This window comes from Quercus robur, chromosome 3 (assembly GCF_932294415.1).
Source record: "Quercus robur chromosome 3, dhQueRobu3.1, whole genome shotgun sequence".
Taxonomy (NCBI): Eukaryota; Viridiplantae; Streptophyta; class Magnoliopsida; order Fagales; family Fagaceae; genus Quercus; species Quercus robur.
The window spans coordinates 17,804,314-18,092,671 of NC_065536.1; the positions used below are offsets into that span (position 1 = coordinate 17,804,314).

At 34.1% G+C, this 288,358-nt stretch overlaps 5 protein-coding genes, 7 long non-coding RNA genes and 2 pseudogenes across 67 annotated transcripts; 9 read left to right on the forward strand and 5 right to left on the reverse strand.

Annotated features, from left to right (window-relative positions):
- Nucleotides 1-24,462: 24,462 nt before the first annotated feature.
- Nucleotides 24,463-30,423, forward strand: LOC126719346 (probable LRR receptor-like serine/threonine-protein kinase At3g47570; annotated as a pseudogene).
- A 1,854-nt stretch (nucleotides 30,424-32,277) lies between these two features.
- LOC126717326 (uncharacterized) lies at nucleotides 32,278-33,227 on the reverse strand. Its single transcript, XR_007652523.1, has 2 exons — nucleotides 33,001-33,227; nucleotides 32,278-32,702 (listed from the first exon to the last, which is right to left on the reverse strand). It is a non-coding gene; the product is annotated as an uncharacterized LOC126717326 (long non-coding RNA).
- Nucleotides 33,228-50,638: 17,411 nt separating this feature from the next.
- LOC126717327 (uncharacterized) lies at nucleotides 50,639-53,530 on the forward strand. Its single transcript, XR_007652524.1, has 4 exons — nucleotides 50,639-50,798; nucleotides 51,486-52,356; nucleotides 52,456-52,519; nucleotides 52,948-53,530. It is a non-coding gene; the product is annotated as an uncharacterized LOC126717327 (long non-coding RNA).
- Nucleotides 53,531-53,742: 212 nt separating this feature from the next.
- On the reverse strand, nucleotides 53,743-56,196 carry LOC126717329 (uncharacterized). Its single transcript, XR_007652525.1, has 2 exons — nucleotides 55,369-56,196; nucleotides 53,743-54,251 (listed from the first exon to the last, which is right to left on the reverse strand). It is a non-coding gene; the product is annotated as an uncharacterized LOC126717329 (long non-coding RNA).
- A 6,653-nt stretch (nucleotides 56,197-62,849) lies between these two features.
- On the forward strand, nucleotides 62,850-194,833 carry LOC126717331 (disease resistance protein RML1B-like). 50 transcript variants are annotated; one of them, XM_050418956.1, is made up of 16 exons: nucleotides 62,850-63,483; nucleotides 65,204-66,305; nucleotides 66,507-66,767; nucleotides 66,842-67,444; nucleotides 67,544-68,792; nucleotides 69,070-69,366; nucleotides 69,886-70,233; nucleotides 70,441-70,801; nucleotides 71,597-72,740; nucleotides 97,008-97,108; nucleotides 97,236-97,363; nucleotides 97,717-97,921; nucleotides 190,659-191,353; nucleotides 191,849-191,988; nucleotides 192,116-192,234; nucleotides 194,063-194,833. In XM_050418956.1, the coding sequence occupies exons 1-5, from the start codon at nucleotides 62,990-62,992 to the stop codon at nucleotides 68,765-68,767; spliced, it is 3,684 nt and encodes a 1,227-aa protein (XP_050274913.1). In that variant the 5' UTR covers nucleotides 62,850-62,989; the 3' UTR covers nucleotides 68,768-68,792; nucleotides 69,070-69,366; nucleotides 69,886-70,233; nucleotides 70,441-70,801; nucleotides 71,597-72,740; nucleotides 97,008-97,108; nucleotides 97,236-97,363; nucleotides 97,717-97,921; nucleotides 190,659-191,353; nucleotides 191,849-191,988; nucleotides 192,116-192,234; nucleotides 194,063-194,833. The 50 variants fall into 50 exon arrangements, with proteins under 50 accessions (XP_050274913.1, XP_050274918.1, XP_050274920.1 ...); XM_050418961.1 differs by lacking the exon at nucleotides 97,236-97,363 and having other exon boundaries at nucleotides 71,597-71,767; nucleotides 72,192-72,740; XM_050418963.1 differs by lacking the exon at nucleotides 97,236-97,363 and having other exon boundaries at nucleotides 71,597-71,767; nucleotides 72,694-72,740.
- On the forward strand, nucleotides 104,357-115,139 carry LOC126717342 (uncharacterized). Its single transcript, XR_007652530.1, has 3 exons — nucleotides 104,357-107,063; nucleotides 113,048-113,682; nucleotides 113,877-115,139. It is a non-coding gene; the product is annotated as an uncharacterized LOC126717342 (long non-coding RNA).
- On the forward strand, nucleotides 136,948-139,692 carry LOC126717343 (uncharacterized). Its single transcript, XR_007652531.1, has 3 exons — nucleotides 136,948-137,388; nucleotides 137,518-137,569; nucleotides 139,133-139,692. It is a non-coding gene; the product is annotated as an uncharacterized LOC126717343 (long non-coding RNA).
- Nucleotides 183,919-188,213, forward strand: LOC126717338 (disease resistance protein RPV1-like). Its single transcript, XM_050418982.1, has 4 exons — nucleotides 183,919-184,628; nucleotides 185,573-186,674; nucleotides 186,876-187,136; nucleotides 187,210-188,213. Exons 1-4 carry the CDS (start codon nucleotides 184,138-184,140, stop codon nucleotides 187,906-187,908), a joined length of 2,553 nt encoding a protein of 850 aa, XP_050274939.1. The 5' UTR covers nucleotides 183,919-184,137; the 3' UTR covers nucleotides 187,909-188,213.
- Nucleotides 194,834-202,352: 7,519 nt separating the features above from the next.
- On the forward strand, nucleotides 202,353-214,312 carry LOC126717330 (disease resistance protein RML1B-like). Of its 7 annotated transcripts, XR_007652526.1 has the most exons (8): nucleotides 202,354-203,791; nucleotides 204,446-205,565; nucleotides 205,760-206,020; nucleotides 206,096-206,776; nucleotides 206,892-208,177; nucleotides 208,394-208,727; nucleotides 213,603-213,680; nucleotides 213,878-214,312. XR_007652526.1 is itself a non-coding variant. In XM_050418922.1 (7 exons), the coding sequence occupies exons 2-6, from the start codon at nucleotides 203,454-203,456 to the stop codon at nucleotides 208,143-208,145; spliced, it is 3,654 nt and encodes a 1,217-aa protein (XP_050274879.1). In that variant the 5' UTR covers nucleotides 202,354-202,908; nucleotides 203,321-203,453; the 3' UTR covers nucleotides 208,146-208,177; nucleotides 208,394-208,783. The 7 variants fall into 7 exon arrangements, 5 of the variants coding, with proteins under 5 accessions (XP_050274877.1, XP_050274876.1, XP_050274879.1 ...); XR_007652527.1 differs by lacking the exon at nucleotides 213,603-213,680; XM_050418922.1 differs by lacking the exons at nucleotides 213,603-213,680; nucleotides 213,878-214,312 and having other exon boundaries at nucleotides 202,354-202,908; nucleotides 203,321-203,791; nucleotides 208,394-208,783.
- On the reverse strand, nucleotides 212,426-214,199 carry LOC126719347 (probable LRR receptor-like serine/threonine-protein kinase At3g47570; annotated as a pseudogene).
- Nucleotides 214,313-231,036: 16,724 nt separating the features above from the next.
- LOC126717345 (uncharacterized) lies at nucleotides 231,037-232,133 on the forward strand. Its single transcript, XR_007652532.1, has 3 exons — nucleotides 231,037-231,160; nucleotides 231,277-231,551; nucleotides 231,663-232,133. It is a non-coding gene; the product is annotated as an uncharacterized LOC126717345 (long non-coding RNA).
- Nucleotides 232,134-238,741: 6,608 nt separating this feature from the next.
- LOC126717336 (probable LRR receptor-like serine/threonine-protein kinase At3g47570) lies at nucleotides 238,742-242,337 on the reverse strand. The gene is made up of 2 exons (XM_050418980.1): nucleotides 239,490-242,337; nucleotides 238,742-239,291 (listed from the first exon to the last, which is right to left on the reverse strand). The coding sequence occupies exons 1-2, from the start codon at nucleotides 242,167-242,169 to the stop codon at nucleotides 238,885-238,887; spliced, it is 3,087 nt and encodes a 1,028-aa protein (XP_050274937.1). The 5' UTR covers nucleotides 242,170-242,337; the 3' UTR covers nucleotides 238,742-238,884.
- A 4,509-nt stretch (nucleotides 242,338-246,846) lies between these two features.
- LOC126717340 (uncharacterized) lies at nucleotides 246,847-248,110 on the forward strand. Its single transcript, XR_007652528.1, has 2 exons — nucleotides 246,847-247,189; nucleotides 247,672-248,110. It is a non-coding gene; the product is annotated as an uncharacterized LOC126717340 (long non-coding RNA).
- Nucleotides 248,111-283,462: 35,352 nt separating this feature from the next.
- On the reverse strand, nucleotides 283,463-287,057 carry LOC126717335 (probable LRR receptor-like serine/threonine-protein kinase At3g47570). Its single transcript, XM_050418978.1, has 2 exons — nucleotides 284,211-287,057; nucleotides 283,463-284,012 (listed from the first exon to the last, which is right to left on the reverse strand). Exons 1-2 carry the CDS (start codon nucleotides 286,888-286,890, stop codon nucleotides 283,606-283,608), a joined length of 3,087 nt encoding a protein of 1,028 aa, XP_050274935.1. The 5' UTR covers nucleotides 286,891-287,057; the 3' UTR covers nucleotides 283,463-283,605.
- Nucleotides 287,058-288,358: the final 1,301 nt, after the last annotated feature.

Below are 288,358 nucleotides of genomic sequence, written 5' to 3' on the forward strand. Positions count from 1 at the left end.
CAAGTTGGGGCTAAAGATAGAGAAACACCCTTCTCTATACAAAATAGGTTGGATTAAGAAAGGTACGAAAACTCTTGTCACTCAACAGTGTTGTGTCACTTTTTCTATGAGTAAATGTTATGTAGATGAAGTAGTTTGTGATGTTGTTGAAATGGATGCATGTCATTTAATATTGGGTAGACCTTGGCAGTATGATGTAGATGTTACTTATCAATGTAAGGATAATGTATATGTGTTCTTTAAAAATGGTAGAAAAATTGTCCTTGGTCCTATTAATGAAAGTAGTGTACCCAAAGCTTCTAAAGTGGACGCGAAGCCATCCCTTCTCATAGTCAATAATGAGGATGAGTTTGACAAAGAGTGTAAGGAGTTGAAACAGGTTTATGCAGTAGTGGTGACGGATGGGGAGTTGGAGAAGGTTGCTGAGATACCTAATGCATTACAACCACTGATCAAGGAGTTTGAGGAGCTTTTTCTAGAGGAGCTGCTTGCAAGTTTACCACTAATGCGAGATATCTAGCATTGCATTGATATAGTTCTTGGAGCTAGTCTACTAAGATTGCTGCACTATAGGATGAATCCTTAAGAGTGTTAGATTTTACAAGGGCAGGTGGATGAGCTTTTGAGCAAGGGGTAGGTTAAGGAGAGTATGAGTCTATGTGTAGTACTGACATTATTAAAACTGAAGAAGGATGAGAGGTGGCATATGTGTGTGGATAGTTGAGCCATCAACAAGATCATAGTCAGGCATTGATTCCTTATTCCTCGACTAGATGACATGTTTGATATGCTGAATGGGTCCAAGTGTTACACCAAGTTGGATATTAGAGTGGGTATCACCAGATTCGGATATGACCTAGAGATGAGTGGAAGACATCTTTCAAGAAAGATGAGGAGTTGTATGAATAGATGGTAATGCCTTTTAGACTGTCTAATGCTCTCAGCACTTTCATAAGGCTTATGAATCAGGTATTGAAACCATTTATTTGGAAGTTTATGGTAGTTTATTTTGATGATATCCTGATTTACAGTAAGATAAAAGCAACCTATTATAATCATGTGCAAGAAGTAATGACGGTGTTGCAAGCCAATGAGTTGTTTATCAACTTGAAGAAGTGTAGCTTCTTGACTGATAAGCTGTTGTTCTTAGGATATGTGGTTAGCATGGATGGTATTCATGTTGATGAAGACAAGGTCTATGCAGTTAGAGAATGGCCGACCCTAAAGACAATAAGTGATGTGCAAAGCTTCCATGGCTATCAACCTTCTATCCAAGGTTTGTTGGAGATTTCAATAGCATAGTAGGCCCTATTACTGAGTGTCTAAAGAAGGGGAGGTACTTGTGGGGGAAAGGAGACAAAGAAAATTTTTGCATTGATCAAGGAGAAGTTGAGCACCTCTCTAGTTTTGGCACTGGCCAACTTTGAGAAGGTGCTTCAGGTTGAATGTGATGCATCTGTGGTTGGGATAGGTGTTGTTACTTCATAAGACAACAAACTAGTAGCATTCTTTGGTGAGAAAGTTTGTGAAGCTCAGAGTAAATGGTTAGCTTATGAATTGGAGTTTAGTTTTGTAGTATGAACTCTTAAGCATTGGGAGCATTACATGATTTAGAGGGAGTTTGTGTTACATACAGATCACTAACTGGATGCATGCTAGGTGGGTAGCTTATATATAGTGCTTCCATTTCACATTGAAGCACAAGTCTGGTGTCACTAATAGGTGGCAGATGCGCTCAATAGGCGAGCATCTTTGTTGATCACACTACGTATTGAAGTTGTAGGATTTGATTGCCTCAAGGAGTTGTACAAGGATGATGAGGATTTTTGAGATAATTGGGTTAAGTGTTAAGAAACTCTTACTGCTGTCAACAGTTTGTACATCCAAGATGGTTTCCTTTTTTGGGGGTAATCAACTGTGTATCCCTCAAAGTTCATTATGGGAGTAGATTATTAAGGAGTTACATGGTAGAGGTTTGGGTGGACATATGGGTAGAGATAAGAGGATAGCACTGGTGGAGGAGAGGTATTATTGGCCACAACTCAAGAGGGATGTTAGTAGTCATGTGAGGAAGTGTCCAATTTGCCAAACTACCAAGGGTCAATTTCTGAATACTGGTTTATACATGCCATTACTAGTTCCACAAGCACCATGGGAGGATCTAGCTATGAATTTTATACTGGGTCTTCCTTGAACCCAGCGAGGTATGAATTCTATTTTTGTTGTGGTTGACAGGTACTTGAAGATATCCCATTTCATAGCATGCAAGAAGACCTCAAATGCTACTCAAGTGGCCAATCTGTTCTTTAAAGAAGTTATGCATTTGCATGGAGTGCCAAAATCCACCACCTCTGACCGGGATACTAAGTTCATTAGTAACTTTTGGCGGACCTTGTGGAAGCGTTTTGACACTTTTCTGAATTACAGTAGCACTAGTCATCCTCTGACTGATGGCTAGATAGAATTAGTTAACCGCACTTAAGGGAATTTGATTTGGTGTATCTCAGGAGCGAAGCCCAAGTAGTGGGATCTTGCACTGCCCCAAGTAGAGTTTGCTTACAATAGCTCATTTAGCAGAAGTACTAGTAAGTCTTCATTTGGCATCATTTACTGTGTGCCTCCAAAACACGCTTTGAACTTGGTACCTTTACTTAAACTTCCAAGAGTGAGTCAAGCTGCAGAGAATATGGTTGACTGTATTCAGGCCATGCAAGAGGAGGTGAAGCAGAAACTTGAAGCTACAAATGCCAAGTATAAGGAAGTTGCTGATAAGAAGAGACGTGAGAAGATCTTTAGTGTTGGGGATTTAGTGCTGGTTTACCTTAGAAAGGAGAGGTTTCTCGTTGGTACCTACAACAAGTTGAAGGACAATAAATATGGGTCATTCCAAATTACAAAGAAGATCAACAACAATTCTTATGTGATTGCTCTTCTAATAGACATGAAGATTTCTTCCACCTTCAATGTTGCTGACTTGTATGACTATCATCCTCCTAATGCACCATATAGTGGGAACTCGGGGTTGAGTTCTTTTCAAGTTAGGGACACAAATTTAGAACAGACTGCCATGGACTTTCTAGGCTCTCCTATGCGACTGAAATCATTGTGCAAGGCAAAAAGACATTAGTAGAAATCATGGGCCCTGAAGTTGGAATTGCACGAAATTTGGCAGGATGAAGCAAAATGACATTTTGAGAAATAGTCGTCATCTTGCCATGAGGTACCCCTTGAAATTGGCGAATTTCTCCATTTAGGCCACGAAAACTACAATTTTGCCGTTTATAGTAATTTTTGTTCCCTTAATAACTTTTTACTTAAAAGTCAGAATAAGATCCCGCTTGTTTTAGGTAATTTTTGTTTCCTTAATAACTTTTTACTCAAAAGTCAGAATAGGATCTCGCTTGTTTTGAGATGACCCTTAAGGTCAGTAGTTTATGATTTTGCATTTAACTCAATTTTTCTATTTTTAGTAAATTTCGGTATTTTGTCACCTAATCACGTAATTAGTGCGAATTAAGGCTTCAAATGTTTTCCTAATCATCCTAGGACTTTACTTTCTCAGTATTTATATGTTTTGTAACAGTCAAAGGCAATGGTGATTATTAATAAAATACAGACTTTGTCTAATTCTTTCTCTAGTAGATTTTAGTTTATCACCTTATAAATTTAAGGAAATCTTTATAGATTCGAGGTTTAGTACCAAAAAACTAATAGTTTAGTTTCTATCTATCAAAGAGAGCATCATATATGCTTTCTTTAGGCTTCATCGACATCATGATGTGGGGTAGCCATCTTGTTAGTTCTTGTGTAAGGATTCTATGCTAACTTCATATGTAATATAGAAGAAAATCACATATTTCTCTCAGGTTCTATTTCTATGGATTCAGATATGGATGACACTCAATTTTAGAAGTGGACAAACCTTGCTCTTAATAATGCTCTCACTAAGCTCAATGGCGAGCATTTTGAATGGTCCTTTTCTTTCTCTTATCATCAAGCTTTTGCTTTTTCAGCATGTCTCCTTTCCCAATTGAATTGTTTATTTTAAACTCCATGCCACCATTGATGCTAGCTTGCACCTATAACTTGAGTTCTGGTCACTAGCACCAAGCTTTCGTTCCATTCCCCATTAATTTACTGTAAAGGATGACTTGGATCGATAGATCGATGATGTAGCTACTATAGTGGCTGCTAATGATGCTCTAGCATAAGGTGCTCAAGCTGATGTTATTCTACTTCCCTATCAAAGTTTACAGTGCATTGATCACATTAAGCAGTGGCAAGAGAGGAATACACCCTCATTTCACATAAATGTGTGTGATATGTGACCTAATGAGGGATCTACTTTTAATATTTCAAACGGGTTGGGTAGGGTAAAAAAAAGGTTGTCTTTAATGGGTTGGGAGCATGTCGGGTCAATAGGGTCACAAGTCAGGTTGATTGAGTTACGGGTCGATCCGAATTTTTTCACATGCAAAATAATAATGATAATAATATTGAAAAATATGATTATATTTTATTTCTAGAAAAAAAAATTCAAGGTAAAAAAGAAAGATGCAAATAGTATAATGTGAAGAGAGATGAAATTCTTAGAAAAGAAATTTACAAATGGAAGAAGGGATTTTGGGATTAAATATTGCCCACACTATATAAGACTCGGTAGAATTCATGAGGGGACAAAATTATTTTCTGTTATATTTTAAGAGAGGGAAGATGATAACTTTCTGTTACAGGAACCCATTAAACCTCTAATTTTGATCCCAAAAAAAAGTTAATATAATTTGTCAACTACATGCTTGATTTAACTATAATATAATATAATATTTTTTATACGTATACTTGTTTAAAAATATTTTTTTTATAAGCAGAAAATATACTTATATAAACTAGAGATTAGATTGTGAAAGTTTGTAATCACTTTCATATAATATCAGATTATCATTTGTAGTTTATTAATGATATAAACAAACTGTTTTTTGTAAGAATTCAATTTTTTGTAAATGTGTAAAATATTTTGGTTATTGTTTTATTATAACAGGAAAATAATAAATTAATTAAGTAACTCATAAACAAACTAGAGCTTATTTGGCAAGAAAGTGAATTAAGCTAGAACATGTAGTTTTGTTTGGTGATAAGCTTAAGTTAGGCTCATATTCCAAATAAAATTATATAAATATACTTGAATTTTTAATACTTGGCTTAGTTTGGATCATTAACAGTCCTACTTTTCACATTGATGAGACTGATGAGCTCTTTGTCTCAGATGAGCTAATCAAATATCTCTGTCAATGAATCCATGTCACTGATGAAGGTAAGGAAGCCATTCAATGCGGCCAATAATGCCTCGGACGGTTATAGGACCAGCTGTACAGACCGTTGAAGGCCCATCAAAGCCTATATTATTGAGCATAAAGCGTTACCAAGATAGGCATTAAAACCACAATAATTAATAGCCACAATGGCTAGGAGGAGTGAAAACATATATAAACCCCTCACAAGGTACATAGACAAATCTAATTTCACTCATAATTATTTTGATATCCTGTGTTATTCTCTAAAGGCTTCATTATATTGACTTTGGCATCGAAGACGTTGTGGCAGACACACCACCAGTGACTACCTTGAGGGAGCCATCTTTCCATAGTTGTAGGTACATAGACGAGGACTCAGCTCTATCTGGACGCCCTTACAAAGACTGACGATTTATACTTCATCACACATCATAATGAGATGATAAATTATTAATTTTCACATGTCTACACAGCTACATTAGTAACATTACTTTATTGTCTAAGAATATATATTTGTCACTTCAACATTTGTGAAATATGTGTCTAGAGCCTAGACTTAGTGATCTTATTTCCCATAAGTAATTGCCGAGCATAGGGATCTTGGCTTTCGGTTTGGCCCCACGTGGAACTACAACACTCACGGTTTAGATCATGTGTAATTCCTGCAATGATTGTTTTACCTATTTAGTGAAATTATTAAAATTATTTAGTGGTATATTACACTATCCGTTAACATAAATTTATAGATTTTACATTTGGCTCTTGTGCATGGGATCCATATTTTTATTTATTATATATAGGACACACATTTATGTAAAAGAAATCTGTAATACATTGAGTGCATCGAATAATTTATTTTATAGTAGCTATAAAGGACATATTAATATATTATCAAAAGAACCACGTACATTATTTACCCAAAAAAGAAAAAGAAAAAAAGTGTTACGTTGGGTTGCTAGCTGTTACCCCAGACTAAACAAAATTCGGATCAAGGGTACCATTATCTCCTTGAAATTTTATATTAAAGAAATTCATATATTATTATATTAACAGTTGAGATAATTAAGTAGTCATAAAATATATAATAATAAAAAATTAACGAGTACCGTAAAATTTTCCTAGAATGTATAAATATATAAATTTTGAAAAAGTTTTAATCTAAAAATTTGACTCTTAAAAATTGTAAGTGGCATGTCGATCTGTAGAAATGTTGAGTATGGTTCACCTCTAGATAACAAAGCAGCAGAAGCCGGAGTGAGAGAGCAGCCAATATAATAGATCCTTCAAGTTGCCACGGTTCACAATAATGATTCTCGCTGATCTCTACACTAGTTCCTTAATCCTTTCAGTATAATTTGTCATTCCTAATAAACATATTCCACTAATTAATTACTCTCAAAATTTATGTGTAGGATCGATGCACAAGCACGTAAAGAAGGTTTAAAGCTCAAAGAAAGAATTGATTGCATCGTCATTGGAACTCATCCAAGACGAATCCAAACAAGAAAATTTAGTGGGAAAATTTTGAAAGATGTTCTTTGAAATAATATTCAACTATATTTATTCACTTTAATATTCGAGAAATTACAGAGCCATGCACACTAATCCTCATCACATGTAATAGTTTTATTCAAACATATATATATATATATATATATATATATATTTATATATATATATATCTTATGCATACTTTGATCAGAATCTGGAGCCTCTAGGATATCTTATTTAGGCATCAAACATAGCATATATAGCATTAACGAGCATGCATATACAATATCTGATGAACTTGTCTTCATGGCTGATCAGTCTTCTATGGGTGCTTCGGGGCAACGTAGCCTCCACCTCCAGCAGGTACATGGGTAGGCATGCCATAATCAGCAAGAAGTTTTCGTCCTGCAACATGCAAACCACGCATCTATGATTTGCTCTAAGATAATCACAACATGCTTTTGACCAAGCTTAGTTCTTAATTAGTAACCACAAAAGCTTTGGAAAAATAAGATTTCAAATAAGCATCAATGAAAGAAAAGAAGAAGGAATGTTTAAAGTGATAATAGTCTTAGATAGCAAAAGAGGTAGATTTTGACACAACAGAAAATTAATTAAAACAATCCAAGTAGGGTTTCTACAAACCGAGATTGAAATTTGGTGTTGCGTCAAGAATTATGGCACCACATGCAGGACACGAGCAACACTACTGCTAAAATAATGGTCATTGCCAACACTTTGAAGGCGGTGGAGGACATGTATGAACATTCTTAATTTTAGATTCCCTTTTGATTGTAACTGTTTGATGGAGTCAAAAGGCTCGCCACCACCATGATCAAGTGGAATTAGTATATGTCAAACATATATATTCTTGTACTCCATATAGTTTCATTTTCTTTGTGCATTTTGCAAAAGGAAAAAAAGAAAGAAAGAAATCATTATGGTCATACAAATAAATACTAGTGAAAAAATTCTTCTTTTGAAATTCATTGTGGTCAAATAGCTAATGCACTGTATGGCCAACTTTTAAAATTCTTCTTTATAGTGCCCAAAAAAAAAAAAGAAAAAAAATCTTCTTTATATTGAATGATTTCATTTAAATACCTGTAGATGACTAAATTTCTGGAATATGTGAAAATATGTGCAATATACTAATAGGAGTAATATTCCCTCTCAGGAGATAATTGATGGTTTTCTAATAGATTTAATAATATGAGATTGAGACCCACAATTATTATTATTATTATTATTTAGATAAAATCGAATTTCAATACTATGATGATTACTCTTATCATCAGGCTAAGATACCAATTGATTTTTAGTATAAGTAGAATTCAAACCCTAAACTTTTAGTCGATAACAATAAACTTTATTAATTGAGCTAATTAGAACTCATTATGAGTATGAGACCCACTGTTATATAAAGAGCAATGAGGATTATACTCTTTATCTTCAAGCCAATTCATTAATCGATTTTCTCTTAGTAAATGTGAGATTCAATCATAGGCTCTTTATTTGACAACAAAATAACTCACCAACTAAACTAATTTGAATCCACTTTCTTTTTTTTTTTTTTTTTTTTGAATGAAATACACTTACACACATAAAAGGGAGGAAATAAAATTTTAACACAAAGACATACTACAAACTTTACTCGAAAGTCATGGTAAAATCCACAATTTCTTGCTAAGATTGAATTTGAAAACTTGGATTTGAATTTTAAATTAATAGATTTTAAAGGTTTACAATCCTTGGTGAATTTATCATCAAATCCAAAATTTTGACATTTTTTAAACTTCCCAAATTAGATATTTGGATTTTAATCACCAAAATTCAATTCCAAATTCCCAAATCATGTTATCCAAACATATCATAAAAGTCTTGTAACTCAGCACTTTTTAATATTTTCAAAAGAAATCCACCTCCTCCAAATATATATATTGAATTATCAAAATAATAATTAATAAGAATCCATTATTTATTGTAACATTGGATATGTGTAAAATATTTCCAAGTTGCTGCTGGACTATTATTGATTAATGATGATTAGACATGATATATGACTTCTTTCCTCAACAACTAGTGACAGCACTGATAGCTACTTTTTTTCATAAACAACAGAAGTTTCTTTCCTTTGACAAATTTTTTTGGAATATATTGACCATATTTTGAATCCAAAGACTACATGTAGAAGAAAAAATAGGAAAGCTTATTTCTCTATTTGTCGTGATTGTTATATTTGTTCATTTTCCATTCATTTTCGGACTGCCTTTTGCCCCCCCAATGTAAGACTTGTTATTCTTAGATTCTCTTAAAATTCTTCAAGGGATTTACCTTTTATTAAGTAAGGTATATAGGAATTTTGTCCAAGAGCGAGATTAAAAAGCAAGGTTAAAAGAAAATTAAATTATAATAAACAATTAAATAGAATGTACTTGTTATATAAATATATAAATGATAGAATTTGTATTTTTTACAATCAATTTTATGATGATTGCTCTTTATAATTAATGTAAAATACCATTTTAGTCCTTAAACTTTTCAAAAGTTTGTTTTTCATCTTTAAATTTTAAAAAAGCTTTTTTTTTTAAATTTTTTAGAGACAAAAATAGGGTTGAAAAAAGGAACCATTTCAATATATATATATTAGGGACGAATTTTTTTTTTTTTGATAAAATTTAAGGACAGAGAGTAAAACATTTTCAATAGTTTAGGGACGAAAAGTGAACGTTTCAATAATTTAGGGACAAAAATAAACTTTTTAAAATTGAGGGACTAAAATTTAAAATTTAGGGACTAAAATAGTATTTTACCCTTATAATTATCAAGCCAAAATTATATATGATTTTTGAGGTAGATGTGATTCGAAGGTGATGATGAGAAAACTAGTTTCACTAAAAGATGGATTGAGCTTATAATGACTTGTGTAAAAATTGTGACATACTTTGTTCTTGTAAATGGAGTACCAAATGTCATGATCATCCCTACTAGGGGTATTAGCTAAGGTGATCCTTGTCACATTTTCTTATCCTTTTATGCATTGAGGGCCTCCATGCTATGATATCTAAAGTTGATAAGGAAGTGTCCATTCAAGGTTTTTCTCTCTATATTAGAGGCTCGAGACTAACCCACCTCCTATTTCCTAATGCTAACCTCTTGTTTTGTAGGGCAACCAAGAATGAATGTTTAAAAGTTATGGATATTTTGGAATAGTATGAAAAGGTCTCAGGGCAACAAATTAACAGAGGAAAGTCAAACCTCTTTTTAGGAAATTGATTACAGTTGAAGCAAAATAGGAAATCAAAAACTTGCTGGGTGTCCAAGAAATTGAACATTTTGATATATATTTGGGGCTGCCATTTTTGCTGGGGTGACGAAAAAGGAGGGTTTTATTTATATAAAAGAGAGGATTTGGAGAAAATTACAAGGGTGAAAAGAAAAACTTTTGTCATAGCATGTAGAGTTCTTTTGAAGGCAGTGGTTCAGGTTATCCCACATACATTATGTCATGCTTTAAGCTTCCACTTGGTCTTATTCTTGAGATTAAAGGTCTTATTAGGAAGTTTTGGTGAGGTCAAAGAGGCGATCGTCGAAAGATTCATTAGGTCAACTAGGCTAATATTTGTAAACCAAAAACTATTGTTGGAATGGGTTTCAAGGATTTAGCTTTATTCAACAATGCTCTTCTTGCAAAATAGACTTGGCGGCTCTTACATAATCAAGTCTCTCTACTCTATCAAAATTTTCAAAGCAAAGTTTTCCCAAATTGCTTGATTATGGAAGCTAAAGATTCCAATTCAGGTTCATATGCTTGGAAGAGCATTTTAAAAGGAAGGGATGTGTTAAAGAAGGATACTTTTTGGAGGGTAGGAAATGGTAGATCTATTAAACTTTCGGATAATTGGTTGCCCATTCCAAATCATCCTAAGTCACTTTCTCTTGGTGCTACTCAATTTCCAAATTTTCAAGTTAGTTGCTTGATCAATCGGTCCACAAATCTTTGGAACTCAGACTTGGTAATTTTTTATTCCCACCCCAGGAACCATCAACCATGAAGGGTATTCCTCTCAGTCGCTTTCCTACAGCTGATATTTTATACTGGCCTCATGAGAATAATAGCATAGTTTTCAGAACCGGACCGGACCGGGAGGTCGGACCGTAAAAACCGGGAACCGGAATGAAAACCGGTTTTTTAAGCATAAAGAACTGGATTTTTTGTTAATTCCGTGAACCGTTAAAACCGAGGTTGGACCGTACGAACCGGTGAGAACCGTGCGGTCCAACCCCTTAGCAAATTTTTTTTTTTTTTTTACAATTTTATTCTACTTAATTAAATTATCCATCTCTTACAAGGAATTAAAAAAATTATAATTAAAATCCTTCAAAGATATTCAACTTTACTTCAAAAATTAATCATAAATTTTAATGTTTTCATGGTTATTATTTTATTTTATTAACTTTCTTATTTAATTATTAAATATATGCTTGAAAATCATTAAATTTCTCTCACATATATAGATATATTGTCAATTTTGCTAGTTTTATAAATTTAATATCTATATTTAGGCTTTAATTAATTATTTAATTAATTATGACGTTATCACGGTTCGACCCTGGTTCGACCTCAAAAACCTTGAACCTCTCCCTTTATCGGTTCAATGAACGGTCCGGGTCTGAAAATCTTGAATAATAGTACTTTCTAGGCTATATCAGCCTATCGGTTCTTGTCATTGGAAGTCACTCAACTAGATCCACCCCAAACCGTAAGTTCACCTCCCCAGAATGTATGGAAAAAAAATTTGGGGATGTTTTGTTCTAGGCAAGGTTAAGAACTTCCTTTGGAGAACCTGTAAAAATTTCATTCCTACTGGTCAATAGAATGGTCACTACCGAAGATATATGTGAGCATTTCAAACAAAATTCAGAAACACCAATTCACGCAATTTGGACATGTCCTTGTCTAGTTGAGATTTGGAGAAAAGATAATCAATAGAAATTTTGCAATTTTCAGTCATTCAATTCGACTTTAGAGTTGTTGCATTTTGTTATAGATAGAGGAAAAGCTATTGAACCTTTAGCAATACTGCTGTGGACTTCTGGCTTTGTAGAAACTCCCAAAACATTCTGAGTGACCATGTCTCTCAATTTGCCAATGACCAACTTTTGGAATTTGAGATTGTCAATTCCACCTGCCCGAGTTTTCCTCTTGATCAAAGTCCTCTTTGTAGACCACGAGTGCATTGAATTTCCCCTTCCGCGGGAACAGTTAAGATAAATTTTAATGGGGCTTCATTCAAAGATGCGGATTGTGCTGGTATAGGGGTTATTATCTGTGATGAGTGAGGTCTACGTGATTGCTTCACTTTCCCAAAATATTGCTTTGCCTAATTCAATGGCTGACATTGAGGCCATGGCTGGAGTTAGAGCTCTAGAGCTTGCCCATGAGTTAGGTATTTCGGAAGATATTGTTGAAGGAGATTCCCAGATCATCATTTCGATTCTAAATTCCAATTTTTTTCCCTGGCTTCCTATGGTCACTTAATTTCAGATGCTAAGATTTTTGTAGATTATTTTAGGTATGTTAGTTTTTCTCACCTGCTACTCATAACTTTGCTAGACATGTTATTCATGTCATAGCTAGGTTATGTTGTGTGGATAGAAAATGTTCTATCTCACCTCTCTGCTATAATTCAAGTTGATTTAAAAAAAAAAAAAAAAAAACAGAATTACCAGCATTCTTCTTAATAAAAAAAAAAAAAAAAACCCTAAATGTATAATATATTTTTTATAGCTGAATAAATTAAAGTATATGGCCTTGTTGCTATCTATATTATTTTTTACTAGCATTTGACCCAAGATCAAGGAAGTCATACCGTACCGGAGGCTGTACCGGTTTGGCCAGCGGTACGATATATTTCAGATACCGGTCAATATTAGTGTACCATTTCGGATTTACCGCTAATTTTTACTATTTTATACAATATACAAAGTTATATTTCTAATAACTCAATATATCACATTGGCAACTTTTTATATTTTTTTATGGAGTTATTAACTTTTACCACAACTCCTTATATGATAAGTTGTGAGGGGTGAAAAAAATTTAGTGTATGTGGGTTCACATTTTCATCACTCACAACTCCTCACACGACAAATTATGACAAAAATTGTTTAAAATATTGTAATATTAGCATTGTTTTAAATATAAATTTGTTGCAATACCGTGGCAATATGGCAATACACGTATATTATGTCACATCATTTGGGCTCAAAGGCCAAAGCTGAAAAGAAGTGATGAAGAGCTCATCTTTTATTCAAAAATTAAAAACTTTCAATATTTCCAATGCTTGGCAGCTAGTGTCAGTGTACTGAGTCATGTGGAGAGCTTAGGAAACTTCAAAAACAAATACAAAACAAAGAAAGAGAAAGTGAGAAACCAGACCATACATAACAAAGTTCAGCAAAAAAAAAAGAAAAAAAAAAAGAAGAGGGGGAGATAGACAGACCGACAGAGAAGAAGAAGAAAAAAAGGTTCAGCCAAAACAGAAGAGAGAGAGGGAGATGGACAGACCGACAGAGAAGAAGAAGAAAAAAAGGAAAGAAGAAGAAGAAGAAGAAGAAGAAGAAACAGAAGAAGAAGAAGAAGCAGTTGCTTCATGGCTCCACCCCTGCTTCGTCGTCGTCTTCTTCCTTTTCTCCTTCTTCTCTGTTTTCTTTCCTTACAAATGAGACTTTTCGTGTTTCGGCCTGGTATCCATTTATCGGCCGAAACATTCGGATTTCACTGGTACAGCCGGTACGCGGCTAGTACGGCCGGTATTTTTTCCGGTACGAAACAAGGGGGTTATCTGTATCGGTGCACTAACTGGTACGGTATATACCGGCCGTACCGACTGGTACTGTACAGAATTGACTTCCTTGCCTAAGATGCTTTTTGTATTAATTTTCAATAGCATATTTCTACATTATTTTTTCTTTCTTTTGTAATGCACAGAGAAGATATTTGACATATCCCCGACTATAATGTATTTGATAAATTTATGTCCACTTGAAAAAGAATCTAAAGGGTGATGATGTCAAGGATATTTTTTTTTTTTTTTTTAATTTGATAGTTATAATAAGAATGGAGGATTTGATGTTTCAAACATAGATGTCTTTTTAAAAAATATCAAGAGGTGTAAATCAGTTGAGTTATTAGGATCTTGGCCAAAGAAACATTTTTAAGTCAAGAAAAAAAAGAAAAAAAAATCTAAACAAAGACGTCTTCTTACATCAATTTTTTAAAAAATTTATTTTATGTAAGTTAAATTTTAAAAATAAATATGATAAGAATTGAATTTATGACATCTATGATGATTACTCTTCATCTTCAAGCCAATTCATTAATGGATTTTCTTTTAGTATTTGTGAGATTTAATCACAAGCTTTTTATTTGACCAAAAAAAAAAAAAAAAACCTCCAGTTAAGCTAAAAATGCGTTATGCATACTAGATTTTCAAGTATGGATGGAAGATATCCCATCACATATTGTTTCGATTTTACAATTGGATGTAGTTGAATTTCATTAATAAAATCCATCAGTTTCTTTCTCAAAAAAAAAAAAAAAAAAGAATCCACACATTTTTTGTTGTATGAGAGAAAGAAACACTTACACACATAGGGAAGACGAAATGAATTTCTTATACAAATACACACTACAAACTCTACTTCAAAGTTATGGTAAAATCCACAATTTTTTGCTAAAAGTCTTGTAACTTAATTATTCACATTTTTTAATATTTTCAAAAGAAATCCACCAAGTATTGAATCATCAAAATTATTATAAGAATCCATCATTTCTTGTAACATTGGATATGTGTAAGATATTTCCAAGTTGCTGCTGGACCGTTATTGATTAATGATAATTAGACATGATTAGTTGTGACAGCTTTTTTTTTTTCATTAACAATAGAAGTTTCATTCCGTTGACAAATTTTTATGGATTATATTGACCAGATTTTAAATGCAAGACTATATGTTGATGTAGATGACATGTAAGTTGTAACTTCTTTCCTCAACAAGGAAAGCTTTTTTCTTCTCTTTTTATTTATTTTTTATTTTTTATTTTATTTTATTTTTTTATGTGGAAAGCTTATTTCTTTATTCATCAAGGGACAGCACATGATGAAGACATGTAAGAGCCTCCCTTGACCGTCACCTTTATTTATTTATTTATTTTTAATTATTACTATTAATTATTTTTTTCAAGTATAAAAAAAGACAGAAAGAAACACATGTGACGTGAGATGTTATGCCACTTACCATAAAATAATATTTTGAATTTTTTTTTTTTTTTTTTTTGTTGAGGAATGAATATTTTTTGATAAACGAGGAACGAATATTTTGAAATGCTATTACGTTTCCCTTGACCGAAGCTAATTATTTGTTTGTATTTTACTTTAACAGCACAATACGTTTTCCCTTACTGTCTGCCTTATAATAAAAAATCTGAGGGTCAAGGAAAAATATAAAAAAAAATCGTAAAATTGTTATTTTTATTTTATTTTAATGTAACTTTCTTCATTCTTGTTATCTTTAACGAGTGTATATACTATATATATGTTTCTGTCTGTATCAAGGGTGGTGGTGATCATATAAAAAAAGGACTGTTTAAAGAAAGAATGAAAAGACTGCTAAATAATCTCAAGACAAAGTTTGACTATAGATAACTAATATTGCTATATATTTTAAAAATCTATCTGTTGAATTACATGTTTTAAACACTCTTAGTACACGTCAATTTTTGTACCGATTAGATGTTATATACAATATAATCCAGTGGCGGAGGCAGAATTTTAGTCTAGAGGGGGCAAAATTAAAAGATGATATTAAAAGTGAAATTAATCTAAAAAATATTAACCAACAATAATAACAAAATAAATAAACAGTTGTAAGCAAATATGAATATATTTCATATTATTAAAATAAATAAACAAAAATAACCAATTCATAGCTACTAAAAAAATTTATAAACTGATGGAGTAAGAATGTGATTAGTGTTACTTAAAAAATATAATGAATAAATGTTAGAAATTATTTTTTGTGATTGGTGACATGTCAATTTGTAAGATATTAGTAGTAAAATTTGTAATATCTCTAGCATCATTAAAGAATAAAATGTTGTGAAAAGTATCATAAATATTAAAAATAGTGTAAATAATGATAAAAAATAAAAAATAAAAAATAGTGAAATAGGTGCAAGTTGCAGTAGGACTAGACAAAAGCAATGGTTTGGTGACTTTCAACCAAGTAGAGTCCTTTTTTTCAATTTTTTTTTCCTCCATGTCAGAATGTAACTACTTTAGACTACTATTACTAAAAAATTTTAGGAGAAGTCAGCGGGGGCAGGTGCCCCCCTTGCCCCCCTCTTGCTCCGCCAATGATATAATCCATAAATTTATTTTTAATGCATAATTTTAGACTATAAAAACTTACAATTTAAACATTTATTAATCCATAGCTATTAATTTTTGATTTTCTAGAAATTTTGCGAGTATAGAATATATAAGAAAAAAATATAATTCAATGGCGGATTTGTCAAAATTCATATCCAATAAAAAGATATTGAGTAAAGTTATAGTCTTAGACTACAATCAAATTTGTAGCTAAACTTTATCCATAATCTCAAGTCTATTCATTAATAAGTGAGCATGTCATGTATCCCTTCCAAGAAGTTATATAACAATTTAATTGGTGAGGAGTTGTGTCCCTCGTAATAGTTTTAAACTTTGGCAAAAATTGTAACCCTTCACCAAGAGGTGCACTTGTTCATCAAGAGTCACACCATTTAATTTACCCATCTCTACTATATATCATATATAGTGATATATCATTGTCTCTGCCCTTAGAATTATTAGTTCCAACTTTTTATTAAGGAGACATTGAATTTCTTATTGCTAAACATATTGATTTGTCTGTTAGGTATATTGTTTGAGATTGATAGGGTTCTGATCAGTAGGTTCGATGGAGATATTGGGGGTGAGCTTGAAAGGTCGATCATCAGAGACAGGAGCTAGCGACATGGATGATGAGATTGCCGGTGTAGCCCAAGTGTGCGAGTAAGAGGTTGTGGATCATTGTTGGCCTTTTCTTCATGTAGAAATGGAAGCATTTATATTTATTTCCAAACTTCCTTCAGAAACTTCAACTCGTTTGGAAATTAAAATTTTGTCAACGTATACCTTGCTTCAAAATAATAGGTAAATCCCATGTAGTTTTTAAATTTTAACAGAACCTAAGTAAAAGCTCTTACACTATTCATTAAAAAAAAAGCGAGTAAAATCTCTTACAGTAGTAAAATTTTGCTTCCTCCTATATACATATGGAGTATATATCAACACTTTTGAAACACATCTCACATGTGTTTCTTTCAGTCCCTTGTTTCTGACTTGAAAATAATAATAATAATTTTTTTTTTTTTTTAAAGTGACGGTCAATGGAGGCACGTACAAGCTACATCTTACATGTCTTCCGGTGTTGTCCCTTGATGACGGTCATATGCTGGTGAATGGTGAATAAAGAAATAAGCTTTCCTATTTTTTTTTCCTTTATGTGAGGATTCTAAAAAAATAAAAATAAAAACTATAACAATAAGTGAATTACTTTATCCTAAAACAATATTTTGAAATATATTGTATAAACTTGTCTCAAAAGTGTTGGCAAACAGGCTGAAGAAAATTTTACCCCATGTTATTTCTGAATCCTAGAGTGCATTTCAATCGGATAAAGCTATTTCCGATAATATCTTAGTAGCCTTTGAGACTTTACACCATATGAAAAGAAAAAGAACGGGAAAATTGGGTCACATGACTTTAAAACTGGACATGAGTAAAGCGTACGACCGGTTGGAATGGGTTTTCCTTCAAAGGATTATGGAGAGGATGGGCTTCCATTCGAAGTGGATAGGTTGGATTATGGAATGTGTTAAATCCGTGTCATATTCGATCCTAGTCAATGATGAACCAAAAGGCCATATTATTCCCACACGTGGTATTCGCCAGGGTGATCCTCTCTCCCCTTATCTTTTTTTAATATGTTCTGAAGGTCTAAATGGATTAATTGAGCATGCAGTGGATTGTAAGAGTATTGAGGATGTCTCTCTTTGTAGAAATGGGCCAAAGATCTCTCACCTCCTTTTTGTAGATGATAGCCTATTGTTTTGTCGAGCTAGAGTGGGGGACGTGGTAAAAATTCAGGAGGTTTTGGGAATGTATGAACGGGCTTTGGGGCAAAAAATTAACTCGGAAAAGACTACTCTCTTTTTTAGCAACAACACCTCTTTTGATACAAAGCAAGAATTAAAGATCTTGCTTGGGGTGCCAGAAATTAAGGAATATGAAAGGTACTTGGGATTACCAACGGTGGTGGGGAGGAAAAAAAAGGCGAGCTTAAATTTCATAAAAGATTGAGTGTGGGGAAAACTCCAAGGGTGGAAAGAAAAATTATTGTCGCAAGCGGGAAAAGAAGTGCTTTTGAAGGCGGTGGTTCAAGCCATTCCGACGTTTGCTATGAGTTATTTCCGCTTACCTATGGGTCTTTGTCATGACATTGAGATGCTCATTCGAAAATTTTGGTGGGGACAAAGGGGTGATAGGAGAAAAATCCATTAGGCAAAATGGGAGGTTTTATGCAAACCAAAGAGTGAGGGGGGATTGGGCTTTAAAGATCTTTGCAATTTTAACAAAGCCATGTTGGCTAAGCAGGTGTGGAGATTGATTGAGGATAAGGAATCTCTATTTTATAGAGTTTTCAAAGCTAAGTATTTTCCAAATTGCTCAATCTTTGAAGCTAAATCTTCTTATGGATCTTTCGCATGGAAGAGTATTCTGTGGTCTAGAGACTTAGGGTGCGTTTGAATCGACTTCAAACCAATTTCGGAAATCAATTTCCGGAAAATTCTGCGTTTGGCTGTCACGGAAAACGTTATTTTCCGGAAATTGATTTCCTGTTGACCGAAATTTTCACCCTTGACCACGGAAATCCATTTCAGTTCCTATTTTCACTTCAAATGATTTCCGGAACTGGGGACGCGCAAGGGAGAACGAGAGAGCTCACAGACACGCCGTCAATCGTGAAGCTCCGATCGCGCCGTCGATCCGAAGCACCGGTCCGATCGACAGCGCAATCGACGGCACGCGAAGCACCGTTCGCGAGATCGCGCGATCTCGCGATCAACGGTGCGCGAATCACCCTTCGCAAGATCGCGATCGACGCGAACGGTGCTTCGCGAGATCGCGCCGTCGATCGCGATCTCGCGAAGCGTCGAGCGACGCTTCGCGATCGACGCGAGCGGTGGCGCGATCTCGTGGAGCGTCGAGCGACGCTTTGCGATGGATGCGAACGGTGCTTCGCGAAATCGCGCCGTCGATTGCGATCTCGCGGAGCGTCGAGTGACGCTTCGCGAGATCGCGAACGGTGCTTCGCTCACTGTCGATCTCGCGAACGGTGCTTCGGCGCCGTCGATCTCGCGAACGGTGCTTCGCCGCCGTCGATCGCGCCAGTTCTTTTGGGTTTTGTAAGTGTTTTTCTGAGTTTTGTCTTTTCCTTCTTCTTTTCCAAACACCAGAAAATATTTTTCGGAAAATTTTTTGAAATGCAACCAAACACACATAAATATTTTCCTTTTCCGGAAATTAGCATTTCCGGAAAATATGTATTTTCCGGAAAACGTTTTACGACAACCAAACACAGCCTTAATTGAAAAGGGTTCCTTCTGGAGAATTGGTGACGGGAAATCGGTCTAGATTTATAAAGACGCCTGGCTGCCAAGTTCTGAAGGCCGTATCAGCTCTCCAGTGTTACATCTAGCTCCAGAGTCGTCAGTAGACTCTTTGATAAATGGTGCTTCGGGCTGGTGGAATACAAATCTCATTGATTTGTGTTTTTATCCACCTGAAGCAAAGTTGATCAAATCTCTGCCTCTGAGCTCCATTCCGCAACCTGACACTTTGGTTTGGAGACTAGAAAAATCCGACTGCTACTTAGTGAAGTCAGGATATAAGTTCCTCTGCGAATTTCTTTCTCATGACCCCAATCGTTCTCAAACCTCGGATTCTATGAAGAGTTTCTGGAAAAGCATTTGGAAATTGAAAGTTCCTGGGAAGATAAAACATTTCCTCTGGAAGGCCTGTACAAACTCACTGCCATCAAAGGAAAATCTGCTGAAGCGTAAAATACTTCAAGAAGCAGGCTGTCCTCATTGTATTGGTAGTTCGGAATCTGTGGTGCATGCCTTATGGAGCTGTTCCTGCATCAAAGTAGTTTGGAATTCAGATTTTAATTGGGTGATTCGATGTCCATCAGACTCTGAATCCTTCTCGGATGTCTTGCAAAAAATCCGAGCAAGACCGGCCTTAGTTCCTTTATTTGCTACTACGGCTTGGTCAATCTGGTTCCAAAGAAACAAATCTCGCCATCAAGACCATCCCTTGCCCCTCCACAGTATTGCTGGTTTTGCAAAAAATTATCTTTGTGAATTCAGGGAGTTGGACAGTCCAAAACCTCCCGGACAACGGACTGTTTCTCGCAAATGGTGTCCTCCAGCAGCTAGCATGGTGAAGATAAACTTTGATGGTGCTTGGTACAATGAATCGGAGAAAGCGGGATTAGGAGTGGTAATTCGAAATGGCGAGGGCCACGTGCTGGCTGCCATGTCCGAGCAGATTGTAAAGCCTCCATCCGTTGAATTGCTGGAACTTCTTGCTGCCAAGCGTGCCGTCTCCTTTGCTGCAGAAACGGGTCATGTGCAGGTGGTTTGTGAAGGCGACTCTCTATCTGTAGTCAACTCTTTAAGGGGTACTGGCATGGAAAATTCATGGGGAGGGCATTTAATTAGGGACATCAAATCCCAATCAAACTCATTTCTGAGTATTTCGTTCGCTCACGTTGGTCGGCAAGGCAATGCCGTTGCACACGCTTTAGCCCAGCGAGCGAGACAATCTTTCTTACCTCAAATCTGGTTGGAGTGTGTTCCAACGGATATTATGGCTTTTGTATTGGATGACTATCCTTTTCTTGATTAATATATCAACAAGTATTTCACTTCTCAAAAAAAAAAAAAAAAATCTACCATAAAAGAATATTTTGAAATGCTACTATGTTTCACTTGACCGTAGCTTATTTATTTATTTTTATTTTATTTTAAGAGTACATTACGTTTTCCTTGACCATCAGCTTAAAAAGAAAAAAGAAAAAATCTGAGGGTCAAGGAAAAATATATTTTTTTTTAAAAATCATAATTTTCACTTTTTTTTAAAAAATTTTTTATGATTAAAAAAAAAAAATTATACTCTATCCTAATTTAAGTGTATATGTGTATGAAATTCCCTCTTGAAGACTTGAATCTCAATGCTTGCCCCTCACACTCTCACAAGCACTTATACTTGTAGAGTGACTATCGAGCCCAGGGTGAGTGATGGTATTTATTTATTTTTTAATATATGTTCTTTGTTCTTTTTATCTTTAACCAGTGTAAATATTTAATTTGTTTCTTTCAGTATCAACGACTGTTTAAAGAGAGAATGAATAGCATGTTGTAAATAATCTTAGGTCTATTCATTAATAGGTGAGCATGCTTCCCTTCCATGAAGGTATATAACAACTTAATTGGTGAGGAGTTGTGTCCCTTGTAATAGTTTTAAACTTTGACAAAAGTTGTAACCCTTCACCAATGAAGGTGACAAGGAATTTGTTGTTGCTTAGAATTATTAGTTCCAACTTTTTATTAAGGTGACAATGAATTTGTTGTAGCTAAACATATTGGTTTGTCTATTAGGACTTTGGAATATTGTTTGAGATTGAAAGGGCGGTCGTTGGAGAGAGGAGCAACATGGATGATGAGATTGCCAGTGTAGCCCAAGAGCGCAAGTAAGAGGTCATGGAGCATTGTTGGCTTTTACTTTTTGGTTGATGATTTGGAATTAGCATCATGATTTGTGTTTGATTTTTGTCGGTTCATCTTTTTCATGTTTAAGATTTATGTACCTAGATTTGAATTCATTTTTTTCCCAAATTAATAAATTAATTTTTTATTATAATACTGATGTGACATTTTTTTATGTCAATAAATAATATTTATTGTTATTTAGTAGCCATGTTAGCTTAATCGTGTGCTAATAGTGCACATCATTTGCCAAGTAAAAAAAAGGCTTCATTGCATATGTGAAGTGCGTGTGATGAAGCTAATATATAATATATCCCCTAAATATATATATATATATATATATATATATATAAATATATATATAATATACGTGTTAGACAAAAAAAAGGGACTTCACTCGCCAATAATTCATAAAAAAATCGCCGATTTTTCTACATTTCTACTAAATAAAATTGTGCAAATTGCACTTTTCACCCTAAAAAAAAGGGCCGGTACAAAGTTCTATTTTTAGTTTACGATGAAGCGCTTTCTTAACTTAACTTTTAATATTGAGCACTTTACCTCCTCCATTAGTTTAACAATGAAGTGTCCAAATTCACATTAAATTGACCTTACCCTCATCACTTTGTAATAGTTAGGGGATATCACAATTGTTGAAAATGGTACCATTTTTCTTTAAAAAAAAAATCCGTCACAATATATTTTTTTTTTTTTCATCTTTTATCCGTTACAATAAATCTTTTGTTGCTTTATTGTTATTTTTTAATTTTCTTCCCACCCTTACCATTGCCACTAAACAATTTTGAAATATTACAAACCACCATCTTTAGTTTTTAACATGAAATAGAAATGAAAATAAGCTGCCAATATTATGCCCCACTTCTTTCCCTCTCCCTTGTGTGTGTATTTGTTTCTAAAAAAAAAAAAAAAAAAAAAAATTATGCCCCACCCAAAAAAAAAAAAAAAAAGCAAGTTAATACAAAATATAATTTTTTAGAGTTTAGTGGCCTTCACAGTTACAATGGATGAGTTTGGTCTCCCGTCAATCCAAATTTTTCCTAGGCTGGCATTAAGCCAATCAAATATCCATACACACTAAGTAGTATGAAAATATGAATATAAATGATTAGTCTCACTTTTTAGATTCCACTTTATATTTTACCAATCATAACTTGTCATATATTTATTTAAGTCTTTACTCACTAATATTTCTAAAAACATGGTTGACTAGTAAATGTTTGAGGTGAAGATTGATAATTAATGCTTATAACTCCTTGAGGTGCAGTTCGAATTAATGCTTATAGCTACATCACATTCTTCAATTATTTAGGCTAGTGAAATTAACCACATCCAAATTGAGAAAGAGGCTGATCTTTTGAGAAATTCCGTTCAAATAGGAGAAATCCTAAGTCCAATTCTGTCTACATGGGTAAATGGTATCATCAGGAATTATGATTGGTCCTAATAAACAACTACAGTGTCCAATCGCTAAGCCTTACCAGTCTTGGGCTCTCTGGCAATATTCCTCCTCAGCTGTCCAACCTCACTTCCCTCAAAACTCTAGACCTTTACAACAACTCTTTTTTTGGTCAAATTCCTTCTGAATTTGCCCGTCTTACTAGCCTTCAGCGCATAGTTCTCGCATCAAACAGCATCAGTGGCACAATTCCTGTCAGTCTATCTTACTGTATTACGCTTGAACAGATGAGTTTTGAGACCAACAAACTTACTGGTCTCCTTCCTAGTGAACTAGACCAGCTTCCTAGATTGAAAATTCTGGACGTGTCCATCAACAACCTTACTGGTGCAATTCCCTCTACTTTTGGCAATCTCTCCACTCTTACAATTCTCATTATAGCAAGAAACCAGATATCTGGCGAAATTCCAAATGAGTTGGGTCGTCTCCATAATCTTGTCATGCTTCAACTCTCAGATAATCAATTAAGTGGCAAGATACGCTTTTCAATTTTCAACATTCCTCCTTGGAGTTCTTATCTCTCACACAAAACAGGCTTGTTGGAAAGCTGCCCTCAAATATAGGCTTTACCCTTACCAACATAAGGGAGCTCCACCTGGGACGCAATAGTTTGGAAGGACCAATACCAAGTTCTTTATCCAATGCTTCACATATTGAATATCTTGATCTCTCCTCAAATAATTTCACAGGGCCTATTCCTTTACTTGGTAAATTGAAAAATCTAGTCAAATTAGTTCTTGGCTCAAATAAATTATATTCTACAACAGAGCTGATTTTTCAAGTATTTGATTCCCTCACTAACTGTACCCAGCTAGAGGATATCTAACTGAATTCCAACCAATTATCCGGCGAACTTCCCAGTTCTGTTGCAAATCTATCAGTCAAACTCCAAGAATTTTGTATGGATGATAATCTGTTGACCGGTAGTTTCCCTCAAGGATTTGAGAGGTACCAAAACCTTGTAGCCTTATCAATTCAACAAAACTCTTTCAAGGGCCAAGTACCAAGGTCCATCGGAAAGCTTCAGAAACTAGAAACAAGATAACTGGCCCAATACCGAAGTCACTGGAAAATCTAGCAGCACTGGAGAGCTTGGCTCTTTCTTTCAACAATCTTTCAGGTGTAATCCCCAAAGAGTTGCAGAACCTTCAAGTTTTGCAGATGTTAAATTTGTCTTTCAACAGCTTGGAAGGAGAAGTACAGACAAATGGTGTCTTTGCAAACATCAGCTGGGATTCTCTCCAGGGAAACTCCGGGCTCTGTGCATTTGACCATGATGCTGCAGAAAAGCTAAGAGTCACTACTTGTGTCACAAATTAAAAACGAAGTCAAATTCTGATTTAGTACTCAAAGTCACTATTCCAATTTCTGCTATCATTGTGCTTGTCTGTGCATTGTGTTTAGTGTGGGCACTAGTCACCAAAAACAAGAGGAAGATAAGAAACAATGGAACTTCTTCATCGGTAGTCAAGGGTTTTCCCCCAAGGCTATCTTACTCAGAAATCCAGCATGGAACAAATGGGTTTGCCCCAGAAAATTTGTTAGGGAAGGGAGCGTTTGGGTCTGTTTACAAAGCTGTTTTCAGTACAGGTGAGAATAGCACCCTGACCACAGTTGCAGTGAAGGTTCTAGACTTGACACAAAGTAAAGCTTCCAAGAGTTTTGATGCAGAATGTGAAGCTCTAAGAAACATCTGCCATCGGAACCTTGTTAAGGTGTTCACTTCTTGCTCTAGCATTGATCAGACAGGAGCTGCATTCAAGGCTTTGGCTATGGAATTCATGTCTAACAGTAACTTGGATAAGTGGTTATATCCAGAGGAAGTTGAATGTGGATCAACTCTGACACTAATCCAGAGACTGAATATTGCCATTGATGTAGCTACTGCCTTAGATTTCCTACATCATGACTGTGATCCACCAGTAGTCCATTGTGATTTGAAACCCGGAAATGGGCTTTTGGACGAAGATATGACTGCTCATGTTGGAGATTTTGGGTTAGCAAGATTTCTCTCCCATGATACATCACAGAATGAAAGCAGCACAATTGGACTAAAAGGCTCAATTGGTTACATTACTCTAGGTATGAAAATCTTAATTGTATGAAACATGAAAGGAACTGATGGTTAAATTCACTATTTCCTAATAGATTAAATTTTTAGGACAAATGGTAAATTATCACAGTACCAGGCCAACTAGTTTCAAGTTCCGACCATGTTTCCACTCTTACTCTCTTGCTACGTTTGACCCAAAGTACATATTAGAAAGAAAGAAATAGGAATATTTAACACTATGTTTCCTGCAGTGTTAAGCTTTTATAATTTCTGGTTGGGAATTCTTGATCCTAATATCCTGAATTTTTTTCTATATTATGGCTTGGGTGGAAAGGCTTCAACCAGTGGGGATGTCTATAGCTTTGGAATACTGCTGCTTGAGATGATAATTGCCAAGAAGCCCACAGATAGCATGTTCCAGGAAGGTTTAGGCCTAAACAAGTTCATCTCTGAAGTGCACAAGAGTAAAATCTTGGATATTGCTGATCCAAGGCTTTTCAAAGATTATGAATCTGTAACACCAAGCAGAAGTAGTACTAGTTCTATTGGTGGAGAGAGCAGCAGCAGCAGCAACAACAACATTGCTTTAAGAAGTGAGGAGTGTGTGGCTGCAATGGTGGGAGTAGGATTATCTTGTGCTGCTCATTAATCAAAAGAACGTTTTACTATGAGAGAAGCCTTATCCAAGTTGCAAGAGATTAAAAGGAGTTCTATTGGATTTTGAGGCATTGCCTTAACACTTTTGTGCAGCGTTTAAGTTTATTGCTCAAGCTATTTAAGCTTATATATTTCTTATGACTAGAGCTGCCAATTGATGTGAGTCTCTTTGATGGCCAGTTAATGTGATCATATGTCAAATTGTATTGCATTTTCTTTATCGAACCCCAAATTGAGGCAGTTCAGAAATTTTCATATGTTAATATGTACTAAAATAAGATAAAAGCTTAGACCACACCTTTAATGAATGCAAAATCCCTTGGTTCATATTGAGCTATCTCGTATTCATTTTCCTTTAACCTTACTGCTTCACATGCTCTAGCAATAATTTTTAGTGGTTTTTGTAAGTAATTAATCGATGTCTTTCCTATTCTCTATTCAATCTGGTTGAACTTATCATCTGTTGTGTCAACAATAGCATAACCCAAAGTGTAAAGTTTTATGCCATAGAAGGTTCCTATTTGAATCAATCAAGAACATACTCTCGTATACATACATGCCTAAGATCCCAAGGATATATTGACCCATTCTCATTTCTCATACCTCAAAAATAAAGAAAATAATATCTTTTTATTTATTTAAAATAACTGTATTAATTACAAGAAATCCTATTAATATTTTCAAAATAGAGCAGACACTACAACAAAATTTTAACCATAGTCCATTGCCATACTATATGGTAATTTTTTTTTTTTTAAAGAAAAAAAAAGGTAATTTCCTAACTATAACTATTTGAAATATTAAAATCAAAATCAAAATATTTAGTTCCAAATATTCTTCTATTTATGCATGATTCCATCATTTCTTTTAAATAAACCAAAAAATGGTGCTTCCGTCATTCTTTTAAATAAATAAAAAACAATATTATTCTGGAAAATTTTGGCATTCTATAAAATTCCTAAACTATCAAATTTTGATATGACATGTTTTGGAAAACATTTCAAGTCATTTAGCATGAGGATAGGTTTTCCATAGAGCATGTGGAATACGCATTTATACAAGAGTTCAGTAAGTCCAATTCTCTTAGAGAGTTAGAGGGCATTCCTTGGACTTAAGAGAGTCTTAGTCATACTAGAATTTCAAGGATTTCCTGTGATTTGGGGTTGGTTGAGCCTTGTTCAGGATCTTGAGCCATCTTGTTCACTACTTGTGCAAGAATTCCATGCTAACTTCATATGTAATACGGAAGAAAAGCACATATATCTCTCAGCTTCTAGTCATTTCTATGGCTTCGGATATGGATGACACTCCATATTAGAAGTGGATAAACCCTACTCTTACTAATGCTCTCACTAAGCTCAATGGCTACCGTTGTGAATGGTCCTTTTCTTTCTCTTATCATCAAGCTTTTGCCTATTAATTTCAGCATGTCTCCTTTTCCCAATCGAGTTGTTTATTTTAAACTCCATGCTGCCATTGATGCTAGCTTGCACCTATAACTTGAGTTCTGGTCACTAGCACCAAGCTTTCGTTTCATTTAATTGCGGCTCCAGAAACTTTTTTGAGGGTGGTCATTAAGAAACTTAGGACCCGTTTGGTAATGTTGTTCTAATAACGTTGTTTATATTTTTTGAAAATACGTGTAGGTAAAAAATTGTATGGAAATACGTGTAATGTTGTTTAAACATTGAAAACTGTTGTTCAAAATACGCTATCAAACAGTCCCTTAGTGTGCATTTGACATGGCTTAAAAAACTAGTTTTTTTTACTATTTAGTTTTTTTTTTCTACTATTCATGGCTCCCACGACACCTTTTGATACTATTCGTGAGTCTCGTTGTACTATTTCAACTACCTTTTAACTTTATCTACAATAATTTTAGCAAAAAGTTTACAATTTCAGTTAAATAAGTTATTCTCAAACGGATCCTTAAATCATACAAAATCTAATAAAAAGAGAATTTCATACATTGACCAAAAAAAAAAAAAAAACACACACACACACACACAAATACATAAAATCTTACGATTTTCTTCTTCAAATTATTTTATTTTGAAATTGTTATATGATAGTCTCATTATCAATGTTGTAAGTTACATCTCTTCAAAAGTTTAGTTAAATAAAATTTTTCTTGGACTTTTTCTTTTTATTTGTAAGGATCTAATATATTGTTAAGGGAACCAAAGTTTAAGACCAAATTTGGCTACAAATTTTGTTGTAGTCACTCTTACTAAATGAATTAACATTGTTACATATTTTGAAAATCTAATCGATGAATTGCATGTTCTTTATATGTTTAAAATACGTTAAAATTTTATGTCAATCGGATGTTATTTGTCATTTAATCCATAAAATTATTTTTTATATATAATTTTAGATTACAAAAAACTCGAAATTTAAATATGTGAGAGGTACCAAAACCTTGTAGCCTTATCAATTCAACAAAATTCTTTTGGAGGCCAAATACTGAACTCCATTGGGAAACCTCTTCTCCTGAGAAATTCTGGATATCTTTAGCAATCTCAAACAATTATATCTGCTCAATATGGGAAACAACCAGTTATCTGGTAGAATTCCTATGAGTTTAGCAACATGCCAGGAATTGAAGAAACTTTATCTAGCACAGTCTGGGCTCAATGGGAGTAATACAAAGCAAAATTTTGAGCTTCCCGATTTGTACTTTTTGCAATTGGCAAATAACTCTTTGATCGGTTCTTTACCTGAAAATTTTTGGCGATTTGAGACAGCTTGAATTCATGGATGTTTATGGTAACCAGTTGTCCGGAAATATTCCAACAATAACCCAGACATACTCAAGTTTTCGCATTCTCAACATTGCTAGAAACAAGATAACTGGCTCAATACCAAAGTCACTGGAGAGCTTGGATCTTTCTTTTAACAATCTTTCAGGTGTTATCCCCAAAGAGTTACAGAACCTTCAAGTTTTGCAGATGTTAAATTTGTCTTTCAACAGCTTGGAAGGAGAAGTACCGACAAATGGTGTCTTTGCAAACATCAGCTGGGATTCTCTCCAGGGAAACTCCGGGCTCTGTGCGTTTGACCATGATGCTGCAGAAAAGCTAAGAGTCACTACTTGTGTCACAAAAAAGAAGTCAAATTCTCATTTAGTACTCAAAGTCACGTTTCCAATTTCTGCTATCATTGTGCTTGTCTGTGCATTGTGTTTAGTGTAGGCACTAGTCACCAAAAAGAAGAGCAAGATGAGAAACAATGGAACTTCATCTGTAGTCAAAGGTTTACCCCCAAGGCTATCTTACTCAGAAATCCAGCATGGTACAAATGGGTTTGCCACAGAAAATTTGTTAGGGAAGGGAGCGTTTGGGTCTGTTTATAGAGCTGTTTTAAGTACTGGTGAGAATGGAACCAGACCACAGTTGCAGTGAAGGTTCTAGACTTGGCACAAAGTAAAGCTTCCAAGAGTTTTGATGCAGAATATGAAGCTCTAAGAAACATCCGGCATCGGAACCTTGTTAAGGTGTTCACTTCTTGCTCTAGCATTGATCATACAGGAGCTGTATTCAAGGGTTTGGTTATTAATGGTAACTTGGATAAGTGGTTGTATCCAGAGGATGTTGAGGGTGGTTCAACTCTGACTTTAACCCAGAGACTGAATACTGCAATTGATGTAGCTACTGCCTTAGATTAACTACATCATGACTGTGATCCACCAGTAGTACATTGTGATTTGAAACCTGGAAATGTGCTTTTGGACGAAGATATGACTGCTCATGTTGGAGATTTTGGGTTAGCAAGGTTTTTTTTCTCATGATTCATTGCAGAATAAGAGTAGCACAATTGGACTAAAAGGCTCAATTGGTTACATTGCTCCAGGTATGTTGATCTTATTGTATGAAACTTGAAAGGAATTGATGATTAAATTCACAATTTCCTAATAGATTAAGCTTTTAGGAAAAATTATAATTTATCATAGTATCATCCCAACTGGTTTCAAGTGCCGACCATGTTTCCACTCTACCTCTCTTGCTACATATATTTGACCCCAAAGAACGTATTAGAAAGGAAGACAACAGAAAATTTTAACACTGTTTCCTACATTGTTTCTTTAGGCTTTCATAATTTCTTGATCCTAATATCCTGAATTCTTTTGTAGAGTATGGCTTGGGTGGAAAGGCTTCAACTAGTGGGGATGTCTATTGTTTTGGAATACTACTGCTTGAGATGATAATTGCGAAGAAGCCCACAGATAGGATGTTCCAGGATGGTTTAAGCCTAAACAAGTTCGTATCTGAAATGCACGAGTGTAAAATCTTGGATATTACTGATCCAAGGCTTTTCAAGGATATTGAATCTTTAACACGAAGCAGCAGTACTAGTCATTCTATTGGTGGAGAGAGCAGCAGCAGCAACAACAGTGCTTTCAGAGGTGAGGAGTGTGTGGCTGCTGGTGAGAGTTGGATTGTCTTGTGTTGCTCATTCATCAAAAGAACGTTTTAGTATGAGAGAATCCTTATCCAAGTTGCAAGAGATTAAAAGGAGTTTTATTGGATTTTGAAGCATTGCGTTAACACTTTTGTACAGAGTTTATGTTTATTGCTCAAGCTATTTAAGCTTATATATTTTTTATGGCTAGAGCTGAAAATTGATGTTAGTCTCTTTATCGGCCAATTAATGTGATCATATGTCAAACTGTATTGCATTTTCTTTGTCAAACCCCAAATTGAGGCAGTTCAGAAATTGCTTATGTGTATATTTGCTAAAATAAGATAAGATAAAAGCTTAGACCCCCATTAATGAATGCAAATTGAGCTATCCTGTTTTCATTTTCCTTTAACCTTACTGCTTCACATGCTCTAGGAAACATTTTCTGTGGTTTTCGTAGGAAATCAATCGATGTCTTTTCTATTCCCTGCTCAATCTGATTCAACTTATCCCCTGTTTTGTCAACATTAGCATAACCCAAAGTGTAGCATTTTATGCCATAGAAGTTCCCTGTTTCCCTTACTGCTCTATATTCATCCATCAAGAACATACTCTCGTATACATACTTGGCCTAAGATCCCATGGTAGGGTCAAATCCCCAAGGCAAGCCTACATATTCATAAATGGGTTTGCAAGTATTTTCAGATGATGAATTTCACTATGTTTATATATATTCCTAGTTAAAACATTCATATGAGAATCTTTAAACTAGGAAGGAAAACCAAAAGGATATGGATACAGGCAAGGGCTGCCTGGATCCAAAATAGGCTTTATATATTGTCCCATTCTCATACCTCAAAAATAAAGAAAATAATATATTTCTTTTTATTTAAAAATTACTGTATTAATTACAATAAATCCTATTAATACTTTCAATTCTATAGAATAAGGCCTTCCCTCCGCGGTCCACGCTATACGCTATTTCCGTTGTAGTAACTGATATGGCGGAAATACAAACATAAGAGTAATAAACTTTCCTTATTATTATTACTAAAAATAAAAATAAAATAAAAAACTCAAAAAAAAAAAAACAGAACTTTCCTATGATTCTTCTACAATGGTGCTTTCAAGCCTCCGGTGGCAGTTGGGTCAAATGAATGGAATCATGGATGGCCTACCATAGTCAATCCTAATACTAGACTTTTCTCCCAAAATCCTTTCTCCCAAACTCTCTCTCTCTCTCTCTCTCTCTCTCATGTTTTTCATTTCTCATAACCTTTTATTTTATGCATAATAGATTTTTTTTTTCATCTCTAGAACTAATCATTTCTTTCCTTTTTATTTTTTATTTTTTTTTAAAACCGGAACTCAATTCTATTAACTTGGTACTCTGGTTTTGATTTGTTTAACTTATTATGTTGTGTATATAATAAGGTTCTTTTTTTTTTTTTTGGCGCTGACAATACTTCAAATAATTCAGACCACATATTGGACATAAGCAATTCCTGTATATAGGAAGTCCGCAATGGAAAACACAAGGAATACCATGAATTTTAAGAAGCTTGTTTCTAAAAGAGGACGAGATGTAACGAAACTTCTAAACCGCTTCCCATATTTTGGGCGAGTCAACATACAAAACTACTCCGTACAATTCATTTTTAAGTATATATTAGCATACTAAATTGCAATTTACACACTAATATACAATATAATGTATACATATGTGTGTGTATATATATGTAAGCGCTTCAGGAGTAGGGCACCAGTGATTCTCGCTAATCTCGACTAGTTACTATCATTACTTTGCCTTCCATAATCAACCTATTTCATTAAACTCTCAACATTTATGTGTAGGATGCACAACCACAAGCACGTAAAGAAAATTTCACGCTAATTGACCAGCATCTTCTGTATTGAATCAAGATGAATCCAAAAAAGAAAATGTAAAGGGAATATTTCCTTTGAATAACCTCATTTATTCCAATAGTTAATCGTAAAATTTCACATCTTATTTAACTTTTTATTGATTCACTTTAATATTCAAGTAAATACAGTGCCACAGTCCTTACGTATGAGTACATCTTATTCAAACATATTTTTTGCACACTATGATCAGAGACCCTAATGATATCTTATTTAATTTAGGCATCAAACATAGAATAGCATTAGCATGCATATACAATATCTGATGACTTGTCTTCAAATAGTAGATAACATAGAATTATCAATTATTAAAAGAAATAGACAATAATAGTAGGTAACATAGATCTTTTGCCTCCAATTGTTTAGGAATCAGCTGATGATACTCTTCTATCCTCTCTCAGCAATTATGGGTGCGTTACGTTGGGGGCTGGTAGCCTCCACCTCCAGAAGTTGGATATCCAGGCGGATATTCATCAAAAAGTCTTCGTCCTGCAACATGGAAACTATGCATCTATGAGTTGCTCGAAGATAATTACAATGCTTTTGATCGAGCTTAATTCTTACTAACCATATATCATATATGTATATATGGCATAAGTACATGACTTAAATCATGCACTCTTATTATGAGAAGAGTAAAAGAGTTTGGGAAAGTAAGATTTCATATAAGCTTCAATGAAAGCAAAGAAGGAATATTCAAAGTGATAATAGTCTTATATAGCAAAAGATGTACAGTTCGGCGCAACATAAAATTAATTAAAACAATGCAAGTAGGGTTTCTACAAACCGAGTTTGAAAGTTGGTGTTGCATCATAAGTTATTGCACCAGTGGACACGAGCAACACCAATGCTAAAATAATAGTCATTGCCAACACTTTGAAGGCGGTTGAGGACATGTTTTCTCTACTGATATTATAAGATGAAGGGAGCAGAAGCTCAAGGTTATTAGAGGTATAGTGAGGATGAGAATGGATAGTTTTAGAAGAATAGCTAGGTAATTAAATAGAGGGATGGTTTTGGAACTTAATTTTTTTTCTTTCTTTCTTTTTTTCCCCTCTATGAATTTTGGACATGTCAAACGTAAGAAGGAAAGTTACATTAGAAAAGAAAAAGAAAATACCTAATGTATGAACTTTCTTAAGATCCGTTTGGATATTACTTATTTTGCTGAAAATTGAAAACTGAAAACTGAAAACACTATAATTTTTAAATGTGTGAATAGTTTCGTGAGACCCATTTTTAATGAAAGTTTTATTGAAAAAAGAGGTTTGTGGGTCCCGTGTACTGCTGAATAGTGCATTATCATGTGAAAACTGACTTCTTCAAAAAAAGAAATTTAAAAACGTGAAATGTAGAAACACAAGGACGTGGACGTGGACGTGCATCCAAACGGATACTTAGTTTTGAATTTCCTTTTGACTAATTAAACTGTTTGACGAAGGCAATATGCTCGCCTCCCCCTTGATCAAAGTATGATTGGAAATGGGAATATGTCAAACATGCATATATATTCGTGTACTCCATTTCTCTGTGCATATTACAAAAGAAAAAAAAAAAAAATATATATATATATATATATATATATATATATATATATAGAAATCATTGTGTGGTCATATAAATACTAGTGAACAAAACAAGTTTTCGTTAAATGAACAAAAATAGCGAATGCGCTTTATACAGCTATTAAATTTCTTCTTTATATTGCTAAAAAAAAATATTTGTATTTAATGATTGAATTTAGATACTTATGTGAGAAATTATTTAATAAATTGGAAGTAATATTTTCTCATCTCACATAAATGATGGATCTTATAATAAATTTAAAAATGTGACCCACTATCATATAAGAAGAATGATGATTAATTACTCTCAGAGTATTGATTTTTTTTTTTTTTAAGAATACTAAGTATTTTTAACATACACACACAGGAGAGAAAAAAAAATCTTAAAGAAACTGGCAGTGGTGTATATCCAAAATGGTTTCTCTTAGAGTATTGATTAATTACTCATTACTTCTAAATATTTAGTTAGTCCAAAAAAAACTCTTCATTTTAGGTGTACCAAGTGAAAAAATTGACAAGATGATAGGATAATTAAATTGCCCATATTGAAAAGCAAGACAACAAACTCATTAGTTCTAAATATTTAGTTGGTCCAAAAAAAAACTCATCATTTTAGGTGTACAAGTGAAAAATTTGACAAGACGATAGGATAATTAAATTGCCCATATTGAAAAGTAAGACAACAAATTTGACTTTAATTATGATTTAGAACCCAAATTACAATTACGACTAATTTTAATTTTAGGCTAATCTATCAATTTATGGTCCAATTGTGTACATGATTGAACAAATAACATAAAAATCAACACAAGCACAGAAAAGTAAACACTCATAACACATTGAAGTGTTTGTGAAGAGGAAATCGAAGTAACAAGTGTAAAAACCTCTTCATAGCCTCACTGCCGAAAACGATCCACTAGAATAGATAGTTGCAGTATAATTTACTTACAGAACCCTTCATGTATTGTAGTAAAGATGTACTCAAGACATTCAAGTTCTTACTCGCAACTGAATCCACAAGTCCTTTCTCTACTCTAGAATCTGAATCAGCAATTGAGCTCCAATTGCAACTTCAAGTCACCATGGCTGATTATGTGGTGCTCCAATGCTTCCCAAGACTCCACCAATACTCACAACTAAGAGGTAGTGATGGGTACTATTTCCTCTCAAAGATATGGCAATGGTAGTAAGAGGGAGAAGGTGGAGAGAATTGATACCGTTTCTTTCAATATTCGTGGGGTTTCTCTCAGCCTTTAGAAGGGAATTAGGGTTTGATTTCTGCGAAAATGAGGTACACACAGGCTAGGAAAAAGCTGAAATAGTAGAAGAGTTTGTAACAAAGTTCTCTCGTGTTCTGACCATTTTGGTCGACTAAGTGTCTTGTGAGATCATGGCCTCAAATGCTTTTCAAAATGCTGTCATGTGCCATTTTGCCATATAGGTTCTCCATTTTTCTCGATCGAAACTCCATCTTGTACAACTTCAATTTAGATACATTAAATTCTAACTTTTATTCTCCACTTTTTATCTTTTTTGCCAGGCCCCAAAAAGAAGGGGGAAAATCCGGGCCATATTTGGTAAAGAAGATCCTAAAAGAAAAAGAGGGTCGAGAATGCTTCATTGAATAAGGAAAGGGAAAACGTGTATCACTTGTGGCCACAATTACATAATAACGTATTTCTTAAACATATTTTACCAAATACGTTTTTTTTTTTTTTTTTTTTTGATACCATGGCATAAACATAAGACAAAGTTAAGTTACATTGGGAGAGAGATCCAACAGTAGTGGATTGGAGCTTGAACAGCTAAAGAGGCAACATCTAACACATTACATAGAATAAGTTTTGGAACAAAAAGAGTGCAAAAGGATAAATCCTGTTGAGTGAGGTAATGCAGGTCTGTCAATTGTCATCATATAAGTCTCCTGCCATCTTGGTTGACTAACACCATTGCAAACCTAGGTGATTCTTTTGAAATTGGTAAGGAACAAAACTTGTCTAAAACCAAGATCTCTGGCCTTTATAGCTGCTTCCATAATTGCGTCTTAAAAGTTTTTGTTTTTGTTTTTTTGTTTTTTTGTTTTTTTTTTTATCTCAATTTTTTTACAAATAAATTAACTTTTAACTTCTTAAAAAATTATGTTAGTTTTTAGCTTTTTTGTCACACATTTAGTATAAAAGTTACAAAAAATTATATATATATTTTTTATAAATACTATGCAAATAAGTTATCAAAAACTACAAAATTCTCAAACAAACATTTATTTGAAAAGTTGCATTTTAGGCCACATTTGCTAAGGAGGTTTGGAATTTTTTTTAGTTAAAGTATTGTTTTCATCCATGAACTTTACTTAAGGTTTGATTTTCGTCTCAAACTTTGATACTCTGTTTGGTTGAGAAGATTTGGAAGATGATGGAAAAAGGGAGAGAGAAAATCACTTTTTATGTTATTTTGTTGGGAGAGAAAAGGGGAGTGAAACTAATGGGGCCCAAGTATTTTATTCTAGGCCCGCCAAAATACATTCTCCCCAAATTGGGGAGAAATGTGGAGAGAAAATGAGAACACAAAATGAGTAGCATTTTGGACATAACTATCCTTGTGCAACATCATTTTTTTTTTTTCATTGTTAGTCTTTTAGACTGTATTTTTGTAACGCCCCAAAATTCATAAATAATAAATGTCTATTCAATCTAAATAATCCATAAAATATTAAATAAATGTAACCAACAACCTAAAATCTCATCACATTTTTCAGAGCTCTAATTCCACCAAAGATAAGAATCCTCAAAAATAATTCTCCAGTACAATGTTTAATACCATAAAAATAATAATAAAATCCTCAGTTCAACAAAATAATTCATAACTGTTTTCTTCCAAGAATCTATACTCCAATGATCCCTCTAATGTATCTATAAGGGGAATAAATGGGGGTGAGATAACTCAATAAGTGGAATTCATGACATTGGGGTGTGGGAACAAACCTTTCAAATAAATAATTCTTACAATAAATTTATAACTTGTAACTCATCAATATTTTATCATCAAATATTTCATATAAAAAAATATCTGTATATTGTGAGCCATCATAATACATATATCAATATCATCATATAAATAATTTTCTAGACTTTTCTCATGGTCAACTTTTACGATCTGTTAACAAGGTTGTGCTGTCCCCTTTTAGGACTAGAACCTCATTTTCATCCATTTTCTTAAAGATGGCTCCTTTGGAACCTAAAGGTACACTCCCTTGCTAAGGAGCTTCCTTTTTGGATCCTCAATAGTATACTCCCTTGCTAAGGAGCTATCAAATGTGCACCGTCTCCTTTTCTGGGATCGTCCTTTGCTAAGGACTAGCTGCAGTATGATTATCCCTTACTAAGGACTAAATACAATACTGAGCTTTTAATCACGACTTGCCATAGGTTTTCAAAACATATTCAATATGCTCACAAAAATAATCCATTCATAATTCTAAAAAATATAAAGATATATTCACACATACAAGTTTAAATAAATTCAGATTGTCCCACAAGTTTTTCATAAAACGAATAGTCAATGTGTATATCAAACATTTATAAAATATCAATTTATATATAGAACATCAACATATTTCTTTGATATAAAATAGTTTAATAATCAACACTGTTTTGGAAAAACCCCCAAAATTAGTAAACACCACTTACCTTTTAGTTGCAAAAATATGAAACCAACCTCCCTTGAATCACAACAAATCAGTATAATTAGAACCTAGCAACACCAAAAATAGGTCCATCAATACACAATTTCCCACTTAAAATAAGTTTTCACACTTAAATAGTTTAACCTATCATCATTATGGCCTACAGAGGTGTCTAGTTTCTTTGGAATACATTTCAATTTTGTCAGTGGGCTTGGCTATTGAATTCGTGGCCATCACTACTTGGAATTGCAGTTATTAAATTGATAAATGGGAGCATTGAAATGCCTCATTTAATGCCTGAACTTGTCAATCAGGTTTCCAAAATTTTCACAACTATTCTAATTATAGTGCCTGCCTATATCTGCCACCATAAATCCCTTGATGCTACAAAACATAAGATATTGCTAGTCAATTTTCTAAAAAATGGCAGTGCGTGGATGGCAAATTGGTTAACTTAAATAATATATAATTTCTTATTCCTACGTTATAGGGGCTAACAAGATATTCTAGGCTTGAAAAGCATTGCTACCTTCTACAATAATTTAGAGTTGAATACACGTCACTAGAAGGATGATAAGAAGATAAATATCAATCATAAAGCAACCTTTTCCCTTTCACATGGTGACAAACTTCAATTGATAAGGTCCAAGCCTATTACTCAATTAGGTACAATTTCAAAGCCTATGGAGTACCCTTTCCTGACATATAGCCATATTGACCATTCCTAATCAAATATAATAACAATTATAGGAGCCTTTTTTCTATTAATATAGTGATAGTTTAGGTTCATGACAATTGCTAGCTATTGAATATTCAAACTTCTTATGTATATACACGTGTAACTTAAGAGGTAAAAGGCTAGGGTTTTTTGAAAGCTTATCAAGGCACATATATTTACTTATACCACCTCACTTGGGCTTCATGTACCATAGTATTTATCTTATTTTTAATATCTTAGGCCCAAATCAATTAAATCCATTTAATTGTAGGCATCCTTTTTAATTTACGTATAATAATTAAATTGGTATCAAAATTATGGGGTGTTACAATTTTGCAACAATTCAGTCCTAAATAGGTAAACCCTCTAAAATCCTATTGGTCTGTTTGGATTGAGGAGAAGGGAGAGGAGTAGAGTAGAATTGACCTAAATTTTTTTATTTTCAGCCAATTTTATTCTACTTCCATCCACTTCCCCTCCCCTCTTCCCTTAATCCAAACAAGCCCTAAAAGACAGCAAATGCTTATTCTTAAAATAAATAAATAAATAAAAATCTCCCTAGAATCAAATTGATTTTACCAATTTTATTCCTTAGCCACCATCACTTAAAATTTCAATCACCCTTGTAATAGATTTTGAGATTATTCAGATAAAAAAAAAAAAAAAAAAAATCCCTGAGATCTTCTAATCTTTAAAGACTAGCAAGTCCAATCTGGCAAAAAAAAAAAAGTGTGTAAATACATTATAACAGCTTTGAGCAAAAAAAATCCACATTTAATTGAACTCGTGAGGCCATGGCAGCAAGTCAAGCAGTGACATTTTCAAAGGAACTGTGTGTGTAAGGGTCCATGTGGGGTAGTTTGGAAATTGAATTAAGAATATTGACAATAAGACCCAAAGTTCAAAGTCTCTCTAACCCTTTCCCTAGGTAATTGAACTAGGTGCAGTGCAGAGCTATTTTTTCTTCTTATTTCTTTAACTTTTAACTTGTCTATCATATAAGCTGTGTTATTACCGGTATTTTTCTTTTTCTTTTTCTTTTTGCTGGGTTTTTTTTTTAATTTGACTAGCCTGTAGTCCTCCCATGTGATGCAAGAGACTTTAAGTGACATTTGCAAAGGAATTGCGTGTGTAAGGGTCCATGTGGGGTAGTTTGGAAATTGGATTTAGAATATTTTATTACGACCTAAACTTCACGAGTCTCTTTAACCCTTTCCTTGGGTAATTGGATTTGGTACGGAGCTACCTTTTCCCCTTCTTCGTATTTCTTTTACTTTTAACTTGACTATCATGTAAGCCGTATTATTAACGGTATTTTTATTTTTGTTTTTGTTGGATTTCTCTTTTAATTTTGACTAGCCTGTAATCCTCCCATGTGACGCAAGAGACTTTCAACTGCCAAAGGTTTGTAAGACTAGACATGACAAAACAGGTCAGAATTTTCTAACCCAGGCCCGATTTTTTTTTATCCGAAGCAAAAACAGGTTGACCCGTGACCTGAACCATTTTTTAAAACTTTTTTTTTTTGGTAAAAAAATAATAAAATTAAGACAATATTGGTTTAATTGTTTGTTGTGACCTTTAAGGAAACAATTGAAATATTTACATAGCTCTATGCAAATTAATTGAAAGATGAATGATTGAGCATTCTATAATGAGTAAAGATTTTTAAATATCAAATAGCAAAGTATATGCCAAGATAATTTGATTACAGTACAGTTAAAAATATAGATTTAAAATTGTAGACATGTGTGAGAAACATTCACAAGTGTGAAAATAGTGAAGCCAAAGTATCAAATTAACATAAATTATGAATGCTTAGACCTATTTTTTAACAATTTATGTCCAAAATAAACGGCTTTTCAAATAAATTATTATATTTCCTAGAGTGTGTGTTACTTAACAATGATATGATATTCATAAAAGAGACCATGTATAAATAAGTAAACAATCAAACTTTAATATATATCTCAAATTGAAACAGAATGCCAACCACAATTGACAATAGATTATAAAATTAATTTTCAAGATTGTAAATTTCTTATATGTCTTTATTCTTTGTCAAATGAATTATCCAATAAGTCATTTGTAATTTTGTTTTATATTTTGGGATGTTATATTGTGTAGAAATAAAACTTGTGTATTTGTTTTACTTATCTTTGTGTTATTTTGTTTTAGATAGCAATGATAGGATTTGTATAATTTTAAAATTATTGAATAAGTTAATAAGTGTAATTCATTCTTGATATAAGTGGTGAATTTAAAGTAATACATTGTACATCAAGTAATTTATTGCATGACTTTCTAAATGGCAAATAAATGTTGTTTTCTTATTAAAAAAAAAAAAAAAAAAGTTCATGTGAAAAATGCTGGTCAACCCGACCCGACTCGCAACCCGATTGACCCGACCCGAACCTAACCCGACCCACCCGTTTTGCCATGTCTAATTAACCCTCAACCCAATTACGTACACATATACTCACAAAACACAAAATACAAGGTATTTGCATGATCGATTACTTGAACACCTTGGCATGAAATATGCCAACACACTAGGATTCTAACAAGAAGTTAAACATTTTTTAAAGTATACGAGCGTTAACCCTAAAAGGTTAGGGAGTAAAAGGATACATGAAACATTAGAAACTAAATTGACACATAGCCTAAACTTTGGGAACCAAAAACATAATTTACCTAAATATAATTGAATGAAAAGGAAAACAAAATGTCGAGGCTTGTTTGTTTCATCTTCTTGAATGAATATTGTAATTTAAAATTTTAAAGGCAAATTATACTAACGTTATTTGACATTTTGAAAATGATTAGAAACCTCCTCTAGTAATAAAATGACACTTAGACTCTTGAGTATTTATTACCTTTTTTTTTTAAATTTTTCATGATTTTTCTTATCATATAACCTAATAAAAAAAATCTGCATAATAAACACTATTTGGGGTTATTTTATAAATGAGATTTTAATTTGAAAATTTTGTATCTTGACTAATTAATAATGGCAAGTAAATGGTTATTGAAGATTTACCTAAATGATGAAATGTTGTTTACAAAAATGAAATGAGGTTTCTGACATCTCCCAAACCTTGAGGGGATTTAGTATAATTTATCCAAAATCTAATCATGAAATCTCAAAATCTTTTAGGATTGAATTATTCCATTTGTTGTGATTTTTATTTTTGTTTATTTTTCATTCTTTTTCTGATTTTTAGATTCTTTTAAAAATCTACTAGGGATTTACCTAAGTAAGACATATAGGGATTTAGTCTAAAAGGCAAAATTAAAAGGCAAGATTGAAAGAAAAATTAATTTATAAAATGCTAATCGATATAAATAGAAATTTAAATAAAAAATTGAGTAGAAAATTAAAAAATAGAAAATTAAAAAAAAAATATGCTAGGATCATATTTTTAGGTATTCGATAATCTGATTCAAAATACACTTTATGATGTATTTTGAGTCTTAGTTTTAGTGTCTAAAAGTGTTTTGGAGATTATGATTAAAGACACAAGACACTACTCAAGAATCTACTTAAGATCAGCCGAATTTGCTTCCTTGATAGAAAATTTAACTCTAGGTTGATTGACCGAACTTTATTAAATTTTGATACCAAATTGATATCACTTGACTGATCTAGATTTGTAGATTCTAAGTTTGGTTGAAGATGTTGTTGGTTTTTTTTTTTTTTTTTGGTGTGTGTGTGCGCGCGCGTGTGCTCAACCACATGTTGTCCACTAGAATGGTGACCTTGCTAGACTTGAATTTGTTTGGGGAGTCAAGTTCGGACCTCGACATTGGACCGCATAGTCCAAGGGCTTCCGTTGCAATTTTAGGCCTACAAAATGAGTAAAACCCAAAGTCTAAGAATCATGATAATGGTTGAAATAAATAAATAAAATATGCTTAATATAATAGCTTTGATTAATGGTAGCAATAACTGCTGAAATAAAGTAATATGTATTTAGTGAAATATTTTGATTGAATGATAAACTAAAGATCATAATGATGTATATCTAGCAGTGGGATGGGTCCAAAATAATGTATGTCAAATAGTTTATGTTCAACTATGGTCTATGTTCAAATAATGTATGTTCAGCAGTGACATATCAATTTATTAGTATATGTGTTTATTAGTGAAATACTAGTAAAATCGTGTTTATTAAATAGTTATGTAATATTAAAATAATTTGTATTTAAAGGTGAAGTAATCATGTACTCAATAATGTAAATTTAGAGATATGAAAACATAGTCACTTATCTTTGTATGGTTTGTAGTTTTAGCTATATAATATCAATGAATTGATATTATTCCAACAGCTTGACACCAGCAATGAAGAGGTAGTATGCCATGATAACTTCAAGATTGAAGGGGAAAAATGGGTACAATTGGAGGGGTAGAGAGTATGTCTAGCTATGTGCAGAGGCTAGTTAAGTTTGTCTCCTTTATCATGCACTTAAAATAATTTTTCCTTGATAATGCTCTTTTAGTTATTATTGAAGTTATGAATAGTATTGTCTTCCATGAGAAGGGTTTTATAGTAAGATAGGTTTGTGCCTTCCATGAGAAGAGCTTTAATATGAGGTCTTTGTGCCTTCTAGGGGAAGGGCTTTAGTATTATAAGTTTATGCCTTCTATGAGAAGGGCTTTTAGTATGAATGTCTGATATCTCTTGAGAAGTATGGAGATGGTAAAAGATATAGATGTGTTGTGGGATATAGTATTTGTAATATGCATGGATGATAAGTATGGATACTTGGTGAGAGATGGGTTTGTAATATATATGAGTAATATGTATGGATAATTTGTGAAAGGTGTAATTTATAAAATGTATGAGAAATATGTATGGGTATTTTGTGAGATATGTAATTTGTATATAGATACTTTGTGAGTTATGGAGTTTAAAGATATATGCAGTATGTATGGATATTTTGTGAAGAATGAATTTGTAAGATATATGGAATTATGAGAGATATATAGGTTAAAGATAGTAAAGATATAAATTATAGTTGCTGGAGGGGTTGTAATGGATAATATGAGGTATGGTGATGGCTTATGTTGCTTTCTAAGAGAAGAGATGCTGTAAGAGAAGTAAAGAGGCAGATGTGTTTAGGTATTTGGAGATATGGGCAGCAAGACATATGATTTTTAGAATATGGAAGATGAGAGAATGGGTATAAGATGGGTAGTGGGGGTATGGAATGGTGTCCTTAAGGCTTTAGCTTGGTCCTCTTTATATAGAGCCAAGTTTGAAACTAAATCAGATCAAGCTAGAAGAAAGACTAACAAATAAAGAAAGATTTTTAGCAAAGAAAGAGTAGTTTCTTTAGTTGGTTTTGATTTTTAGCCAAAAAGGGGAAAACTGTAATTTCAAGGCTGCTAGACCAGCTGTCACATCTATTCTGAAACAACTATCAAAGTAGTCTAAAAAAGTTGTCACAGTTGTCATAAGACAGTTGTTGCTTGGAGATTGGAATTAGTTGGGGAGAATATTCAACATTTATTTCATGGATTATGATTGAAAATGGTAAGATCTCTTTTAACGGTATCTTGCTATTTTGGGTATAGGAGATGGTTGCTGGGATTGAGCATTAAAGGGCTGGGGATGTCAATTTCAACCAGGTGTCAAGTGCTAAACACAATGCTAGTGATTTGCTTGGAATGTTTCTTAATTTGAGTATTTCCATGATTCTATTACAATTCATTTTTAGTAAGTAATCAAATGATTGATTGATATTTAATGAATATTTAGAGATCTAGTCAAGGTCTCATTTGTTGTGACTTAATCTTGGTGAGCAAGAAAATCATTTAATGCTCTGCTCAAGCAGCTGGACGGAGAATATTTGGGTTGATCTTCCATTTAATGCTCGATCAGGTTTGAGATTATGGCAGATTGAAACTGGACATCAAAGATATCATGAATATTTTATATTTGGAGATTAAAGATAGCCAATTAAATTTTAGGAATGGCAACGGGTCGGTTTCGGGCTGAGTTTCTTTATGCCCAAACCCGACCCGTGGGTCTGCCTTGGAAACCCAAACCCACCCTGTTTAATAAACGGGTTTTTTTTCCTGTGCCCCAGACCTACCCCATCAGGCCCCGCCTAGCCCATGCCACTTCAGGGCCCAATCTGTGGCCCAATCACAAAAAAAAAAAAAAAAAAAACAAAAAAAAAAAAAAAAAACACCCAAGACGCCAACATCTTGTTCATTAACCTAGATCAGAAACCCAAAAACAAAAACCCCAAGATCCTATTCTTCAATCGGACCAGAGAAGCAACTAAAAACCCAAAAACAAAGACAAAAATTTCAAATTTTTTATTTTCCCTTTCAAAATCACAAACACAAACACAAACACTAACATAAACACAAACACAGAAATCACAAACCCAAACCAGATTATAAAAAAAAAAAAAAGGGAACCCAAACCCTAACAATCCCAAAGGTCCCAAACCCTAATGAACCCAAATAGGAATGGCAAAAAAAAGATGAGAGAAGAAAATATTGTGATATTGAAGGCGCAGGGAGGAGGGAGAGAGGGAGTGATTGAGGGGGGTGACGGTGAGGCAGTAAGGCTGTGAGTGTGGCTGTGAGGGTTGGTGACAGTGACGGCTTGAGGAGTTGAGGGCGGCGGCGGTGAGGCTGTGGCCGTGTGGTTGAGGCTATGGTCGTGTGGTTGTGGCTGTGGCTGTGGCCGTGAGAGAGACTGGAGATTTGAGAGAGGGAGGGTGGCGGCTCAGAGATGAGAATGGGAGAATGAGATGAAAAATGAAATGAGTTAGGGTTGTTTATAACTATATATATATATATATAAGGGTAGTTAGATCATTTTATATGTAACCGGGTCGGGTTCGGGTTGGGTTTTGATGAAACCCAGGCCCGACCCAAACCCGCTTCGGGTTTTTTGTTTTAAATCCACACCTAACCCTATTTTTAATCGGACCGAGTAAAACCCAACCCATTAGGGTCGTGTCGGGCCGGATATCTGCGGGTCGGGCTTGGATTGCCATCCCTATTAAATTTAGACATGCGTTTGAGTTGGATTTTAGCTAAAAATAGTATTGTGGTTTATGTGAAATAATATGATTAGGTTTCTAAATTCGTCTGAAAACAACTAGAGATTAAATGAATAGTTACTTGGTCAGGATTTAGATGGCTAGAGCTTTAGAGTACTTGTTATATGATGGGTATTAAGTTTTAGGTAAAGAGCAATGGGGAGTTTTATCATTTTAAGTGTTATGTGACAAGAGATGCTTACCAAATGTTTTTCGCTATACACTAACCCGTTAGAATTCAGGGAGTTGGAGAAGACATGCCAAGCAACATGTTTCTTTTATCAACTTTAAACTGCTGGAGTTTTACTAAACATACTTCTTGGTCCTCCAAACCATGACTCCTAAAGTTTTCCCATAGAGACTAATGAGCTTGAATCATGAGCTGAAGATGAGATGACTTACCGTGGGAATTGATGAGATAACATGTCATGGGCATTGATGTCATTTTGTGTAAATATGGGCTTTCATTGGAAAAGCTGCTTTTCATGAGTATGAGAGAGATAATATTGGCCATGAACTTTGATTCATTGCTTGAGCCTGATTCATATATTGATGTTGAGGATGTCGTGGATTATGAACCCAATTGATGAAGAGGAAATGTGGACTATGAATCCGCCTCTTGAAGTAAAGATCTTATGGGCCCTGTGAGCCCAATCCTTGAAGTTGAATAAAATATGGGCATTTTTTGGGTTTTAAAGGAGATTTACCCAAAATCAATGATAATGTTGATGTGGCATGGATTGCCAATGAAATAATGTCATGTGGCGTGAAAAAAGAGCCTCAACAATTGTTGTCTTAAGCTGACTGTAATTATGAGTTTTTGAAACCTTAATAGAGAGCTTATATAAAAGCCCAGAAAATTGTATTTTAAATAAGGTTGTAGGGGCTAGAATCCTAAGGCTTTTAGAGAGAAACCCTAGCCTCCACATTGCTACGATTTTTGTTAGCCAACAGTTCTCTACCAAGCAAAGTTTCCAACACCAACCATTGAAGATCTTATTGATGTTTTTGTTATGCCAATGGTTCTCTACCAAGCAAAGTTATACTACTGCAAACAAGTTGTTGCTGTGATGAAGTTAGTCACATCGATTAGTAGATCTGCGCAACCAAGGTAGTCTACTAAGATAAAAATTCAACTAGGTTGGAGCAGAGATGGGATCAATAGGTTCTACAAAATGTAGCTATTCGGGATTGGGTAAAATTATTTATACTTGTAACCTCAACCTTATTAGTGTATTCTTCAAGAGTGGTTTTTCCAGTTGAGGTTTTCCTTATCATGACCACATCGCCATGTCAATTTATCTTTGAATATTACATGTAATTAGACTAAGTAATCCACTTGGATTATTGGTTAATTTAATTAGGGCTAATTTAAACCCAATATAAGTGGTATCAGAGCTAAGGTTATGGGTTCGAGTCGCACGAACATCAACATAAGGGGAGATTGTTAGGGGAGGGGGAGCACAATTTGGCTCCATATAACTGCTCTAAAAATAGGCCTACACGGTGTGATGTCAAATGCCATTAAAGACTTAAATGTGTCTTCCTCGTTACCTATTGGTTTTTTTTTTTGAGAGAGTTTTAACCTATGGCGTCCGCTCCTGATAATAGCTTTTTATTATCAGACCAAGACACCAATCAGTTTTTGGTGTAGGCGGGGATTGAACCCCAGATCTCTTATACAACTATCAGAGACTTTACCAGTTAAGCTAACTGGAACCCACACCTATTGGTTTTAAAGTGGGGTAATATAACTCACAATCTGACATAATTATTATACATACATATAAATATATACATGATTTGATTTGAATCTATAAAGCCCATTCTATGATGATTAATTGCTTTTTATCATGAAGTCAATATACTATTTGATTTTTGGTGTAAATGAGATTTTAATTGATTTTTATTCAATGATAGATTCATAATTGCAGAACTGGTTTACTTAGATGTGTTGATTGTTCAGTTAGATTTATATCATATAGTTGTAGAATTTCATTACGTGTTTTTTGTAATATACAATTTTTATTGTTACCGTTTCATTCCATACAATAAAAAGACAAATAGGAGAGCGTGAATTTATAATTACAGGATATTACCTACATTTTAAAAAGAGAAGTGTAATAACTATTTGGAAAAATAATAGACAAACAGGAGAGCGTGAATATATAATTACAGGATATTGCCTACGTTTAAAAAAAAAGTGTACTAACTATTTGGAAAAATAATTATAAGAATGTAGACTTTTTTTTAGAGACAGTTTCAACCTATGACATCCATTCCTAATAATAGCTATATATCATCAAACCAAGATACCAATTAATTTTTAGTGTAGGCGAGGATTGAACCCCAAATCTCTTATTCAACTATTAAAGATTTTACTAATTAAGTTAACTGAAACCCACATAAAAATGTAGACCTAATAAACAAGAAAGGGATCATGAACAATTGAAATCTTCTTTTTTATATTTCTTATTTAATTTATTTCAAACACAAAATTTCAAATGAAAAATAGTTATTAAAAAAAATGAAACATAAATATAAACTTCTATTAAGCAATAATGAATTTCATGGATGGAACATCATATGTTCTAATAATTATTATCTATGGAAAATTATAAAACTCATTATAATTTTTAGGATACTTACGCATAAAAATGTAGTAGTTATCTAAATACTAATAATTACAAACTCAAATATATATATATATATATATATATATGCACGGGTCAACCAATAGTAATAATAAGTATATTCAATAGTTGTAATATTAGAGGGAAGTTTATTCTACCTTAACTATACCAAAGTAGTGAGGGTAAATTAGAGGAGTCTTTGCAATTTCCTAAATAGTTTATTTGGATCTAATGTTTTATTGCACTGGACTCATTAAAATGATGAAACACATGTCTACTTTATCCTTAGGAGGGGGAGTACGATTCATCCTAGAATTACCGAATTACTCAAAAATTAAAGTTAACTTTTGAGAAATTCGGTTCAAGTAGGAGAAGTATTAAGTCCAATTATGTCTACATATGTTCGAGACTGATAGTGGCGGAGCCGAAAACTTTTTATAGGGGGCCAAGCTATATGTAACAAAATTCTTAAAAGTTTTTTATTTTTTTATTTAATGGAAGACCCCAAACAAGTAATTTATGTCATAAAAATTAAAAATCAGTCATTTATAAATTATAAACAAGTCATTCAAGTGTTTTTTTTTTTTTTTTGATAATTTTAATAGTTAGAATGGGAGAAAAAAGATTGGAGTTCCAGATGTCATGAACACATCAAGAGATGCCAACCAAACAAAACCAAATAATTTTTTTTTTTTTTTTTTGAGAAACAAAAACCAAATAAAATTTGAAGCAAGATAATAATACAAAATATAAATACATCACTCAATATATACAACACTATATTATTACATATATATAATTTAAGTTATAAACTCAACCGTACCATTTTTTTGTTAGGCTTTTTGTACTAGATTTATTATTTTTTTTCTTTGGTTTTTTGTTTACCAATTTAATTTGAAAAGTGTTACATCCACAATATTTTCACAATATTTTACATATATTGGACTAGTTCAAAAATTTTAGATGATAATTTTAAATTTTGAGAGAGTCAATTCTAAAATTTGGGAGGGCCAATGAATAAATTTACATGTAATTTTAGTAATTTATAATTTTTTTTTACTAGCTGGGGGTGGCCATGGCCCCCCCTAGCCCGCCTCTGGAGTCTAAGACAGGGGCTTCACCAACTAATAATGTTCATTGAAACATGGCTGCCTAGAAAGTATGATGAAGTATAACAATTCAATTTTCAGAAAAATCAATAGTTGAATGGAAAGTAATTCTGTCATTTTCTTTTCTTTTCGTTTCTTTTCTCTTCTTCCTTTTCCTTAATAGGTGTCCATTTGGAACGCATGTTTTCTGTGCGTTCTTGAGTTTAGCTGAAAAACAGTGAGTCTCATGCACTGTTCACAGGACCCGAAAGTACTTTTTTTAGCAAAAAAAACTTTAAAACTAGGTCTCACAGCACTATTCACACATTTAAAAATTATTTTGTTATAATGTTTTTAGTTTTCAGTTTTCAACAATAAGCGGTATCCAAACAAACCCAGGTGAACAAGGATTCAATTGGAAGAGGCTTATGCGTAACTTTCAAGCCCACCTAAAGAACAATATTCTTTGTTCTAACAGTAACTTTCACAAACAATATTCGAACACCCATCTTGATTCAAACGAAATGTTTACTTTTTAGTCTACTTCTGAGGTGAAATGTATGATAAAGTCTGACTATTCAATTTTTGGAAAAATTAAGTATTTCTTTTTCTTTTCTTTTCTCTAAACTAGTGGAAGACCCGCGCAATGCTTAGATAATGTTGTAAACTGTTATATGAAAAAAGTTATGTAAAATGTTGAATATATGTTAAAATAATACTCCTTCCATCCCAGTTTATTTGTCCTCTATTCCATTTTGGGATGTCCCAAAATATTGTCCTGTTTCTAAAAATAAAATTAATTAATTTACTAATGTTTCTATTATACCCCTATTTTATTTTCAAAATTATTTGAAAAGAAAACTAACAAATATTTAAAAAATCAATCTAATTGGGCCACCTTTTTAGTTGTCTTATTAAAAATAACTCTTTTAAAAAAAAGTTGCTAAATTTATTTAAGGATAGTTTTGTAAACTTATACAACCTTCATCCCACTTTGTTTGTCCTTTATTCCATTTTAGGATGTCCCAAAATATTGTCCTGTTTCTAAAAATAAAAGTCATTAATTTACTAATGTTCCTATTATACCCCTATTTTATTAATAATTCAATTTTTTGATAAATTTATTTAAGGGTAATTTTGGAAACTTATACATTTTTAAAAGGTAGACAAGACAATAAATGATGTTCCCTTAAAAAGTTTCACTTTTCAAACAGGATAAACAAAATGGGATGGAAGGAGTACATTTTTATAAGGCAGACAAGATAATAAATGATGTTCCCTTAAAAAGTTTGACTTTTCAAACAGGACAAACAAATTGGGACGGAGGGAGTAACATGAAGTAACACATTTTTATCAACTCAAACAAAAATCTGTAGTTAAATTTTCAATTAGAATTGCTTGATATAACATTTATCCTTGACTTCACAAATCGTAGATGACTTTAATAAAACAAAACTCACTTGAAGTTAAATAGGGGCAACACTAATGGATTCACATCCAGTGCAATAGCTAGGGTATTGCACGGGGTGCAATATCTCAATTCTCAGCCATAGATTTAATCTAATGGCTTAAGCCTTTGACACCTCACCAAATAACAAAATGACTATTTTGCCCTTAAAAAATTTCACCCGCCCACTGTTTCAGTTTCAGCCCTAACTTTTCACAAACTCAAATTTTCTCTCTCTCTCTCTCTCTCTCCCTTGCGCAGCTGCTTCTCCTTCAGCCCATTCTCTGCCTCTTCTTCAATCCATTGTCACAGCAGCCCGATACCAGTCCACACAAGGCCAAGCCTCTCTCTTTGCCATCACTGTTGCTTCGATGATCGAAACCCATGGTTATCATTTTGTTTTAGTTTTGATTAGTTTGATATTGGGTTTTCTTGATGCATGTAAATTCTGGTGATTTTGCTTGGGTTGGGTTTTTTGGCGGTATGGCAGAATGTACTACGATTACATGAAAAGTGACATGCTTGTAGGTTGCTGTATGTATGGGTCTCTTGGCTTTGCCATATAAACATTTTGATATTAGATTTATGAATTTTATTTTTCTTCCCTTGATTTTTTTTACCAAAGATCATCATTTTCTTTCATTTATAGGCACTAAAGATTATGACTTTCTTAGTTTCTTTCATTGAAACATTACTATGCTTCTTAGCATAATAATAATTTCTGAAATTGGAATTTGTTACCGTTGAGAAATATATTTGTTGCTGTATGTATGCTTTTTGTTTTTATTTTTTATCTATGACTGAGACTTTGAATTATTATTGAAATTCCCATGTGTAAGTTTAGAAATTCCAATTTCACATTGATACTAGAACTCCAAGCAAATCGTATTCAAAGTTGAACTTTAATCTACAACTCTATAGTCTAGGACAGAACTAGAACATGATGCAGAGATGCACAACTACTGATATTCTCATTTATTACTGTTTCAAATGTTTTCTACTGCTCCACTGGTTTGTGTTAGTAAATCTTATGGATTGAGACTTCCTCGTGAATTTGCACTTCTCATGAAGCAGCTTCTATATTTGGACCGGTCCACCTGGTTGTTGGCTCCAAACTTGAAAATGCTTCAGGACCAGAGGATCTCCATTGTTCCAAACTGAAGAAGCAAATATGGGGACAGTTTCAAATGAACCTTGTTTATATAGATATACTTTCTCCTAGGTGAAAGGCTTTATTTTCGTTTCTCTTATATATATATATATATATATATGAAAATAAACTCTCCACAGCAAGTGTCAGACTCACTTACCCGGATTCACATCCAGTGCAATTGCTAGGGTATTGCACGGGGTGCAATACCTCAATTCTCAGCCATAGGTTTAATCTAATGGCTTAAGCTTTTGACACCTCACCAATCCACTCTGGCAATCCGTGTGCTCACTTTTCTTTTCATATTAGCTTCCCAAATTTCAATTTCAGTAAAACACTCTCTCCTCTCTCTTTCTCTCCCACTTCAACCGGTGTCTCTCTCGCCTCCACCACTCTCTCAACACCTCCACGCTTCCCTCAACCTCGTCGTCACCGCTGCCAGCATACTCAACTCAGACCCATCAGCAAATTCGAAGAATGAACTCACTATTTGAAGCCAAATCCCCACGCCTTGTAGAGCGCTTTTTAGACCCAGATCAGAGAGCAAGGTTGGGGGTTGGAGAGAATCGGGTGTAGAGAAGTTGATGAAGCTCTCTCTTCACGGCACAGCCACTAGTCCGGATCTCCATTTCAGACAATACTAGCCTTTTTCTCATCGGAAATCCCTCAAATCACCGCTTCCTACATCGGAAATCCCTAAGCTTCTCTCTCTCCTCATCATCTCTCTTCTCTCTTGTTCCTTTATACTATCTCCTCACCTCTTCTTCAACTCTGTTTCCACTTTCTCTCTACTCTGTAAGCTTTTCTCTCTCATGGGTTCCCTTATTTTCCTTTGGTTTGTTCTTGTTTTCTCTGTTTTATTTGAGTCTTGACGTGTATTTGTGGCTTTTGTAGATTCATTTGGAGACCCCTTTGCTGATATGGGTGCAAATACTCCCGTGTTCTTCAGTCTTTAAGGGTTAGTACTACTATCTTTCTGGTTTTTTTTTTTTTTTTCCTTCCAATCTGGAATTAAGTTTATCCAACAGTATTGATGTACTGGAAAGGAGTTGACCATGTGATTATAAAACCCTCATAATATCTCCTTGTGGTTGGTGAGAACAATTAATTTTAATCTTAAATGGCTGTATGTTGGCTGTGTGTTTAACTGTATAAGGTTTGGTGAATTTAATTTGGGATTTGGGACCCCCCGCATACCCCACCTCTTTAGCCCTCTGCAACAGAGCAGGGGCTGATTTTTTTTTCTTTTGGATTGAGTTTGATCCAACAATATAATCATGAACTGTTATTAAAGTTTATAGAGATACTAATTTTATTGTTCCTGTTCTGAAATACATGTATGGGTTTTAATTAGTGAATTTTCTTTTTGTTATTATGTATATGCAGGAACAATATGCTGTGATAGGAGCAATATTCGTTTTGATATTTGTGTTATGAAAGGGGATGTTAGAACACACTCTGCTTCCTCTTCAATCTTCCTTTACACCTCAAGAGACGAATAATTATGGTGATGAAGGGGGAGATGAGGTAATCCAGCATGAAAAGATCAGACCATATACATGAAAATGGGAAAAGGGTACTATGGACACCATTGATGAATTAGACCTTATTGCAAAGAAAGAGCATTCTGGTGTAAATCATCGTTATGATGTTCGGCATGATGTTCCGGCTGTGTTCCTATGCATGTGATGTGTGGCTTAGTTATAAACTTATAATTATATATTGTAATGTACAGTCAAGAAGCAAGAGGCACACCAAGTAGAACTTAATGAGTAGGTCATGCTATCTGAGGTTGTCGAAGAATTTGATCTTGAAGCATACAATTTGTGGGAATTATGTATTATGAATTTATGATGATGGGAAGAGTTGTTTCTTGTTAACAAAGTGTATATTTCAACAAAACTATTGTTATATGGCCTTGTGGTCAAAGTGTACATTCTAATAAAACTATGTTCATTTTTAGATCAAATTCGTTTCGTCTACTCTCTTGAATTAAATGTTGATTGTAAAATAGGCCAAGCATCCTTTGAAGTCTCTTGATATGTATTCCTTGTTTTCAAAAGAATGAGTCATGTAAACCTTATAAAAAAAAAAAGAACAAGAGTAATGTAAACACTTCGATATAATTTGTGTTTTTGAGTCATCGTCAATATGAGTACTTGCTTCAAGCAAATTCATACATAAAAAACAATTCCATTTATTCTAGATAGAAATTCAAAATGCATTAAGAAAGCTTATAACAGAAACAAAATTGTATACATTACATATATTCATCAACACAAAATCAGCTACAACTTGAATGCAACAACTTGCTCAGCTATTCAATTTCGTAGCAACAACAGAAAGCTAAAACACAACACCATGTGTTTTGTTTCCATGGAACAAGTCCATTTCATACTTTTTTTTCCCCTCTACACAAGATTTATGGTGATAAATACAAGATGTCCTCATTATTGTTGACAAAGCCGTCAGTTGATTCTTGGATTCCCCATAGCCAAAATTGGAAATCGAATTGGCCAATTGAAATTGATAGTCTTCTTGGTGCAAGAAGTGAAAAGAATCAACCTTTTAACTCTGTTCTTCACCTTAGCTAGAGCCTAGATCCTTCTCTTGTCAGCAGGAAGTGAAAAGAATCAGCCTATTAGGGGAGCATCTCGGTGCATTTCACAATCTGATGACCTCCCTCAAGACTACACAACATGCATACAAAATAGCTTAGCTTAACTTCAAAGTTTCAAATAGATTTTTTGACAAACATTTTCCATGCATTTCCAAATCAACTTTAAAATAAAATAAACACAATAGTAACAAAACTAAGACAATGACAGAAAATGAAAGAAAATCATATTCAAAGTCCAAATTTAAATATAGCATTCTGCCAGACCATTATTCAGCTAAGAAAATCGTATGCAACGACTGTATTAACTGTATTGGTTATAGTTGGTCCAACACCAGCCCCTGCATGAGTATTTTTTGAACTCTATCGAGATGACAAATTTTGGCTCACTTACTGGACAGGGGAAACACAACAAATTTAAATAGGCAGACCATTTTAATGAAGTGGTGGCAGCATACGTATTATGTACATGACATATATATAGGCAGCCTTGGCCTTAAAAAAAATGAGAATATAGCACAAAGGGACACCTATTTAATATATATATATATATATATATATATATATATATAACACATTCCTGGAACTCTAAACGAGTTCCAAAACTTAAAAGGTCAGGCTTATTGGTCACTCATATAGAGCTACTGGCAGACCAGTATACCAACCATCATATTGAGAGAGAGTGATATACTTATCATTCTAGCAATGTAACTAAAGTAGTATGTTTCTGTTGCACATCGAGTGTTGTTATGATTGTCAAAGGGGGTCATACTAAAAGACACAATTGGTGATCTAATATAGAATGAAATTCCAAATGTTAGAGCAAGCTACAGCTATGGAGCCCCCATGGAGCACTAGCCAGAAAATTTGGAATAATGCAATAACATGAGACTAGTTGACATAACTATCAAAAAAAATGAGACTAGTTGATTTAAACTAAAGCCAAGGATACAATGAAAGTTAGTACAATCATCAGATCCAGCGTGCAACAGAGGGTAAACAAATGCTCATACAGCAGAAATATCAAAAGTTCCATTGCTACTAAATCATGTATAGCACTTTGAATAAAATGAGTACTTATCTCTCTTGCTTTGTCTATATTCCTCTTGGATGTTTAATTCTAACTGTGGAGAGTTTATTTTCATATATATATATATATATATAAGAGAAACGAAAATAAAGCCTTTCACCTAGGAGAAAGTATATCTATATAAACAAGGTTCATTTGAAACTGTCCCCATATTTGCTTCTTCAGTTTGAAACAATGGAGATCCTCTGGTCCTGAAGCATTTTCAAGTTTGGAGCCAACAACCAGGTGGACCGGTCCAAATATAGAAGCTGCTTCATGAGAAGTGCAAATTCACGAGGAAGTCTCAATCCATAAGATTTACTAACACAAACCAGTGGAGCAGTAGAAAACATTTGAAACAGTAATAAATGAGAATATCAGTAGTTGTGCATCTCTGCATCATGTTCTAGTTCTGTCCTAGACTATAGAGTTGTAGATTAAAGTTCAACTTTGAATACGATTTGCTTGGAGTTCTAGTATCAATGTGAAATTGGAATTTCTAAACTTACACATGGGAATTTCAATAATAATTCAAAGTCTCAGTCATAGATAAAAAATAAAAACAAAAAGCATACATACAGCAACAAATATATTTCTCAACGGTAACAAATTCCAATTTCAGAAATTATTATTATGCTAAGAAGCATAGTAATGTTTCAATGAAAGAAACTAAGAAAGTCATAATCTTTAGTGCCTATAAATGAAAGAAAATGATGATCTTTGGTAAAAAAAATCAAGGGAAGAAAAATAAAATTCATAAATCTAATATCAAAATGTTTATATGGCAAAGCCAAGAGACCCATACATACAGCAACCTACAAGCATGTCACTTTTCATGTAATCGTAGTACATTCTGCCATACCGCCAAAAAACCCAACCCAAGCAAAATCACCAGAATTTACATGCATCAAGAAAACCCAATATCAAACTAATCAAAACTAAAACAAAATGATAACCATGGGTTTCGATCATCGAAGCAACAGTGATGGCAAAGAGAGAGGCTTGGCCTTGTGTGGACTGGTATCGGGCTGCTGTGACAATGGATTGAAGAAGAGGCAGAGAATGGGCTGAAGGAGAAGCAGCTGCGCAAGGGAGAGAGAGAGAGAGAGAGAGAAAATTTGAGTTTGTGAAAAGTTAGGGCTGAAACTGAAACAGTGGGCGGGTGAAATTTTTTAAGGGCAAAATAGTCATTTTGTTATTTGGTGAGGTGTCAAAGGCTTAAGCCATTAGATTAAATCTATGGCTGAGAATTGAGATATTGCACCCCGTGCAATACCCTAGCTATTGCACTGGATGTGAATCCCACTTACCCATACACGTTCACTCTACTTTGCTCTTTTGTTTTTTCTTCTTTTTTTTATTCCCCTTAAATCTATAACCACACATTACCACCTACCCCTCAAATCAGATTCAAACTCCTTTTTAAATTTTACTCCTCTTCAGTTTTCTTTCCACACTTCTTCATAATGCAGTAAACTTCATTTTTGCCGCTCCCTCTCAAATCTCAAGTCTTTCTCTTTCTCAAGATAAGTTTTTGATAGTCTTTCTTTACATTTTATTCCAGTCAAAGCTCAAAGCACAGATTTCTTATACATATCATCCAATATAAGTATTTCCTTTATTTTATTTTCACCACAAATTTTCTCCAATTTTACTTTAGGGCAAATCTAAGAAGTTCGTTCTATTTTATTCTAGTTTTTCTTCTTGTTCTTCTTCATATTCCTCTTCAGATTCAAGAATCGGTTTAACCGCACCGGTTCTCGGTTTTCCGATTAAACCGGCCGATTTTTACTATTTTTTCGATTTCTAAATTATTTTTGATTTTTAATGATAACCGGACCGGATTGATGCCGGTTCCCGGTTGAACCGGCCGGTCCTGTCCGATTTTTAAAACTATGGCTACGATAGCTAGATAACTTAAATGGAGCACTCTTCTAATTATGTTTGAGGGAGACAGCTGGATAGCATTTGGTTTGCTCAACCAGCACCGTTCATAGTTTTTTATTTTTTCTTCGCCGGTTTTGTCTGTGCATGTGTCTTTCTTATTATTATTATTATTATTATTATTATTATTTGTAGGTACATATACAATTATACTGACTTAACAAATTTTTATAATTATTTGACAATTTACACAATTTATTGTTTTTTTTTTTTTACAGTACGTTGGTTGTGCTTTTTTTTGTTCAACCCACACTATTCATCAGCCTTTTTTATTTTTTATTTTGCGGGTTTTGTTTGGCTTTTTTGTCTTTTCATTTAAATATTTATTATTTAGATGCGCCTATACCATTACACCAATTTAACAAATTCTTATAATATTTTAATAATTATTTGACAATTTGTACTGTGGCTTTTTTTTTTTTTCATAATACGCCAGTTTTGGTTGTGCTCTTTTTGTCTTTTCTTTTAAATATTTATGTGTACATACACAGTTACACACACAACACATTCTTACAATATTTTCATAATTATTGAAGTGTCAATTTTTTAAAGGTCAAAATAAAATAATAATAATATAGGAAATTGAGAATTACTACTATCTAAAACTCAAAATACATGAAGAAAATTTTTGAGATATTAAAATTTAGTGGGAGTATTTTAGACATTACACAATTAATTTTTTAAGAATCATAAACTTTCGGTTTAATTAAGAGAATTACAATATGACATATTTGCTATTTTCCAAAATTTTAAGGGAAAATTATTTGATTTTAAAGTTTAAAGAGTAATACTATGTCCATAACATTTTTACAATAATTTTATAACAAATTTTATGTGACAAGGTATTTTTGATGGATAAAAAAATGATATTAGTAGTGGGCTCAATTTAAAACCAATAAAAACTTTTCATTTAGAGTTTGTTCTAAATATGTTATGGATGTAGCATTTCTCTTAAAAAAAAAAATATCTATTCGGATCCTAAAAATGAAAGTATTGTGAACATGTTGTAATATTTTGTTATATTCTTAGACTTCTTTTTTAGTATAGTCAAATTGGGTGAGTCAAAATTCATGGTTTCACACACAATTTTCTTGTAAATTTGGTAAAAACACTAAACTTGAGGAACTCAATCTAAAATTTCAATAATAAATAATTGGCAAAACTTATGAATTTTTTAATTATATTCACATATATGATAAAGAGATAGTGTTATTTTCAAAGAATAATTTAACATTGATGTAATGGATATTACAAAATTTATTACATAATTTTTACAATTTGATATGTCATCAATAAAAAAAATTGTTATATACACAATATTTTCACAATACTTTCATACAAATCACAAGTGGTCTGTGATTAGTTGTCATTGGTTCAAATTTGAATCTACCACTGAAATAACTTTTTTACCCTATCAATAACAACTCGTAACAACCTATCACTTAAGATTTGTTATAAAAGTATTGTCAAAATATTGTAGATATAGCATTTTTATTAAAAAAATTGCATATATTTGTTTATTATATTTTCGAAATTTATCATCAACCACACTCATTACTATATCAAATTAATTGATGAAAGTTTTGTAGTAAAATTTGTAGATATTTAACATTTTTCCAATTAAATTCAATATATAGTTATATCGATTAATATTTAATTACACAAATTTAATGCTTCTCTATTCTTTTTTGTCCACTTCTCGCATTTAATATGGTAGAGGTAGCTATTAAAAAAAGTTGGGAGAAAATTCAATACGGTAGATGCATAAAAACTTTATTCTTTTTTGGGATTTTCATTGAAAATTTTTTGTTCAGATTTTGCCTCCTATCACTTGGAGTCATAGCTTCCTCACAATTCAACCACTGTGAAAATTTGTCGCGCATGCACCATTTTGTGTTTGCAGCGTTTCTCATTACCTCTGAATCTTATCCAAATTCCAAACACAAATGCCACCCGAGGTGGGTCCCAGTGATACCACAACGTTTCACAATATGACAACACGTGAGAACAAGCGAAAATCTAGAAGAAACAGAGAAAGTTTGAATATGAATTTTTTTTTTTTTAAGAATAAGTTTGAATATGAATTTAGAATGCATAAACTACACTACACTCCAAAAAAAGAGCGTACCCAAGAAATTTCTCTGAATTTATTAGAATGCATAAACTACACTAGAGTCCAAAACAAGCGCGTACCCAATAAATTTCTCTCCAGTTTCGCACTGGTATTGGGTCCCAAAGTTTGAAAATGAATGGTAAGCAATTTTTCAATTAGCATTTTCACATTACTGTAACCGGATGGTAAACTTAAATTTTATTATTTTAAGTGGTACGTGGGTTTGTTGGAGAGAGGAGAAAGAGAGAGAAATTAATTTTTTTATATTATTTGTTAGTATAATTTATATTATTTTAATGAATCATGTGTAAAAAAAATTAAAATATTAAATAAGTTATAAAATAAGATGATAAAATAAATAAAATATGTTTGAAGAATGGAAAATAAGCACTTTTTTACGTCTTACTAGTGCTCTAAGGATTCGACTCTACCTGCCGTATTCACAATTCCATGTTTTGCACTTGGATTTATGCATATAGCTCGAGTTTCAAGGCTGTATATAGTTAAAAATCCTATATATAAAAAAAAAATTAAGTAGTACATACAAATGTATAAAATTCTAAGGTTTGGCCCAGCAAAATTATTCCTAGCCCCCTTGACCCAAAATCCTTTTTTCTTTCCCTCAACATAGTTCATGGCCTTGTAATGAAATAAAATTTCGTCCAAATAACACAATAAAATTTTAAAATTTAACCGAAATAGTCCAACAAAAATTAACCACCAAGCCCATCCTTAGGCCTTTCAAAAATTTACTAGCAAAAAAAAAAACATTTTATCAAACCAGATTACAGATGAATTTATTCTCCAAAAAAAAAAAAAAATTACAGATGTATTAATTTCAAAAAAAAAAAAAAAACTGGACTCTAGTACCACTGCTGCAAAAACATTCTTCTAGGAGTGTACCACCGCTGCACTGCATCACCTAGCCCACTTCACGGAGGTGACGAGTCAATGTTCACGCAGTTTTCTTTCTCTAACTCTGTTTAATACTATTTATCTTTACTGAAGAACTATTCTATATATGTTTGAGTGGGACAGCTGGATATCTTGTGATTCTGAAATTTGAAAAAAATAATTAATAAAGAAAAAGCATAACCACAAATATAGTCAAGAGTCAAAAAGCTTGTTGTTGCTGTGACTTCTGCTACAGCTACCAATTTATTGTGTATTGTAACTCTAACAACTTGGCGGAAAAAAAAAAGTAAATAAATGAGGATGAGATAATGTATGGGAGTAGTTGGCACCAGCGTGTTGATTGTTTTTTTAGTACATTGAAATTTCAATAATAAATAATCAGTAAAACTTACCTTTTTTTTAATTATATTCACATATATGATAAAACACAGATAGTGTTATTTTCAAAATAGAATTAAACGAAAGATATTACAAAATTTATTTTACAGTTTTTCTAATTTGATATGTCACCAAAAATAATTCATATATATTTGTTTATTATGTTCTTGAAATTTAGTAAGCACACTCATTAGCTTCAATTTATGAAAGTTATGTAATAAAATTTGTAATATTTTTTCAATTAAATTCAATATACTTATATTGATTAATTTAAATACACAAATTTAATGCTTCTTTATTCTTTTTTGTCTAATTCTCGCGTTTAATATAGTAGAGATAAATATTAAACGCGTGAGAATGAGGGAGATCCTAGAAGAAACAGAGAAAGAGAGAAAATATTAAAACACATATATAGATAAAAGAAGAGATCAAAAAAGAAAAATGAAAAAGAAAAAGGGGATAGAGAGATGATGGTGATGGAGGGAGAGAAAAGAAGTAAAAGGAAATTTCGAAGAAAAGGGAGAGAGAGAAAAGAGAGAAAGAAAGAAATTGTGTCTCACTTTCTTTAAACTTTGAATACGAATTCAGAATGTATGAATGGTAACACACTACACTCCAAAAATAAGCGCATACCTAAGAAATTTCTCTCCACTTTCCTACTGGTACTGGGTCCCAAGTTTGAAAATGAATGGTAAGCAATTTTCCTACAAATCTTCTCCACGTCTGGGCCACCAACTCTCACCGCTAGTATTTCATAATAGACCAACATAGTCTTGTGACCTCACAGTCACAGGAACTCAACTAACATTCAATTCCTTTAGAGCATCCACAGCCGGAAATGCCATCCTATCCTATTTTACCATCCCAAAAAGCTACTTTATCAATTATACCATACCATTTTTCAATACACCCAACATCCCAAAACTCTATTTCTTTTCTCAGTTTATTTAAATATTCTTTTTTATTATTTTTTTACTATTTCTCTCTCTCTCTCTCTCTTTTCCTTTTCGTCTCTGTCCCTCAACCTCTGGCACAAGAACGGATAAGAAAAAAAAAAAAAACAACCGGCAAGGTCTCTCATGGGCTTAACACCACCACCGTTCAACCACCGTCAAACCAAAACCAAATTAAACCACCATCAAACAGCGCCACCACCCCAAAGCAGCGCCACCACCATCAAACCAAAACCAAAACTACATTAAAAAAAAAAACCATCAAGCCCAACGATCAACCCATTAAAAAAAAAAAAAATCAATATCGGAGCCATTAGAGCTCCGATTCAAACCCATCGGAGCCACCACTAGCAAACCCATTCAAAACAAATCACCAGCAAACCCAGCCCTCACGCCGATCCAAACCCAGCCCTCACACCGATCCAAACCAAACAGCGCCACCACCCCAAAGCAGCGCCACCACCATCAAACCAAAACCAAAACTACATTAAAAAAAAAAACCATCAAGCCCAACGATCAACCCATTAAAAAAAAAAAAATCAATATCGGAGCCATTAGAGCTCCGATTCAAACCCATCGGAGCCACCACTAGCAAACCCATTCAAAACAAATCGCTAGCACCATCAAACCAAAACCAAAACTACATTAAAAAAAAAAACCATCAAGCCCAACGATCAACCCATTAAAAAAAAAAAAAATCAATATCGGAGCCATTAGAGCTCCGATTCAAACCCATCGGAGCCACCACTAGCAAACCCATTCAAAACAAATCACCAGCAAACCCAGCCCTCACGCCGATCCAAACCCAGCCCTCACGCCGATCCAAACCCAGCCCTCACACCGATCCAAACCCACGCCACCACCTGACCCATGCATGATTCACCGATACACCGATCCAAACCCACGCCACCACCTGACCCATGATTCACCGATACACCGATACACCGATCCAAACTGATCTGAGATTTTTTTTTTTTTTATATGGAAACAAACTAATCTGAGATAGAGTAGAGAGCAGAATGAGAGGAGGAAGAGAGAGAAAAGAAAGAGAAATAACGGAAGAGGAGAGAGAAATTCCCGGGTTAAATGAGAGAGGAGAGAGAAATGAGAGTATTAAAAAATTGTTTTTTTTTATAACATTCAGCTACAGTACCATCTTACATTTGAGATGGTACTGTAGCTAAATCCCAAATTTAGAATTGGCATATGGCATATGGCCTTTCCATTGTTGAGTAGTTTTGGGGCTTAAATGCCAAATGTTCCTAACATTTGGCATTTAGAAGCCCCACTGCTGATGCTCTTACTCTGCCATTCTCATATATTCTCTCTCTCTTAAAAATTCATTTAGAAAATTCTCACTTAAACTCTTACCATTCCAATTTCATCACTTAAACTCTCCTCTTCCTGTTAAATTTGTTCTACTGTCTATCCAAATCACCATGGCTTTTCCAATCAACCAAGGAGACTCTTCTTCCTCTTTCACCCACCAGTGTAGATATGATGTATTCGTGAGTTTTAGAGGTGAGGATACCCGCAATAATTTTACGAGTATTTTGATCGGCATTTTATATCATCATGGTATCAACATCTTCCTTGATAACGAGCACTTAAGGGGTGAAGAAATTTCAGACAAACTTTTCGAAGCCATTGAAAGTTCAAGAATTTCAATCATTGTATTCTCTAAAAACTACGCATTTTCCACTTGGTGTTTGAAAGAACTTGTCAAAATTCTTGAGTGTAAAAAGAAAGGCCAAATTGTGCTACCAATTTTTTATAAGGTGGATCCATCAGAAGTACGTAACCACCAAAAGGGGAAATTTGGAGAAGCTTTGACAAAACATGAAACAAAGTTCAAGGATAAAATGGAAGTGCAAAAATGGAGGATAGCTCTACATGAAGCCGGTAATATAGGTGGATGGCATTGCACAAAAGAGTATGCATTTTATCACTATATTTGTTATCACCAAAAACTTTTAACGTTAAACAACTCTCTAGTGAAGTCTTATTTTTTGCCTTATTTTTTGAAAATTTGAAAGTTCATATCTTTTAATAATGTGCTAGTTAGGCTAGATAGAAAGGTAAGCACATATAACTGATTATCTTGTCAATCCCACATCAGGCAACTTTATATAATTTGAGGTTTTTAGGGTTTTTTTTTAATATTTTAATATCAATTAAATATTATTTATTCATCTTTCTATATATATATTGTAAGGATTCAATTTGTAGTGACCCCAAAACTTGTATTGAGTTCGAACGCTAAAGGCCCAAACAATAAATTTGTAGAGCGTGGATATAAAAGAACTAGATTAACTTTAAAAGAAAAACGATTAAATTTAACGTTTCTAGATGGATTACGCCAAATATTACGATCAGTTTCCCCTTTAGTCAAGTTAAGTTCTTATTTCATCAGGTTTTCTTTTAAGTGTCACTTATTCAAAAGTTCCGATCCCCTTTTCTCAATGCATTCTTCTACGTTATATACTATCATGTTGGTGTCATCTTTACCACACACGTGTAGGTTGGATTCGGGGAATCATCTCTTGTCCCATCCAACACTTCCTAGATCCTTTAACCAGTAGCTGTAAGGCTGCTTCATCACTGTTCAGGCATCACCTCCACATTAATGCGGCCAGAGAGTTGGTTGAGAGGCAATTAATGCGAAGGTAGTAGTTGTTCTAGATATTTGTTCATCTTTTCTTTCTTACCCTTGGTCCCATGTCTCACCTTTAGTGGTGATGTAGCTCTGAAGTGTGTTTGTAACAATATGGAGTTCAGGTCATCCTCGGACTCATACTGCCGAGGAGGATTTTGTCCTCGGACTAATACTAAACTCACCTCACGTGATATCTACTCTTCTTTTCGTTTGATTACCCTTATGACCTTATATGGCTTCCTCGGACAGTTTTACAGCCTTGGATAGGCCACAGGCCCATTTAGCTTGATTTTAATAATTGTTAAATAATCGGCCCCCCCCCCACACACACACACACACACACATATATATATATATATATATATATATTGTTTTAAATTGTTTTTTTAAGATGCAAAATTGCTTATTAAGTTTTTGTATTTAAGTTTTGTTAACTTATCAATAATTATTCAGTACTCATAACATTTTTTTGGTCAAACAAATTTACTATTTCAATTGAGTTAGATTTCTATGGTTTAATATTTTGTGGCCCTCTTGGAATTGGTGAAAGAATGCAAAACTTTTTTTTTTCCCCTTTAAAAATGAAAATCAGTTGTAATTCTACAATTTTAGAATTTTTTTTTTCTTTAATGTACTGGAGAGTCTTGGGACCCATTGTAAATTCACTGCACACCCATGTAATGTTTACCAAACTTTGATCCCTAAAATATCTTAACGAATGCATTCAAGCTAGTGCTTGTCAATTAGAAGTGGATATTCAAGAAGCTTGTTTCCTTACCTAACTAGTTTTTCACGAGTCTTCGTGCTAAAAGCCAAAATTTGATTTTCTAGCTGAGGAAAAAATGGTTCATACTAATAGTTCTTAGATCTATGAGTTACTCGCCATTAACTTGTATTAACAATATTTCAATTATAGTATACATGCTAAACATTTTGAATTTTAGTTCATCTTTATATTTTATTTTCTAACAAGTTTTTAATTCTTTGCAATTGGCAGCCACCCTCAATTTACTCTTATCAAAGAAGTTTTTGAAGTGATCTCAAGAGTTAAATTAAATTATACGAAAATATCTGATGTTAAATACCCTGTTGGAATAGATTCCCGTGTGGAGGATATAAATTGTCTTTTAGATATTGATTCAAATGATGTGCGTATGGTAGTGATTCATGGCCTTCCTGGAATAGGTAAGACAACAATTGCCAAAGCTATTTATGATTTAATTGCATATCGTTTTGAAGGAAGCAGCTTTCTAGAGAATGTTAAAGAAAACTCAAGTACAAATGATGGCAAATGCCAGTTAAGAGAGGCACTTTATTTTGAGATCTTAGGAGGTGGAACTTTGAAGGAGCTTGGTGCAAATAAAAGAATCAATATGAGAATGGAAATGCCTCAGCACAAAAGAATTCTTATAATTCTTGATGATGTGGACAAATTAATCCAAGTAACAGATTTGCTTGGCGAATGCAATTGTTTTGCTTCTGGAAGTAGAATTATTATCACAACAAGGGAAGAAAAAGTACTATATACTCTTCAAGAAGATTATCATTTAACCTACTGTAACTACCGGCTCAAGGAATTAGATAAACATGAATCTCGTGAGCTCTTTTGTCAACATGCATTCAAAGAAAACAAGCCTAAGAAAGGTTATTTAGAAGCCGTAGACCTATTTTTAAGCTACGCCAAAGGTCTTCCATTAGTTTTGAAAATAATAGGCTCTGATTTGTATCCAAGAGATGATATACGCTTTTGGAAAAGTGCATTAGATAAGTACAAAAGAATTCTTAATCCAAATATTCTAAAAGTACTCAAAATAAGCTACGATGGATTGAACCAAACTCAGCAGCATATTTTCCTTGACATTGCATGTTTTCTCAAGGGATTACACAAGGATGTTGTCGAGCATATACTAGAAAGTCGCTATTCTTATGGCTCATATTGTGATATTGAAATACTTAAAGATAAGTCTCTCATATTTGTTGATAAAGGTGGCAAATTATCGATGCATGACTTGATACAGCAAATGAGTTTGGAAATTATCAAACAAGACAAACTTAAAAGGTTGTTGTGCTATGAAGATGCTTACGAACTACCATATAAGGTATAAATTATTTTGATTTATCTTTTCCTTTTTCTCACCAAGCATATGTACTTTTTTAGTGAATATTTTTCTCATTTCTTTGTTTTTTATTTCGTTTAATGCTGAAAAAAATATAGGTTTATCCACATTTATTTTGTTTACAACTTAATAATTGTAAATTTTGTTGTATAATGTAATTATTGTAATTCTTTGTCCATTTAGGGATTAGAAGAAGTTGAAGGCATAACATTGTGCTTCCCACAACCAAGAAAGATGCAAATAGATTTTGGAAGGATGAAAAATCTCAAATACTTGACTGTTCGTAATTTAGTTTGTGAAGATGTTAAATATCTTCCAAATGAGTTGAGGTTAATTGATTGGAATGAGTTTCCTTTACCTTCCTTGCCAGCCGCCGTTAATCTTCAAAATCTTGTTGCACTTAAAGTGCCAGGAAGCCACATTAAACTGGATGAGCATTTTGAGGTACGACCATTACTATTTATAAATTATTATATTTTTAAGCTATATTTATTGATTTTTTTTTCCATCCTCTACAGAGATGCCGTCTCCCAACTTTGAAATATATGGATTTCGCTAACTGTAAAAACATTACCAAATTACCTGACTTATCGGTGATTGCCCCAAACATAAAGAGGCTAGACCTTAAAGGATGTGAAAATTTAGTTGAAATTCATCAGTCTGTTGGACTTCTTGAAGCGCTTGAATATTGGAGTCTCTATAGATGTAGAAGTCTTAAAATTATTCCGAGGAATCTCAAGTTGAAATCTCTTGAAAGGTTATATCTCCAAGGCTGTGAAGGTCTTTGGAAGTTCCCCGATATTGGGAAAAATACGGAAAGATTAGCTCTATCTTCGTCATTACCAAATCTTAACTTCCTCTGTATCTGTTATTTTGAAAATTTTCTAAAGAACCTGGATATTTCTGATTGCTTCCCCAAATTGAAAACGTTGTATGTTATGCACTGCAACATTACTACCCTCCCGGACATCTCTAGTAGATTTCCTCAATTAAAGAGTCTTTATATTTACAACTGCTGTAATCTTCAGGAAATTCCAAAACTTCCATCATGTACGGGTAAAGTAGAAGTAACAGGATGCAAATCTTTGGATTCACAATCAAGCAGAAGATTATTAAGTCAGGTTCATCTCTCTCAAAGATTCAATTTTGGTTAACTTTCCCAAATATATATTACTAGATTTGCTAATCTGTGGTTTCTTTAATTTGCTAAATGCATGCAGTTCGCAAAAAAGGTAGGGCTTCCACAGAATATTGTATGTCCAAGGGGATCATCGCACCGGGAGTATGCATCTGAAACTGACTTTCCTCATAAAAAGGGGTTTACATTTGAATGTGATGGAGAAGTGTTAATTCAAGGAAGTAAGATTCCAAAATGGTTCAATCATCAAATTGGTGGAAGTTCCATATCATTCTCAGTCAGTCGGAAACTGCTTCCATCATTTGCTTTCTGTGTTGTTATACAAGTGCAATCGAAGAATAGGAATATACGTTATATATCAGGTTACTGTGCTATCAACATTTTCGTTGATGGTTATAAAGGATTGTACTCATGTACTAATGCATATGTTCCATCATCATCATCTAATTCTTATCTATGGGTATTCTATATAAGGGATAGTTCATTGAAAGGCATAATTCTAAATGAGCGGACTGACGTTAAGCTTCAATTTGAATTTTCAAATTATAATCCAGAAATAGCTGAAATTACCATAAAAAAGTGTGGGGTCCACGTAGCATGCACGTGTTCTCCGCAGAATTCCACTGCAGATAAGGTGGCCAGCATAAGAGTTCATGAAAGATTAAAAGTGAGTTTTGATGAAAGATTAAATATGTTTTTAGCGAGAGTGGCTGCAGATGTCCTCCCCTTTAAGCAAAAGCTGGACCGATTGTCCAATGCTCAAGATGGCTATTATTGCCCTCTTTGTGAAATAGCAGAAGATTCAGTTTTACATCTATTTCAATGTTGTCCCTTTGCCAAAGGATTGTGGTATGGTGGTAGATGGGGTTTTCGAGTAGAAATGATCCAATCTCAATCTATAGGGGAATTCATTGAACATATAATTGATCCCCCAATGGAATTACTGGCAGAAGGAGTGAACAAAGATGAATTCACACTGTATGCAGCAGTGGCAATGAAAATTCTTTGGGATGCAAGGGAGGATGCTCTGCTTTCAAACACTAAAGCCAGCATAGACCAACTAGCCCATCGTCTTAACAAACAGTATGACTCATACGTGAGATCACTTGAGATTACACAGGTAACTGAAGACCAAAATAATGAGAGTGTTTGGATAGATATGCCTATTGGTGTACCGGAAATACAACACCAATGTCACCCGACCAACACCATCCCAACACCGATATCTTCAATGCCCCAGCCCTTTCTAAATGAGGACGCTGACTTCAACCCAAGTCCACCATTGAAGAAAATGAGAACTTCTTGATTGAACTTCAAAGATATATGCCAAGGTACTATAATAACATTGAAACTGTTTGTTTTTTTTTTTTTTTTAAATGTTTATAATCCCAAGTATGAACACTCCAAGTATTTGATAAAATGTTACTATGGGCTGAGTTAATGAATGAACTCTCTTACATTTCGGGAGAGGAGGTTCAGTAAATACAATAAAGATTACACAATTGGATTGCTATTTCTCTTCCTTTTTTTGCAGTCAGATTGAATCTGTTGTAGAGATAATATTGATCTTGTTAGCTTGTTGTTGAGGATTCATCTCATGGATTGCAGAAAATATCATCAACTTCATTGTAAATCCAGCTTGCAAGCCCGGCTGGGAATGGAAGAACACAATGAAGGATATTTCGGCTTTGGCTTCTTCCTCATTTATGGATGGGGTTTGATAATAACGTAGCCCACAGCCTCATAAGATGGGTCAAATCACTCATCTTCTTTTGCCTGTAAACTTTCTGACAATAGCAATGATGGCCTTGCCCTCCAATGCTGCATGTAGGATGCTGACTTCAATCCTTATCTACTTTCAAAGAAATGAGAACCTCTTGATTGAACTTCTAAGAATATGCCAAGGTACATTGAAACATTCTCTATTTTGTTTTTAAATGTCAGGTATGTCTCCTTCATTAGTTTTGTTCTTTCATTTGCATCTGTTAGTTCTTTTATCACTTCTCTCTCTCAAATTAACCGGCTCATTCACATCATGGGTATCGATCCAATTTGAAAGGACATTATTTAAAAGAAAAACCAGAATTAATGAAAGAAATAGTCATTTGATAAACACTTTGAAGTTGTTTTAGAAAAAAAACAAAAAAATGTTAAAGTTATAACGTGAATGTACAGTACAAGTAATATATTGGCATCTAATAAACTATAAAAAGAAATTATTCATTTAATATGCAGCTAAATTTAGTTTCTTTTAATTGTTAAAATTTTCTAAATTTTTTTTAGAAAAAAAATTTTAAATGTCAATGGACAAGTATGTGCTGCTAATAATCTAAAAAAATATTTTTGGCTTTCTTAGCTCACTGATTTTGTTCAAGGAATTACTGGCAGAAAGAGTGAACAAAGATGAATTCATTCTGTATGCAGTATTGGCTATGAATATTCTTTTGGATGCACGGGGGGATGCTATGTTTTCAAACACTAAAGACAGTATAAACCAGCTAGCACATCGTCTTAACAATCAGTATGACTCTTACATGAGATCATTTGAAGAGCAAAACAGGGGAATTGCTTGGATCAAGCCACCTGACCAATGGGTAAAGCTTAATTCTGATGGGTCATATGATCAAAAGAATTTAGGCTTGGCTGCGATTCTCAAAGGTGAACATGGGAATGGCAGAGCAATCAGACGAGGCATAAACATCAACGGCAAGATGGGCAATGCCATTGGCCAAACAGGACAGACTTGAGCAAGTTGTAATAGAGAGTATAAAGGTACGCACTCCAATATTTGACAAAATGTTACTATGTTCTGAATGAATGACCTCACGCTCTTGCTTTTCGAGAGACAGTTTCAGTATTTACTTGTATATATATAATGGTAAAATTCAATAAACATTTACATCGCATAATTGGATTGCTATCTCTCTTCCTTAGTGTAGTTGGATGAATCTGATCTAGTGATAATTTTTATCTTGTTAGCTTGTTGTCGAGGATTTCTCTTTGGGTTGCTTTGTTTGAATTTTTTCATCATTTTATGAGCCAATAGAAGGAGATGTAGCAAGCACCATCAACTTCATTGCAAGCCTGGCTGGTAATGGAAGAGCGTAATGAAGGAAATTTCAGCTTTGGCTTCTTCCTCATTTATGGATGGGGTTCAATAATTATGTAGCCCACATCCTCATAAGATGAGCGCCTGGGGTCGAATCACTCTAGTTTGATTTTGCCTGTAAACTTTCCGACAACGACAAAGATGGCCTTGATCTCGGATGCTGACTTCAATCCATATCTACTTTTTAAGAAATGAGAATCTCTTGATTGAACTTCTAAGAAATATGCCAAGGTACCATTTTTTTTTTTTTTTTTTGGTTAGAAGGCAAATATATTAATAACAAAGCAACTTACAGACTGGCCACAGAGGCCAAAGTAGTGGCAACCTGCCTATAATAGTACAACCCATTTACCTCAGATATAAGGTACCATTATTATATTGAAACTTTTTATATATATATATATATATATATATATATATATTTTTTTTTTTTTTTTTAATTTCAAGGTATGTCTCCTTCCTTAGTTTTAGTTTTGTTACTTCTCTCTCTCAAATGTTTTTTTTAGATGTTTTTAAGAAATAGTCATTCAATCCAATAGGTGAATGTATAAAGAAATTATTCATTTGATGTGCAGCTAAAATTCGGTTTATTTAATTGTAAAATTCGGTTCACATGATAGCATACTAGTTACTTTGTTGTTGACAATATAATTTGATTTTGATATGGGAGTAGTCATGAGGTTACTCTAGGCCAAGCTTGACTGCATCTGCTTCATTGTAATTTTAGCTAGTATGATTTAAGGCCTTCTGTATTGCTGTTTTGTTAAATGACAATATAAATAAGATCAAATATGGATTGATATTCTAGTAAGGCAAGTTTGGAATAAGTTGTCTTTTCCACTGAAATATGAATTTTATGTTATTCTTGTCATAGCAGTTATTATTCCTTGTGTACTTTGAACATATCTCACATTAGAGACTAATAGGAAGCTTTCTCTTGAATTGATATCCCTTAGCACTACATTTCATATTCACTTCACCCATAATAAAAGGTCATTGCTTATTAGTTAGTCTTTCTGGAAGCAGAGCATCTATGCTTAGCCAACTGCTCTCCAAAAAATGGAATTTACTTGAAAAGCCAACCAATCAGTCAATAGGAAGGTGCAAATCCAAATGCAAGCACCCCATCGCTCCTAATCCAGCCTCTCAATATTGGAAAACCACTTCAGAAACTCCATCACTAGTTGACAGACTATGGTAAACCTTAAAATTACTAAAAATAGCTTGTTCTTGATTAACCCCTTCAATATGTTCTTCTCCAGTTGCCTAGCATTAAATTCATTGAAGACTTGACAAATGAAAAGTTTAAAAATGAGTTTTTTCTTCACTTTCTCATCCACACCAAAGGCAGATCTTGCCCTAGATTGTATCATAAGTAAGACTGCTATGACTCTGATTAGAAATGGCTTTGATTGACCCACAGATGGCTTTACCAAGTTGTCATTATTGGGCAGCTTAGTGACCAAGGATAAAGCTCCCATTTTATCCATTACTAGGTTCACCCATAATGGCTGCAGTTAGTGGGACTTTACTTAAAAAAAAAAAAAAAAAAGTTCATGCAAGGGCAACAACATTCGTAGTTAGCTGAATCTGAATGAAGTTTTTAATGATGTTAATACAGACCTTCTCCACCTTAGAACCATCAGCACAGAAGTGAAATCACCATCTAGGATGACAATATTTTATAAATGTAGTTGTAAGTAAATTTTTTGTCATAAACTCTCTGTTCAGCAGTTCAGTTGTGTTTTCCATTTACAATGTTCTTGCCCTATATGGTGACTGTGTTATCACCTTTATGAGTTACAATGAGTACAAGGGATGCACATATTTTTAAATGCTTTGATTCTTGTAATGAAATCCATCAATGTATAACGTATTTAATTTTAGGATATTTCTATTGCAATCATAGAAACTGACCCTTTCTACATGTGCCAAAAGGCTGTTGGTGGGTGCTTGTACATTTGGAAGAATAACTATGGTGCTATCAAAACCACATTATCTAATAAACATGGTCACATAGAAAATGCTTACGTAATTTGAAATACATTGACCAAACAGAAGAACTATATTTCAAGAAGCTAAGATGTGGCTTTTGATTTGATTCTGTGCTTTGAATAACCCAGAAGGAGAACTTAAAAGAAAAATATTAACAAGGGCAATGGCTGATAAGGTAAACTATTAATGTTATATTCTAAGTTTTTATTTGTATGAAGGAGCTTTATGCTTTAACAAAATTCAAATTTGTTTGCAGAAAAGATGAAAGCTCTTAACAAGTGAGTGAAAAGGCAAAGACAAGCTTCATTTTCAATACAAGTACCTGATTGCCTCACAATATTGACCTAGGCCATTGGGGTATGTTCATAAGTATTACTTTTTATGTTATTCTGCTTGGGATATTCTTGAATTAAAATAAAGAAAACTCTAACAAAGTATGACTAACCTTCTTGCAAATTGAACTAAAACTTACTTTGAGTTGTAGGATGATAATTTGATAAAACTGTCTCCTTAAACAAGCCTTGTCAAAGGTGATTGTCCACAAGTTAGCTTTGAAGTGGCCTGGTCTAAGGATTCTTACTGCTTGGCCAAGGCATGTATAGCTTAGTGGGGGTATAGGCACCCAAAATTAAAAGCATTAACTTATAAATTAGTACGCTTGGAATATGTTATTTTCATAATTACCTTGTCACCAAATTAATTAATTTATTTATCTGTACATCAGAATATGTTATAAAAATTTTTGATGATACATTCTTAAATTACTCTCTTTTTGCTTAGCCGCCGTATCTAGGCCAATTTTATGTATATCGCCTCTCTAAATTAACACACTTTTTTTCAGTAATATAACCTAGAGTTTATTTAGGGGGACAGTAACTTATTCATAGGAAAATATATGTGTATTTCGAATAAGGTATTTACACTATGACTCTTACATGAGATCACTTGGGATTACAAGGCGAACTGAAGGGCAAAACAGGGGAAGTGCTTGGATCAAGCCCCCTGAATCTCAGGGACGGACCCAGGTAGAGTGCTAAGGGGGCCCGAGCCCCCCCTGGGCCCATTTTCAAAAAAAAGGGCTTGGGCCCCTGAGTTTTTAGCTCGGCCCCCCCTGAGTTTTTAGCTCGGGCCCCCCTCCCAAAAATCATGAACTCTAGCCCATCATCCGACCAGCCAAGAGACCATGACCCATGTAAAAAAAAAAACTCAGCTCTCACTCTCAGCAGTCCAAAACCCCCAGGAGCCCATGACCCATGTAAATCTTAAAAAAAAAAAAAAAAAAAAAAAAAAAAAAAACCTCAGTTCTCACTCTCAGCAGTCCAAAACCAAACGGAGAAAGCAAAGAACGAAGGAAACAAAAGAAAAAAAAGAGAGGGAAGTGAGAGGCAAGACAGAGAGATAGAGAGGTGAGACAGAGTAGAGATAGAGAGTACTCAGAGAGATGGAGACCCATTCACTCATGCCGCAACGCCGCCGCCCACGCCCACATCGTGACGCCGTGACGCTTGCGAGTTGCGAGACCCATCTCGTACTTCAACGGCTTTCCGTTCTTGTACTTCAACGGCTCCAGTGCTCCACCAAATTACATCTCTAAAATTGAAATTTTTTCAAAGAGGAACTGAGTGTGTAATTTATAAATAAATAAAATATATAAAAAGGTTAGAGGAGGGAAGAGAGCTGCTTTGCTTATGACGGCATTTTGGGAGGCAAGGATTTGAGAGCTTGGGAAGAAATTCAGTTTCAAAGAGGAACAAGAAGTGAGAGGTGAATAGGTGATGATGAGCAATAAGAGTGATGAAGCGGAGATGACATTTTTCTTTCTTTCTCTTCTTTCAGTTAAAGAAGGAATGGATTTTTTTTTTTGGTTTGGTAGCTGAGTTGGGTTTTGTGGGAGGAAAGTGGGGTTTGTGAAATTGTGAGCTTAAAAAGTAGTATTTTTTATTGGAGAAAATATGGAGTTTGACGGTAGAGAGTACAGGGCTTAATAAGTAGTATCTTTCAGTATTTTTTTTTTTTCTCTATTTATACTTTTTTTTCTATTTTGGTTTAATGGTTATACTGTTATATAGTTATTAATAGATTTTTTTTTTTTTTTTTTTTTTTTTTTATAAGTAGTTAGTATAAATGTGGATGTTCCAATTCTAGAAAATATGTATTTCCCAAATCCGGAAAATGTTGATGTTCCAATCTCTCAAACACAATTTCAAATAGTTGATCATGATTTTTTGGATTATGATATCGGAACACGCAAACAAATATGGGAATATCATGTTAATCAATATGATGAAATTCGACGGGCTTACATTTAAAAAGGTCCACACCAACCTCCCGAAATTTTTTTTTTCGCTTATTTCCGGCCCCCCAGCTTGAAATCCTGTGTCCGTCCCTGCCCCTGATCAATAGGTAAGCGTAATTTTGATGGGAGTAATTTGGTTTCAATATGGGAGTAATCATGAGGTTGCTGTGCTTCAGGTTTGGTTTGCTTATGCTTCATTGTAATTTTAGTTAGTATGATTTTAGGCCTTTTAAATTAATGATTTGTTAAACATGAGAACATATAAATAAGATCAATCGTGGACTGATATTACGGTTAGGCAGGTTGGACCAAGTTGTTTGATTCACTAAAGTATAAGTTCTTTATTGCGCTTCTCAATCTAATAACGTTTATAACTTCTTGTCTTCTTGAATGAATGAATTTCACCCACAATCTTGTATGTCTTCTCCAACCGTATTCCTAAGAAAATTCAACAAAGAATGACTTTTCCTTTGAACTTCCATAGGAATTTTTGATACTTAGTAAAACTAATAATTACTTTGAAGTAGCTTCTTAACTTTTAATTGGGTTGGTCTTATTTTACGAGTTGGCCACCTGGGGGCCAGGGGTGGGGGAGTGGAGGCAGGGAGGCACTCTTCTTTTTACCCTCATGTCATGTTAATGGCTAGCTAGAAGAAGTCCCCTAAATTTGTATCCCTTAGTTTGACAACCCTTCTTCTGGGTGTGAACAGCCTTCTTACTCTTCCTCTTTGCCAAGACTCCACTTCCCTTTTTCTCTGACTTGAAGGATTCAACATGGATTATAGATTTCATTCATATTCATATCCAAATCAAAGACATCCCAAGAAAGTATTGCTTTGCTGGTAGGGCTCCCAGAAATCTTCATAAGTGATTCAAAATTAATGTTATAAATGGTACTCGTTGTGTTTAAACCAAGAGCTTCTTGCATTATATCATGAACATTGGATACCATTATGTGGAAGTTTCTTCTCTCATTGCTTCTTTAAGGAAAAAATTGTGTTACCTTGATCTTGTTTAATGTAAGGGTGCCTGTTTTGTCAGTGCAGATTGTTATGATTTGAGGCTTCTACATTTGTAATTTCTTAAATAAGAGAACATATAAATAAGATCAATCATTGACTGATATTATGGTTAGTCAAGTTGGACTAAGTTGTTTGATCTACTAAATATGAGTTCTTTACTGTGCTTCTCAAACTAATGATGTTTCTAACCTTTTGTCCACTTGAATGTATGAATTTTACCCTTGATCTTGTTTGTCTTTTACTCCTCCAATTGTATTCCTAAGAAATTTCAATGAAAGTATGACTTTCCGTTTAACTTCAGTTGGAATAAAACTAATAATTACTTTGTAGTTGCTTCTTAATTTTTCATTGGGATGGTTTACCAGCTAGAAGCAGTCCCTGAATTTATATCCTTAGCCTCACAACCCTTCTTCTTCTTGTGAGTGTGAACGGCCTTCTCACTCTTCCTCTTCACCAAAACTCCATTTCTCTGAATTAAAGGCTTCAAGATGGATTATAGATTTCATTGATATTCATATTCAAATAAAAAACAGCCCAAGAAAGTATTCCTTTCTTGGTAGGGCTTCCATAAATCTTTACAGGCAATTCAGAATCAATGCTGTAAATAGTAGGTTTAAAATATAGTACTGGTTGTGTTTAAACCAACTGCTTTTTGCATTATATCAAGAACATTTGATATTATAATGTGGAAGGATGTTGTCTCATTGCTTCTTTAAGGAAAAAATTATGTTACCTTCATCTCATTTATGTAAGGGTGCCTGCTTTGACAGTGCAGATTGTTATGTTTGACCCAGTGTCTCACAAGCAAAGAGGTCCTGAGGCAAGGCATGATCATCCATCTTGCATTTCATGGAATAAGCGAAGTAAAGTAACAGCCTGAGACAGACCTAAAAATGCCACACCACCATGATTGTGACTACTGCTGCGACAATACCTACAGCTGCATTGAAATATGTTTGTGTCGAAAATCCCTGACTATATGTCCACCATGATGTCTACTCTTTGAGGAGGGCTTTTCAAATTGCTTGGATTTCTTGAAGTTAAAGACAGCAGAAACTGCAACAACCAGAATGGCAGCAACAATAATACTCTCACCGTTATATTACCCATCTTTCCAGCCATGCTGTTTGATACAAAAGGCCTAAAGAATATAGCACCAGCCAAAAGTAAAATTACTGTGAAAGCCTTTTGCGGGTGCCTGTTGTACTTATTGGCACCAAAATAATTATATGGCAATGGATTATGGTTGAAATTTTGTTGAAGTGTTTACTCTATTTTCTTTATTTGTGAGGTGTGAGAATAGGTGAATATTTAACCGCTTTTTCAGATACAGTATTATATGTTGTTAACATTAAAGCTAGTTGTGCATGTGCTGCAACATATTAGAGTTCCTCTTCTTGGGCATAAATGGCATAGATGTATAAATATCTCTATGAACGTCATTCATTCAAATAATGCAAATTACTCCAATTTCCTCTTATCTCTTTTTTCTCTTTTTAACTTCTTTATCCTTGTTCTAAAACACTGAGTTGAGCCAAAAGGTCTCATGTAGGCAGCCTTTGTCTATATACAGATAGTTTTTTGGTTTTCCTTCTTAGTTTTTTTGTCTCATATAAGCCAATTGAATCACCTGCTTTTCTTTTTCAGCCAAAATTCAAAATTTAATCCTTCCTGCAAGCATACATCAACAAAGAAAATCGCCCATTACTCCCACATGACCTAGTGGATGAAGAACAAGAACTTCTCCCTCCATCACTACTCTCCTCCGCCCATTGCAACACACTTGAACATGACGGCGACGGTGACAACCATGTAGCCGACGGTGTTGAACCAGACCCCGACGAAACCAATAAGCTCTTCCTCATTAATCTCTTCTCTGGACCTACCATTTCTGGCCACACCCCACCATCACCAACTTGAAACACAAACACACCATGCCCAATTCCACTAGTACCACTATTGTTATTACTATTACTAGTACTAATATTATTGACCCAATTAAACACGTCCCAAAAAAATTCCACTTCACTGCCACCCACGTAAATTTTCTCATTCCCTCTAAATTTCCATGCCAACCTTTTTACAACAAGCCTAATTTCACGGTCTACTTTTACTTTGAGCACTCCCCCACTGCACTCAATTCCAATCTCATGTTTGGTTCCCAAGAATTGAGTCCAAACACGTGCTCCCGCCTAGACAACAGAGTTGGCTCACTGAGTTGGCGAGTCATCGCCTACCCGGATCGCCGAGTCAACTCGTCATGAAGATCACCCCAAAAAAACTCAAGCTTGGCATTGCAAGAGATGGCAACGTAGAATCCGGAGTCGGGCTCGGCCGAGTTGCGAGTGAAATCAGCCCGAGTGAAGTCCCAATAAAGCTTGATTCTTTGGTAGTGGTGGTGGGTTAAGTAGATGGACTTGGAGCCTGGGCGAGATTTGAAGAATGAGAAAGTTGATGGGTTGAGAGAGATGGAGAAAGAGTCCGTGGCGTAAATGGTGAGAGATTGAGAGAAGGGGGTCTTGGACCAAGTGAGTGTGAGATAAGTTGGTGAGTTGCAGAGATGAGTTTGGTATATGCAAGTTATGAGGTTTTGAGGGACTTGATGATTAGAGGTGCTGTTGTTGTTGTTGGCTGAAACATGCTGGAATCATGGTGTCTAATTAGTCTTGTGTTTGTTTCTCAAAACATTCAGCCAGACTTTAGAGAGAGAGAGAGAGAGAGGTGGTTCTTCGCTATAAGTGACTTGTGTTTGAGGAGATCGTTTGGGTTTTGGAGTAGTTTAAAAGAGAGATCTTGGAGGGTTTGCTTTGCTTGGTATTAATGTTGGTGGGTACATGACCTCCCGGGATATTGTTTTTGAGGGCAGAGTCTGTAACAAATTTTTTTCTTTTTTATTTTTTTTTTAAAAAAAGGCTTATTTAAATAAAATCTATTTATTAATTTTGAGTATTCTAATTTATTTTCAAATTAATCATAAATTGTCACATTTTTTTCCTTCTAAAAAAACCTAAGCTTAGAAAGGAATATAATCAAATATGTGCCATACTCCAATGGTTAAAACATGAAATAGAATACTAAAAATGGACAAAAAATTTATATTTGAAAAAAATTACAATTACAAGATAAATAAGCTATAAAGCAAAAAACCCCTAAACCAAAAGTACATTAGTTTTATTTTGTAGGTTTTTTGGCTTCAATAATTGTTTCCACTTCTCACATTTATTGATGTATAATCCATAAAAATGATGTTCATATTGTTATATGGGATGTCTATATTTCTTTTTATTGATATCTACATTTAATCTTGAAATTGATGACATGTACATACAATAATATACAATAGGGAGGTGAGTTCCAATTAGTTGAATGGTAAGATATTTTATCAATCGATTAAAAGATCTAAAACATTTTTTATGTCAAAAACTAATTGATATCTTAAACTGAAAATAAAGAACTATCATAATAAAGCAAAAATCATAACTTGAAATTCCATCTGTGTGTATTTATATATCTATATTTTTTGAATGATGTGAACATATTAGGCTTCCATTATGACAATCATCAGCATTAGTTGCTGAGCCTTACACACAGTTTCTTTCTTGTTGGCTATCCATAATTTGCGCCTCTGATGGGGCTTCAGTCTTCAAAGTTCAAACCATCTCTTTCTCTCTCTCTATCTCTTACATATGGGCATGGGAATGAGCTGGGTTGCACTTGGGGTTTCCCTGTCACAATTAAGTACATATGACTTTTTGTGATTTTCTTTTCTACTTTGAAAGGGCTTCATGCCCTTTTTTAATGTTTCCTTCTTTTTATTTGCCATCGCAAAAGGGCAGGGAATAGATGATGGGTCATTGGGAAAAGGAAATGGCCCCCCACAACTACTTTTGTACTGTTGCTAGCTTCACTTCACTCATTGAGTGGGTTTCAAAAACTTCAGGGGAGATAATAATAAGTTTCAGTGTTGTTGGATGTAGTTTTTGGATAATACATACATGACAAAGCATACCATATTTAAACAATTCTCACAGCCAGACTTAATCAATCAGGCAACAAAACTCGTTAGTTAGAAGACAACTATTTTCTATTTATTTATGTTTGCTAGGCCAAGTTCTTTATAGACTTTATACTAAAGGTACTTTCTTTTGGTTTCCTTAACTTACTTTTTTGCATATATAGTATTCAGGTTGAATTTCAACAACTAATCACCTTCAAATTTTTATTTTTTATTGTTTGGTCCTATTCAATAGTATACTTTGCCTGAATGACTTTATTTATTTCTAGTCTTTCTTTACAACTTGGACCCTAAATGTAAAATTCTCTCTCTTAACAAAAATGAATATTTTAGTTCTAATCTTTATCTGAATGAACTTTCAGGTTATTTGATTTTTTTTTTTCTAACATGTGCCAACCATAATTCTAAGGCCAGGTTCGATTTCTTCTACGTCAACCCAAAAACTATTGCGTTGGGTGTTAAAAATTGCCTCAAGTATTTGGTGAACTCTGAATATCAGGTGTTGGACCCAGAAAAGGGTTTGTTGTATTAGAAAACCGATATTATTCAGAATATTTTTTTATTTTTTAAAAAGCCTATTGAAACATTGCAGATATACACCACACGAATAATTATCATCATTTGTGTTTTTATTTTTAATTAAATATTAGAAGAAGCGTTATCCAATGTCCAAACCAACACATATAACAAGTTAGATCTAACATTCCCGAGTTCCTCCTTTTAAATAATTGAAAAGGAAAAAAAAAAAAAAAGAGGCGTCCATGGCAAACAAGCGTAATGGTTTTTTTTTTTTTTTTTTTTTAATATACTTTGTTAAGATGTGTGTGTATATAAATATTTTTATGTAAAAAATTTAACTGCCGCATGCAGTTTTGGTGTTGGCGTGTGAGTGCATTCCCTTATCTCATCCTCTTCCCTTATATATATATATATATATATATGTGTGTGTGTGTGTGTGTGTGTGTGTGCGCGCGCGCGCGCGCATGCGTGTGTGTTTCTCAAATTTAAAAAAAAAAAAAAAAAAAAAAAAAAAAAAAAAAAAAAACCTTCCCCCAAAAATGAAATATAATTAAGATATATTTATTTATCAAAATTTGAATTGATCATCAAAAGAAAAGTTAGGAATTTAAAATACCCTTTCTCAGCGGGTCTGGTATAAGTAAAATTAACCACACAACCACTCAGAGAAACAAGAGTAAGGATGACAATCGAGTAGAATGGATATATTTATCCATCCCTCTCAATATTCCGTGACTTAAAACCTCCCTCCATTCTCATAAAATATTTATCACCATGCCCAACTTCGCATGAAAATTTTGATACTCACGTAATCACATCTAACTCGTCTTTTTTATAATAATAAAAAAAATAGTTCAAAATGTGTAAATTTAATTAATAGGATAAATAAAGTCAAATTAACCCTTAAAATTATTAGTTTGAAATTAGAAATTAACCTTAACTTTGAGAAATACCAAATTTGATCATTCTATCCAAATTTTCATTTCTTTGTGATTAATTTTTTAATATTAAAATGTAAAATTAAATTTTAATTAAAGATTTTTTTTCCTCATGCATTCACAATGGAAGGAGACGAAAATTTAGGCAGATAAAATTAATTTGGATATTTCTCAAAATTTAGGAGATTCTAATTTCAAATTAGAAGATCAAACAGTAAGTTTGATTTTGACCCAAATTAAAATCAAGATATGTATTTACATTTTACCCAATTTAAAAAGAAAGATTAAAAAGGCAAAAGAATTAATCATGGCTACTGCTGTGCAATAAGAGGGGAACGATGAGGGTCGAGGGCTATGATTCATTCTCTGACAAGTATAATAATGTAACCTCATAATTTATCTTCCATTTTGCAAACTTTTTACAACTGCCCATTAGGGGTGGGGTATATAGGACAGGTCCTTTTTAATAATCCAATTGCCATCGATGCACACAGACCCAAAATATTAAAAAATACAACCCTCAAAGATTATAAACGAAATTGAAATCCCACATAATTGCATTCGTCAATGAATGTACTAACCCTAGCCAAATAGTCAAAACTTGGTTACCTTCCCCATAAATATATTTGAAAAATCTGACTATACATATCAGCCTGAACTATAGGATTTCTACTATATATATCATCAATTAGATAGTACAAAGTTATTTATTATTTAAAAAAAAAAAAAAAAAAAAAAAAAAAAAAAAAAAAAAAACTAGTATGAACTTTTGGTAACTATGTTCCTGTCAACTTCTATTTGTAGTTCTACTTCACTGTCTCTTATAGGCTGGAATCCACCCCTGTGAGAGTTGAAAATTGACATAGGGCTCTCCATTTCCCTTTGGCCTGTTCCATCTCAAGGAATAAGATTCAGGACCCTCCAAACCATTAAAACTTTAGTTTAATCCAATTGCCAATAGGAGTCCATTTAGTGACTTTGCTAACCCTTGTTTCTAACTCTACATTAGGAATCCAAAGAAAGATTAATTAGCAGATTTGATTAATTTATTGCATGACTTTCCTAGTTTCTTTCAATGATACTATAGACATTGGACAACAGTTGGGAATGCTTTCTTTGATATGATAATCATTTCAATCACTCCATAACAGCCATCAGATTTAATAATCCTTTCACTTTTTTTTTTTCTTTTTTGATGAAACGGTCTTTTCACTAAACAACCAATTTCTATTCTTATTATTCCCGATTCTTTCTTGCCAAATAATAATTATTTTTTCTTTTGAAATAGAATTTTATGCATGAACATGAACATTACAAAGCATAATGATGTCATATGATCTTCCTTACTACCACATATGGAACAATCCACAATCAAACGCAAGGTCCTATATGAATCATGTTATTATTATTTGTTAACCAACAAATACATACATACATACATACATACATATATATATATATATATATATATATGATGGACGACATTACATTTTAGTTTCATTTAATTAGACCTACTATGGTTATGTAATTTTTTTTGGGGGTTCGGGGTGTTGAGAGATTATGAACCAAATGGAAGACAATGCTTCTTATGCGACTCAAATTCAAGACTTTGTAAAATTGTGATATAACTGTTAGGTTCTAAATATTTAGTCATAAATATTTAGGTTCTAAAAATGTTATATATTGGCAAACCAAGAACAAAAACTTGTCTAGGATTAGATCTTAGGGTCTTTAAAGTGTTGTAGACATTGTTCAAGTTGATACAAGTCAAGATTAAAAAATGTACAAGCTGCAGAATGAAGAATTCAAAATCTGTCAAGCTCAACCAATCGAGAAAAGCCTTCGATTGATTGAATTGCGATTCTGCAGAATTTTAAATAAGGCCTAACAGCCCATGAAACATTTAGAGTTTGAGTCCAACACTACTAAGTATAAAAGGAAAACCTTAATATTTGTTTTTTAAGTCTTGAGAGTTACTCTTGTGAGATTTGTGAGGTTTTAGACCTTCTAACTCTATCAAGCACCTACCAGAGATCAAATCTATATTGCTAGTACCAGTGGAGTAAAGTTGCAGGCAAGCCTTCGACTATCAAGTGTACAGAAGATCAAGACATGAACTGGAGGTTCATGTGAGAGCAAATCCAAATCAAAGAAGTCTAAGGAGTTCAATGCCCAATTTGGTAATTGTGTTAGATTTACTACATATTGGTATTGTTGACTATAGATCTCAATTTGATATAGTGGATTATTCTCTTGGGATAATTCTCTTGAGGTTTTTTGTCTTGAAACGAGTTGTTTCATTGATTTTCCTAGGTCATTACATCTTGTGTTATTTACTTTTCCATTGTGTATGTTAAATGTGATGAATGTTTAACCTAGATTTGAATAATTATCCTAAGTAACAACTTGGCTAATAAATTCGATTAAACATATTGTGTTTTATAGGGGTCTAAAACTTAACAATAACCGTTTTCCATAATTATATTTGAGAGGATTAGTTTTGTGTTGTATAGTATTGTGCCAAAAAAGTGTGATAATCATTACAAATTACTTAGGTAAACTTTGGAATAAATCTGGGGCATACCTAATTTCACAACTTATTAATTTTTGCAATTGTTAGTGTTGGAAATTTTTTCTCTCTAATTATAGTAGTTTTTTTATGATTGCAACATTTTTCACAACAACTAAGGTGTCAACCCATCATATGTTAAAATAAAATAATAAAATATTACACTCGAACCTACCTCAACTAAAAACAAAGGGGTTGTGAATAATGGCCACTTCAGGATTTTTTTTTTTTTTAAGAGATTTAATAAGAAACATAAAGTATACAAAAGCTGAAACAAAAAGAACTTGAATATATTGACATCACAAAAAAAGAGTTACCCAAATACATGAAGTCCTACAATTATTTTCTACAAGGTTTCAAATTTTGAAATCGTTGCATGATATATAGCTTCATTATTAATCCTATGAGTTATATCTCATTGTTAAGATTTAAATGGGTTTTTCCTGAGGTTTAAGATCAAAAAATTCTACTTTTGTTGTTGGACTTACTTTTTTTTTCCCCTAGATTTTAGATCAAACTGATTTGTTGTTGGGGTTTTTTTTTTTTTTTTTTTAAAGGCCAAGACATTTTTAAGATAATCATTTTCAAACTTATTTCAACTAGACTTAAAAAACATTTAGGGTCAAGGTGTTCAAACTTTTATTTTAACAGGGTCAAAAAAAAAATTATAAAAAATTAATTATAAATTTTTTTTTCCAGCTCAAGGGATTTAAATGAAGCCCCTGTAATTAATGTGGCGCCACCTCTAGTTGTGAAAATGTTGTGATATTTTATTGTATCCTTAGACATTCTCTCATTCATTATATGGACCCACCACTTTTTGTTGACCACTTACATTCGTACAAGTTAGTTAGTTGTGAAATTGTATGTGAAAATGGGTATGTTCGTAATATTATTGAAAGTTTTGAGTCATAAGGATATGTTTGGTAGACTGTAATAGGTACTATAATGTTATAATTATGAGAACAGATATGTCCATAATATTTTTACAACAAATTATAAGTGGCAAGTTGTTACTGGTTGTTATTGTTGGGGTAAAAAAGTAATCTTAGTGTTAGGTTTAAATTTAAACCTATAACAACTAACCACTTATGATTTGTTGTAAAAATATTGTGGATATAGCATCTCTCGTTAGTTATTCCTATGATTTAGTTATTCATTAGTTTGGTTATATTTTTATTACAGAGAATAACCATTTTGTATGAATAGTCATTCTTTAAAATGAGGAATAGTTATTACATCCCTTTAGATGGTAATAACTATTCATCTCTAAAGGGATGTAATAACTATTCCTTAGTAAGTGTATTAATTTCTACAATTAAAATATTTCTAAATAAACAAACTTTCTATATGCACATAACAATTATGAAAATAAAAAATCATAAAAATAACTAATCTCTCTTTCAAATTTAAAAAATATTATTTTTTATAAAATATAATTATATGAATAAGATATTTCCTAAAATATATCTTAAATTTGATTTAAAATGCTTTCATTCCATTGTTTTCAGGATTCTATTATTGTGTTGTCACCAAACAAATTAAATGAATGTAATAAGCATTACATTACAACATTTTGTATTCCTTATCATATTTATTACAGTCTACCATACGTGTCCTAAGTTACTTGAAGATCCCAAGTTTCAAAAGTTTAACTTGTGGGAATTAAGGACTTGCTCAAGTGATCATATAAGTCAAACAGAATGTTTGCTCAACGCTTGCTCAAGTGACATTGTTAGAAATAGTAAAGGTTTTGAGTCCTGATTATTTGTAATTGTTCCTTCGTAGTAGATTTTCTATTGGACTATTTGTGTCGTTGGAGTTGTTTAAATGTTTGAAGAGATTTTTCATCAGTTTTTTACTGCGTTACCAAATTTTCCTATGTTATAGTTTTTATATTTCTTGTTTGATGATTTGCCATACACTAAATTGTAGTAAATAATAATTATTTGTGTGGATCACTTAATTGAGATAAATCAATAATTTTTTTAAAATATAATTCTATAGCTGTGGATGAGAGATTTAAACCTCTAAACATCTCTATTGGAACATCAGAAATCCAAATTGGTGACAAGGCTCTTGGCTAGATAAATCATTACTTAATTAAAAATTTGGTTGCATAATAAACATTGGCGGTGTAAACTATAAATTTTTACATTGCTAATCTTATGCTATAATTTAGTATCAGATATGTCACAGATCATATACTCCCTTGAGAGTTGAGACGGAGAACGTCATGGACTGTGTGATGCCTTGCTTATAATTCATGAGCCTTAACTCATAATTTGGTTATGGACAAATATAACCTTCTTCATTATTATTTTGTTGATCACTAGTGAGGGCATGGGATTAATCAAAGTAGGGTTTTAAAATAATAATAATAATAAACTAGGGAGTAAATTCACGAAACTAGAGATATGTGTAAATACAATAATTCTAGAGATGTTGATGCATTAAGTTGTGTAGTGTATCGACTTAGCACATAAATTTCCCCTAAAAAAAAAAATTATCACATAAATATTTAAAACTTACAAAACTAATTGCTATGACGTTTCTATTAGGAGCAAAATAAAAAATAAAAATAAAAAACCCAAAATTGCTATTACGTTTTTTTGTTACTAGCTAGTTTCCAATTTATGACAACAAAGGCATATATCACGAAGCACATTCTTTTCTCTATTTCTTTTATTCTTTCGACTACCTTCCTTCAAGCTAGCCACTTCATGTTGAACAGCCATCATAAGCAGACTGTGTTCCTCAAGAGCTACTAGAACTGGCAAATCACCAATTCCACGAGCCATGGCTAGAATGAGCTCCCTAATAAGAGACTCAAATTCCATTCGATCAATGAAACCTTTTTCATCCTTATCAAACCTCTTGAAAATTACTTCATAGAGATTATTGATCTCTTCCTCTTGGTTGGTATTGTTTTCCAATGACAAAAGCTTATGAAGACCCCCATAAAGCAATTCTCTTGAAAGCTTACCATTACCATCAATATCTAGCATCTCAAAACATTCATTGATGCAATTGTTGAACTTCTTTGTGTCTTGGATGAATCCCATTACCGTGGAGCTATTAACCATGGCTACACTCATTTTGAAAGAAGAAAATTGGACTCAATGGTTGTAACTTGTAACCTGTTTTTTGTTTTGTTTTTTTTGGTCAATTTTAACTTTGTTGGACTTCACATATATAGATGCAGACTTTGTGATTCCTATATTTAAGGGTTACCAATGGTTAATTGGCCTTTAATTTAGAGGTTTTGGGCATTAAGTAAAGTTAGGAATACAACGTTTTTACTACAAATCATACATTGCAAACTGTTATTGAAGAATAAGAAAGCGATGTTGGTGATGTCATAGGTGTATTGTCCTTTGAACATCAATGTGTCATGAGGATGAGGCATTCTCTTGCCCAAAATGTCTAGTTCCCTAATATTAGGAAGGTACTATTTGTTCTAAATTTTTTCCCCCTTCAGACGTAACTAACCAAGTTTGGACATGACCAAATTTGTCTTGTGACTATAAACTAGCGGACCTAATTTGGGCTGGTTGGAGGTTGGCTTCTTGTTGAAATAGTTAGTCAATACCTCAAGCATTTGCAGGCTCTTATCTGGCCCAACGAAATTTTTGCAAGATCCAATTTAGTGACCACACTGAATTTGATACTTGGAAATTTAAATTTAAAATTAATTAATTAATTTTAATCTGATTATTTTTTTTTTTTTTTTTTTGCACATAATCAGCTTAATTCATACACAACATTATAAATTATGGATTAGGAAAACAAAACATAACCCAAAATATTTCTATTAGAAATATCCGGAGATATCGGTTGAGCTAAGGCTCTCTTGAATCTCCTAAACCCCAAACTATTGAAAACATAAAATAAAATAAAATATCAATATACCATTACCATATATCCACAGAGGAGATTGAAAATCTTTGGACTTAGTGGTAGTTTTGTTTCGTTAAAAAGTGAAGGCTTAGGATTCAATTAATTATGGGTGCAAGGTTTGTAGGATAAGGTTGCCTTAAGAATGAAGAAACATTATAGAAGAGATCGTCTTAGAAGCTTGTTTTAAGCCCAAATTGACTAGAAAGGCCCGGCAGAATTACATTCTGCTAGGCAATGGCCCATGAAATGCACAGCCTTGCTATAGTTTTTCGCTCCAAAATAATTTATAGGATGCTCTTGATGCAGAGCCATGTAATTTTAACTTTTTCAAGTGGGTCCACTACTTATCTCACTTGTTTGAAAGTCTAGCACACACAATTTTTGTTGCAATTCGTTTGTTTAGATACCGTTTATTTTATTGAAATTAAAAATTTATTACTAAAAGTACTATAGATAAAGGTAAAAATTAATTGAAATAGTATAATGGAGCTCATGAATAGTATTAAAAAGTACAATAAAATTTATAAATAATAACAAAAATAAACTGACTAGTAAAATAATTTTCATTTTTAAGGGGTATCCAGCTTTGCTTGTGAGCGGAGAAAAAAAGAGTTTAGTAATAGCTTTTATCCTAAAGAAAAAATGACAGAGAGATGATGTAGGGAGAGAAAAAGAAAGAAACTATATTTTATTAATAAAAAAATTTCATGCTTTTTAAAACTCTCAAAAAGCAACTATATTTTATTAATAAAAAATTCAATCTTAACGGGTGCTGTTCACAAAAGCCATAATTAATAAAAAAAAAAAAGCATAACCACAAATATAGTCAAGAGTCAAAAAGCTTGTTGTTGCTGTGACTTCTGCTACAGCTACCAATTTATTGTGTATTGTAACTCTAACAATTTGGCCGGAAAAAAAAAAAAAAAAAGTAAATAAATGAGGATGAGATAATGTATGGGAGTAATTGGCAGTGTTTTGATTGTTTTTTAGTGCATTGAAATTTCAATAAAAAATAATTGGCAAACTGCTACCAGTTTATTGTGCATTGTAAAGGAAGTAACTCTTTTTGTATATCCTGTACTCTGCATATATGCCGGGAATCTCATAGATTGGTGGGTCCCACAGTGTGTGGGTCCCGCCTCCCATTGTGGGACCCGCCTCCTTATGATGTACCCGGCATATACCGCCTCAATTGGCGGATAAAAAAAAAGTAAATAAATGTGGATGAGATAATGTATGGGAATAGTTGGCAGTGTTTTGATTGTTTTTTAGTGCATTGAAATTTCAATAAAAAATAATTGGCAAACTGAAAACGAGCGGTAAGCAATTTCCCAATAAGCATTTTCACATTAGATAACAAGTCTTCTCCGCGTTTGGCCACCAACTCTCACCAATAGTATTTTCACAATAGATTAAAGGTTTGTTTTGATACTACTTATTGCTGAAAATTAAAATCACTGTAGTAAAATAATTTTTAAATGTGTGAATAGTACTGTGAGACATACAAAAAACGCAGACGCGTCTGCTTTCCTTTTCAGTGCAATCTAAACGTGCACTAATATAGTCTTATGACCTCACAGTCACATCATGGGAACTCAACTAACATCCAATTTCTTTACTCTGCCATTCCCATATATTCTCTCTCTCTCTCTCTCTCTCTCTCTCAAAAACCCATTCAGAAAATTCTCACTTAAATTCTTACAATTCCAATTTCATCACTTAAACTCTCCTCTTCCTTTTAAATCTATTCTACTGTCTATCCAAATCACCATGGCTTTTCCAGTCAACAAAGGAGATTCTTCTTCCTCTTTCACCCACCAATGCAAATATGATGTATTTGTGAGTTTTAGAGGTGACGATACCCGCAATAATTTTACGAGTATTTTGATCGGCGTTTTGTATCATCATGGTATTAACATCTTCCTGGATAATGAGCACTTAAGGGGTGAAGAAATTTCATACAAACTTTTTGAAGCCATTGAAAGTTCAAGAATTTCAATCATTGTATTCTCTAAAAACTATGCATTTTCTACTTGGTGTTTGAAAGAACTTGTCAAAATTCTTGAGTGTAAAGAGAAAGGCCAAATTGTGCTACCAATTTTTTACAAGGTGGATCCATCAGAAGTACGTAACCAAGAAGGAAAGTTTGGAGAAGCTTTGACAAAACATGAAACAAAGTTCAAGAATAAAATGGAAGTGCAAAAATGGAGGATTGCTCTACTTAAAGCCAGCAATATAGGTGGATGGCATTGCAAAAAAGAGTATGCATTCTATCATTATTTTTGTTATCACCAAAAAATTTTAACGTTAAACAACAACTCTCAAGCGAAGTCTTATTTTTTGAAAATTTGAAAGTTCATATCTTTTAATAATGTGCTAATTAGGCTAGATAGAAAGGTAAGCATATATAATTGATTATCTTATCAATTCATTATAAGATTTTCCCAATTTAGGCAGGTCTATATATTTTGTGGTTTTTAGGGTTTTTTTATTTTAAATATTTCAATATCAATTAAATATTATTTATTCATCTTTCTATATATATATATATATATATATATATATATTGTTTTTTTTTAGATGCAAAATTGATTATTAAGTTTTTGTATTTAGGTTTTATTAACTTATCAATAATTATTCAGCACGCTCATAACAATTTTTTTTTTTTTTTTGTCAAACAATTTAAGGTTTCAATTGAGTTAGAGTTCTATAGTTTAATATTTTGTGGCCTTCTTGGAATTGGTGAAAGAATGCAAAACTAATATTTTTATTTCTTCAAAAAAGAAAAATCAATTATTATTCTACAATTTTAGGTTTTTTTTTTTTCTTTAATGTAATGGAGAGTCTTGGGATCCTTTATAAATTCACTGCACACCCATATAATGTTTACCAAACTTCGATCCTTAAAATATCTTAATGAATGCATTGCATTCAAGCTAGTGTTTGTCAATTAGAAGTGGATATTCAAGAAGCTTGTTTCCTTACCTAACTAGTTTTTGCATGAGTCTTCGTGCTAAAAGCCAAAATTTGATTTCCTAGCTGAGGAAAAAAAAGTTTCATACTGATAGTTCTTAGATCTATGAATTACTTGCCATTTACTTGTATTAGCAATATTTCAATCATAGTACACACAAGCTAAACATTTTGAATTTTAGTTCATCTTCATATTCTATTTTCTAACAAGTTTTTAATGCTTTGCAATTGGCAGCCACCCTCAATATACACTTATCAAAGAAGTTTTTGAAGTGATCTCAAGAGTTAAATTAAATTATACGAAAATATTTGATGTTAAATACCCTGTTGGAATAGATTCTCGTGTGGAGGATATAAATTTGCGTTTAGATATTGATTCAAATGATGTGCGTATGGTAGTGATCCACGGCCTTCCTGGAATAGGTAAGACAACAATTGCAAAAGCTATTTATGACTTAATTGCATATCGTTTTGAAGGAAGCAGCTTTCTAGAGAATGTTAAAGAAAACTCAAGAACAAATGATGGCAAACGCCAATTAAGAGAGACACTTTGTTCTGAGATCTTAGGAGGTAGAGCTTTGAAGGAGCTTGGTGCAATTAAAAGAATCAATGTGAGAATGGAAATGCCTCAACACAAAAGAATTCTTTTAATTCTTGATGATGTGGACAAATTAATCCAAGTAACAGATTTGCTTGGTGAATGCAATTGTTTTGCTTATGGAAGTAGAATTATTATCACAACAAGAGATGAAAAATTACTATCTACTTTTCGAGAAGATTGTCATTTGACCTACTATGACTATATGGTTAAGGAATTAGATGAACATGAATCTCGTATACTTTTTTGTCAACATGCATTCAAAAGAAGCAAGCCTAAGGAAGATTATTTGGAACTCGTAGACTCATTTATACATTATGCCAAAGGCCTTCCATTAGCTTTAAAAATAATAGGTTCTGATTTGTATCCAAGAGGTGATATATGCTGTTGGAAAAGTGCATTAGCTAAGTACAAAAGAATTCTTAATCCAAATATTCTAGAAGTACTCAAAATAAGCTATGATGGATTGGACCAAAATCAACAAGATATTTTCCTTGATATTGCATGTTTTCTCAAGGGATTAGGCAAGGATGTTGTCGAACATATACTACAAAGTTGCAATTCTTATGACCCATATTATGATATTGAAATACTTAAAGATAAGTCTCTCATATTTGTTGATGAATATGGCGAATTATCAATGCATGACTTGATACAACAAATGGGTTTGGAAATTATCAAACAAGAATCAACAGTATCAAAGATACATAAAAGGTTATTGTGTTATGATGATGCTTCCGAACTACCAGATACGGTATAAATTATTTTAATTTATCTTTTCCCTTTTCTCACCAAGCATATATGTAGTGAATATTTTTCTCATTTCTTTGTTTTTTTCGTTTAATGCTGAAGATATATAGGTTTATCCACATTTATTTTGTTTACATTAATAATTGTAAATTTTGTTGTATAATGTAATTATTGTAATTCTTTGTCCATTTAGGGATTAGAAGAAGTTGAAGGCATAACATTGTACTTACCACAACCAAGAAACATGCAATTGGATTTTGAAAAGATGAAAAATTTCAAATACTTGACCGCTCGTAACTTAATTTGTGATGATATTAAATATCTTCCAAATGAGTTAAGGTTAATTGATTGGAATGGTTTTCCTTTACCTTCCTTGCCAGCCACCGTTAATCTTCAAAAACTTGTTGCACTTAAAGTGCCAGGAAGCCACATTAAATTGGACGAGCATTTTGAGGTATGACCATACCATTTATAAATTATTTTATTTCTAAGCTATATTTATTGATTTTTTTTCTATCCTCCACAGAGATGCCAGTTCACAGCTTTGAAATATATGGATTTCACTGACTGTAAAAATATTACCAAATTACCTGACTTATCGGTGATTGCCCCAAACGTAAAGAGGTTGATACTCGATAGATGTGAAAATTTAGTTGAGATTCATCAGTCTGTTGGACTTCTTGAAGCGCTTGAACATTGGAGTCTCTATGGATGTGAAAATCTTAAAATTATTCCAAGAATTCTCAAGTTGAAATCTCTTCAATGGTTTTGTCTTTGGAAGTTCTCTGATATTTGGCAAAGTACGGAAAGATTAGCTCTGCCTTTGTCAATTGGAAATCTCACTAGCCTTCATACGTTATACATCTGTTCTAAAAACCTTAATAATCTTCCAAGCTGCTTCTGTACAATACCAAATCTTAAGTTCCTCTGTATGTATGGTTTTCAAAATTTTTCAAAGAACCTGGATATTGCTGATTGCTTCGCCAAATTGGAAACGTTATTGGTTATGTACAGCGATATTACTACTCTCCCCGACATCTCCAGCAGATTTCCTCAATTAAAGAAACTTTATATTGCCGGCTACTGCAATTTTCATAAAATTCCAAGACTTCCATTATGTATAAGTAATGTATTTGTATCAGGACGCAAATCGTTAGATTCACAATCAAGCAGAAGATTATTGAGACAGGTTCATCTCTCTCAAAGATTCAATTTTGGTTAACTTTCTCAAATATATTACTAGATTTGCCAAACTGTAGTTTCTTTAATTTGCTAATTGCATGCAGTTCGCCGAAAAGGTAGGGCTTCCACAGAATATTGTATGTCCAAGGGGATCATCGCACCGGGGCTATGCATCTGAAACAGACTTTGCTCATAAAAAGGGGTTTTCATTTCAATTTGATGGAAACTTGTTAATTCCCGGAAGTAAGATTCCAAAATGGTTCAATCATCAAATTGCTGGAAGTTCCATATCATTCTCGGTCGGTCGAAAACTACCATCATTTGCTTTCTGTGTTGCTATACAAGTGCAACTGAAAGATAAGGTTACTAAAATGCGGGATTTTATACCAGGTTCATATGTTATCAACATTTTCGTTAATGGTTATAAAATATTCCACTCAGATTCTCTACATTTGTCAACTGCACCATCTTATTCTTATCTATGGGTAGTCTATATAAGGGATAGTTCATTGGAAGGCATAATTCTAAATGAAGGGACTGAAGTTAAGCTTCAATTTGAATTTTCAAATTATGATCCAGAAATAGCCGTAATTACTGTAGAAAAGTGTGGGGTCCATGTAGCATGCATGTGTTCTCCTCAGAACTCTGCCGCAGATGAGGAGGCCTGCGTAAGAATTCATGAAAGATTGAAAGTGAGTTTTGATGAAAGATTAAAGCTGTTTTTATCAAGAGTGGCTGCAGATGTCCTCCCCTTTAAGCAGAAGCTGGGCGGATGCTCCAAAGCTCAAGATGCCTATTACTGCCCTCTTTGTGAAATAGCAGAAGATTCAGTTTTACATCTATTTCAATGTTGTCCCTATGCCAAAGGATTGTGGTATGCCGGTAGATGGGGTTTTCGAGTAGAAACGATCAAAGCTCAATCTATAAAGGAATTTGTTGAACATATAATTGATCCCCCAAAGGAATTACTGTCAGAAAGAGTGAACAAAGATGAATTCACACTGTATGCAGTATTGGCTATGAATATTCTTTTGGATGCACAGGAGGATGCTCTGTTTTCAAACACTAAAGACAGCATAAACCAGCTAGCACATTGTCTTAACAATCAGTATGACTCTTACGTGAGATCATTTGAAGAGCAAAACAGGGGAAGTGCTTGGATCAAGCCACCTGACCAATGGGTAAAGCTTAATTCTAATGGGTTATATGATCAAAAGAATGTAGGCTTGGCTGCGATTCTCAAAGAGGAACATGGGAATGGCAGAGCGATTAGACGAGGCATAAACATCAACGGCAAGATGGGCAATGCCATTGGCCAAACAGGAAAGACTTGAGCAAGTTGTGATAGAGAGTGTAAAGGTACGCACTCCAAGTATTTGACAAAATGTTACTGTGTTCTGAATGAATGACCTCATGCTCTTGCTTTTCGTTAATAAACTTCATTGATAGAGGAAAACTAATACAAAAATCCAAAGCACACAGGATGTGTACTAAGGTAAGAGAACAGACAGAATATAAAAAACTGAATTTTTAAAACAAAAGTAATTAAAACAAACAGGTAGAAGTTCATTGTATCATGATTTTATTATCTCTCTTTCTTTTTTGCATAAGTGACTAATACATCCTTCTTTTATAGGTAAAAATAATATTATTGAAAAAAGACTACATCATGAAAATAAACACAAAGTAGCCTAAAGAATTACAAAAGACCACTCATAAAGAGAACTAATAAAGGATGCTTGTATTTGAGAAGACGTGCAGTCCACATTTTCAAAAACGATTTCCTAGTGGACATTGTCAAAACCATGGTTATGATTAAATGATTAAATTCACCATTTCTTAACAGCTTAATCTTTTGGGACAATTGGTAATTTAATAGACAGGATCACATTTCCTTGCCTATTACCCCATTTTGTCTGAGGTTTGATTTACTTATGGAAAAGTATTTTTATTTAGACTTTGGTCCAGCCTTTCTTGGCATTGCTCCTTTTGCAGGTTCTCATGTGATATACAGTTTGTTGCCCCCCCAAAGTTCACATGATAGTATACTAGTTGCTCTGTTGTTGACAATATAATTTGATTTCAATATGGGAGTAGTCATGAGGTTACTCTAGGCCAAGTTTTGACTGCGTCTGCTTCATTGTAATTTTAGCTAGTATGATTTAAGGCCTTCTGTATTGCTGTTTTGTTAAATGACAATATAAATAAGATCAAATATAGATTGATATTCCAGTAAGGTAAGTTTGGAATAAGTTGTCTTTTCCACTGAAATATGAGTTTTATGTTATTCTTGTCATAGCAGTTATTATTCCTTGTGTACTTTGAACATATCTCACATTAGAGACTAATTGGAAGCTTTCTCTCGAATTGATATCCCTTAGCACTACATTTCATCTTCACTTCACGCATAATAAAAGGTCATTACTTATTAATTAGTCTTTCTGGAAGCAGAGAATCTATGCTTAGCCAACTGCTCTCCAGAAAATGGATTTTACTTGAAGAACCAACCAATCGATCAACAAGAAGGTGCAAATCCAAATGCAAGCACCCCATTGCTCCTAATCCAGCCTCTCAATACTGGAAAACTGCTTCAAAAACTCTGTCACTAGTTGACAGACTATGGTAAACCTTAAAATTACTAAAAACAGCTTGTTCTTGATTAACCCCTTCAATATGTTCTTCTCCAGTTGCCTAGCATTAAATTCATTGAAGACTTGACAAATGAAAGGTTTAAAAATGAGTTTTTTCTTCACTTTCTCATCCACACCAAAGGTAGATCTTGCCCTAAATTGTATCATAAGTAAGACTGCTATGACTCTGGTTAGAAATGGCTTTGATTGACCCACAGATGGCTTTACCAAGCTGTCATTATTGGGTAGCTCAGTGACCAAGGATAAAGCTCCCATTTTATCCATTACTAGGTTCACCCATAATGGCTGCAGTTAGTGGGACTTTACTAGGAAAAAAAACAGCTGCAAGAAAGTTCATGCAAGGGCAGCAACATTCATAGTTAGCTGAATCTGAATGAAGTTTTTAATGACGTTATACACAGACCTTCTCCACCTTAGAACCATCAGCACAGAAGTGAAATCACCATCCAGGATGACAATATTTTATAAATGTAGTTGTAAGTAAATTTTTTGTCATTTTCTGTTCAGCAGTTCAGCTGTGTTTTCCATTTACAATGTTCTTGCCCTATATGGTGACTGTGTTATCATCTTTATGAGTTACAATGAGTACAAGGGATGCACATTTTTAAATGCTTTGATTCTTGTAATGAAATCCATCAATGTATAACGTATTTAATTTTAGGATATTTCTATTGCAATCATAGAAACTGACCCTTTCTACATGTGCCAAAAGGCTGTTGGTGGGTGCTTGTACATTTGGAAGAATAACTATGGTGCTATCAAAACCACATTATCATAAACATGGTCACATAGAAAATGCTTACGTAATTTGAAATACCTTGACCTAACAGAGAACTATATTTCAAGAAGCTAAGATATGGGTTTCGATTTGATTCTGTGCTTTGAATAACCCAAAAGGAGAACTTAAAAGAAAAATGTTAACAAGGGGAATGGCTGATAAGGTAAACTATTAATGTTATATTCTAAGTTTTTATATGTATGAAGGAGCTTTATGCTTTAACCTTTAACAAAATGCAAATTTGTTTCCAGAAAAGATGAAAGCTCTTAACAAGTGAGTGAAAAGGCAAGGACAAGCTTCATCTTCAATACAAGTACCTGATTGCCTCACAGTATTGGCTTAGGCCATTGGGGTATGTTCATAAGTATTACTTTTTATGTTATTCTGCTTGGGATATTCTTGAATTAAAATAAAGAAAACTTTGTCAAAGTATGACTAACCTTCTTGCAAATTGAACTAAAACTTACTTTGAGCTGTAGGATGATAATTTGATAAAGCAGTCTCCTTAAACAAGCCCTGTCAAAGGTGATCGTCCACAAGTTAGCTTTGAAGTGGCCTGGTCTCAGGATTCTTACTGCCTGGCCAAGGCATGTATAGCTTAGTGGGGGTTAAGGGTAAAGGCACCCAAAATTAAAAGCATTAACTTATAAATTAGTATGCTTGGAATATGTTGATTTTATAATCACCTTGTCACCAAATTAATTAATTTCTTTATCTCTATTTCGGAATATGTTATAAAATTTTTTGATGATAAATTCTTAAATTACTTTGTTCTTGCTTAGCGGTTGTATCTAGGCCAAATTTATGTATATTGCCTCTCCAAAATGAACACACTTTTTTTCAATAATATAACCAAGGATTTTTTTTAGGGGAACTATAACTTCTTCATAGGAAAATATGTGTATTTTGAATAAGGAATGTACGCTATGACTCTTACGTGAGATCACTTGGGATTACAAGGGAAATTGAAGAGCAAAACAGGGGAAGTGCTTGGATCAAGCCACCTAATCAATGGGTAAAGCTTAATTTTGATGCGTCATGTGATCAAAAGATGAAGAGGGGAATGGGAGAAAAATTAGACGTGGCATAAAAATCAACGGCAAGATGGGCAATGCCAATGACCAAACAGGACAGACTTGAGCAAGTTGTGATAGAGAGTATAAAGGTACGCACTCCAAGTATTTCACAAAATGTTACTATGTTTTGAATGAATAACCTCATGCTCTTGCTTTTCGAGAGATGAGTTTCAGTATTTACTTGTATATATATAATGGTAAAATTCAATAAACATCACACAACTGGATTGCTATCTCTCTTCCTTAGTGTAGTTGGATGAATCTAATCTAGAGATAATCTTTATCTTGTTAGCTTGTTGTCGGGGATTTCTCTTTGGGTTGCTTTGTTTGAATTTTGTCATTGTATTCTGAGCCAATAGAAGGAGACACAGCAAGCATCATCAACTTCATTGCAATCCTGGCTGAGGTGTGATTTACTTTTGGAAAAATATGTCGATTTGGACTTTGGTCTATCAATTTATAGCTGTTAAGACCAGTTTGGAAAATTCATCACATGCTAAGGCCCAGAATATGGTTTCATGTGTCCAACCTCTCTTGGTGTTGCTCCTTTTGAAGGAACTCATGTTCAAATACAGTTTGTTGCCCCTAAGTTCACATGATAGCATACTAGTTACTCTGTTATTGGAAATATAATTTAATTTTGATATGGGAGTAGTCATGAGGTTCCTCTAGGCCTAGCTTGACTGCATATGCTTCATTGTAATTTGAGCTGGTATGATTTAAGGCCTACTGTATTGCTGTTTTGTTAAAATTTTATGTTATTCTTGTCAAACAAATAAAATTTATTACTCCTTGTGCACTTGAACATATCTTACACTCGAGACTTAACGAAAGCTTTCACCTTCAATTCACCTAATACAAAAAGTCATGCATTACAAATGAGTGGACTTATTGGTTAGTCTTCTAGGAAGCAGAGAATCTTTGCTTTGCCAACTGCTCTCTAGAAGTTGGAATACACTTGAAGAGCCTTCAATTGGTCAACAAAAAGATGCAAGCCCAAATGCAGGCACCCCATTGCCCCCAATTTAGCCTCTCAACGCTGGCAAACTACTTCAGAAACTTCACCATCACCAGTTGACGGACTATGGTAAACGTTAGAATTATTAAAATAGCTTGTTGTTGAATAAACCCTTCAATATGTTCTTCTCCAGTTGCCTAGCTTTAAATTCATTGAAGACTTGTCAAATGAAAGTTTTAAAAATGAGTGTTTTCTTCACTTTCTCATCCGCACCAAAGATAGATCTTGCCCTAAATTGTGTCATAAGTTAGACTGCTATTACCCTGGTTAGAAATGGCTTTGATCGACCACAGATGACTTTACCATGCTGTCATTGTTGGGTAGCTCAGTGGCCAAGACTACAACTCTCATTGTATCCATTATTAGTTTCACACATAATGGCTGGACTGCAGTTAGTGGGACCTTACCAGAAAAATAAATAAATAAACAAATGCAAGAAAGTCAATGCAAGGGCAGTAACATTCATAGTTAGTTGAAACTGAATGAACTTTTTAATGTTGTTATACGCATACCTTCTCCATCTTAGAACCATCAGCATGGAAATGAAGTTACCATACGGGATGACAATGTTTTGAAGTTATAGTTGTGAGTCAATTCTTTGTCATATACTTTCCGTTTAGCTGTGTTTGTTATTTACAATGTTCTTTCCCTATATGGCGAATATATTATCATCTTTATAAGTCACGATGAAAATACACATAATTTTAAATGCTTTGATTTTCTTGTAATGAAATTCATCAAAGTAGAATTTTTTTTAAAAAAATTTTAGGACATTTTTATATTGCAATCGTAGAAATGGACCCTTTCTACATGTGCCAAAAGGGTGTTTGTGCTTGCTTGTGCATTTTGGAAGAATAACTATGGTACTATTTTATCCACATTATCTAATAAACATGGTCACAAAGAAAATGCAAACGTAATTTGAAATGCATTAAATGACCAAACAAAAAAACTATATTTCAAGAAGCTAAGATGCAGGTTTCAATAATTTGATTATTTGCTTTGAATAACCCAAAATTAGAGAGCATAAAAAAAATATTAACAAGGACAATGGCTGATAAGGTAAGCTGTTAACATTAGATCCAGATGTTTTTATCTTTATGAAGGAGCTTTATGCTTTAAAAACATGCAAACTTATTTGTAGAACAGATGAATGCTCTTAGCAAGTGAGTGAAAAGACAAAGACAGCTTCAATTTCAATACAAGTACCTGATTGCCCTCACAGTTTGGCATAGACAATTGAGGTATGTTCCTAAGTAATACTTTGTATGTTACTCTGCTTGGGATATTCTTGAATTAAACAAAAGTAAACTCTATCAAAGTATGACTGACCTTCTTCCATATCAAACTAAAACCTACTTTGAGCTATTGGTTGATAAAATAGTCACCTGAAACAAGCCCTGTCAAAGGTAATTGTCCACAAGTTAGCTTGTAAGTGGCCCAGTCACAAGACTCTTACTGCCTGGTCAGGGCATGTAAGGGCACCCAAAATTAAAAGCAACAACTTATAAATTAGTACGCTTGGTTTGCAACTTATCATAATCACATTGTCACCAAATTAATTAACTTCTTTATCTCAACATTGGAATCTCTTTAAAAAAAATTGATGATAAATATAAATTTCTCTCTCCTTGCTTAGCCGTCCTATCTAGGCCAATTTTATGTATTTTCCTCTCTATAATGAACACATTTGTTTTTCAATAATATAACCTAGGGTCTTTTTTAAGGAGACAATAACTTTTTTGAAGGAAAATATGTGTATTTAGGATAAAGTACGTCTAGAAATAAAATTATAGGGCAAGCAAAATTTCATAATAAAGATCAATAATTAAAGTGGTGTACCATTAATGTTACCTTAACCCCATGAAAACCTCTGGCTTTTGAATGAAATTAAGTGGGTGTAATATCTACAAAAACTCAAGGGAACCATTGTATTATATTAGAAGAATTGAGTGTACAATACAAAGGATTACCTATGTACATATAAGATATATAAGAAATTTCAATCCCATGGGGTGTAACAGCCACCCTGGCGTCCTTTTGCTTTGTCTTTCATCATGGTCTGTTTACCTTGTACAGCTGCTGCAACATTAGTTGAGGTGTTCAGGAGGGCACATTAGAAATTGCATTTTTTTTTTTTAAAATCTTACTTAGGAGAAATATATCTTCATCTTTCTTTTATGGTATTGTTGTTCTCTTGCCAGAGTTACTATTCTACCCAAGATGTAATAGAACTTGAACATTGTTGCAATACCTTGGGAACTGAGCATTCTAAAAATTTCTTCTTATTGAAACAACTTAAATTTAAAGTCAATTTTGTTGACAATCAATCATCATTCTATATCTATTAATTAACTGATGAAAAGATGGCAAACAAATTCGTACGCAGTAAAAAAAATTGTATTTCTTGTAAATTGTGCTTTTGTAAATATCTGTGTGTGTTTCTTTTTCCTAACTTTGGTAATTGTTGGCCTTATAATTTGGTTTCAATATGGGAGTAATCAACAAGGTCACTTTGCTTTCAGTTTGGTTTGCTTGTGCTTCATTGTAATTTTAGTTAGTATGATTTTAGGCCTTCTACATTAGTAATTTGTTAAACATGAGAACATATAAATAATATCAGTTGTGGAGTGATATTATGGTTAGTCAGGTTAGACCAAGTTGTTTGATCCACTAAAGTATGAGTTCTTTACTGCGCTTCTCAAACTAATAACGTTTATAACTTCTTGTCTTCTTGAATGAATGAATTTCACCCACAATCTTGTATGTCTTTTACTCCTCCAACTGTATTCCTAAGAAAATTCAACAAAGAATGACTTTTCCTTTGAACTTCCATAGGAATTTTTGATACTTAGTAAAACTAATAATTACTTTGAAGTAGCTTCTTAACTTTTAATTGGGTTGGTCTTATTTTATGAGTTGGCCACCCGGGGGCCAGGGGTGGGGGAGGGGGGGCAAGGAGGCGCTATTCCTTTTACCCTCATGTCATGTTAATGGCTAGCTAGAAGCAGTCCCCTAAATTTGTATCCCTTAGTCTCACAACCCTTCTTCTGGGTGTGAACAGCCTTCCTACTCTTCCTCTTCGCCAAGACTCCACTTCTCTTTTTCTCTGAATTGATGGGTTCAACATGGATTATAGATTTCATTCATATTCATATTCAAGTCAAAGACATCCCAAGAAAGTATTGCTTTGCTGGTAGGGCTCCCAGAAATCTTCAAAACGATTCAAAATTAATGTTGTAAATGGTACTGGTTGTGTTTAAACCAACTGCTTCTTGCATTATATCATGAACATTTGATACTATTATGTTGAAGTATCTTCTCTCATTGCTTCTTTAAGGAAAAAAAATGTTACCTTGCTCTTGTTAAATGCCTGTTTTGTTAGTGCAGATTGTTATGTCTGACACAATGTTTCACAAGCAAGGAGATCCTGAGGCAACACATGATCATCCATCATGCATTTCAGAGAATAAGCCAAAGTAGAGTAAAAGCCCGCAGCATACCTAAAATTGCCACTGCCACAATTGTGATTAATGGAGAGACAATACCAACAGGTGCATTAAAATATGTTAGTGCTGAAAATCCCTAATTATGTCCACCATGATGTCTCTACTTTTCAAATTTCATGGATTGCTTGAAGTTATGGACAGCAAAAACAGCAGCAACCAGATTGTCAGCAACAATAATACTCCCACCATGGTACTACCCATCTTTCCAGCCATGCTGTTTGAATACCAAAGGCCAAGAGAGAATAGCACAGCCCAAAAGTACAATAGCAAGAGTGCCCTAATCTGCTTCAAAGACATAACTGTTAAAGCCTTTTGCAGGTGCCTTTTGGTACTTACTGGCACCGACATACTATTATGGCAACAGATTATGATTGAAATTTTGCTGTAGTGTTTGCTCTATTTTCAAAAAATCTAGTACTTACTTTATTTGTGAGGTCTGAGAATGGGTCAATATTTAACACCTGTTTTGGAGGCAGTGTTTGCAATCCAGCCACTTGCTCAGCAAAACCAACCTAAGCTCACCAATAGAATAGTTATATTTCTGTTAATGAATTTCACAGTTGAAAGAGTTATATGTTCTCATCAATAGAATAGTTATATTTCTGTTAATGAAGTTCACAGTTGAAAGAGTTATATGTTGTTAAAGTTGAAGATAGTTGTGCAGTTGCAATCCTGCCTCTTCTTGTGCATAATTGAATTGGCAAAGATGTAAAAATATCTGTATGTAATTCATTCATTCAAATAATGCTAATTATTCCAATTTCCTCATATCTCTTTTTCCTCTTTTAACTTCTTTCTTTTTCTACATTACTGACTTGAGTTGAACCAAAAAGTTCTCATGCAGGAAGCCTTTGCCTGTGTTGACAGTTTTTTTGGTTTTCCTTCCTAGTTTTGAGATACTCATGAATATTTTCATTGGAAAAAGAAAAAGAAAATTACTATTGTGAAATTCAACATCTGAAAAATACTTGTACACTGATTTACGAAATTGTATGATTGCCTTTGGTATTTGACACTACCTTGGAGTCTTGATGCATGAAAATGTAGCAGTAAGATATTCACAGTTCCATGTGGTTTACTTGGATCCATGCTTTATGCTTTGAGTTTCAAGGCTGTTTAGACAAGAGCCAAATTAGCATTTAGGGAAGCATAAATCTTGTGATAGAGATAGAGATAAACGATAGTCAACTTAAACAGCACAAACATCATTGCATTCCTACTAAAGCTGAGAGCCATGCGACACCGTTTCATTTGATGAAAGAATGACTTAAGAGAACAATGCCATTTCAGTCTTGGATATCAATTAACTTACAACATGTGAGATCCACATGTACTAACTAACTCTAAGATTACTGTTTCAGTCTCTAATAGTTTGTTAGATCTATAATTGACTCTAATCCTGTAAATGACTATATAAAAATGAATCTAACACAGTTTCTGAGCTAATACAATCATTTAGATATTTTCTTCTATATTTCTCTATTCCTTTGTTGAATCTCACATGGTAGCAGAGCCTTCCAAATTCTCTTTGGTGGTTGGAATCAACAATGCTAGTGAAGTTTGGGATACTTTGGAGTAACAATTTGCTTCAACTTTGAGGGCTAACATCTTGAATTTGAAGATTGATCTACAAGGTATAAAGAAAGGCACTGACACTATCAATGGATTCTTACATAGAATCAAAGCTGCAAGAGATCGATTACTAGCAGTTGGTGTTACAGTGGATAAAGAAGAGTTAACCTGCATAGTCCTTAGAGGCTTGCCTAAGGAGTATGCTCACTTTTTTTCTGCAATCAAGACTCGAAGTTAATCATTCATACGGAAAAACTCTGATTGAAAATGCCGAAGGAAGTTTGCATTCTATGGCAATGTATGCCTCATCAAACCAGAATGTGAATCATTCACAAGCACAAATGTGTCTGAATTCAGGAGGAAATTGAGGCTGAGCAAGAAATTCACATAACCGTGGTAGAGGAGGAAGGTTCATATAGGTAATTCCTCTCTTAGCACTAAATACCATAATTTCCAACTTAGAAATGAGTTACATGTGCCTAGTATTGCTGCTAATCTACTCTCAATTCACAAATTATGCTTGTGTAACAATTGTCATTTGGATGCTATAATTTCTAGTGTCAGGATATTCTGTCTGGAAAATATCCTACGAGGGTTTGAGTGAAAATGGACTCTATCCAATCTACTCAAAACCCTAAGCATCAACTGCATCTTCATCACCTTCACCTCTCAATACATGTCCTGGTTCATCTACCCAATCAAAGAATCAAAATCTGCAACTTTGTGTAAATTATGTAAATAGGTTTCTTTCCAAAAAGTGGATGCCATGGCATCACAGACTAAAACACCCTAGTGATTAATTTCTTGCTCTAGCAGTTCCTTTTCTTTAAAATCATGTACTGCAAACAACTCTGATGTGCATTGTATGCACTACCTTTGCTAAATCTGTTTTTTCAGTCTTCTAAACCTTTAGAATTAATCCACACTGATGTACGTGGTCCAGCTCCAATACATTTATCAATAGTTTTAAATACTATCTTGTACTTGTTGATAATTTCACCAAGTTTACTTGAATTTTCTTGTTGAAATTGAAATCTGATTTCCTATTTACTTTCAAACATTTTACAGGCACCATTGAAAATCTTCTTGATTATATAATCAAAATTCTTAGATCTGAATTGTGGGGGTGAATTCACTTCTAATGCCTTTAATGATTTTTTCTCTAATCATTGTATTACTCACCAATTATCTTGCCCTCACAAACCCCAACGAAATGGAGTGGCTGAAAGGAAACATAGGCATCTTGTTGTGTGTGCTTTGACCATGCTTTCTCACTCAAAATTACCTACCACTTATTGTTCATATGCTATTTCTACTGTTGTGCATCTCATAAACAGACTACCCACTCCTTTACTCCATAATCTTTTACCTTGGGAGCTCCTCTTTAAGGCCAAACCAGATTTATTACACTTGAGAGTTTTTAGGTGTACTTGTTTTCCTCTTCTTAAGCCTTATAATACCCACAAATTTCAACCTCACACTTCTCCTTGTGTATTTTTAGGTTACCCTCCCTAATCAAAAGGTTACAGATGTCTTGAACCTCACTCTCACAGAATTTATGTTACCAGGCATGTTTTGTTTAATCAGCATGATTTTTCTGCATTAACACAAGTTTCAACCTCACAATCTAGTGCTCCTCCCTCAAATTCTCCCTCACCTACTCTTTGGCTTACCTTTTTATTGCACTCTTGTTCTCAATCAATTCTTCAGCCCTTTACTCATTCTAATTCCACTGCACAATCCTCTTCTACTCTACCTGTACTGAAACCTTCACCTTTACCTTCAGTTCCACTAGTTTCTGCAGAAACTAGTTCCCAGCATGCCTATCCTTCTCCACCAGCCACTTCTACACCAGATATTTCCCAACCAGAACCTTCTCATACTACATCCTTATCTGGCACAAACAAACGTCCTACGGTAACTTGATTACTATACCACATAACCTCCCTCATATAAAATTGCAGCCCAATTCCCACACTGTTTTTATGCACCTATGAATGAGGAATATGATGCCCTTATGACATGGCCTAAGCAATTATCTTCTTGCATTCACGCGTTTCAGCATATATTCGCATAAAATTTTTTCAAACTTTCTTAATATGGGGGATTGATAAAAAAAATAGAATTGATAAAATTTGACATATGATCAAATTAACTGGCCATTAGAGAGATCCTCATATCAATTTGCAGTTCTAATCATAAGAACTTATAGCTTCAAATAGCTTGGGAAACAAACATAAATACACAAAATAGATTTAGTGCAATGCTTCATCCTCTAGAACATCTTTTAATCTCTTGCAACTTCGATAAGGCTTCTCCATAGTAAAACGTTCTTTTGATGAATCAGCAGCAAAGACAGTCCAACTCTCACCATAGAAGCCACACACTCTTCACCTATGAAAGCAATGTTGTTTTTGTTCTTGCTGCTTCTATCTTCTCCAGAAGAATAATTAGTACTGCTGCTTTGTGAAAAAGATTCATTTTCCTTGAAAAGCCTTGGATCAACAATATCCAAGATTTTACTCACATGCACTTCGGAGATGAACCTGTTTATGCTTAAACCTTCCTGGAAAATTCCATCTGTGGGCTTCTTGGCAATGATTATCTCAAGCAGCAGTATCCCAAAACTATAGACATCCCCACAGGCTGAAGCCTTTCCACCCAAGCCATACTTGATAACAGTATTTCAGGATAATAGGATCAAGTATTTCCAACCAGAAATGATAAAATCTTGAGGAAATAATGTAGAAACATAGGGTGTTAATTTTTAAATTTTTTTTACTAATTTGTTCTTTGGTGTCGAATTTAGCAAGTGAGGTAGAGTAGAACATTGTTTGAACTGTGAATGTAATCACTAAATCTTTTTAAGTTTCATAAAGTAAGATCCACAACATACCTGGAGCAATATAACCAATTGAGCCTTTTAGTCCAATTGTGCCACTCCCATTCTGTGATGAATCATGGGAGAGAAACCTTGCTAACCCAAAATCTCCTACTTGAGCAGTCATATCTTCATCTAAAAGCACATTTCCAGGTTTCAAGTCGCAATGGACTACAGGTGGGTCAAAATCATGATGTAGTTGATCTAATGCAGAAGCTACATCAATGGCAATATTTAGTCTCTGGGTCAAGGTCAGTGTTGATCCACACTCAACGTCCTCTGGGTACAACCACTTATCCAGGTTACCGATAGACATGAATTCCATAGCTAAAGCCTTGAATTCAGCTCCTGTGTGATCAATGCTGGAGCAAGAAGTGAAGACCTTAACAAGGTTCTGATGCTGGATGTTTCTGAGAGCTTCACATTCTGCATCAAAACTCTTGGAAGCTTTGCTTTGTGTCAAGTCAAGAACCTTCACTGCAACTGTGGTGTGGATTCCACTTTCACCAGTACTGAAAATAGCTCAATAAACAGACCCAAAAGCTCCCCTCTTTATCAAATTTTTTGTGACGAACCCATTTGTTGCAAGCTGGATTTCAGAGTAAGATAGCCTTGGCGGTAAACCCTTCAGTTCAGATGATGAACTTTCATTGTTTATTGTCTTTCTCTTCTTTTTGGTGATCACTGCACATACTAAAACAATGCACACACAAGCACAATGAAAGAAGAGGTTTGAATAATGACTTTGAGCACTAAATCTGAATTCGTTTTTGTTTTTGTCACTCAAGTAGTGACTCTAAACTTTTCTGCAGTCTCATGGTCAAATACGCAGAGATGATTGTTTCCCTGGAGAGAATCCCAGCTGATGTTGGCAAAGACACCATTTTTCGGTACTTCCTACCAAGCTATTGAAAAACAAATTTAACATCTGCAAAGCATTAAGGTTCTCCAATTCTGTCGGGATTAGGCCAGAGAGATTGTTGGAAGAAAGTTTCAAGCTCTCCAGTGCTGCTAGATTTTCCAGTGACTTTGGTATCGAGCCAGTTATCCTGTTTCTTGCAATGTTAAGATGTTGCAAAATTGAGTATCTCTTGGTTATTACAGGAATATTTCCAGATAGCTGGTTTCCAGAAATGTCCATGATTTCAAGCTGTCTCAAATGGCCAAATTCGTTGGGCAGAAAACCACTTAAAACTGTCATTTGCCAACAGCAAAAATTTTAGCTGGGGAAGCTCAAAAATTTGCTTTGGAATGCTGCCATTGAGGGCTGTCCTTGCTAGAACAAGCATCTCTAATCGCTGGCATGTTGCTTTACTCATGGGAATTCTACCAGATAACCGGTTGTTTGCCATGTCTAGCTCATGTAGCCACGTAAGATTGCTAAAGATATCCGGAATTTCTCCAGAGAACAAGTTGTCAATAACCATAAATCTTTCTAGTTTCTGAAGTTTTCCAATGGAGTTTGGTATTTTGCCTTTAAAAAAAAAAAAAAAAAAAAAAAATTCTCAATTGATAAGGACACAAGGTTTTGGTACATTTCCAATCTTTGAGGGAAGCTACCGGTCAAGAAATTATCATGAACACAAAAATGTTGGAGACCGAGAGATTTGCGACAGAAAGGGGAAGTTCACCAGCTAATTGGTTAGAATTCAGAAGGATTTTCATTAGCAGGGTACAGTTTGTAAGGGGGTTCAAATACTTGGAAATTCAGTTTTGTTGTAGAAGATAAACTGTTCGCACCAAGGAGTAACTGGACAAGATGTTTGAAGTAACCAAGTAAAGGAATATGCCCAGTGAAATTTTTTGAAGAGAGATCAAGGTGTTCAATATATGAAGCATTGGATAAAGAACTTGGTATTGGTCCTTCCAGATGATTGCTTGCCAAGCAGAGTTCCCTTATTTTGGGAAGGGTAAGGCCTATGTTGGAGGGAAACTTTCCAACTAGCCTTTTTAGAGTGAAAGATAAGAACTTCAGGGAGGAAATTTTGAAAATTGAAAAGGGAATCTCATTTGGAATTTCGCCATATATTTGAGTTCTTGCTATGTTGAGAATGGTAAGAGTGGAGAGATTGCCAAAAGTAGAGGGAATTACACCAGTAAGATTGTTCATGGACACGTCAAGAAATTCCAGTCCATGAAGTCGGCCTAGTTCACGAGGAAGATGACCAGTAAGTTTGTTGTTCTGAAACATTATACTTTCAAGCCTACGACAATGAGATAGACTGTTAGGAATTGTGCCATTAATTTTGTTCCCCACGAGAATTATATGCTGAAGGCTAGTAAGATGGCCAAGCTCAGAAGGAATTTGACCAAAAAAGGAGTTGTTTGAAAGGTCTAGAGTTTTGAGGGAAGTGAGATTGGAGAGCTGAGGAGGAATAATACCAAAGAGTCCCAGACTGCTAAGGTGCAGTGATTGAACTTTTGTTGTATTGCTGGTGCAGTTGACCCCAAACCAAGTACAGTGAGACTAACTTATATTCCACCCAGACAGAGCATTTTGCGGATCAGATACAAAGGATTTGAAAGATAAGAGTACTTCTGTTTCAGTGCCAGATTCGGTACCCACTACCTTTCTCACTCTATAGCAAGCGGAAATTTGAAAAAAGAGGATGAGAAGCATTAAGGAGAAATGAAAATGCCTCATTTTTTTTCGATGTATATGTTAATTGCAGAATGCAGCAAATGAAGTATGCTGCAACCCCCAGTTCTAATGGTTTGAGAGATTATCATTGGTGATTGGACTGTGGCTTTTTCCTTCTAATTGTACTGAACTTGAATTTGAAAAGATCAACCTACGTGCATTTCACTGCAGAAAGTTGACAGGATAATTCTTGACAGAGGTTTTATAGAAACAACCAAGTCATCATAAGTTTCCTTGACACTGCATATCAAATTGATATTATCAATGAAGATATAGACAGATATAGCTTCTTTAGAATGGCACCAGGAAGACCATTTTTTATTAACGTGCATATAAAATTCGAATATGGATGCGATAGATATGAATCTATCACAGCACCATGATAAAATCTAAGAAACTTAAAGCGTCAATTTTGCATTTTAGTCATTTTCTTTTAATTGAAATGGTGACACTTGACTTTCAAGTCACTATTTCACTTCAACAAGTCACAATTTCAGTTGGGAAAAAAAAATCTGTGTGCATGTTGACTGTAATAGGGCGGTGCAAAGTAATAAACACTGCCCATTCTTTTTTGTCGAAGAATAAAGTACGACTTTAACGTGAAGCCTAAAAGCTTTGGAGCGTGTGGAGTGGGGATTGTGATGAGTGAAAGGTTTGATGAGGTCGTGACAAAAAATTGACACTAAAAGGCACGGCTTAAAGTAAGAGGAATTTAGTAAAGCTCTAAAACCAGTTATATAATATCAAAATAAAAACAACGGCTAAAATTGAAAATATATTAACATTAAAGGTATTTATTAAAAAAAAAATTATTCACTGTATATTCAAAGATACTTGACCGTGCAATTTAACAATTTCTCACGTGGAATGTGAGATAAGTGATCAGTACTCTTTATGCAAAAAATAGCTTTTAATTTTTTCCATATCTAAAAATTATCTCCCACGTACTCAATTTCAGAGCCTAAAGCAGACTTATTATTTCAATGTTGGTTTACTTCTATAGGAGTACATAATTTGTTAAATCTCACGTAAGATTTAGATATTGCCTCTACTCACATCTAGCTTCGGCTCAATGGCGGAGCCAGGTTGGGGCCAAGGCCCCCCTAGCTTTTCAAATTTTTCATCAAAAGTGGTAACAAAATCCTAATTAATCTTTGAAATTATTTGTTCCCCCCTCCTAAAATTTTGACAAAATTTTCAATACTGAATAATCCTATCCAAGTTCAATTTGATCACTCTAAAGATGTGAACCCAAGTAAAAAAACATCGTTTTCTTAGAATGAGATTTTGAAATTTTACTATTTAGCTTGGGCCCTTAGATAAAATTATTGGCTCCGTCACTGAAGCTTGATTACATTATGACCAAGTCCACAAGAAACGGTAGCATAGTTAACAGAATTCTTATCAAAGCCATGTAACCAAAAATGCCCACGAGGTTTGATAAATTTTAGAATATACAGCCAAGTCATCATAAGTTTTCAACACGCTGCTAGATTATGCAGCTTGATCAATGAAGACAAAACAGCTAGCTGTAGCTTCTTTCTGATTTAGCATGAAGACTTCTCTGTACTATAGGCCCGGCCCGTTTAGATTGAGGAGGAAGGGAAGGACAATGGAAATGAGTAGATTAAAGTTGGTTGGAAACATAATGAAACTCTACAAATGGATTAATTCATATGGCAATAAAATTTTGAAATGGCATGACACCTTAAGATTTTAAATCACAAGATACATATCCAAGCAGATTAATTCATACTGGGTTGATGTATGATTCTATATAAATAAATATATATATATATATATATATATATATAGTCTCACACAAACAAAATACACTCACAATCAAGGTTTAAAGATTCCCTATTGTCAATGGATCGAAAATTATTTTACAATTTGGAAAGAAATAATGATAAATAATTAAAAAAAAAATAATACCTTGCTTCAGATATAATACCTTTTGAAGTGGAAAAAAAAAAAACTAATACGAAATATATTGATTAAAAAAAAAAAGAAAAAAGAAAAAGAAAAAGGAAGTGTGCGCACCCTCTCAATGTTGGTGGCCAAATTGGCAGGAGGATCTCTCTCTCTGTGAACAATATCTTCACTCTTCACTATTTAAACTTAGATGACTCAATTAAACTTAGAGATCTGGAACAGACCAATTAAATCTTTTGCAATAACAAATCATTTGTTGACATCTGCATTGACATTGTCACTTTTTTTCATTGTGGTACCACTAAACTTCTCAATCAAAAGTTGATTGTAGGTTTTAGATGATCCTGCTGATATGTTTAAGTTAACCATTATCCTATCAAACAGTGTTTTAACATGTCTTCAAATATATTTTTAATGTCAAGTTTATTTATCTCTATAAGCAAAATATCTCCCCTATCATCTTCATAATATTTTTCATACTTTCCTTTTTCTGCAACATTAACTTTTTAAGTGGTGGAGTTGGAAGGGAAATTATTGTGTACTCCAGGAGTACCATAAATACGTACTACATTTTCTCACATTAATGGTGGGTCCCACTAATTAAATTTATGGTGGGGTTTAAAAATAATTAAAAAAAACTGAGTAAATTCAAGAAACTAGAGATATGTGTAAATACAATAATTGTAGAGATGTTGATGCATTAAGTTGTGTAGTGTATCATGTTGATGCATTAAATTGTGTAGTGTATCAACTTAGCACATAAATTTCCCCTCAAAAATAAATTTAGCACGTAAATATTCAAAACTTACAAAACTAATTGCTATTAAGTTTCTATTAGGAACAAAAAAATAATATAAAAAACCCAAAATTGCTATTACGTTTTTTTGTTGCTAGCTAGTTTCCAATTTGTGACAACAAAGGCATATATCATGAAGCACATTATGAATCAGCTGCACAAGACAGTCCAACTCTCATCATAGAAGCCACACACTAGTCACCTCTGAAAGCAATGTTGTTTTTGTTCTTGCTGCTGCTATCTTCACTTAGTACTGCTGCTTTGCGAAAAAGATTCATTATCCTTGAAAAGCCTTGGGTCAGCAATATCCAATATTTTACTCTTATGCACTTTGGAGATGAACTTGTTTATGCTTAAACCTTCCTGGAAAATCCCATCTGTGGGCTTCTTGGCAATGATCATCTCAAGCAGCAGTATCCCAAAACTATAGACATCCCCACTGGTTGAAGCCTTTCCGCCCAAGCCATACTCTACAACAGAATTTCAGGATATTAGAATCAAGTATTTCCAACCAGAAATGATAAAAGCTTTAGGAAAGCATGTAGAAACATAGGGTGTTACCTTCCCCTTCAATCCAAACGGGCCCTAAATCCTTTTAAGTTTCATAAAGTAAGATCCACAACATACTTGGAGCAATATAACCAATTGAGCCTTTTAGTCCAATTGTGCTACTCCCATTATGTGATGAATCATGGGAGAGAAACCTTGCTAACCCAAAATCTCCTACATGAACAATCATATCTTCATCTAAAAGCACATTTCCAGGTTTCAAGTCGCAATGGACTACAGGTGGGTCACAATCATGATGTAGGTAATCTAACGCAGAAGCTACATCAATGGCAATATTCAGTCTCTGGGTCAAGGTCAGAGTTGATCCACACTCAACATCCTCTGGGTACAACCACTTATCCAAGTTACCATTAGACATGAATTCCATAGCTAAAGCCTTGAATTCAGCTCCTGTGTGATCAATGCTGGAGCAAGAAGTGAAGTCCTTAACAAGGTTCCAATGCCGGATGTTTTTTAGAGCTTCACATTCTGCATCAAAACTCTTGGAATCTTTGCTTTGTGTCAAGTCAAGAACCTTCACTGCAACTGTAGTGTGGATTCCATTTTCACCAGTACTGAAAACAGCTCTATAAACAGACCCAAAAGCACCCCTCCTTATCAAAATTTTTGTGTCAAACTTTGTTGCAATCTGGGTTTCAGAGTAAGAAAGCCTTGGTGGTAAACCCTTCAGTTCAGATGATGAACTTCAATTTTTTATTGACTCTCTTCTTTTGGGTGATCACTGCACATACTAAACACAATGCACATACAAGCACAATGAAAGAAGAGGTTGGAATAATGACTTTGAGCACTAAATCTGAATTTGACTTTGTTTTTGTGACACAAGTAGTGACTCTTAGCTTTTCTGCAGTCTCATGGTCAAATGCACCGAGCTGATTGTTTCCCTGGAGAGAATCCCAACTGATGTTGGCAAAGACACCATTTTTTGGTACTTCCTTTCAAGCTATTGAAGATAAATTTAACATCTGCAAAGCAATAAGGTTCTCCAATTCCGTAGGGATTAGGCCAAAGAGATGGTTGGAAAAAAGATCCAAGCTCTCCAGTTCTGTATGATTTTCCAGTGACTTTGGTATTGAGTTAGTTATCTTGTTTCTTGCAATGTTGTGATGTTGGTTATTGCAGGAATATTTCCGGATAGCTGGTTTCCAGAAATGTCCATGATGTCAAACTGTCTCAAATGGCCAAATTCGTTGGGCAGAGAACTGCTTAAAGAGTTATTTGCCAACAGCAAAAATTTTAGTTGGGAAGCTAAAAAAATTTGCTTTGGAATGCTTCCATTGAGTGCTGTCCTTGCTAGAACAAGCATCTCTGATCGCTGGCATGTTGCTATACTCATAGGAATTCTACCAGATAACCGATTGTTTGTCATGTCGAGCTCATATAACCGCGTAAAATTGCTAAAGATATCCTGAATTTCTCCAGAGAACAAGTTGTCAGTAACCGTAAGTCTTTCTAGTTTCTGAAGTTTTCCAATGGAGTTTGGTATTTTGCCTTTGAAAAAAAACTTTTCTCAGTTGATAAGTACACAAGGTTTTGATACTTTTCCAATCTTTGAATAAATGTTGGAGATTGACAGACAGATTTGCAACAGAAGGGGGAAGTTCATCAGCTAATTGGTTAGAATTCAGATGGATTTCACGTAGCAGGGTACAGTTTGTATGGGAATCAAATACTTGGTAATTGAGCTTTGTTGTAGAAGATAAACTGTTCCCACCAACGAGTAACTGGACAAGGTGTTTCAAGTCACCAAGTAAAGGAATATGCCCAGTAAAATTATTTGAAGAGTTCAATATTTGAAGCATTGGATAAAGAACTTGGTATTGGTCCTTCCAGAAGATTGCATTAGTTTAAAAGAATTAAGTCATATTAAAAATACAAAGTTATTGGGTCTTCTCTTATTTACTAAAAATAAAAGTTAGCCCATGTTTGGATTTGATCCAAATGACGAAAGGTGGTCATTTTTTCTTCGCAAAGAACATGAAGTTTGGTATCACTATTCAACTTAGTCTTACTTGGGTTTATTCAACTTAGTCTTACTTGGGCTGGTTCAGGTTGGGACTCATTTTGAACTTCAAAATTAGAAGCCCAACTATATTAAAGTCAATTAACCAACACTTGATTTAAGTTAAAAAGCCGAAGCCCATCTTAGTTTTCTTTTTGCGTTAAAAATCTAAATCCTGTGTTTATTGAACTTTTTTTTTTTAAAGAAAAAAATATTGAACCATAATTAAGAGCAAGCTAAATTTAATAAAGCTAAAAATTTGGTGAAATTATTTGATACTTTTTGGAATATTACACATTTCTCTCATTTCAAAGTGAACATTACATTTAAGTCTCGTTTATATATAAGACTTACATTTATGTAAGAGTAGAGTGTTGTCTATTAAAGATACTGAACAAAAAAACATGTCCACAAGTTTTTTTTTTTCCCTCTCTTCTCTCTTTCTTCTACAAAATTTGGACTACACATTTGACGCTTTCCTATCATATTTACAAATTTGTTTTCTATACTATAATTAAGGTATTAAATGACAATGTAACTATTTTTGTTGCTATTGTTATAAGTCTAAGAAGTTAGTAGAATACCAAGAAGAAATATAAAGAAAAATGATTAAAATAAAAGAACATTAAGACATAGTAAATGTTGTTGATGATGATGATGATGAAAAAAAGTCCATGAATAAATAATTTCAGAAGATGATGAATATAATGATAACATTAACTTAGAAGGTGTTTTTTTTTTTTTTTTTTTTTAAATAAAATTTTACTTTAGATACAAACTAACTGCTTCAAACACACACACTTAATTACACTCTCACCAAGTTCAGACTCATTACTTAACCCAATGTACAACTACAAAATGGCTTGACTTAGAAGGAATTGAATGGCAAGATGGTGTTATTATTTTGGCTCACAAGGCATGTATTATCACATTTAAATTTAATCAATTTGAATGTGTATGTTCTAAACATATATTAATGGGATTGGTGAATACACTTGAAAAAAAGTGCATGACTGTGTGGTGGGGGGGGGGGGGGGGTTCCAAATTTTGAAATTTAATGGGAATTGTGGTAGTTGGTGAATACATATCCTTGGTCTCATGTTTTATATTCCATTTTATGTTTCACCAATTATGATAAGCCATTTCTAAAAGAAAAAAAATTATGGTAAGCCATGTGTTTGATATTTTTCTATTTTAAACTTTGGTTATTTTATATAAAAAAGTTTAATAAATGCATGTCAAATTGTGATTGGTGAAAAATAAAGTAAAATATAAAAAGTGGGGCAGAATATTTGTATTCGGAAGTGATTGTCCACATAGTTCAAAGAGCTATTTTTATTTTTTTCAAAAAAAAAAAAAAAAGAGAGAGATCTGAGTTAGGGACTGGGCTACAAGTCACCAACTATGAAATTTGTATGATAACAGTTTTTTTTTTTTTTTTTTTAAGGATAAATGGCAGATTCGTATGATCATAGTTAATACCTTTATTACGCCATTCCCATTCTTATTTCTCTCTCTCAAAAATCCATTTAGAAAAATCTCACTTTAACGCTTACAATTCCTAGTTCATCATATATTTCTTTCTCTTGTTCCTTTTTAAATCTTTTCAACTGTCTATCCAAATCACCATGCCTTTTCCTGTATCCTTTTTTTTTTTTTTTTTCCTAAGTAGTCTTGAGATACTCATGAATATTTTGATTGAAAAAAGAAAAAGAATCACTATTGTGAATTCAACATCTGAAACTACTTATACTGTTTTATACACCCATTTACGAAATTGTAGGACTTCCTTAGGGATTTGACTCTACCTTGGGGTCTTGATGCATGGAAATGCAGCAGTAAAATTATTCACAATTCTATGTGTTGTACTTGGATCTATGCATATGCTACGAGTTTCAAGGCTGTTTAGTCAAGAATCAAATTAGCATTTAGGCCTGCTAAGCTGAATAAGAACTTGACTATCAACGGTAATGAAGATTACTACCATTAATAAAAACTTGACTATAAACGGTAATGAAGATTTGTTGTGGACTGTGTTTTTGTATTGTTTTAGAATATGACAACACTTTTGAACAGAGCAAGAATCTAGAAGGAATAGAGAAAGAAAGAAAATATTGGTGACCAGTGACCACAGCATTTTATTGGTATTTTAATGTATAAAGACACGTGCAGATAAAAAAGAATATTAGAAAAAAGAAAAAGAAAAGAAGAAAGATATTACATCATTTAAGATTTGATTTTCAATAATGGGTTGGGTATCCTCAACCCAGAATTGCAACTCTGACTATGATTTTCATTGATCGTGATGATGCCAAAAAATCAACATTAAATCACACGACGTTACGTGCTCGAAACAATACCTGCAAAAAAAAAAAAAAAAAAGACCTAACAGAGAGCATCGGTGTGATGCTGGTCAAATACCCTTCGAAGGTCAAGTTAGAACTTCTCACAACTTTAGAGTGTCAGAACTGGGGTGAATTATGCGTACCTTGGTTAGTGAGGGTATTTTTACTTTTATAATAGTAGAGGGTTGACATCTTTTCCTTGATTTAGAAGTCTTTTCCTTATAAGAGTCCTTACGAGCGTATTTTACGGACCCCTTTCCTTGTAGGAGTATTTCTAAGCGTGGGGCACAAGAAATTTTCTTACATACGCATGAGTGGAGGCCAAGTTTAGGTTACGTCAGGACCGTCAATCTCATGCATACCCTTCAGCTTAATGTCATTAGCTTTCCATCTTCAACCCAGGTTGACCCCGTCAGTATGAAGTCATAGACTCCATACTATTGCCATGTGTCAGTGGATACAAGGCCAACGGGTTTGTTTGGAACGTCACTTTATGCCTTTATATCAGTGAGTATATTTACAATATTACCCTTATTAGATCGGGACTAAGATTTGATTCTCAATAATGTGTTTGGGTATCCTCAACCCAGAATGGCAACTCTGACTATGACTTTCCAATTAGTATTTCTCAACCTCCACGTTTGGGCCACCCAGTCGCCAACTATGAAATTGCAATCTCTAAAATGTGAATCGGACTACCAACAATATTGGCACAATAACAGACTATCATATTCTTATGGCCTCACAAGAACAAAAATTCAATTCCTTTACTCTACCATTTACATTCTCTCTCTCTCTCTCTCTCTCTCTCTCTCAAAAATCCATTCAGAAATATCTCACTTCTACTCTTACCATTCCAATTTCATCACATCTTTCTTTCTCCTCTTCCTTTAAAAACTTTTCAACTGTTTATCCTAATCACTATGGATTTTCTGACTAACAAAGGAGACTCCTCTTCCACTTTCTTTCATCGATGCAGGTATGATATGTTTTTGAGTTTTAGAGGTGAAGATACCCGCAATGGTTTTACGAGTTATTTGAATGACACTTTACGTGATAGAGGTATTAACACCTTCATGGATGATGAGCTCCTAAGGGGAGAAGAAATTTCTACAGAACTTCTCAAAGCCATTGAAAGTTCAAGGATTTCGATAATTGTATTCTCTAAAAATTATGTATTTTCTACTTGGTGTTTGGATGAACTTGTCAAAATTATTGAGTGTAAGAAAAAAAGGCCAAATTGTGCAACCAATCTTTTTCAAGGTGGATCTATTAGAAGTACATAACCAAAATGGAAACTTTGGAGAAGTTTTGACAAAACACAAAGAAAGATTCAAGAATAACATGAAGAAGGTGTAGGAATGAAGGATAGCGCTACATGAAGCAGGCAATATATCTAGTTGGCATTACAAAAATGAGTATGTATTTAATGGCAACTTTTTATTTTTATTTTTTATATCACCAATAAATTTTTCCGTTAAAAAAAAAAAAAAAAAAAAAAAAAAAAAATCCCAAGCTTTATTGTTTGTGTTCTTAGACAGTTTTTTTTTTTGGTTGTTGGAAGTATAAAAGTATTATATTTTGTTCATATTTTTGAAAAGTGAGCCTCTCTTTATTTTATTTTATTTTTATTTTAGAATACTAAGTATTTTAATACACACATACGGGGAGAGGAGAGAATGTCTTCAAGAAAGTGACAGTGGTGTATATCCAAAAAAGCCTAGTTAGGAAATGGAAGAGTATATGATCAATAATCTTTGTCATCAAGTAATTAGAAAGTGCAGTATGAAATTTGGTTTTTTAAAAAAGCAAAGCATTTTGTAAAAAATGTCAAAAATTGTTTTTTAAAAAAGTTTAGTATTTGGCTAGTACTTATAAAAGTGGCAGTTTGAGTTGTAAATTACCAAAAATGACAGTATATATATAAAGAGAATTTGTTATGTTAATTACCTCCTTAATAATAATAATAATAATAATAATAATAATAATAATAATAATAATAATAATAATTATTATTATTATTATTATTATTATTATTATTATTAATGACTTCTCAATAGTAGACCCTTTTAATTTTTCTTAGAATGGAATACACCATCATTATCTTAAAATTTAATAATTTTAGTTGTATAAATCTTTGCAATAAGTTTTTATTGAGACTTATATTTTTCTTTTTGTAATTATTATACTCATTATTATTAATAACAACAACTCTTTTCAAATTATTTTTTTCCTGAAAGCAAATTGTTAATGGTAGATAAAATAATAATAATAATGTTAGTAGTAGGTCTAGATGAGAACCAATAACAACTTGTTATGAAAATATTGTGTAAATAACACTATTTTTTTTTCTAAAGAAAAATAGCACAAATTCAAAAATTTTAGGGACACAATAAAATATCACAATATTTTCATAGTATTCTTTGTTTTTAGTTCTGATCAATCTTAGTCTAATATTTTGTTAATTTATTTAAGGATAAATTATAAATTACACCCCTAAAGTTTGGGGGTGTTTGAATTATATACCCTGAAGTTTCAGAATTTGGATTTTATCCTCTGAAGTTTTAAAATTTGGATTTTACCCCCTAAAGTTTGAGAGTATTTGGATTTTACACGCTAACATTTCAGAATTTGAATTTTACCTGCTAAATTTTAGAGGTGTTTAGATTTTACTCCCTAAATTTTGGGGGTGTTTGAATTTTACACCCTAAAATCCAAATTCTGAAATGTCAAGATGTAAAATTCAAACACCTCCAAACTTTGGGAGAAGAGAGTAATTCCAAATTCTGAAACTTTATGGTGTAAAATGCAAACACTCCCATCCAAATTTTAGGGGTGTTTAAATTTTACTCCCTAAAGTTTGGAGGTGTTTGGATTTTATACCTTAAAATCCAAATTCTAAAATGTCAAGATGTAAAATTCAAACACTCCCAAACTTTGGGAGGGGGTAATTCTAAATTCTGAAACTTCAGGTATAAAATGCAAACACTCCCACCAAAACTTTATATATTTGTAATTTGTAAAATCCAAACACTCCCACCCAAATTTTAGGGATGTAATTTGTAATTTATTCTATATTTAATTTTCTTTTGACATATGAAATATTTGACACCTCAACGGTTGTGAAATATGTTGTGATAATTTGTTGTGTTTTAATACAATTTTTATTTTTATTTTTATAAATCTACTTACATGATGAGACGCTTGTCCCACTCAACCCACATTTTTTTTATTTTTTTTATCCACCCGTTTCTTCCCAGTTCTCCATCAATTATCTTTTTTTTTTTTTTTTTCCTCCTCCCAACATATCTCTTCCTCAGCTCTTCTTTTTCACCCAAATGAGAAGAAGAAGAAGAAAAGAGATACATAAGACATAAAATATATAAATAAAAATGAGAGAAGCCCGAAGAAGAAGAAGAAGCACAGAGGAGAGGAAACTTAGTGGCAGCAAAGGAGCCCCGTAGATTTGCTCTAGTTTTGGGACTACACCATGGATTTGTGAAATTGGATTTTAAGGAAAAATAGTGGGTAATTTGGGAAATTGGCTGAACCTTCCAATGGTAATATTGCAAACACGCTTGTGGCCTTTTGCAATTGCATCTCCCTTGCTGCCACACGATCTTGCGCGTCTCCTCTGTGTTTGGAAAAAAAGACTTTCATACAAAGCGTGTTTGCAATACGTTACCAAACACGTAGTTTGGAATTTTCAGTAGGAAAAAGTGGAACCGAAAGCACACATACATTTTGAAACCTAGGTGATAAATTTTAGGGCTTTTTAATATTTAAATATCATTTATTCAAATTTTGATATTATATAATTTTTTTTTTTTTTTTTTTTTTTTTGTTTCAGAAACCATTCTTGTTTTTTGAAATGCAAATGTCAATTAAATTTTTGTGTTAAAAGTATTATAAACATCTCTGTTATAAGTTGATAAGAAAATTGATTTTCAATTATTATTAAGTACACACGTAACAAACTTTTTTTGTCAAATTGTTTAGGGTTAGGTCTAGTACTGTCTGCCGTGCCCACCAATATAATGTTTAGAAACTTCCCAAAAAATTCTTAATAAATTCATTCAATCTAGTATAATAAGTGGATATTGAAGAAGTTTGTTTCATTAGTACATAAGCAGATCTTCCACGCGTCTTTGAGCTAAAAGCCTAAAATTGATTTCACAGCTGAAAAAGAAAAGGGTTCATAATTTCATACTTAATTTTATTCTTAGATCTATAAATTTCATGTTTCTCAAAAAAAAAAAAAAAAAAATCTATAAATTTCATGCCACTTACTTGTATTAACAATATTTCAGTCATAGTACACAATATTAAATTTTGAATTTAGTTCATGTACATATATATTCTATTTTCTAACATGTTTTTAATGCTTTGTAATTGGCAGCTATCCTCAACATAGATTTACCCAAGAAATTTCTAAAGAGATCTCACTTATTAAATTAAATTGTACACAATTATTTGTTGTTAAATACCCTATTGGAATAGATTCTCTTGTAGAGGAAATAGTAAAGTGGCATTTAGATATTGAGTCAAATGATGTTTGCATGATAGTGATCCATGGCCTTCCAGGAATATGAAAGACATCAATTGCAAAAGCTATTTTTAACTAGTTGCATATCATTTTGAAGGAAGTTGCTTTCTAGAAGATGTTAGAGAAAAGTCAAGAACAAACAATGGCGTAATTCAGTTACAAGAGATACTTTATTCTGAGATCTCAAGGGGTCGAAATTTGAAGATGCATGGCATATTTAAAAGAATCATTGTGATAATGGACATGCTTCACCACAAAAGAATTCTTTTAATTCTTGATGATGTGGACAAAGTAGTTCAAGTAAAAAATTTGCTTGGAAAATGCAATTGGTTTGCTTCTGGAATTAGAATTATTATCACAACAAGAGACAAAATGTTATTGTCTACCCTTCAAGAAGATTGTCATTTAACCTACTATAGCTACAAGGTCAAGGAATTAGATGAACATGAATCTCGTGAACTCTTTTGTCAAAATGCATTCAAAAGAAACAAGCCTAGGAAGATTATTTGGAACTCGTAAACCTATTTATAAGTTATGCCAAAGGTCTTCCATTAGCTTTAAAAATAATAGGTTCTGATTTGTATCAAAGAGATATTCGTTGTTGGAAAAGTGTACTAGATAAGTATAAAAGAATTCTTAATCCAGATATTCAAGAAGTGCTCAAAATAAGTTACGATGGATTAGACAAAGCTCAATGAGATATTTTCCTTGATATAGCATGTTTCCTTAAAGGATTACGCATGGATGTTGCCGTAAATATATTACAAAGTTGCAATTCGCATGACCCATTTAATGATATTCAAAGACTTATAGATAAGTCTCTCATAGTTGTTAATGCTAAAAATAACAAATTATCAATGCATGACTTGATACAACAGATGGGTTGGGAAATTGCTCAACACGAATCAGAAGTGTCAAAGAAGAATAGAAGGCTATTGTGTTATGGGGTTGCTCTCGAAGTATATACTGCGAATATGGTACAAATTATTTTGATTTATCTATTCCCTTGTTTCTCGAGGCATAAGTAGTGAATATTTTTCTCATTTCTTTTTTAATTTTTTAGTGGTGAAGAAAATATAAGTTTATCCACATTTATTTTCTTTACAATTTAAGAATTGTAAATTTTGTTATGTAATGTAATTAATGTAATTCTTTGTCCAAATTGGGGGTTGGATGAAATTCAAGGCATAATATTGTGCTTACCACAATCAGAAAATATGGAATTGGATCTTGGAAAAATGAAAAATCTCAATTTCTTGATAGTTCATAATATAATTTGTGAAGATCTTAAATATCTTCCAAATGAGTTAGGTTAATTGATTGAAATGGATTTCCTTTAACTTCCTTGCAAGCCGTGACTAATCTTCAGAAACTTGTTTCACTTAATATGCCAGGAAGCCACATTAAATTGGATGAGCATTTTGAGGTATGATCATTACCATTTATAAATTATTACTGTATCTTTTTTAAGTTATATTTATATTGAATTTTTTTTCATCCTCCACAGAGATGCCGCTTCACAACTTTGAAATACATGAATTTCATGAACTGTAAAAACATTACCAAATTACCTAACTTATTTGTGATTGCCCCAAACATAAAAGAGTTGGAACTTGATGGATGTAAAAATTTAGTTGAGGTTCATCAATCTATTGGGCTTCTTGAAAAGCTTGAATATTGGAGTCTCCAAGCATGCAAAAAACTTAAAATAATTCCAACGAACCTCAAGTTGAAATCTCTTAAATTGTTTTTTCTCAATGGCTGTGAAAGTCTTGGGAAATTCCCTGATATTGGGCAAAGAACGGAAAGATTAGCTCTGCCTTCATCAATTGGAAATCTCACTAGCCTTCATACGTTATGCATGGGTTCTAAAGATCTTAAACATCTTCCAAGTAACATCTCTAAGTTACAAAATCTTAGGAACCTCTATATTTATAAGCGTGAAAATTTCACGAAGGCTTTCGATACTCCTAATTGCTTTCCCAAATTAAAACTTTGATTTCTTGGTACAACAACACTCTACCCTTCCTGACATCGCTAACATATTTCCTCATTTAAAGACCTTTGATATTCACGGCTGCTGGAGTCTTCAGAAAATTCCAAAACTTCCATCATGTACACATACTGTATTTATAACAAGATGCAATTCGCTGGATTCACGATCAAGAAGAAGATTATTGAGTAAGGTTCGTCTCTCTTTCTCAATTCAAAGTTTAAAAAGGATACAATTTTGGTTAACTTTCCCAAATATATTACTAGATTTGCTAAACTGTAGTTTCCTTAATTTGCTAATTGCATGCAGTTTGAAGAATAGGTTGGGCTTCCACGGAATATTGTATGTTCAAGAAGATTATCGCTTCTAGACTACCCATCTGAAACGGACTTTGCTCATAAAATGGAGTCTTCATTTAAACTTGATGGTGGTGGATACAAACTTGTACTTCCAGGAACTAAAATTCCAATTTATTTCAACCATTGAAGTTGTAAGGTTGAATTTATTCAACCATCTAATTGGCTTTATTCCGTGCCAAATTTGCTTGTAATTCAGCATTTAGTAACCCTGTATTTAAGTGGGTTTGTTGTAAGGGTAGTGAGTGAGATAGAGTGAAGATTGCTCAAGAGTGTGCAAGAAAACAGAGACTCGCGGTCGGGACTCGCGGGTGACTCGCAGCTGCAAGCCGCCAGAAGCAGCACACGTGCCAAGCATGCTGGAAGATGAACAGTCATGCTAGCTGGAGCATTACAGGACAAAACAGGACAACTGGCCATACGGTTAACTCGCGACTGGATCTCGCAACTTAGTCAAGCCGCGAGGTTAAGCCACGAGCCACCCCTGTTTTGTAAAACCTGACATTTCACATTCCTCTCCCACTCCAGTATAAATACCCCTTTTACCCACGATTGAAAGAGGAGCTTCCAGAGAGAATTTTGAGAGAGAAACCCTAAAGAAAAACAAGATTGTTTCATCCACAATCTATACCTTAGAGTCTCTTCAAATTCCTCTACTCTCTTCCTCTCCATTATCAAATCCTTGAGAGGCATTATACCAAACCTGGTTCTCACCATCATCATCACTGTGAGACAGTTGTTTGGATTTCTGGGAAGCAGTTAGGAAGGAACCAATCTTCATTGGTTGATGCTACGGTCTAGTAGCGGAATCCGGGAAGCTAGAAAAGAAAAAGGTTCGGCGCAATCTCGTTGGAGCAAGAAGCTTGGAGGGCTTAGGTGCACTGGGTAGATTAGGCTTGGAGGGTCTATTGCTGTCCTTGTATCCCAACTGTATTTTCTAGTGGATTGTTTACCGCTTGGAGGGCGGCGGAGAGGTTTTTCGCCGAGGACTTCGGTTTCCTCTTCGATAACACATCGCGTGTTGTCTTTGTGTTTGCATCTTCCTTCCTCTCTATCTTTGCCTTTTTATTATCTGCTGTGGTTTTATTTTGTTATGGCTTAGATAGTCTTTAACCAATTTCATATTATAGCATGTGTTAAGTTTCCGCACACTAGTTGTTTGACATATTGCTTGTATTGGTTAAGTTGTAATTTGGGGGTCTAAACGTTCAAAGGTGTTTTGTACACGTTTTTGAACTTTCAATTGGTATCAGAGCAGGTACACTGCTATTGGTTTCATTACCATTGTGTGATCCTTGACTCCCTTTTGAGATGGATAGGTCTCAATCCCTAAATGCACCTCCATATTTTGATGGTAGTAATTATGCTTTTTGGAAGGTTCGCATGAGAGCTTTTCTGTGTTCTATTGATGAATCCGTTTGGGATGCTGTTGAGATTGGTTGGACCAAACCTAAGGCAGCCAAATCCACATGGGATAAGGCAGCACTTGCTGCATCTAATGCTAACAGTAAAACACTCAACGCTATTTTCTGTGGTGTGTCTCCAGATGAATTTCACAGGATTTCTCATATTACCATTGCCAAAGAAGCATGGGAGATTTTGGAAACCACCTATGAAGGCACGAAGAAAGTGAAAGACACCAAGTTGCAAATGCTGACCACTCGGTTTGAGGAGCTCAAAATGAGTGAGGATGAGTCTTTTGACTCTTTCTATGGGAAGCTAAATGAGGTGGTGGTCAGTAAGTTCAACTTGGGGGAGAAAACGGAGGACTCAAAGATTGTAAAGAAGATCCTTCGATCATTGCCGGAAAGTTTTCGTGCTAAAGTGACAGCAATTGAAGAGAGCAAGGACCTTGATGACATCAAAGTACAGGAGCTGGTTGGTTCTCTGCAGACTTATGAGATGTCGCTGCCCAATCAACGGAAGAGTAAATCTCTTGCTCTAAAGACCATTAATGAGAAGGTGGAAGATCAAGACTCATCGGGAGAAGATGTGGTTGACAAAGATGTTGCATACCTTGTCAAAAATTTCAGAAAGTTCTTGAAATTCAAAAATAATGGCAAATTTGATGATAAAAGAAAATTCCAAAGTTCTGGAAGGGAGAAGAGGGAATTTAAAAGGAAAGATGGAAAAGAATCCCAACCCACACAAGGTGTCACTTGTTTCGAATGTAACGGACATGGACACTTTAAGAAGGAATGTCCGAATTATTTGAAATCGAAAGGTAAAGTGTATGCCACGACCTTGAGTGACTCGGATTCGTCTGACTCAGAACCTGAAGAGAGTTGTGATGGAGAGGGGAACTATTCAGCTTTTATGACTATTGCTCATGTTGAGTCTTCAGATGAGTTGAATCTGCTTGTACGAGACCTTGGAGAACATAGTGATGATGAATCACTAGGAATTGTTGAAGAATTAGATGCTGAAGAAGATGAAAGCACAGCAAATCTTCAAGAGAATTATAACTCACTCTTGGAGAAGTCGGGTGAGTACACAAGGGTGGCCAAGGCTGTTGTGAGAAAAATGAAGAAGGCTGAGGAGGACTACAAAAGTCTCCTAATTCAATATAGGGAGGCCAAATGTGAGATAGAAACACTGAATGGTGAGTTGTCCGAAGCTTACACAAAAGTAAGATTTCTTGAGAATGAGGTTGTGCAAGCAAATGCTAAAGTAGAGAGGGTCACCACCAAGAAGCTAGATGATGTTATATCATCTTAAAAGAGCTTTTCAGACAAATTCGGATTGGGATATACCGGAGGAAGTAGTTCATCTGGAAATGTTACTAAAGAAGTGAAGTTTGTAAAGGCCAAAGATCCAGTTGTAGCTGACCTTACTGGTGAGAAGCTCAAGGTGGAGGAGAAGAAGAATGTGGTGAACCAACGGATGCTGAATCCCCGTAATCAGTCTGTGGGCAGGTCTGAATCTCGTGCCAAGTCACGTCCACGACCACAAAGAGGTCCTAGAGGAACTTATGTGTGCCATTATTGCGGACTTCAAGGGCATACTCGACCAAATTGCCAAAAGCTGAGAGCAAAGAACAGTGCAACTCCTCAAAGGTCAGGAGGACCCAGAAATGATAGGAGAATTTGGGCAGGTGATCAATCTAGAGATCAAAATGGAGATCCCGGAATGATGAACGTGATGAAGATGATTGGTGCATTCACCAACTGCTTGGAAAGCTTCTCACGAAGGTTTGAAAGCCCTAACTCCCGTACCCAATCCTATAAGGAAATCACCCCAAACGCAAGTGATGTGTGGGTGAAAAAGGGTACTCATGCATAAGCATTACAACATGTCCATGCATTAATACTTCCTATGCTTTGTGACAATGTTTGTTTGGTTTGCTTGCTGTTTTTGATGCTGGTTGTTTACTTGTCTACTTGTGAACATTTTTAATTTTGTTTTATCAATCTTTTTGTTTCTTGTGTCAAAAATCCAAAAATCATATAAAAAATTAGAAAATCAAAAAGCTTGATTAACTTTGTTGAGTTTTGTCTCAAAACTTGTTTTGTCTTGTACCTTTGTGCTAATGGCTTTGTGCATTTTCGAGCATTGCTTGTTTTCATGCACTTATATCATTGTGGGAAAAATCTTGAAATCTATGTGATTGTTGTAAATAGATCTTCAAACTTGTCATGAATGATTAGTGAATGGTTATGTTGATCTTGAGACATGCATAGACTTGTGTCTATATATCTTCCCACTCTTTATTTTTGTTTTGCTAAAAAGAGCTCACCAAATGTAAATCTCCAAATGAAAAGAGATATTGAGCTGCAAAAGCCTGTCACACATTCTAGTATTCGACTAGGAAAAAGGCTAAGCGACCTTATTAAAGTGAATGTTTATTCAAAAAGCCAAAGGCTTGTTCATTAAAGTGAAATGTCAAATATCACTCTCACAATGAGAGGTGATTGCCTCAAAAGATCAAAAAGATCAAATGTTATGATTAAAAGTGGAGTAAAATGTAAAGCTCCAAGTCATGTTATCAAGTTTTGTGGGAGGTCATATATACATATTTCTATAATTGAGATAGGTCACATGATCTAGTGCTAATTGTGTATGCCTTGGTTGATTCGATCATTGAAGCTTCACATTAGACGAAGGACTATCTCATTGTTGATATCCACACACAACACACAAGTTTATGCTCAATAAATGCCATATTCATTTGTGTGATTGTACTTGATGAAATGTGTTTTCACATGCTCAATCTTTGTTAATTCAAGCACAAAAATATTTTTGAGTGTTTTAGGTGTTTTTGGAAAGTATTTTGTTTGAAAAATCTGAAAATTTCAAAAATCCAGTTTTGCCCTGTTTTGGCGGCTCAGTCGCGGGTATGTCAAGTCGCGAGCCTCAGTCGCATCTTCGCTGGTCATTTTTGGCGACTTGTTCTCGAGTGGAAGGTCCAGTCGCGAGGTTCACTTAGAGATTTTCGCGGCTCAGCTCACGACTCACTCACGGGTAGACCTTCCAGTCGCGAAAAACACTTAGAAAAATTTTCAAATTTTTGTTCATGAGTGCTTTGGCGGCTTGAGTTGGCGACTGTGTGGCGACTTAATCAAGTCGCGAAATCGCGTGTTTGGCAGAAACAGGAGCAGTTTTTAAACCTCTTTTCAGTTTTCCCTCGAACTTTTGTGTACTGTCACTCTTAACCTATACTCTTGGTGTATAGCTATTTCTAACTCTTAACCTATACTCTTGGTTTAAACTTTAATATATTTTGATGATGTTATTCAGGATGTTTTTGAGTTTGTACCCATGTGTTTTTGTAAGCTTTTAGGGTTAATGTTTTATGCATAGTTTGTAGGCTTTATGGTATGTACCTTGCTTAATGCAGCCTTTATGCTATGTTGAAATCAGTACTTTAATCTAAATGTTCTGCATTTTGGTTTATGTACTGTCATTCTTGTGCCCTTGTAGGATTGTTCCTAGATGCATATGCCTTGTGTGTTATGCATTGGTTGAGTGTTGAGCATACAAGTGTCTTGCCTAGTGCTTGTTAACTTGTATGTCCTTGTGTTCATTCCAAGTGTGAATGAGCACTGTGATCACTACCTTGTGGTGTTCACTTGGTTGATCAAGCCATGGCTTGTTTCTTAACTCCATCTTTGCTTGATCACATATTGCCTGTTTCATATGCATTTATAATTTTCTGCTTACAATGATCATGGTGTATTGTTGTGTTTCAGGAGATTCATGTTCATATGATTCAAGAGCTGCACAGCTTCTAGAGTTAGGTGTGAGTGAGTTTTGTTCAACTGTTCCTAACTCACATGTTAAGTCTAGAGTCTGTTTTAGGGTTTTGTCACGGAATAGCCAAAGGGGGAGATTGTAAGGTTGAATTTATTCAACCATCTAATTGGCTTTATTCCGTGCCAAATTTGCTTGTAATTCAGCATTTCGTAACCCTGTATTTAGGTGGGTTTGTTGTAAGGGTAGTGAGTGAGATAGAGTGAAGATTGCTCAAGAGTATGCAAGAAAACAGAGACTCGCGGCTGGGACTCGCGGGTGACTCGCGGCTACAAGCCGCCAGAAGCAGCACACGTGCCAAGCATGCTGGAAGATGAACAGTCATGCTAGCTGGAGCACTACAGGACAAAACAGGACAACTGGCCATACGGTTAACTCGCGACTGGATCTCGCGACTTAGTCAAGCCGCGAGCCACCCCTGTTTTGTAAAACCTGACGTTTCACATTCCTCTCCCACTCCAGTATAAATACCCCTTTTACCCATGATTGAAAGAGGAGCTTCCAGAGAGAATTTTGAGAGAGAAACCCTAAAGAAAAACAAGATTGTTTCACCCACAATCTATACCTTAGAGTCTCTTCAAATTCCTCTACTCTCTTCCTCTCCATTGTCAAATCCTTGAGAGGCATTATACCAAACCTGGTTCTCACCATCATCATCACTGTGAGACAGTTGTTTGGATTTCTGGGAAGCAGTTAGGAAGGAACCAATCTTCATTGGTTGATGCTACGGTCTAGTAGCGGAATCCGGGAAGCTAAAAAAGAAAAAGGTTCGGCCCAACCTCGTTGGAGCAAGAAGCTTGGAGGGCTTAGGTGTACTGGGTAGATTAGGCTTGGAGGGTCTATTGCTGTCCTTGTATCCCAACTGTATTTTCTAGTGGATTGTTTACCGCTTGGAGGGCGGCGGAGAGGTTTTTCGCCGAGGACTTCGGTTTCCTCTTCGATAACACATCGCTTGTTGTCTTTGTGTTTGCATCTTCCTTCCTCTCTATCTTTGCCTTTTTATTATCTGCTGTGGTTTTATTTTGTTATGGCTTAGATAGTCTTTAACCAATTTCATATTATAGCATGTGTTAAGTTTCCGCACACTAGTTGTTTAACATATTGCTTGTATTGGTTAAGTTGTAATTTGGGGGTCTAAACGTTCAAAGGTGTTTTGTACAAGTTTTTGAACTTTCAGAAGTGTTGGAAGTTCCGTATCATTCTCGACTGATCAGAAATCTCCAACATTTGCTTGCTGTATTGCTTTAAAAGTGGAAGTGAAGGATATTGTGTTAAGAAATCAAATTGGATGGGGTACTATTTCATTGCTTCTTTAAGGAAAAAACTATGTTACCTTGATCTTGTTTAATGTAAGGGTGCCTGTTTTGTCAGTGCAGATTATTATGTTTAACCCAGTGTCTCACAGACAAGGAGGTACCAAGGCAAGCATGATCATCCATCATGCATCTCAGAGAATAAGCCAAAGCAGAGTAATAGCCAGAGGCATACCTAAAATTGCCACCACCACAATTGTGACTAATGTAGAGACAACACCAACAGGTGCGTTGAAATATGTTGGTGCTGAAAATCCCTAATTATGTCCACCACAATGTCTCCACTTTTCAAATTTCTTGGATTTGTTGGAGTTATGGACAGCAAAAACAGCAACAATCAGAATGTTAGCAACAATAATACTCCCACCATGAAACTACCCATCTTTCCAGCCATGCTGTTCGATACCAAAGGCCAAGAGAGTATGGAGACTTTCAAAGACATAACAGGGGTGTCCTAATCTGCTCTAAAGAGTTAACTGTAAAAGCCTTTTGCAAGTGCCTTTTCGTACTGATTGGCACCGACATAATATTATGGCAATAGATTATGGTTGAAATTTTGCTAAAGTGTTTGCTCTATTTTCAAAAAATCTACGACTTCCTTTGTTTGTGAGCAGTGAGAATGGGTCAATATTTAACACCTGTTTTGTATGCATTGTTTGCAATCCTGCCACTTGCTCAGCAAAACCAACCTATGCTCATTAATAGAATATTTATATTTTTGTTAATGAAGTTTACAGTTGAAAGTGTTATATGTTATTAAAGTTGAAGACGTGCAGTTGCAATCCTTCCTCTTCTTGTGCGTAATTGAATTGGCGAAGATGTAAAAATATCTGTATGTACTTCATCCATTCAAATAATGCAAATTATTCCAATTTCTTCATATCTCATTTTCCTCTTTTAACTTCTTCTTCCTTTTTCTACATTACTGAATTGAGTTGAACTAAAAAGTTCTCATGCAGGAAGCCTTTGCCTGTGACCAGATAGTTTTTTTGTTTTCCTTCCTAGTTTTGAGATACTCATTAATATTTTCATTGGAAAAAAATAATAATAATAAAATACTAAAGTAAAATTAAACATCTGAAAGTACTTGTACACCAATTTACGACATTGTATGACTGCCTTTGGGATTTGACACTACCTTGGAGTCTTGATGCATGGAAATGTAGTGGTAAAGATATTCATAGGTCCAAGTGGTTTACTTGAATCTATGCTTTATGCTTTCAGTTTCAAGGCTGTTTAGTCAAGAACCAAATTAGCATTTAAGGAAGCATGAAACTTGTGATAGAGATAGAGATAAATGACTGTCAACTTAAACAACACAAATGGCACTGCATTCCTACTAAAGCTAAGAGTCATGCAACACCGTTTCATTAAATGAAAAAATGACTTAAGAGAACAATGCCATTTCAGTCTTGGATATTAATTAACTTACAACATGCGAGATCCAAGTGTACTAATTAGTACTAATTAGTTATAACTAACTCTAAGATTACTGTTTCTATCTCGAATAGTTTGTTAGATCTGTAACTGACTCTAATCCTGTAAATGACTATAGAAGCATGAATTTAACACATAGTATCTGAGATAATACAACCATTTAGATATTTTCTTTTATATCTCTCTATTCCTTCGTTGAATCTCACATGGTAGTAGAGCCTTCAGAATTCTCTTTGGTGGTTGGAATCAACAATGCTAGTGAAGTTTGGAATACTTTGGAGCAACGATTTACTTCAACTTCAAGGGCTAATATCTTGAATCTGAAGATTGAACTACGAAGTATCAAGAAAGGCACTGACACTATCAATGGATTCTTACAAAGAATCAAAGTTGCAAGAGCTCGATTACTAGCGGTTGGCGTTATAGTATATAACGAAGAGTTACTCAGCTTAGTCCTCAGAGGCTTGCCTAAGGAGTATGCTTACTTGTTTTCTGCAATCAGGACTTGGAGTTAATCAATTTCATATGAAAAAACTCTGATTAAAAACACTGATGGAAATTTGCATTCTATGGCAATGTATGCCTCATCAAACCAGAAGCAGAATGTGAATCATTCACAGGCACAGATGTATCTGAATACAGGAGGAAATCGAGGTCAAGCAAGAAATTCACATAACTGTGGTAGAGGGGGAAGTTTCATGTAGTTAATGCCTCTCTTAGCACTAAATACCACAATTTCCAACTTAGAAATGTGTTATATGTTCCTAGTATTGCTTCAAATCTACTCTTAGTTCACAAATTATGCTTGCATAACAATTATCATTTTAATGCTTATAAATTCCAATGTTAGGATATTCTGACAGGAAAATCCTATACTACGGTTTGAGTGAAGATGGAGTCTATCAAATCTACTCCAAAACCTTAGCATCAACTGCATCTTCATCACCTTCACATCTCAATACATATCCTGCTTCATTTACCGAATCAAAGAATCGAAATATGCAGCTTTGTGTAAATTCCGTAAATAGGTTTCTTTAGAAAAAGTCTTCCAAACCTTTAGAATTAATGCAAACTGATGTATGTGGTCCAGCTCCAATACAATTATCAATAGTTTTAAATACCATCTTGTACCTGTTGATGATTTCACCAAGTTTGCTTGGATTTTCTTGTTGAAATTGAAATCTGATTTCCTATCTACTTTCAAACATTTTACAGGCACCATTGAAAATATTCTTGATCGTATAATCAAAATTCTTAGATCTGAATTGTGGGGCTGAATTCACTTTTAATGCCTTTAATGAATTTTTCTCTAATCATGGTATTACTCATCAATTATCTTACCCTCACACACCCCAACAAAATGGAGTGGCTGAAAGGAGACATAGGCATCTTGTTGTGTGTGCTTTGACTGTGCTTTCGCACTCAAAATTACCTGTCATTTATTGGGCATATGCTATTTCTACTGTTTTGCATCTCATAAACAAACTACCCACTCCTTTACTCCATAATCTTTCACCTTGGGAGCTCCTCTTTTCAGGCCAAACCAGATTTATTACACTTGAAAGTTTTTAGGTGTACTTGTTTTCCTCTTCTTAAGCCATATAATACCCAAAAATTTCAATCTCACACTTCTCCTTTTGTATTTTTAGGTTACCCTCTCTACTCAAAAGATATGTCTTGAAATTCACTCTCACAAAATTTATGTTACCAGGCATGTTTTGTTTAATCAAAATGATTTTCTGCATTAACACAACTTTCATCCTCACAATCCAGTGCTTCTCCCTCACCTATTATTTGGCTTACTTTTTTGTTGCACTCTTTTTCTCAAACAATTCTTCAGCCCTCTACTCAATCTAATTCCACTGCACAATCCTCTTCTACTCTACTTTTACTGAAACCTTTACCTTCAGTTTCCCTAGTTTCTACAGAAACTAGTTCCCAACATGCCTATCCTTCTCCACCAGCCACTTTGGCACCAGATATTTCCCCACCAGAACCTTCTTATACATACTACATCCTTATTTGTCACAAACACACATCCTATGGTAACTTGATTACTATACCACAGAACCTCCCTCATATAAAATTGCACCTATGAATGAAGAATATGATGTCCTTACAACATGGCCTAAGCAATTATCATCTTGCAATCATACATTTTAGCAAATATTCGCATAAAAAATTTCTGAACTGTCTCAAAATGGGGGATTGATAAAGAAAATGGAATTGAAAAAATTTGACATATGATCAAATTAACTGGCCATTAAAGAGACTCTCATATCAATTTTCTGTTCTAATCATAAGAATTTATAGCTTCAAACAGCTTGAGAAATAAACATAAATGCACAAAATAGTTTTAATGCGATGCTTCAGAATCCAATAGAACATCTTTTAATCTCTTGCAACTTATATAAGGCTTCTCTCATAGAAAAACGTTCTTTCAATGAATGAGCAGCACAAAACAGTCCAACTCTCACCATAGAAGCCACACGCTCATCACCTATGAAAGCAATGTTGTTTTTGTTCTTGCTGCTGCTATCTTCGCAGAAGAATAATTGGTAATACTGCTTTGCAAAAAAGGTTCATTATCCTTGAAAAGCCTTGGATCAGCAATATATATCCATGATTTTACTCTCATGCACTTTGGAGATGAGCTTGTTTATGCTTAAACCTTCCAGGAAAATCCCCTCTGTGGGCTTCTTGGCAATGATCATCCCCAGCAGCAGTATCCCAAAAGTATAGACATCCCCACTTGTTGAAGCCTTTCCACCCAAGCTATACTTTACAACAGAATTTCAGGATATTAGGATCAAGTATTTCCAACTAGGAAAGATAAAAGCTTGAGGAAAAAATGTGAAAACATAGGGTGTTAATTTTTTTACTAATATGTTCTTTCGGATCAAATGTAGCAAAAGAGGTAGAGTAGAACATTGTTTGAACTGTGAATGTAATCACTAAATCCTTTTAAGTTTCATAAAATAAGATCCACAACATACCTGGAGCAATGTAACCAACTGAGCCTTTTTGTCAAATTATGCCACTCCCATTCTGTGATGAATTATGGGGGAGAAACCTTGCTAACCCGTAATCTCCTACATGAGCAGTCATATCTTCATCTAAAAGCACATTTCCAGGTCACAATTATGATGGAGGTATCTAATTCAGAATCTACATCAATGGCAATATTTAGTCTCTGGGTCAAATGTGCCGAGCTGATTGTTTCCCTAGAGAGAATCCCAGCTGATGTTGGCAAAGACACCATTTTTTGGTACTTCTCCTTCCAAGCTATTGAAAGACAAATTTAACATCTGCAAAGCATTAAGGTTCTCCAATTCTGTAGGTGTTAGGCCAAAGAGATTGTTGGAAGAAAGATCCAATCTCCCAAGTGCTGCTAGATTTTCCAGTGACTTTGGTATTGAGCCAGTTATCTTGTTTCTTGCAATGTTGAGACGATGCAAAATTGAGTATTTCTCGGTTATTGCAGGAATATTTCCAGATAGCTGGTTTCCACAAATGTCCATGATTTGAAGCTGTCTCAAATGGCCAAATTCGTTGGGCAAAGAACCGCTTGAAGTGTTATTTGCCAATAGCAAAAATTTTATCTGGGGAAGCTTACAAATTAGCATTGGAATGCTTCCATTGAGTGCTGTCCTTACCAGAACAAGCATCTCTTATCGCTGACATGTTGCTATACTCATGGGAACTCTACCAGATAACCTGTTGTTTGCCATGTCGAGTAACTCGAGTTCATATAGCCACGTAAGATTGCTAAAGATATTTGGAATTCCTCCAGAGAACAAGTTGTCAGTAACCATAAGTCTTTCTAGTTTCTGAAGTTTTCCCATGGAATTTGGTATTTTGCCTTTGAAATTTTTTTTCTCAATTGAAAAGGACACAAGGTTTTGGTATTTTTCCAATATTTGAATAAATGTTGGAGATTGACAGAGAGATTTGCAACAGAAGGGGGAAGTTCATCAGCTAATTGGTTAGAAGTCAGAAGGATTTTCTTTAGCAGGGTACAGTTTGTAAGGGAATCAAATACTTGAAAATTCAGCTTTGTTGTAGTAGATAAATTGTTCCCACCAAGGAGTAACTGGACAAGATGTTTCAAGTTACCAAGTAAAGGAATATGCCCAGTGAAATTATTTGGAGAGAGATCAAGGTGTTCAATATATTAAGCATTGGATAAAGAACTCGGTATTCGTCCTTCCAGACTACTGCATTGGTTTAAAAGAATTAAGTCTTATTGAAAATAGAAAGTTATTGGGTCTTCTCTTATTTACTAAAAATAAAAGTTAGCCCATGTTTCGACTTGATCCAGATGACAAAAGGTGGTCATTTCTTCTTCGTAAATAACATGGACTTTGGTACTCAACTTTGTCTTACTTCGGTTTATCCAACACTTTAAAATAGGCTCAAAAGAAAGGAGTGCGTGGGCTGGTTTAGGTTGGGTCTCATTTTGAACTTGAAAATAGGAAGCCCAACTATATTATTAAAGTTAACGCAAAAAAATATTTTTGATCCCCATATTTTGGGCCGATTCTCATTTTAGTTCCTATTTTGATTTTATTATTAATGTAGTCCCTAAAAAAATAAAATCAATTTTATTTTGGTTACTGTTGTCTACCCACTAACAAAAATCTCTTACGTGGCAAACGGAGCGCTTATGTCAAACCTGCCCATCAATCAATCAATCATCAATCAATCAATATATTACTAAAAGCTGAAGCGTAGCATTTAATGTTGTTACACTCACGTTGAGCCACATCAGCAGCCACGTCATCCCCATCTTCTTTTTTGAATTTTTAATTTAATTTTAAAATAGATTTTACTAATTTTAAAATACTAACAAAACTAAATTTATTTCCAGCCTTATCTCTACTTTAAGTCCAATTTTTATACATTTAATTAATCCCACAATAGAGCCCAAGCCCACGCCCAAAACCTTTTCAACTACATCCCTTTGCCAAACCTGATGTTTTTTCACGGTTACTATTCCCTTTCCTTCTGTTACACGATTGAAATTCCTGTCCCCCACGTTTTGATTCATTGTTTCAGGCTTAGTCCCTTCCCCTTCCCCACCTTTTGATTCTCACGGTTTCAGCTTCTGTTCTACTGTTTCACTCACGGTTTCATCTTCCTGTTCCACGGTTTCAGCTTCTGTTTCGGCTTCTAACGGCAGCCCCTCTTTCTTCCTTCCTTCCTTCCTCTCCTCACATCTATATAAATACTGACGTAAGTGGGTGGTTCAGTTGAGGTATCCCTACATCCCAATTTCTTTTGTGCACTATTCTTTTGCTTGATGGTTCTTTTCCCTTTCTACGTTTGTTTCTGGCTAGGGTGTTGAATTTGTTTCCACTGGGTTATTTAATTGGAGCACTTCTTCTTTTGGGTATGTTCATTATGATTTTCTATTGAATCTATATATTAAATCTGTCACCTTTTACTATTTTGTGTTGTGCTCTATTCTTTTGCTTGATGGTTTTTTTTTTTTTCCTTTCTACGTTTGTTTCTGCCTAAGGTGTTGAATTTGTTACTGCTGAGTTATTTAATTGGAGCACTGCTTCTTTTAGGTATGTTCATTCTGATTTTCTAACTATATTGAATCTATATATTAACTCTGTCATCTTTTACTAGAATTGATCAAACAATTGGCGTGGGTTTTTTTGAAACCTCTTGAGTCACATCCAGGATTTTTAATCATGCGAGAGCATGTGCAGTTATATTATAGTACCAAGTGACTTGGAATGTCATGATTTTAGTAGCTTTCCCTTGTGTGAGTTGTGACCCCTAAAAGAATCATTCTGTATAAATCTATTTTAATATTCTTCAGTACTTGAGATACCTTTTTTGTGGATTCTTCAGTACAGATAGAGTAGAAACCTACATACGCTAATTTCAGAAATACATTTTTGTGGATTCTTCTCTGTCTCTCTCTTTTTCTTTACCACTCTCTGAATGATTCCTCCAACAAAATAAAACATGGTTCCCCCTATTATGAATGTCGATTCAACTCAACTTTCTTCTACATGGTGAGATGAACCTGGATGAGAGGATTACATTTTCTTAATTGTTGTGTTTTATTATTTTTGTTGAAACTTTTGGCATTTAGTTCAAGTATCATGTCAAAAAGTTGTTCACACTTGGTAATCAAAATTTGGAGTTTCAAATCACCATCATCTAATCATCTTTGATAGTTGTCCCATGAAAGAAAGATTGTTTCATAGCCTGACAGTACTGCAATTTCATAGCCTGACAATATTGCATCTCACATATTATACATTTCATGTCTCACTGGCTATCTTACTGCACATCAATCTTCCTTAAGAAAAAAACTGTGATGGTTCTGCTTTGGCTAAATCCTCCACAGATGCTAATAACCCTCTTGCACCTTTTCCCAGAACAAACTGATTGTAGAAAATCATCACTTCTTTCAATAATCCTCATCATAAAGACTAATCCCGCTTCCTCCACCTTTACTTTGTAGGATTTCTTTTCAATATATATTATAGAACTCCCTTGACATCTTATTTCAAGAATGGTGAATTACTTACTTTTTCTCCATTAAAAAGGTTCCAGAAAAAGTTTCTGGCTAACTAAGTGGTGGCTTAAGAAAAGAGTGAGGACTTCATTGAAAATGAATTTTGCACCAATGCACCGGATTAACTTTCAAACAATGCCTTATCTTTTGATACCCAAAATAAATAAATTGGATTAAGAAATTGATTACAAATTTAATTAGGGTCAAGGAGAAAATTTTAATTTTATAGAAATCATATTCTAGAATTCAAATGCCCCCACCACCCCAACTATTGATGTAAAAAAAGGTTTAAAATTTTATAAATCCGTTCTTTCTATCGATTCTATTGTTTAAAGAGAAAACTTACCCCAGGATTCAAATAATCCAATTTGAGGCGAAGAGTCTTTAGGATTCTAATTTGATTTTGGCCATTTGTGAATTGGACTAGACCTGTTTTTACATTTTCCTTGTGAGTTAGACCTTTTAAAAGGTTTGACATTTGCATGGATGGAGATAAAACCTTCTGGTATAACTCCATATGGTTTCTCAGTCCCCTTTTTAAATAGGCGTATTGTGTTGTGCAAGATGTTACAAGTGCCATTCAATTGTTTTTCAGGTCAGGGACTAATTATTAAGGAGGTAAATGCCACCATCTTCTCATGAATTACTAAGGTTCCCAAGCCATCTAAAATGGGTGATTGTAGACCTATCTATATTGTAACATAATATATAAATGCATTACTACAGTCTGGGCCAATAGGATTTAAGCCTTGGCTTAAGTATATTGATTGGTCAGCACCAAACCACACTTGTCATGGGAAGGAATATCGAAGAGAATGTTCTCTTAATGAAAGACATGAGGGATGCTGTGTGCTTTGTAAATTGTACAGCTCATGGCTGTATGAAATGGTGGCTATTAAATTAGTATAGAGTTTGTGTTTTCTTTTTTATGAGATCCATTGTGAATTTTTTCCACTAATTTTGATGGTTCTCCAATATTTATGTGCTGCCTTAAACAACTGACTGTTTAAGCCCTTCAAATTCGTCCTTTTGTACTCCACTATAATAATTAATTTAAAAGAAAAGAATCTGAATCCTATTTCTCTTTCCTATGAATCATAGGCTATGATGTTACTTAAGATATTTCTGAAATCCTCTTAGCTCTTCTTTTTTTTGGCCACCATCTGCTCATATATTTTTCTTTTTCTATCTATGTTGAAATTTCAATAAAGAAAAAAAATGTAAGATTCTTCACATTTACAATATGTTACAAAATATCTATGTGAGTGGGAAATATATTTTGCTATCCAGCTAAGGAACTTAATCTAATATGGATGTTATTGTTCAGCCTAATGTATAGATTATGTAATTGTAAAGCCATAGTCATATGGATCATGTTATTGTGTAGGTGTGGGAGCAAATTTCATATTTGTAATGCAAAAAATACAAAGAATTCTCATATAAGCCACTCCATAGATATTAGAGATTTGCATAATTGTTAATTGTTGGATCTTCTGAAAGGTATTCCAATGTCTTGGATTAAATCTCCTCCACCCAGTGGACAACTTTAAATCATGGACAATCAATGTGACTATAGAATCTGGTAAGTAGAAAATATGCCTCTTGATATGTAGTGATCCTACTATATGCAGAATTGATACCTTCATGACCCCATCCTAAACACTTCTACTATCTGCATATTTTTTTACTTATTCATTTTTCTTTTTCAGGCAGGTAATTCATTGAAACAAATCTAAGAAACATTAAGAACACAAAATATCCTCACAAGGCATCCCAATAAATATGGGAATCACATATTACAATTTACAACCAATACATTTCACCTGTTCCATTTTGTTTTATTGGTAAGTTACAGACGTACCTAGCAGGTTTTAAACTTTTGACCTCACCTTTCAACTAATTATTATAGGAGAAAGAAGTGCCAATTGAGCTATATTTAAGCATGTATTTTGATGAAATATGTACTGATTGCCATGTTACTCTTTGCTTGAAATGTTCAGGTTTCTTTTTTTTCTATTGGATGGTTTTTTTATTATTATCTGCATTGAACAACTTGCTAAATACAGGTTTTGTTACAAAACATGGTTTAATACATCAAGTTTTTGATCATATTTTCATTTTGGAGAACTATGTGAGTGTGGTTTCTATGATAGGTTACTTTCCTTATATCAATATATTGTCTTTGAAGGAAATCGAGTACTTACCTTAAACTTGATTTTAACTGAGTCCACTTCAGAGATGTATTCACGAAAATATACGCTTAAATGGCCATGAATATTTGGAGTCAAAACGTTTGCATCATTTTCCATATATGTGAAACTCAGCAAAACAATATCGTAGGCCATCAAATTTGAGATTGTTAGTAGATCTATAAGATTACCCCAGATTGATGTAAAGTTAAATGAAATACATAGCACGATTGCTCAAAATTTTCAAGATTGTCTGAAGAAAATTTCCCAATACTTCATTTATACCTGTAAACTTTCATTCGAACCAGTGTATCTTGCCACAAGTTGTGATGTAGGAGCAACATCAGAGTCCTTCCATAGTATCTCATATGCCTTTTGGGATGTGATTTTACAACTTCTCTTTTGTAGCTCACAATAAATAACCGAAGTGCATCAACCATTTATCATATGCCTTTTGGGAAATTCAATTGTTGCCTGAACAATTTATGTAACCAAAAGAAATAGGACATTGTTGAATGAGCTGCTTTGCTGGGAAATCCCATTGTAAATAGAGCTGGATTGTTTTTTCAAATGTGTCCAACTCTCAATTATAAATAAAATGAATAAGATTTTTTTATATTATCTTTTGGTTGTATAGGTTGTTCATATTTTCTACCAATTTAATATGGATTATCTATTAAATTGCAAGTTCAAAGGCTGGAATATATAGTCAAGTATCTCTAAATATTAGTTAGAAATTGATTTTTAGGTGGGTGTAATCAAATGACTTTCTATAATTTGACTGAAAAATGATAATTAAGCCAAAACATTCGATGAAGAGATGTTGCTACTTCTGGAATTGTTTCAAAGGCACCAATCAGAGCTTGAATTTCTATGAGGTTGAATATATGTCATTGATCAGTGAAATGGATAGGTTAGGAGAGAATAAAATTTAAGGGGAATAAGGGTTCTCCAGTTGTCTTTGTTGGGTTCATAAATTATGAACTGTTAAAAAAAAAAAAAAAAAGAAGGAAGGCATATATAGCATGTAGGTGAGAATTCAGGGTAGTGCTAAAATAGGTAGTGGAAGCTTTTAACACAAAGTGAAAGAGTAAAAATAGAGGGAGATAAAAAAATAAAAAAACAAGGTTGGTCTAAAAAACGAGGTTGGATTAAGCATTTGGGTTGGGTCTTACCCTGTGATGTTTTCGTTATTAATGGAACTGCATAAAGGCAAGAATCTCCAAATAGTTTTAGAAAAATGCTTTTCATGTTACTTGTGTGAACTTACTATAATATTTTTTATATTATCTTTTGGTTGTGTAGGTTGTTCATAATTTTTACAAATTGATTACGAACTATCTATTAAATTGCAAATTCAAAAGCTGGATTGTTTCTTCAAGTATGTCAAACTCCCAATTATAAATAAAATGAAACGGTCATGTTAAAATATTTTTATATTTTTATATTATCTTCTGGTTTCTACCAATTTATTATTCATTCAAACATAGCTTCAAGGGCTGCCTCATACCTCAGGATCCCTGTGTTCCAGAGAGGCTTTGCTTCTGGTATGTATCAGACTTTGCTATTATGGTTTTTTTTTTGTTTTTTTTTTTTTTTTTTTGCCTTTTATATGTATATATTAATCAGAAAGACTAAGGTATGGATTTGGATCTCTCATTTATATGTTAGTTAGTTGAAATGGTTGATCTATGATTCTTTGATCAGAATATTGATCATTAGTCATGTAGTAAACAAATGAGTAAAATGGCACCTTCTTTGGTTGTAAGAATAATGTGTGAGAGGATTTTACATATTCATCTATTTATTTATTTATTTTTTTTTTGGGGAAAAAGTTCATCTACTTAATTTAGATATTTATAACTAGACAATTAAATAATAATTTATGCAACAATAAAAAAAAGCGAAAATTGTCTATATATATTTATCATGGATGGTTATAGATTTATGTTTAACTTTGCATTTACGTATTCTTATGCTTTAATTTACATATTTATAACTAAACGATGAAAATTATGAATAAAATAATTAAAACAGTTCACTCATCATAAAGCTAGAAAAATACTATAAATTACAATCCTAAACAACTTCAAAAATACAAACCAAAAATATCAAAAATACTCTTTACACAATCACAAAAATGCGCATGTAACATGAATTACCTACAGAATTATTGGTCAAAATATTATCCAGTGTGGGAAGACAATAGCCAAAATTTTAAGGCAACGTCAACTTTCCACGTTTTCTCTACTAATCACAATCTACAACGTCCAAAATTGTGGTACAAAATATTGTAGTCTCATATTTTCTCTTTTTATTAAATTTATACAATGAAGTCATGCACAGTTTTAGAGTCATTGTTATATTTTTGAAAAAAAAAAAAAATTGACTTCATAGATCCAATATTGCAATTGTGATGATAACAATGTTCACATGTCATCCTTATATGATAAATGAAATGTTTTGTCACCAATTGATTTTTTTTTTTAAGCACATCAGTTTTTTAATGTGTTTATGTTTACAAAAAACAACTGCAAGCTATTCAATCGGCTAACCAAAAAAAAAAAAAAAATTCTTCATGACATCAATTTAACTGGATTGCTCCAAAATTCTCTATTCCTTCGAAAGGAGGAAGGAAAACTCATTCATCAATGCTTTAGGGCTGGAAACAAGCAAGCACTATTTTGGGTCAAAGCTCACAAATATTTTGTACAAGATCAAACTAAAGTGGGAAAAGAAATCTTTTTCAAGCTAACATAGAAGGAGACAAAAAAGCAAAATATAGATTGGCAATTGCGCTGTTATGCGAATCAAATGATGATGGAATACAATTACTGTTATCAATTCTAAACCAACCAGATGGAAAACTATTGCTGCAAAATTGTCAACAAATCCTTCGACATACAACTTTTGGTACAAACACATTTTGCATCCCAAATAACCAAGCATGCAAGAAAAATGGAGTGGGTCATTGGGATCGTGAATGCCCTTACCCTTATGGAAATGAAGAATTACATATAACATGCAAAATGTACTCAATTGACTTGGAAATGTACAAATTAGCCAATGGTAGAAATTATGTTTCAAAAATAAAATCTACAATAAAATTTCCTTATTCTATTCCGAATACTAATCTTTAATAATACAAAATTAATTCAAAGACCAAAACCTCCAATCACCATGAATCCTGCAATATATATATATCTCATTATCATAAAAAATTTATCACGCGCAACGCGCGGGTCCACAACTAGTATATTACTAAAAGTTGAAGCGTAGCATTTAATGTTGCCACGCTCCCATTAAGCCACGTCAGTAGCCATGTCATTATCAATTTTTTTCCAGTTTTTTATACAACTTTTTAACATTTAAAGTGAATTAAAAACTCTATTATATTACAATCAAAATATCATATTTAATTTATCTTATTTTTAATTATTCTTATTTATTATTAAATTTTCAATTCCATTTTAACTTTTCATATCCCCACTACTCTCTACCTTAATTTTCTTCAACCTTTCTCATTCCATTTCAACTTTTCATATCCCCACTACTCTCAATATTAATATTATTCTATCTTTTTATCTTCCTTTATTTTTTACTCTTGTTATTCTTATTCTCATGCTATAAAATTATCATTCTCCCTCTTATTCCATGCATAATTTCTATTTTTTCACACACAAAAGCCCCTCTCTCTCTCTCTCTCTCTCTCTCTCTCTCTCTCTCTCTATATATATATATATATATATTTTTTTTTTCCTTCAATTTTTGGTATATATATATTTTTTAATTTTAGTGTAACAGGTTGACCATCAAAACATATTGATGCAGTATTGAAAGTTCCACCAAATGCATCGCAGAAATCAGTTTTAGACTACTATAAGTCAGTTAGTTTGCTAAAATTGGAATTGACAGGTAATCGAGCTTGATACGATTTAGTTTTATATTTTATGTTGTTATCTTTTTTATTCTCATTGGTTGTTAAATGTTATTGTGGGGTCAGAGAATTTGTGACCCCAGCCCACTCTACATTAGGGCCCAAGGCCCGAGCCGAGGAGAGACATTGCCGAGGACATACAATGAAAGTCCAAATAGCTTAGAGATATAGCCGAGGATGATTCTGTCCTCGGCATCCCAAAGCGCCCTTGAAAGAAAGGGCAAGTACGGTATAGGAACAGTTTAGAGAAAAGCCGAACACCTCCACATTGATGGAGAAAGGACCCCTGGACAATATGGCGACAAAGGACAAAGGAAAGGCTGCCATTACTGCAATTAAATACTCTGCGTCTGACAGAGCAATGCTTTTCAGCTTTTACAATCACCCCCAACCACTTTGGGTATGGACTGATGGGACAAGTATCAGCCTTGGAACGCTTAACCTACACGTGGACGTTGGAGGAAGGGAAAAAGCTAGTATAAAAAGGAAAGAGAAGCAATTCAGGGAGGGGGGGGGGGGGACAAATCATCTCCCAGACCATAGAACCCTAAAAAAGAAGAATAATAAGAACATGAAGCTCTTCGGACGAGGTCTAAGGACCGGAGCCACGTAGGTCGTATTGGAAGAAGGTCTTGCTAGACCCGCCAGGTTCACCCTTGTGCAAATTGCTATAGAAACCATGACTAACCACTGTCCGGTGACCAAGGCCTAGCCTTTCAGCCCACGCTCTACAAATTTTATTGTTTGGGCCTTTAACGTGCGAACCCAATACCAGTTTGGGATTGTTACAAATTGAGTCCTTACAATTGGCGCCGTCTGTGGAAAAGGCTTGTGCGTTGGCACAGGCGGTTGTAGACACCCAATTTTACAACTTGCATTTAACCATTCGGTAGATCTTTAGATTTGTGATACAAAACAGATCTTGATGCTCTAACGATCATAATGGTATGTCATGGGTTTTGATTGGGCTACCTGATCAAAAGTTATCATACAAACAACTTTCAATGATCATGGCTCGCCTGTACGATGGGCCTGATCACATCCTATTCTAAACACTTAATTTTGATTGGTTCTCACAGGAATTAATTTGAAATTAATTAAGTGTGATTTTTGATTGGACTTCATTTTTTTTTAAGAAATAATAAAAAAAATGTTTTTCTTTATGGCATCTTATCTGCTCTGTTTTTTTTTTTTTTTTTTTTTTTTTTTTTTTTTTTTTTTTTTTTATAATTCTGGAGATATGACCCATGAAAAATTCAAAAATTCAAAAAAAAAAGAGAAAAATGCTCAGAAAACGTCATTATCTTTAGCTGTAACTTGAATCGCATTTTTGGTCAGAAAAAAGTTGAAATTTGGATTTCTCTATTTCTATAAAGGTTGTAGAGAATTAAATTTCCTTTCAAAAAACATCAATCCCGAATCAATTGGAATTTTGAGCAGTAAGTTATGGCCAAAATACAAAACAGGTGCAGAAGATAACACAAATTCAGCATTATCTTCAATTTTCTCTCAAAATTTCAAATGAGTTCAACATCAAATCGGTTCAAGCCTATCTAATAGACTTATCCTTTCCCTTTGCTTCAGAAGAAATATTTTTGAAAAATAAATTGGGTAAAGAAACAGATACAGCCTATAAAAAAATTCAAAAATGCTCAAAAGACGTTACTATTTTCAGCAGCAATTTGAAACACATTTTTGGCATGGATAACGTTGAAATTTGGCTTTCTCTATTTCTGAAAAAGTTGTAGATAATTGAATTTCCTTTCAAAAAACACCCATCTTGAATCAATTGGAATTTTGAGCGGAAAATTAGAGCCAAAATACGAAGCAGGTGTAGCATCATTTCAAAATTTGAATGGGGATCAACACCAAATCCGTCCCCAGCTCATTTAAACAGGTTATCTCCTCCCTTAGCTTCAGAAGAAAGCTAATAACTTAGCTTTAAAGCTAAGCCATCCCTTCCCCTATAAATAGAGAAGACCTTTTTCATTTTCTGGACCCCAAATTCCCTCTAAAGAGCTAGTGAGAAAGCAGAAAAGAAAAGCTATTGAGAAACCATTGTTCTTACTTTGGTTGTAGTTTAGTACTTCCTTGCTTTCTCCCTAGCCCTTTAAGTGATCACTTCCCCCTTTTAATTTATGCTGGTAAGTAGTTAATTGTGTTTTTTTAATTCTTTATACATGCTAGAATAAATGCTTACAAATCATTATTCACTTCTTTTATGCTATGCTTGGATGAACATGCCTATATGTCTTATTGATTTTCTCTTACATGCTTAGATGAACATTTCTAGGTGATACACAATTTTCTCTTGAATGCTTAGATGAACACTTCTAGGCTAATACACAATTTTCTTTGAATGCTTAGATGAGCACTTCTAGGCTAAAACACAACTTTCTCTTTAATACTTAGATGAACATGTCTAGGTAATTGTTTTACCTTTTTTAAATGTTTGAACAAACATGTCAAAGTATTTTGATTTTGTCTAGATAAAACATGTCTAGCGTTTTTCCTTTACTTCTCTTCATAATTGCTTGGATGATCAAATATGCTTAAAGGTTTTATTTTTATTTGTTTCTCTTTGCAATTATGTTGATGACAAATAACATGACAATTTTGTTTTTCCTTCACATGCTTAGATGAACATGTCTAGGCTAGGAATTCTTTATTTATATTGATCTCTTGGATGAACATGCCATTACCTTCATTTTTTAAAAATTGTTATCTAACAAGTTTTATTTATTTATTTTTTCTTTTTGTTTCTGTTTATGTCAAATTCCCCTAACCCATTTTTATTTACAATTCCTGCAAATCACATGTTTATATGACATATTCTTTGTATTTGTTTGACATGACATGACATTGGCCACCTTAACCTAGGAGACCGGTTTTACCAGGCGAGATGGGTGCTTAATCCCTTTCCATCTCGTAAATTAGCCTCCGAACCAAGATCAAGGGTTCTAGACAATGCTCTTTTATTTACAATTTTACTTTTTTTTTAGAATGTAACTAGGAAATAAAGCAATGTAATTTACTTTTCTTAGACTGTATTTAGGACAAAAAGCATTGTAAATTTTTGTTACAAAATTCAATGTAAATTGTCATATACATTAATACAACAGAAGTATTTTTCATCAAAAGTTTTCTTGTTTTTCCTTTTAAATTAAATAAGTGGCGACTCCATGTAAAACCCTCGATCTAGGGGGAGCACATTTTACAGCGGTGGATTGAGAAAGTCCCTCCATCACTTCCAGCAGCCCGTTGTTGTTGCCCTAATATAAAGTTCCATTAGGGGCTACGCTTCGAAGTGTCAGTAGCGCGGACAATTCTAGGGGCTTCCAACGTCAGATCAACATCCCACACCTTGGCCGAGGGGCTAATCCCCCAAACTTAAAGACAATCTAAGTTTTGGACAGAACCAAGGTATTGCATGGTCCTTGGACTCAAGCCTATGGGGAAACCAACTACTTAAAGAAAATCTAAGTTTTGGACAGAACCAAGGTATTGCATGGTCCTTGGACTCAAGCCTATGGGGAAACCAACTACTTAAAGAAAATCTAAGTTTTGAACTGAACCAAGGTATTGCATGGTCCTCAGATTCAGACCTATGGGAAGATTATCCATTAGAAAATGGATTAAGTCCTAGATAGAATGGAAGTCCCGACTTATCCTCGAATCCCCAACTCTAAGGGAACTAATGCAAATGAGTGTTTAGGTCCGGTACAGTCATACCTCGGTCCTTGTACCGGATGCCAAAAATGGTTAAGGCTATGAATGTTGTTAGGAACGTGGCAAAGCACCCTAGTACTCAGCAACCCTCTCGGATAGTTCATTTTAGGTTAATAATCCTCGGATGATCGCCTCATACGCAATACAGAGCATTCAACTGTTATCTCGGTTAGTCTTATATGTATAACTTTTTTTCAGGTCGGCATTATTGTGCCTGTTAGTCTCAATAAGTTCAAAATAATAGCTTTTTGTTAACAGGGGTTTCGGTCCTAAGTATTGTTCAGAATTAAAAAAAAAAATAGCACATCCAATCACAATATAACTATTGCAGAAAAGAAAGAATACTTAGAATAAAATAAAGTCATCTTTTATTAATACAAAGAAATAGTACAGCGTACAATGAGGGGCTTAAGCAAGCCTATACCAGAAGCTAACTACAAAGGCAAAAAGAAAAGCAAAAAGGAAAAAGATACAAGAGAACAATAAATCCTTCAAAATTCTGCTCTTATGGCGACTAAGCATGTCAGGATGGCCCCATTGATGGAAGGGGAGAAGAAGCAGAAGAAGAAGCAGAAGCATCAGGATGCCCCTAGTGATGGAAGAGAAGAAGAAGCGGAGGCAAAAGGAGGCACCAGAGAAGGAGGAGAGGAGGAAGCAGAGATGCCTAGTCCTCGTGCCAGCTCTGACTCCCATCAAGCAGGTGCCATGTTAGCAACACTCGAGAGAGAGCGGATGGTACCGACGATGAGAAACCCTAGTGCTGTCGCACCAAAAATCTGATGCGACCAACACCTGTTTCAGATTTTGGCTGAAGGACGAGAAGGCTTCTTTCCCGCCTTATCAAGGGGGAGAAATGTCTTGAGTCTCTGTCTCCCTTGCCCTAACCGGGCCATCTTGAGGCTCGGAGAGACCCAGTGTTTCCTGAGAGGGTGTGGTCCCTTCATCCCCATCTTCGCCTCAACCGTATCACTCCCTAAGGCTTAATCCCATTGGCAATGAGGACTTTGAGCATAGCTGGTGGTTTAGGAATTTGAAAAGATTGAAGGGTCTGTACGTAAAGGAAATGACCTCCTACCTTGCTTCTTTTATGGAAGGCAAGTTTGGTGGCATTTAATCTGTATAGATTTCCAAGAAAAGCTACAAACGAGATAATTCACACTCAACTCCCAACGCCGTCTACAACCATTGGATTGGCGTTGCCTCGTAAAGGGAACTTATTAAAGACGCGCCTCGTGCACTGAAACGGCAGAAGCACGACGTGAGTAAAGCTAAAGGAATGTCTCATAACTAGGAACATTTCCCAGGCAAATGAAGAGACACCGACATTAATGAAGGATAAAGCTGGGCAAGCCGTGATATAGGCCTGACCTCACCAAAACCCTCCTCCCCGACCAAGGGGTCGGACAGCAGGATTTTGAGGGGCTATTGTGGGGTCAGAGAATTTGTGACCTTGGCCCACTCTACATTAGGGCCCAAGGCCCGAGTCGGGGAGAGACATTGCCGAGGACATACAATGAAAGTCCAAATAGCCTAGAGATATAGCCGAGGATGATTTTGTCCTCAGCATCCCAAAGCACCCTGAAAGAAAGGGCAAGTATGGTATGGGAACAGTTTAGGGAAAAGCCGAACACCTCTACATTGATGGAGAAAGGACCCTTGGATAATATGGCGACAAAGGACAATGGAAAGGTTGCCATTACTGCAATTAAATACTCTGCGCCTGACAGAGCAATGCTTTTCAGCTTTTACAATCACCCCCAACCACTTTGGGTATGGGGTAATGGGACAAGTATCAGCCCTGGAATGCTTAACCTACACGTGGACATTGGAGGAAGGGAAAATGCTAGTATAAAAAGGAAAGAGAAGCAATTCAGGGAGGGGGAGGGGGACAAATCGTCTCCCAGACCATGGAACCCTAAAAAAGAAGAATAATAAGAACATGAAACTCCTCGGACGAGGTCTAAGGACCGAAGCCACTCAGGTTGTATTGGAAGAAGGTCTTGCTAGACCCGCTAGGTTCACCCTTGTGCAAATTGCTATAGAAACCATGACCAACCACTGTCCGGTGACCAAGGCCTTGCCTTTCAGCCCACGCTCTACAAATTTTATTATTTGGGCCTTTAACGTACGAACCCAATACCAGTTTGGGATCATTACAAATTGAGTTCTTACAGTTATATTATTGCATTATAAAGATAGTATATAAAAATATAATATTATTTTATTACCTAGCATGACTAAAATAATATGGTGTTTATTGCTATACATTTCATTTTTATTATTTTATTCTCATCTTATTTTATGCAACATTTAAATTTAGCAACATCCTCCATATCATAATTATTTATATTTTGTCTCATTTTTTTTTAAATTAAATGTATAATATTTTATTCAATAAATAAAAATTGTTCTTATAAAGTCTTCCCATGAAATGTTACAATGCATCAATGGAAAAATGAAATACAAAACAAATATCAATTTAGAAACACTCAATTTAAAAAAAAAAAAAAAAAAAAAAGAATAAACAATTTTCTTATAAAGTATTCCCATAAAACGTTACAATGCATTAATAGAAAAAGAGAATACAAAACACATGCTATTTTAGAAACACTAAATTTATAATAATAATAATAATAATAATAATAATAATAATAATAATAATAATAATAATATCAAACCAAAGATATCATAAAATAATAAACTAATAGTTATGGATGTACTAACTTCATGGCAGCAAAATGGAGTAAAATAAAAATAAAAATAAACATTACAATATGCATATTTAGTACATTAGAATTATCATCAAATTTGGGAAAATAATAGGATGTTAACAAAGAGGGAGAGAAAGATATTAGTAAAAGAAATCAAACGTCAATTAAATAAATTAATTAGTAACCGTTAATTGGAAAACAAAGAGACCGACGGCTAAAGGAGTAAAAAATTAATTAAAGATGACCCTACGAATGTTATTATAAACTTTACAATGCAAATAAATAAATCGTTAAATTCACTTAATTAAATCATATAATCAACAATTAAATAAAATCATACAAAATTTAAACTTGAAACTAATCAAACTTTAATTTAGAAAATCATATTTATTATCAAAACTAAAGGAAAACGTTTTTTCAGTAATAATAGAAATATATAAGAAATAAATATGAAAATTTTCAAAATCTTTTTTTTTTGACATTTCATTTAACATTATTTAAAACTAATAAAATATAAAAAAATAGTCCTTAAATGCTTATATTCTTCACACACCATGACTTTTAAAATCTAATGAAAGGTTCAAAGAATTTAACTCTCATTTAATGCCTCTATTATGAAAATCAACAGCCAGTAAAATATTATAATAGTAAGAAACGTTATAAATGAGAACATGAAAAAACTAATTAGCCATTATTATTATGGAATAGATGTCTTTTTTTTTTTTTTTATGCATCTAAGAAAATGAAATGTATAGGGTTTACTTATTAAGGTATATGTAAAGATTCACGTTAAAAAAATATGTAAAGGTTTTTTGAAAAAAAAAAGTAGATGTAAGGTTTTTATTAACTTAAAAGACAATGAAAAACCAATTTTTAATTACTACAACCATTGCTACTCTATAAATCACACACAACACTATATTCAATATCCTAAATAACATAGTTAGACCCTTTTGGATATACACCACCATATTCAACTTATAAATTACAATCCAAATCAATCATACAATTACACAATCAAAGCATGAACATGTAACATGTATTACCTTCTGAATTATTGCTTGGAATTTTCACAATTATTGAAAGAGAATCTCCAAATTTAATTTTTAGAAAACATCAAGACAAGGTGAATTTTATTCTTTTTAACTTCCATAGAAAAAAAATATTACACAAATTATTTCAACCCTTATGGAAAAGAAGGTTTACATGTAGCATGCAAACGTGTTTAATTGACTTAGAGATGTAAAAATTAGTCAACCAACTATGGTAGAATTAACGTTTCAAATTTTAAATAAAACAATTCTACAATAATAAAAAATTACTTTGTGATAAATATGATTATGAAATGCATTACTTTTCATTAAATTAGTTCAAATTACAAATAATAATAATAATAATGAGATCACCATAAAAAATAATCACGCACAACGCGCGGGTCTGTGACTAGTTTAAATAATAATTAACTAATCTTACATGTATCCTAAAGCTCACATGACAGATACATGACCCAAACCTCACCATTCCACGTTAGCTTCCCGTCACTCAACCCCACACGTGACCTCACTTATCAACTACCTCACACATTACCCAGACCTAAAACCCTCAAATTTCAAAGGAACCCTAAAATCTCCAGATCAAACCCATTGTCAATAAAAAACCTAAATGTGAACTAAGATACTGACTCACACAAAAATCACACCAAACCTCGTGATTTGAAGAGGGAACATTAATGTGATTGGACGAGGGAGAACGTCGCGAGAATTAGTGGGTGAAGTTTCAAGTGTGTAGCAGTAGGTCTAAGTTTAAAGCTCGAAAAGGTAACTTCTTTTCACTTTCTCTCTGTCTAAGTGTATGTATCTATGTCCCTCTCTCTCTCTCTCTCTCTCTCTCTCTCTCTCTCTCTAACTTTTAACACATACCATATTTGTCTCTCTCATGGGTTAGGGACCACTATTAAAATGTTTGTTTATGCTTTTATTTCGATATTGTTGTTTGTTTGGTTGGTATTTTCTGTTTGGCCTTTAAGGGATTAAGGTGGTCCATGTGTTCCCTGTTAGCATTAAGCTTTATTTTATACTGTTTTGTGTTCCATGTTGGAGGAATACTGTTTTGAATGTAATAGTGTCAGTGCATGTTTGACTGTTTGGTTGGGTTTTCTCTTTATTGGATTAAATATTGTTTACTATGTGTTTCATGCATGCAGAATGGATGAGTTCTTTACTATGTATGTGCATCATGGCGGGTCTTTCAATGAAAATCCTAAGGAGTATGTGAGGGGTGATGTGGGGGTAGTAGATGATTGTGATCCTAATAAGTGGTCTAAGGTAGAAATTGAGGCCATCTGTAAAGAGTTTGGGTATAGATCTATAAATAGGTTGTGGTACAAAATGCCTGGAGATAATGAGGGTAGGATGTTCCACCTTATTGATGATGATCTAAAGCCCATCTTAATTTTCTTTTATGCATTAAAAATCTAAAGACCGTGTTTATTGAACCATTATTTTTGTTTTTAAAAGAGAAAATATTGTGCCATTATTAAGAGCATGCTAAATTTATTAAAGCTTGAAATTAGGTAAAATTATTCAGTACTTTTGGAATATTACACATTTCTCTCCTATAAAAGTGAACATATAGGTCTCATCTAAGACTTACATTTATGTAAGAGTAAAGTGTAGTCTATTGAACATACTAAACAAAATAATATGTCCATTAGTTTTTTTGCCCTCTCTTATCTCTTTCTTTTACAAAATTTAGACTACACATTTGACACTATACTTTCATATTTACAAATTTATTTTCTATACTGTAATTAAGGTATTAAATGATAATATAATTATTTTTGTTATTATTATTATAAGTTTAAGAAGCTAGTAGAATACCAGGAAGAAAAATAATGAAAAATTATAAAAATAAAAGAACAATAAGACAGTAAATGTTGATGATGATAATGATGAAGGAGATGCCATTGAATAAATAATTTCACGATGTAATGAACTTGATGATAACATTGAATGGCAAGATGATGTTATTATTTTGGCTCATAAGGCATGTTTATCACTTTTAAATATAATCAATTTGAATGTGTATGTTTTAAACATATATCAATGGGATTGGTGAATACACTCCAAAAATAAGTGTTACTGTAGGGGAATAAAAACTAAGCATATTCCCAAGAAATTTCTCTCCACTTTCCTCCTTGTCCAAATTTTGATATTGGGTTTCATGGATGTAAGTACAAATAATATATCTAGTATCACCCACTAATATTTTCATACATTTATTTTGTGGAAATAATCGATCACTAACATACTCCATCGAGTCTTTGAACAGTGTATCAGATATAACATTCCCAAATAAAAAATTAGCTTCACTTAATTATAAAAATTTATGTACTTAACTGTTGACTTGTATCAAAATGGTCATTGTTGTAATGAATGAAAAATACTGATATAACTAACAATTATAATAAAAGAATTATTTTTGTGCCACCTAGATGCGAAATGGATTGCCAGGTGGCATAAGAAAAACCTAAATAGAAAAATGAAAAGGAAATTAAAATAACCTAAGAATTAAAAATACAAAATAGAAACAGACAAACAAAAAAAAATCAAACAAATAAGCAAGCAAATATTTACTCGAGAAAAAAGAAAAAATATAAAAAGATACACAACATTGGTGGCCTCCACATCAATATTGAATACCACTGCTACAAATTCAGTTGCAAAACCAAATCTCAGTAGCCCATAATTTATAACTCAATAAATTTGGGAGGGGGTCGAACTTGAGACATGATAAAGACAAATGGGTATTGCCCATGGGTGAGCCCATCAAAGATCCATCAAAAAAGTCCATAGGTTGCCCATTAGCCCCATAGTTGCCTAGTTGCTTAAGATAAAATGGGATTTGTCCATGAATAGGGCCATGGGCTAGGATATTCTTTTAACCCAGCTTGTTGACTAGTCAACGGTCCACTGGGTCCAACCTACTAAGCTCATGGACTAAGTAAAAATGAGCTAACCCCACATGTCCAGCCTATTGTAGATCCCCAAAACCATTATTAAGAGCACCCTAAATCAAATAAGTCATAAAACTAGATGAAATTATTTTGTACACCCAATATATTACACCCTTCTCTCATATAAATGTGAACCTCACATGTCAGTCTTGTATATGAGATTCACATTTATGTAAGAGGGGAGCATATTCCACGTGCCACGGCAAGCATGAGCTTCCTAATGAGGGGCTCAAATTGCATACAATCCATGAACCCATTCTAATTTATATCAAACATTTTGAAAATTACTTCATAGAGATAACTTATCTCTTCCTCTTGGTTCGTAGCTTATGAAGGACCCCATAAAGCACTTTTCTTGAAAGCATACCATTACCATCAATATCTAGCATCTCAAAACATTAATGGGTGCAATTGTTGAAAGTCTTTGTGACTTGGATGAATCCCGTTTCCGAGGAGCTATACTTACTTTGAAAGAAGAAAATTGGACTCAATAATTGCTGTAACCTGTTTGTTTGTTTGTTTTTTTTTTTTTTTTTTTTTTTTTTTTTTTTTTTGGACTTAACATATAGATGTGGACTTTGTAATTCCTATATTTTAGGGTTTCCAATTGTTAATTAGCCTTTAATTTAGAGGTTTTGGACAGTGCATAAAGCTAAGGACACAATTTTCAAAAAATTATAAGTGCCAAACTATTATAGGTAGGTAAAAAAATGATGTCAATGGGGGCCAAAGTTAAAATCTATAATAGATTGCCACTTAAGTTTTGTTATGAAATTTTTGTAAACATATTGTGAATTTAGCATTATCTTTTGGACATTAGAGGTGTATTGCCCTCTGAAAATCAATGTGTCATGTGGCATCCTCTAATTTTTGTAGGTGGCTTCTTGTTGAAATTGTTGGTCAATACCTCAAGCATTTGTAGGCTCTTATCTGGTCCAGTGAAATTTTTGTAATATCTAATTTATTTACCAAAATGAATCTGATATTTGGAAACATAATTAAATTAATTTTAAGTCGCTTAATTCATATACAATCCTTATAAATAAAGGATTAGGAAAACAATACATAATGTCTCTGGAAATAGTAGGAGGTGCAATTGAGCTACAAGGCTCTCCATTCTCCCAAGCTCCAACTATCAAATTATATATTAAAAAAAATGGCTTTGTGTTTTTATTTTTGTTTTTTGATTTAATCTTCACATTCCTATTGCACTCTTCATGAATCAAGATCCTGTCAATTGTCATAGCAATAGACCACATATCAACTGCGGAGATTGACAGTCTTGTGACTTAAATGGTAGTTCTGCTTAGTTCAAAAGTGCAGGTTTAGGATTCAATTAATTATGGGTAAGGGTTTGTAGGATAAGGTTATTTTAAGAGTGGGTAAATTGCACTCAGAGACGGAGCTATTCTTGGACCTGGGGGCAGTGCCACCCCCCCCCCCCCTCCCCAGATTTTCAAAAAAAAAAATTAGTATTTATATAATATATTATTTTTAGCAATTTGTTTCAATAAAATTACACCTTAACAATATTATTGATATTTTTAAATGCTATAAAAAAAAATTAGCCCAATAACAATAATTAAGCCCAAACAACACAAAAAAAAAAAAAAAAAATCAAAGCCAGTTCTAATTAAATATCTATAGCTTAGGAGTAGGAAACACCCAATTTGCCTCACACATATAATAAAAGGGAAAAAAGAAGGGGATTTCTAAGCCATTAAAAAAAAAAAAAAAAAAAAAAAAAAAAAAAAAAAAAAAACCTAACTTACGGCTGAAATAGAAGAGAGGAATTCGGCAACCACAGCCACAGCCACAGCCCACAGAGCAACTAAGCAACTAGCACAGGGAGTCAGCCATAACCAATTAGGGATGCTGTCACGCTAGGGCCTGGGAGCCTAGGGCTGGGACAGACAGACCTGAGATTTGAGAAGCTGAGACTCAGACCAGAGAAAGAGAGAAAGAGTTAAAAAAGAGGTAGATGAACCAAGACCCATCTTTATCTTTTTCTTTACCCTTTAGCCCATAATTTATATTATTTTATAATTGAAAAAGTTGCATCTGATAAAGAGTTAAAGACAAACACAAAACCACATGCAAGTTAACTTATTGCCATTGATGCTTCATGCTTTGTAATTTTCTTTTTCTTTTTTTTGTAGTTTTGTGATTTTGTCTTTAGTAATAGTGAATAGACTGTGAATCTGTGATGCTTTATGATATATATATATATATATTTTTTAGTTTTGTCTTTAGTGTTTTTGTCCATTAGTTAGTGTCTTTTAAAACATTAAAGTTGGATAAATAATTAAAGAGATTATTTGTAACTTTAAAATTTATTAGTTAGTTGTTGAATGTTTGTGTGCATAGTGTTTGTCTATTATGTGTAATGATTGTAGATTATTGACCATATAATAACATAATAGTTTTAAATTATATTTTATTTGTAGATTATGAAAAAGTCAACTACCATATTTGATTTTTTCAAAAGAAAAGTTTCAAATGATTTAGAAGCTAATACTAGTGGTGCAACATTGCCAACCACTAATGTTGAGGAAAATCCTGATGTCTCAATTGAGGAAAATCTCGACGTCCCAATTGAGTAAAATCCTGATGAACCTGTTGAGGAAAATCTTGATGTCCCTATTGAGGAAAATTCTCAAACAAAATTTCAAAAGGTTGATATGAGTTCGTTGCAATTAGAACTTGATCCTGGATTGCGTAGACAAATATATACTTATCATGTTGATCAACGAGATGAGATCCAGCGACATTACATTAAGTTGGGTCCATACCAGCCTCATTTTAAAAAATTTTTAAAATCTGAGAAAGGTTAAAGTTTTCAAGGTTCTTGGTATGAAGATGATCGTTTTAAGTCATGGCTTGAATATTCTCCTAAAAAAAGATGCCACTTTTTGTCTACCATGCTTTCTCTTTCATAAGCCAACTGGGCATGACGGACAAAATGCATTCACAGTTAACGGATTTAAGAGTTGGAAGAAAGTTAGAAATGGTGAAAGTTGTTCTTTTAGTCTTCATATGGGAAAAGATCTTAACTCCATTCATAGAATTGCCTATAAAGCGTGTCTAGATTTGATGAACCAGTCTCAACACATAGACAGGGTAGTGAGCAATTTCACTTCAGAACAAATTACAAATAATCGAGTACGATTGAAGGCTTCAATTGATGTTGTTTGACATCTTGCCTTGCAAGCTATTGCTTTTAGAGGTCGAGATGAAAGCTCTACTTCAACCAATCGGGGAAACTTTCTTACAACATTGGATTTGATGGTTGGCTATAATAATAATATTATTGAAATAATGGCAAAATCTCCAAAAAATGCCACCTACACATCACCTCAGATTCAAAAAGAAATTCTACATGTTATTTCAACCAAGGTGAAGAAGGCAATTAGGGAAGAAATTGGTGATGCAAAGTTTTGCATATTGGTTGGTGAAACTCGTGAAGAGTCCATGAAAGAGCAAATGGCTGTGGTTTTAAGATATGTTGATACAAATGGATTTGTGCGAGAACGATTTTATGGGATTGTTCATGTTGTTGACACTGCAGTAGTAACCCTTAAAAAGGAGATATATTATTTGTTCTCTAATTATTGCTTAGATATCCAAAACATTCGGGGACAAGGATATGATGGTGCAAGCAACATGCGGGGTGAGTGGAATGGATTACAAGCTTTGATTTTGAATGATTGTCCATATGCTTACTAAATTCATTGTTTTGTACATCGCTTACAATTGGCATTAGTAGGAGCATCAAAAGCAGTTGTCCCTCTTAATAGATTTTTCAATAAATTGATTTTGGTTATCAATAATATTCGTGCTTCATGCAAACGTATTGAGCAATTAAAAATTGCTAGAGCTTCTGACATTGCATATTTGATTGATATTGAAGAGCTTGAGACTGGGAAAGGACTTAATCAAATGGTCACTTTACAGCGACCTAGAGATACTCGTTGGGGTTCGCATTATAAATCAGTTTCTAACTTGATAAAGTTGTTTAGTCCAACATGTGAAGTTCTAGTGAAAATTATGGATGAAGGAAATTCTTCACAAAAAGTAGAAGCAGAGTCCGCTTATGAGGTATTAATTTCATTTGAATTTGTCTTCATCTTGCATTTTGTTAATGAAACTATGGGGATCATGGATAAATTTTGTCAAGCTTTGCAATACCAATCGCAAGACATTTTAAATGCTATGCATTTAGTTTCATCCACTAAAAAACTTATTCAACAATTTAGAGATGAGAAATGGGATGACTAACTAGCTACTGTGATATCATTTTGTAAGGAACATGGTTTAGATGTCCCTGATATGAATGCTCGTTATGCTGCAAGATTTGGTCGATCTCGTCATCAACAAGAGGACTTTAGAAATGAGCATTATTATAAAGTAGATATTTTTAATGCAAGAATAAATTCTCAATTACAGGAACTAAATCATTGGTTTAGTGAGCATGCCATGGAGTTACTTACGCTTAGCTCAGCTCTAGACCCTCGAGAGGCATATGAATCTTTTTGAGTCAGTGATATTTTTTCATTGGTAGATAATTTTTATCCAATAGACTTCACAGATGATGAAAAGAATGATTTGAAAAAGGAACTTGATCTTTTTAAGTATGATGTAATTCAGCATTCAGGGTTCAAGAATTTGAAAAATATTTCTGAATTGTGCCAATGGATGGTGAGAACTAGAAAATCATAATACTATCTGCTTATTTATAGAGTGGTCAAACTTGTGCTTACTCTTCCCATTTCTACTGCAACTACAGAGCGAGTATTTTCAGCTATGAATGTCATCAAAACTGACCTTCGCAACAAAATGGAAGATGAGTTTTTGTCAGATGTTATGATGTTATTCATTGAAAGGAACATTGCTGCGACAATTAGTATAGATTAAATCATAGATGATTTCGAAGATTTAAAAAGACGGCGAGTTCCATTTTCATAAATAACTGCATTGTAATATCTTAAAAAACAATAATTTTGTGTATTTTTCTTTGTTGATGATTTATTAAATGAATGTTTATTTGGAGTTTCAATTTTTTTTTTTGGTTTATACTTTTGCCCCCCTAACTCAAAGTCCCGACTCCATCTCTAATTGCACTGACATCTCTTGTGGAGAGGTGGGTGTAATAACCAAAGAGAGTTTAGTGTAATTTTCCGTTAAAAATGAAGAAATATTAAAGAAGAGATTGTCTTAGAAGATTGTATTAACTTTAAACCCAAATTGACTTGCAAGGCCTGCCAAATAATTTACAGGATGCTCTCCACGTAGATACATGTCATTTTTGCGACGCTGTCACTATTGAGTTTGTGTTTACAGTCCTGCTTATCCCACCTGCCCTGCCAAGTATGACCACTGCCACCACAACATATTAACAGTATGTATATTGATGTCAAGGCTGACTTAACATCATTTGGAACATTAGGCGATAAATTTAAATAAGATATTTTATATTTGAATATTAATTAATTAAATAGATTTATTTAATACAAACCAAATTATGATTGATTTGATCAATTAATTTGATGAAATAATACTAACTAAACTAAGGTTGACTTCATATTGAAAAATGAATATCATAATTATTGCATAAAATTTAATAAAAATAATTGATTTTTTTTTAAATGGCTTACTTTATCTTGGATATTAGGCATGCATAGTTAAGAAGTTGTAATCTAATTTTCATTTTATATCAAGGGAGAGATTGAGATTGTTTGGTATATGACCATATGGGAGAGTAGTTGACTAATAATTAATGATCTAACTTGTAGGATATTTAAATGTTTACAAAAATTAAAATCTCAAACTAATAGGGGAGTTAATCATCATTGACAATCTAACACATTTATAACATTTTTTTTTTTATAACCATTTATACCATTTTTTTATTCAAACGGATTTCAATTGGGTTAGGTTTCTATTGATATCATATTTTGTAGGATATAAGAAAAGAAAAATGTAAAAAATATTACGAATTTTACTATAGAATATTAACAAATCAATGAGATAAAGAATATAATTGATGAATTTCAACAACATAATTAAAAATAAATTATTTTTTGTAATTAATGATATATTATAATAAAATTTGTCGTAGCCTTGACATTACTTCTGAGAAGAAAAATAAAAGCTTAGCTATTTAAAAAAAATATTATTTAAATTTTAAAATGAAAGACGGAGTCTATTTTTTAGTATTAGAGCATTCACATCAGTTCTTTTAAATTTTTTGTCTATTTTACACGAAAAAACCTACTTTTTCTATTTTACACATCCACTTTTACAAAACACCCACATCACTTTATCTATTTTACACATTTATTCAATAAAATATTCATTATTTTACAATTTTTTATTATTCACTCCCTCACTACCCTCTCTCTCACAGACCCACAACCACCATCACCACCATCATCACCACCCAACCACCATCACCACCATCATCAGAAACCAAAAGCCATTAAATTAGAAACCGATCTCCAGACACGCCAATCAAAACTCTATCAGAACCCACCCAATCTCCACCCAAAATCAAAGAAAAATCAACATCAGATTAACCAACACCGATCAACCCACACAAAGAAAAATCAACGCCGATCAAAACGCCATCATCTCCATGCCTCCATGCCTCCACGCATACCCAGATCAACCCACAACCCAAATCAACCTAGACCAAGCAAACCCACATAAACCAAGACTAACCCACACCATAAACTCAAATTAAACCACCATCGAGACCTCCCCACGTCGCTGCCATTGATCATCGACCCAAACCCACACTGCCACCATCGAGACCACGCCATGTGCCGATCTCGCCACACTATGACCCACAGCGCTGATCTCGCCACGCTGTGAACTCTGGTGGCATGCTTTGAACGAGAGAGAGAGAGATGTGAGAGAGGGAGAGAGAACTGAGGATGAAACGATGGAGTGGGTTTTTTGTGAGAGAAAAAGAGAGCGCACAACGCCTGAGAGAGAGGGAGGTGAGAGTCAAGTAGAAAGGAGAGAGAAAAAACTATTAAAAAACTAAATACACATGCTACAGTGCCTGTGTAAATTTACATGATACTGTAGCTAATTGATAATTTTATAAAAGTTTACACACTTTTAAACAGACTGATGTGAAGTGTTTTTTGGTTTAAAATGTGTAAAAGTGGTCAAAATGTGTATTTTACACATTTATAAAAAAGCTTATGTGAATGCTCTTAAGGGGTTGAATCTTTTTGTGGTGGGGCCTTAGGCTGGGCCTGCTTGATGTACAAAGACGTATGCAAATAAAAATATAAATAAGAGATTAGAAGAGGAAAAACTAATAAAGGATAATGTGTTTTCTTTTCTTTAAAGTTTTGAAAATGACTTTTAGAATAAGCGCGTATGACGTAGCCAAGAAATTCCTGTCCAGATAGCATTTTCACCTATCTTCTCAGCCTCTACGTTTGGGTGACCAATAATAAGTTCAGTGTTGTTGGATGTAGTTTTTGGATAATACATACATGACAAAGCATACCATATAATACATAAACAATTCACACAGCCAGACTTAATCAATCAGGCAACAAAACTCATTAGAAGCCAACTATTTTCTATTTATTTATGTTTGCTAGGACAAGTTCTTTATAGACTTTATACTAAAGTTACTTTCTTTTGGTTTCCTTAACTTTCTTTTTTGCATATATTATAGTATTCTGGCTGAATTTCAACAACTAATCACCTTCAAATTTTTTTTTTTTTGGTCCTATTCAATAGTATACTTTGCCTGCATGACTTTATTTATTTCTAGTCTTTCTCTACAACATGGACTCCTAACAAAAAACGAATATTTTAGCTTTAATCTTATCTGAATGAACTTTCAGGTTCTTTGATTTTTTTTTTTTCCTAACATGTGCCAAACATAATTCTAAGGCCAGGTTCGATTTCTTCTAGGTCAACCCAAAAACTATAGCGTTGGGTGTTAAAAATTGCCTCGAGTATTGGTGAACTCTGAATAGCAGGTGTTGATGTTGGACCCAGAAAGGGTTTGTTGTATTAGAAAACCGACATTATTCAGAATATTATTTTTTAAAGCCTATTGAAACATTGCAGATATACGGATACCTCACACGAATAATTATCATCATTTGTGTTTTTATTTTTAACTAAATATTAGAAGAAGCCTTATCCAATGTCCAAACCAACACATATAACAAGTTAGATCTAACATTCCCAAGTTCCTCCTTTTAAATAAGTGAAAAAAAAGAAAAAGAAAAGAAAGAGGTGTCCATGGCAAACAAGCGTAATGTTTTTTTTTTTTTTTTTTAATATATTTTGTTAAGGTGTGTGTGTATATATATATATTCTTATGTAAAATCTTTCAATAATTTTGTTTTTGATCTCTCAATAGACCTAACAAAAGATACATAAATTTTGTTTTTCTTATTAAAAAGAGACCACACATATGTAGTAGGGAAAATTATTAGGTACTCTCGGAGTACCATAAATGTGTTGTCTCTCATCTCACATGAATGGTGGGTCCCATCATGAATTTAATTAGTGGGATCCACTATTTATGTGAAATGAGGGAGTACGCATTTATGGTACTCCGGGAGTACACAATAATTTCTCATGTAGTAGTATCTTATTGATATCTTGGTGGTTAGAGTCATGCATGCACATTGGGTGCTCCAAAATTATTATGATTATGATGCATGCATATATATATATATATATATATATATATATATATAGATTATAGGGAATGTAAAGAAAGGTTGAGGTCTCCTTGAAATCTTAGGGAGGGAGGAGAGTAGAGGGGAGGAGAGTAGAGTAGAATGGTTTCCCTCCACCTTGTTTGGATGTTTTTAAAATTAGTAAGGGAGAAGGGGGTAATTAGCTCCTTCCCCTTGTTTGGATGTTTTAAAAATTAGGATAAAGAGGAAAAGAAATGATTAAAATAGACAAATTTACCCTTATTTAAAAATGAACTTACAACATTGATCTATGATTAATTTGTTAGATTAAATAATTATTTAATCAACATTCTCATTCCATCAAATACCACTAATAAAAATATAAAACTACTATTAATTATTATAAAATAATTTTTATTACCTCAAAAAAATTATAATAAAATAAAAATAAAATTTTTTTATTTATGAAAAATTTTCAAGAAGCTTCACAGCAAGTCAAGCAACCCCTTTACCCAAAAAAAAAAAAAAAAGAGTCAAGCAACCACGACCCGAACCGGTCAAACGAAAACCCCAACGTCACGTCCGCCACAGCATCGACGCCGCTGTCTTGTGCCCCGATCAACGGCCGGTTTCTGTGCAAAGTTCCGGCGTCGAAAAACGGTGCATTTTTGTCGTCGAATCGATGCAAGGGATTGAAGAACCGTCCAAAGATTTGGAGACTTTGAAGCATATTCTCGAAGCTCTGCAACTCAGAGGCCTTTTGCATTCAAAGAATGCTAAAAACCAAATGAGCCACCAGAACTTCATTTACGATCGGAACGGCGAGTCTCCGATTGTCGTAATGAAGCCAGCAAGGTCTTCGACGAGCCGCATTAGTCGCAGTGGAAACAAATCGCCCACCTTCGAGCTTCAGATCGAGGCCTAGTCCTCGCTGGAATACAAACGAGATGTCGCCGGCGGTGAGTTCGAGGCGCGACCGACCGGTTTCTGTGCAAAGTTCCGGTGCCGACAATTGGTGTGAATGTACAACTACAACAGGTGTGAAGTACTGTTTATTAGCAATTTATTTTTATTTTAATTTTTTCATTCACCTTAAATTTTCTCAGGAAACAAACAAAAATTATTTGTTGTAATTTTGTTAATTTAGAAAGGATAAATTAGGAAATTTGTATGGTCAATAATTTATCTACTCTACTCTCCCTCCAAATCTCTCCAATTTGGGGGAATTAAAAATGAAGGGTTAGAGGTAGTTGAAACCCCTCCAAACCCCTCCAAATCCCTCCCCTTCCTCCTTTAAAAAACTTCCAAACAGGGTAATTGAATTACTCTCGCTCCCTTTACTCTACTCCCCTCCTTTTTCTAACTTCCAAACAAACCATTAATTTGGATTTATGAATCACGACTTTATATTTCCATTTACAAATGCACATGATTCATATCTTTTATATATGGCTGGTTTTGTGCATACGGTGGGGGATGTTTGATTATTGGGGAATCAAATAGTTTTGAATACTCTTTTCCAAGTATATATATATAGTAAACTAGTCGCTAACCCGTGCGATGCACGGGATAGTTAAACAAAATTTATACACATTGACTTTTATTAGTACAATCATTTGAAAATAATTCTAACTAATACCCAAATGTAAGAGACACATTGACTTACTATTTAAAGTAGCCTTCTGAAGAATTTACACATATTGTGCAACTGAGCCTTAATTTCTCATCAACAATAAAAACATGGAAATTCAAAACATGGAAAGAAAATAAAAATTACAACAATTAATTCCATTATCTTTCATGCTATACTTTGTAATTGTACGGAATTAAGTCAAATCAATTTAAGTAGTTGTAATATAAATTGGCTTCTACTATTCTCTATTCTATAGAGATATGAACATATTGGATTTCTCAAACAATTACCGGTATTGCAATAAAATGATTTATTATTGAAAATAAGAATCAAAGAAAATTTGTCTATAGCTTAAGAAACACAATATAATAAAATTAAAAAGATAAAATTTTCGGAGGACAAAATATTATAGATAATTTTAGAAACAGATTATACACTTAAAAGGGTTAGTAATTTATTAGTATACAGATACCAAGTGCGGTCGTCGTAACCCTTTGAAAGAACCTTCCCCAATTGGACCCTATCAAAAAAAAAAAAAAACACCCAATTAACAAAATTGATCCAAAAGGGTCTAAAAAGCACACAAAATCAATTCAAAAAACAAAAATATAAGACAAAGTAATTACTTTCCGCTGCCAATGAAATCGTCTTTTGTATTGCTGTTCCAAACTGCAACACTTATCTCTCTAAGGCCTTCAATTAACGAAAACACAAACTTTTCTTGGAATATTGGAGTATTATGACCATCTATACACACACAAAAAAAAAAAAAAAAACAAAATCAGCATAACTCACTATAACTCTATAGAAGCCTCAAAAATATAAAGAGAAATTGAAGGGGTTGAATTTGATATTTACGTTTGGAGAGAGAGAGTTTGCAGAAACTGTGGCTTTATATTTCTTAACTTGAGAGAGGAGTAAGGTTGCTAGGGTTTTGAGGGTAAGGTTGCTAGGGTTTTGAGGTGTTATAATGTTTTTATTTTTATTTTTTATTTTTTAAATGTTGTGCTGACGTGTAAAATTATGGTGCCAGCAGAGGCTTCGGTTTTATATATATATATAGATTTGAATAAAGACTATAAATAGAGCATTAGAGTGATTTTCTATATATATCCAATTCCAACTTCCAAGATTACTTGGGTTGTACAATGTTATGAACATATCCGGCAAATCCCCATATTTACGTGTAACTGTCATGCTATACCCCATTTATCATGAGATTTGCACTTCAAAATTTCTTCTCTACTTTTTGCTGTGGTAATTGCAAATTCTATTGAGAAAATAAAAAATATTTGCAAAGGTACCACATATTCCATCATATATGGCAGCTGATACTGGTTCTTAATATTGATTTTTTTTAAAAAAAATCTTTTCCAAAATATAAGGGCCAACTTTCTTTCTTCCCTCAAAGATGAAATATAATTAAGATATATTTATTTATCAAAGGTTGAATTGATCATCAAAAGAAAAGTTAGGAATTTAAGATACCCTTCCTCAGTGGGCCTGGTATAAGTAAAATTAACCATACAACCACTTAGAGAAACATGAGTAAGGATGACAATGGGGTAAAATGGATATATTTATCCATTCCTCTCATTATTCTGTGACTTAAAACCTCCCTCCATACTCATAAAATATTTATCACCATGCCCTAACTTCATGTGAAAATTTTGATACTCACGTAATCACATCTAACTCGCCTTTTTTATAATAAAAAAAAATAGTTCAAACTGTGTAAATTTAATTAATAAGATAAATAAAGTCAAATTAACCCTTAAAATTATTAGTTTGAAATTAGAAATTAACCTCAACTTTGAGAAATACCAAATTTGATCATTCTGTCTAAATTTTCATTTCTTTGTGACTATTTTTTTTATTATTAAAGAGTAAAATATAAATTTTAATTAAAGATTTTTTTCCCCTCATGCATTCACAATGGAAGGAAACGAAAATTTAGGCAAATAAAATTAATTTGGATATTTCTCAAAATTTAGGAGTTTGTAATTTCAAATTAGGAGATCAAACAGTAATCGCCGCACACCCTTGGTGCGGTGGTCATTCTACAAGTATAAATGTTTTTGGGGTGTGGGAGGCAAAAACTGGGGTTCAAGTCTTCAAGAATGAGTTTCACACACGTATACACTTAGATTAGACTAGAATAGAAATTCTATCTTGTAAAAATAAATAAAAAATAAAAAATAAAAAAAATCAAGCAGTAAGTTTGATTTTGATCCAAATTAAAATCAAGATATGTATTTACATTTTACCCAATTTAAAAAGAAAGTTAGATTAAAAAGGCAAAAGAATTAATCATGGCTACTGCTGTGCAATAAGAGGGGAATGATGAGGGTCGAGGGCTACGATTCATTCTCTTACACGTATAATAATGTAACCTCATAATTTATCTTCCATTTTTCAAACTTTTTACCAGCCCATTAGGGGTGGGGTATATAGGACAGGTTTTTTTTTTAATAATCCCATTGTCATCGACGCACACAGACCCAAAATTTAAAAAAAAAATACAACCCTCATAGATTATAAACGAAATTGAAATCCCACATAATTGCATTTGTCAATGAATGTACTAACCCTAGCCAAATAGTCAAAACTTGGTTACCTTCCCCATAAATATATTTGAAAAATCTGACTATACATATCAGCCTGAAGGCCCTGAACTATAGGATTTCTACTATATATATCATCAATTAGATAGTACAAAGTTATTTATTATTTAAAAAAAAAAAAAAAACTAGTATAAACTCTAGGTAACTATGTTCCTGTCAACTTCTATTTGTAGTTCTACTTCACTGTCTCTTATAAGCTGGAATCCACCCGTGAGAGTTGAAAATTGACATAGGGCTCTCCATTTCCCTTCGGCCTCTTCCATCTCAAGGAATAAGATTCAGGACCCTCCAAACCATTAAAACTTTAGTTTAATCCAATTGCCAATAGGAGTCCATTTAGTGACTTTGCTAACCCTGGTTTCTAACTCTACATTAGGAATCCAAAGAAAGATTAATTAGCAGATTTGAATAATTTATTGAATGACTTTCCTAGTTTCTTTCAATGATACTATAGACAACAGTTGGGAATTCTTTCTTTGATATGAAACTCATTTCAATCACTCCATAACAACCATCAGATCTAATAATCCTTTCACTTTTTTTCTTTTTTGATGAAACGGTCTTTTCACTAAACAACCAATTTCTATTCTTATTATTCCCGGTTCTTTCTTGCCAAATAATAATTATTTTTTCTTTTGAAATAGAATTTTATGCGTTAACAGGAACATTACAAAGCATAACGATGTCATATGATCTTCCTTATTACAACATATGGAACAGTCCACAAACAAAAGCAAGGTCCTATGAATCATGTTATTATTATTTGTCAATCAATAAATACATACATACATATACATATACATATATATATATATATATATATATATATTTATATATGATGCAGGACAGTACATTTTAGTTTCACTTAAGTAGACCTACTATGGTTATGTAATTTTTTTGGGAGGTTGGGGTGTTGAGAGATTATGAACCAAATGGGAGACAATGCTTCTTATGCGACTCAAATTCAAGAGTTTGTAAAATTGTGATATAACTGTTAGGTTCTAAATATTTAGTCATAAATATTTAGGTTCTAAGTATTTAGTCATAAATATTTAGGTTCTAAATATGTTAAATATTGGCAAACCAAGAACAAAAACTTGTCTAGGATTAGATCTTAGGGTCTTTGAAGTGTTATAGACATTGCTCAAGTTGATACAAGACTAAAAAATGTGCAAGCTGCAAAATGAAGAATTCAAAATCTATCAAGCTCAACCAATCGAGAAAAGCCTTCGATTGATTGAATTGCGATTTTGCAAAATTTTAAATAAGGCCTAACAGTCCACGAAACGTTTAGGGTTTGAGTCCAACACTACTAGCTAGGTATAAAAAAAATAAAAACAAAAACAAAAACCTTAATATATGTTTTTTTAAGTCTTAAGAGTTACTCTTGTGATATCTGTGGGTTTTGTACCTTCTAATTCTATCAAGCACCTACTGGAGATCAAATCTATATTGCTAGTATCGGTGGAGTAAAGTTGCAGGCAAGCCTTTGGCTATCAAGTGTATAAAAGATCAAGACATGAACTGGAGGTTCATGTGAGAGTAGATCCAGATCAAAGAAGTCTGAGAAGTTCAAAGCCCAATTTGGTAACTGTGTTAGATTTACTACATATTGGTATTCTTGACTATAAATCTCAATTTGATATAGTGGATTGTTCTCTTGGGATAATTCTCTCGAGGTTTTTTGCCTTGAAACAAGTTGTTTCATTGGTTTTCCTAGGTCACCACATCTTGTGTTATTTACTTTTCCGTTGTGTATGTTAAGTGTGATGAATGTTTAACCTAGATATGAATAATTAACCTAAGTAACAACTTAGCTAATAAATTAGGTTAAACATATTGTGTTTTATAGGGGTCTAAAACTTAACAATAATCATTTTCCACAATTATATTTGAAAGGATTAGTTTTGTGTTGTATAGTATTGTGCCAAAAAAGTGTGATAATCGTTACAAATTACTTAGGTAAACTTTGGAATAAATATAGTGCACACATAATTTCAAACCTTATTAATTTTTGCAATTGTTAGTGTTGGAAATTTCTGCTTGCTATGTTAGGATTAGTGCCCTTAAATCCTATTGTATGATGCTATGTATGATATTAAGTATGACATTATATATGACTTAATATTGTGAATGATAAAGTTGTTTTATTATTATCTAAAATAGTGGTAACATGAATATTTGGACATTATTATTTAGTCTATGAGATGCATAGTATGTGATTTAGTCATAGAAGATATAAGTCACAAGTTTTTTGTAAACTCAAAATTTTAGTTCGTAGTCAGTAATGAAATTGGGCATTTCATCTACGAAAACTATAACATATTAACTAAGATGATTGTCTTGATCATGAAAGTGGAGACTTCTAGTTGGTATGTTGATATGTTTTAAGAGTTAAGACATATTGAACTGGACTGTTGTAAGATTTATTATTCTCCTAACAACTGTCAATTGAATAATAAATCTCACGACTTTTATTTACATGAACTCTTAATCCTGAGAGAATAATGGACCTGATCATGAAGTGTAGGTTGCTTTGATATATCAGGAGTAAGATCCAAAATTACGATCAAAATCTCAGTATATTGGGCAGCCACATTTAGTGTTGATGGAACATGTATTCTCAAGATGGAATTTATAGTCTCTTAATGGAGATATAAAATATTCCCTTGAGATAAGTTTAATGGGTACGGTTATTCAGAGTGTTAGGCCTAACCACTTTAGTAAGAAATTGCTAAAGTATATATTTATGGAATTAGATGTCATAAATATATGATGAATAACATAAATGGTTAAATCGGGAACTCAAGGATTAAGATGTAGTAATTTACAAAGTGACAATCTATATTTATGACTTTATATTACTATGAATATTTTATGAAGGGGTTACATGTACAATAAAGTCTTGGGATATAATTTATTAATAAGACCTAGAGTGCAATTATATTTATATAATGGTATTAAATATAATTAGTGGTAACTTTGGACTTGTCAAGAGTTGACAGAAAAGCTCGAGGCCCATTGGAGCTAGTGTCTTATTTGTTCCCTTTTGGTCCCACTCCAAACCATATACTAAAGCCCAGTTGGAAAGGCCCGAAAGGCTAGCCCAATTAGATAATTAGTTATAAGAAGAGAAACATACAGAATTTTGTAAGAACATGAAATGGTTTGTATGTGAGTGTTGGACACTCTCTAATTCACCTTTGAACATATTCATAGAAACTGATTGAGAGACCACACTTCTTAGGCGTTAGTGGAATTGGAGTGAAGATTAAAAGTGTTCCCAAGTACTTCTAATCTTTGTTTTGAAATTCACCACACCAAGGTACACTATCTTTTTCTTATATTCTGAATTTTACATAGCACATTTTATCAATTGCGAATGAAGTAGATCCATTAATTTGGCAGTTGCGTATGTTTTGTATGCGATACAAACATCTAATTTTCCAACACGCTAATTATAGTAGGTTTTTTTTTTTTATCGCAACATTTTTCACAATAACTAAGGTGTCAACCCATCATAAATTAAAATAAAATAATAAAATATTACACTCAAACCTACCTCAACTAAAAACAAAGGGGTTACGAATAATGGCCACTTTAGGATTTTTTTTTTTTTTAAAGAGATTTAATAAGAAACATAAAGTATACAAAATCTGAAACAAAAAAGAACTTGAATATATTGACATCACAAAAAAAGAGTTACTCGAATACATAAAGTCCTACAATTATCTTCTACAAGGTTTCAAATTTTGAAATCGTTGCATGATATATAGCTTCATTATTAATCCTATGAGTTATATCTCATTCAAATTTGTTAAGATTTAAATAGGTTTTTCCTGAGGTTTAAGATCAACAAGTTCTACTTTCTTTGTTGGACTTACTTTTTATTTTCCTAGATTTTAGATCAAACTTTTTTTTTTTTTTTAAGGCCAAGATATTTTTAAGATGATCATTTTCAAGCTTATTTCAACTAGGCTTAAGAAACATTTAGGGTCAAGGTGTTCAAATTTTTATTTTAACGGGGTCAAAACAAAAAATAAATTAAATAAAATTAAATAAATAAAAAAATTTCCAGCTCAAGGGATTTAAATGAAGCCCCCTACAATTAATGTGGCGCCACCTCTGGTTGTGAAAATGTTGTAATATTTTGTTGTGTCCTTAGACGTTCTCCCATTCATTATATGGACCCATCACTTTTTGTTGACCACTTACATTTGTACAAGTTAGTGAGTTGTGAAATTGTATGTGAAAATGGGTATGTTCGTAATATTGTTGAAAGTTTTGAGTCATAAGGGTATGTTTGGTAAACTGTAATAGGTACGGTAATGTTATAGTTATTCTTATAGTTTAGCTATTCAGTAGTTTGGTTATGTTTTTATTACAGAGAATAACTATTCTTTATGAATAGTCATTTTTTAAAATAAGGAATAATTATTCATCTCTAAAGGAATGTAATAACTATTCCTTAGTAAGTGTATTAATTTTTACAATTAATATATTTCTAAATAAACAAACTTTCTATATGCACATAACAATTATGAAAATAAAAAATCATAAAAATAAATAATCTCTCTTTCAAATTTAAAAAATATTATTTTTAAAAAAATATAATTATATGAGTAAGATATTTCCTAAAATATATCTTAAATTTGATTTAAAATGCTTTTATTCTATTGTCTTCGGGATTCTATTATTGTGTTGTCACCAAACAAACTAAATGAATGTAATAAGCATTACATTACAATATTTTGTATTCCTTATCATATTTATTCAAATTCTTATGTAATTACCATTACAGTCTACTAAACGTGTCTTAAGTTACTTGAAGATCCCAAGTTTCAAATGATTAACTTGAGTGAATTATGGACTTGCTCAAGCTATCATATAAGTCAAACAGAATGTTTGCTCAACGCTTGCTCAAATGACATTGTTAGAAATAGTAAAGGTTTTGAGTCCTGATTATTTGTAATTGTTCCTTCATAGTAGATTTTTTATTGGACTATTTGTGTCCTTGGAGTCGTTTAAATGTTTGAAGAGATTTTTCATCAGTTTTTTACTGCGTTACCAAATTTTCTTATGTTATAGTTTTTATATTTCTTGTTTGATGATTTGCCATACACTAAATTGTAGTAAATACTAATTATTTGTGTGGATCACTTAATTGAGATAAATCAATAATTTTTTTAAAATATAATTCTATAGTTGTGGATGAGAGATTTAAACCCCTAAACATCTCTATTGGAACATCAGAAATTCAAATTGCCGACAAGGCTCTTGGCTAGATAAATCATTACTTAATTATAAATTTGGTTGCATAATAAACATTGGCGGTGTAAACTAGAAATTTTTACATTGCTAAATCTTATACTATAATTTAGTATCAGATTTGTCACAGATCATATACTCCCTTGAGAGTTGAGACGGAGAACGTCATAGACTGTGTGATGCCTTGCTTATATTTCATGAGCCTTAACTCATAATTTGATTATGCATAAGTATAACCTTCTTCATTATTATTTTGTTGATCACTAGTGAGGGCATGGGACTAATCAAAATAGGGTTTTAAAAAAAAAAAAAAAAAAAAAAAACTGAGTAAATTCACGAAACTAGAGATATGTGTAAATACAATAATTCTAGAGATGTTGATGCATTATTATTATTATTTTTTTTTTTGAGAATGAAGCTTGCTATTATTATTCATCAAAATTGGCTAAATCAACCTGCACAATATGGTGAATGTCTAGTGGTACATCTTCCATCCAGACAGTTAGATTTGGCTCCCTTGGAGCTCTTCTTGCCAATGCGTGTGCTACATTATTCCCTTGACGGTATACATGAGAATATCTAACAAATTGAAGAGCATTTGACAAACATTTAACATCCTAGAGAATATGCCCATGTAAAGCTAGGGACAGACTTGGATCTTGGATTTCCCTGCAAATCACTTCTGAATCTCCCTCCATTATCACTTTAGTTAGGCCAAGTTCCAGTGCAAATTCAACGGCTTTCCTCGCAGCTAAGGCTTCGACCATGGCCACTGTTGTTGGAAGTGGTAGTTGTTGCGACATTGATGCCATTACAGCGCCATCTTCATTCCTGATCACCACGCCAATACCAGCCTTTACTTGCTGGGTAAAAATGGCCCCATCATAGTTAACTTTGTACACACCTTGATCTGGTGGCTTCCATCGTACGTGATTCTTGTGTTGTGGTGTACTGACCGTTTGGTGCAGGAGCTGAAACTCGTACTTCCTATCTTTTGACATGGCATGTATCTGATCAAGTGGACACGCCTTTTCCTTAAGCCGAATTTGATTTCGTCTATTCCACACGGCCCAGCTCGTAAATGTCAACAGAGCTACATCCAACTTTTCTTCAGAAGCTTGTTTGAAGATGTCCTTGATGCTTCATCCTATCATCTCCGAAAGCCACCTCCACTGAGGATCTGCATTCCACATTACCTGCACATCAGAGCAAAAGAAAATAGCATGTGAGCAATCTTCATCCCCTGTTCTGCATATTTCGCATTGGCCCTCCAGAGTGATCCGTCTACGGCATAAATTCGCTTTCACTGGCAATGCTTCTCTGCTAGCTCTCCACACAAAATTTTTGATCTTGCTAGGTACCTCCAAACCCCCACAATTTCTTCCAAAACGCTGAATCATGATCTGTTCTTTGGGATTGTACAAAATTCTCAAATAAAAACTGGTATCCCGATTTGACTAAGTAGTTGCTGGAAGGCATAAATGGCCAAACCAGTACATCTGTTTGGTTTGTGGAGCTCAAGGGAATATTTTTAATTGCTTCTGCTTCCTGCACACTAAAAACATGATCAATAACCTCATCCCTCCATCTCCTGGTCACTGGATTAATTAATACCTCCACATTCGAGTTTTCCTGTCCAAAAAGAACCGGTGTTGTTATTTTGGCTGAAGATTGTAATGGCAACCAATTGTCCCCCCATATCTTTATCTGCTTCCCGTCTCCCACTCTCCAAAGAGCTTCTTTTTGAATGACTTCCCTACCTTTTAGAATACTTTTCCATGCGTAAGAAGCGGAGGAAGAATCTTTTGCTTCTAGAATGGAACTTCTAGGAAAAAATCTAGCCTTGAGAACTTTGTAGAACAAGGACTTATCATCATGAAGGAGTCTCCAAGCTAACTTAGCAAGCATCGTCTCATTAAACATTGTCAAATCTTTAAACCCCATTCCCCCTTGATCTTTGTGTTGGCACATGTCTTCCCATCTAACCCAATGTATCTTCCTCCTATCTCCCCTTTGCCCCCACCAAAATTTCCTTATTAGGGTCTCGACTCATGACACAAAGTGCTAGGGAGTTTAAAACAACTCATTGTGTAGGTGGGAATTGCTTGGATAACTGATTTAATGAGTACTTCCCTACCCGCTTGTGACAAGAGCTTACCCTCCCAACCTTGTAATCTCTTCCAAACTTTTTGCTTCAATTGATCAAAACTCGCTCTTTTGTTCCTCCCTACCATAGCTGGCAAGCCCAAATAATCTTCATATTGCTTCAACTCACTAACTCCAAGAGCTTTCATAATCTGTCTTTGCACTACATTAGGGGTAGACTTGCTAAAAAAGAGAGATGTTTTATCTCTATTCAATTTCTGCCCTGACACCTTTTCATAAGATGAAAGAATATCCATCACCTTTTCACACTCATGAGTAGTAGCCCTGCAAAACAAAAGACTATCGTCTGCAAAAAATAAGTGTGTTAGTTTAGGACTGTTGCGGCAAATAGATACACCCTGAATATCACCTTTCTCCGTTGCTTTTTGAATCATTCGGTGTAGGCCCTCTGAGCATAGCAAGAATAAGTAGGGTGACAATGGATCACCTTGGCGGATACCCCGGCTTGGTCTAATTTCTCCACTGGGTTCCCCATTAACCAGGATTGAATACGTGACTGTGGTGATACACTCCATGACTAGGCCTATCTACCGATCCTAAAACCCCATTTGTGACATTACCGCTTTCAAAAAAGACCACTCAACTCGGTCATAAGCCTTGCTCATATCAAGTTTGAGAGCCATGAACCCCGAATTTCCAGAGTTGTGATTTTTCATATAATGCAGTGTTTCAAAAGCAACTAGGATATTATCTGTAATTAAGCGCCCTTTAAGAAAAGCACTTTGATGCTCCGAGATAATATTGGGGAGAACTCTCTTCAACCTGTTTGCAAGAACTTTTGAAAAAATCTTATAAAGGACGTTACATAAGCTAATAGGCCTGAACTCAGTAAGATACTCTGGATTTTTTTTTCTTTGGAATCAAAGTGATGAATGTATGATTTAGAGAGTTTGGTAGGGAACCTGAATTTAAAAAGCACAGCACATCATGAATTACGTCACCTCTTACCAATTCCCAAAAGTTCTGATAGAATAATGGCGGCATTCCATCCAGTCCCGGTGCTTTAAGCGGTGCCATTTGCTTCAATGCCAACTCAACTTCCCATGCTTGAGATTTTTCAGTCAAATTCTCGTTCATTTCAGCTGTGACAATCCGCGGTATGGAGTCCAAATCTGCCTCTGTAATTCCTGGATTGGAGGACGAAAATAGTTTTTGAAAATGTCATAAACATGTTCGAAACTTCCTCTGGTTTTGTGCACCAGATATTGGACTGATTTTTAATCCTAGTGATGAAGTTCTTGCGCCTTCTTTGAGTTGCCCGGTAGTGGAAAAAATGGGTATTATGGTCTCCATCTTTAAGGTACAAAGTACGTGACCTTTGTCGCCACATATGTTCTTCCTTATCCATAAGAGAATTTATCTCTTTTTTTAGCTTAATCAATCTGCCCGAATTACCTCCCTGAAGAACTCTTATTTCTAACCATGTCAACTCTCTCCTTTTTTTTTTCTAATTGCTTTTTTATATTGCTGAAACAATCCTTACTCCACTTAGTTAGTGCCTTTCCACAATTTTCAACCTTTCTAATCACCCTAGTATTTCCTTCCTCTTCATAGCGGATCTGCCAAACACCTTCCACCGTCTCACCGCACCCCTTATCACCTAGCCACATTTCCTCAAATCTAAACAGCCTCTTCCTCGGTGAACAATCCAATTCTGACCGTTCAATCCATAGAATCTTGTGGTCTGAAGTTGTACTGTCCACATGGTGAGTCCGGGTACCTGGATACTTTGAAAACCATTCATAAGAAACCACTGCTCTGTCTAACCTCTCCCATATCGAATCCCCATTGTTGTAAAGTTTACTCCAAGTAAAAGGAGAGCCCTTGAAACCAATGTCCATAAGTCCACATTCATCCAATATGTCTCGGAAGAGTTGCATCTGTGTCGGTGGTCTTGTCCATCCTCCAAGCTTCTCACTTTGCTTAAGGATCTCATTGAAATCCCCGGGCCACAGCCAAGGCAGTGAGTTTTGGTGGTGTAAGCTGCGAAGTAAGTCCCAAGATTCATGCCATTTGTGGGTCTTCGACTCGCCATAGAAACCTATAAAACTCCATGCTGCCTCCGTATCTTTATTTATGATTGCATCTATATGGTTCAAGGAAGAGGAGACCACATCAACCACCAAATCATTCTTCCAATAAAGGACTAAACCTCCCCCTCTGTGGACCCGTTGAACAAATTTTTTTTTATCAAAGCGAATCCGATCTTTCATGTAATCTAGCCTAGCTTCGTCTGCCAGTGTTTCGACTAGGAACACTACAGCGGGAGCTTTTGCAGTCACTACCTCTGCAAGTTCTTGAACTGCTAGTTGGTTCCCAAGCCCCCTGCAGTTCCAAACAATGCAACTCATTGCGCTTGGCGGGGCTGAGAAACAGCCTCCGCCATTATCAAGTAGTTTCCTTTGTCTTTGTTTGAGACTTCGAGCTTCTTGCATGGTGACTCACTTATATCAATGACCATATCAATTGGACATTTCGAACCAATTTGATCTTCTGTGGTAGAAGCCTTACCATAAGACTCACGAATTAGGCGCTTCCATTTTGGCTGGGATGGATTTTCAAAAATTTGGGGTGCATGCCTGTAGTTGGTCAGGTCATGGGGTGGGGTTGCATGGAACCTGTGACTCAGCTCATCACGTAGTGGGGTCTTTGGTAGTGTTTGATTGGATGCCAGCTCATTCTTAAACTTTTCCATATTGAATGATTGAGAGTTTACGTATAACGGCATTGCATTCTCGATGTATCCCGAGTTTTGGGGTTCCTCATAAATTCCCAGCTCTGTGTCAATCTCCCTTATTTCCTCGTCAAAATCCCTTCCTTGATTTCCGTGGTCCTGGATAGCTGGAATGGAGTTTTCTGATGCAAGGGCGTGATTATGGGAGTTTATATTTTTGGGGTCCACAGAATCCTCCCCCGTATCAACTGTTTCCTTATTCGTCTGGACTGTTGGATTTGACTTTGGGATTGATCTACCACCGCCGGACCGGATTTCATCTCCCTTCGCCTCCGTGTAGACAAGTTCTCAGTCCTATCCTCATAGTACCCGGAAACCCGGACCATGCTTTTCTTTGGTGGACCTGACTGCTCAGCTCGTATCCATGAACCAAATTGCCATTCTTCCATCCTCAATGTGCCTTTACTTTGAATCCAGATGTCGCAGTCCCTGTCACCATGGTCAAAACAGCCACACCAATAACAAATATTAGGTAAACGTTCATACCTGAAATTTACCCATATTTTTCCACCGTCCTTGAAGGTGACAATCCTTCCTCGGCAAAGTGGCTGGTAAACATCTAGTGTTACTCGTACTCTGATGTAATTGCCTCCCTCTTTGACTGAAGTGCTAGTTGATTGATCAACCTGACCTATCGCTTCACAGATATCTTCAGCAACAGATTTGTTCCTATAACCAATTGGAATATTATGCACTTGAACCCAGAAGGATACCTTATCGAACTTTAGATCTTCCAGAGGGGTTTGTCTCTCATATCTCTCTCGGACCACCAAGTATTTATCAAAACTCCATGGTTCGCTGGAGAGGATTCGATCCACATCTTCCTTGTTGTCAAATATGAATAGAACCTTGTGGGACCCTTCATTACTCACCATGAAACCATTGTCTGCCCTCCAAAGTGGCTTGACTGTCCTTGCCACTACCTCCATACTCAACACCTGTTTGGTGAAAAACTGGGCTGCTATTATATATTCCTTTGAGCATCTATCTTTTTTGAAACATGCATCACCTCCCCCCTCCTTTTCGGACAGAGAGAGGTAGTTCCACTGCCTTGCGAGATCTTCCATCGACAAAGATAATAAAGAAAAAAGAAAATAGATATGTCTTAAGAAAAAAGGAGAAAGGTGAAAAGGTAGCTATTTCCCAAACCCCAGAAAAAATAATACCCACAAGCCCTATACGTAACACTGTCACTCAAGGGGAGAAAAAAACCTTACAAGAAGGTACAACAATTCTACTGCCTAAGTGAAGAGGAAGACCCCTTTCTTAGCGACAAAGAAACTATTGATATAATGATCTTATATCATAACTAGTCTAGAGATGTTGATGCATTAAGTTGTGTAGTGTATCAACTTAGCACATAAATTCCCCTAAAATATATATATATATATATATATATATATATATCACATAAATATTTAAAACTTACAAAAGTAATTGCTATTACGTTTCTATTAGGAGCAAAATTAAAAATTAAAAAATAAATAAAAATAAAACCCCAAAATTGCTATTACGTTTTTTTGTTGCTAGCTAGTTTTCAATTTATGACAACAAAGGCAAATATCACGAAGCACATTCTTTTCTCTCTTTCTTTTATTCTTTCGACTAACTTCCTTCAAGCTAGCCACTTCATGTTGAACAGCCTCCATAAGCAGACTGTGTTCCTCAAGAGCCACTAGAACTGGCAAATCACCGATTCCACGACCCATGGCTAGCATGAGCTCCCTAATAAGAGACTCAAATTCCATTCGATCAATGAAACCTTTTTCATCCTTATCAAACCTCTTGAAAATTACTTCATAGAGATTATAGATCTCTTCCTCTTGGTTCGTATTGTTTTCCAATGACAAAAGCTTATGAAGACCCCCATAAAGCAATTCTCTTGAAAGCTTACCATTACCATCAATATCTAGCATCTCAAAACATTCATTGATGCAGTTGTTAAACTTCTTTGTGTCTTGGATGAATCCCATTACCGTGGAGCTATTAACCATGGCTACACTCATTTTTTGTAACGTTTTTTTTTTTTTTTTTTTTTTTTTTCCAGTCAATTTTAACTTTGTTGGACTTCACATATATAGATGCAGACTTTGTGATTCCTATATTTGAGGGTTTCCAAGGGTTAATTAGCCTTTAATTTAGAGGTTTTGGCATTAAGTAAAGTTAGGAACACAACGTTTTCACTACAAATCATACATGGCAAACGGTTATTGATGAATAAAAAAGCTATGTCGGTAATGTTATAGGTGTATTGTCCTTTGAACATCAATGTGTCATGAGGATGAGGCATTCTCTTGCCCAAAATGTCTAGTTCCCTAATATTAGGAAGGTTCTATTTGTTCTAATTTTTTTCCCCCTTCAGACGTAACTAACCAAGTTTGGACATGACCAAATTTGTCTTGTGACTCTAAACTAGCGGACCTAATTTGGGCTGGTTGGAGGTTGGCTTGTTGTTGAAATAGTTAGTCAATACCTCAAGCATTTGCAAGCTCTTATTTGGCCCAGCGAAATTTTAGTAAGATCTAATTTAGTGACCACACTGAATTTGATATTTGGAAATTTAAATTTAAAATTAATTAATTAATTTTAATCTGCTTAATTCATACACAACATTATAAATTATGGATTAGGAAAACAAAACATAACCCAAAATGTTTCTATTAGAAACATCCGGAGATGTCGGTTGAGCTAAGGCTCTCTCGAATCCCCTAAACTCCAAACTATTGAAAACATAAAATGAAATAAAATATCAATATACCATTACCATATATCCATGAAGGAGATTGAAAATCTTTGGACTTAATGGTAGTTTTGTTTTGTTAAAAAGTGAAGGCTTAGGATTCAATTAATTATGGGTGCAAGATTTGTAAGATAAGGTTGCCTTCATAATGAAGAAACATTATAGAAGAGATCGTCTTAGAAGCTTGTTTTAAGCCCAAATTGACTAGAAAGGCTGGCAGAATTACATTCTACTAGGCAATGGCTCATGAAATGCACAGCCTTGCTATAGATTTTCGCTCCAAAATAATTTATATGCTCTCAATGTAGAGCCATGTAATTTTAACTTTTTCAAGTGGGTCCACTACTTATCTCACTTGTTTGAGAAAGTCTAGCACACACAACTTTTGCTACAATTTTAATGTAAGGTCTGCTTGGATACCGTTTATTTTGTTGAAACTGAAAACTTATTGCTGAAAGTATTGCAAATAAATGTGAAAGTTAGTTGAAATAGTACAATAGGACCTATGAATAGTATCAAAAAGTGCAGTGGAGCTCATAAATAATAGCAAAAATAAGCTGAATAGTGAAATAATTTTCATTTTTAAGTGGTATCCAGACAAAGGCATAGTTGCTTGTGAGTGGAGAAAAAAAGTGTGTAATAATAGCTTTTATCCTAAAGAAAAAATGACAGAGAGATGATGTAGGGAGAGAAAAAGAAGAAAAAGGAGATTTCGTGATAGAGAAGATAAGGGAGAGAGAGAAATGATAAAAGAAATTGTGTCTTCCTTTTTTTGAAGTTTGAAAATTAATTCAAAATATGTGCATACCCAAGAAATTTGTGTCCACTTTCCTTCTTGTTCCCAAGTTTGAAAATGAATCATAATGGTAAGTGACTTGCCAATAATTAGATTTAGTGTATTTATGCATTGGACCCGTTTAGATGTGAACACATAATAATAATTTGACAATTGATATATCATTAGTATTGACGGGTGTAAAACCCTCTAAGTTGCTATTTTACAACCAAATTCACTCAAAACTCACCTCATTCGGGCATGTAGTTGTAAAAAAATTTGCCACCTTGCTACAATAAGTTGGTATATTTGCAACTTACTGTAACTGGGTGGTAAACTTAAATTTTATTATTTTAAGTGGTACGTGGGTTTGTTGGAGAGAGAGGAAAGAGAAAGAAATTGAATTTTTTATATTATTTGTTGGTATAATTTATATTATTTTAATGAGTTATGTGTAAAAATAGAAACTAGAATGTTTGGTAAATTATAAAATAAGATGATAAAATAAAAAAAAGTAAATTTTGAGGAGGTAAAATAAATATTTCTTTACATTCTGCTAGTGCTTTAAGAATTCGACTCTACTTGCCATTTTCACAATTCCATATTTTGCACTTGGATCTATGCATATAGCTCGAGTTTCAACGCTATATATATAGTCAAAAATCCTATATATAAAAAAAATTATGTAGTATATACAAATGTATAAAATTCTAAGGTTTGGCCCAGCAAAATTCTTCCTAGCCCCCTTGGCCCGAAATCTTTTTTTCTTTCCCTCAACCTAGTTCATGGCCTTGTAATGAAATAAAATTTAGTCCAAATAACACAATAAAATTTTAAAATTTAACCGAATAGTCCAACAAAAATTAACCACCAAGCCCATCCTTAGGCCTTTCAAAAATTTACTAGCAAAAAAAAAACATTTTATCAAACCAGATTACAGATGAATTTATTATCAAAAAAAAAAAAAAAATTACAGATGTATTAATTTCTAAGAAAAAAAAAAAACTGGACTCTAGTACCGCCGCTGCAAAAACATTCTTATAGGAATGTACCACCGCTGCACTGCATCACCTAGCCCACTTCACGGAGGTGACGAGTCAATGTTCATGCAGTGGGACAGCTGGAGAACTATTCTATATATGTTTGAGTGGGACAGCTGGATATCTTTGTGATGCTATGATTCTGAAATTTGAAAAAAATAATTAATAAAGAAAAAGCATAACCACAAATATAGTCAAGAGTCAAAAAGCTTGTTGTTGCTGTGGCTTCTGCTACAGCTTCCAATTTATTGTGTATTGTAACTAACAATTTGGCGGAAAATAAATAAATAAATAAATAAATGAGGATGAGATAATGTATGGGAGTAGTTGGCAGTGGGTTGATTGTTTTTTAGTTGAAACTTACCTTTTTTTTTTTTTTTTTTTTTTAAATTATATTCACATATATAATAAAACGCAGATAGTGTTATTTTCAAAATAGAATTAAACGAAAGACATTACAAAATTTATTTTACAATTTTTCTAATTTGATATGTCACCAAAAAAAAATTCATATATTTGTTTATTATGTTCTTGAAATTTATTTATCACACTTATTACAACTTCAATTTATGAAAGTTATATAATAAAATTTGAAATATTTTTAATATTTTTCGAATTAAATTCAATATACTTATATTGATTAATTTAAATACACAAATTTAATGCTTCTTTATTCTTTTTTGTCTACTTTTCACGTTTAATATAGTAGAGATAAATATTAAACGCGTGAGAACGAGCGAGATCCTAGAAGAAACAAAGAAAGAAAGAAAATATTAAAACACATATATAGATAAAAGAAGAGATCAAAAAAGAAAAAAGAAAAAGGGATAGAAAGATGATGGTGATGGAGGGAGAGAAAAGAAGAAAAAGGAAATTTCGAAGAAAAGGGTGACAGAGAAAAGAGAGAAAGAAAGAAATTGTGTCTCCCTTTCTTTAAACTTTGAATATGAATTCAGAATGCATGAATGGTAACACACTACACTCTGAAAATAAGCACGTACCCAAGAAATTTCTCTCCACTTTTCTACTAGGTCCCAAGTTTGAAAATGAATGGTAAGCAATTTTCCAATTAGCATTTTCACTTTTAATAACAAGTCTTCTCCGCGTTTGGGCCACCAACTCTCACCACTAGTATTTTCATAATAGACTAACATAGTCTTATGACCGCACAGTCATAGGAACTCAACTAACATTCAATTCCTTTACTTTGCCATTCCCATATACTCTCTCTCTCTCTCTCTCTCTCTCTCTAAAATCCATTCAGAAAATTCTCACTTAAACTCTTACAATTCCAATTTCATCACTTAAACTCTCCTCTTCCTTTTGAATCTATTCTACTGTCTATCCAAATCACCATGGCTTTTCCAATCAACAAAGGAGACTCTTCTTCCTCTTTCACCCACCAATGTAGATATGATGTATTTGTGAGTTTTGGAGGTAAGGATACCCGCAATAATTTTACGAATATTTTGAGAGGCATTTTGAATCATCATGGTATCAACATCTTCCTTGATGACGAGCACTTAAGGAGTAAAAAAATTTTAGACAAACTTTTCGAAGCCATTGAAAGTTCAAGAATTTCAATCATTGTATTCTCTGAAAACTACGCATTTTCCACTTGGTGTTTGAAAGAACTTGTTAAAATTCTTGAGTGTGTAAAGAAAGGCCAAATTGTGCTACCAATTTTTTATATGGTGGATCCATCAGAAGTACGTAACCAAAAGGGAAAGTTTGGAGAAGCTTTGACAAAACATGAAACAGAGTGCAAGGATAAAATGGAAGTGCAAAAATGGAGGATAGCTCTACATGAAGCCGGTAATATAGGTGGATGGCATTGTACAAAAGAGTATGCATTCTACCACTATTTTTGTTATCACCAAAAACTTTTAACATTAAACAACTCTCTAGTGAAGTCTTATTTTTTGCCTTATTTTTTGAAAATTTGAAAGTTCATATCTTTTAATAATGTGCTAGTTAGGCTAGATAGAAAGGTAAGCATATAACTGATTATCTTGTCAATCCCACTTCAGGCAACTCTATATAATTTGAGGTTTTTAGGGTTTTTTTTAATATTTCAATATCAATTAAATATTATTTATTCATCTTTCTATATATATATATATATATATATATACATATATATATATATATATATATATATTGTTTAAAATTGTTTTTTTAAGATGCAAAATTGCTTATTAAGTTTTTGTATTTAAGTTTTGTTAACTTATCAATAATTATTCAGTACTCATAACATTTTTTTTTTTTGTCAAACAATTTACTCTTTCAATTGAGTTAGATTTCTATGGTTTAATATTTTGTGGCCCTCTTGGAATTGGTGAAAGAATGCAAAACTATTTTTTCCCCCTTTAAAAAAGAAAATCAGTTGTAATTCTACAATTTTAGATTTTTTTTTTCTTTAATGTAATGGAGAGTCTTGGGACCCATTATAAATTCACTGCACACCCATGTAATGTTTACCAAACTTCGATCCCTAAAATATCTTAACGAATGCATTCAAGCTATTGCCTGTCAATTAGAAGTGGACATTCAAGAAGCTTGTTTCCTTACCTAACTAGTTTTTCATGAGTCTTCGTGCTAAAAGCCAAAATTTGATTTTCTAGTTGAGGAAAAAATGGTTCATACTAATTGTTCTTAGATCTATGAGTTACTCGCCATTAACTTGTATTAACAATATTTCAATCATAGTACACATGCTAAACATTTTGAATTTTAGTTCATCTTTATATTTTATTTTCTAACAAGTTTTTAATGCTTTGCAACTGGCAGCCACCCTCAATTTACTCTTATCAAAGAAGTTTTTGAAGTGATCTCAAGAGTTAAATTAAATTATACGAAAATATTTGATGTTAAATACCCTGTTGGAATAGATTCCCGTGTGGAGGATATAAATTGTCTTTTAGATATTGATTCAAATGATGTGCGTATGGTAGTGATTCATGGCCTTCCTGGAATAGGTAAGACAACAATTGCCAAAGCTATTTATGATTTAATTGCATATCGTTTTGAAGGAAGTAGCTTTCTAGAGAATGTTAAAGAAAACTCAAGTACAAATGATGGCAAATGTCGATTAAGAGAGGCACTTTATTTTGAGATATTAGGAGGTGGAACTTTGAAGGAGCTTGGTGCAATTAAAAGAATCAATATGAGAATGGAAATGCCTCAGCACAAAAGAATTCTTATAATTCTTGATGATGTGGACAAATTAATCCAAGTAACAGATTTGCTTGGCGAATGCAATTGTTTTGCTTCTGGAAGTAGAATTATTATCACAACAAGGGAAGAAAAAGTACTATCTACTCTTCAAGAAGATTATCATTTAACCTACTGTAACTACCGGCTCAAGGAATTAGATAAACATCAATCACGTGAGCTCTTTTGTCAACATGCATTCAAAGAAAACAAGCCTAAGAAAGGTTATTTAGAAGTCGTAGACCTATTTTTAAGCTACGCTAAAGGTCTTCCATTAGCTTTGAAAATAATAGGCTCTGATTTGTATCCAAGAGATGATATACGCTTTTGGAAAAGTGCATTAGATAAGTACAAAAGAATTCTTAATCCAAATATTCTAGAAGTACTCAAAATAAGCTACGATGGATTGGACCAAACTCAGCAGCATATTTTCCTTGACATTGCATCTTTTCTCAAGGGATTACACAAGGATGTTGTCGAGCATATACTAGAAAGTTGCTATTCTTATGGCTCATATTGTGATATTGAAATACTTAAAGATAAGTCTCTCATATCTGTTGATAAAGGTGGCAAATTATCGATGCATGACTTGATACAGCAAATGGGTTTGGAAATTATCAAACAAGACAAACTTAAAAGGTTGTTGTGCTATGAAGATGCTTACGAACTACCAGATAAGGTATAAATTATTTTGATTTATCTTTTCCTTTTTCTCACCAAGCATATGTACTTTTGTAGTGAATATTTTTCTCATTTCATTGTTTTTTATTTCGTTCAATGCTAAAAAAAATATAGGTTTATCCACATTTATTTTGTTTACAACTTAATAATTGTAAATTTTGTTGTATAATGTAATTATTGTAATTCTTTGTCCATTTAGGGATTAGAAGAAGTTGAAGGCATAAAATTGTGCTTACCACAACCAAGAAACATGCAAATAGATTTTGGAAGGATGAAAAAACTCAAATACTTGATTGTTCGTAATTTAATTTGTGAAGATGTTAAATATCTTCCAAATGAGTTAAGGTTAATTGATTGGAATGAGTTTCCTATACCTTCCTTGCCAGCCACCGTTAATCTTCAAAAGCTTGTTGCACTTAAAGTGCCAGGAAGCCACATTAAATTGGATGAGCATTTTGAGGTATGACCATTACCATTTATAAATTATTATATTTTTAAGCTATATTTATTGATTTTTTTTTCCTCCTCTACAGAGATGCCGGCTCCCAGCTTTGAAATTTATGGATTTCAGTGACTGTAAAAACATTACCAAATTACCTGACTTATCGGTGATTGCCCCAAACATAAAGTGGCTGGAACTTCAAGAATGTAGAAATTTAGTTGAGATTCATCAGTCTGTTGGACTTCTTGAAGCGCTTGAATATTGGAGTCTCTCTGGATGTGGAAATCTTAAAATTATTCCAATAATTCTCAAGATGAAATCTCTTAAAACGTTTAATCTCCAAGGCTGTGGAAGTTTTTGGAAGTTCCCCGATATTGGGCAAAATACGGAAAGATTAGCTCTACCTTCGCCAATTGGAAATCTCACTAGCCTTCAATTTTTAATCATCGGTTCTGAATCTCTTAATGATCTTCCAAGCTTCTCTGCATTACCAAATCTTACTCTCCTCGGTATGTATAATTTTGAAAATTTTCCAAAGAACCTGGATATTCCAAAATTGGAATCGTTATTGGTTCTGGACAGCAACATTACTACCCTCCCCGACATCTCTAGCAGATTTCCTCAATTAAAAAAACTTGTTATTAACAACTGCTGTAATCTTCAGAAAATTCCAAAACTTCCATCATGTATGGATGTAGTATGTGTAACAGGATGCAAATCGTTGGATTCACAATCAAGCAGAAGATTATTGAGTCAGGTTCATCTCTCTCAAAGATTCAATTTTGGTTAACTTTCCCAAATATATTACTAGATTTGCTAAACTGCGGTTTGAGCTTGCCACTGGGACCTGACTCACCTGTTCTCATTGGATGCACATGTTCTCCTTAGAACTCCGCTGCAAATAAGGTGGCCTGCATAAGAATTCATGAAAGAATAAACAAGAGTTTTGATGAAAGATTAAAGATATTTTTATCGAGAGTGGCTGCAGATGTCCTCCCCTTTAAGCAAAAGCTGGACCGATTGTCCAATGCTCAAGATGGCTATTATTGCCCTCTTTGTGAAATAGTAGAAGATTCAGTTTTACATATATTTCAATGTTGTCCCTTCGCCAAAAGATTGTGGTATGGTGGTAGATGGGGTTTTCGAGTCGAAATGACAAGCTCAATCTATAATGGAATTCGTTGAACATATAATTGATCCCCCAATGGAATTACTGGCAGAAAGAGTGAACAAAGATGAATTCACACTGTATGCAGCAGTGGCAATGAAAATCCTTTGGGATGCAAGGGAGGATGCTCTGTTTTCAAACACTAAAGCCAGCACAGACCAACTAGCCTATCGTCTTAACAAACAGTATGACTCATACGTGCGATCACTTGAAGGGCAAAACAGGGGAAGGGCTTGGTTCAAGCCACCTGACCGATGGGTAAAGCTTAATTTTGATGGGTCATATGAGCAAAAGAATGTAGGCTTGGCTGCGATTCTCAAAGATGAACGTGGGAATGGCAGAGCAATCAGACGTGGCATAAACATCAACGGCAAGATGGGCAATGCCATTGGCCAAACAGGACAGACTTGAGCAAGTTGTGATAGAGAGTATAAAGGTATGCACTCCAAATATTTGACAAAATGTTATTATGTTCTGAATGAATGACCTCACTCTCTTACTTTTTGAGAGACGAGTTTTAGTGTTTACGTATATATATAATGGTAAAATTCAGTAAACATCACACAATTGGATTGCTATCTCTCTTCCTTAGTGTAGTTGGATAAATCTGATCTAGTGATAATTTTTGTCTTGTTAGCTTGTTGTCGACCATTTCTCTTTGGGTTGCTCTGCTTGAATTTTGTCATCATATTCTGAGCCAACAGAAAGTGACACAGCTAGCTTCATCAACTTCATTGCAAGCCCAGTTGGGAATGGAAGAACATAATGAAGGAAATTTCAGCTTTATGTATGGGGTTCACTAATTGTGTAGCCCACAGCCTCATAAGATGGGGTCTAGGGTCGAATCACTCTAGTCTGATTTTGCCTGTAAACTTTCAGAAAACGGCCAAGATGGCCTTGACCTCTTCTGCTGCATGTAGGATGCTGACTTCAATACATATCTACTTTCGAAGAAATGAGAACCTCTTGATTTAACTTCTAAGAATATGTCAAGGTACCCTTATAACATTGAAACATTTTCTTGCATCTTTTCATTCTTGCATCACTTCTCTCTCAAATTAACTGTCTTATTCACATGATGGGTACCGATCCAATTTGAAAGGACATTAATGTAAGGAAAAATCAGAATTAATGAAAGAAATAGTCATGCTTTTAAGTTGTTTTAGAAAAAAAAAAATTGTTAAGTTATAAAGGTGAATGTATGATTAATATATTGGCATCTAATAAACCATACAAAGAAATTATTTCGTTTAATATGCAGCTAAATTCAGCTCTTTTTAATTGAAAAAAACTTAGAAAATTTTTTAAGAAATTTTTTTTGAATGTCATTGGACAAGTATGTGCTGTTAATATACTAAACAAATATTTTTCGTTTTCTTAGCTTACTGAATTTGTTCGACATGATATGAAAGTATTTTTATTTATCAAGTGGCATATGATTTTTTAAACTGACGAAGATCAATATCTAGTGGATCATACTTAAAGGTTACTTGTAGGTTGTAGCTGAATTAGGATTATTGGATGTTTTGAGCTTTACTTTTATGGTTAATAAGTAAGGTATGGTCTTTTGACCAAATTGCACCTCTTACCAAATTATTACACGGTGGAAATTGAGGTCTTGGTTTTAATTTTATTTTTATGTGAATATGGACGTATTATTTCTGCAAAATTTATTATTTTAAAAAAGAAATACTTTTAAAATACATCATGGTGGACATGAATACGTTTATTGCCTATTACCCCATATTGTCTGAGGTGTGAATTACTTTTGGCAAAATATGTCTATTTGGACTTTGGTCTATCAATTTATAGCTCTTAAGACCAGTTCTGAAAATTCATCACGAGCTAAGGTCTAGAATATCGTTTCATGTGTCCAGCATCTCTTGGTGTTGCTCCTTTTGAAAGAACTCAGGTTCAAATACAGTTTGTTGCCCCCAAGTTCACATGATAGCATGCTAGCAATATAATTTGATTTCAATGTGGGAGTAGTCATGAGGTTCCTCTTGGCTGAGATTGACTTGCATATGCTTCACTGTAATTTTAGCTGGTATGATTTAAGGCCTTTTGTATTGCTGTTTTGTTAAATCTGACGAAATATAAATAAGATTAAACATTGATTGATAATCTAGTAGGCCAAGTTTGGAAGAAGTTGTCTTTTCCACTGAAATATGAGTTTTATGATATTCTTGTCAAAAAATAACAGTTATTACTCCATGTGTACTTGAACATATCTTATGTTAGAGACTAACTGGAAGCTTTCTCTTGAATTGATATCCCTTAGCACTACATTTTCATCTTCACTTCACCTATAACTAAAAGTCATGAATTACAAATGATTGGAATTATTGACTGAACATACTTTTATTGGTTAGTCATTCAGGAGCAGAGAATCTTTTCTTATCCAACTGGTCTCCAGAAACTGGAATTCACTTGAAGAGCCAACCAATTGGTTGACAGGAAGATGCAAGTCCAAATGCAAGCACCCCATTGCCCCCCAATTCAGCCTCTTAGTACTGGCAAACCGTTTCAGAAACTCCACATCAACACTTGATGGACTATGGTAAACCTTATAATTATTAAAAACAGCTTGTTCTTGAATAACTCCTTCAATGTGTTCTCCAGTTGCCTAGCATTAAATTCATTGAAGATTTGTCAAATGAAAAGTTTTAAAAATGAGTGTTTTCTTCACTTTCTCATCCACACCAAAGATAGATCTTGCCCTAGATTGTATCATAAGTAAGAATGCTATGACTCTGGTTACAAATGGCTTTGATCAACCCACAGATGACTTTACCGTGCTGTCATTGTTGGATAGCTCAGTGGCCAAGGCTAAAGCTCCCAGTGTATACTTTAACAGGTTCACCCATAATGGCAGCAGTTAGTGGGACTTTACCTGACCAAAAAAAAAACTGCTGCAAGAAAGTCAATGCAAGGGTGCAGCAACATTTGTAGTTAGATGAAATTGAATGAACATTTTAATGTTGTTTCATACAGACCTTCTCCACCTTAGAACCATCAGCAGAAAAGTAAAGTCACCATCCAGGATGCATGACAATGTTTTGGAAAGGTAGTTGTGAGTCAATTTTTGTCTTATATTTTCTGTTTAGCTGTGTTTGACTGTTTGTCATTTACAACCTTCTTTCCCTATATGGTAATTGTGTTATCATCCTTATGAATTACAATGAGTACAAGGGAAGTACACATAATTTTAAATGCTTTGATTTTCTTGTAATGAAATCCATCAGTGTGTAATAGATTTTATTTTTAGGACGTTTTTATATTACAATTGTAGAAACAGACACTTTCTACATGTGCTAAAGGGCTGTTGCACATTATCTAATAAACATGGTCACATAGAAAATGCCTATGTGATTTGAAATACATTAAATGACCAAGAAGAAGAACTATATTTCAAGAATCTAAGAAGTGGGTTTCGATAATTTGATTATGTGCTTTGAATAACCCAAAATTAGAGAACTTAAAAGACAAACATTTTAATGAGGACACTGGCTAAATAGGTAAACTATTAACATTTTATCCTAATGTTTTTGTTTGTATGAAGGAGCTATATGCTTTGGAAACATGCAAACTTGTTTGTAGAGTAGATAAATGCTCTTAACATTTGAGTGGAAGGGCAAAACCGAGCTTCAATTTCAATACAAGTACCTGATTGCCCCCGCAGTATTGTCTTAGGCCATTAAGGTATGTTCATAACTATTACTTTGTATGTTACTCTGCTTGGGATATTCTTAAATTCAACTAAAGAAAACTCTATCAAAGTATGACTAACCTTCTTTCAAATCAAACTAAAACTTACTTTGATATGTAGATTAATAAAACAGTCACTTGAAACAAACCTTGTCAAAGGTGATTGTCCACAAGTTAGCTTGTAAGTGGCCTGGTTGCAAGATTCTACTGCCTGGACAGGGCACGTAAAGCTTAGTGGGGGTAAGGGCACCCAAAATTAAAAGCAATAACTTATAAATTAGCATGCTTGGTTTACAGATTCGCACAATCACCTTGTCGCCAAATTAATCAACTTCTTTATTTCTACATAGGAATATGTTTTAAAACAATTTGATGATACATTCTTAAATTACTCTCTTCTTGCTTAGCCGTTGTATCTAGGTCAATTTTTTTATGTATATTGCCTCTCTATAATGCACACATTTTTTTTTCAATAACATAACCTATGGTCTTTTTTTTAGGGTGACAATAGCTTCTTTGAAGGAAAATATATTTGTATTTAGGATAAGGTATGTCTAAAAATAAAATTACAAAGCAATTAAAAACTTTCTTAATAAAGATCAATAATTTTTTCTGGTGTACCATTGTCACCTTAATCCCATCACAACCTCTAGCTTTTGATGGGATTAGGTGGTTGTGATATCTGCAAAAACTCTAGGGAACCATTTATTATATTAGAAGAATTGGGACGTACAATACAAAGAATTACTGATGTATGTAATAATAAATATAAGATATTCCAATCCAATGGGAGGCAACAGCCACCCTAGCCTTCCTTTGCTTTGCCTTTCATCATGGTCTGTTTAATTTGTACTACCCCTGCAACATCAGTTGAGGTGCTCAAGAGGGGACACTAGAAATCGCAATTATTATTATCTTTTCTTTTAATCCTACTTATGAGACTTATATCTTCATCTTCTTTTTTTGGAATTGTTGCTCTCTTGCCATAGTTACTATTCTACCTAAATGTGATGTGACCTGAGCATTGTTGCAATACCTTGGGAACTAAGCATTCTGAAAATTTCTTCTTATTGAAGAAAATTAAATTTACAGTCTAATTAATCATCATTCTTTATCAAGTATCCAACTGATGAAAAGAAGGCAAAAAATTTCTTATGCAGTAAAAAAATGTATTTCTTGTAACTTGTGCATGTTTAAATGTGTGTGTGTGTTTCAATTTCCTAACCTTTTGGTAATTGTTGCTATTGTAATTTGGTTTCAATATGGGGTTGATCAGGTCACTTTGCTTTGAGTTTGGTTTGCATATGCTTCATTGTAATTTTATTTAATGTGATTTAAGGCCTTATACATTAGTGATTTGTTAAATATGAGAATATATAAATAAGATCAAACATAGACTGATATTATGGTTAGTCAAGTTGGACCAAGTTTTTTTATCTACTAAATATGAGTTCTTTATTGCACTTCTCAAACTTATGATGTTTATAACTTCTTGTCCACTTGAATGTATGAATTTTACCCTCAATCTTGTTTGTCTTTTACTCCAATTGTATTCCTGGGAAAATTCAATGAAGATTTGACTTTCCTTTTAACTTCAGTAGGAATAAAACTAATAATTACTTTGTAGTTGCTTCTTAGTTTTTCATTGATATGGTTTACCAGCTAGAAGCAGTCCCCTGAATTTATATCCCTTAGTCTCACAACGCTTTTTGCAGGTGTGAACGGCGTTCTCGCTTTTCCTTTTCATCAAAGTTCCATTTCTCTTTTTCTCTAAATTTAAGGCTTCAACATGGATTTTAGATTTCATTGATATTCATATTCAAAAGCAGCCCAACAAAGTATTCCTTTCTTGATAGGGCTCCCATAAATCTTTACATACGATTCAAAATCAATGTTCTAAATAGTAGGTTTGAAGTAACTGGTTGTGTTTAAACCAACTGCTTTTTGCATTATATCAAGAACATTTGATATTATTATGTGGAATTATCTTCTCTCATTGCTTCTTTATGGAAAAAATTATGTTACCTTCATCTCATTTAATGTAAGGGTGCCTGTTTTGTTAGTGCAGATTGTTATGTCTGACCCAGTGTCTCACAAGCAAAGAGATCCTGAGGCAAGGCATGATCATCCATCTTGCATTTCATAGAATAAGCGAAGTTAGAGTAACAGCCAGAGACAGACCTAAAAATGCCACCACCACAATTGTGACTACTGCAGCAACAACACCTACAGCTGCGTTGAAATATGTTGGTGCCGACAGTAGCTCACCATATCCACCATGATGTCTCTACTCTTTGAGGAGGGCTTTTCAAATTGCTTGGATTTCTTGAAGTTAAAGACAGCAGAAACTGCAACAACCAGAATGGCAGCGACAGTAATACTCCCACCATGATACTACCCATCTTTCCAACCATGCTGTTTGATACAAAAGGCCAAGAGAGTATGGCACCAGCCAAAAGTACAACAACAGGGGTGTCCTCAAGTGCTTCAAAGACATAACTGTGAATCCTTTTGCAGGTGCCTGTTGTACTTACTGGCACCAAAATAATATTATAGCAATGGATTATGGTTGAAATTTTGTTGAAGTGTTTTCTCTATTTTCAAAAAATATACTATTTTCTTTATTTGTGAGGTGTGAGAATGGATCAATATTTAACTGCTTTTTTGGATGCTGTGTTTGCATTCCTGCCACTGGCTCGCCAAAACCGACCTAAGCTCACCAATAGAATAGTCATATTTCTGTTATTGAAGTTACCGGTTGGAAGTGTTATATGTTATTAACATTAAAGCTAGTTGTGCATGTGCTGTAACATATTAAAGTTCCTCTTCTTGTGCATAATTGGCATCGATTTATAAATATCTCTATGAACGTCATTCTATCAAATAGTGCAAATTACTCCAATTTCCTCTTATCTCTTTTTTCTCTTTTAACTTCTTTATCCTTCTTCTACATTACTGAGCTGAGCCAAAAAGTTCTCATGTAGGCAGCATTTGTCTGTATCTAGATTGTTTTTTGGTTTTCCTTCCTAGTTTTGAGATACTACAGTGAGATTTCAACATCTGAAAATGCCAACACTCCCATTTACAAAATTGTACGACTGCCTTTGGGATTTGAATCTACCTTGGGGTCTTTGATTATGATACATGGAAATGCAGCATTAAATTATTGACTGTTCCATGTGTTGTACTTGGATGTATGCGTATGCTTTGAGTTTCAAGGCTGCTTAGTCAAGAACCAAATTAGCGTTTAGGGAAGCTAATTTGAATCAGATTGAATAGGAAAGACGTCGGTTTTTCATTGATTTCTTTGATAAATCACTGAAAAATAATTCTAGAGCACTGTGGTGTGGATTCCATTTTCACCAGTACTGAAAACAGCTCTATAAACAGACCCAAAAGCTCCCTTCCCTATCAAATTTGTCGCGTCAAACCTGTTTGTCGCAAGCCCGGAGTAAGATAGCCTTGGCGGTGCAATTCGATTGTTGTCTTTCTCTTCTTTGGGGTGATCACTGCACATACTAAACACAATGCACACAAAAGCACAATGAAAAAAGAGGTTGGAATAATGACTTTTGAGCACTAAACCTGTATTCGACCATTTATTTGTGACACAAAAATGAAAAAAGTATATATATTAAAAAGAAATAATAATGATTTCTTTTGTTCTTTTTTTTTGAAAAAAATTATGAGGTAAAACACTAAACAAATATTATTTTAAGTAATAACAAAAAAAAAAAAAAAAAAAACCCTTTGTTTTTATTTTATATATAATTTTTTTTTTTTGAATCTAATTTATAAGTGAATAAAGTAATTTGAAAATCAATAAGACAGTAGCTTTATTTTTTAGGCAATGTTTTGGTGGGGGTTAAAGTTATATTTTACTGGATTTTCCTTTAGTTTTGTCTCTACTTAAACATAGGAGTGTAGAACATTTTTTAACCAAAAAAATGAGAGTCACAAACAGGAAAAGCCCCTTAAATAATAGTATAAATATATGCGGGAGGGAGGAACCCGAGGAGCAAAGATACAAGGCTTTAAGACATCCTGAAGAGACAATTGGGCCTTATTCTTCATCGGATTAGGTCCAGCCCAGACGAGGCAACCAAATGCCGAAAACCAAGTAAAGTGTTCAATTCGAGGAGCAAGCTTCCCCGGGGAAACTAGGGTCCTAACCCAAAACCAACATGAAAGAGGGCTAAGGAAAAGAGTAGAGACATGCGGGCAGGGGAAGAAGAAAGCTTCTTGATAAAGCACCCATCAACTCCAAATTAAATGCACTGTACCAACTCTGCAATTCAGCTTGCCGCATTTAATGGTAAAATGACCCTTGAACAGTGTTTTTATAACTTGTAACCTACTTTATCTCCACCAGCAAGGAAAAGAGTAGAGACGTGCAAGCAGGGGAAGAAGGAAGTTTCTTGATAAAGCACCCATCACCTCTACATTAAATGCACTGTACCAACTCTGCAATTCAGCTTGCTGCATTTAATGGCAAAATGACCCCTGAACAATGTTTTTACAACTTGCAAACTGCTCTATCTCCACTAGCAAGGCATTGATGGGACAAGAATCCCAGCAAGAATTTGTAGCGGTCCAACTGAAAGGCTAGGATGCGACCCCAGCAACTATATAAAGGAAGGAAGCTCCCCCAAAAGGAGTGGATCAGTAAATAAGGAGAGAGAGAGAGAGAGAGAGAGAGAGAGAGAGAGAGAGAGAGAGAGAGAGAGAGAGAGAGAGAGAGAGAGAGGGGAAATCATTATAGAACCAAGAAACATAAATCAATAGAGTAATATTCCTCGGCCTGTTTGAGGAAAAAATTTAAAGAAAAAAAGCCCATCTTTCTCTTCATCTTAACATTTAAACTATTTTGTTATTCTTGTAAACTTTCTTTACCTCAAATTACTAAACCGGAATTAGTAAAAGGATTAAAGGTTGATCATAGCTATCCACCTCTACAAATTAATTGTAATGAGCCTCCATCCAAGCCCATTCCTACATTAAGGGCCAGATCATTTGTACTGACCCCCTACAATATATATATATATATATATATATATATATATCCAATTCCTCTATTAGCTCCAGATCTAGCGTCCCTCCTAATATTATAAATGAAGAAGATTACTCTATTGAAGAAACTGATTTCACTGATTATTTAACACTTACTTGTTATGATTATTTTTACAACCATTGCATTTCATAACACATACCCTAATTAACCCACTACCTCTCATGCCTTAACACTTCTCTAGCTAAACAAGCCTTATTATTTGGTATAGGGAATTCATTATATATATAGAGATAGATAATAAAGTGAATCTATCATTTTTTTTAAATTTAATGAGTATTTACAAAAACCAATCCTCCAATCGAGGAAAAACAAAAGAAAAAGAAAGAGGGATATTAGTATGAAATGATTTGTATACCCATTTGTTATTAACCTTGCCGCGTGGTCAGTGGCTCTTTTTTCTTGCTTATATCTTATTGTTTTATTCTCATTTGGCCCCTTAGAGTTGAAACTTTGTCACACTTAATCCCTTTTGGTTAGATTCCTAATTAAGTTAGACTAAAAATATTATAACATGAGTTTCACATGATACTCTTTGACAAAGAATCCACTATAATAAGAGGACTAGTATTAAATGTGCTAAATTCAAAATTTTTAGTATTTAGCACACCAATAACCAAAAAACAAACTACAGGAGATGTCTCAAATGCCACAAAAAAGAAAAAAAGAAAAAAGAAAAGCATTTGTGACTATACCATTCTACTTAAAAGAAAAACTTTTTTTTTAATAACTTTTTTTTTTTAATTCCCCTTCCTGACCCCTCTCTCTTAGACTCTACTTTCACTTCTCTCTCTCTCTAATCGACTTCAATCTCTCACTACCACTGCTCATCCCCGCCATCACTCATCATCACCTTTGCTTGTGGTCTCGCCATCGCTGCCCCTAACCTTAATCTCTCTTTTATTGATTTGAGTTGTTTGGGTTTGTTGATCATGGATTTAGTGGGTTTGATTTGAAGGTTGTTGATGTGGGTTATAGTGTTGGTCATTGTGGGTGGCATGCAGTGGTGGTTACGTTGGGTGTTGGTGGTGAGTTAGGGTTGCTAGGTTTTTGGGTTGGGTTGGGTTGCTCTAGTTTTGGGTGTATTGCTCAGGTTTTGGTCTAGAATTTTTTGTTCCACCAATAAGATGGTGGTGGTAGTGGGTACTTGTGTTGGCTGTTGCTTGTGGGGTTGGTGAGGGTTGTTTTATTTTATTTTATTTTATTTTCTAATAAAAAGTTGGAGTTTTTTAAAGTTATTTTAATAGTTAATATGCTAAAGTAAGAGACAAGATATACTGTGTATTGTAAATGCTACTTTAAAATAAATGAAATAGTCTGCTAAAATAAAATTTCTTCAAAACATTTGAAGTTAATGCTTTTACCTAGAACTAGTCGCTAACCCATGCGATGCACGGGAAAGCTATTAATAACTTCATATGAAAAAAAAAAAAAATATATATATATATATATATATATATATCATGGTATAAATTATATACCAAACCAATAAAATCTATCACTTACAAAGTAATAAAATCTATCACATACAATGAGATATCATGAGATCATATTTAGAAAATATATAACTGATATAAGTACACTCCAATACAATTAATTACACGAATATAGTTAATTCCATACTCATTCAATCAAATATCTTTCATAAATTACATTAATCGTTCTTGATGTCCAAGATGTATCTAAATTCTAACATTGCCAGTAAACAAAGATGCTAGACCTCAATGGGATTAAAAAGGCAACATAATGCCAATTTACACAATTTCTGAAATCATTATTTCCACTGTTGAGAGAGAGAGGGAGAGAGGTGACTGTTGTGTTGCATCTCTTAAGAAGAATCTACCCTGTACATTTTTTTTATATGTAATTGACAAATAACAAAATAGATGTACCACATTTCTGAGATTAAAAGTAAAGGAAAATAAGAAAATGAACCCACCTAAAGTTTTTTGCTCTCCCTCTCGATATTGACTTTTCCAACATCTTCCAAAATCAAATTTATGTACTCCTCCCTATAAGGCATAAAAATTAATATTTGACCAAATTTACATGTATTTTAAAAACAGGTACATGGAAACAAAACACAATTAGTGAAAACAGAAAATGCTCTAAACCACAAACTACATTTTTGAAACCGATTTGAATTTCAAATAAGTAATTACAAAAGCATCAGTATGTAGCTTTTCAATTTTACCTTCATGACTCTTTTACAATTTTTTGCTATATATATAACCAAACTTAGTCATTGATAACATATCATTGATATACGGTTTACTAAATACTCTTCTTAATAGGAATTGTTAGTCATGTCATCTAGCTAAAACTTCCATTTAAATTATCATCTCCAATCACCCTTTGAAATCTCATGGTTGCCTTTGCTTCTTGCCTAGTAGGACAACACAAATTTATTATCCCACCTGCATCCATATTAAGACACACAGTAAACAAAAGCAAACATACAAAACACATAATCTTTCATGTAGTTGTTTAATTTCTCTAAACAAATGCCAAGTTAATGTTAATGTCTCAAATTCAATTAGTAAACACTATGATACACACCTATTCCAAACTTAAACACGCAACCAATTCTACCAATACATGTAACCTTGCATAACTCAAGTTTGTGTCCATAACTCTCAACTTTCTTGGCCCTAAAACCCATCCCAACAATTTGCATTAAACAATCACCGCCCAGAAAAATTATCTATTATTATCAGCAAAATTTTCCCATAATTTCTATCTAAAAAATGCTTCCACCATTACCATGTATTTCCAAATAAGTTCTCACGCAACTTGTAGGCTTATTAATCAGTAATTAGCTATCTACATATATCATAGAATACTTTCAACCTAGCAACAATGATAACACAAATCGTAAGAAATCCTACCTAATTATGCTGCTATTTGAGGGAGTACAAATAAACATAGATCTTGTGTGACTTCCATGGAGAACTTCTCTGCTAGAGTGCTAGCATTCTTCAAAATGGTCTTCCAAATTCTTAGATGTGTCTGTAACAAAGCAAAAACCATTAAAAAAAAAAAAACACTAAAACACATAGGTCTGCCACCATACCCTAACCCAAATTCCTTTATCAACACAAAATCCTCCCATCTAAGCATGCTCACCATCAAAGAGTCCCACACATTTGAGGGAGACTATCAAACCAACACCCAGAAACCCTTTCAATTATATTTCCACCTTTTTTGCTTCTTGGTGTTGTAGATGTCTTCTATCATGCTCTGCTTTTCTCATCATTCAACCTTAATTAAAACCAATAACCAAAATAACTAAATTAAAAAAATTAACCCAAAATAACAAAACCTAAATAACATTTAACACAAACACTCCCAATAGGTCTCCCTGGCGGCCAATAATAGAAATTAATAAAACCCACTACGGGCTCCAAACCCATCAATCTAAGCTAATCATTCAAAACAAACACTCCCAAACGAAACCCTAAATCATATTTAACAACCAAAAACTAAACCCTAAATCATATTTAACATCCCAAATTATAGAACAAAATAAAAACTTACCGGTTATGTTTGCGGAGAGAATCTGGTCAGATGGTAAAGTCTCAAAATCAAAAACTTTCTGCCACTAAAGGAGTGGGTGGCTGGCGCTTGCGGACTATAGTTTAGGGGTTTGAAGGTAGAGAAGGGACAAAGATTGGAGGCAGGAGAACGTGTATGTAGAGAGAGGCATGGAGGAAATTGTGCGTTTGAAGATGGAGATGGGACTGTGTGAAGAAGAAGAGAGGGAGTTTGATGAGTTTGCGTTACTGTGTTTGCGTTTAACGGGGAGAGAGTTTTTTTTTTTCATCGGGTTTTGGTTTTGGGGAGAACGAACTTTTTGGTTTTAGCCTCTTTTTACGCTTTGAGCTTTGTTTTTTAAGGGCTGAAATTTTGGGGTGTTTTTTTTTTTTTCCTTTTTGATAATGCCGGTTTGAAATTTTTGGGTGTTTTTTTTTTTTTTCCTTTTTGATACTGCCGGTTTGAAATTTTTGGGTGTTTTTTTTTTTTTTTTTCCCTTTTTGATAATGCTGGTTTTTTTTTTAGTCTTAAAAAGTTTTTTTTTTTTTTAATATTGTGTTGACGTGGAAAATTGTGGAAACTTCAAAAGTTTCGGTTTTATATATATATATATATATATATATATAGATGATTGAAAGGATTTTTTTTTTTTTTTTTTTTTTTGCAAAATAACACCATTTTTCAAAAAATTTCGTTAGTTAGCAACGTTTCCAAAATATTTAGCAAACTAACATCTCGAGTCTCATAGACTCTAGTTTCTTATAAGAAACCCAAAAAAAAAAAAAAAAAAAAATCTCTAACCTATTTCTTTCTTCTTTCCGATTTCTTCTTCTCTCTAGTTTTTCTCTACATCAAAGCCCAAATCGGGCCTCCAAGGCTGAAGCTCATCATCAAGGTTTCTGTCTTGTTCATATCTCTTGTTCCCCACTGGAGCTCACCTCCAATCGGGATGAATAGCATTTGTTGGGTTTAGGTTTGTAGGTTCCGATTGGGATGAGGTGGTGGCACGATTGTTGGTTTTGGATTTTCAAGTTCCGATTAGGATGAGGTGGTGGTATGATTGTTGGGTTTGGGTTTATAAGTTCCGATTGGGATGAGGTGGTGGCACAATTGGCTTTGTGTATTTTATTGGGTTTGGTTTTGTTGGTGAGATATTTGTGAAGACCTGATCGGAAGGTTTTGCTTGGATGGAGATTTTGCTTGGATAAGATCTATGAGGAAGATCGAACCTGCTGTGAGGAAGGTTTTGATGGAGTTACTGTGAGGAAGGTTTTAAAAGGAACTGGGTTGTAAGGAACTTAAGTCTCATAAGCTCGAGTTCCTTGTAAAACTCAACTCCATTTTTCTCAATTTGCTACTAAACTATAGTCTTTTCAAACTCAAGATGTTAGTTTGCTAAATAGTTTTGAGGTCATTAACTAACAAAATTATTTGAAAATGGAGGTTATTTTGCAAAAAAATTCATGATCGAAATGTCTCTCATTATATTCTCCTCTCTATTTCTTTTTTTTTTTTTTTCCCAAGAAAAATTTATGAAGAGAAAGAGTATCCCAAAATTCTCAGCAATTATTACCGAAAATAAAATTTGAAACAACCCCCCAAAATTTTTAGTAAAAATGCACTTTCAAACAACAAACCCTTAACAAAAATACAAATTTTCATTTTTCTTATTTAATTTAATTTTTTTCTTTTTTACCCATTTTTTGTCCTTTTGTATATTTGCTAATACCACCGCCTCGAACACACCCACACACTAGATCAGATATTTGTTTATACGAAACTTAATGGAGGCAGCAACGAGGAGGTTTAGGTTGAAAAAATTTCGTAATCAGTGATTTGCAATTCCTTTCTCTTGTATAAGGTCGATTGTGCATTTTCATAGTTCAATTGACAATGCCTAAAATATAGAAATATAGTTTAGGGTAAAAATTGGAGCTGGGTTAAGTGCCAGTCTATGAAAATCACCAGTGTCATGAAACTCACCTAACCCAAATAAAACAAAACCCCAATACCCTCTTTCTCTCTCAGTCCACCAGTTCCCCCACCTTAGCTCCACCACCACCTCCACCTCCACATCAAATGCCGCCGGTCCCCTCTCTCACTCTCTCTCTTACTGCACCAGTTCACAACACTGACACCGGTCCCCCCAAAAGCAGTCAAACGCAGGTGTTTCTTATGTGACGCCGCTTACTGCCTCCAAAAAAACCCAAGGGGTTTTCGAATCGCAGAGCATCAGCCACCTCGCGCTCAGAGCTCAGAATCCTCCACCTTTACCTTCGATAATGGCGACTCAGATGATCTAAAAGCGAAAGGTTAGCCCCTCTTTTTTTAACTCTTCGTTTGTTTTGCGAGATAACAGAAAATGCGAAGCAAACAGAAACAATCGTTTTTAATTTTGCTTGGGGGTGTGTTCGTTTTGGTTAGTTGAGTTTGATGGGTCATGTACCATGCGCGTGACTCAGACACTTGTCATCTTTATAAGCTCAAAGACCCAAGAAATTTCTATCCACTTTCCTCTTGGTATATGACTGTCTAAATAGTATTTTCACTAGTAGATAACATCCAGTTTTCTCAACCTCCATTTGTGACCAAAGTCAGTGTGGTCTTATTGGCATTCTCTCTCTCTCTCTCAAAAGTCTATTTATCACATCTCCTTCTTTCTCCTCTTCCTTTTGAATATTTTCAACTGTATATCCAAATCACTATGGATTTTTTGACCAACAGAGGAAAGTCCCCTTCCTCTTTCACCCACCAATGCAAATATGATGTGTTCTTGAGTTTTAGAGGGGAAGATACCCGCAATAGTTTTACGGGTAATTTGAATGGCATTTTGCGTCATCATGGTATTAACACCTTCATGGATGATGAGCTCCCGAGGGGTGAAGAAATTTCTGCAGAACTTTTCGATGCCATTGAAAGTTCAAGAATTTCGATAATTATATTCTCTAAAAATTATGCATTTTCCACCTGGTGTTTGGATGAACTTGTCAAAATTCTTGAATGTAAGAAGAAAGGCCAAATTGTGCTACCAGTTTTTTACAAAGTGGATCCATCAGAAGTGCGTAACCAAGAGGGAAAATTTGAAGAAGCTTTGAGAAAACATGAAGAAGGGTTCAAGGATAACATGAAGGTGCAGAAATGGAGGATAGCTTTACATGAAGCCGCCAGTATATCTGGATGGCACTACAAAAATGAGTATGTATTCTATCATTATTTTTGTTATCACCAATAAATTTTAACGTTAAACACAACACCCAGGCGAAGCCTTATTTTTTGCTTTTTTTTTTTTTTTGTTGAAAATTTGAAAGTATTATATTTTGATTATATCTTTTAATAGTGAGCTAGTTCGGCTAGATAGAGAGGGAAGCATATATAATTGATAATATTATCAATTAAATAGAAGATTTTCCCACTTGGGGCAGCACTATACTATATAGTTTGAGGATTTTAGAATTTTCTTTTTTATATTTCAATATCAATTAAATATTATTTATTAATTCTATATTATATGTTTTTGTTTAAAAAATGGTTCTTTTTGTTTTTGAGATAAATTGCTAATTAAGTTTTTGTATTTAGGTTTTATTAGCATCTCTTTTACAAGTTATTAGGAAAATTGATTGTCAATAATTATTTGGCATACTAATACATTTTTTTGTCAAACAATTTACGGTTTCAATTGGGTTGGATTTCAGTGGTTCATACTGATAGTTCTTAATTAGATTTATAAATTACTTGCCATTAACTTGTATTAGCAATATTTAAGTCATGGTACACAAGCTAAAAATTTTGAATTCAGTTCATCTTCATATTCTACTTTCTAACAAGTTTTTAATGCTTTTCAAATTGCAGCCACCCTCAATTTACATTTATCAAAGAAATTTTTGAAGATATCTCAGGTGCTAAATTAAATTATCCACAAATATTTGATGTTAAATACCCCGTTGGAATAGATTCTCGTGTAGATGACATAAATTGGTGTTTAGATATTGATTCAAATGATGTTCGTATGGTAGTGATCCATGGCCTTCCTGGAATAGGTAAGACAACAATTGCAAAAGCTATTTTTGACTTAATTGCATATCGTTTTGAAGGAAGCAGCTTTCTAGAGGATGTTAAAGAAAACTCAAGAACAAAAGATGGCATACTCCAATTAAAAGAGACATTTTATTCTGAGATCTTAGGAGGTAGAACTTTGAAGGTGCCTGGTGTATTTAGAAGAATCAATGTGAGAATGGAAATGCTTCAACACAAAAGAATTCTTTTAATTCTTGATGATGTTGACAAATTAATCCAAATTAAAAATTTGCTTGGAGAATGCAATCGGTTTGCTCTTGGAAGTAGAATCATTATCACTGCAAGAGAGGAAAAGTTTCTATCTACTTTTCAAGAGGATTTTCGTTTTACCTACTATGACTACAAGGTTAAGGAATTAGATGAACATGAATCTCGTACACTTTTTTGTCAACATGCATTCAAAAGAAGCAAGCCTAAGGAGGATTATTTGGAACTCGTAGACTCATTTATACATTATGCCAAAGGCCTTCCATTAGCTTTAGAAATAATAGGTGCTGATTTGCATAAGAGAAATACACGTTCTTGGAAAAGTGCATTAGATAAGTACAAAAGAATTCTTAATCCGGATATTCAAAAAGTACTCAAAATAAGCTATGAAGGATTGGATCAAACTCAACGGGATATTTTCCTTGATATTGCATGTTTTCTGAAGGGATCAAACAAGGATGTTGTTGAACATATACTACAAAGTTGCAATTCTTACGACCCATATTACGATATTGAAATACTTAATGATAAGTCTCTCATAGTTTTTGCTAAAGATGGCAAGTTATTGATGCATGACTTGATACAACAAATGGGTTTAGAAATTGTCAGACAAGAATTAGAATTGTCAAAGAAACATGAAAGGTTAATATGTTATGATGATGCTCCTGAAGTATTAATTCCAGATACGGTATAAGTTATTGATTTATCTTTTCCATTTCTCACAAGGCATATTTAGTGAATTTTTCTGCTTTCTTTGATTTTTTCTTTTTAATGTTGAAGAAAAAAATAAGTTAATCAACATTATTATTATTATTTTTTTACAATTTAGTAATTGTAAATTCTATTGTGTAATGTAATTAACGTAATTCTTTGTCCATTTAGGGATCAGAAGAAGTTCGTGGCATATCATTGTGCTTACCACAGCCAAGAAGCATGCAATTGGATTTCAGAAAGATGAAAAATCTCAAATATTTGATAGTTCATAACGTAATTTGTGAAAATCTTAACTATCTTCCAAATGAGTTAAGATTAATTGATTGGAATGAATTTCCTTTATCTTCCTTGCTGGCCATTGTTAATCTTCAAAAACTTGTTGCACTTAATATGCCAAGAAGCCACATTAAATTGGATGAGCATTTCGAGGTATGACGATTACCATTTATTAATTATTATATCTTTAGGCTATATTTATTGATTTTTTTTTCCCATCCTCTACAGAGATGTCGGTTCACAACTTTGAAATATATTGACTTCAGTGACTGTAAAAACATTACCAAATTACCTAACTTATCGGTGATTGCCCCAAACATAAAGAAGTTGGAACTTAATAGATGTGAAAATTTAGTTGAGATTCATCAAGCAGTTGGACTTCTTGAAGAGCTTGAATTTTGGAGTCTCCAAGCATGTAAAAATCTTGAAATTATTCCAAGAAACCTCAAGTTGAAATCTCTAAAATGGTTTTATTTCTATGACTATGAAAGTCTTGAGAAGTTTCCCGATATTGGGCAAAGAACGAAAAGATTAGCTCTGCCTTCATCAGTTGGAAATCTCACTAGCCTTCATACATTAGCCATCGGTTTTAAAAACATTAAAGAACTTCCAAGTAGCCTCTCTAAATTACAAAATCTTAGGAAGCTCTATTTGTTTGATTTTGAAAATTTTCCAAAGATCTTGGATACTCCTGATTGCTTCCCCAAATTAGAAGTTTTGTTTTTTTGGGACAGCAACACTGCTACTCTCCCCGACATCGCTAGCAGATTTCCTCAATTAATGGTCCTTCATATTCAAGGGTGCTGGAATCTTCGGGAAATTCCAAGACTTCCATCATGTATACGTTCTGTAGTTGCAACAGGATGCAATTCGTTGGATTCACAATCAAGAAGAAGATTATTGAGTCAGGTTCATATCTCTCTCTCAATTTAAAGTTTTAAGAGATACAATTTTGGTTAACTTTCCCAAATACGTAACTAGATTTGCTAAACTGTAGTTTTTTTAATTTGCTAATTGCAAGCAGTTTGAAGAAATGGTAGGGCTTCCACAGAATATTGTATGTCCAAGCCGATCATTGCACCAGGATTATGCATCTGAAACGGACTTTGCTCACAAAAAAGGGTTTTCATTTAAACTTAATGGTGGTGGACACAACCTTGTACTTTCAGGAACTGAGATTCCAAAGTGGTTCAACCATCAAAGTGTTGGAAGTTCCATATCATTCTTGGTCGGTCAGAAATCTCTAACATTTGCTTGCTGTGCTGCTATAAAAGTGGAACTAAAGGATACTAAGCTAAGAAATCTATCTGTCCTGGGAGAAGGTGCTATCTACATTTTGATTAATGGTTATAAAGGATTGCTCACAAATCCTGTAGCTTTTATGAATATATCATTTTCATCTTTTATGTGGGTACACTATAAAAGGGATATTTCTTTGGAAGGCATAATTCTAAATGGGTGGACTGAAGTTAAGCTTCAATTTGAAATTTCAAATTATGATCCAAAAATTGCTGAAGTTACAATAGAAAGGTGCGGGGTCCATGTAGCATGCATATGTTCTCCTCAGAACTCCGCTGTAGATAATGTGACTTGCATAAGAATTCATGAAAGATTAAATGTGTCTTTTGATGAAGGATTAAAATTTTTTTTATCCAGAGTGGCTGCGGAAATCCTCCCCTTTAAGCAGAAGCTGGTCAAATGCTCTGAAACCCAAGATGCCTATTATTGTCCTCTTTGTGAAATAGCTGAAGATTCAGTTTTACATCTATTTCAATGCTGTCCCTATGCCAAAGAATTGTGGTATGGTGGTAGATGGAGCTTTCAAGTCGAAATGATACAAGCTCAATCTGTTATGGAATTCATTGAACATATAATTGACCCCCCAAAGGAATTACTGGCAGAGAGATTGAAAAAAGAGGAATTCACACTTTATGCAGTAGTGGCAATGAAAATCCTTTGGTGTGCAAGGGAGGATGCTTTGTTTTCAAACACTAAAGCTAGCATAACTCAACTAGTCAATCGTCTTAACAAACAATATGACTCTTACATGAGATCACTTGAAATTACACGGGGAACTGAAGAGCAAAACAAGGGAAGTGCTTGGATCAAGCCAACTGACCAATGGGTAAAGCTTAATTTTGATGTGTCATGTGATCAAAAGAATTTAGGCTTGGCTTTGGTTCTCAAAGATCAAGAGGGAAATGGCAAAGTAATCAGACGTGGCATAAACATCAACGACAAGATGGGCAATGCCATTGGACAAACAGGACAGACTTGAGCAAGTTGTGATAGAGAGTATAATTTATAAAGGTATACACTCTTAAGTATTTGACAAAATGTTACTATGTTCTGAATGAATGACCTCACACTCTTGCTTTTCAAGAGATGAGTTTCAGTATTTCCTTGTATATATATATATATATATATAATGGTAAAATTCAGTAAACATCACACAATTGGATTGCTCTCTCTCTTCCTTAGTGTAGTTGGAAGAATCTAATCTGGTGATAATTTTTATCTTGTTAGCTTGTTGTCGAGGATTTCTCTTTGGGTTGATCTGTTTGAATTTTGTCATCATTTTCCGCACCAGTAGAAGGTGACACAGCAAGCATCATCAACTTCATTGCAATCCCTACCGGCTGGGAATGGAAGAACATAATGAAGGATATTTCGGCTTGGCTTCTTCCCTGTATATGGATGGGGTTTGATAATGACTCTAGTCTTCTTTTTCCTGTAAACTTTCCGACAACAGCAAAGATGGCCTTGACCTTCTATGCTGCATGTAGGATGTTGACTTCAATCCATATCCATTTTCGAAGAAATGAGAACCTCTTTATTGAACTTCTAAGAATATGCCAAGGTACATTGAAACATTTTCTATTATGTTTTTAAATGTCAAGGTATGTCTCCCCTTTAGTTTTGTTGTTTCATTTGCAGCATCTTTTAGTTCTTTTATCACTCCTCTCTCAAATCAACTGTCTCATCACACATGATGGTAGTGGCAGCTCCAAGATTTTATTTCAGAGGGGTCATTAAGAAACTTAAATTAAATAAAATTTAATAAAAAAAAGAGAACTTGAATATCAACTTAAATTTAATAAAATTTTATGACTGCCTTAGGGATTTGACACTACCTTGGAGTCTTTTTTTTTTTTTTTTTTTTTGAGAGGAAACACTAATTTTATTAACTAGAAGCCGAATCGACTTGAATTACAGAAAAAAGGTGTGGATGAACATCCTCCATCCACACCGAAAACTTGCTAACATGTCTAGCAATGTTGTGGGCTGCATTATTAGCCTGTCTTTGCACATGATTAAACTCAACTTCAACCAGCTTCTTTGCTATCTCCTTTGCTTCATCTATTAGGTGTCCATACTCTGCCAATGATGAGTCTTCACCCATTAATCCATCAATGGTGATCTTTGAGTCGCCCTCAAGAACAATGGATGATAACCCAAGATCTTTAGCAAACTGAAGGGCTTTCTTTGCTGCAATTACTTCTACTGCAGTGACCGAAAAGGGAAGCTGAAAACTCTCTGCCATGGATGCTACGACTCTACCATTCTCATTTCGGACAATAACTCCAGCACCAGCAAGATTATCATCTCTAAACACTGAACCAACAAAATTTACCTTGAGTTTCGGCCAAGGTGGGGGTTTCCAGATAAGATGAGGTGGAGTCTGGCTGGGTTGATCAGGTGGTCATGGAGGAATGGTTCGGACAAAGGAAGCTCTGGCATTTTGCTTGGATCTATGCTTTATGCTTTGAGTTTCAAGGCTGTTTAGCAGTAAGAACCAAATTAGCATTTAGGGAAGCATGAATCTTCAACAACACTGCATTCCTACTAAAGCTGAGAGCCATGCGACACCGTTTCATTTAATGAAAGAATGATTTAAGAGAACAATGCCATTTCAGTCTTGGATATTAATTAACTTACAACACGTGAGATCCACGCATACTAACTCTAAGATTACTGTTTCAGTCTCTAATAGTTTGTTAGATCTGTAAGTGACTCTAATCCTGTAGATGACTATATAAAAATGAATCTAACATAGTTTCTGAGCTAATATAATCATTTAGATATTTTCTTTTATATTTCCTTATTCCTTCGTTGAATCTCACATGGTAGTAGAGCCTTCAGAATTCTCTTTGGTGGTTGGAATCAACAATGCTAGTGATGTTTGGAATACTTTGGAGCAACGATTTGCTTCAACTTCGAGGGCTAATATTTTGAATCTGAAGATTGAACTACAAAATATAAAGAAAGGCACTGACACTATCAATGGATTCTTACAGAGAATCAAAGCTGCAAGAGATTGATTACTAGCAGTTGGTGTTACAGTGGATAATGAAGAGTTACTCTGCATAGTCCTTAGAGGCTTGCCTAAGGAGTATGCTCATTTTTTTTTTCTGCAATCAGGACTCGAAGTTAATCAATTTCATAAGAAAAAACTCTAATTGAAACGCCGAAGGAAATTTGCATTCTATGGCAATGTATGCCTCATCAAACCAGAAGCAAAATTTGAATCATTCACAGGCATAGATGTGTTTGAGTTCAGGAGGAATTCATGGTCGAGCAAGAAATTCACATAACCATGGTAGAGGAGGAAGGTTCATATAGGTAATGCCTCTCTTAGCACTAAATACCATAATTTCCAACTTAGAAATGTGTTACATGTGCCTAGTATTGCTTCTAATCTACTCAGTTCACAAATTATGCTCGTGTAAGACTTGTCATTTTGATGCTATAAATTCCAATGTCAGGATATTCTGACTGGAAAATTTTCAACGAGGGTTTGTATGAAAATGGAGAATATCAAATCTACTCAAAACCCTAAGCATCAACTGCATCTTCATCACCTTCACATCTCAATACATGTCCTGGTTCATCTACCCAATCAGAGAATCAAAATCTGCAACGTTGAGTAAATTCTGTAAATAGGTTTCTTTCCAAAAAGTGGATGCCATGGCATCACAGACTAAAACACCCTAGTGATAAAGTTCTTGCCCCGGCAGTTCCTTTTCTTTCAAAATCATGTACTGCAAATAACTCTGATGTGCATTGTAGACACTGCCTTTGCTAAATCTGATTTTTCAGTCTTCTAACCTTTAGAATTAATCCACACTGATGAATGTGGTCCAGCTCTAATACAATTATCAATAGTTTTAAATACTATCTTGTACTTGTTGATTGAAAATCTTCTTGATCATATAATCAAAATTCTTAGATCTGAATTGTGGGGGTGAATTCACTTCTAATGCCTTTAATGACTTTTTCTCTAATCATTGTATTACTTACCAATTATCTTGCCCTCACACACCCCAACAAAATGGAGTGGCTGAAAGGAATCATAGGCATCTTGTTGTGTGTGCTTTGACCATGCTTTCTCACTCAAAATTACCTACCACTTATTGGTCATATGCTATTTCTACTGTTGTGTATCTCATAAACAGACTACCCACTCCTTTCCTCCATAATCTTTCACCTTGGGAGCTCCTCTTTAAGGCCAAACCAGATTTATTACACTTGAAAGTTTTTGGGTGTACTTATTTTCCTCTTCTTAAGCCTTATAATACCCACAAATATCAACCTCACACTTCTCCTTGTGTATTTTTAGGTTACCCTCCCTACTCAAAAGGTTACAGATGTCTTGAACCTCACTCTCACTGAATTTATGTTACCATGCAAGTTTTATTTAATCAACATGATTTTTCTGCATTAACACAAGTTTCATCCTCACAATCTAGTGCTCCTCCCTCAAATTTTCCCTCACCTGCTTTTTGGCTTACTTTTTTATTGCACTCTTGTTCTCAATCAATTCTTCAGTCCTCTACCCAATCTAATTCCACTGCACAATCCTCTTCTACTCTACCTGTACTGAAACCTTCACCTTTACCTACATTTCCACTAGTTTCTGCAGAAACTAGTTCCCAGCATGCCTATCCTTCTCAACCAGCCACTTCTGCACCAGATATTTCCCCACTAGAACCTTCTCATACTACATCCTTATCTGGCACATACACACATCCTACGGTAACTTGATTACTATACCACATAACCTCCCTCATATAAAATTGCAGCCCAATTCCCACACTAGTTTGCACCTGCGAATGAAGAATATGATGCCCTTATGACATGGCCTAAGCAATTATCTTCTTGCATTCATTCGTTTTAGCAAATATTCGCATAAATATTTTCCGAACTTTCTTAATATGGGGGATTGATAAAGAAAATAGAATTGATAAAATTTGACATTTGATCAAATTAACTGGCCATTAAAGAGATCCTCATATCAATTTGCATTTTCTAATCATAAGAATTTATAGCTTCAAACAGCTTGGGAAACAAACATAAATACACAAAATAGATTTAATGCAATGCTTCATCCAATAGAACATCTTTTAATCTCTTGCAACTTCGATAAGGCTTCTCTCATAGGAAAACGTTCTTTCGATGAATCAGCAGCACGAGACAGTCCAACTCTCACCATAGAAGCCACACACTTGTCACCTCTGAAAGCAATGTTGTTTTTGTTCTTGCTGCTGCTATCTTCACTTAGTACTGCTGCTTTGCGAAAAAAGATTTATTATCCTTGAAAAGCCTTGGATCAGCAATATCCAATATTTTACTCTCATGCACTTCAGAGATGAACTTGTTTATGCTTAAACCTTCCTGGAAAATCCAATCTGTGGGCTTCTTGGCAATAATCATCTCAAGCAGCAGTATACCAAAACTATTAGACATCCCCATTGGTTGAAGCATTTCCACCCAAGCCATACTCTACAACAGAATTTCAGGATATTAGAATCAAGTATTTCCAACCAGAAATGATAAAAGCTTTAGGAAAGCATGTAGAAAGATAGGGTGTTACCTCCCCCCTCAATCCAAACGGGCCCTAAATCCTTTAAAGTTTCATAAAGTAAGATCCACAACATACTTGGAGCAGTATAACCAATTGAGCCTTTTAGTCCAATTGTGCTACTCCCATTCTGTGATGAATCATGGGAGAGAAACCTTGCTAACCCAAAATCTCCTACATGAACAATCATATCTTCATCTAAAAGCACATTTCCAGGTTTCAAGTCGCAATGGACTACAGGTGGGTCACAATCATGATGTAGGTAATCTAATGCAGAAGCTACATCAATGGCAATATTCAGTCTCTAGGTCAAGGTCAGAGTTGATCCACACTCAACATCCTCTGGGTACAACCACTTATCCAAGTTACCATTAGACATGAATTCCATAGCTAAAGCCTTGAATTCAGCTCTTGTGTGATCAATGCTGGAGCAAGAAGTGAAGTCCTTAACAAGGTTCCAATGCCGGATGTTTTTTAGAGCTTCACATTCTGCATCAAAACTCTTGGAATCTTTGCTTTGTGTCAAGTCAAGAACCTTCACTGCAACTGTGGTGTGGATTCCATTTTCACTAGTACTAAAAACAGCTCTATAAGCAGACCCAAAAGCACCCTTCCCTATCAAATTTTTTGTGTCAAACTTTGTTGCAATCTGGGTTTCAGAGTAAGAAAGCCTTGGTGGTAAACCCTTCAGTTCAGATGGTGAACTTCAATTTTTTATTGTCTCTCTCTTCTTTTTGGTGATCACTGCACATACTAAACACAATGCACATACAAGCACAATGAAAGAAGAGGTTGGAATAATGACTTTGAGCACTAAATCTGAATTCAACTTTGTTTTTGTGACACGAGTAGTGACTCTTAGCTTTTCTACAGTCTCATGGTCAAATGCGCTGAGCTGATTGTTTCCCTGGAGAGAATCCCAACTGATGTTGGCAAAGACACCATTTTTCGGTACTTCTCCTTTCAAGCTATTGAAAGACAAATCTAACATCTGCAAATCAATAAGGTTCTCCAATTTTGTAAGGATTAGGCCAGAGAGATTGTTGGAAAAAATATCCAAGCTCTCTAGTTCTGTTAGATTTTCCCGTGACTTTGGTATTGAGTCAGTTATCTTGTTTCTTGCAATGTTGTGATGTTGGTTATTGCAGGAATATTTCCAGATAGCTGGTTTCCAGAAATGTCCATGATGTCAAACTGTCTCAAATGGCCAAATTCGTTGGACAGAGAACTGCTTAAAGAGTTATTTGCCAACAGCCAAAATTTTAGCTGGGAAGCTGAAAAAATTTGCTTTGGAATGCTTCCATTGAGTGCTGTCCTTGCTAGAACAAGCATCCCTAATTGCTGGCATGTTGCTATACTCATGGGAATTCTACCAAATAACCGATTGTTTGTCATGTCGAGCTCATATAGCCGTGTAAAATTGCTAAAGATATCCTGAATTTCTCCAGAGATCAAGTTGTCAGTAACCATAAGTCTTTCTAGTTTCTGAAGTTTTCCAATGGAGTTTGGTATTTTGCCTTTGAAAAAAACTTTTCCAATCTTTGAATAAATGTTGGAGATTGACAGAGAGATTTGCAACAGAAGGGAGAAGTTCATCAGCTAATTGGTTAGAATTCAGATGGATTTCCCTTAGCAGGGTACAGTTTGTAAGGGAATCAAATACTTGGTAATTGAGCTTTGTTGTAGAAGATAAACTGTTCCCACCAAGGAGAAACTGGACAAGGTGTTTCAAGTCACCAAGTAAAGGAATATGCCCAGTGCATTTATTTGAAGAGTTCAATATTTGAAGCATTGGATAAAGAATTTGGTATTGGTCCTTCCAGAAGATTGCATTAGTTTAAAAGAATTAAGCCTTATTAAAAATAAGAAGTTATCTGGTCTTCTCTTATTTACTAAAAATAAAACTTAGCCCATGTTTCGATTTGATCCAAAAGACGTAAGGTGGTCATTTTTTCTCCGCTAAGAACATGGAGTTTGGTATTTGATGCAGGACAACCTAGGCTTCCCACCTAGATTAGTCCTACCGTAAAACCTTAGGCTTCCCACCTAAGGTGTTTGGAATCACCACCAAACAATTCAATGAAAATAATCTCAATAATAATAATAATCTGTAAAATACAAAAGGAACCGTCTGAAGCTTTATATACAGCTTCCAGGAATCATAATGATAAAGATAAACTCTTCTAAACAAATCCTAAACAATCTCAAATACTAGTACGATAATCCTAACAATCTCAAATACTGATCCAATACTAAAGATAAACCCAAATAAAGATAACATAAATGATAAAGATAATCTCCACAGATGTGTCATCGTGTGGTGTCCACACCAACTCCCCTGGGGTGGGAGAAACTCGACCCCGTCGAGTAAAGCTCATAAGGATCAAGTGACATCAGAACAAACTCCATCAAGCCACAAGCACACTGGATCAGCATGGCGCCTCCGTCGACGCTCATATGTGCGAGTGATAGGAGGTAGAGATGAGGTGGTAGCAAGTGTATCCAAGTAAGCCTCCAAAAGAGCAGGATCAAGCTGCTGCAACTCCTCTCTGGTGATCCATGTACAGTCAGAATCAGGCCGTCCTCGCCAGCGAACCAAGAAGCGCTGAACTGTTCCATCCCTAGTGAAAAGAGACTGCTCATCCAAAATAACATCAATAATATCTTTATGTGCCTTTTGGAAACAAGATGGTGTAGGGCTAGGGATAGGGTTAGCCAAAGAAGAAGAGAGAGGATCATTAAAAGGGTCATAGGGAATAACTGCTGGACCTTTAAAAGCAAGTAAATCAGCAATATTAAAAGTAGAACTAATACCATAATCTGAAGGTATATCAATCACATAAGCATTAGGTCCAAGTTTCTTTAATACCTTGAATGGGCCAGCACTGCGGGCCTGCAGTTTCTTAACGGTTCCTGAAGGATACCGTTCAGGCCTGATACGAATCATAACATAATCTCCTACATCAAAGTCTAACTGACGTCGATGTAAATCAGCCTGAGTCTTATACTTAAGATTACTAGCATGAATTCGTTTGTTGATCTCTTTATGCAGCTCATGCATGTGACTAGCAAACTCTACTGCAGACACAGAAACCCTATCATGTGAGGACATTGGGAGAAGGTCTAAAGGTCTCCTAGGTGTATAACCATGAACAACTTCAAATGGGCTCATACCTATGGACCTATTGATTGAGTTATTGTAAGCAAATTGGGCTATAGGGAGTATAGATTCCCAAGTCTTACCATTCTCACCTATGAGACACCTTAAAAGATTTCCTAGACTCCTATTGACAACCTCAGTTTGACCATCAGTTTGAGGATGGTATGCTGTGGAGAATTTCAACTTTGTTCCCATCATGTGCCAAAGGGTCTTCCAAAAATAGCTCATGAATTTAACATCCCTATCTGACACAATTGATTTAGGCAACCCATACAACTTAACAATCTCATCAAAGAAAATCTTGGCTACCTTGGATGCATCAGACGTCTTAGAGCATGGAAGAAAGTGAGCCATCTTAGAGAACCGGTCTACCACTACAAGGATGGAATCAAACTTCCTAAGGGTACGGGGAAGACCTAGTATAAAGTCCATGCTGATATCCTCCCAAGGACGGTATGGAACTGGTAAAGGAGTGTAAAGGCCAGTATTTTGCTTGCAATGCTTAGCCAATTGACATTGACGACACTGACCAATTATTTTGGCAACATCCCTCTTAAGGCTTGGCCAATAGAACTGCCTCTCTACCTCTTCAATTGTCTTATCACGTCCAAAATGTCCTGAAAGTCCTCCCGCGTGTACTTCCCAAACCAAAAAGTCTCTAACTGATGTGCGGGGGATACAAAGCTTATTGGCTTTAAACAAGTAGCCATCTCGGAGGATAAAATCATCAACAACCTGAAGATGCTCAGTCTTAAGTGTAGTGTACACTTCTCCAAAATCTGGGCAAGATTCATACTCTTCTTGCAACTTCTCAAACCCTATGACTTTTGTGCTCATCACAGAAAGTAAGGTGACTCGGCGACTCAAAGCATCAGCTACCTTATTCTCAACACCAGATTTATGTCTCAAAACAAAAGAGAATCTTTGCAAAAACTCAACCCAAGGGACATGTCGAGCATTTAATTTCTTTTGGGAATTGATGTGGCGGAGAGCATCATGATCCGAATAAATGACAAACTCATGGGGTGTCAAATAATGGCTCCAATATCTTAAAGCTTGTACCACAGCATAGAGTTCTTTGTCATATGTTGAATACTTCTTCTTAGCCTCATTTAATTTCTCACTAAAGTAAGCTATAGGGTGACAATCTTGGCTAAGAACTCCTCCTATGCCTACACCAGACGCATCACATTCCACTTCAAAGACCTTATCAAAGTCCGGTAGGCGCATCACCGGTGCTTCTGTCATCTTCTTCTTGATTTCTTGAAATGCTTTACCAGCAGCATTGGACCATTGGAATTCGCCTTGCTTCATACAATCAGTGATTGGTGTCATGATTGTACTAAATCCACGTATGAAGCGGCGATAGAAAGTTGCAAGCCCATGAAAACTGCGAACCTCATGAATGTTCTTGGGTTCGGGCCAATCCACTATGGCTTTGACCTTTTGTGGGTCAGCAGAAACTCCTTTAGATGAAACCACAAAACCTAAGAAAATGACACTATCTGTGAAGAAAGAGCATTTCTTTAGGTTGGCATACAAGTTTTCTCTCCTCAAAGTGGAACAAACTTGTTTAAGATGGTCCAAATGTTGCTCTTTTGAGTTACTATAAATGAGGATGTCATCAAAGTACACTACCACAAATTTGCCCATGAAAGGCCTTAGTACTTGTGTCATCATTCTCATAAAAGTACTAGGAGCATTTGATAACCCAAAAGGCATCACAAGCCACTCATATAGACCATCCTTTGTCTTAAAAGCAGTCTTCCATTCATCACCTGGGCGAATCCTAATCTGGTGGTATCCACTTTTCAAATCAATCTTCGAAAAGATTGTGGCTCCTGACATCATATCAAACATATCATCTAACCTAGGGATAGGAAAACGATACTTCACAGTTATCTTATTGATTGCGCGACTATCCACGCACATTCTCCAGGATCCATCTTTCTTTGGGGTCAAGAGTGCAGGGACTGCACATGGGCTTAAGCTTTCACGCACAAATCCTTTGTGCAAGAGCTCATCCACTTGTCTAACCATCTCATCATGTTGAGGAGGGCTCATTCTATAGTGGGGCAAATTTGGGAGTGCTGCTCCCGGGACAAGATCTATGGCGTGTTGAATATCACGCATAGGAGGCAATTGATTTGGGAGCTCCTTGGGGAAAACATCTTGGAACTCTTGAAGCACTGGCCGTACTTCTTTTCTTGGTTCTTCAAAGTTGTCTAGTGCAATTTCCTTAACAACCAAAGCAAAGATGATGGAGTCTTGATTGACAGCTCTTTCAAGTTCTTTTGGACTAATGAGGTTCATACTTTGCTTTTTGGGCTCTTCTCTAGCCTTACTTGCACTAACAAACTTAGTTTTGACTGGGTTAAGCTTAATCCTTTGTCCATTGTGCATGAAGGAACAAGAGTTCGAGCGACCATAAAGAGTGACATCTAAATCATAGAGCCATGGTCGTCCCAAAATTATGTGTCCTACATCCATCGGAATCACATCACATGAAATCTGAGCCTTGTATGAGAGGATATGAATAGGAACAAGACACCTATCCTTGATGGTGATAGATGAATCATCTACCCAAGAAACCTTATAGGGCTTAGGATGGGCAACTAACTTCAAACCTAGGAGGGAGACAAGTTTAGAAGAAACTGCATTAATGCAACTTCCACTGTCAATGATAACCTTGCAATTTGTGGTTCCACACTTGACAAAGGTTTGGAAGATAGTATTTCTTTTCCAATCATCACTTTCTTCGGACTGTGCTAGAGCACACCTAACAACACTCATTACAGGAGTATCAAGACTACCTTTGTTGAGGTTATCAAAAGATGGTAGGGCTCTAATGCAAGCTAATTGGGTGGGATCATCCTCTCCTATTTCTACAATGTCTTCAATGTTAGGCTCATAGACTACTTCTTCTACCTCTTCCTCTCCATCCAATTCTTCAATCAACAAAGTCTTATTAGGACATTGGGCAGCCATATGACCAAAGCCTTGACACTTAAAGCACTGGATTCTAGAATTTGGCCTAAATGTCTCTCTAACCACACTCTTTCCTTTGTCTTCTGGGCGTAAGGGCCTATTGTTGGGATTGGGTCTAGTTTGAGGACCTTGTTGGTATCTACCCTGAGGATTTTCTTCTATGTGTAAGGGTCTGTTGTTGAGATAAGGCCTATTTTGGGTACCTTGGAGGTATCTACCTTGGGAACCATCAAAATTGTTGCGAGGCAACATGCGATTGTCAAATCTCCTTCCACCTTGGGGCCTAGGGATCAGCTCTAAATCTTGCACTAAGGTATAAGCATCATCAAGAGTTGAGATTTGTCGAGCCACCAATTCTCTTTGAAGATCATAATTGAGACCTTTCCTAAATCTACTCAAGGTAATTGGCTCATCCTCAGTTGCATTGCTACGTATCCTGTACTCTTCAAATTGTTCTACATACTCAGTAGCAGACCTATTGTCTTGTCTCAAATCATGCCATTGATCCAACAAGTTGCCTTGATGAGAGACTGGGAAGTACTTTTCATTGAGCTTGGCCTTCATTTCTTCCCAAAGAGTTATGGGTGGTTGGCGGGTCTTACGGAGGTGGTTGACAACACTATCCCAATGGAGTTTTGCTCTTCCTACAAGTTTCATTTTGGCAAACCTAACCTTTCTATCCTCAGACAGTTCATACCACTCAAAAAAATGATCCATCTCTCGCACCCAATCATTGTAGACCTGAGGGTTCCTAACACCATCGAAGGTAGGGGCCTCTACTTTGATATGCTTAGCGGAGTTGTCTTCATTGTCTCTATGGTCTTGCCTAGGGTGAGGGCCATGCCTATTATTATTTCTTCCATTATGTGCATTTTCCTCGTCATACCTAGCCTCTAAGTGGCCTAGACGGGCAGTAAGCTCTGCAATGGCTTGTCTTAATTCATCTTGGGGAGGAGGATCCATGTTTAGGTGGGATTGTGGACTAGACTGGGGTTCAGAACTAGACTCTGATTTGGAATGAGACTGTTCTTCAGAACTAGTTACTAGACGACCACTACGCAAATGCATGCAAAGAGATCAACAAACTAATTCTAGCAAGTGAATAGTAAGGATAATACTCAAGTTAAATTATATGAGAAGAGAAGTCATGAATTCCACAGGTTGTTGCATTCAAGCAGTACTAGCTTCAACAAGAATTAAATTAAAAGGACCTAATTATGACAATGTGATTAGGCTAGTTCAACCACTAATACTGAGAAGTAATTACTTTAAAGGATTTTTTTTTTTTTTTTTTGTTTTTTTTTTGTTTTTTTTTTTTTTGTCTTTTTTTTTTTTTTTTTTTTTTTGGCTAAAATAAAATGCTGAAAGAAAATAAACCAGCAGCTAAAATAACAAAGTCATGTGGAAGTTTAAGCAAAACAAAGGACAAAGGCAGTAGCATGTGACTGATATAAAATTGAGGCACATAGTAGACATATTGATATTAAATCTGAAAATGCATTTCAATCCATTAAGTTTGGAAAGCCCACACCTTGGTTGGGCTGACTTAGCAATCTGGGCCTCACTGGACAGTGGGTCACGCTACTAGTCAATGGGAAAATTGGGCCTCACTTGTTGGTCTTCACGTGGAGTGCACTGACCTTCCTGAAGCTTCTGCTTAATCTGATCTGAGTTTTTTTTTTTTTTTTTTTTTTTTTAATATAATAATACAATAAAGAAAGAACTAGAATATAAAGTTAACGTGTAATCTGCCAAGTCCAAAAACTAAACACCGAAACTAGAGAAACAAAGGGAAACTAAAAGAGAAGAAGTGGTGGAGCAAAGCACGAAGCATCTTTGGGGTCGACGGCGAAGAGATGGCTGGGCTCGTCGGCGATGACTGTCAGCGGCACTTGAAGGTGGAGATCGGAGCTGGTGAGTCAGATCTCAGAACTCGAGAAGCGGTATGGTGGAAGCGAAGTGACTGCGTATCGGCGGCGGGTTGTGCGACGGCATCATTCTATTGGTGGGATCAGCGGCTTTGATGGTGGGCTTTCAACTCTCTTCTATCTCTGTCTCTGATCTGGTGGGAGTGAAGTTGTGAATCTGAAATTTTTTTTTTTTTTTTTTTTTTTTTTTTGGGCTCTGTGATCAGAGGCGGGCACGGATGGTGGTCAACTGTTTGGGAGGCGTTGCTGGCTTCTCTGTTGGCTTGGGAATGAAAAACTCATGTGGGGCTGCAGGGTATATACGGATTGCCGGGGCTGGTTTGCAGATCTCGTGAGGCAGGGACTTGGGTTGCTTTGGTTTGCAAATCTCGTGGGGTAAGTATTTGAGTAATGGCATGTCTGGAAGTTGATTTGTTTGTTGATGGTGAGTGTGGGTGTGGGATGTCAGTCGTGATTTTGGTTGCTGAGAGGAGAGATCGGGTTTGGGCTCTGATACCAAGTTGATGCAGGACAACCTAGGCTTCCCACCTAGATTAGTCCTACCGTAAAACCTTAGGCTTCCCACCTAAGGTGTTTGGAATCACCACCAAACAATTCAATGAAAATAATCTCAATAATAATAATAATCTGTAAAATACAAAAGGAACCGTCTGAAGCTTTATATACAGCTTCCAGGAATCATAATGATAAAGATAAACTCTTCTAAACAAATCCTAAACAATCTCAAATACTAGTACGATAATCCTAACAATCTCAAATACTGATCCAATACTAAAGATAAACCCAAATAAAGATAACATAAATGATAAAGATAATCTCCACAGATGTGTCATCGTGTGGTGTCCGCACCAGTATTACTATTAAAAGAAAGGAGCGCGTGGGCTGGTTCAGGTTCGGTCTCATTTTGAACTTCAAAATTGGAAGCCCGACTATATTAAAGTCAATTAACCAACACTTGATTTAAGTTAAAAAGCCAAAGCCCATCTTAGTTTTCTTTTTGTGTTAAAAATCTAAATCCCGTGTTTATTGAACTTTTTTTTTTTTTTTTTTAAGAAAAAATATTGAACCATTATTAAGAGCACGCTAAATTTAATAAAGCTTAAAATTTGGTGAAATTATTCGGTACTTTTTGGAATATTACACATTTCTCTCATTTCAAAGTGAACATTACATATAGGTCTCATTTATATGTAAGATTGACATTTATGTAAGAGTAGAGTGTAGCCTATTGAAGATATTGAACAAAAAAAACATGTCCATGAGTGTTTTTTTTTTTTTTTTTTTTTCCTCTCTTTCTTCTACAAAATATGGACTACACATTTGACGCTTTACTATCATATTTACAAATTTGTTTTCTATACTATAATTAAGGCATTAAATGACAATATAATTATTTTTGTTGCTATTGTTATAAGTCTAAGAAGTTAGTAGAATACCAAGAAGAAATATAAAGAAAAATGATTAAAATAAAAGAACAATAAGACATAGTAAATGTTGTTGATGATGATGAAGAAGAAAATAACGTCAATGAATAAATAATTTTAGAAGATGATGAATATGATGATAAAGTTGACTCAGAAGGTGTTTTTTTAAAATAAAATTTTACTTTAGAAACAAACTAACTGCTACACACACACATAATTACACTCTCACTAAGTTCAAACTCATTACTTAACCCAATGTACTACTACAAAATGGCCTGACTTAGAAGGAATTGAATGGCAAGATGGTGTTATTATTTTGGCTCGCAAGGCATGTATTATCACATTTAAATTTAATCAATTTGAATGTGTATGTTCTAAACATACATTAATGGGATTGGTGAATACATTTGGAAAAAAGTGCATGACTCTGTGTGTGTGATGTAATTGGTGAATACATATCCCCATTGAAATTTAATGGGAATGATGGTAATTGGTGAATACATATCCTTCGTCTCATGTTTTATATTCCATTTTATGTTTCACCAATTATGGTAAGTCATTTCTTAAAAAAAAAAAATTATGTTAAGCCATGCGTTTGATATTTTTCTATTTTAAACTTTGATTATTTTTATATAAAAAAGTTTAATGAATTCATGTCAAATTGTGATTAGTGAAAAATAAAGTGAAATATAAAAAGAGGGGCAGAATATTCGGCTGTCCACATAGATCAAAGTGCTTCTTTTTCTTTTCAAAAAAAAAAAAAAAAGGGAAAGAAAGAGAGAGATCTGAGTTAGCTACAAGTCACCGACTATGAAATTCGTATGATCACAGTTTTTTTTTTTTTCTCTCTGAGGATAAATGGCAGATTCGTATGATCATAGTTAATACCTTTATTACGCCATTCCCATTCTTATTTCTCTCTCTCAAAAATCCATTCAGAAAAATCTCACTTTAACACTACAATTCCTAGTTCATCATATATTTCTTTCTCTTGTTCCTTTTTAAATCTTTTCAACTGTCTATCCAAATTACTATGCCTTTTCCTGTATCCTTTTTTTTTTTCCTTAGTAGTCTTGAGATACTCATGAATATTTTGATTGAAAAAAGAAAAAGAATCACTATTGTGAATTCAACATCTGAAACTACTTATACTGTTTTATACACCCATTTACGAAATTGTAGGACTTCCTTAGGGATTTGACTCTACCTTGGGGTCTTGATGCATGGAAATGCAGCAGTAAAATTATTCACGATTCTATGTGTTGTACTTGGATCTATGCATATGCTACGAGTTTCAAGGCTGTTTAGTCAAGAATCAAATTAGCATTTAGGCCTGATAAGCTGAATAAGAACTTGACTATCAACGGTAATGAAGATTACTACCATTAATAAAAACTTGACTATAAACGGTAATGAAGATTTGTTGTGGACTGTGTGTTTGTATTGTTTTAGAATATGACAACACTTTTGAACAGAGCAAGAATCTAGAAGGAACAGAGAAAGAAAGAAAATATTGGTGATCAGTGACCACAGCATTTTATCGGTATTTTAATGTATAAAGACACGTGCAGATAAAAAAGAATATTAGAAAAAAGAAAAAGAAAAGAAGAAAGATATTACATCATTTAAGATTTGATTCTCAATAATGGGTTGGGTATCCTCAACCCAAAATGGCAACTCTGACTATGATTTTCATTGATTGTGATGATGCTGAAAAATCAATATTAAGTCACACGGCCTCACATGCTCGAAACAATACCTGCAAAATGAAAAGAAAAGACCTAACAGAGAGCACCGGTGTGGTGCCGGCCAAATACCCTCCGAAGGTCAAGTTAGAATTTCTCACAACTCTAGAGTGCCAGCGCTGGGGTGAATTATGCGTACCTTGGTTAGTGAGGATATTGGGGCTTTTATAGTAGTAGAGAGTTGACATATTTTTCTTGATTTAGAAGTCTTTTCCTTATAGGAGTCCTTACGAGCGTATTTTACGAAACCCTTTCCTTGTAGGAGTATTTCTAAGCATGGGGCATAAGATATTTCCTTACATATGCATGAGTGGAGGCCAAGTTTAGGTTACGTCAAGATCGTCAGTCTCATGCATACCCTTGAGCTTAATGTCGTCAGCTTTCCATCTTCAACCCAGGTTGACCCCGTCAGTATGGAGCCGTAGACTCCATACTGTTGCCATGCATGTGTCAGTGGATACAAGGTCGACGGGTTTGTCTGGAATGTCGCTCGACGCCTTTATATTAGTGAGTATATTTACAATATTACCCTTATCAGATCGGGACTTAGATTTGATTCTCAATAATGGGTTTAGGTATCCTCAACCCAGAATGGCAACTCTAACTATGACTTTCCAATTAGTATTTTCTCAGCCTCCACATTTGGGCTACCCAGTTGCCAACTATGAAATTGCAATCTCTAAAATGTGAATAGGACTACCAACAGTATTTGCACAATAACAAACTATCATATTCTTATTGGCCTCACAGGAACAAAAATTCAATTCCTTTACTCTGCCATTTACATTCTCTCTCTCTCTCTCTCTCTCTCTCAAAAATCCATTCAAAAATATCTCACTTTTACTCTTACCATTCCAATTTCGTCACATATTTCTTTCTTCTCTTCCTTTAAAATCTTTTCAACTGTTTATCCTAATCATTATGGCTTTTCTGACTAACAAAGGAGACTCCTCTTCCACTTTCTTTCATCGATGCAAATATGATGTGTTTTTGAGTTTTAGAGGTGAAGATACCCACAATAGTTTTACGAGTTATTTGAATGACACTTTGCGTGATAGAGGTATTAACACCTTCGTGGATGTTGAGCTCCTAAGGGGAGAAGAAATTTCTACAGAACTTCTCAAAGCCACTGAAAGTTCAAGGATTTCAATAATTGTATTCTCTAAAAATTATGCATTTTCTACTTAGTGTTTGGATGAACTTGTCAAAATTATTGAGTGTAAAAAAAAAGGCCAAATTGTGCAACCAATCTTTTTTAAGGTGGATCCATCAGAAGTACGTAACCAAAATGGAAACTTTGGAGAAGTTTTGACAAAACACAAAGAAAGATTCAAGAATAACATGAAGAAGGTGCAGGGATGGAGGGTAGCGCTACATGAAGCAAGCAATATATCTGGTTGGCATTGCAAAAATGAGTATGTATTTAATGACAACTTTTTTTTTTTTTTAATATCACCAATAAATTTTTCCGTTAAAAAAAAAAAAATCCCAAGCTTTATTGTTTGTGTTCTTAGATTTTTTTTTTTTGGTTGAAAGTATAAAAGTATTATATTTTGTTCATATTTTTGAAAAGTGAGCTTTTTTTTTTTTTTTTGAGAGTACTAAGTATTTTAACACATACATACTGGGAGAGGAGAGAAGGTCTTAAAGAAAGTGACAGTAGTGTATATTCAAAAGGGCCTAGTTAGGAAATGGAAGAGTATATGATCAATAATCTTTGTCATCAAGTAATTAGAAAGTGCAGTATGAAATTTGCTTTTTTAAAAAAGCAAAGCGTTTTGTAAAAACTGTCAAAAGTGTTTTTTTTTTTAAAGCTTAGTGTTTGGCTAGCACTTATAAAAGTGGCAGTTTGAGTTATAAATTACCAAAAATGACATTTTATATATATATATATATATATATATAAAGAGAATTTGTTATGTTAATTACCTCCTTAATATTATATTCATTATTATTAATAACAACAACTCTTTTCAAATTATTTTTTTCCTGAAAGCAAATTGTTAATGGTAGATAAAATAATAATAATGTCAGTAGTAGGTCTAGATGGGAACCAATAATAACTTGTTACGAAAACTTTTTAAAGAAATTGTTATGAAAATATTGTGTAAATAGCATTATTTTTTTTCTAAAGAAAAATAGCAAAAATTCAAAAAATTTAGGGACACAATAAAATATCACAATATTTTCATAGTATTCTTTGTTTTTAGTTTTGATCAATCCTAGTCTAATATTTTGTTAATTTATTTAAGGAGAAATTACAAATTACACCCTTAAAGTTTGGGGGTGTTTGGATTATATACCCTGAAGTTTTTGAATTTAGATTTTATCTCCTGAAGTTTTAGAATTTGGATTTTACACCCTAACATTTCCGAATTTGAATTTTACACCCTAACATTTCAGAATTTGAATTTTACTTCCCAAATTTTAGAGGTGTTTAGATTTTACTCTCTAAATTTTGGGGGTATTTGAATTTTACACCCTAAAATCCAAATTCTAAAATTTCAAGATGTAAAATCCAAACACTCCCAAACTTTAGGAGGGGGGAGTAATTCCAAATTCTGAAACTTTATAGTGTAAAATGCAAACACTCCCACCTAAATTTTAGAGGTGTTTAAATTTTACTCCCTAAAGTTCGGGGGTGTTTGGATTTTATACCTTAAAATCCAAATTCTAAAATGTCAAGATGTAAAATTCAAACACTCCCAAACTTTGGGAGGCGGTAATTCTAAATTTTGAAACTTCAGGATGTAAAATGCAAACACTCCCACCCAAACTTTATATATTTGTAAATTGTAAAATCCAAACACTCCCACCCAAATTTTAGGGATGTAATTTGTAATTTATTCTATATTTAATTTTCTTTTGACATATGAAATATTTGACACCTCAACTAGGGTTGTCCACGGGTCGGTCCGGGTCGGGTTTGTGCCCAACTCGAGACCGACCCGATAGAATCGGGTTGAGAAAATCCTGATCCGCCGCCGACCGGTGAGGGAGTCGAATCGGCACGGTCGGTTTTGAGCTGGAAACACGGTCAATTCGGTTGGAACCGTCCACGGTGAAAAATCCAGTCAAAATAGTTGATTTCAGGCCAAAAAAAGCCAAATTTGGCGGAGATCTAACCGGATCTGGTGAGATCTCGCTAGATCCGGTGAGATTTCACTAGATTTGGACGAAATATCACTAGATCTACTTGATAAGTTGCCGAAATATGAAAATTTGTTGCCAGAATCTGAAAATTTGAAGTCGGAATCTGGAAATTTGAGGCCAAAATTTGAAAAACTCGCCGGATTCTGAAAATTTCTGTCGAATTCTGGAAATTTTTTGCTAGAAATTCTTAGTAATTGGTCGGATTGGGTTTTTTCGGGTTTTGGAGAGGAAAACCGAGACCGACCCGCCGGAGTAGGTTTTTGGAACAAATGACCTGTCGCCGACCAGTAACGTGATCGGGTCGGCTGGTTTTCGGGTCGGATTTGGTCGGAACCTTCGGGTGAGTCAGGTCGTCGGACTAGATGGACAGCCCTAACCTCAACTGTTGTGAAATATGTTATGATAATTTGTTGTGTCTTAATACAATTGTAATTTTTATTTTTATAAATCTACTTACATGATGAGACACTTATCCCACTCAACCCACTTTCTTTTTTCTTTCTTTCTTTTTTTTTTTTTCATCCACCCGTTTCTTCCCAGTTCTCCATCAATTATCTTCTTCTTCTTTTCTTTTTTTTTCCTCCTCCCAACATATCTCTTCCTCATCTCTTCTTCTTCACCCAAATGACAAGAAGAAGAAGAAAAGAGATACATAAGACATAAAATATATAAATAAAAATGAGAGAAGCCCGAAGAAGAAGAAGAAGCATAGAGGAGAGGAAACTTAGTGGTAGCAAAGGGAGCCCCGTAGATTTGCTCTAGTTTTGGGACTACACCATAGATTTGTGAGATCTCTGGTTATGGGGCTGCACCGTGTAATCTGTCTTTTAAGTAAAAGGGTTAAAATTGGATTTTAAGGAAAAATAGTGGGTAATTTGGGAAATTCGCTGAACCTTCCAATGGTAATATTGCAAACACGCTTGTGGCCTTTTGCAATTGCAGCTCCCTTGCTGCCACACGATCTTGTGCGTCTCCTCTGTATTAGGAAAAAAAAGACTTTTTTACAAAGCGTGTTTGCAATACGTTACCAAACACGTAGTTTGGATTTTCAGTAGGAAAAAGTGGAACCACCTAGGTGATAAATTTTAGGGCTTTTTAATATTTAAATATCATTTATTCAAATTTTGATATTATATAATTTTTTTTGTTTCAGAAACCATTCTTGTTTTTTGAAATGCAAATGTCATTTAAATTTTTGTGTCAAAAGTATTATAAACATCTCTGTTACAAGTTGTTAAGAAAATTGATTTTCAATTATTATTAAGTACACACGTAACAAACTTTTTTGGTCAAATTGTTTAGGGTTAGGTCTAGTGCTGTCTGCCGTGCCCACAAATATAATGTTTAGAAACTTCCCAAAAAATTCTTAATAAATTCATTCAAGCTAGTATTATAAGTGGATATTGAAGAAGTTTGTTTCATTACTACATAAGCAGATCTTCCACGCGTCTTTGAACTAAAAGCCTAAAATTGATTTCACAGCTGAAAAAGAAAAGGGTTCATAATTTCATACTTAATTTTATTCTTAGATCTATAAATTTCATGTTTCTCAAAAAAAAAAAAAAAATCTATAAATTTCATGCCACTTACTTGTATTAACAATATTTCAGTCATGGTACACAATATTAAATTTTGAATTTAGTTCATGTACATATATATTCTATTTTCTAACATGTTTTTAATGCTTTGTAATTGGCAGCTATCCTGAACATAGATTTATCCAAGAAATTTCTGAAGAGATCTCATGTATTAAATTAAATTGTACACAATTATTTGTTGTTAAATACCCTATTGGAATAGATTCTCTTGTAGAGGAAATAGTAAAGTGGCATTTAGATATTGAGTCAAATGATGTTTGCATGATAGTGATCCATGGCCTTCCAGGAATATGAAAGACATCAATTGCAAAAGCTATTTTTAACTAGTTGCATATCATTTTGAAGGAAGTTGCTTTCTAGAAGATGTTAGAGAAAAGTCAAGAACAAACAATGGCGTAATTCAATTACAAGAGATACTTTATTTTGAGATCTCAGGGGTTGAAATTTGAAGATGCATGGCGTATTTAAAAGAATCATTGTGATAATGGACATGCTTCACCACAAAAGAATTCTTTTAATTCTTGATGATGTGGACAAAGTAGTTCAAGTAAAAAATTTGCTTGGAAAATGCAATTGGTTTGCTTCTGGACGTAGAATTGTTATCACAACAAGAGACAAAATGTTATTGTCTACCCTTCAAGAAGATTGTCATTTAACCTACTATAGCTACAAGGTCAAGGAATTAGATGAACATGAATCTCGTGAACTCTTTTGTCAAAATGCATTCAAAAGAAACAAGCCTAAGGAAGATTATTTCGAACTCGTAAACCTATTTATAAGTTATGCCAAAGGTCTTCCATTAGCTTTAAAAATAATTGGTTCTGATTTGTATCAAAGAGATATTCGTTGTTGGAAAAGTGTACTAGATAAGTATAAAAGAATTCTTAATCCAGATATTCAAGAAGTGCTCAAAATAAGTTATGATGGATTAGACAAAGCTTAATGAGATATTTTCCTTGATATAGCATGTTTCCTTAAAGGATTACGCATGGAAGTTGCCGTAAATATATTACTAAGTTGCAATTCGCATGACCCATTTAATGATATTCAAAGACTTATAGATAAGTCTCTCATAGTTGTTAATGCTAAAAATAACAAATTATCAATGCATGACTTGATACAATAGATGGGTTGGGAAATTGCTCAACACGAATCAGAAGTGTCAAAGAAGAATAGAAGGCTATTGTGTTATGGGGTTGCTCTCGAAGTATATACTGCAAATATGGTACAAATCATTTTGATTTACTATTCCCTTGTTTCTCGAGGCATAAGTAGTGAATATTTTTCTCATTTCTTTTTTAATTTTTTAGTGGTGAAGAAAATATAAGTTTATCCACATTTATTTTCTTTACAATTTAATAATTGTAAATTTTGTTATGTAATGTAATTAATGTAATTCTTTGTCCAAATTGGGGGTTGGATGAAATTCAAGGCATAACATTGTGCTTACCACAATCAGAAAACATGGAATTGGATCTTGGAAAAATGAAAAATCTCAAATTCTTGATAGTTCATAATATAATTTGTGAAGATCTTAAATATCTTCCAAATGAGTTAGGTTAATTGATTGGAATGGATTTCCTTTAACTTCCTTGCCAGCCGTGACTAATCTTCAGAAACTTGTTTCACTTAATATGCCAGGAAGCCACATTAAATTGGATGAGCATTTCGAGGTATGATCATTACCATTTATAAATTATTACTGTATCTTTTTTAAGTTATATTTATACTGAATTTTTTTTCATCCTCCACAGAGATTCCGCATCACAACTTTGAAATACATGAATTTCATGAACTGTAAAAACATTACCAAATTACCTAACTTATTTGTGATTGCCCCAAACATAAAAGAGTTGGAACTTGATGGATGTAAAAATTTAGTTGAGGTTCATCAATCTATTGGGCTTCTTGAAAAGCTTGAATATTGGAGTCTCCAAGCATGCAAAAAACTTAAAATAATTCCAACGAACCTCAAGTTGAAATCTCTTAAATTGTTTTTTCTCAATGGCTGTGAAAGTCTTGGGAAATTCCCTGATATTGGGCAAAGAACGGAAAGATTAGCTCTGCCTTCATCAATTGGAAATCTCACTCGCCTTCGTACGTTATGCATGGGTTCTAAAAATCTTAAACATCTTCCAAGTAACATCTCTAAGTTACAAAATCTTAGGAACCTCTATATTTATAAGCGTGAAAATTTCACGAAGGCTTTCGATACTCCTAATTGCTTCCCCAAATTAAAACTTTGATTTCTTTGGTACAGCAACAACACTACTCTTCCTGACATCGCTAACATATTTCCTCATTTAAAGACCTTTGATATTCACGGCTGCTGGAGTCTTCAGAAAATTCCAAAACTTCCATCATGTATACATACTGTATTTATAACAAGATGCAATTCGCTGGATTCACAATCTAGAATAAGATTATTGAGTCAGGTTCATCTCTTTTTCTCAATTCAAAGTTTTAAAAAGATGCAATTTTGGTTAACTTTCCCAAATATATTACTAGATTTGCTTAACTGTAGTTTCTTTAATTTGCTAATTGCATGCAGTTTGAAGAAAAGGTTGGGCTTCCACGGAATATTGTATGTTCAAGGGGATTATCGCTTCAAGACTACCCATCTGAAACAGACTGTCTCATTTAAACTTGATGGTGGTGGATACAAGCTTGTACTTCCAGGAACTAAAATTCCAATTTATTTCAACCATAGAAGTGTTGGAAGTTCCGTATCATTCTCGACTGATCAGAAATCTCTAACATTTGCTTGCTGTATTGCTTTAAAAGTGGAAGTGAAGGATACTGTGCTAAGAAATCAAATTTGATGGGGTACTATTTCATTTCTTCTTTAAGGAAAAACCTATGTTACCTTGATCTTGTTTAATGTAAGGGTGCCTGTTTTGTCAGTGCAGATTGTTATGCTTACCCAGTATCTCACAGGCAAGGAGGTGCTGAGGCAACCATGATCATCCATCATGCATTTCAGAGAATAAGCCAAAGCAGAGTAATAGCCAAAGGCATACCTAAAATTGCCACCACCACAATTGTGACTAATGGAGAGACAACACCAACAGGTGCGTTGAAATATGTTGGTGCTGAAAATCCCTAATTATGTCCACCACAATGTCTCTACTTTTCAAATTTCATGGATTTCTTGAAGTTATGGACAGCAAAACATCAACAATCAGAATGTCAGCAACAATAATACTCCCACCATGACACTACCCATCTTTCTAGCCATGCTGTTCGATACCAAAGGCCAAGAGAGTATGGAGACTTTCAAAGACATAACAGGGGTGTCCTAATCTGCTTTAAAGAGATAACTGTAAAAGCCTTTTGCAGGTGCCTTTTCATACTGATTGGCACCGACATAATATTATGGCAATAGATTATGGTTGAAATTTTGCTAAAGTGTATGCTCTAATTTCAAAAAATCTACGACTTCCTTTGTTTGTGAGCTGTGAGAATGGGTCAATATTTAACACCTGTTCTGTATGCACTGTTTGCAATCCTGCCACTTGCTCAGCAAAACCACCCTATGCTCATCAATAGAATATTTATATTTCTGTTAATGAAGTTTACAGTTGAAAGTGTTGTATGTTATTAAAGTTGAAGATGTGCAGTTGCAATCTGTATGTACTTCATCCATTCAAATAATGCAAATTATTCCAATTTTTTCATATCTCATTTTCCTCGTTTAACTTCTTCTTCCTTTTTCTACATTACTGAATTGAATTGAACTAAAAAGTTCTCATGCAGGAAGCCTTTGCCTGTGACCAGATAGTTTTTTTTGTTTTCCTTCCTAGTTTTGAGATACTCATGAATATTTCATTGGAAAAAAAAAATTAGTAAAGTGAAATTAAACATCTGAAAGTACTTGTACACCAATTTACGAAATTGTATGACTGCCTTAAGGATTTGACTCTACCTTGGAGTCTTGATGCATGGAAATGTAGCAGTAAAGATATTCACAGGTCCATGTGGTTTACTTGAATCTATGCCTTATGCTTTTAGTTTCAAAGCTGTTTAGTCAAGAACCAAATTAGCATTTAGGGAAGCACGAATCTTGTGATAGAAAAAGAGATAAATGACTGTCAACTTAAACAGCACAAATGGCACTGCATTCCTACTAAAGCTAAGAGCCATGTGACACCGTTTCATTAAATGCAAGAATGACTTAAGAGAACAATGCCATTTCAGTCTTGGATATTAATTAACTTACAACATGCGAGATCCAAGTGTACTCACTAACTCTAAGATTACTGTTTCAATCTCTAATAGTTTGTTAGATCTGTAACTGACTCTAATCTTGCAAATGACTATATAAAAATGAATCTAACACAGAGTCTCTGAGCTAACACAATCATTAAGATATTTTCTTTTATATTTCTCTATTCCTTCGTTGAATCTCACATGGTAGCAAAGCCTTCAGAATTCTCTTTGGTGGTTGGAATCAACAATGCTAGTGAAGTTTGGAATACTTTGGGTTAACGACGCTTCAACTTTGAGGGTTAATATCTTGAATATGAAGATTGAACTACAAAATATAAAAAAGGCACTGAAACTATCAATGGATTCTTACAGAGAATTAAAGCTGCAAGAGATCGATTACTAGCAGTTGGTGTTACAGTGGATAACTAAGAGTTAATCTGCATAGTCCTCAGAGGCTTGCCTAAGGAGTATGCTCACTTTTCTTCTGCAATCAAGACTCGATGTTAATCATTCATATGAAAAAACTCTGATCGAGAATGCAGAAGGAAATTTGCATTCTATGGCAATATATGCCTCATCAAACCAGAAGCAGAATGTGAATCATTCACAGGCATAGATGTGTCTGAATTTAGGAGGAAATCGAGGTTGAGCAAGAAATTCACATAACCGTGGTAGAGGAAGGTTCATATAGGTAATGCCTCTCTTAGCACTAAATACCATAATTTCCAACTTAGAAATGTGTTACATGTGCCTAGTATTGCTTCTATTCTACTCTCAGTTCACAAATTATGCTTGTGTAACAATTGTCATTTTGATGCTATAATTTCCAGTGTCAAGATATTCTAACAGGAAAATATTCTAGGTCATCATATCTTTGTGCTCTTTATTTTTCCGCATTATATCTGTTTTGCACATATTAGTTTAACCTATATTTAATTAACAAACTTGTTAATCAACTTGACTTAATATTAGGTTAAACAACTTGTGTTAAGGGGTCTAAAAACTAATAAGTGGTATCAGAGCGAGTTAGCTCTTGCTTTTAAGTTTCTTGACCTAGAGTTGATTCTTGATCCTTGTTATCATAGATAATTTTAAGTGTCTTATTGTTTTTGACTGTGATGTTTTGAATAAAAAGTACACTATTGTTCCTGTTGATCTTTTTGATGCTTGTGAAACTCTTCGCAAGGAATTATCTAAATCTTTGAAAATTGCTAAGAAATTCAAGGAAGGGTTAAAATTGGCTAATCTTGGAAAAGAGGAATTGGTTGTTAGATTAGATGAATTTGATAGAAAAAATGAATTTTTGAGAAATCAAATTTCCTCTTAAGATGAGAAGATGAAATGCTTGGAACAAGAGTTAGTTGAATCTAAAGCTAAGAAGTGTTTTTGTTTCTCTTCAGCCTAAAGCTGAAAAATTTTATATCCCTCCTTTTAAGAGGAATCATAAAGAAAAGGTTTATGTTGCTAGGTTAGATAAAGGTAAAAGTTCAGATGTAGATGCTGAAGTTTCTAAACCTAAGTCTAAACCTATTGTTAGAGAGCATAAGAAATTTGTTTTTGTGCCTACATGTCACCTTTGTGGTATTGTTGGTCATATTAGACCAAATTGTTCTTTGTTGAGGCAAAAACCAAAATCTGAGACTAGTTTTGCTGTTAGGAGTACTGATTTTTCTAAATTTGTTCCTATTTGTCACTTTTGTCCTAATTGTCATAAATTGAAATTTAACCATTCTGAATTTCAATCTAAGATATGTGATGATTTTGAGCTTGTTGGCTTGTGAAAGGAATTTGCTGGATTTAAGACTTTCTCAGAAGATTGGTGTAATCCCTCAAATACACTCTGCTTTTCATGGATTTTTACCTACAAAGCCGAAGACTCGTGCTATATGGGTGAGAAAAGATTCTCTAAGGTGAGTGTTGCTAACTTGTCCCTAATTTAACTCTTTCAATTATTTGTAGACATGTTTACTTTTTGTTTTTGGTTGTTTTATTTTCTTAGGTTGTTTTGATTATTCAAAAATCCAAAAACATTGAAAATTTTCAAAAAGACAAAAATATTTTATTTTGTGTCTAGTTTTATTTTTCTTGAGGATTACTTGAATTATGATATCTCTCTCTTGATTTAGAACATGCTTGACATTGTGGAGAAACTTGAATAGTATGTGTTATATAAGTGCTAAGCTATTTTTGATTTTGTGTGAGTATGTACTACTTTGTACATGTACTCAAGGGTTAATTAAGAGATTAATATTTCTTGTTTGTGTATCCTTTATAGCTTAGTTAAGCACTGTCATGCATTGTTTTCGCATTTTATTCATTAAGCATAATGTGTGCCTTTTATTTTTGGTCATAAAATATTTTTTGAAAATCCAAAAAGATTTTTATTTCTTTTGTATTACACATCATGGACTTGTAGTTGAGGTTGGCCATATTATCTTTGCATAACATGCTTATGTACCTTGTTTAGTTTGGATGAGCTTATTTTTTGACACTTTGCTAGTTTTAACTATGTAGTGCATGTTGTGTGGGAGTTGTTTATAGTTTTTGATCACATGATCTTGATTTAGAAGTCACATGCTTTTAATTGTAAGGACTAAAAAATCCTAAGAAAAAAGCATAAATAACAATCTCACTACTGTTTACTAGCCAATTTTGAACACCTTAGTGCATATCGTAAGATTTTGTGCTTGAGAAAGAGTAGCACATGCACAAAAAGAAAATAAGGTGTAGCCTTGAAATTAAAGAGAGAGAGAGAGAGAGAGAGAGAGAAAGGCAAAGAAGTAAAATAATGCATGTACACTATAAGGCTAAAAAAAAAAAAAAAAAAAATTACATGATTGCAAGCTTATTTTCTAGGAGATGTGGGAGTTATATGATGTAACTCTTTAAGTGACAGTCACTTTTAAACTTATGTGATGAATAATTTAGAAATTGTAATTGATTACTATTTACATATCACCTCACATGTATCTCATGTTGTTACTAGTTGCACACACTTCACAAATTATTTTTTGCTAAACTTAGTACATGAAATTGTGTGTGAATTTGGTTTGGCCATCCAAGATTATGTTTTCTATGGTGATTGATTCAAAATATGTTAAAGGATGGGCAAAAATTATGTTTTTGATGATTAAAAACCTTGTTTTGAAGTTCTGGGTTGAAAACTCATGTTTTTGAAAAACATTTAAACTCATTCTCAGGCATTTCATTCATGAAATTCCTTGGTTTGAGTAGTTTCTGCACAATCTTCTGCAGTTTTTCTAAAAATTCAAATTTCTAGAATTTCGGTCGATCGAAAATCCCTTGATTTTTAATGCTCTCGGCTTGACTTGATTGGTATTCGATCGATGCTCGACTGATCGAAATTGGAAAATTTTCAGCTTTTAGATTTTTGACCAAAATTTTTCATGAATCATTTGTGTTTAGGATTCACATGCATTGCATTTTTTTTTTTTTTTTTTATCCATCTTGCATTTTTGCAGTCATATCTCTTTTTTTTTTTTTTTTTTTTTTTTTTTTTCACACATAACATGCACACACTTTGCTTTTTTTTTTTTTCACACATAACATGCACACACTTTGCTAAATTGGGTGCTCAACTTGATTTAAAAATTGATTTATTAATTTTTGAGCCCTTTGTACATTTTAATATATGCTATTTTTCTTGATATGTGAAATGCTGAAAACTGAGGAAAATTCTTTTTTTTAGATATGATGGATAATAATTTTTCAAATATTTTCTCTACTTGATTTGAGTTCAAAAGACCATCTGTTTTTGGGTCACATAGTGTCAAGCTTGCATATATTGAAAGAGAAAATATTTGTATTCATGTGTAACCTCAATTTATTTATTTATTTATTTTTGTTTGGTTTGTGTCTCTTTATTTTCCCCACCTCTTGAATTTTCCCCAAAACTGTTTTTCCCAAAACATGTTTTGTTTTTCCGATTTTTATAGGGCGAGAAACTTGTTTTTAACCTTTGTTCTTCATAGAGAAGTTGTTGCTCTTCACAGGGGGAGTTGCCTAAGGAGTATGCTCACTTTTTTTCTGCAATCAGGGCTCGAAGTTAATCATTCATATGAAAAAATTTTGATTGAAAATGCCAAAGGAAATTTGCATTCCAAGGCAATGTATGCCTCATCAAACCAGAATGTGAATCATTCATAGGCACAAATGTGTCTGAATTCAGAAGGAAATCAAGGTCGAGCAAGAAATTCACATAACCGTGGTGGAGGAGGAAGGTTCATATAGGTAATGCCTCTCTTAGCACTAAATACCATAATTTCCAACTTAGAAATGTGTTACGTGTGCCTAGTATTGCTTCTAATCTACTCTCAGTTCACAAATTATGCTTGTGTAACAATTGTCATTTTGATGCTATAAATTCCAATGTCAGGACATTCTGATAGGAAAATATTCTACGAGGGTTTGAGTGAAAATGGAGTCTATCCAATATACTCAAAACCCAAAGCATCAACTGCATCTTCATCACCTTCACATTTCAATACATGTCCTGGTTCATCTGCCCAATCAAAGAATCAAAATCAGTAACTTTGTGTAAATTCTGTAAATAGGTTTCTTTCCAAAAAGTGGATGCCATGGCATCACAGACTAAAACACCCTAGTGATAAAGTTCTTGCTCTGGCAGTTCATTTTCTTTCAAAATCATGTACTGCAAATAACTCTGATGTGCATTGTAGACACTGCCTTTGCTAAATCTGATTTTTCAGTCTTCTAAACCTTTAGAATTAATCCACTGATGTATGTGGTCCAGCTCCAACACAATTATCAATAGTTTTAAATACTATCTTGCACTTGTTGATGATTTCACCAAGTTTACTTGGATTTTCTTGTTGAAATTGAAATCTGATTTCCTATTTACTTTCAAACATTTTACAGGAACCATTGAAAATCTTATTGATCATATAATCAAAATTCTTAGATCTGAATTGTGGGGGTGAATTCACTTCTAATGCCTTTAATGATTTTTTCTCTAATCATTGTATTACTCACCAATTATCATGCCCTCACACACCCCCAACAAAATGGAGTGGCTGAAAGGAAACATAGGCATCTTGTTGTGTGTGCTTTGACCATGCTTTCTCACTCAAATTTACCTACCACTTATTGGTCATATGCTATTTCTACTGTTGTGCATCTGATAAATTGACTACCCACTCCTTTACTTCATAATCTTTCACCTTGGGAGCTCCTCTTTAAGGCCAAACCAGATTTATTACACTTGAAAGTTTTTGGGTGTACTTGTTTTCCTCTTCTTAAGCCTTATAATACCCATAAATTTCGACCTCACACTTCTCCTTGTGTATTTTTAGGTTACCCTCCCACTCAAAAGGTTACAGATGTCTTTTATTGCACTCTTGTTCTCAATCAATTCTTCAGCCCTTTACTCAATCTAATTCCACTGCACAATCCTCTTCTACTCTACCTGTACTGAAACCTTCACCTCTACCTTCAGTTCCACTAGTTTCTGCAGAAACTAGGTCCCAGCATGCCTATCCTTCTCCACCAGCCACTTCTACACCAGATATTTCCCAACCAGAACCTTCTCATACTACATCCTTATCAGGCACAAACAAACATCCTACAGTAACTTCATTACTATACCACATAACCCCCCTCATATAAAATTGCAGCCCAATTCCCACACTGGTTTGCACCTGTGAATGAAGAATATGATGCCTGTATAACATGGCCTAAGCAATTATCTTCTTGCATTCACGCGTTTTAGCATATATTTGCATAAAATTTAACTTTCTTAATATGGGGGACTGATAAAGAAAATAGAATTGATAAAATTTGACATATGATCAAATTAACTGGCCATTAAAGAGATCCTCATATCAATTTGCAGTTCTAATCATAAGAACTTATAGCTTCAAACAGCTTGGGAAACAAACATAAATACACAAAATAGATTTAATGCAATGCTTCATCCACTAGAACATCTTTTAATCTCTTGCAACTTCGATAAGGCTTCTCTCATAGTAAAACGTTCTTTCAATGAATCAGCAGCACAAGACAGTCCAACTCTCACCATAGAAGCCACGCACTCTTCACCTCTGAAAGCAATGTTGTTTTTGTTCTTGCTGCTGCTATCATCACCAGAAGAATAATTAGCACTGCTGTTTTGCAAAAAAGATTCATTATCCTTGAAAAGCTTTGGATCAGCAATATCCAAGATTTTACTCTCATGCACTTCGGAGATGAACTTGTTTATGCTTAAACCTTCCTGGAAAATCCCATCTGTGGGCTTCTTGGCAATGATCATCTCAAGCAGCAGTATCCCAAAACTATAGACATCCCCGCTGGTTGAAGCCTTTCCACCCAAGCCATACTCTACAACAGAATTTCAGGATATTAGGATCAAGTATTTCCAACCAGAAATGATAAAAGCTTGAGGAAAAAATGTGGAAACATAGGGTGTTAATTTTTAAAATTTAAATGTAGCAAGCGAGGTAGAGTAGAACATTGTTTGAACTGTGAATGTAATCACTAAACCCTTTTAAGTTTCATAAAGTAAGATCCACAACATACCTGGAGCAATATAACCAATTGAGCCTTTTAGTCCGATTGTGCTACTCCCAGTCTGTGATGAATCATGAGAGAGAAACCTTGCTAACCCAAAATCTCCTACATGAGCAGTCATATCTTCATCTAAAAGCACATTTCCAGGTTTCAAGTCGCAATGGACTACAGGTGGGTCACAATCATGATGTAGGTAATCTAACGCAGAAGCTACATCAATAGCAATATTCAGTCTCTGGGTCAAGGTCAGAGTTGATCCACACTCAACATCCTCTGGGTACAACCACTTATCCAAGTTACCATTAGACATGAATTCCATAGCTAAAGCCTTGAATTCAGCTCCTGTGTGATCAATGCTGGAGCAAGAAGTGAAGACCTTAACAAGGTTCCGATGCCGGATGTTTCTGAGAGCTTCACATTCTGTGACAAAACTCTTGGAAGCTTTGCTTTGTGTCAAGTCAAGAACCTTGACTGCAACTGTGGTGTGGATTCCACTTTCACCAGTACTGAAAACAGCTCTATATACAGACCCAAAAGCTCCTCTCCCTATCAAATTTTTTGTGTCAAACCCGTTTGTTGCAAGCTGGATTTCAGAGTAAGATAGCCTTGGCGGTAAACCCTTCAGTTCAGATGATGAACTTTGATTGTTTATTGTCTTTCTCTTCTTTTTGGTGATCACTGCACATACTAAACACAATGCACACACAAGCACAATGAAAGAAGAGGTTGGAATAATGACTTTGAGCACTAAATCTGAGTTCGATTTTGTTTTTGTCACACAAGTAGTGACTCTTAGCTTTTCTGCAGTCTCATGGTCAAATACGCAGAGCTGTTTGTTTCCCTGTAGAGAATCCCAGCTGATGTTGGCAAAGACACCATTTTTCGGTACTTCTCCTTCCAAGCTATTGAAAGACAAATTTAACATCTGCAAAGCATTGAGGTTCTCCAATTCTGTCGGGATTAGGCCAGAGAGATTGTTGGAAGAAAGATCCAAGCTCTCCAGTGCTGCTAGATTTTCCAGTGACTTTGGTATTGAGCCAGTTATCCTGTTTCTTGCAATGTTGAGATATTGCAAAATTGAGTATCTCTCGGTTATTGCAGGAATATTTCCGGATAGCTGGTTTCCAGAAATGTCCATGAATTCAAGCTGTCTCAAATGGCCAAATTCATCGGGCAGAAAACCGCTTAAGCTGTTATTTGCCAACAGCAAAAATTTTAGCTGGGGAAGCTCAAAAATTTGCTTTGGAATGCTGCCACTGAGGGCTGTCCTTCGTAGAACAAGCATCTCTAATCGCTGGCATGTTGCTATACTCATAGGAATTCTACCAGATAACCGGTTGTTTGCCATGTCTAGCTCATATAGCCACGTAAGATTGCTAAAGATATCCGGAATTTCTCCAGAGAACAAGTTGCCAGAAACCATAAGTCTTTCTAGTTTCTGAAGTTTTCCAATTGAGTTTGGTATTTTGCCTTCGAAAAAATTTTTCTCAATTGATAAGGACACAAGGTTTTGGTACTTTTCCAATCTTTGAGGGAAGCTACCGGTCAGGAAATTATCATAAACACAAAAATGTTGGAGATTGACCGAGAGATTTGCGACAGAAGGGGGAAGTTCACCAGCTAATTGGTTAGAATTCAGAAGGATTTTGCTTAGCAGGGTACAGTTTGTAAGGGAGTCAAATACTTGGAAATTCAGTTTTGTTGTAGAAGATAAACTGTTCGCACCAAGGAGTAACTGGACAAGATGTTTCAAGTTACCAAGTAAAGGAATATGCCCAGTGAAATTATTTGAGGAGAGATCAAGGTGTTCAATATATGAAGCATTGGATAAAGAACTTGGTATTGGTCCTTCCAGATGATTGCTGGCCAAGCGGAGATCCCTTATTTTGGGAAGGGTAAGGCCTATATTGGAGGGAAGCTTTCCAACTAGCCTGTTTAGTGTGAGAGATAAGAACTTCAGGGAGGAAATGTTGAAAATTGAAAAGGGAATCTCACCACTTAATTGATTCTCCGAGAGTTGAAGAGTGACAAGATTATTGAGACGACCCAACTCATTTGGAATTTCGCCATATATCTGAGTTCTTGACATGTTGAGAACGGTAAGAGTGGAGAGATTGCCAAAAGTAGAGGGAATTGCACCAGTAAGATTGTTCATGGACGCGTCAAGAACTTTCAGTCTATGAAGTCGGCCTAGTTCACGAGGAAGATGACCAGTAAGTTTGTTGTTCCGAAACATTATAGTTTCAAGCCTACGACAATGAGATAGACTGATAGGGATCGTGCCATTAATTATGTTCCCCACGAGAATTATATGCTGAAGGCTAGTAAGATGGCCAAGCTCAGAAGGAATTTGACCAAAAAAGGAGTTGTTTGAAAGGTCTAGAGTTTTGAGGGAAGTGAGGTTGGAGAGCTGAGGGGGAATAATACCAAAGAGTCCCAGACTGCTAAGGTGCAGTGATTGGACTTTTGTTGTACTGCTGGTGCAGTTGACCCCAAACCAAGTACAGTGAGAATAACTTATATTCCACCCAGACAGAGCATTTTGGGGATCAGACACCAAGGATTTGAAAGATAAGAGTACTTCTGTTTCAGTGCCAGAGTCAATACCCCCTACCTTTCTCGCACTATAGCAAGCGAAAATTTGAAAAAAGAGGATGAAAAGCATTAAGGAGAAATGAAAATGCCTCATTGTTTTTCAATGTATGTATTAATTGGAGAATGCAGCAAATTAATGAAGTATGCTGCAATCACCAGTTGTAATGGTTTGATGTTTTGAGCCCACCCGGATTGTGTTCTTATAATGTTTGCTGGAACATTGGTCTGGTGACAGAAGTCACTTTCCTCCTAATTGGGAATTGGACTATGGCTTTTTCCTCCTAATTGTACAGAACTTGAATTTGAAAATATCAGCCTGCGTGCATTTCACTGCAAAAAGTTGAGGAGACAATTCTTGACTGAGGTTTGATAAAAAACAAATTTTGATAAAAATGACCAGGTCATCATAAGTTTCCTAGACGCTGCATATCAATGAAGATTGAAGATACAGACAGATATAGCTTCTTTAGTATGGCACCAGGAAGACCATTCTTTATAAACGTTTGTAGAAAATTCAACATGAAGGAATATAGATGCATACATGTGATCCTACGACAACAGGTCCATGATAATTATTCTTTGTTATCAGGCTAAAGACGTAAATTAGTTTTTCATGTATGAGAATTTTGAATGTAAATCTTTTTTTCAAGAAAAAAAAAAAAAAAAATGTACTAATTGAGCTACTTGGAGTATTGGACCCATATAGTGTGTACAAATTATATTATCATAAATAGGACCGTCATGCCATTGTCTGGAAACTTGGTTAAAAAGATTGCTACTGCAATGAGGTCAGTAATTGGTACTCTTGATGCTAAAAATAGCTTTTAGTTTTTTCCATTTCTAAAAATTATCTCCGACTCAATTTCAGAGACTAAAACAGGCTTGCTATGTTGATAAAGTTTACAAAATAATATTATTTCAATACTGGTTTTCTTCTATAGGAGCAACTAATTTTAATTTTTAGATTCACGTAAGGTTTAGATATTGCTTTCACTCACATCCAGTTTCAGCCTTAATTAATTACTACATATGACCAAGTCCACTAAAAAACGGTAGCAAGGTGAACAGAATTCTTACCAAAGCCATATTAGCACATGTAGCCGAATGGCTCCAAACTGCCCACGAGGTTCGATAAAAATCATTTGATTTAACAGAAACACCCAAGTCATCATAAGTTTTCAACACGCTGCTAGACCATGCCTGGTGGGCCTAACATAATTTGAGGCCTAGAGTGAAAAATTCATGAGGAGTATTTCATATAGATAATTAAATATCATAGTTGAAGCATAAATTTAAACAAAAAGAGCTAAAAATATATTATTTTTTAAAGAAGAAGCTTACTTTTAACTTGGATACATGACTATGCATGGTTAATTAAAGTTGTACTCTAAATTTTAATTTTATATCTTCTTTTTAAGTGGAAGAGATAAATAGATACTATTTGCTATGTGACTTTGTAGGTGATTAATTAGTTTACAAAAATTAAAGTCTCAACCTATTAGGGGAGATTAGTCATCATTGATGATCTAACATATTTACAACATTTTTTTTTTTTTTGAAACATTTTAGGATTCCAATTGGGTTAAATTTCTATTAGTCTCTTATTTTGGAAACCTTGTTAGATAAGAAAAAGAGAAATACTGAAGATACTATAAAATGTTCAAAATATAATGTGATAATGACTATTATTGATGAACTTCAACAACCTAATTAATGAGTGTTTGAATTTCTTCTTTAGGTAATCGGTAACATGTCAGTTTGTAAGCGTATAGTAAAATTTGTGGTATCTTTAACATCATTCATTTTTTTTTTTTTTTAAAGTGTTCAATCATTTAAAATTTGTTATATTCTTATAAAATTTTGGGTCTTTTATGATGGGGGATGGGCTTTTTTTTCCTAGAGAATTTTGTTGTTGTTGTTGTGAGGTCTTAGGGCTAGGTCTTGGACCGCAAATATAAACAAAAATATAAGCATTTTTATGACTAAAAATGATTGTCTTGTAATCACAATATAAACAAAAATAGTAAGCACAAGTACAACCACTTTATTAAAAAGCTTATTGGTTATTAATCTTATGAACACTTGCATTGTATCAAGAATTAAATTTTCTATACTAATTAATTATTTTGCAATAACAAATTATTAGTTGACATGTTCTGTTAAAGATGCTAAGATCGATAGATGCAAAAGCAGAAGTAAGAAAATAAATAATAAAAGAACACACGAGAATTATGTGGTTTAGTTTGATAGCCTATGTCCATGTAAGAAGCTCTTAAGGACTACATCTTTACTATATGAGTGAAGTACAATTTCTGTCTTACAATGAACCCTAGACTAATCACAATTAATTAATTGGCTTAATTGTAGTTCAAGTAGTATTTTTAACTTGTACACCAAACATGATTAAACTTAAGCCAAAACTATTGGGTTAATATACCTCTAATATGTTCAATGACTACCCTTACTCTTTTTCGTTGTGATACCATCAAATCTCTCAATAAAAAGTTGATTGTATGTTTTATTATTATTAAAAAAAAAAAAAAAAGAGGTTGAATGTATGTTTTAGATGATTTATAATAACGCCAGTTCATGGCTCTCTTTAGAATATGCACTGGCACACATATTTAAATTTTTGAATGCAATCCATTTGAAACTTTTAGCATCAAACATTGTTCTTTTTTTTTTTGGACAAACATTGTTTTAGTACATGAAAATTCAACTATAATTTTAATGTTGGGTTTCAGGGATGTAAGTACAATAATATCTCTCGTATCACCCACCTAATATTTTTCATACATTTCTTATGTGGCAATAATCGATCACTAACATTCTCAATCTGGTCTTGAACGGTATGTCATAGATATATATAACATTCCCAAAGAAAAAATTAGCCGCATTTAATTACAAAAATTTACTTAATCGTTGACTTGTATTAGCTATCATGAATACCATAGAAAGTAGAAAATGTTATGTTTAGAATTGAGTGTAACAGTGAAATATAATTTACTGTATATGCATGTATCATGTGTGTGCATACACAAAACTTATAAAGTAGAACACAAAAATTAGTATAGATGATTTGTTTTCCATTTGTAATGATTAGTTTTCTCTAGCCAATCATCTTGGTCTACTACCCTTTCAACCATGTTGCTAAGACTTTTTGTAACAGGCTTTCTGATGCCCAACAGTGCCGTTGGCCGCACGCCCTAAGACAATGGAATTGAGTCACGATCAACAAAGTTGCTTCAAAGAAAGTAGATAATTTGTCTTTAATTGCTTTTTTACACAACTTTGAACCATTCTGGGCTGTACATGCATGCAACGAAAGTAACATATTTCTCCTTTGCGCTGCGTTACAAAGATCAAACCCTAACGTTTCCTTTGGGATAATTGGGAGGTGCAGTGACAAAGCTAAAAGCTTTGGAGTATGTGGAATTTAGTGTTGGAGCTAATAATCACAGAAAAGTCTTTCAAGTGAGTGAAGGGTTGGAGCTGATATGACAAGTCTTTCAAGTGATGAGCGAAGGGTTGGGGATCAGGTCAATGACCAAAAATATATTGACACTAAAAGCACGGCTTCTAACGTAAAAAGAACTGATGGAACAATATCATAACATAATAAAAAAATAGTGAAAATTGAAAATATTATGAAGGTATTTATGAAATAATTTTTTCAATAATTGTACAGTACTGAGAACTATTTGACCACTTAATTTAACAATTTCTTACCTGAGATGTGAGATAATAATCTATTAATTATGGATAAAATTTATAAAATAATATTAATTCGATGTTGGTTTTCTTCTACAGGAGCAATTTGCCAGATCTCATCACGTATGATTTACTACATTGGACCAAGTCCACGGAAAAGGGTATAGCAGGGTGATCAAAATTCTTACCAAAGCCACATCTCACATGCACGTAGCCAAAAATGCCCCATCGAGGTTTGATTAAAATTATTTGATTTCAGAGAAACAACCAAATCACCGTAACTCGTAACTTTCCAACAAGCTGCAAGATTATGCTCAAGAGTAATGTTGGTGTCACATAAAATGACATAACTTATGCCATTTTAATTATTTTAATTAAAATAATTAAAACGATTTGATTTCTATTTATTTAAAATTTATGTGGTTAATACCTTCTGATATTTCTCTTGCGAAAATATATTTAGGGTTCAAATCTCATTCTCTCGTTGTAATTAAGTATAAAATTATAGATAAATCTATATACTAACGTTAATATTGTACGAGATTAAGATTTAATTAGAAAATTCTTAATTGATCAAAGAAAATTTTCAATGTTGCAATAAGCAGTAAAAAGAAAAAGAAAAAAAAAAAGAAAAAAAGCTCTAATACCAAGTAAAAGTAGAAAGTAGTGTAGAGAGATAAATTAAGTGGAAATAAGAGAAAGATTGTCAAAAAAAAAAAAAAAAAAAAAGAATTGAGTTACAAGAAATTTTACTATGTTCAATCAAATAAAACTACGTAACCCTCGCATGTATCAAAAAAAAAAAACCTACACAAACCCCACGTTTTCCTTTTATTTTTCTTTTTCATTTTCTATTCTTTTCATGTTTGTGACTAGTGGGGAGATGTTTTTAAAATGTGCAACATTCCAATATCGTGCTACAAAAATAAAAAGAAAAAAAAAATCATTATTCGCAATTCTATTAACTTAACCATCTTGTCAAACGTGTATCTTACTCACCAAATCTAATGAATATTTCTTGGATTGACATGTTCTTTAGCATGTGAGTATATGACCCAGATTGGACGTAATATATGTGGCAATTTTCGAGGTATTCCACTTGAAATGAACTAGGAACGTTCGTACGTTATCTAAATTCTTTTTCTTTTCACTTTTCTCTGTTGACAAGTCTACAACTTTTTGGTATAAATAATTATCTTCATCTACAAATTGCTCCATTCTGCTTCCAAAATATTCTTGAGCTTGTTCTCCCTTCATCTTCTAATATCACAATCTCACAACCAAAAAGGGGGGAAAAATGGTCTTCTCTAGTTCGTTCAAATTGCTGGCCATGGCTCTTGTTTTAGCAGTCATGTTGCTCATGTCCTCTAAGATAGTTGAAGCAACACCAAATTTCAAACTCGGTTTGTAGAAAGACTACTTTGATTGTTTTAATTTCTGTTTTGTTAAAATTTTTCTTCTTCTAGCATCTAAGATTGTTCTCTTTGATTCCTTTTTCTTTTCTCTCTAGCTAGTGAATCTTCAACCACCACCCCCCTCCCCCTCTCCCACACCCCAGGTTGGTCTAGCGATTTCTAAGGACCCACAAGATCTTTGAGGTCCCGGATTCAAAACTCCTAACTAGCATCCATAATACTTCTTCTAAATCTAAATCTAAGGGGTTGATCTAATGAGTGCTAATGGCCCGTAAGATTTATGAGGTCCAGGAATTAATCGAAACTCAGCATCTTTGGGTCCACGCAAGGGATTTCCATCTGTAATATATAATTGTTTGTGTGTGAAATGAGAGACTAAATGCTCGAAAAGCTCTGAATACCTATATTAGAAATTAAAAAAATATTTAAAAAATTGTTAAATTTGATTGTGTGTGGTTTCATTGTTGCAGGGCGAAGGGCTCTTGATAATGTACCACCATATTGGGGTCGCTACCCAGTGCCGCCCGAAATTCCAAGAAGTGGAGGCCACCACACTCCCTCACCATAATTGCCAAGGTGGATGCAAAGCAGATCTGGAGAGGAACATGGAGTCTGAAGATGCCATATGCTACTGCCAGATCATTAATATCTACTATTTGAAGACATGTTTTAGACGTTTCTTTTATGCATGCATGTTGTGCCATGTTTGATGGCTAAATAAGATATGTTTAAGGTTCAATTATTCTGGTCTTATAGTACATGTAGTATGCTTAAATAAAATATTAGAAAGATATTAAATGCAATACTATGTTTAGAGTTTGGCATTGTAATGACTTGAGTTGAGTATAATCAAGTGAACAAATAGGATTCACTATTGGAATAAATGAAGAGTAAATGTCTTCCAAAGAACTTTCAATTTTCTCCTATATATTGATTTTCTTGTACCTGTAAGCAGTAAATCTAAATTCTTTAGTGCAAATTATACCCCAAAAGTTTGGAGATTTCTGAATTTTGTATCATGAAGTTTCAAAATTTTGATTTTATTGCTGGAAGTTATATTTTATTTGTATTAGTAACCCCACTGTTCATATTTTCCATTAAGTACTACATAAGCTTGTTACACTTGCTTAGTTTATCTAATAAAATGATGTTACGTCATTTTTGTATCCTAACAATTTTTTCTAAAAAAATAGTAACAATAATCTTAGAAAAAAAAATCTGAAAAATCATTTTATTGAATATAACAAACTAAACATGTGTGACAAGCTTATACAACATTTAACAGAATATATGGACAAAAGAGTTGTTGATGCACACAAAATATAACTTTAGGAGGTAAAATCTAAATTCTAAAATTTTAGGGTATAAAGTCCAAAGAGGCAAAGACTCCCAAATTTTAAGGGTGTAGTTTGTACTTTAGCCTTATTTCTTTGAGATTGAAACCTTATTTATGTTTGTGTACATCTCTAAATATAAATATTAAGGGTAAATTACTATTTTGAACTTAACATTTACACTATGCGTCAATTTGGTCCCTAATGTTTCAAATGCATTAGTTTAGTCCGTAACTTTTTGGTATTGTGTCACAGTAGTAATTGCCATAAGTGCTGAATGAAATTAAAAAATACTGATGTATCTACCAATCACAATAAAAAATTATTTTTATGCCACTTAGATGCCAAATGGATTGCCAGGTGGCGTAAAACAAAAATACAACAAAAGAAAAACACAACCTAGATAACAAAATCAAATGGAAATTAAAAGAATAGAGAATTAAAAATACAAAATTGAAACAAAGAAACAAAAAAAAAAAAAAAAAAAAAAATCAAACATGTAAGCAAGCAAAAATTTACTTATTAAAAAAAAAAAATGGATTGACATTGATGGCCTCCACATCAGAATACCACTGCCGCAACTCCATTGTAAACCCAAATCTCCACAGTCTAGAATTAATAACAAAATTAATTTGGGAGGGGGTCTAACTTGAGACATGATAATAATAAAATGGTTATTGCCCACTGAAGGCCCATTAAAATGGTTTAGAGTTTGGCATTGTAATGACTTGAGTTGAGTATAATCAAGTGAACAAATAGGATTCACTATTGGAATAAATGAAGAGTAAATGTCTTCCAAAGAACTTTCAATTTTTCCTATATATTGATTTTCTTGTACCTGTAAGCAGTAACACTAAATTCTTTAGTTTGCAAATTATACTCCTAAAGTTTGGAGATTTATGAATTTTGTATCATGAATTTTTTTTTTTTTCCATCCAAAATATAACGGTAGAGACTAAATTGACGGGATACTAAAAGGTTAGGGGATCAAGTTCATACAATTGAAAAGATATGGATCAAATTGAAATATGGTGTAAAGGATATGGACCATATATGTAATTTACCCTAAAAAAAATGACTTATGACTAGATGTATTTTAACATGAATGTGTTCTTTTCTAGTAAATAGCATTAAAATGATGATAGGGATATAACTAATAATAAGGTGTGGGCTTCAGTTAGTTTAACTAGTAAAAGTCTCTTATCATTGAATAAAAGAATTGAGATCCACACCTCATCACCCACACTAAAAATCGACTGATGCCAAGAATGATAATAAAGAGTAATCATCATGGAGCCGACAACATAGGTTAAAATTCTATTGTATAAAAAATAAAAATAATAAAAAATAAAAAAAACCCAAAACCTATTATTAATGTAATAAGTTATGTGATTTGGATAATTACCCTTTATAAAGTATACCTAACAGACTCATCAAGTGCTTAGCAATAACAAGTTTGTTATATCTCCTTAATAAATAGTTGGAACTAATAATGCCAAGAGCAAATACATTTACATATTATATTATTATATCTAATATATAGTGGAGGTGGTTAAATTAAAAAATGGTGTGACTCATGACGAAAGAGCAAGACTCTTGGTGAACAAGTGTGTTTCTTGGTGAAAGGATTACAATCTTTGACAAAGGTTAAAACTTTTATGAGGGACACAACTTCTTTCCAAGTTGTAACCTTCCATGAAGTGGTGCATGCCAATCTATAAATAAATAAATCGACCTAAGATTATTTAGCGCATTCTATATTTATATTCCTTCTTTATTTAAAGTTTTAAACAATCATTTTATATGTGATCACCAACCTTGATACTAACGGAAAAATTTTGCACTTGTTAAAGATTAGAGGAAGGAAGAAAGTTGTATTCAAAAAAGGCATAAAGATGCTTCTTTTTTATTTTTTTTTTATATATATTTTTCCTTGACTATCAGCTGTTTTTTTAAGGCTGACAGTCAACGGCAAACCTAATGCACTCTTAAAATAAATAAATAAATAGTTGGAACTAATAATGCCAAGGGCAAATACATTTATATATTATATTATTATATCTAATATATAGTGGAGATGGTTAAATTAAAAAATGGTGTGACTCATGACGAAAGAGCAAGACTATTGGTGAACAAGTGTGCTTCTTCGTGAAAGGATTACAATCTTTGACAAAGGTTAAACCTTTTATGAGGGACACAACTCCTTTCCTAGTTGTTACCTTCCATGAAGTGGTGCATGCCAATCTATAAATAAATAAATCAATCTGAGATTATTCAGCACGTTCTATATTTATATTCCTTCTTTATTTAAAGTTTTAAACAATCATTTTATATGTGATCACCAACCTTGATACTAACGGAAACATTTTACACTTGTTAAAGATTAGATTGTACTCCACTATATATTAGATATAAGATATATGTGATCACATATACCATGACTATCATTTTATATTATAAATAGTTTTAAACTTTTTTATTTAAAGTTTTTCACAATCATTTTATATATAGTGGAGATGGTACTCCACTATATATTTGATATAATAAGATAATATATAAATGTATTAGCCTTTGGCATTATTAGTTCCAACTATTTATTTATTTATTTTAAGAGTGCATTAGGTTTGCCTTTGACTGCCAGCCTTAAAAAATAACTAACAGTCATATAAATATATATATATATATATATATAAGAAGATTCTTTAGGTCTTTTTTGAATACAACTTTCTTCCTTCTTCTAATATTTAACAAGTGTAAAATGTTTATGTTAGTACGAAGGTCGGTGATCACATATAAAATGATTGTTTAAAACTTTAAATAAAAAAGGAAGATAAATCTAGAACGTGCTGAATAATGTCCAATCGATTTATTTATTTATAGATTGGCATGCACCACTTCATGGAAGGTAACAACTAGGAAAGGAGTTGTGTCCCTCGTAAAAGTTTTAACCTTTATCAAAGATTGTAATCCTTTCACCAAGAAGCACAATTGTTTACCAACAGTCTTGCTCTTTCGTCATGAGTCACACCATTTTTTAATTTAACCATCTCCACAATATATTAGATATAATAATATAATATATAAATGTATTTGCCCTTGGCATTATTAGTTCCAACTATTTATTTATTTATTTTAAGAGTGCATTAGGTTTGCCTTTGACTGTCGGCCTTAAAAAAACAGCTAATAGTCAAGGAAAAATATATATAAAAATAAATAAGGACAAAATTGGCAAATGCCCTTTTCGGGCAAAAAAAGCAGTATTTTACCCCATTTCTCAAATTAATTAGAAAAATGCCCCTCTTTTAAAATTTAATTTTCTTAAAATCGAGTTATTAAAAAAAAATATTCTAGAGCCTTATAGTGGCGTTTTAAGTAGCCTATAGTGACGTTTTAAAGACTAATAGTAACGTTTTGAAACTAGAGCTCCATGAAATCGAGTTACATGCAAGTTTTTTTTTTACCTACAACTCGAGTTCATTGAGCTCGAGTTTCAAAATGTCACTATAAGTCCTTAAAACGTCACTATAGGCTCCTTAAAAATACTACTATAGGGCTTAACTCAATTGAGAAAATCGAGTTTCAAAAGAGGGATATTTCCCTAATTAGTTTGGAAAATGGGACATAATTCTGCTTTTTTTGCCCGAAAAGGGCATTTGCCAATTTTGTCCAAATAAATAAGAAGCATCATACGCCTTTATAATATAATATATAAATGTATTTGCCCTTGGCATTATTAGTTCCAACTATTTATTTTAATAGTGCATTAGGTTTGCCTTTGACTGTCGGCCTTAAAAAAACAGCTAATAGTCAAGGAAAAATATATATAAAAAAAATAAATAAATAAAAAAGAAGCATCATACGCCTTTTTTGAATACAACTTTCTTCCTTCTTCTAATATTTAACAAGTGTAAAATATTTCTGTTAGTATGAAGGTTGGTGATCAAATATAAAATGATTGTTTAAAACTTTAAATAAAAAAGGAAGATAAATATAGAACGTGCTGAATAATCTCATATCGATTTATTTATTTATAGATTGGCATGCACCACTTCATGGAAGGTAACAACTAGGAAAGGAGTTGTGTCCCCCAAAAAAGTATTAACCTTTGTCAAAGATTGTAATCCTTTCACCAAGAAGCACACTTGTTTACCAACAGTCTTGCTCTTTCGTCATGAGTCACACCATTTTTTAATTTAACTATCTCCACTATATATTAGATATAATAATATAATATATAAATGTATTTTCCCTTGGCATTATTAGTTCCAACTATTTATTAATTTATTTTAATTGTGCATTAGGTTTGCCTTTGACTGTCGGCCTTAAAAAAACAGCTAATAGTCAAGGAAAAATATATATAAAAAAATAAAATAAAATAAGAAGCATCATACGCCTTTTTTGAATACAACTTTCTTCCTTCTTCTAATATTTAACAAGTGTAAAATATGTCTGTTAGTATGAAGGTTGGTGATCACATATAAAATGATTGTTTAAAACTTTAAATAAAAAAGGAATATAAATATAGAACGTGCTGAATAATGTCCAATCGATTTATTTATTTATAGATTGCACCACTTCATGGAAGGTAACAACTAGGAAAGGAGTTGTGTCCCTCATAAAAGTTTTAACCTTTGTCAAAGATTGTAATCCTTTCACCAAGAAGCACACTTGTACTCTTACAATAAATAAAGGCTAAATTGCAAAGTACACCCCTAACGTTTGGGGGTGATTGGATTTTACACCCCAACGTTTCAGAACTTTGATTTGACACCCTAACGTTTGGTTCCGTTAGCAAATCACACCCCCGGTTAGATTTTGCTGTCAACTGCCAACTCATCTTGTTGATGTGTTTTTTTTTTTTTGCCAAATATGCTCAAAACGACACAGTTGCAATGGAGATGATGTGAGGACTTGGCACCTGCTAAACGCACCGTATTGCCCAAAGAAAAAACAAACAGAAACTCTCTAAATCCTAAATCTAAACACACGAACCATCTCTGAGCTCTCTAACCCACGAACCATCCCTTAGCTCAGCAATCCATGAAACCCAACCCTCCCTTCCTAACCCTTATGAACCCAGACCACCATCGGCTCTGACCGCATGAACCCAACCCTCCCTTCCTAACCCTTATGAACCCAGACCACCCATCGGCTCTGCAACCGGCTCCTTGCATCGTGAACCCAGACGGAGTAAGTTCATCGATGGCTCCAGGTCAGCTCCAAGGCGGTAGCAGCGGCGGCGACGGGTACAGCCAAAAATTCTCTATGGCTCTCTTTCTCTCTCTCTTTTTGGATTTTTGTTTCCATTGCTGGATTGGAAGTTTGGGTTTTTTTTGTTGGGTTTGCTGGAGCTTTTGTTGTTTGGGTTTGTTGAGGTTTTTGTTCAATTTTTTTTGTTTGGGATTTCGTTGCTGGATGCACAGAATGTTTGGGGTTTTTGTTAATTTTTTTTGGGTGATGGATTTGTTGCTAGAACTCTCTATGTGTGTGATTTAAACTGATTTACTTTGCTATTGGAACTTTGAGTGTGTTTATGGGTTTTGTAGCACTTTGATACTGTTTTTTCCCCCCTGTGACATTAAATCTGTGGCAGTTGCTTTCTCAAACAATTCAGTAGAGTGTTCCAGAATGTTCTCAAACTTGTTTAATCACTCTTACTAGCTGTTAGTGTGGTTTCTGTGTTCATAGTCCTCAATATAACATGTCTCGCGTGATACTTTCTACTCTCTCCTGGTGAAAGAAACATGTCTGGTGCCAGAATATCATTTTCTTAATTCCATAAAAGGTTGCATTTTAAGTTTTGGCTTGTGAAACATAAGATAGAGCTGACTCTTGAAGTTTAGCAAAAAAACCCAATCACTCTGTGCATCCAACAACGAAATCCCAAACAAAAAAAATGGAACAAAAACCTCAACAAACCCAAACAACAAAAGCTCCAGCAAACCCAACAAAAAAAACCCAAACTTCCAATCCAGCAATGGAAACAAAAATCCAAAAAGAGAGAGAGAAAGAGAGCCATAGAGAATTTTTGGCTGTACCCGTCGCCGCCGCTGCTACCGCCTTGGAGCTGACCTGGAGCCATCGATGAACTTACTCCGTCTGGGTTCACGATGCAAGGAGCCGGTTGCAGAGCCGATGGGTGGTCTGGGTTCATAAGGGTTAGGAAGGGAGGGTTGGGTTCATGCGGTCAGAGCCGATGGGTGGTCTGGGTTCATAAGGGTTAGGAAGGGAGGGTTGGGTTCATGCGGTCAGAGCCATTGGTGGTCTGGGTTCATAAGGGTTAGGAAGGGAGGGTTGGGTTTCATGGATTGCTGAGCTAAGGGATGGTTCGTGGGTTAGAGAGCTCAGAGATGGTTCGTGTGTTTAGATTTAGGATTTAGGGAGTTTCTGTTTGTTTTTTCTTTGGGCAATACGGTGCGTTTAGCAGGTGCCAAGTCCTCACATCATCTCCATTGCAACTGTGTCATTTTGAGCTTATTTGGCAAAAAAAAAAAAACACATCAGCAAGATGAGTTGGCAGTTGACAGCAAAATCTAACCGGGGGTGTGATTTGCTAACGGAACCAAACGTTAGGGTGTCAAATCAAAGTTCTGAAATGTTAGGGTGTAAAATCCAATCACCCCCAAACGTTAGGGGTGTACTTTGCAATTTAGCCATAAATAAATATACAAATAAGGGTTGAGGACCAGAGGGAAACATATAATGTATTTTTATTCATATGAATTGGCATATAATGTTTTTTTTTTTTTTTTTTAAATAATATCCCATGTGTACATTCTAATTAGTTCAACTGATGAAATCTTTTATTATGAAATAACAAATTTATTGTATTTAATAATAATAAATAAATAACTAAAAATTCTATTTCTTTTCCTTTTTTTTTTTTGACTAAATAAAATAAAATAAAGGCAACGGCCAAGGTAAAGATACTGTCTCTATCCCATAAACCTTGGCAAAATTTGGTAAATAGTACATTTTTTGGAAAAACTTCGGTGACTAGCATGTGTTTGAACTTATTTGGTAAGTTGGCTGATTTTGGAACTTGAGTTTGCGAAACTCGAGTTCCAACCCAAAATCGAGTTTTTCAAACTCGATTTACACCTAATGTGCATTTAAAAAAAAAAAAAAAAAAAAAGAAAAGAAAAGAAAAGAAAAAGGTGGAACTTGAGTTTAGTAAACTCAAGTTCCATGCTTTTATAACCCAGATGGAACTCAAGGGTAGGAAACACGAGTTTATGGAACTCGAGGGTAAGAAACACAAGTTTCGTTATTTTTTTTTAAATAGAACTCAAGTTTACTAAACTTGAGTTCCACTTTTTTTTTTTTTTTTTTAATCCACGTCAGGTGTAAATCGAGTTTGAGAAGCTCAATTTTGGGTTGGCACAAACTTGAGTTCCAAAATACAGTCCAACTTTCTAAATACTTTCAGCCGCATACTATTTATCTAATATTTTTCTAAAAAAATGCTGTTGAGCAAATTTTGCCCGTAAACCTTATATGACAATCAAAGTAAAGCTAAAGTCTCTATCCCATAAACAATATATGACGGTGAACGGGTCAAAGAAAAGATAATGTCTCTATCCCATAAGCATTATATGACGGTCAATGGGTCAAGGCAAAGACAATGTCTCTATCCAATAAAAGTTAGTACAAAACTTAGATATAGTATCTTAGGTGTTTTTTTTTAAGTTTCCTTTTTAAGATTCAGTCATGCAACTATTTAACTAAAAAAATACACTTTCATCTCATGAGAAAAAATCCACATAGCTGAATTTTAAAAGGTTAACCTAAAAAACAACACTAAGTACTCAAATCTTGCCCTCTTTATATGACAGTCAACGGGTCAACGCAAAGACATTGTTTCTATCATAAAAGTTACATGTCTTGGTGTGCTGTCCCTTGTTTTGAGTTGGTGAAACAAAACATAAAAAATATGATGGCGGTCATATGCTGGTGACTGGTGAATAAATAAAGAATAAAGACTTGACCACAACAATTTCGGAGATTCTGGCCTTTTACCCTTAATTTTTAAAAAAATTGGCAATATGCCCCTATTTGCAAACTATATAGGAGCGTGCCCCTGTTTCGATACTCGATTTGTAGAAAATCGAGTTATCCCCGATCAAACTTTTAAAAAAAATATTAAAAAAAAAAATTGCATGGAACTCGAGTTTCAGGAAATCGAGTTCCAGATCACTCCATATTCGGGGAGCCCTATAGTGGCGTTTTTAACCCCTATAGTGACGTTTTAAAGCCCTATAGCGGCGTTTTCCTGCAAATTTTTTTATAAGTGTGATTGGCCCATATTCAGGGTGCCCTATAGTGGCGTTTTTAAGCCCTATAGTGACATTTTAAAGCCCTACAGCGGCGTTTTCCTACAAAAATTTTTTGTAAGTGTAATCGCCCTGTTCTGGGAGTCCTATAGTGGCGTTTTTTAAGCCCTATAGTGACGTTTTAGGGCCCTATAGTGGCGTTTTTAAGCCCTATAGTGACATTTTGGAACTCGACTTCCCTAAAATCGAATTCCATGCTTTTTTTATTTTTTATTTTTTATTTTATAGATATTCGGCATAACTCGATTTTCTACGAATCGAGTATTTCATTGAAACTCGATTTTAAGTTAATCGAGTATCGAAATAGGGGCATATCCCTATATAGTTTCGAAATAGGGGCATATTGCTAAATTTTTTAAAAATTAAGGGCAAAAGGCTAGAATCTCCCAACAATTTCACTAAACTTAGGTGACATATTCTTCTTTGAAAAAAAAAAAAAAATTATGTGACATGTTAATAGTAGGTAATAAAGTGAATTTAGTAGTGAACCTAAATGAGAACCAATAACAACTTATCATTTAAAATTTTTTTATTAAATTTTTATAAAATTGTTATATGTGTAATTGTAAATAAAATAAGTTTTCTTTAATGTTGTTATATGTTTTTTATAATCCTTTTATATACTTCTCTTGCCAATGCTTTGTAGGCGAGTGGTTATACCTTCTATGACCACAATTCTTTTCCCCAATTTTGTCACAATTTTGATGTGAAAGAATGTGAATAACTACCTATTACTTACACGTAAACCCATGATTTTTTTTTTTCTTTTACAACTCACAGTTTGTCACTTCTTAATTGTGGCAAAATGTGAATGACTACATGTTAAATACACATGAACCCATGATTTTTTTTTTCTACCACTTACATTCTACTACATCTTAGTTGTGGCAAAAATAATTATGATCCTAGATTTTCTCTTTATAAGCCGAATGGCATCCAGATCCTTATAGTATTAGCATTGGGGTAGGAAAAACCCCAAATAAATTATTTTACAACCCCAAACCTCAAAAAACATGCAACATCCCAATTGCTAAATCTATGTTGGGGTACATTTCTTTACACCTAATATTATTTAAATGACACCTATTTATTTCTTTTCAAATGTCACAAACAAATTATTGGGCAAGCCTAAATATTTTCTGACTATCACTATGCTAGCCCACAACTTTTCTCCTTTCTATCACAAAATTGGGCTACAAATGCAAAACACTATGGGACCTAATATTTTCTCATAAAAGCCCAAATTATTTATTGAGCGAGATAAAATCTAATCCTTTCTAAAGCCCAAGAATTTTATACTTAGCAAATATTCGAAAAAAAACCCATGATTCAAATTCATGGCAATACTATTTTTCCAATGGGATTCAGCCCCATGATAAAAGCCCATGATTCAAACCCATGTCAAATTATTCGTCAAAAAGTGTTAGGACATATCTGATTCACTTGTTAGGAAAATATGTCACTATTTTATGTAATTGGCTAATCCTTTGACAAAATGTACTTTACTTGTAATTGGGTAGATCTAGGTGTTTTTAATACTTCAAGAAACAAGGTTTCAAGATCAAGTATTGAAGTCATTCAAGTTTGTCCAAGAAACAAGCTGAATAGTGCAAATTCATTAAAGCTCGACAGCTGCATCTACTGAGCTTAAGAAAGCTGTTTCAGCCTGTGTTCTTGACACCTGCTCGAAACCTCCTATTTTACAAGATTTAAGAAAAACATATTTTCTGTTCTGTTTTCTTGGAATCCATGAATGTGTCATTGGGCCTTCTTTTCTCCTAACCCTAGACATATAAAATGATTATTTTAAGGGCCGTCAAAGATTTCACAAGTTGCACAAGTGTTGAGCAAAGTTTGTTCAAGCAAATTGTGACCGGAGACAGAATTTTCTCTAGTTCATCGTTCTTGAAGAAGTTGCTGTGTTTGTGCACCGTAGAGTTTTGTGACCAAGCATCTTCTTGATCTTCATCGTTGGGATGAACTGAAAAACTTTGCAACCAACAACCTTCTCTAGTTGGTGATTGAAGTCGCGTACTGGGATCTGCACAATTGGTTAGTCACGTACTTGGGAGCCGTGCATCGAAAAGAGAAATTATCACTATAGAACAAGTCCAATTGGGTATTGGGGTAAGGGTTCAATTGTAGGTTGATATAAGGTACTGGGATTCTTTTACTTATAACCGCTTGTTGTGATAATAGTGGAATTTTGGGAGTGGTGACCTGAAAATCACCCAGTGGGGTTTTTGCCTTTAGGTTTTCCCCATTTGTAAACAAATCACCGTGTTAAATTTATTTTCCACTGCATACTTAGTTTATTAGTGATTTGTTTGTGCTACCACGCGTTTGCATGTTAATTAACTTAATTAATTCACTTGGCTAAATTAATTGGTTAATTTATCACTAGGGGTCAATTCGTTTTTGGCCTATCAAGTGGTATCAGAGCAAGTACACTCTGATTAGGGTTAATCTTTGTTGTGTTGATCCATTGACCCCTGTTTGTCATGAATAGAGGACAGTCTTTAATCATACCTCCTTTATTTGATGGCACTAACTATGCATACTGGAAAGTACACATGAGAGTTTTCTTACAGTCCTTAGATGAGAAAGTGTGGCAGGCTGTTGAAATAGGCTAGACCAAGCCAAAGGAAGCATCGACAGATTGGGACGATGCTAAGATTAAGGTGGCAAACTTCAATAGTAGGGCATTGAATTCTTTATTCAATGTGGTCACCAATGAGGAGTTTAAGAAGATATCCTCAATTGAAATTGCCAAGGAGGCTTGAACCATTCTCCAAACAACCTATGAGGGAACAAAGGCTGCCAAGGATTTGAAGCTACAGAGGCTCACTACAAGCTTCGAAGAGATTAAGATAGAGGAGGATGAGTCGTTCGATGAGTTTTATGCCAAGCTCAAAGATATAGTGAACTCAACGTTCAATCTTGGGGAAAGCATTCTTGAACCCAAGATTGTGAGAAAGGTGCTCAGATCCCTACCCGAGAGATTCCATGGCAAGATCACGGCGATAGAAGAATCAAAGGATATTAACAAGATTCCTTTGACTGAGCTGGTTAGTAATCTACAGACCTACGAGCTAGATTGGCAAGACAGGTAAAGGCAAGAGCATGGCATTGAAGGCCAAGAGCAGTGAGACAGATGAGTCTTCAGATGATAAAGATTCTAAGATGAAGTCCTACATCACCAGGTAGTTCAAGAAGTTTATGAAGAATGTCAATGGGAAGGGCTTCAACAAGGACCGTAGGCAATCCAGTTCTTCTCAGTTCAAGAGCCAAGACAAAGGGAAGAAGGATGCAAGGGATGGCGGTCAGTACACTGTTCCCGCATGACCTAAGTGTTTTGGGTGTCAAGGATTCAGTCATATGAAATAGGAGTGTCCTACGTATCTTAAAAGCATTGGGAAGAGCAAGGCACTTGTTGCTACCTTGAGCGACACTAAGCCTGAGGATGATTCCGACAATGAGGATGACAGAATCTTGAATGCCTTCACTGCCACTGTCAATCCTACTGATGGGATTGAAGATTTGGTTGAAGAAGAGGAATTGGTGGAGTCAAAGTTTGAAAAAATGGATGATCAAGATGATATCCATATAGCCTATGAGAAATTATACAAGCTTTCTGAAAAACATGAAAAACTTTATAGGCTGACCACCAAGAAGTTTAGTGATGTGGAACTTGATCGTGAAGAGCTTTCCTCAAAGTTTGACCTCGATTTCCTCCTAAATTCAGACACATCTATGCCTGTGAATGATTCACATTCTGCTTCTAGTTTGATGAGGCATACATTGCCATAGAATGCAAATTTCCTTCTTCCCTTTGTCCTTATTTATGTTTGTGTACATCTCTAAATATAAATATTAAGGGTAAATTACTATTTTGAACTTAACATTTACACTAAGTGTCAATTTGATCCTTAATGTTTCAAATGCATCGGTTTAGTCCCTAACTTTTTGGTAATATTTCACAGTAGTAATTGCCATAAGTGCTGAATGAAATTGAAACATACTGATGTATCTATCAATTATAATAAAAAATTATTTTTATGCCACTTAGATGCCAAATGGATTGCCAGGTGGCGTTAAAAAAAAACAGACAAAACAAAAGAAAAACACAACCTAGATAACAAAATAAAATGGAAATTAAAAGAACAGAGAATTAAAAATACAAAATTGAAACAAAGAAACAAAAAAACAAAAGAAAAAAAAAAATCAAACAGGTAAGCAAGCAAAAATTTACTTATTAAAAAAAAAAAAAATGGATTGACATTGATGGCCTCCACATCAATACTGAATACCACTGCCGCAACTCCATTGTAAACCCAAATCTCCAGTCTAGAATTAATAACAAAATTAATTTGGGAGGGGGTCTAACCTGAGACATGATAATAATAAAATGGTTATTGCCCACTGAAGGCCCATTAAAAAGGCCTAGGGTAGCCAATAAGGCCTAGCCTACCATCCCAGCCGAATATGCAATTCAGCTCACTAAAATACAAAACTATTGTGACCCTGGCCTATATGATTTAAGAGGGTGTTTGTTAAACAACAGTTTTTAGTGTTTAAATAATATTATACATATTTTTACACACTTTTTTAGCCTCACGTATTTTCACAAAACTACAACAACGTTACTAGAAACCTCTTACCAAATAGGTGATCTGATACCAATTGGAAAATATGTTTTAGAACACATCTATTTTTTGAGATAAAAGATAGAGATTGTATTGAATAAGACCAAAACCAACATATACAAGTAAGTAAAAACCCTGAAACATCCAGGGGAAAAAACGAAGACAAAAAACCAGCAAACGATTAAAAAGGAAAAAAAAAACAATTAATTTATGAGTGAGTCCAATTGGAAAATATGGTTTAGAACACATCTATTTTTTGAGATAAAAGTTAAAAGATAGAGATTGTATTGAATAAGACCAAAACCAATGTATACAAGTAAGTAAAAACCCTGAAACATCCAGGGGAAAAAACGAAGACAAAAAACCAGCAAATGATTAAAAAGGAAAAAAAACAATTAATTTATGAGTGAGTCCAAACAGATTAGTAAAAATAGTTTGTTTCAAGTTTCAACCATAGTTAAAATTGTTCAAATAGAAAGCAAGAAAAAGGCACACTAATTTGGTAACGAAATGGAAAGCTAATGAAAAATCTTTCTAATGGAAAAACCATTCCAATAATGATCCGATCTTATAGAAAACTATTAAAAGAAACGGCCACAACAATTTTAATATAGAACTTTTGCACAACTAGACGCTCTATTATAACTTCACCAAATGCCCGCTAATCATCCAACCATAGTGGCCTTATACTCTCTGAAATCCTTCTCCGCAAACTTCCTCTACAAACATAATTGTTTAACTTCAAATTGTCATATCTCATTAATTTCAAATCTAATAAATTGAATCAAATTTCACAATTAATTAACAGACTTAATTGTAGTACAAGTAGTATTCTTAACTTGTACACCACGCATGATTAGGGTTATGACTAAACTATTGGGCTACCATATCTCTAACATGTTCAATGACTACACTGTTACTTTTTTTGGTTGTGACACCATTAAATCTCTAAATAAAAAGTTGACTATACGTTTTATTATTATTTAATTTATTTGTTAAAAAAAGGGGGAAAAAAAAAGGTCGAATGTATGTTTTAGATGATGTGATAACACCAGTTCAATCTCTCTTTAGAATATACAATAACACACATATTTTCGAATGCAATCCATTTGTAACTTATAGCATCAAACATTGTTTTTTTTTTTTTTTTTTTTTTTTGACTAACATTGTTTTAGTACATGTAAATTCTTCAAATATAATTTTAATGTTGGGTTTGATGGATGTAAGTTCAATAAATATCTTTGGTATCACCCACCTTATATTTTTCATACATTTCTTATGTGGCAATAATCGATCACTAACATACTCAATCCAGTCTTTGAATAGTATGTCATAGATATAACATTCCCAAAGATAAAAATTATCAGGATAATATTGGAAAAGAGGAATTGGTTATTAGATTAGATGAATCTAATAAAAAGAATGAATTTTTGAGAAATCAAATTTCCTCTTAAGATGAGAAGATGAAATGCTTGGAACAAGAGTTAGTTGAATCTAAAGCTAAAATTGAAAATCTGACTAGTACCAAGCCTGTTGTTGATAATAGAAGTGTTTCTGTTTCTCTTAAGCCTAAAGCTGAAAAATTTTATATCCCTCCTTTTAAGAGGAATCATAAAGAAAAGGTTTATATTGCTAGGTTAGATAAAGGTAAAAGTTCTGATGTAGATGCTGAAGTTTCTAAACCTAAGTCTAAACCTATTGTTAGAAAGCATAAGAAATTTGTTTTTGTGCCTACATGTCACCTTTGTGGTATTGTTGGTCATATTAGACCAAATTGTTCTTTGTTAAGGCAAAAACCAAAATCTGAGACTAGATTTGCTGTTAGGAGTATGGATGTTCATAAATTTGTTATTGTTTGTTAGTTTTGTGGTGTCTCCAGTCACATTTGCCCTAATACCAAGTAAAAGCTCTAATACCAAGTAAAATTAGAAAGTAGTTTAGAGAGATAAATTAAGAGGAAATAAGAGAAAGAGTGAGAATGTAAGCAATTAAAGTAGTTTGGTTTGACATCTTACGTTCACAGATGAATACGATACATGACTACAGTATGTATTTTACAAGGAACCCATTGAATGGTATTTTTAATTAATATACTCATAGACTAACAAAGGTTACAATATTTGCAATAAAAGTAAAATTAGGATTTCATTACTTTCAGCCTAAGCCTCAATATCGTTAACAATAAAAAAAAAAAATGAAATCTCAACCAATTTATTGATTCATACTACAATAAGATTTTAAAATGGCATGGTTCCTTAAGATTTTAGATTTTTTTTTTTGTACATTATAGTAAATTATAAAGTACAAATCAGAAGTTATTAACTTGAACTTTGGATCTTTAATACATAAATGGCCGGTTAATAGCATTGAGTTACCAGGAATTTTACTATGTTAAACAAATAAAACTATGCAACCTCGCATGTATCCAAAAAATAATAAAAATAAAACTATGCAACCCTCGTATATATCCAAAAAAAAAAAAAAAAAAACTTTGCAACCCCCACGTTTTCCTTTTATTTTTTATTTTCCATATTCCTATTCTTTTCGTGTTTGTGACGGGTGGGGGAGATGTTTCTTTAGCCTTATTTCTTTGAGTTTGAAACCTTATTTATGTTTGTGTATATCTCTAAATATAAATATTAAGGGTAAATTACTATTTTGAACTTAACATTTACACTATGTGTCAATTTTGTCCCTAATGTTTTAAATGTATCAGTTTAGTCCCTAACTTTTTCGTATTGTGTCAGAATTGTAATTGCCATAAGTGATGAATGAAATTGAAAAATACTAATGTATCTATCAATCACAATAAAAAATTATTTTTATGCCACTTAGATGCCAAATGGATTGCCAGGTGGCGTTAAAAAAAAAATAGACAAAACAAAAGAAAAACACAACCAAGCTAGATAACAAAATCAAATGGAAATTAAAAGAACAGAGAATTAAAAATACAAAATAGAAACAAAGAAACAAAAAAAATAAAACAAGTAAGCAAGCAAAAATTTACTTATTAAAAAAAATGGATTGACATTGATGGCCTCCAGATCAATACTGAATACCACTTCTGCAACTCCATTGTAAACCCAAATCTCCATAGCCAGGAATTTGTATCAAAATTAATTTGGGAGGGGTTCTAACTTGAGACATGATAAAGATAAAATGGTTATTGCCCACTGAAGGCCCATTAAAAAAGCCTAGGGTAGCTAATAAGGCCTAGCCTACTATACCAGCCGAATATGCAGTTAAGCTCACTAAAATATAATACTATTGTGACCCTGGCCTATATGATTTAAAAGCGTGTTTGTTACTGATGTTTAAAAAACATTATACATATTTTTACACACTTTTTCCCTCTCATGTATTTCCACAAAACAATAACAATGTTACTAGAAATCTCTTATCAAACGGGTGATCTGATACCAGTGACGGAACTGTAGTGCCCCCCCCCAAATTTTTTCAAATTTTTTTTAGTATATGTGTGTATTAATTTTAGCATTTTGTTTCAATGAATTTGCACTTTGCCCTCTCAACAATATTATTGATCTTTTTAAAGTTTATAAAAAATTTTATTGATCTAAAATTTGAAATAAATTTGACAAGATTAACAAAAAAAAAAAATACCAATAACAAACTTAAGCCCAAATAACACCCCAAAACAAACCACACAAACAAAATATAAATAAAATAAAAATTCCTAAGCCAATTCTAACTAGTCTAAGTGAACGCGCACACACATTTGACAACACACAAGACACCCAAAAAAAAAAGTAAAAAAAAAAGAAGCTTAACTTTCTAAATTGAGAAATACTACGTCCACAACATTTTCACAATATTTTCATAACAAATCACATGTGATAAGTTGTTATTGGTTCTAATTAATTTGAATCCACAACTTAAATTACTTTTTTGCTCACTCATAACAACCAATAATAACCTACCACTTACGATTTGTTATGAAAATATAGTGAAAAATACTGTGGACATAGCATTTCTCTTCTAAATGAATGCTTACTTGGAGTTTCAAAAAAAAAAAAAAAAATTGTTTATACTTTTGCCCCCCCCCCCCTAACTCTAAGTCCTAACTCCATTCCTATCTTATACCAATTGGAAAATATGTTTTAGAACACATCTATTTTTTTGAGAGAAAAGATAGAGATTGTATTGAATAAGACCAAAACCAACGTATACAAGTAAAAACCCTGAAACATCCAGGGGAAAAAACAAAGACAAAAAACCAGCAAACGATTAAAAAGGAAAAAGACAATTAAGTTATGAGTGAGTCCAAACAGATTAGCACAAATAGTTTGTTTCAGGTTTCAACCATAATTAAAATTGTTCAAATAGAAAGCAATAAAGAGGCACACTAAGTATATGTTTGGATATGGATGAAAAGCCAACATCTGCGTCTGGCGTTTCCTTATTTTTTTATTATTTTTTTTAATGCATGCGGTTTAAACTGTATAGGAGACATCATGCACTGTTTATGCACTATTCATGAGACCCACAACCACTTTATTCAGAAAAAAAATTAAAAATAGGTCCTACGGCACTATTCACACATTTAAAAATTATTTTGCTATAGTGTTTTTAGTTTTCTGCAAAATAAGCTATATCCAAACGGACCCTAATTTGGTAACGAAATGGAAAGCTAATGAAAAATCTTTCTAATGAAAAAACCATTCCAATAATGATCCGATCTTATAGAAAATTATTAAAAGAAACAGCCACAACAATTTTAATATAGAACTTTTGCACAACTAGACGCTCAATTATAACTTCACCAAATGCCCTCTAATCTTCCAACCATAGTGGTCTTATACTCTCTGAAATCCTTCTCCGCAAACTTCCTTTACAAACATAATTGTTTAACTTCAAATTGTCATATCTCATTAATTTCAAATCTAATAAATTGAGTCAAATTTCACAATTAATTAACAGACTTAATTGTAGTACATGTAGTATTCTTAACTTGTACACCATGCATGATTAGGTTTAGGACTAAACTATTGGGCTACCATATCTCTAACATATTCAATGACTACACTGTTACTTTTTTTTCGTTGTGACACCATTAAATCTCTAAATAAAAAGTTGACTATACGTTTTATTATTATTTCATTTAATTTATTTGTAAAAAAAAAAGGTCGAATGTATGTTTTAGATGATGTGTGATAACACCAGTTCAATCTCTCTTTAGAATATACACTGACACACATATTTTCGAATGCAATCCATTTGTAACTTATAGCATCAAACATTGTGTGGAGAGGGAAAATTTCCGACCTATCACAAGCTGACACGTCATATTACCAAGTCCACAAAATACAACCAATTACAAAGCACCATGTACTGCTACTAGGTTTTGCTATCACTATTCAGAAGCCAACAGAAATTTGCCAAGTATCATGCAAAAACCAATCACGCATCAATGCACGTGTAAGCGATGACACAAGCAGACCAATCAGGCTGTGACATGTGTCACCAATCAGACTCTGCCACATGTCGCTCACCCACCCCCAAACTCTTATAAATAGAAGCCTTCCTAAGACATTTAAGGGGGGACTAAGATTCAGAAGTGAAAAAGCTCTATTGGAATCAAGCCTTGAAGCCTCCAGGAACTTCAAGAACTTCAACTTCGAATACAAAGAATATTCGAAGAGTAATCATCCAAATCATCTTCCTAGATCTTAAAGGTCACTGGAATCAAGCTCAAAAGCCTCCAGAAACTCCAAGAAACCACATATTGGTGAAGCTCAACGGATTCAAGCCTCCAAGCCGGAAGACTTCCGCCACAAACCTTCAAATATGAAGAACATTCGAAGCAGAATCATCTAAACTACCTGCCTAGATCTCAAAACTTCACTGGAATCAAGCTCAAAAGCCTCTAGAAACCTCAAGATATCACAAATCAGTGAAACTCAACGGATTCAAGCCTCTAAAACCCTGAAGAACTTCCACCACAAACCTTTGAAGATGAAGAACACACGAAGAACATGAAGAACGTGAAGAACAAAGGATTTCCAACAAGCTCATAGCCAGAGATTCATTTTAATTCTGTTCCAAAGATTTTCGATCCATTCTTTAGCCAAATTGAAGTATATTGGGTGTTCGAATCAAAATCACATTACCACAAATCTAATCAACAATTCTTTTAAGGAGATCGAATCAGAGGATACCTCTTTTATAATTACAAAGAATTGTACCACACAATCATCAATACAAATTCGCATTTGTGAAACTATTTTACTTGTTTGACTTATTTTGAACCGAGAAATTTAGTCGCTTACAAATTTTGGCACGCCCGAAGGGACCTCTCTGCCTCTCATCTCATTCTCCTTCAAAGAAAGAAACCTTCATCATCTTGCTACTAGCTTCAATGGCCTCTAGTAAGAACATTCAAGTTTCAACAATAGCTACTTCAACTAAACTTGATATGGCTACCACCAACAACTACATTGGTGTAATCAATTGTAGCCAACCCAAAGCAAATAATCAACTTCAATCTCAATCAACCAAGGAAGCCAAGGTCCGGACAATCATCTCCTTAGACCCTCTCACAAGAAACAAGGTCATCAACAAGGACATCTCCACCTTGGAACACCTCAAGTATGGGGGCAAATCCCCTTCTTCCTTTACAAGAAGTTGGTCGCATGATTTCTCTCCCATCAAAGGGAAATCAAAAGATGAAATTTCACGTGCTCACTTAAATTCACTTTCTTCTCCTATCATCTTGGGAAGTTGTGTCAGTCATGATGACTAACACCTCTACCATGGAAGAAAAGATGGCTGAAATGGAACAAAGAGTTGTCCTTCTCACAAAAGCACTTGAAGATAAGGACCTCCAAATTGCAACTTTAATGAACAAACTCGAAGTACAAGATCTTGGTGAATCAAGCCATGGTCATAAATTCACATCTACAAAGGATGACAAAGGGAGAGAAATTGAAAACACTCCTCGACGAGAATAATCTACTTCGGTTGCTTCGTTGTCAGTCCAACAATTACAAGACATGATAACAAATACCATCTGAGCACAATATGGAGGTTCTTCTACAAGTTCTCTCACATATTCAAAACCCTACACAAAGCACATCGACAACATGAGAATGCCAAATGGGTATCAACCCCCCCAAGTTCTTGCAGTTTGATGGCAAAGGAAATCCTAATCAACACATTGCTCACTTTGTAGAAACTTGTGAGAACGCAGGGACTCAAGGAGGCCTCCTTGTAAAGCAATTTGTTTGTTCACTCAAGGGAAATGCCTTTGATTGGTATACAAACTTAGTACCTGAGTCAATCGACAGTTGGGAGCAACTTGAAAGAGAATTTCTAGACCGATTCTATAGTACGCGTCGCATGGTGAGCATGATGGAGCTTACTAATACCAAGCAATGGGAAAATGAGCCGGTGGTTGATTATATCAATCGATGGTGTTCTTTGAGTTTGGATTGCAAGGATAGACTTTCTGAAATATCTGCTGTAGAGATGTGCATCCAAGGCATGCATTGGGGACTTCTTTATATCCTCCAAGGGATAAAACCCCGAACATTTGAAGAGCTAGCAACTCGTGCGCATGACATGGAGCTGAGCATTGCTAGCCGTGGAAATACAAAACCTCCCATACCTGAGGAAATCAGAAAGGAAGTAAGAAGGAATGACAGGAATGCAAAAGTCAGCCTCAAAGACCCAATGGTTGTTAACACTGTCGAAGTTAAGGTTCCAAGAAGAGGAGTTATGCAAATGAAAAACGACTTGAAGGATGGCAAAAGAACGAGGTGCGTCACCTGACTTTTTAGGAACGTGAGCAAATTGTATATATGTTCCCCGATGAAGATGTGCCAAACATCTTAGAACAACTATTGCAATTGAAGCTGATTGAATTGCCAGAATGCAAGCGACCAAAAGACATGGGGAAAGTTGATGACTCTAACTACTGCAAATATCATCGCATCATTGGCCACCTAATCCAAAAATGCTTTGTCTTCAAAGAACAAATCATGAAGCTTGCCAAAGAAAACAAGATTGATCTAAACTTTGATGAAGTTGTTGGGTCAAACCATGTGACTGTTGCTTGTGATGTACTTCCAACTCTTAGGCAGGGGGCAAATACCATTAGAGCTTACAAATTGATTGACAATAATGGCGTAAGAATTGGCCCCATCAATGGGAAGTTCCTTAAACACTTCTACACTTGAAAATCGAGGATTGCTCCTCGGTAAGAGCTTAAACTACCCACTACAACGTTGCAAGGATACATGATGTCTTCCCATTATCCTTGAAAGCGTACCAATAAGGAGAAATTAATCCCACTCTATGTCACCAATTGCAAGTGTGGCATAGTGGTTGGATGCCAGTGTCACCCTTGAGGCCGAGGTCTCAGGTTCGATTAATGGTGATACCCACTATTACACATTGTGCCCTCCTTTTTGAAAAAACACATAAGAAAGAAAAGAAAAATCTTTTGAACTACGTGATGACTTGATCCCTCTCGAGGGTACGTAGGCAACTTAGTATCTTTTGTTGAGTTTAGTCACATACTAAAAAAAAATATTTAAAAAAGTCAAAAAAAAAAAAAAACAAAACAAAAAAAACAACCAAAAAAAAAATCATCCAAAAAGAAATTATCCAAAAAAAAGATCATCAAAAAAAAGTTCATAAAAAAAAAAAAAGAAATCATCAAAAAATAAATAAAATTTGTTGAACTACGTGATGACTTGATCCCTCTTCGGGGTAGGTAGGCAGCTTAGTACTTGTCACTAAGTTCAGTCACATGAAAAGAAGAAGGATTGCTAGTCTAACTTGAAGAGTTTTCCAACGGTCATCAATAGGCTTTTAAGGTCCCTTCGGTTGGCAAGGCATTGTTTAAAGACATTCGACAACTCAATAGGAAGATCAAAGATCGTTGTAGTAGAAAATGAAAACTGTAAGGAGTTGACGTTGCTTAACTTTTCTTGAAATGATAATGAACATAAGTTGATGCTTGGTTGTGGAGTAAAATAAAATCTCCAACCTCTTTTGCAAGAAATGAAGTCTTCATGGCATTGCTCATCTTTTGTGGACATCCTCCCACATCTCTGAAGTATACTTTGCATCACTTATCTCCTGGGGGCATTTTCTTGTACCTTCCAAGTCTAGGCTACATCGTCTCTCTTCTAGGTTGTGCCACTTCACAACTCTGAAATTTAAACCACATTATCTCCCTTCTAAGTGATGCCGTTTCACATCATGTCTCTGAAATCTGGACAACATCACCTTCCTTCAACATCTAAAGTTGGTGTTGCATCATCTCTTCTCTAAGGGTATGTTCGTGCAATGTCAAAGTCTTGGTGGCATTCTCCTCACATCTTCAAGGTTTTGTCAACATCTCTTTGCATCCTCAAAGTCTTGATGGGAGCTTCTTGAAACTTCAAGGTTTTATTGGCATTTCCTTGCATCTTCAAAGTCTTGATGGGATCTCTTTGCATCTTCAAAGTCTTGACAGCATATTCTGGCGTCTTCAAAGTATTGGTGTCATTCTTTCCCGCATCTTCAAGATTTTGTTGATATTTCCTTGCATCTTCAAAATCTTGATAAGGACTCCTTGCATCTTCAACATCTTGTTGACATCTTTAAAATCTTGATGTTTGGCTACAGTGCTATGCACCCTTGACATCTAAGCTATGTTGCCTCTAAAAATTGGTGCTGTTATAGGTTTATTATAAAGGTCAATATTGGTGCAACTTCAATACAAGTGCAAGTGCTAATGTGGAGTGTTGTTGTAGCTGCATGACAAAGATGAACGTTGGCACGACTTTGGTGCGAATGAAGTGTTGACATGGCTTCATGACAAAGATGAACGTTGGCATGGCTTTGGTGTGAATAAAGTGTTGACGTGGCTTCATGACAAAGATGAACGTTGGCATCATGACAAAGATGAACGTTGGCACGGTTTTGGTGCGAATGAAGTGTTGTCGTGGCTTCATGACAAAGATGAACGTTGGCACGACTTTGGTGCGAATGAAGTGTTGACGTGGCTTCATGACAAAGATGAACGCTGGCACGACTTTGGTGTGAATGAAGTGTTGACGTAGTTTCATGACAAAGATGAATGTTAGCCCGGCTTCGGCTCAAATGAAGTATTGGCATGACTTCAGTGCTAATGTGGAGTGTTGTCATGGCTTCATGGTAAAGATGAAGTGTTGTTATGGCTTCATGGCAAAGATGAATATTGGTATGGCTTCAGTGCAAATATTGGTGCAACTTCAATGCGAGTTCAGTGCTAATGTAGAGTGTTGTCGTGGCTTTATAGCAAAAATGAATATTGGCACGACTTCAATGCAAATGATGGTGCAACTTCATAGCATATGCAAGTGCAAATATTGCTTAATGGCAAAAATGAATGTTGGCACGGCTTCAGTGCATCTTCATGGCAGATGCAAGTGCAAATATTGCTTCATGGCAAAAATGAATGTTGGCATGGCTTCAGTATAAGGACAAATGCTAGCACAGCTTCATGGTAAAGACTCTTGATGTGGTTGCATTGCAAAGACTCTTGTAATGGCTGCGTTACAAAGACTTTTGAGATTGTGCGACTTAATTGCCAAGACAAAGGCCAGTACAACTTCAAAGTCAAGTACTAGTAATAGCATCATTAAATCATGAACACCTTTGATTGTTAGGATTAGTGCCCTTAAATCCTATTGTATGATGCTATGTTTGATATTATGTGTGACATTATGTATGACATAATGTATGACTTAATATTGTAATTAATAAATTTGTTTTATTATTATCTGAAATAATGGTAACATGAATATTTGGACATTACCATATAGTCCATGAGATGCATAGTATGTGATTTATGTGAAAAGTCACAGAAGATATAAATTACAAGTTCTTTGTAAACTCAGAATTTAGTTCGTAATCGGTGATGAAATTGAGCGTTTCATCTGCGAAGACTATAACGTATCAACTAAGATGATTTGTCTTGATCATGGAAGTGGTGACTTCTAGTTGATATGTTGATATGTTTTAAGAGTTAAAACATATTGAACTGGACCACTGTGAGATTTATTATTCTTGTAAAGACTGTCAATTGAATAATAAATCTCACGACTTATATTTGCATGAACTCTTAATCCTGAGAGAATAATGGACTTGATCATGAAGTGTAGGTTGCTTTGATATATCGAGAGTGAGATCTAAAGTAACGGTCAAAACCTCACTACATTGGGCAACCACATTTAGTGTTGATGGAACATATATTCTCAAGATGGAATTCATAGTCTCTTAACGGAGATATAAAATATTCCCTTGAGATAAGTTTAATGGGTTTAGTTATTCAGAGAGTTAGGCCTAACCACTTTAATAAGAAATTACTAAAGTATATATTTATGAAATTGGATTTCATAAATATATGGTGAATAACTTAAAAGGATTAAACCGGGTACTCAAGGATTAAGATGTAGTAATTTACAAAGTGACAGTCTACATTAATGATTTTGTATTACTACGAATATTTTATGAAGGGGTTGCATGAACAATAAAATCTTGGGATATAATTTATAGATAAGGCCTAGAGTGCAACTATATTTATATAGTGGTATTAAATATAGTTAATGGTAACTTTGAACTTGTCAAGAGTTGACAGAAAAGCCCAAGGCCCATTGGAGCTAATGTCTTATTGGTCCCTTTTAGTCCCACTCCAAGCCACACAACTAAGCCCAATTGGAAAGGCCCAAAAGGTCAGCCCAATTAGATAATTGGTTAGATACAAAGGGAAAAACGTACAGAATTTTGTGTATGAGAAACATCATTGTAAAATGGTGTAGGTGAGTGTATGTCACTCTCAAATTCATCCTTTGTAACCAATTAAGAGTCCACACTTCTTGGGCGTTAGTGGAATTGGAGTGAAGATTAAAAGTATTCCCAAGTGCTTTGATCTTAGTTTTTGAAATTCACCGTTTCAAGGTATGCTCTCTTATACTTGAATTCTTAAATTTACATAGTGCATGTTATAGATTGTGAATGAAGTAGATCCGTTTAACTTTCCGCTGCGTATATGCATATTTCCAACATTGATAACATTGTTGCCTAGATGACTGTCGTTATGAGAACGTCAAGGATGGAGACAAACATCACTATAAGAACGTTGGTGTAAAGCTTGACGTTAAAGCCCAAAAAATAAGGAAAGCCTGCATAACAAAAGCAAGCAATAACAAAGAACTTGTTAGAAGAAAATCTCCTAGCACGTAAAAAAAAAAAAAAAAAAAAAAAAAAAAAAAAAAAAATTTGAAAACAGGAAGAGAAAGCTGAAGGTTGAGCATGTATCTCAGTGATGAAGAAAGGCAATAGCATGCCTTTATATAGAAAATTTCTGAGACAACAGACCAGAAAAATGAAGAAAGTCAGCAAACCATTAAATGGTTCCACCAACCGGCCAATGGAAAAAACTACATTCACATTTCAGAAATGTGAAAACAATTAGAGCTCAAAGTGAGATTTTGCAAACTCACAACACTTAAAAGTCAAAGAAGACTGCACCAAAGGTTGAAATGAAAGTTGCCATACAGAAAATGGTAGCTCATCACCTACCTTCTAACCCTCAAGTCTAAGCACAGGCGCTGCCTTGTCAGAGCCACTCGCAAAAAAGAACAGAAAAGTGATCATAGACAAATTGTCACCCACGGCCTTCTCTTCCAAATTTGTGAAAATCCAAAGATCATTTCACAAAAATGACCCCACAGGGACCTTAAACGGACTTCAATTTATAAAATCCTGAAAAATCAAGGTCACCGGAGCTAACACGCGCCTCCACGCGCGGCCACGAGCTTCGGAATCGTGGCCTCCTCCTTCAGATCTATGCAAATATGTTCCGAATTTCAGAGAACGGACAATACCAAGAGATCCAGTGACCCCCGATGTACAAAACCCAAAAAGGTCATCAACAACGGAGCCACCACGCGCCACCACGAGCCTCCGGAAACGCCGGCGTTCACAACTTCAAGTCTACGAGCTTCCACGGGCCACCCTCATCATTCACGCGCTCGCACGCACTGACAACTTCACTGACGCGCTTTCACGTGCCATGCGCTACACACGCCTCAAAGCTATGACGTCATGGATGACGTCATCCTCCACTACCTCGGTCTGACCCGTTTGTCCAGTTGACCCGATTTAACCCGGATCGACTTGGAAATATGACCCGGATCTAAACCGCCTGCAAAAAAAAAAAAAAAAAAAAAAAAAAAAGTGAGAGAGAAAATGCTTTGACCAAGTGGACCTTTGACCTAGACCAAAAAGTCAAAATTTTCAAAATGGACCTGTCCCACTCAATTTTTCGAATACATTCTGCTTTTGGGACCTGTTTCTTCATTCGAAACTCAGAAATTGTACAAACGTCCAATTTCCAAAGGTTGACTTTTGTGCAAATGTTGACCAAATGTCAAAATTTTTAAGATGGACCTATCTTGCTTAATTTTTTGCGTACATTCCAATTTTGGAGTCCGTTCCATCATTGGAGACCCGGAAATTGCACAAATGACTCAATTCCAAGGTAGTTGACTTTTGGGTTGAATTCGACCTAAAGTCAAAATTTTCAAGCTAGACTTGTCTTGCTCAGTTTTTCATGACTTGGAAACCACCAATCTGACCTACTTCTCTGAAGTACTAGCAGTGTCCAAAACTTAAGCTTCCAAGATCAAAATTTGAGATTCATCCACTTGGTCTGGATTCCCTCAAGGTTATTCTCCAGACTTCATCAAGGCTTCCCTTTCAAAGTACAAGTGAACTCTCACAAGTGTGTCTTGAACTTGAAATTACACTGGATCATTAGTTCAACCTACCATTCCTGTTCGGTGCCTACCATTCCCACCTACCGTTCCCATCTACCGTTCTCACCAAAAATTCTCAACTACCTATCTACCATTCTTCGTCTCTCTACTATAAATAGAAGGGTCAGATTCATTAAGAACTCATCCATAAAATAAAATAAAATAAAATAAAAAAAAAAAAAAAAACATTGTTTTCTTTTTTTTGGACAAACATTGTTTTAGTACATGTAAATTCTTCAAATATAATTATAATGTTGGGTTTGATGGATGTAAGTACAATAAATATCTCTAGTATCACCCATCTTATATTTTTCATACATTTCTTATCTGGCAATAATCGATCACTAACATACTCAATCTGGTCTTTGAACAGTATGTCATAGATATAACATTCCCAAAGAAAAAAATTATCTGCATTTAATTATAAAAATTTACTTAATCATTGACTTGTATTAGCTATGATGAATACCGAAAAAAGAAACTATTATGTTTAGAATTGAGCGTAATAGTGAAATATAATTTGCTGTATATGCATGTATCATATGTATGCATACATAAAACTTACAAAGTAGAATACAAAAATTACAGATGAATTGTTTTTCGTATATTGGTTTTCTCCGGTCATTTTGGTCTACCATAGGGCCGGCCCTAGGCTTAGGCCACTTAGGCAATCGCCTAGGGCCCCTTACTAGAGAAAGGCCCTAAATTTTGGGGCAAAAATTGAAATATATATATTTTTTGAAATTTTTTTTTTTTTTTTGAGATATGGAAAAAAAAAAAGTTTTACATTTTTCTTCTACTTTTAAGAAGTACCAAATATTTGAGTAATGCTAGAGATGATACAACTTTAAATACATAATGCTTTCAAATATATGTCACTAATTACAATTAATAATTTAAATAGGAAAATACTATAAATAATATAAATTTTACTTTAAAACCTTTACACAAATTAATGTGATAATTAATATGATTTGTAGACGTCAACAACCGATTAAATACATTTTTAAATTACTTAGTGATACATCTTTATAAGCATCATGTTGTAAAATTTATAATATCCCTAACATCATTCATTCAAATATTTTATATCTTCTTGAAGTGTCATTAATCACATACATTGCTACAACGTTTGTAAGTTTTTTGTTGTAAAATTTGTTATAGTTTTAGCATTTCTTCAAAAAAAAAAAAAAAAAAACATATTGCAAGATAAAAAGAATGCATTTTTGTTATATGAAAATTATGATGTTGGAAATTAGTTAAATATTATTTAATTAATAACAAAAGATCCCATTTAAATATATCGCCATAGGCCTCAAAGTTTGTTGGCTACCCCTGGTCTACCACCCCTCCAACCATGTTGGCCGCACACCCTAAGACAATGAAATTGAGTCACGATCAACAAAGTTGTTTCAAAGAAAGTAGGTAATTTTTCTTTAATTGCTTTTTGACACAACGTTGAACCATTCTGGGCTGTACATGCATGATGCATGCAACGAAAGTAATATATTTGGCCTTTGCTTTTCCTTTACTTTTTTGCTACGTTACAAATATCGAACCGTAAACATTTCCTTTGGGATACGTTGGGAGGTGCAGTGACAAAGCTAAAAGCTTTGGAGTATGTAAAATTTAGTGTTGGAGCTAATAATCACAGAAAAGTCTTTCTGGTGAGTGAAGGGTTGGAGCTGATATGACAAGTCTTTCAAGTGATGAGCGAAGGGTTGGTGATCAGGTCAATGACCAAAAATATATTGACACTAAAAGCACGGGTTATAACGTAAAAGAACTGATGGAACAATATCATAACATAATAAAAATAATAGTGAAAATTGAAAATATTATGTAAGGTATTTATCAAATAATTTTCTCAAAATAATTGTACAGTACGGAGAACTATTTTCTAAATAATTTAACAATTTCTTACCTGAGATGTGAGATAATAACAGGGACGTAGCTAGCTTTGGACAAGGGGGGCAATGCCCCCCTAAATTAAAAAAAAAAAAAAATTATTATTATTATATGTGTGTACTAATTTTAGCAATTTTGTTCTATAAAATTACATTTTTTCCATTAAACAATATCATTGATTCTTTTAAGAGTAATATTGTATTCACAATTTTTTTTTTACAACATTTTTACCCACTGTTTTGGTAGCAAATTCGTATTGGTTTGCACATGAACCCACCACTCACATCATTTTTTTACTTACTAGTAACTACTTATTACATCAATAATTTATTTTAAAAAGGTTTGTAGCACTAGTATTTTCCTCATTTTAGTGAATATAAAAAAAATTATAGATCTAAAATCTAAAACAAAATATATAAGCCCAAAAAAATAGCGCAATAACAAAAATTACCAATAGTAAAACTTAAAAAAAAAAAAAAGTTTATTAGAATTTCGTATTTGGATAATAAGCTATTAGTTATTGTTAGGTTCTAAGACTTTAGAAACTAAATGTATTAGAACTTTACTTTGTATATGTTGGCAAACCATGATCAAAACAATGAGTTTAGGTTTAGGCTTGATCAAAGTTTATTTGTCATAGTTTGAATTGAGTTGAATGCAAAAACTTACTATGCAAAATTGCAAAGCTCGATCGATCGAAAGTAAGGCTCGATTGATCGAGAGTCTTATCTGCAGAATTTTAATTAAGTCCAAACAACAGTTCAAGCCCAAAAAGGATTAGAGTTTCATATCTACTTCTTCTAGTAGATAAAGGAAACCTTAAGCACGTTTTTATAAGGTTTTTCAGAGAGAGAAAAGTGTGCCTCTTTTGTAAATCTAGGGTTTTGTACCCAAAAGCTCTCTAAGGTATTTTTGAGAGTTGTGTGTTGAATCTTCTGTGAAATCTGAGAGTTGTTTACCTTCATACACACATAAAGTTATCAAGATCAAAATTCGCGTCAAGAACTTGATGATCTCTTCAGTTGCTGCGTAAAGAACATTAAAGACTATCTGAAACCTTTGTGTGGAGTCTCAATGTCACAAGTAGGAGAACTTGTGGTTGCTGCAGATAAAAAAAAAAAAAAAAAAAAAAAAAAAAAGTAATCCATGGACTCAAAGTTGTCACATGGTCGTGGTAGTAAATTTTCTACTCGAGATAGCAATAGGATGTTAGTGGTCTAAGTCTTATTGTACAAACTTCAATTCTTTCATAGTGAATGTATGTTTACCTTGAGGATAGTTAGGTTAAATCCTCCTCAAGTTTTTTACCGGTTAGGTTTTCCTAGGTCATCATATCTTTGTGCTCTTTATTTTTCCGCATTATATCTGTTTTGCACATATTAGTTTAACCTAGATTTAATTAACAAACTTATTAATCAACTTGGCTTAATATTAGGTTAAACAACTTGTGTTAAGGGGTCTAAAAACTAATAAGTGGTATCAGAGCGAGTTAGCTCTTGCTTTTAGGTTTCTTGACCTAGAGTTGATTCTTGATCCTTGTTATCATAGATAATTTTAAGTGTCTTATCGTTTTTTACTGTGATGTTTTGAATAAAAAGTACACTGTTGTTCCTTTTGATCTTTTTGATGCTTGTGAAACTCTTCGCAAGGAATTATCTAAATCTTTGAAAATTGCTAAGAAATTCAAGGAAGGGTTAAAATTGGCTAATCTTGGAAAAGAGGAATTGGTTGTTAGATTAGATGAATTTGATAAAAAGAATGAATTTTTGAGAAATCAAATTTCCTCTTAAGATGAGAAGATGAAATGCTTGGAACAAGAGTTAGTTGAATCTAAAGCTAAGAAGTGTTTCTGTTTCTCTTCAGCCTAAAGCTGAAAAATTTTATATCCCTCCTTTTAAGAGGAATCATAAAGAAAAGGTTTATGTTGCTAGGTTAGATAAAGGTAAAAGTTCAGATGTAGATGCTGAAGTTTCTAAACCTAAGTCTAAACCTATTGTTAGAGAGCATAAGAAATTTGTTTTTGTGCCTACATGTCACCTTTGTGGTATTGTTGGTCATATTAGACCAAATTGTTCTTTGTTGAGGCAAAAACCAAAATTTGCTGTTTCTCTGAGACTAGATTTGCTGTTAGGAGTATTGATGTTCCTAAATTTGTTCCTGTTTGTCACTTTTGTCCTAATTGTCATAAATTGAAATTTAACCATTCTGTATTTCAATCTAGGATATGTGATGATTTTGAGCTTGTTGGCTTGTGAAAGGAATTTGCTGGATTTAAGTCTTTCTCAGAAGATTGGTGTAATCCCTCAAATACACTCTGCTTTTCATGGATTTTTACCTACAAAGCCGAAGACTCGTGCTATATGGGTGAGAAAAGATTTTCTAAGGTGAGTGTTGCTAACTTGTCCCTAATTTAACTCTTTCAATTATTTGTAGACATGTTTACTTTTTGTTTTTGGTTGTTTTATTTTCTTAGGTTGTTTTGATTATTCAAAAATCCAAAAACATTGAAAATTTTCAAAAAGACAAAAATATTTTATTTTGTGTCTAGTTTTATTTTTCTTGAGGAATACTTGAATTATGATATCTCTCTCTTGATTTAGAACATGCTTGACATTGTGGAGAAACTTGAAGAGTATGTGTTATATAAGTGCTAAGCTATTTTTTATTTTGTGTGAGTATGTACTACTTTGTACATGTACTCAAGGGTTAATTAAGAGATTAATATTTCTTGTTTGTGTACCCTTTATAGCTTAGTTAAGCACTGTCATGCATTGTTTTCGCATTTTATTCATTAAGCATAATGTGTGCCTTTTATTTTTGGTCATAAAATATTTTTTGAAAATCCAAAAAGATTTTTATTTCTTTTGTATTACACATCATGGACTTGTAGTTGAGGTTGGTCATATTATCTTTGCATAACATGCTTATGTACCTTGTTTAGTTTGGATGAGCTTATTTTTTGACACTTTGCTAGTTTTAACTATGTAGTGCATGTTGTGTGGGAGTTGTTTATAGTTTTTATCACATGATCTTGATTTAGAAGTCACATGCTTTTAATTGTAAGGACTAAAAAATCCTAAGAAAAAAGCATAAATAATAATCTCACTATTGTTTACTAGCCAATTTTGAACACCTTAGTGCATATCGTAAGATTTTGTGCTTGAGAAAGAGTAGCACATGCACAAAAAGAAAATAAGGTGTAGCCTTGAAATTAAAAGAGAGAGAGAGAGAGAAAGGCAAAGAAGTAAAATAATGCATGTACACTATAAGGCTAAAAAAAAAAAAAAAAAAATTACATGATTGCAAGCTTATTTTCTGGGAGATGTAGGAGTTATATGATGTAACTCTTTAGGTGACAGTCACTTTTAAACTTATATGATGAATAATTTAGAAATTGTAATTGATTACTATTTACATATCACCTCACATGTATCTCATGTTGTTACTAGTTGCACACACTTCACAAGTTATTTTTTGCTAAACTTAGTATATGAAATTGTGTGTGAATTTGGTTTGGCCATCCAAGATTATGTTTTCTATGGTGATTGATTCAAAATATGTTAAAGGATGGGCAAACATTAGGTTTTTGATGATTAAAAACCTTGTTTTGAAGTTCTGGGTTGAAAACTCATGTTTTTGAAAAACATTTAAACTCGTTCTCAGGCATTTCATTCATGAAATTCCTTGGTTTGAGTAGTTTCTGCACAATCTTTTGCAGTTTTTCTAAAAATTCAAATTTCTAGAATTTCGGTCGATCGAAAATCCCTTGATTTTTAATGCCCTGGGCTTGACTTGATTGGTATTCGATCGATGCTCAACTGATCGAAATTGGAAAATTTTCAGATTTTAGATTTTTGACCAAAATTTTTCATGCATCATTTGTGTTTAGGATTCACATGCATTGCATTTTTTTTTTTTTTTTATCCATCTTGCATTTTTGCAGTCGTATCTTTTTTTTTTTTTTTTTTTTTTTTTCACACATAACATGCACACACTTTGCTAAATTGGGTGCTCAACTTGATTTAAAATTTGATTTATTAATTTTTGAGCCCTTTGTACATTTTAGTATATGCTATTTTTCTTGATATGTGAAATGCTGAAAACTGAGGAAAATTCTTTTTTTTTAGATATGATGGATAATAATTTTTCAAATATTTTCTCTACTTGATTTGAGTTCAAAAGACCATCTGTTTTTGGGTCACATAGTGTCAAGCTTGCATATATTGAAAGAGAAAATATTTGTATTCATGTATAACCTCAAATTTTTTTTTTTTTTTTTTTTTTGTTTTGTTTGGTTTGTCTCTCTTTCTTTTCCCCGCCTTTTGAATTTTCCCCAAAACTGTTTTTCCCAAAACATGTTTTGTTTTTCCGATTTTTATAGGGCGAGAAACTTGTTTTTAACCTTTGTTCTTCATAGAGAAGTTGTTGCTCTTCACAGGGGGAGTTGCCTAAGGAGTATGCTCACTTTTTTTCTGCAATCAGGGCTCGAAGTTAATCATTCATATGAAAAAATTTTGATTGAAAATGCCAAAGGAAATTTGCATTCCAAGGCAATGTATGCCTCATCAAACCAGAATGTGAATCATTCATAGGCACAAATGTGTCTGAATTCAGAAGGAAATCGAGGTCGAGCGAGAAATTCACATAACCGTGGTGGAGGAGGAGGGTTCATATAGGTAATGCCTCTCTTAGCACTAAATACCATAATTTCCAACTTAGAAATGTGTTACGTGTGCCTAGTATTGCTTCTAATCTACTCTCAGTTCACAAATTATGCTTGTGTAACAATTGTCATTTTGATGCTATAAATTCCAATGTCAGGACATTCTGACAGGAAAATATTCTACGAGGGTTTGAGTGAAAATGGAGTCTATCCAATGTACTCAAAACCCAAAGTATCAACTGCATCTTCATCACCTTCACATTTCAATACATGTCCTGGTTCATCTGCCCAATCAAAGAATCAAAATCAGTAACTTTGTAGAAATTCTGTAAATAGGTTTCTTTCCAAAAAGTGGATGCCATGGCATCACAGACTAAAACACCCTAGTGATAAAGTTCTTGCTCTGGCAGTTCATTTTCTTTCAAAATCATGTACTGCAAATAACTCTGATGTGCGTTGTAGACACTGCCTTTGCTAAATCTGATTTTTCAGTCTTCTAAACCTTTAGAATTAATCCACTGATGTATGTGGTCCAGCTCCAACACAATTATCAATAGTTTTAAATACTATCTTGCACTTGTTGATGATTTCACCAAGTTTACTTGGATTTTCTTGTTGAAATTGAAATCTGATTTCCTATTTACTTTCAAACATTTTACAGGAACCATTGAAAATCTTATTGATCATATAATCAAAATTCTTAGATCTGAATTGTGGGGGTGAATTCACTTCTAATGCCTTTAATGATTTTTTCTCTAATCATTGTATTACTCACCAATTATCATGCCCTCACACACCCCCAACAAAATGGAGTGGCTGAAAGGAAACATAGGCATCTTGTTGTGTGTGCTTTGACCATGCTTTCTCACTCAAATTTACCTACCACTTATTGGTCATATGCTATTTCTACTGTTGTGCATCTGATAAATTGACTACCCACTCCTTTACTTCATAATCTTTCACCTTGGGAGCTCCTCTTTAAGGCCAAACCAGATTTATTACACTTGAAAGTTTTTGGGTGTACTTGTTTTCCTCTTCTTAAGCCTTATAATACCCATAAATTTCGACCTCACACTTCTCCTCGTGTATTTTTAGGTTACCCTCCCACTCAAAAGGTTACAGATGTCTTTTATTGCACTCTTGTTCTCAATCAATTCTTCAGCCCTTTACTCAATCTAATTCCACTGCACAATCCTCTTCTACTCTACCTGTACTGAAACCTTCACCTTTACCTTCAGTTCCACTAGTTTCTGCAGAAACTAGGTCCCAGCATGCCTATCCTTCTCCACCAGCCACTTCTACACCAGATATTTCCCAACCAGAACCTTCTCATACTACATCCTTATCAGGCACAAACAAACATCCTACGGTAACTTCATTACTATACCACATAACCCCCCTCAAATAAAATTGCAGCCCAATTCCCACACTGGTTTGCACCTGTGAATGAAGAATATGATGCCTGTATAACATGGCCTAAGCAATTATCTTCTTGCATTCACGCGTTTTAGCATATATTTGCATAAAATACTTTCTTAATATGGGGGACTGATAAAGAAAATAGAATTGATAAAATTTGACATATGATCAAATTAACTGGCCATTAAAGAGATCCTCATATCAATTTGCAGTTCTAATCATAAGAACTTATAGCTTCAAACAGCTTGGGAAACAAACATAAATACACAAAATAGATTTAATGCAATGCTTCATCCACTAGAACATCTTTTAATCTCTTGCAACTTCGATAAGGCTTCTCTCATAGTAAAACGTCCTTTCGATGAATCAGCAGCACAAGACAGTCCAACTCTCACCATAGAAGCCACGCACTCTTCACCTCTGAAAGCAATGTTGTTTTTGTTCTTGCTGCTGCTATCATCACCAGAAGAATAATTAGCACTGCTGTTTTGCAAAAAAGATTCATTATCCTTGAAAAGCTTTGGATCAGCAATATCCAAGATTTTACTCTCATGCACTTCGGAGATGAACTTGTTTATGCTTAAACCTTCCTGGAAAATCCCATCTGTGGGCTTCTTGGCAATGATCATCTCAAGCAGCAGTATCCCAAAACTATAGACATCCCCGCTGGTTGAAGCCTTTCCACCCAAGCCATACTCTACAACAGAATTTCAGGATATTAGGATCAAGTATTTCCAACCAGAAATGATAAAAGCTTGAGGAAAAAATGTGGAAACATAGGGTGTTAATTTTTAAAATTTAAATGTAGCAAGCGAGGTAGAGTAGAACATTGTTTGAACTGTGAATGTAATCGCTAAACCCTTTTAAGTTTCATAAAGTAAGATCCACAACATACCTGGAGCAATATAACCAATTGAGCCTTTTAGTCCGATTGTGCTACTCCCAGTCTGTGATGAATCATGAGAGAGAAACCTTGCTAACCCAAAATCTCCTACATGAGCAGTCATATCTTCATCTAAAAGCACATTTCCAGGTTTCAAGTCGCAATGGACTACAGGTGGGTCACAATCATGATGTAGGTAATCTAACGCAGAAGCTACATCAATAGCAATATTCAGTCTCTGGGTCAAGGTCAGAGTTGATCCACACTCAACATCCTCTGGGTACAACCACTTATCCAAGTTACCATTAGACATGAATTCCATAGCTAAAGCCTTGAATTCAGCTCCTGTGTGATCAATGCTGGAGCAAGAAGTGAAGACCTTAACAAGGTTCCGATGCCGGATGTTTCTGAGAGCTTCACATTCTGTGACAAAACTCTTGGAAGCTTTGCTTTGTGTCAAGTCAAGAACCTTGACTGCAACTGTGGTGTGGATTCCACTTTCACCAGTACTGAAAACAGCTCTATATACAGACCCAAAAGCTCCCCTCCCTATCAAATTTTTTGTGTCAAACCCGTTTGTTGCAAGCTGGATTTCAGAGTAAGATAGCCTTGGCGGTAAACCCTTCAGTTCAGATGATGAACTTTGATTGTTTATTGTCTTTCTCTTCTTTTTGGTGATCACTGCACATACTAAACACGATGCACACACAAGCACAATGAAAGAAGAGGTTGGAATAATGACTTTGAGCACTAAATCTGAGTTCGATTTTGTTTTTGTCACACAAGTAGTGACTCTTAGCTTTTCTGCAGTCTCATGGTCAAATACGCAGAGCTGTTTGTTTCCCTGGAGAGAATCCCAGCTGATGTTGGCAAAGACACCATTTTTCGGTACTTCTCCTTCCAAGCTATTGAAAGACAAATTTAACATCTGCAAAGCATTGAGGTTCTCCAATTCTGTCGGGATTAGGCCAGAGAGATTGTTGGAAGAAAGATCCAAGCTCTCCAGTGCTGCTAGATTTTCCAGTGACTTTGGTATTGAGCCAGTTATCCTGTTTCTTGCAATGTTGAGATATTGCAAAATTGAGTATCTCTCGGTTATTGCAGGAATATTTCCGGATAGCTGGTTTCCAGAAATGTCCATGAATTCAAGCTGTCTCAAATGGCCAAATTCATCGGGCAGAAAACCGCTTAAGCTGTTATTTGCCAACAGCAAAAATTTTAGCTGGGGAAGCTCAAAAATTTGCTTTGGAATGCTGCCACTGAGGGCTGTCCTTTGTAGAACAAGCATCTCTAATCGCTGGCATGTTGCTATACTCATAGGAATTCTACCAGATAACCGGTTGCTTGCCATGTCTAGCTCATATAGCCACGTAAGATTGCTAAAGATATCCGGAATTTCTCCAGAGAACAAGTTGCCAGTAACCATAAGTCTTTCTAGTTTCTGAAGTTTTCCAATTGAGTTTGGTATTTTGCCTTCGAAAAAATTTTTCTCAATTGATAAGGACACAAGGTTTTGGTACTTTTCCAATCTTTGAGGGAAGCTACCGGTCAGGAAATTATCATAAACACAAAAATGTTGGAGATTGACCGAGAGATTTGCGACAGAAGGGGGAAGTTCACCAGCTAATTGGTTAGAATTCAGAAGGATTTTGCTTAGCAGGGTACAGTTTGTAAGGGAGTCAAATACTTGGAAATTCAGTTTTGTTGTAGAAGATAAACTGTTCGCACCAAGGAGTAACTGGACAAGATGTTTCAAGTTACCAAGTAAAGGAATATGCCCAGTGAAATTATTTGAGGAGAGATCAAGGTGTTCAATATATGAAGCATTGGATAAAGAACTTGGTATTGGTCCTTCCAGATGATTGCTGGCCAAGCGGAGATCCCTTATTTTGGGAAGGGTAAGGCCTATATTGGAGGGAAGCTTTCCAACTAGCCTGTTTAGTGTGAGAGATAAGAACTTCAGGGAGGAAATGTTGAAAATTGAAAAGGGAATCTCACCACTTAATTGATTCTCCGAGAGTTGAAGAGTGACAAGATTATTGAGACGACCCAACTCATTTGGAATTTCGCCATATATCTGAGTTCTTGACATGTTGAGAACGGTAAGAGTGGAGAGATTGCCAAAAGTAGAGGGAATTGCACCAGTAAGATTGTTCATGGACGCGTCAAGAACTTTCAGTCTATGAAGTCGGCCTAGTTCACGAGGAAGATGACCAGTAAGTTTGTTGTTCCGAAACATTATAGTTTCAAGCCTACGACAATGAGATAGACTGATAGGGATCGTGCCATTAATTATGTTCCCCACGAGAATTATATGCTGAAGGCTAGTAAGATGGCCAAGCTCAGAAGGAATTTGACCAAAAAAGGAGTTGTTTGAAAGGTCTAGAGTTTTGAGGGAAGTGAGGTTGGAGAGCTGAGGGGGAATAATACCAAAGAGTCCCAGACTGCTAAGGTGCAGTGATTGGACTTTTGTTGTACTGCTGGTGCAGTTGACCCCAAACCAAGTACAGTGAGAATAACTTATATTCCACCCAGACAGAGCATTTTGGGGATCAGACACCAAGGATTTGAAAGATAAGAGTACTTCTGTTTCAGTGCCAGAGTCAATACCCCCTACCTTTCTCGCACTATAGCAAGCGAAAATTTGAAAAAAGAGGATGAAAAGCATTAAGGAGAAATGAAAATGCCTCATTGTTTTTCAATGTATGTATTAATTGGAGAATGCAGCAAATTAATGAAGTATGCTGCAATCACCAGTTGTAATGGTTTGATGTTTTGAGCCCACCCGGATTGTGTTCTTATAATGTTTGCTGGAACATTGGTCTGGTGACAGAAGTCACTTTCCTCCTAATTGGGAATTGGACTATGGCTTTTTCCTCCTAATTGTACAGAACTTGAATTTGAAAATATCAGCCTGCGTGCATTTCACTGCAAAAAGTTGAGGAGACAATTCTTGACTGAGGTTTGATAAAAAACAAATTTTGATAAAAATGACCAGGTCATCATAAGTTTCCTAGACGCTGCATATCAATGAAGATTGAAGATACAGACAGATATAGCTTCTTTAGTATGGCACCAGGAAGACCATTCTTTATAAACGTTTGTAGAAAATTCAACATGAAGGAATATAGATGCATACATGTGATCCTACGACAACAGGTCCATGATAATTATTCTTTGTTATCAGGCTAAAGACGTAAATTAGTTTTTCATGTATGAGAATTTTGAATGTAAATCTTTTTTTCAAGAAAAAAAAAAAAAAAATTGTACTAATTGAGCTACTTGGAGTATTGGACCCATATAGTGTGTACAAATTATATTATCATAAATAGGACCGTCATGCCATTGTCTGGAAACTTGGTTAAAAAGATTGCTACTGCAATGAGGTCAGTAATTGGTACTCTTGATGCTAAAAATAGCTTTTAGTTTTTTCCATTTCTAAAAATTATCTCCGACTCAATTTCAGAGACTAAAACAGGCTTGCTATGTTGATAAAGTTTACAAAATAATATTATTTCAATACTGGTTTTCTTCTATAGGAGCAACTAATTTTAATTTTTAGATTCACGTAAGGTTTAGATATTGCTTTCACTCACATCCAGTTTCAGCCTTAATTAATTACTACATATGACCAAGTCCACTAAAAAACGGTAGCAAGGTGAACAGAATTCTTACCAAAGCCATATTAGCACATGTAGCCGAATGGCTCCAAACTGCCCACGAGGTTCGATAAAAATCATTTGATTTAACAGAAACACCCAAGTCATCATAAGTTTTCAACACGCTGCTAGACCATGCCTGGTGGGCCTAACATAATTTGAGGCCTAGAGTGAAAAATTCATGAGGAGTATTTCATATAGATGATTAAATATCATAGTTGAAGCATAAATTTAAACAAAAAGAGCTAAAAATATATTATTTTTTAAAGAAGAAGCTTACTTTTAACTTGGATACATGACTATGCATGGTTAATTAAAGTTGTACTCTAAATTTTAATTTTATATCTTCTTTTTAAGTGGAAGAGATAAATAGATACTATTTGCTATGTGACTTTGTAGGTGATTAATTAGTTTACAAAAATTAAAGTCTCAACCTATTAGGGGAGATTAGTCATCATTGATGATCTAACATATTTACAACATTTTTTTTTTTTTTGAAAC

Excerpts from the sequence above, each read along its gene's own strand:
- LOC126717331 (XM_050418927.1), top strand. The coding sequence starts at position 62,990 with ATGGCTTTTCCAATCAACCAAGGAGACTCTTCTTCCTCTTTCACCCAC. Across the intron at positions 63,484-65,203 it reads GGATGGCATTGCACAAAAGA|CCACCCTCAATTTACTCTTA; the intron begins GTATGCATTTTA and ends TGCAATTGGCAG. Across the intron at positions 66,306-66,506 it reads CTTACGAACTACCATATAAG|GGATTAGAAGAAGTTGAAGG; the intron begins GTATAAATTATT and ends TTGTCCATTTAG.
- LOC126717338 (XM_050418982.1), top strand. The coding sequence starts at position 184,138 with ATGGCTTTTCCAATCAACAAAGGAGACTCTTCTTCCTCTTTCACCCAC. Across the intron at positions 184,629-185,572 it reads GGATGGCATTGTACAAAAGA|CCACCCTCAATTTACTCTTA; the intron begins GTATGCATTCTA and ends TGCAACTGGCAG. Across the intron at positions 186,675-186,875 it reads CTTACGAACTACCAGATAAG|GGATTAGAAGAAGTTGAAGG; the intron begins GTATAAATTATT and ends TTGTCCATTTAG.
- LOC126717330 (XM_050418920.1), top strand. The coding sequence starts at position 203,301 with ATGGATTTTTTGACCAACAGAGGAAAGTCCCCTTCCTCTTTCACCCAC. Across the intron at positions 205,566-205,759 it reads AAGTATTAATTCCAGATACG|GGATCAGAAGAAGTTCGTGG; the intron begins GTATAAGTTATT and ends TTGTCCATTTAG. Across the intron at positions 206,021-206,095 it reads AATTGGATGAGCATTTCGAG|AGATGTCGGTTCACAACTTT; the intron begins GTATGACGATTA and ends CATCCTCTACAG.
- LOC126717336 (XM_050418980.1), bottom strand. The coding sequence starts at position 242,169 with ATGAGGCATTTTCATTTCTCCTTAATGCTTTTCATCCTCTTTTTTCAA. Across the intron at positions 239,292-239,489 it reads AATTGGTTATATTGCTCCAG|AGTATGGCTTGGGTGGAAAG; the intron begins GTATGTTGTGGA and ends ATTCTGTTGTAG.
- LOC126717335 (XM_050418978.1), bottom strand. The coding sequence starts at position 286,890 with ATGAGGCATTTTCATTTCTCCTTAATGCTTTTCATCCTCTTTTTTCAA. Across the intron at positions 284,013-284,210 it reads AATTGGTTATATTGCTCCAG|AGTATGGCTTGGGTGGAAAG; the intron begins GTATGTTGTGGA and ends ATTCTGTTGTAG.